This window comes from Ascaphus truei, chromosome 3, assembly GCF_040206685.1.
Source record: "Ascaphus truei isolate aAscTru1 chromosome 3, aAscTru1.hap1, whole genome shotgun sequence".
Classification (NCBI taxonomy): Eukaryota; Metazoa; Chordata; class Amphibia; order Anura; family Ascaphidae; genus Ascaphus; species Ascaphus truei.
Window position 1 is genome coordinate 73,563,315 of NC_134485.1, and position 250,000 is coordinate 73,813,314.

A 250,000-nucleotide genomic window follows, 5' to 3' on the forward strand; every position below is an offset into this window, starting at 1 on the left:
TAAGAGGGGAAGAGAGAGAGAGAGGGGGGGGGGGGTGTAAGAGGGGAAGTGAGATAGAGGTGGTGTGAGAGGGGGGGAGTGTAAGAGGGGGAGAGGGGGGAGTGTAAGAGGGGAAGAGAGAGAGGGGGGGTGTAAGAGGGGAAGAGAGAGGGGGGGGGAGTGTAAGAAGGGAAGAGAGAGAGAGGGGGGAGTGTGAGAGAGGGGGGAGTGTGAGAGAGGGGGGGAGTGTGAGAGGGGGGAGTGTAAGAGGGGGGGAGTGTGAGAGGGGGGGAGTGTGAGAGGGGGGAGTGTGAGAGGGGGGAGTGTAAGAGGGGGGGGAGAGTGTAAGAGGGGGAGAGGGGGGGAGTGTAAGAGGGGAAGAGAGAGAGGGGGGTGGAGTGTAAGAGGGAAGAGAGAGAGAGAGGGGGGGAGTGTAAGAGGGGAAGAGAGAGAGAGGGGGGGTGAGAGGGGGGGAGTGTAAGAGGGGGAGAGGGGGGAGTGTAAGAGGGGGAGAGAGAGAGAGGGGGAGTGTAAGAGGGGTAGAGAGAGACGGGGAGTGTAAGAGGGGAATAGAGATAGAGGGGGGATTGTAAGAGGGGAAGAGAGAGGGTGGAGTGTAAGAGGGGAAGAGAGAGAGAGGGGGGGGGAGTGTAAGAGGGGAAGAGAGAGAGAGGGGGGGTGAGATGGGGGGAGTGTAAGAGGGGGAGAGGGGGGGAGTGTAAGAGGGGGAGAGAGAGAGAGGGGGGAGTGTAAGAGGGGGAGAGATAGAGGGGGGATTGTAAGAGGGGAAGAGAGAGAGGGAGGGGAAGAGAAAGAGAGGGGGGAGTGTAAGAGGGGAAGAGAGAGAGAGAGGGGTGAGTGTAAGAGGGGAAGAGATATATAGAGAGAGAGAGAGACGGGGGGAGTGTAAGAGGGGAAGAGAGAGAGGTGGGGAGTGTAAGAGGGGAAGAGAGAGAGATAGGGGGGGAGTGTAAGAGGGGGAGAGAGAGGGGGGAGTGTAAGAGGGGGAGAGAGGGGGGAGAGAGAGAGGGGAAGAGAGAGAGAGGGGGGGGAGTGTAAGAGGGGAAGAGAGAGAGAGCGGGGGGAGTGTAAGAGGGGAAGAGAGAGAGAGAGGGGGGAGTGTAAGAGGGGAAGAGAGAGAGAGAAGGGGGTGAGTGTAAGAGGGGAAGAGAGAGAGAGGGGGGTCTGAGAGGGGGGAGTGTAAGAGGGGGGGAGTGTGACAGGGGGAAGTGTGAGAGGGGGGGAGTGTAAGAGGGGGGGAGTGTAAGAGGGGGGGAGTGTAAGAGGGGGGGTGTAAGAGGGGGGGGAGTGTAAGAGGGGGGGAGTGTAAGAGGGGGGGGAGTGTAAGAGGGGAAGAGAGAGAGAGAGGGGTGTGTGAGAGGGGGGGGAGTGTAAGAGGGGGGGGGAGTGTAAGAGAGGGGGGAGTGTAAGAGGGGGGGAGTGTAAGAGGGGGGGGAGTGTAAGAGGGGGGAGAGAGAGAGAGAGGGGGTGTGTGAGAGGGGGGAGTGTGAGAGAGGGGGGGAGTGTAAGAGGGGGGGGGGTGTAAGAGGGGGGGGAGTGTAAGAGGGGGGAGTGTAGAGGGGAAGAGAGAGAGAGAGGGGGGAGTGTAAGAGGGGAAGAGAGAGAGAGGGGGAGTGTAACCCCTCGGATATAGTACAGGCGCGCGCATGACGTCACCCATGCCTGTACTAGAAGCGCACCGTGACCTGCAGGATTGCGTGGCCGAGACGCCATGTGAGCGGTTCGTCCTCATTGGCTGAAACGCGAATGTGACCCGGGTGTCGCGCGGCAAAATAAAAAAATTGTCTCGCGAACTATCGGAAGTCCCATCGCTCTCGTACACACGCGCACTCTAAGGCCAAGTCCCATCGCTCTCGTACACACGCGCACTCTAAGGCCAAGTCCCATCGCTCTCGTACACACGCGCACTCTAAGGCCAAGTCCCATCGCTCTCGTACACACGCGCACTCTAAGGCCAAGTCCCATCGCTCTCGTACACATGCGCACACTAAGGCCATGCGCATTGCCTTCTGGCATTTTGTTTTCGTGCCATCGCTCTCACTATGGACGCGGGCTAAGAGGGGAAGAGACAGAAGTGAAAAGTGTAATGCCGAGGCCCCGCTGCACGCGCCCGCACGGCCGCCCTGCTTCTCGGCGGCGTGTGCAAGTCACTGCACCGCGATCTGCAGTCTGCAGTTGACTTTTTCTGGCGCGGGGGGGCGTGGCCAAAGCGGGTCGGGGGGGCACGGCCATTGAACCCGGGGAGGGGTGGAGGAGGTTAAGGGTGAAGATGGAGAGGTTGTGTGTCCGCAGGAGGGGGGGTTGTGGGTCCGGGAGGAGAGGGATAGATTGCACACACAGGCACACTTCCCTCCCGTAAGCCGCCTCCCTCCTGTAGCTCCCCTCCTTCCCTCCTCCCCTCCTCCCCTCCTCATTGGCTGACTCGTGCACCACGTGACGCGTCAGCGCTTCTGATCACCAGAAGCTTGCAGCACCGGCCGGCTGACGCGTCACAGCACGCAGTCAGCCACGTCGGAAGGAGCCAGCGGGGACCTCCAAACTGGAGGAAAGGGGCTGGTAGTCCGCGGCCGTGCGCGCCCACCGACCGCAGCGGGTCCTTAGCCTAAGAGGGGATGGGAGAGAGAGAGGAGATGTGCAAGAGGGGAAGAGAAGACAGGGGTGAGTGAGGACAATAGGGAGAGTGAAGACGAGTTAGGGGGGGTGAAGGCGGGGGAGGGAGAAGATGGGAGGGGGGGGGAGAGGGTTGGGGTTCCCCCGAATGTGACAATATAATTCCAGGGTTAAAAAAAAAAAAAAAAAACACACATTGAAAACAACTGGTGTAACAGCTTATAGCCTCATTTTGGTGTCCGAATCAGAGGAAAATAAAGTGACTTCACCAAAGTCAAGAAGGTACTGACATGGAGAATGGATCTTCGTTCTGCCACTGCGTAGGTTTGTCCTTAAACAACTTCTGTAAAATGTAATAGGTTGTATTAAATGTGCAGTGACGGACACCTATTTTTAATGAAATCTGACACCTTAATAACTGTTTAAGGATGCCAATTAAATTCTTTACACCTACACCTTTAACAGAGGGTACTCAGAGAATAGGGCATTGTTCCTTTGTATTACTCCACCAATAATGCAATCAGATGTGGAGCCCAACAAATAAAGACAAAAGGTGTAAAGTCAACTCAATGCGTTGTTTCCAAACCTTTCCACCACAACATTTCTAAAACTTGCCTGTGTTTTTGTCAAATTAATTTTTAATTAAAATGTGAAAAAAGCAATCAAGCACCAAGATGTAACGCTGTGAAAATCTTGCAGCCAGTAGCTCACATTTCATTTTTCAAGTAGAACCACACATTTAGTACAGTATACTGTATGTCCATAGATGACCTTTTTTTCCTGGCACTGGAATGACATTATTGAACCACACTGAACTTTGCTGAATCCGCCAGTAAATAACTTGGTGTTCTCATTTCACATATTAAAAAGTCCAGTTTTAACAGCACAAATGAAACTTTGTTGGAAACCTTATTCATGATATAATTGTTCTCATCGTTTATCCCCTTATTTGACTGAGTGGACTTGCTGTCCCATCTGGCAGTGAAAAGATTAAATTATCATTTGTATGTACAGCTCAACCCCCTTATAACGCTGTGCTTGGGATCCAAAGAACCACATCGCGTTATAAGACGATCACGTTAGAAATAATGTACAATTGTATGCATTGTACAATAAAGTATTTAAGATACCAACAATCGTGTTGTAAAGTATTCATAAATACGTAAAGTGGGAGCCACGCTTGCATCTCGTTATAAGCGGATTCGCGTTGTAACGGATCGCGATATAACGGGGTTGAGCTGTATTATTATTATTTTTCTGTCTATATAGAGCCCAACTCAACTGAGAAAACCCGGAAATAATAAGGAATTGAAGCTGCCAAATGTTCTGGTTTTCCGAGTATAGTCCGGTTTACAAAAGTCTGTCGACAAGCACACGTAGGGCAAGAATAACTTTAGATAATGTGATTTTGGGATATCATGAAAAGTCGCATTTTAAATAAAATGATCACCGCCTACATGTTTACACCAGCCTGTCCCAGTTGGGCCTTTCGGAAACGTAGCTGCCCTAATTATAATACAATACAGGTGCACTAAACATTTAAAAAAAATGGGAGAATGGAGAAATGGATCCCTGGCCTAAAAAGCGTACAATAAACATATTCAGACATATAGTAAAATAGAGGATTGGAGAGTAAAAGGAAACAACACAACTGCACAACACAAACAATGAATAAATATACTATCTGACCCAAGAGGTAAATTGTATATTCTCTGAAGCGGACAGTTTTTTAAACAAAATCATCACCATCGACTTCAATTGGTAATGGCTGTAAAATGTTGCGTCTGAGTCAGATGTAAGAAACGTGGAAATAAACGGTCTTAAATTTGATGTAAATCATTAGGCAGAGTAGATTATGCCAAGCTGGACATGGCAGAGCTGTCTGCAACTTAACTAAGAAAAGGACAGTGCCAGATGCAGCATTTGATACATGGCATTGTACTGCAGGAATCAGCTCCCTAACACCTCCTACAGTATAACTATCTCCAACGTGCAAGTTGATGCACACAAAATAGATGCAATATACCTCAATATATTGCCCATTATGGATTTATATTTAAAGCCCAATTTTTGCATTAAACGAGAATGTGCAAGCCACGGATACGTGGCTTCCAATGTGTACGACAACATGAAGTTACATTTGGCAAAAGGCCAATTATAGAACTGCAACCCGAAGAGAACTGAAACAACTGATATATCTTAAACAATAATACTATCAACGAAACCTTCATCAGAAAAAGACACCCTGTGTTAATTTGTTCAGTGTATCAGCTCAAAACCTCAATCCGGACAAGATGCCAGGTGTGTATTGGCCGAGAGTTAAGTATGTGTATGATAATAACAATACGCACATTATTAACATACTACGTTTCATTTCTCTTGGATAGGTTATAGAACATATCATAGAGTAAATAAAAATATAACTTGTTAGCATATTTGCATGTATCAGACCGGTTTGCAACCCTGTCTTTCCCCATTATTGATTAGCAAACAGTGCTTCCACTGCAGCCAGTGATTCTGGGTAATGACATGCAAATGAGCGCAGTGAGTCACTCTTTACTTCTTATCTATTTTAACATTGACCCCTATGAGCTTATGCCTGCCGTATTACACAGCTTTTCAGCACAGCCTGGGATAAAGAAGTGCAGAGCCAGTAACCCTACTCACAGACAGCTATTTCGACCTTGTGGGTCTCATCAGTGCGTGGTTGGTTGCTGGCTATGCAACGTAAAGATGGTACGTGGGTCTAACTAGACATTAAAAAATACAAATACTGGCAGTTTCACTCCAGTAAAAATAAATACATTTGTAATTGGCTTCATTAAACAAGTTATCATCTTTAGAGATAATAGTTTGCTTTATTAATGACAATGACCGTAATTTCTACAGAAGACTGTGTTAATTTCAGCTCCGGGGCCCTCCTGCTTCCAGAGATACTTACCTCCCTAGCGGTGCCTGTATCTCCGTGGGGATTTAAATCACCAGGTCACATGGGCCAACAGGAAGCCGCAAGGGATGACATCACAGCTTCCCATTGGCCCGCATGATGCAGGACACTAAAAGCCGTCATTTCATTAGGCACACAAGTTCCTTGCCTGCAGATACTGAAAGAAGGGGGTCCCCAGAGCTGAAATTAACACTGTTCAGCTACAGAGACCCCCTGCTTCAAACCTGTAATACATTGTTTTTTTTTAACAAAAAATAAATTGTGCAGTGCTACATGTTTTGCTGCTTTAAGATACCAATACCAGAAGTCTGGGAGCCCTGGCTGGCACAGACAGACATCCCGGGAATAGATATCACCACAATCCTGCAATAATAGGTGGTAAATGCGTTCTCCGGTAATGAAAGGGATCCATGACAACATAGCGACAGAGAATCCGGAGGAGGAGCGGGACCCAGGGTAGATTAGGACCCTAGTGTAGGAGGCAGCCAAAGAGGTAACAGCAGGTGAGCGTGGGCCAAGGTTCTCGGAGAAAGTGGTTACTCTAAAATACATGCACGGCGCCCGAACGGCTGAGGATAGGCGGAACACCCCTTCGAGCCCTCTAACCCCCCCCCTCCCTTCCCCCCCCCTCCCTTCTACATAGTCAGTGTGTCTTGTCCCCCGGTTCGTCTTGTAAGTCCAGTAAGTCAAGTTTTTGGTTCTTTATATAAAAAGAAAGTACTAAATGTGGTGTTGCCACTGTAGACAATGGATGGTGTTACCATGTCAGATGTATTTCACCCAATAAAATCAAAGTTATAAAAAAAAAAAGATACCAATACCAGATTTTCAAATGAGGCAGCAAATACAATACATGAGAGAACGCTGCAGCAACTCCACGGGCCATGGATCCGTTCTAAAGTATTCATTACATTCATTTAGAGGGAGCCCACTTTATTTATATATGTGTATAACTACAGGGGATATTCAAAGTAAAATACCTCATCAGAATGACTAAAGTAAAGGTAACTTTGACCTGCAGCGCAGTACAATGGGAGCGTGGAGACAGCAGCAAAGAAGAACATTGCCATATTCTGATACAGAAGGTAGAAAGAGACAGAAAAAGCCCCAATGTTACTTTCAATGACAAATTATTTAGTACATTAATATGTATTTTATCTATATTCTTTCTTCAGAAATGTGGGTCATTTAGTTCAATACTTTGGCTAAAATATTTTAAGCCCATTTCAGTAGGTCCTAGAATACCATTATCATACTGTCGCATGTATTTCTTCCACTGCATAGAGAGAAAAGAGGAAACAATTGCTGCAGCTCACAGCAGTGGTGTGTGACATACGTGCGGTGCCCAAAGGGTTAACATTTAAGAAACCACAGAGGTGCTACAGTATGTGCTAACTGCATTGCATACATAGCACATATAGCGCTTCTTAAACGTTAACGCTTTAGGCACTAAAGTTAGGTCTACCGTGACGTAGTTGAAGGCTTAAAATATTTTGGCCACGGTATTGAACTAAATGATCCACATTTATGAAGAAAGAATATAGATAAAATACATTTTAATGCACTAAATAATTTGTCATATTTAATGTTGAGATATGTATATCTCACACAATATGTTATAAACCACTTTTATTCTTTCAATCCTTCTATTTATATAGAATTATATTGGTAACTACCCAGGGACATGCCACACATTGCAATGCCTTGCAGGCTCACAGCTACATAGGAATTAAAGAGCCACACTTACCTGGTGGCACAGTATGGTTTGCTGAACCAGCCTGGCATAGCCATCCAATCTGACCCCAGAGTTGCTCCTGCTTCTCATCTTTAGCTCTGCCTCTGACACACCTGTCACCCACGTATCTGGAGGGTCAGCAGCTGAGGCTGAGCAGGACAGATCTCAGGCCTTTCCTGTTATCATTCAGGGGTCACTGGCAGTTGCCATCAGCTGATGTCCTTGGCTCAAAATAAACAGAGCTGTCAATAGGTCTGGATTAGCAGAAGTTCACTACTGTTCATTCAGCCCTGAAAAGCAAAGTAGTCAAGATTGTCATCAGCTGACAGTCTATCTTTACTAGCTTCACCTACAGTAGCATATGGTTTTTATTTTACAGATAAAGGTAAATGCAATTCCAAAACATATTTTTATTTAAATAAAAAAAGAAGTGTAAAAATAAATACATTATATTTATTGTGTGTACGTGAAATCTATTTCTTTTTACAGTGTTTTGTTTGATAGATTACAAGTGTTTTGTTAATGTTGCTCCATTTACATTTTTTATATATAGAACAGTTTCAAGTAGTGAATTTGTAAAAAATAAATACATTCTCAGAACGCCATCTTTATATATATACATACATACATGTACACACACACATTTTTTATATTCACAAACCATTGGGCAAATACCTTTATATTTCTAGAAGATTGCAGTGGGTAATATAGAATTGTTCCTATCTAACCCCACACTTAAGATGCTGCTATATTCCAACCCAGAGGTGGCTGCACACATAACCCCAATTAAGAAGCACTTATTGTTTCACGTGTGTGTATAACTATAACCTACTGTATTCATCCTTGAATATTCATTACTTAGATTGTAAGCTCTTCGGGGCTGTGACTCCTTTTCCTAATGTCTACTCTTATGTATGAAACACTTATTCCTTATATGTCTCCTATTACAATGTCACGTGTATGACTGCTAGTAAGCGCTATGTACATGGATGATGCTATACAAATAAAAATATAGATGCATTCATTATTTGTATTGTGTATAATTACACATATATATATATATATATATATATATATATATATATATATATATATATATATATATATATATATATCATAACTGTCTGTGACAGATGCATTGCTTACCTGAAACTCGGCCATTAATTAGCATGAACTATATCCTGATCCTGGATTATTGTTCGCTGCTGATATTGACATCCACAAGACACAGTTTTAATTCCAATCCTCACACACACAAAACCCCAACCAAATCCAGGGATCAAGGTGATTTAGTAGGTTTTCTGTAGCCAAATCGCATTGCTTAAGAAAAAGGTTATGTTATGCATCACCACGGAAATAATGAAGCCATAGGCGATCTTCGTTAATTGTTGGAGCAGGGCTCTTCCTTCTGCTGCACTAGCTATGGCCGCTGCAGATATGTGTTGGCTGAGAGCCAGAGACATTAGGATCAGCTCTCTGTGTGTGTGTGTGATCATTCATAATGCACACAGAGCGATCCCTCCAGGGAACACTAGAGGGCGCCGGGAGACATCCCCACCTGACAATGCAGCCTAGGTCCTGCAAGCTCAATAGAAAAGATAATGTTACAATGTATCAAAGGTGTTGCAAGCAATAGCCACATGTGAACCGTGCTGTGAGATACTATTGATTGGTAGTGGTCGTGTTAGTTTGTTTATGTAAGAGCTTCTGGGTGCATGCACACTTTGTGCTGTGTGTTAATAGTGTGGGCAGAGCATTTAGCATAGTGGAGGCAGACTATATTACCTGCTGGTTCTTAGCTGTCTCTGCCTTTCAGTGATACAGTAGTTATTTCGTTTTAATAGGGACAATCCAAGCCATTGTTTTTTTTTTTTACAGAGTACTGACGCGTGGGGTCTCTGGAGCTGAATCCCATTCATTTCAGCTCTGGGGACCCCCTGCTTTCAGTGATACTTTCCTCCCAAGGGGTTGCCGTATCTCCCTGCTTTTTAAAGCTCTCAGTCACTTGGGCCAATAGGAAGCTTCACCGGATGACGTTACAGCTTCCTATTGGTCCACAGGGTGTGGGAGCGTTGAAAAGCGGCTATTACGTCCCGCTAGCTGAGCACAGCGGCTACCGACACCTACTACGGAGGAAAGTTTCTCAGGAAGCAGGGGGTCCCCAGAGCTGAAATTAATGGGGTTCAGCTCAGGATACCCCTGCTTCAATACAATGTAAAAAAAAAGATCACAAAAATAATTGTCAGCTTGGATTGCCGCTTTAAAACGTACACAAAAGAGCATTGTTTCTAAAGACAAGCCATTGTACTATTACTTGAAGCTTCAGTCTCGCTTAAAGAGGCAATCCAAGTGGTTTTTTTCCCCTTAAATTTTTTAAAATACAGGATTGAAGCAGACGGTCTCTGGGGCTGAATCCCATTCATTTCAGTTTCGAGGACCCCCTGCTTACGGAGATACTCACCTCTATAGTGGGTGCAGGTAGCCACTCCAGGGTTCACTATGTGGCTGATTTTCAAAGCCCCCGGGCCTCTGCGGGCCGATAGGAAGCAGTGACATCACCCAGTGCTGATTCCTATTGGTCTATGTGACGATGAAGCTGAAAACTGCAGAGGTACCTGTACCCCCTTGGTAGGTATCCGAGGAAGCAGGGGGTCGCCAGAGATTAAATGAATGGGGTTCAGCCGGAGAGCCCTGATTCAAAACTGTATTAAGAAAAAAATAAGAAAAAAACCACACACAAAAAACGCCTGGATTACTCCTTCTAAAGTCTAACCTGGATCACAAAAACCACTTTTTGTAAATGAATGTAATTGGTTGCCGTTCATTTATGCAAGAAACATACTTTTTTCCCCCTGGAGATTAAGAAAACTTTCTTTTCACACTGAATGGATGGTCAATGTGAGGTATATGTGTTGTGAAAAAGTTATAATTAAATACATGTTGTAATAAATATTAATTTATTATTAATTTATCAAATGTTTTACCAGGAAGTAATACATTGAGAGTTACCTCTCTTTTTCAAGTATGTCCTGGGCACAGAGTTAAGATGACAAATAATACATGTGTGGCCAGGTTCCCCCTCTGGGCTCTCCATGTCCCCTTACCTCTGCGAGTGTTGCGGGGGTGCTTGGGCTCTGGCGGCAGGGTGCGCGCACCTCCGGTGAGTGTGGGAAGGAGGCAGTGCCGGTATGCAGGAGGTGACCGGGCCACCGGCGGCTCCCTTTGCAGGGCGTCGCCATCTTGAATGTGGCCGCGCATGCGCAGTGCAGTTCCAAGGTAGGCCCTGGGCCCCAATTAGCTTGTGGCTGCTATAGGGACAGGCCCCTTAGACAGGGACACTGCCCCACTTAGCATCATTAGTGTCAGGGACACAGCGGAATGCCGCACAGTAGTTGTGACCTGTGGTCTGTGACGGACCCCCACCGCAAGGCTAAAGACTCATCACGGTGGGACACTCCACCCGGATACCACCCCACGTGGAGGCGGACACCTTTGCTGACGGCAATGGTGTAGGACCGGACGGTTTCTTCTGTCGGTGATACCAGGTGCTGAAGCACCTGGCAGGTATTCACCATTTACAAGTGCACCAACTCTAACACTTCTTGTGGGCAGCGCTGTCACATACACATTGGGTGGGTTGGCTCCTGGGGACACCGGGTGGTTAGGTGCCCAGGGCACATCAGTACTTTGGGGCAAATCCCACCGGGATGTGGACACAGTGGTTGGGGGCAGTGTGGGGGCACGGCCCTGTGAGGCCTGAGTGGTTCTGTTATTATTATTCTTATGTGTTCAGTAAACTTGTTAAACCATACCAGTGTGTATTTCTTACATTGTGTCCTGTGACGGGGTTATCCCACACTGATAGGATCCCTCATGAGGGGAGGCACTGTCACCATACGATCCAGGTATGTATGTATGTCTTTATTTATATAGCAATTAATACAAGTAAACCGGCACCAAAAAATAAATAAAAAATAAAAAATCTGACCAAATATAGTCCAATTCAAAAGGTAGGGATGAGTTCCATGGAAGTGTCCTCAATGTAATCTCAGACAAACAAACATGTAAGACGACAACATAAAGGAGAAAAAAAGAGAGAAAAAAAGATCATAGTGCAACTAAATACAAACAACAAATCACTGATATAGTATGCAAAATAAGACAGCAATTTAATATAATGATTAAAATGTAAACATAAAAACAACAAACATATGCTTGTTGGGCAAGAACCACTAATATAGCGATGGCATCCAGTGGGGCTAAAATTGCAACCCTACTTACAGCAAAGTATGCCCCATGATGCCCCTGACGAAGTGACTGACGTCACGAAACGCGTAGGGTGGACTATTCCTTGGCAAGGACGATTTGGCTTCCTCTCCTGTGTACCTGTTTCCCTTTTCCCCCCGTGGCCCTGGCTGTCTGAGCGCTTTGCACTCGCGAGCTCCCCTCCCCTGTCCCGGCTCACAGCGGTGACGTCACTCACTATTGCGAGACCTCCGGTCCGCGTGACTGTCCCAGTGAGGCCTTGGCGGCATCGAGCTCTGGCTGTTCCCCATCTCAGAGCTGACGCGCGTGTAAGTGAGGCAGCTGGCGGCGTGGAGCCACAAGAGTGAAGCTTCCCGGTGGTGCAGGAGCCTCTGGACGGTGGAGTCTGAACATCTTCTACCCAGGCCTCGGAGGGTTAAGTGTTTTTACACTACAGGCATTTATATCTCAGCTTTGCTGTAAGTAGGGTTGCAATTTTAGCCCCACTGGATGCCATCGCTATATTAGTGGTTCTTGCCCAACAAGCATATGTTTGTTGTTTTTATGTTTACATTTGAATTATTCTGGAATTTAAAACCAGAGACATAACATAAAACACAGACAAAGCTCAGTGCACATCCAGAAAAACTTATATACGGTACAGTGCCTAAATATACATGTATAAATAACTAATAAATAAAATGGTCTTTTAGTTTAACATTTTGGCCAAATTGTTGTAAGCCCTTGAGCCAAACTTCACGGCAGACCACGTTTCAAGGGTCCCTACACTAATATAAATTCTTAATAACCTGTGCATTGCCAGGAAGAATGATTTATAATAAATCTGTCAATATAAGTTGCAAAAGTTCTAAGTCTGATTGAAGCTTTTATTAACCTGTACCTTACCAGGAAAAGCACTCTGTAATAGATTTGTCACAATCACACTGCATGCAGGCAAGTTCCCCTGATAGTTGGAGATGCCATGGAGTGAGCTTTTAACCATTTAAATGTGGGAGGGAGTGAGCTTCAATTGGATAGGAGGTTGCCACCCTCCAAAACAGCCAAGACTAGCTGCACAAGAATTATAAAACATACAGAACACCTACAAGCTCAAATTGAACCCCCAAAATACCCACAACATATATATAAGCATATAAGTTTCACAGAGGAGTGCTACTGAGCATGGCAATATGTATTTAAAACCAGAGACATAACATAAAACACAGACAAAGCTCAGTGCACATCCAGAAAAACTTATATACGGTACAGTGCCTAAATATACATGTATAAATAACTAATAAATAAAATGGTCTTTTAGTTTAACATTTTGGCCAAATTGTTGTAAGCCCTTGAGCCAAACTTCACGGCAGACCACGTTTCAAGGGTCCCTACACTAATATAGTGTATAGTGTAATATAGTGTCCCTACACTAATATACACTCCCTCCCACATTTAAATGGTTAAAAGCTCACTCCATGGCATCTCCAACTATCAGGGGAACTTACCTGCATGCAGTGTGATTGTGACAAATCTATTACAGAGTGCTTTTCCTGGTAATGTACAGGTTAATAAAAGCTTCAATCAGACTTAGAACTTTTGCAACATATATTGACAGATTTATTATAAATCATTCTTCCTGGCAATGCACAGGTTATTAAGAATTTATATTAGTGTAGGGACCCTTGAAACGTGGTCTGCCGTGAAGTTTGGCTCAAGGGCTTACAACAATTTGGCCAAAATGTTAAACTAAAAGACCATTTTATTTTTTATTAGTTATTTATACATGTATATTTAGGCACTGTACCGTATATAAGTTTTTCTGGATGTGCACTGAGCTTTGTCTGTGTTTTATGTTATGTCTCTGGTTTTAAATACATATTGCCATGCTCAGTAGCACTCCTCTGTGAAACTTATATGCTTATATATATGTTGTGGGTATTTTGGGGGTTCAATTTGAGCTTGTAGGTGTTCTGTATGTTTTATAATTCTTGTGCAGCTAGTCTTGGCTGTTTTGGAGGGTGGCAACCTCCTATCCAATTGAAGCTCACTCCCTCCCACATTTAAATGGTTAAAAGCTCACTCCATGGCATCTCCAACTATCAGGGGAACTTGCCTGCATGCAGTGTGATTGTGACAAATCTATTACAGAGTGCTTTTCCTGGTAATGTACAGGTTAATAAAAGCTTCAATCAGACTTAGAACTTTTGCAACTTATATTGACAGATTTATTATAAATCATTCTTCCTGGCAATGCACAGGTTATTAAGAATTTATATTAGTGTAGGGACCCTTGAAACGTGGTCTGCCGTGAAGTTTGGCTCAAGGGCTTACAACAATTTGGCCAAAATGTTAAACTAAAAGACCATTTTATTTATTAGTTATTTATACATGTATATTTAGGCACTGTACCGTATATAAGTTTTTCTGGATGTGCACTGAGCTTTGTCTGTGTTTTATGTTATGTCTCTGGTTTTAAATACATATTGCCATGCTCAGTAGCACTCCTCTGTGAAACTTATATGCTTATATATATGTTGTGGGTATTTTGGGGGTTCAATTTGAGCTTGTAGGTGTTCTGTATGAATTATTCTGGAAGCCAGAGGATCACGTGATTATGACTTAGCTCAGATAGTGCCAACTCGCCCTCTTTCCTAAGCACGACAAGATCTGTTTCTTTTCTTAGTTTTATTGAGGGAAAACAGGATAAGGTACAGTCTCTTGTGTAGAGGTGTAGGTGTCTCTGTGTGTGCTCAGTGATCAAGGGAGGTGAAAAGATTCTCCTTCAGCACCATTACAGGGGTTACAGAGAGGTACTCACGAATCCAGGGAAATGGTGGAAAGGAAGAAGCAGTGTATGTTGGGTGTAAGATAGTCTGGGGACAGACCATCTGTGGGCAGAACAGAGGGGGAGACAGCAGACTAACCCATTTGGGAGAAGGGCTGGGGCTGCCATGGCAACTCACAGGAGTGCCTGGGGAAGCTGCAACATGTAGCAAAATGTAGCTTCTTAAGGCAGCTAACTGCTGGGAAGGGGGAAATGGCTCTGTATTATCACACAAGCATTGGATTTGTATGTAGAACCAAACACATACAGCTGCCACTAAGCAGGCTGACAAGCGGGGCTGCAAGGACAAGGGGGGGGGTGAGACAGAAGTGCAGACAGGGGTATTCCTGTTCCATGACACTCCCCGTCTGGTATCTGTAGATACCACTATATGGTAGGCTATGTGGAACATATGTGCAATGCATACAACATAACAACATAATAATGCAAAGTCCATGTCCACATAACGAGGTGATACCGGCCGGCACCACTGGTGTTGAAATCCCTTGGCAAAGTCTTTTAGCAAAGGATGTTGGATGGATGAACCGCTCCAGGTTTGCTGGTTTCACCACAATGTTTTTCTGTGAAAGTCTCTGACACTGTTTCCTTTCAACTTTGTGAGAGAACAGTCCCTTTGACTCTGTAGCTTTCTCTACAGAGTGCATCACCTCGTGGATGTGCCAGTCATGGTAGTTTGTCATCCCATCACCTGGCGTTTGGCGGGAGGAGATGGCTTTAGGTTCCTTGCGGAAGCGGATTAATGTCCCTGGAAGACTGATCGTCAGGTCTGGTCCAGTGAGGAGGGCGTCGTTCAGGGAGACTCCCTGGAGTTGAGCGCTAGGGTTGAACACTACCCGGATTTGATCGGGTTCCTGAGGGTGGTAGGCCCCAGGTGATTGGAGGTACCGACATTCTCCACCTTTCTTCATTAGAAGTGCTGGCTTTGCATGGCCGGTAAGGAATATCTTTTGGGTGAAGGCCACAAAGTTGCTTTTGATCTCCGGCTCCCTTTGTGGGTTGTGGCGAAGCGAAGTGAACCTAGAGATGACAGGTCCTCTATTGTTCAGGAGGCATCTTTTTGGTGAACGGACTGGTAGCGGAGTCACCCAACTGCTTAGTCCGTCTTTAGAGAGCTCCTTGACTGTTAACTTCGGGAATCCTCTATCTTCCCTTGATGGTGTTTGCTTGTCATCGTTCCTTGTTGTCTGGAACGCTGTGCACCGTAGTTCATCTGTACATTTCTCTTGCACGAGAACATCTCCGCGTAGTTTGGTGAAACGCTTTTGTGTCTCTCTGTTGACTGCCATCGGGAGGTTATTGTCTCCCTGGACGTGACGAAGAACAGTCTCTTTTGCCCTAGTGAATCCCTTTATGAAATGTCTCTGTGGCTGTCTCTTTTTAGACGTGTGAGAGGGCAGTCCTTTTGACACTGTGGCTTCACCTGTGGAGCGCAATCTTTTGCGGCTACGCCAGCTGTGGCAGCCGGCTGCTTTGTCGCTTGACACTCTGTGGAGAGGGACACCTGTACGCCTTAGTCGTGCCATTGCTCGCGAGAGGACTGTTTGATTTTTTATTGCCATTTGGACGATCCCTTTGTCGGTCACCTTTGGGAGGTTACTTTCTTCCTTTGGTGGAATCGACTCCTCATCCTTAGCTGTCTGGACTGCTGAGCATCCTAAGCCATTGTCGCATCCCATCGACATGAGGATGTCTTTGTTGGTCTCAGGAATATGATCCTGTCTTTCCTCTTCACTTGGCCCTTCGGTCACTCGGAGATGGCCAAGACATGGTTCAGAGAGAGATGTGTATCCACATTCTGTCACCACCGTCCTGCGGGCATCAACGTAGTCTTGCCCGTGCTCTTTGTTGGTGCACGCGTTGCCCACTATCACCCATCCTAGGTCAAGTCTTTGGGCGTATGGTGCGTTGTGGGGTCCGTTATGCTGTTTACGGACTTTATGTACCCTCATGATGTCCCTACCGAGCAGCAGCAGGATCTTGGCGCCTTGTTCCACCGGCCGGATGTGGTTGGCTATTCCTTTGAGGTGGGGGTAATGGAGTGCCACGTCTGGTGTGGGTATCTCGTCCCTGTTTGTGGCCATGTGGTTGCACTCGATGAGTGTGGGAAGGGGCATGTTCACTTTGCCGTCTATTGAGCATATGGTGTAGCCATTCACTCTTCTCCCTGTGGTCTCCATTTGCCCTGCGCACGTTCTGAGAGTGTAAGGGGAAGCACCATCTTGTATGTTAAACATGTCGAAGAACTCTGACCAGTGATCGGTTGCTCTGGTCGTCGAGGATTGCGTACATCCGAATAGCCTTCTCAGGTTGTCCCTGGGGGTGCACCGCGACAAGGCATATTTTGGAGCAGGACATTTTGTCACCTTCTTTTCCGCATACCTCAGTGCGCTGAGATGTGACGGATGTTGACTCTTCTTCTTTCTCCCCGCCATGCTCCGCTACAGAGGATGGGTTCTTGAGTTGGTGGAGTGTCATCGCCTCTGGGTGTAACGCTGTCATGTGCTTGTCACTTTCGCACACTGTGCATTTGATCTCTTCCTTACAGTCCCTGGCTAGGTGAGTCATGGAACCGCAGCACTTGAAGCAAACTCCGAATTCTCCAAGTAGCCTCTTGCGTTCCTCTAGGGACTTCATCCTGAACCCAAAGCACTTGTTGAGTGGGTGTGGCTTCTTGTGTATGGGACATTCCCTGTTTGGGTCCCTTGGTTCCTTGTCTCCGGCGACCGACTGATCGGGAGTAGTTTGGGTCGTGGGGGGCACATCCGTCCTGCGGGCCGAGATGGGTGTTTGGGGGTTACCATATCTCGTCGCTGGTCTCTCATTCTTCAGGCTGCTTGCGCTGTGTGTGGTTTGCGCACCTAAGATGAAACTGGGATCGTTCCTTGTCCTTGCCGCTTCGCGGATGAAGCTCACGAAGAATGAGAATGGGGGGAAGGCGACTTGCTTCTCCCTTTTGTATTTGGAGCCTTGTGAGATCCATTTTTCTTGGAGGTTGTAGGGTAGCTTCTCCAGGATGGGTCTCACTCCACGAGCTGAGTCTAGGGCGTTGAGACCTATTAAGGAATGGTCTTTCCTCACGAACTCCATTTCTTGCAGCAGGTCCCCGAACTCTCGTAACTTTGAGTAGTCTTTAGTTGTGATCCTGGGGAAGCTATCGATTCTTTTGAAGAGTGAATCCTCGACTGCTTCGGGGCTGCCATAGGACTCTTCTAGCCTTTCCCACACTAGGTCAAGACCTACTGGGGGTTGGTGTGCGTTTGCCGCCCGAAGTCTCTGCGCTTGCTCCCTGGACACGTTCCCCAGGAACTTGACTAACAGGTTGAGCTCTTCCCTTGCTGAGAAGTCCAAGCTGTCGATTGCATCTTTGAACGTGAACTTCCACGTCCGGTAGTTCTCAGGGCGGTCGTCGAAGCTGATGAGTCCTGCGTGCACCAAGTCGCACCGGATCATGTACTTGGCTATGTCTGTCAGACCTGAGGCATCGGCGTGTTTGTCCCGTTCTGAGGTAGTTGCTGGGATGGTCTGTGCGGTCGCCTCTTCCTTGGCATGGACGCGTGATGGCTGCTAGCCAGCGTCCAATTCGGCCTTTTTACGCGCAGCGGCAGCGGCGGCATTTGCAGCGGCGGCGATAGCAGCGGCGGCGGCATTGGCAGCGGCGGCGCTGGCAGCGGCGGCGCTGGCAGCGGCGGCGGCATTGGCAGCGGCGGCTGTGGCAGCGGCGGCGGCATTGGCAGTGGCGGCGGTGGCAGCGGCGGCGGCATTGGCAGCATTCTGCTCCTCCTCTTCTATGCGCGCTCTTTCTGTCCTTACGGCTGCCTCTCTGCGACTATATTCAGCCCTGGCACGTGCGGCCTCTGCGGCGCCTCGCGCCTTGGTAGCGTTTGTGCTTGCGCTGGACGCGTTGGATTGTGCTGATCTTGCTGACCTGGATGAGTGTCTGGATGTGTTTGAGCGCTGCGATGCGGTCTCCAGGAGGAGCTCTTTTCTCTCGCTTTGGGCATCTGCGATGGCGGTCTGCACGACGCCATCGCGCTCCAGGTCAATCGCCTTTTGCAGATCGCGTTCCCGCGTGCTGTCTTCTGTGTTAGTTCTTGTCAGATAGGTGAAATATGCCTGTGACAGCGTTACGTAACGTCTATGGCTTGACTTAATCTGAGTGATAGCTTGCTTAATCTGGGTTTCTTGATCGCTAGCACTTATATCACGATCAGTGTCCTCCCAGGCCTTCTCTAATTTAGCGCGATGCGCTTCAACGTCATTTTCGTATTTTTCGCGGGCCTTTTGTGTCAGTGTGACTGTCCGTTTAGGCCTTGCGCCTGCCTGCGCCTGTTGCAGATGCGCAGCGGTCTCTGTGTCTGAGAGATCGCTTTCCTGCGTGATGTCTGGTGAGGCTCTGAGTTCTGCCATGCTGTAGGTGTGTGTAGGCCTGTTGCCAGTGCGTGTGGCGTGCGGTCTTTTACCTTGTCAGCGATGGGCGTCTGTCTCAGATGATGCCGAGCGGTGTCCTGCAGCGTGCAGCGTTGGGGTAGCTGTACTTACAGGTGTCCGTTGGCTCTGACCCGTGTCCTGGCGGGTGTCCGGTGGCGTGGCCCTTGCTGGCACTGGCCGTGGGAACGTGCGCAGGGGTAGGTCGGAAGGTGGCTCCTCACTGTGGGGCTGAGCAGCGGGTGGACTCAGACAGAGAAAAAGGCAGTTAGGTATTGTGAGAGAAGCACTGTTTGTTGCAAGGCTGCTGTGCAGTTTGAGCTACTGGTTGTCTGTGAAAGCTGCAGGCTGTGTGCAGTTGCAGAGGCTGCTCTGTATTTGCTGTGTAAGCTGCTTGCTTGTACTGTAGTAGAGGCTGCTCTGAATAGCTGTGTATGCTGCTTGCATGTACTGCTGTAGAGGCTGCTCTGTGTATCATGGAGTCTGGAGTAGCAGCTCCTGTAAGTGTCTGTAAGGCACACGATTAATCTTTTCACTATTCTGGAAGCCAGAGGATCACGTGGTTATGACTTAGCTCAGATAGTGCCAACTCGCCCTCTTTCCTAAGCATGACAAGATCTGTTTCTTTTCTTAGTTTTATTGAGGGAAAACAGGATAAGGTACAGTCTCTTGTGTAGAGGTGTAGGTGTCTCTGTGTGTGCTCAGTGATCAAGGGAGGTGAAAAGATTCTCCTTTAGCACCATTACAGGGGTTACAGAGAGGTACTCACGAATCCAGGGAAATGGTGGAAAGGAAGAAGCAGTGTATGCTGGGTGTAAGATAGTCTGGGGACAGACCATCTGTGGGCAGAACAGAGGGGGAGACAGCAGACTAACCCATTTGGGAGAAGGGCTGGGGCTGCCATGGCAACTCACAGGAGTGCCTGGGGAAGCTGCAACATGTAGCAAAATGTAGCATCTTAAGGCAGCTAACTGCTGGGAAGGGGGAAATGGCTCTGTATTATCACACAAGCATTGGATTTGCATGTAGAACCAAACACATACAGCTGCCACTAAGCAGGCTGACAAGCAGGGCTGCAAGGACAAGGGGGGGGGGGGGGGGGTGAGACAGAAGTGCAGACAGGGGTATTCCTGTTCCATGACATTAATCATTATATTAAATTGCTGTCTTATTTTGCATACTATATCAATGATTTGTTGTTTGTATTTAGTTGCACTATGATCTTTTTTTCTCTCTTTTTTTCTCCTTTATGTTGTCGTCTTACATGTTTGTTTGTCTGAGATTACATTGAGGACACTTCCATGGAACTCATCCCTACCTTTTGAATTGGACTATATTTGGTCAGATTTTTTATTTTTTATTTAATTTTGGAGCCGGTTTATTTGTATTAATTGTGTTATTTTGGTTTGTGTCACCTATTTTTCCAGGCAGCCTTCGCTTCTAGATTTTAGAGGTGTATTTATATGTATTAGTTGTTTAATTGACACTAATTTTTGTATTTTTTGCATTAGCGCTGTTCCCACTGCCCTTCCCCTTTATTTATTTATATAGCGCCATTAGTGTACATAGCGCTTCACATTTGTAATACATGTGACAATCATATAAATAACAAATAATACAAATAACAGGTCATGGGAATGAGTTCCTGCTCTGGGGAGCTTACAATCTAATTGGTGGGGAGAACGTACAGAGATAGTAGGAGGGCATTCAGGTAAGGGCATCTGCAGGGGGCCAAGCTTTATGTATCGTGTATAGTATTAGCCACAGTGTTACTCATATGCTTCTTTAAGCAAGTGTGTCTTAAGGTGGGTCTTAAAGGTGGATAGAGAGGGTGCTAGTCGAGTATTGAGGGGAAGGGCATTCCAGAGGTGCGGGGTAGAAAGTGAGAAAGGTTTAAGGTGGGAGAGGGCTTTAGAAACAAAGGGGGTTGAGAGAAGACAGCCTTGAGCAGAACGCAAGAGTCGGGATGGTGCATAGCGGGAAATTAGGGCTGAGATATAAGTAGGAGTGTAAAGCTTTAAAAATGAGGTGGAGAATTGAGTGCGAGATGCGGGATTTGATAGGAAGCCAGGAGAGTGATTTCAGCAGGGGAGACGCTGAGACAGATTTTGGAAAGAGTAGAGTGATTCTGGCAGCAGCGTTTAGGATAGATTGTAGGGGAGACAGGTGAGAGGCAGGAAGGCCGGACAGCCGGAGGTTACAGTAATCGAGGCGGGAGAGAATGAGGACGTGAGTCAGAGTTTTAGCAGTCGAGCAACAGAGGAAAGGGCGTATCTTTGTTATATTGCGGAGGAAAAAGCAACAGGTTTTAGATATGTTTTGAATGTGAGGGGCGAATGTGAGAGAGGAGTCAAGTGTGACCCCTAGGCAGCGTGCGTCGGCTACTGGGTGAATGCTGGTACTTCCAACACTAATGTGGAAGGAGGTAGTAGGGACTAATGTGGAAGGAGGTAGTAGGGCCAGGTTTGGGAGGAAGTATAAGGAGCTCTGTTTTTGCCATGTTAAGTTTCAGTCGGCGGATGGCCATCCAGGACGATATTCCAGAGAGACATTCAGAAACTTTGGTCTGTATAGTAGGTGTAAGGTCAGGGGTTGAAAGGTAAATTTGTGTGTCGTCAGCATAGAGGTGATATTTGAACCCAAAAGATGGGATTAGGTCACCTAGAGAGAGTGTGTAAAGAGAAAAGAGAAGGGGTCCCAGGACAGAACCCTGGGGTACCCACACAGAGAGATCGATAGAGGATGAGAAGGTGTTAGCAAAAGAGGCACTGAAAGTACGATGGGAGAGGTAAGAGGAGATCCAGGATAGAGCTGTGTTCCGAATACCAAGAGTATGGAGAATGTGAAGGAGAAGAGGGTGGTCCATGGTGCAGCAGAGAGGTCGAGTAATATGAGCAGAGTGTAATTACCTCTGTCTTTGACAGCATGGAGGTCATCAACTATTTTGGTGAGGGCTGTTTCAGTGGAGTGAGCAGTGCGGAAGCCAGATTGTAGAGGGTCTAAGAGAGAATAGGTGTTGAGAAAGTGTAGCAATCGAGAGAATACAAGACGTTCAAGGAGTTTGGAGGCAAAAGGCAGGAGGGAGACAGGTCGATAGTTAGAAGGACAGGTATGGTCAAGCTTGCTGTTTTTGAGTAATGGTATAACGGTTGCATGTTTGAAGGAGGATGGAAAGGTACCAGAGTTGAGGGAAGAGTTAAAAATTTGTGTGAGCGTAGGTATTATAGAAGGAGCAAGAGGTTTTAACAGATGGGAGGGAATGGGGTCAAGAGGGCAGGTGGTAGAGGGAGCAGAGGAGATCAGCAGTGACACATCCTCCTCCGAGACAGCGGAAAAAGAGTCAAGAAAGACAGGAGGAGAGTTAGGAAGCCATGTGGGATGGAAGGAGGCAACAGATGCTTTACCTGTGGCTCACAGGAGGCCTGAACCCCAGGCTCCCAGCAGCGGAGGTTCAGGCCTCCTGTGAGCCACAGGTAAAGCACCACACACACAGTAGCCGCCATATCTCCCATAGGGTGGGGGACAGTGAGCTACATTTGGAGGCGCTGCTGAGATCTCAGACCTGGGGTGCTCGAATCAGCAGATAAATTACCAAAACCAAACACGACCACCATGGTAGTACTCTCTCAGCAAGAGGTCCATGACTGAGCCTTAGAACACCACGTATCCCTGTGCCACGTTTTTGCCATGGGAGGAGTCCCCTCCAGTATGTCTATAGTTACCATTCTCACTCACGCGAGAAACTTTCCGGGTCTGGCCAATGCCATGATCCTGGATCGCAAATATGACCCCGCTGGTCGTTGGAGTGCAGTACTCCTGTCTACCGAACAAAAGATATGTATGGAAGATGCCCCTCAGGCCATAAAAAAGTCAGAGGCCCTGCCCACGGGATACCCCGTCATATACCCCAAGCTATCAGCTCCCGTGGCAGCGTCCACCCCGGGACTCTTCGCAGAGGTCCCCTAACCAGGTAAAGCTCCAACCCACTCCTACTGTACATCCCTGGGGAATGGAGAACACCAGCCCCAACCTGGAGCTCCCCTGGAAAGACCGACGTGACCCCGCCCAGGGTCACGTTCGCTACCAGTGCCACACGAGAGGCCCACAGCTGGGCCGGGACTCCACCACCGTCACCTACCCCTAGCCGGCAGGCAAGAAGTTCTATGCAGGCCCCTAGTCCAAGGCCTGAACATGATAGTCGCTTATCAAGTGGCGGTTCCGCTCTGGGAGTGACCCTAACCCTCTTCCACCAGGAAGGAACCACCAACCGGGGAAATAAAGGCCAGTATGATAAAAGGGTACAAGGCAAGAATTGGAAGTGCGCTACAGAGTTTTTACCATAATCTGAGTATACCTCGCAAGCATAAAAAAGCTAATCGCTGAAAGCCAGAACCTTATATAGTAGTAGAAAGCTAAAGGGGCTGCCTGTATATGGAGTGAAACCTGAAAAGGAAAATGGATCAGAGAAGAACCTGCATAGGAATCACTTATTGGCAATAGGTCATCTTGTGAAGTGCCCTGTGAGGGAAGAGACTCCAGGAGCAGATACCCAGAAGACTTGACCAGTTAAACTGAGGACAGGGTTCTGCCTGTATTCCCCTAAAACCATACATGAATGAAAGTGATGATTGGTCTGATGAGGATGAGGAACACAGAGGAGAAAGGATTTTAGGCCACCTGTCTGAGATTGTGGACTATGAAGAGAAGGATCCTCCACGAGAGGTTTCCCCAAAGTAACTAGTAGGGTCAAGAGACAGAGAGGTACCATCCCTGAGCTGGATCAAGAAGCAGAGGAATTCACCACTTTGAATTCCCTAGAGCAGGATGATGAACTTGAAGATGAGCTAAGTGTAGTCCGCTGTGAGCACCACCCTAGTGTAGGGCCAGCGGTTAGCTACCTATATCTGGTATGCCCCCTAAACAGCAGTGGGGTGTAACATTGGTGCTACAGGTGCACTCTCCATGCCCCAGTAAGGAAATCAGGTCACCATGAGACTGACTTTTGATACTCTTGGGGTGTCGACAGAAATCCCCATGGTTAGTGTAGCTAAATGGGTGATCCCCATGACACTAGATCTAGGTGAGCCTGGAAGGTGTGGGACAATGCAACGCACTAGTACTGCTGTATGTGAAAACTGTATGTGTATTGGTTACACTATGCCTATGATATTATGTACCTAGAGAGGAGGCATTTGTTAGTTTAGTGTGTTATGAAAATGATGTTCCTGACAAGATTGATGGAAACATGAACTTCTTAAGCAGGGGGAGGATGTAACCCTCTGTAAAATGTATGCAGCACACACTCACACTGCCCCCTGTTAGACTCCTCTCCAGTGTGCACCGAGTATGTGACTAATGACGGACATGGCAGCAGCCAATGGCAATGGATATTAGAGAGACTGGACTAAGGAGAGAACAGTCTTTAAAAAGCACATGATGGCAGAGCTGCCACATCTTGAGGTATCTCAGAACTGACTGGTGATGGGTAAGAGCCAGACAGCAATCAGTGCAGCTCATCTTCACCAGAGGAGCCCAGTGGTACATCCATCAGGACATCAGCAGTCAAAGGGGATTGTGACAGGGTAAATAAAAGCCACCAGCTGTATGCCTGGCAGACATATGTTTAGTCTGCAGTGCAGCAGTGACTAGGTTAACTTCAGCTGGGAACCTCTGGACAATTAGTTGGATCCCAGCTGCCTAATCAAGGTGTTTTAAAAACCCCAGGCTGTAGACACATGGTCTTGGTCCAAGGGGGGGGGAAGGGGGAAGGGAGCGGTACAATCAGGAACACACCGAAAATATAAAAAGATAAACAAAATAATGGTGCAGTAAATTCAAACAATGTGGGAAATAGTTGAATCTTGGCTCGGTTAGAATTTCTACTTACAACAAGTAGAATACATGTAAGCAGTGGTCTGACTCTGTCAGTATAGATAAGGTTAGATCTTCAGCAGAGAAGAAGATTCTGGATAGGAGGTAACTTCATACAGGGTTCATTGAAGCGATGTAAACTCAGATTCACGGAGAGTGTTGAGATCATATAGAAAGGAAACGAACCATAGTGTAGATCACAAAACACAATTTTATCCAATCAAGCAAGGTAAGAGATGTACTTACAATATGTACATAAAATATGTACACGTAACAGTATCGTGAGACAGTAAGAAGCTAGCTGGACTTTCTCCCTTGGCTCCCACCTCTCCGCCGATGGATGGCGTCTGAGTCACTTCCGATAAGTGGGTGATGACATCCGGTAGAGAGCGGGGAAGATGGATCTCAGCAGATCGACAGCAAATTCGGCAGGCACCTCACACGTCTTCACTCATGGAGCAACTGCAGCAGACTGACGACAAGGCTCAACGCGTTTCGCTGTTCATAGACAGCTTCCTCAGGAGCGAATAATGACCCTTATGGTTGTTAAGTATTATATACTATGGTTGATTGAAATCAATTAACAGACTGACCGTCTGTAACAAATAAAAAATTCCTTATAGTCAGTACAGAAGAATACGCAGGAACTGTACTGACGACAATGTTTTTAAGGAACAATGTAAAATTTTAGAGAACCGTTTATTCTACTTGTTGTAAGTAGGAATTCTAACCGAGCCAAGATTCAACTATTTCCCACATTGTTTGAATTTACTGCACCATTATTTTGTTTATCTTTTTATATTTTCGGTGTGTTCCTGATTGTACCGCTCCCTTCCCCCCCCTTGGACCAAGACTGTTTCTGTAAGGAATCCTTACAAATTCCTTGGAAGGTTGAGAAGTATATTTGGTTACACACCTTTTTCACTGTGTGTTAATTTTTGCACTATAATTATATTGAGGGTGGTATTAGCGCCGATACAAATCACTTGGGTTCACTTGTAGACACATGGTGCCTAGCTGTTCAGGAGAGAGGAGATTACTGATAGAAGGTCTGTCTATGGTATGCTGTCTGAAGGAGGGAAATCCCCTGAAACTCTGGAGAGAGAACAGATTGATACAAGGTCTGTTAGCAAAGTACATGGTTTATGAACTGTCTGTCTCCTGCATAGAAAAGAGTAGCTGCCTTATTTTTTACTTTGTCTGCTAAAGAGATACTGTTTTGTCTGCTGAAGAAAAAGACACTTTTCGTTTGTTTGCTGATGAAAAGCTATTTTTGTTTTGTGTGCTGTATAAATGAAGGCTAAATAAATAAGCCTAATCCAAAGAACCTGCGTGTGTAGTTGCATATACCCTGCAACATATGGTGTTAGAAGTCCTGGGATTTTCAAAAGGCTCCTGCAGTTAAAGGGCCACACACACACACACACACACAAGAATGGAAGAACTTTTGAAAGAGTTTCTGTGCGAGCAGACCAGACAGCAGGGACAGTTAATGCAGGAGCAGACCAAACAGCAGGGACTGTTAATGCAGGGTCAGGCCCGGCTGAAAGCAGAGAGAGATGAAAGACTACAAGCAGCACAGGATGAGCGGATTGCCAAGCTGCTGACCCAATTCCAAGGGTCTGCCAGTGCAGAACTTGCAAGCAGACCCCCGATACTCCTGAGGAAAATGGCTCCGAACGAGGATCCAGAGGCTTTTTTACTGACATTTGAAAGAGTCGCCGAAGATTAGGGCTGGGCTACAGATCGCTGGGCAACTGCTTTGGCCCCGCTCCTCATAGGAGAAGCCCAGGCCTCATATCAGGGCCTCCCTACAGATCAGGCAATGGACTACCAATAGGTGAAAGCCGCCATACTGGATCGCTTAGGTCTGACCCCAGAGACCTATCGGCAGCAGTTCCGGAACATGAAGTACACCGCTAAGATGAAACCCCGGGTCCTCGCTCAGCGATTATTGGACTTGTGTACACGCTGGATACAACCTGAAGAGTCCACTAAGGAGGCAATTTTGGAACAGGTGGTTTTGGAACAATTCCTACAAATAATACCCCTTTCCGCACGCTCGTGGGTAAAACGCCACGCGGCTGAAAACCTAGCTTTGGCGGTCCAACTCGTGGAGAACTTCCTTGGGGCTGAGGAACAGGCGAGTGTCCTGAACCCGACGGATCCGACTCCACTGGCACCGGCGGACACCCAAAGAGGGAGCTCGGATCAATGGGGAACCTATGGCCTGTCCAAGCGCAACCGCCAAGTCCAACGGAAGGAGCAGTCGTTCCAGCAATGGCGGAGTCAAAATGCTGGTCCCCCCCGAGACCCTCATCTCCTTCCTGATGTCGGCTCGTCGCAAAATGAGAGGAACTTCCGAGGGCGTCACCCACAGGACCCACCAGATGCCTGGTCTCCAGTATCCGGTCCAGCGGAGCGTTATCCACAGCCCCCTCCTGCGAGGGAACCCTCTCCATGTTCCGCCTGTGGAGAACAAGGCCACCAGTATGTGGACTGTCCACTGATGGATTGTTCATTCAGCAGGACCGTCGCCTCGGCCTTCACTGGAGAAAATTACAAGCCCTGGCTACTTCCAGCCCTGATTGGGGGGAAAACCATCCAGGCCTTAGTAGATTTGGGCTCTGGGAAAACTCTGGTCCTCCAGGAACTGTTACCGCCTAACGTGTGTTCTTTTGACTCCCCATGGAGTATAGAATGTATACACGGCGATGTAAAACGCTATCCGACGGACAAAGTCCGGCCACAGGTAAAAGGTCAGGAGGTTTACCTCGAAGTAGGAGTTGCTCCTTGGCTCCCTGCCCCCGTTGTGCTCGGCCGGGACTGGCCTTTCTTTTCGGACCTAATGGCTCCAGTCTCTCACGAGGAGCCTCATTCTATGGCTCAGGAGAACCCTGGCAAACTGTTCCCCTTCTCGGCAGACTTTTTTCCCAGTAGACACCGGGTTCAAAAGACTCGGAAGCAAAGACGCTCTGACAAACAGGACTGGTTGCAGAAATCTGGGTCTCAAGGTGACCATTCGAGTAGTCAGAGATCACAAGTAATGGCTGGCGATGGCCAGAAGGAGGGGGATATGGGCCCTGGAGATTTACCAGACCTGTACCTCCCTGACTTTCGCCAGAAGCAAAGGGAAGACCCAGTCCTTGCTAGACAGTATGACAAGGTGGTGAAAATTGATCAGCAGATTTTAAATGCATAAGGGGTGATAGTATTCCCCCATTTTGAGCTATCAAATGATATCCTGTATAGGGTGAATAGGCAGACACAAACAGGGGAGGTCACCAGACAGATATTGGTTCCCAAGGCGTTTGTTAAATCTGTGTTCAATCTAGCCCATACTGTCCCTTGGGGTGGTCACCTGGGCAGGGATAAAACATTGGACCGTATTTCATCCCGATTCTATTGGCCAGGGAGGCATAGTGATATTGCTAAGTTATGTGCGGCATGTCCGGAGTGCCAGCTAACTAGTCCAAAGGGACAAAAACCAGCCCCTTTGGTTCCTCTACCCTTGGTGTCAGTTCCCTTTGAGAGGATTGGGGTAGACTTGGTAGCACCTCTAGAACCTTCTGCGAAAGGACACAGGTTTATTCTTGTAATAGTTGATTATGCAACAAGATACCCTGAGGCGTTCCCCCTGAGAACAGCAACGGCGAAGCAAGTAGCCAACAATTTGTTGGAACTGTTCTCACGGGTTGGACTTCCCCAGCTTAAGTTGACAGACCAAGGTACAAATTTTATGGCTAAACTGATGCAGGATGTCTTAAAGTTACTAGAGGTCAAGTCTGTTCGGACATCGGTCTACCATCCACAGACTGACGGATTGGTGGAAAGATTTAACCGAACTCTAAAAGGGATGCTGAGGAAGTTTGTAGATTCAGTGAAGAGAGCCTGGGATGAACTTCTCCCTTTTCTGCTGTTTGCAGTGCGGGAAGTTCCCCAGGCCTCCATGGGATTCTCTCCATTTGAACTGTTCTATGGACACCAACCCCGGGGTATCCTAGACCTCCTAAAGGAATCCTGGGAGGAACAGCGGTCCCCTTCTAAGAATACCCTGCAATATGTACTAGACCTTAGGAAGCGCCTAGATGTGGTCGGCCATTTTGCCAGGGAGAATCTTAGATCAGCCCAGGACAGTCAGGAGAGACATTACAATCAGAATGCTCACATGAGAGTGTTTCACCCGGGAGACCAGGTGATGTTATTGTTACCCAGTTGCGAGAGTAAACTCCTGGCCAAATGGCAGGGCCCATTCGAAGTACTCTGCCGTACGGGTGATGTGGATTACGAGATCGCTCAACCAGGGTCCAGGAAGGGTAAACAAATTTACCATGTGAACTTGCTGAAACCCTGGAAGATGCAGCGGTCTCTATTCATCCACCCGGTGGAGGAGGAAACGGACTTGGGTCCTCAGCCTCCACGGGGGAACATCGTGAGTGACGATAAAATCCCAATGGGTAAACAGTTGTCCTCTGAACAAAAAGGGGACTTGTTAGCAATAATTACACAATTCCATGATGTTTTTTCTGATTTACCAGGGCAAACTGACTTAATTTCACATGCGATCGAGACAGCACCGGGGGTAAAAGTACGTTCCCGTCCTTATAGGTTGCCTGAAAGTCGTAGGGCACTGGTAGAGAAGGAGGTACAAGAAATGTTACACTTAGGAGTGATTGAGGAATCATGCAGTGAGTGGTGTAGTCTACTAGTTATGGTCCCTAAACCCGATGGGAAGGTAAGATTTTGTGTGGACCTCCGAAAGGTCAATGCGGTATCCAAGTTTGACGCATATCCGATGCCAAGGGTGGATGAATTAATTGACGCCCTTGGTAACGCGGAATATATATCCACGCTGGACTTGACTAAAGGATACTGGCAAATACCCTTAGAGGAAAAGTCCAAGTGCAAAACAGCCTTTGCCACTCCCATGGGTTTATACCAGTTTGTGACAATGCCATTTGGACTGCATGGAGCCCCAGCCACATTTCAGAGACTCATGGATAAGGTACTGAGGCCCAATAGGACTTATGCCGCAGCCTACCTAGATGACATTGTCATTTATAGTAAACACTGGTGGGCCCATCTAAATAGGCTGAAAGCGGTCCTCAAATATTTAAGAGAGGCAGGACTCACTGCCAACCCTAAGAAATGTGCCTTGGGTAAGGCGGAAACCAAATACTTAGGCTATGCAGTGGGAGGTGGAAAAGTAAGGCCACTAGCCGACAAGGTAGTTGCCCTGAAAGAAGTTCCGACCCCCCAAACAAAAACGCAGGTACGCTCTCTGCTGGGTTTAGCAGGGTACTACCGGCGGTTCATCCCCAACTATTCGGAAGTGGCAGCCCCTTTAACGGACCTCACAAAAAAGTGTGCCCCTACACAAGTGGTATGGTCAAGGGATTGTCAGAGAGCCTTGGAGGACATAAAAAGGTGTCTATCAGAGGGTCCCGTCCTTAGAAGCCCGGACTTCAACAGCCCTTTTGTAGTGCAAACAGATGCAACAGAGATAGGGCTAGGGGCAGTGTTGTCCCGACAGTTTGAGGGAGTTGAACACCCTATCCTTTTCCTGAGTAGGAAATTGTTCCCGAGTGAAAAAAACTTCTCAGTGATTGAGAAGTAGTGCCTCGCAGCTAAGAGGGCAATCGAGGCTTTGAGGCATTACCTGGCAGGAGTCCATTTTACTCTGGTGACGGACCATGCTCCACTGAAGTGGTTAAATAGTATGAAGGATTCCAATGCTAGATTAACTAGGTGGTATATGGCCCTCCAACCTTTCTCATTTGAGATTCAGCACAGGCCGGGAAAAGAGAACGCAAATGCTGACTTCTTTTCTAGAGAAGGGGTGGATGGTCGGGCTTCAGCCGTGCCTAGCCCCAGCCACACACTAACAGGGTAGGAATGTGCAGGGTAAATAAAAGCCACCAGCTATATGCCTGGCAGACAAATGTTTAGTCTCCAGTGCAGCAGTGACTAGGTTAACTTCAGCTGGGTACCTCAGGGCAATTAGTTGGATCCCAGCTGCCTAATCAAGGTGGGTTAAAAACCCTAGGCTGTAGACACATGGTGCCTAGCTGTTCAGGAGAGAGGAGATTACTGATAGAGGGTCTGTCTATGGTATGCTGTCTGCAGGAGGGAAATCCCCTGAAACTCTGGAGAGAGAACAGCTTGATACAAGGTCTGTTAGCAAAGTACATGGTTTATGAAATGTCAGTCTCCTGCATAGAAAAGAGTAGCTGCCTTATTTTTACTTTGTCTGCTAAAGAGATACTGTTTTGTCTGCTGAAGAAAAATACATTTTTCGTTTGTTTGCTGATGAAAAGCTGTTTTTGTTTTGTGTGCTGTATAAATTAAGGCTAAATAAATAAGCCTTATCCAAAGAACCTGCGTGTGTAGTTGCATATACCCTTCAACAGGGATCCTTAACGGAAGCCAAGTAAAGGATACCGAAGCATCTGAGAAATACATACATGCTACGTAAATACCCCAATTAAGAGCTCCAAAAGTGTGCCGGCACTTTCACACAGGCCCTTCCTTATACATAGGATCGGGTGGTATCAGAGAGACAGAGAGAGAGACATGGACACACAGACTTGTGCAGCATCTTGTGGGGATTGTTTATGTTCTTATGTATTGCATGTGCATTGAAAGATCCTACAGTTGAGAATCATATGGCTTACCTGGGTATATGAAGACAATTATCTTATAAATACCTTTGTGCTATAAACATTACTGTAGACTGCCTCCCTTTGTCTGACCTACGTCCATGTGTGGGGTAACATACAGTATCTATGAGAACTCAGGCCCCCATACAGTATCTATGAGAACTCAGGCCCCCACCTCTGCGTTAGGTGTTAGTCTGAGGTAAATTATAGGAGTTACATATATATCCCATTTTGTCCCAGCATATATGGTGAAGGATCCTTTTCAACGGTTTAAATGAATGAAGCTATCTGCGATTCAGGGCAATTAAAACTGGCACTCACAATTTTTCCTTCATAATGCTGAGGGAATTTTATTTCTGTTTTTTTGTTAGTTTTAATTGCACTCAATCACAGATAGGATAAATGTTTCATTCATTTAACTCTTTAGACACTTTCACATATATCACGATGTGAAATACGAAATATTATTTTTATTTATAAAATGTTTTACCAGGAAGTAATACATTGAGAGGTACCTCTCGTTTTCAAGTATGTCATGGGCACCGAGTTATGATGACGAATACATTGTTACAAATAAATAGTTACATTAAGTGCACAGGGTTATACATTATATACAAGGCATTGCATGCACAGTTAAAGATTAAATGTTATAGGTGTACTGCTGCGGCCGAGTTTATTCGAGCATTTGCCCGTTCTCGGCCGCAGCAGTAACCTGGCGCGTGCCGGAGTGTGCCGGGCGCGCGCCATAGCAGTGGAAGAGCGCCCTCCGTCCCGCGCTCTCCCTCCCGCTGCCGGGTCCGCCGGGTCCCCCGGAACCCCCTGCCGCCGTCCCCCACATCGCGGGACACCAGGGCTCCCTCGGGGAGCCCTGGACGCGCGTGCAGGGGGCGCAGGCACCCGATGACGCGTGACCGCGCATCGGTGATGCGCGGCACGCTGAGGGAGTGCGGCTAGCACGCCGGGGCATCCCCCGGCTTGCGGTGCTAGCCGTGCTGCAATAAAGTGTGTCGGTAGTGTATGTAACCGTTACAGACCAGATCCAAATGTGAGACAGCTTCAGTTTGGAAAGTACTTAGGCTGGTGGTGGCTGTGAGAGTCTCTGGTAGATTGTTCCAGTTTTGGGGTGCACGGTAAGAGAAGGAGGAGCGGCCGGATACTTTGTTGAGCTTTGGGACCATGAACAATCTTTTGGAGTCTGATCTCAGATGATAAGTGCTGCATGTGGAAGGGGTGAGGAGCTTGTTCAGATAGATGGGTAGCTTTCCCAGAAAGTATTTGAAGGCAAGACAGGAGAGATTAACTTTGCGCCTAGACTCAAGTGATGACCAATCTACTTATTTGAGCATTTCGCAGTGATGTGTGTTGTAGCTGCATCGGAGGACTGATTAGTGTTGGGTGCATACATATTAATTATAGTAATCATTTCCCCAAAAACATTTCCCTTAATCATTAAAAATCTACCCTCATCTTTTCTTTCTTTTTTAAACTGAATGGGATTTTTTTTAAAGCAAAATGGCTACACCTTTTCTTTTAGATGACGTAGATGAGAAATATTGAGTGGGGTGGGGGGTGGGGGGGGAAATCTTTTTTTTTTTTATGAGAGAGATTCTATACTTGTCTTTTTAGGCATGGGTCAGAGTTTGATGCATTTTCTCTTATTTTCTCTTTTGAGGATAGAGATAGCTGCTACTGGAGGTTTATGTAGCCATTTTTTATTATTGTTATTGGGTTTTGTTGTTAAGAATGTTTTTTTTGTGCGTGCTTCAATGTGAGAACTTTGTGAATTGTTACCGGTATAGACACCTTTTATTTTTTTCAGACTGCTTTAAAAATGTAAAACCCCCATGCATTTAGCCTATAATAGTAATAATCCCCTCAGAACCGTGCATTACTGGTCAATAATGACTTATGATTATTAGCCAGTAATGCCCTGTTCTGAAGGGATTATTACTTAATTAACTGGAGCTTTTTAATACATTCTTTCATATATTGTTAAACTAGAGTGAATAAAATAAATTATTAAAAATTATAAAGAAAAAAACAAAAACAGCTGAGGACGGTTTCAAACCATCGACCTCTATGTTATGGGCCAGGCATGCTTTACGCTGCGCCACTCTGCTTACAGCTGAACATTCCAGTCTGGAACCCATATTAATTAACATGTGGAGCAGTGCAGCTGACAGCCAATACACTTTTTTTTTTTTAACATATGCAATTATTTATATTGTTATCATTTGCCCTTTGGTGATTGTTAGTTTGTTTTCCCTTTTCATAGACTTTTACCTTTTTTTTTAACTTTCCTGTTTGTGATAGTTTGTTACCAATATTCCTAGCAGTTTGAATTGTAAACTGTAACAATAGATAATGTTACCTTAAAACAGGGGTGCGGAAACTTTTCTGTTCGCGCCCCCTGTCTGCTCTCCCAACTGCTCGTGTGCCCCCCCCCCTCCTTAACTGCTTTCTGTCTTTGGCTGCGTCATATGACATCGCGTTGCTATTTGACCCCTGGCGCCGCGTTGTCATGGCGACGCGTCGCCTGAGAGCAGGTAAGAGAAGTTACAGAGGCCTCCCACCACCCCGGCCATTTCATTTCAATAGGTGAAAAAAGGGTGTACAAAGTGCGCAACTAAAATTTATCTCAATAAACCCTTGAAAATAAACCAAGTGAAATAACGTGGTTTACAAAGATGAAGAATAATACGTGATCCTTCAAAACTTGGAAGGGAGCGTCTGCAGCTGTGGAAATGGGGGTGGCTCAAACACCCCCTGGAGCTAATACAGAAGAAAACACAAAAATTCCATGATGAAGAAACCTCTGTGTTTCGAAACGCGTTGGAATAACTACGATTTTAGTCTATGAGTGGACTAGTACATCCTGAAGTTCATCATTCAGCTGTAAGGAGATTGCGGTGCATGCTATACACCGTCGCCGGGAAGTGACGTCACGAGCTGTGAGACGGAGAGACGAGTGGCTGCAGACACACAGTATACCACTGCCTGTCAACACTCCCACAAACGGAACTCGTGTGAGCAGTAGATACTGCTCAAAGGCACCAAAGATATCCCCTAAGACCAGGAGGCACTTACCCGTGACGATTCCAGATGACATCTTGCTGGTGATACCTGGTTGGCCCTTGGGTAACATCCCTTGACTTGCTGTTTTAATTCATATTTGATGTACGCACAATACTTACCTGTTATACCTATTTGATTAATATCATTTTTAATGCACTGAGCGTTGTGCGCTGTGTTTTGTGTATTCTTCTGTATTATTTCATTTCAATGCCTTGGGGAATAGCAAGGGACCTCTGCAACTGCAGTGCCCTCTCCCCCCCCTACAAAATCTCGCCCCCCAGTTTGCGCACCCCTGCCTTAGAATACATTGTAGCTGCTGAATTACACGGACTGAAGGATTGATTGAAACTGAAAGGCAGCCATTTAGTGAACCCTGGGAAACAGGATTTTGCTGATTGATCATGGGAGAACAAATCGATTGGCAGCTTAGGTAATTCATTTTCAATAAAAAAAGTTTTTTTTTTCTTTTAAGATCCTTGGATTGCCTCATTAAATACAGTTTATAATTTTACTTACGTTTTTTTTCTTAGTATTGGTGTTTACAAAAAGTTATAATTTAACAAATTGTAATATATATCAATTCGACACGTTTAATTCACATTCAGTTATTTTCATCTACTGTATATCCAAAATAAAAAAATGAACCACTGCTGTTTCACAGCAACTAAAACATATACAAATTGGTTAAAACTTCACAACTGCCATAATTGTTAAAGTGCCGTTGTTATGATACACACACAGTATAAAGCAATGTCCGCACTACAAGTCGGTATGTTTAATGTTCAGGAAAAACATGGCTGTAGAATGACCCCTGTGATTTAAACTCCGTTTTGTATAAGAACCTCTATGTCTTGTTTATAATGTACTGTGTAACCCTTTTCACTCATTGTAACTATGTATTTGTAACCATGTATTTGTCATTATAACTCTGTGCCCAGAACATACTTGAAAACGAGAGGTAACTCTCAATGTATTACTTCCTGGTAAAACATTTTATACATAAATAAATAAATAAATAAGAGATGTGTGCAGAGATTTGCAAATGGAGACCGTTTAGGGTGAAATTTACATATGGCTTTATTGACAGGGAATAATCCAAAGATTGAAGCGGAGCACAGCTGCAAAGATGGGGCCAGCACCAATGAGAATGGTTAAAAAGTTATACTTTAATCAACATAGTCACGGGGAACAGAGATCCACACTCTTACGCGTTTCAGGCAAACGCCCTTTTGGAGGAACGCCAGGAAGAGCTAGTCAGACGGTGGTACGAAATACAAAAGGGACTAGTCACCCCCAGGGGATCCTCTATACTGTATGAGGTAATTGCCCCTGAATTGCCACTATCTTGGGTCCTGCAAGGCAAAGCAGGCAATAAGAAACTGATCAGAATAAGCAGGGCTGAGAGAGCAATAGTTGCGCGCTACAAGCAGTCACATGGATTTGAGATCCCCTATGTCCCAGAACCTCTGATGCAGGAAATAGAGGACAATAGAGACACTTGGTTAAGGGAGGCTGTGGAGGACTACATCAAGTCCAAGTCTAGTCATGTGGAGCATAGAACAGAGGCTAGGTTCTGTTATCTCATGAGAATATGGAGTGTTGGGCACAACATCAATATGCATAAGATGGAGTACAGGCCAGAGAACGGGCAGCCTCGATCATATAGCATATCAGTGCTTGATGCTAATGGGAGGGAGGTAAAGAAGTCTGACCCCAGACATTTTTTACTAAGGTTTAGATTCTCCTAGGGAGTAATCTATTCAGTGCAATTCTGGTTGCAATATTTATGTACAGTGTGGGAAGATGTATTCCTGTATTGATATTCTTGTTTTGTGTTTTGCCCTGTGTAATTTTGGGTTTACATACCTCTCTCATTCTGTGCAGTAATCCCTGCTAAGAGGGCAGGTTGCCAGAAGTCATCATGGAGGTTTGCCCTCAACCCCTGTGATGTGTAAGGTATAACAAAGGAAGTGACAGCATGCTTTGTGTCCACTGTTAGTGACACAGGAGTGGGCCTTCGGGAAACTATATATTATGCATCACTTCCTAAAGTTAGTAGTTCAAGAGTGTGTCAGATCAAATCCAGACAGTACAAGTGTCTGGTGCAAGAGCTGTGAGTCTGTGCAGCTCAAGTGTCAGAGTGACAAGCTGACCCCACACTGTGTCCAGGGCTCTGGCACAGCTGGTAGCCTCCCTTAGGGGAGAGGTGGCAGAAATATCCCTGGCTCCATTACAGAGTCAGGAGGGAACTTCCTTATGATATGCAGCTATATGATGTGCGGCTAAGTACCGGCCGCTATGATGGGCAGTCTGCCATGCAAGATGCAAATAAAGATGCCCTTGATTCAAAGACCCTTCTTGCCTGAGACTGGAGTTATTCAGGAAGAAGATGCACCCAGGAGTTCTCTTCCAGAAACTCCTCCCTCCTATCATGGGGATCTGGAAGGGATGGAGGCGCTGTACCAACTGTGAGTAGAATTCAGCACTACCTCATATGCCTGTCATGGTGAAATTCCCACTACCAACGAGCGGGAGACTCAGGAGTCCTGTGAGCCAGCAGGTGCACCCCACTACACTGAGATGTAACTGGGGGCAGATTCAGACCATAGGGGCCCATATGAGATTGGGTAGGGGTCGAACCGTTTCATGTATATTCAAGACCCTCTCCTCATGTCAGCACTGCGGTGTGCTGAGGAAAATCTCTCTCTTGTGTCTCACATGAGGCTTTTTTTTACAGAGCTCTCATTAGTCTAGGTGGAGACTGGCTAATAGAATGTCCACAATTAACCAGCTCAACGCTGGATTCAGAGCTCCGAGGCAGCTTTATCCAAACAGGGATAAGTCCCTGTTACATACAGTACCTCCCCTGTTTGTGGGATACTCGGGCTTGCCACGGCTAAAGTCCATCCTTCCTCTCTCACTCAAGATATCTCTGTGGCTCGAATGAGAGTAGATGGAGTATGAGAACCCTCAGTCCCACTGGGATTTGAGCCCTTTCTCCAGGTCAGTAATGTCTCCTCAAGAAGGTGCTTGAGCTCAGCACTCTTCAGTCACTCGAGGAGGACTTTTCCCAAGCACAGTCTTTGTTCGGACCACTTGGTCACGTGTTTTCCCCTGCATCGGGCCATCCTTTCTCTCCTGAGTTTAGGGTGACCACCTGCATCAGGTCCTGTAGCCATATTCACTAGTGGTTCAAGCTGGGCGGGGTTTTTATCGATACCGATTGACTCCCGTGGCATCTCCATTTGGTAGTTACCTCGTGTTGTACCTGTAGAGGTGTGAACACTGAAACAGCTCTGCCTCAATCTAGCCAAACAGCATACAGAAGAAAAAAGATTCCCTTTAGAATGCACTCAACGTGTCTTTGTTTAGTGAGTGAAGATTAAAATCCTTTTAATTGATGTATCAGACTGGTAAAGTAAAGTCTATGGCCAATCAGTGATCTATACACAAAAACCAACAAGGTGGTAACAGTTGTTGATCTTTTCCCTATTAAGTCCACTTGATGAAGTATTGTCATTGTATCCATATATCACGACTTCACTTATTTATTTAGTGAGTGAGAGTTTTTAAATCTACTAAAACCCCAGAACTATAAACTAAAGCTGGAGCACTAAAAACCTCCTATTAGTATTAAGGGTCAAAAGAGTAGCTGCAGCCCCTTAGACACTGGCTACTATACAAAAGTTGTCCTGAGGTGGTGCGTGGTGCGTGCTGACGTCACGGCGCTTAAAGTTCACAGCATGCAGTCTAAGGGCTGGGACCCGCTGCGCCCAGTGGTGCGGGCGGCCACACGAGAGTTCCCCACCAGCAGGGGAATCCTCCCGAGCCGGTCCCAGTCCCCCCTCACGGCACAGCTCACTACACGCTGTGACGCGTCAGCCGCTAGGGGATTCAAGAGAATTGTAATCCCTAGCGTCGACACGTCACGTGGTGTGGCTGTGAGCCAATGAGGAGGGGAGGCTTCAGGAGGAGGAGAGGCTTCGGGGAGCGGGGAGGAGTGTGGAGGGAAAGCAGCGTGAGTGCCTATCTGTGTTTGTGTATGTGTGTGCCTGAGTGCGTGAGTGCCTGCCTCTGTGTGTGTGTGTGTGTGTGTATGAGTGCCTGCCTCTGTGTGTGTGTGTGTGTGTGTGTGTGTATGAGTGCCTGCGTGTGTGTGTGTGTATGAGTGTCTGTGTGTGTGTGTGTGTTGCTTTTGATTACCTTCCATCAGCAGCTCCAGCCCGAGCCCGTGGAGGGAGGGGGGGGAGAGTAGCGGGTCCCTCCACTCAAGCCACGCCCCCCCTCCCACTCAAGCCTCCCACTCCCGCCCACCTCCCGCTCCCTACAGACCGCATATCGCGGTCTGTGTCTGTCAGCGCCCCGCCTGTCTGCAGTACGGGCGCGCTGACTGAGGGAGCGGGGCCCTAGCCTAAGGTTGCGCTTATAGTGCCTTGCAACGGCAACGTGACGTCGCACGAAAACAAATAAATTGACTCCGTCGCCAGCTCTTATACTAAACGCAACGGCGAAGGAGTGACAAAAAATTTGGTAGCCGGGTCTATTTAATTTTTTAGAGACAGTCGCCACATGTGACTGTCTCTAAACCAATCAGAGACCGCGGCCCGTCCCCCTTGGTGACGTCATTGGCGACAGTTGCGGAAAATACCATTACAATTACAACTTTCGCCAGCACTATAAGCGCGGCCTGAGAGAGGAGGTTTCATGAGCAGGCTGATACAAATCAACTAAGGCTATGCAACTTTGTTTCTAATCGCTAAGCAAACTTTAGCATAGCTATAAGAGGCTGTAACTTGATACGAACCTTGATCCCTGCCTCCAGGCTAAAAACACGCTTTGGTGTGCCGCAATCACTCTCTTGCGAGAGCTAAGAAATATTTGCTGATCAAGTTTAGTTTTGCTTAAACCTGAGAACACATTTAACCCTGTGCATTTCAGCTTCTGGGAATAAGGGGAGCATGTTTGTTAGTAATTGCACTGACAACTTTTGTGTAATAGCCATTATATAAGGGGCTGCAGCTACTTGTTCTGCATTTGTATATGACTATCACCGACGATTATTGTGACCTCGCTAATATACAAAGAACCACCAGTATACCGCGTCAACTCCACTCGCTTTTTAAGTCTCTTTTATAAGACTTATAGTACAAGCTATTAATTGTAAAAAACTGAGCGTCGTGACCGTGCATAAATTCTAATGAACTATGCATGCACACTGTTTTATGATACGAATTTAACTGTTACCCAGTCCACGCTTTTCACCCTTAAAACTAATAGGGGTTCTTTAGTGCTCCAGCTCTAATTTATAGTTCTGGGGTTTTAGTAGATTTAAAAACTCCCACTCATTAAATAAGTGAAGTTGTAAGATAAATAGATACAACGACAATACTTCATCAAGTGGACTTTATTGGGAAAATATCAAAAATACCATCCTGTTGCTTTTTGTGTATAGATCACTGATTGTGACAAGGTGATGGTGAAAAAACAGGCGCTAATAGAATACTAGTGCTCACTAATATTTAAGTGAAAAAATAATACACATTTAATGGTGTAAAAACTTAAAGTGACTAAAAATAGTGCAACCATAGACTGAAAAATGTATATATAATAAAGGTTGTAACCCCCTGCTCAAACCCTCTGGAAGGGACTGTCTTGACTGGTCCCAGATGATCGATACAAATTCTCACAACCCAGGGGGAGCATGTGGGAAGAAACAGAGAAAACACAAACTAAGTGCAGACAATAAAATACAATATTGAAGCGTGTATTCAGACTTGGCTCTTATGTGCAGCCTACTCACAAGATGTTAGTAGGGTAAAGGCAATAACAAGATGAGTGGAATCTAGGGAGTCCTCTGGACGCAGACAGGATGCAACTCAGGCTCAGAAGTCAGGTGCAAAGGTGCATGGAGAAATAAAGAGAAACCTCCATGGTGCAGGTCAATGGTACAAAAGATAACTTTATAGAGATGCTAAAAATGTGCACTTACAATTTAAAAATGTAAAATAAACATTTATCACTTAAAAGTGAATGAGGAGTGTTATGATGGTTGCCGCAGCTCACCGCACCGCTGACGCCTCGTGGTTCTTGTGTAGTAGGCTTTCTGTGGTCCCCTCTCCACCGCAATGTATGGGGATCACCTCCAGCACTCTCTCTGATGCGTTACGTCACTTCCGGTGTACACGATGACCTCCGTCGCGTCACTTCCTGTGCGGCTCGAGATTGACAGCTTGCAGCACCAATCCTCACACTTCCTGGGCGGGTCCACTCTACGTGTTTCGCCAATAGGATATGACTGATTGGCCATAGATATTACTTTACCAGTCTGATACATATTTTAAAACTATTATCAATTAAAAGGATTTGAATCTTCACTCACTAAACAAAGACACTTTGAGTGCATTCTAAAGGGAATCTTTTTTTCGTCTGTATGCTGTCTATTCCCACATCCCTATTGCACCGTGTCTACACGAATCTAAGCTGAAGCGAGAGTTCTATTCACCTCCCCCTGCCCCCCTTTGCTTATTTAATATAGCCAAAGACTGAATTTTTCTAGCAGCTATTTCCATTGTGAGGATTCTGGCTTTGGCCATGTGGCCACAGTAGCATGACTGTATTGGTATTGTGCTTCTCAGTCGTAATTCGGGTCTTCTTTCCTGAGTTGTGTGGAAAGCCGATCGTACTACAGAGATGGCATTTCGTGTGTGCTTATAGCAACGCACAGCTTGCCTGGCTCTGATGTAGGACCTATATCTGGATTGAATCACACCAGCAGCCTCCTACATCTCTCTTAGGTCTGGTTCAGGGTGGAAACAGGCACGCTGGCGCTCCGGCGCTGCGCCCTGCTCGGCCGTGCTTTTCCTGGCCGGCTAGGTGCGCACGGGTCTGGGGGCGTGGCCTCTAAATCACGGTGCTGGTTCCCCCTCATTGGGTGAACCGCTCACGTGCCGCACTTACAGTGGCAAATTTAAATTTGCTCGCTCGGCAAGCGGCTGAGCGCCGAGCAGGCGCGCCCGCCCGCTCACACTGGACATGTGCATTGTCGGAAAGTGTCTAGCGTGAGCGTGCGCGCCCGCTCAGCGCCACCCTGGATGAGCCCTTACATATCTTTCGTCATATTTAGTATGCGTCATTTGTTTTTGCTGTTTGTCATTATTATTAGTGATTATAATGCTGCTATCATACAAATATTATTCTAATCATGGCTTAGCAATAATTTTTGTATATGAATATGTTTATCATACCATTTGAGGGGGAGCATAGTTCACTGCTTTATTTTTTATTGTTGTACTTTTATAGTACTTTAAATGGTTATTAATGAGAGACAAAGGGTAGGATGTAGATTTCTTTATTCTGTATATCTCGTAACTCTGTTATGATATTTTATATCTATGTTCATGCAGTTTTCTATTCTAGAATGGCTTCTTTATTCAATTAGATACAGTGAGAGCATTATACATATACTTATTCTTTCAGTCTCAGCCACTTGGGTTATAGTGATGATAGATATAATAATATAAATGAAGAAAAATTATATGTTTTTTTAACTTTATTGTTATATGTTATTTAGTCCCTTTTTGATCCTATTGAGGTTGCTCTGTGTATATGTTAAATGGTCCATGTAATGATATAGTTATTCTGAAGGAGTGCTGTTTATGCCTCACCTGAATTGATTTAATCCAATTAGTTACCAAAGCTCCTACATAAGGATAATGAGGGAGTACAGCCTATAACTATTTGACAAAGTACCCAGCGTGGTACAAAACGCGTCAGAGTTGGTTTGGATCTATGTATGTTTTTTCCGATTTTTGATAAAATGCGTTTTTTCTAAGATTGCGTTCAGTGATTCACTCACAGGTTAGCAGTGCACAGCCCTCTCCCCTTGTTTACCTTTATGCTTTATCTCAGTTGGAGCATGCTCCTGGTACACCGGCGATTAGCTGTTGGCTTCTAACTATGAATATCCTCATTCTTAGACCTTTCACAGCCAGTGTGTGACATAAGGGTATTTGGGTGTTGCGTCTTCAGTGGATCAGCTCCTTTTGGGCGTCTCTCTTACCAGGGAGTGCTATGGTCTGGATGGTTTCCCCTTCCTGCCATATTCACCCCCTACCTTGTTTTATGGTCCACACGATCATTGCACTCAATTTTTTTTATTATATTTCAATCAGCTTGGCCGTATACCATTCTTAATGTAGCCTTTACAAACGTATACAGTGGCTTATCTTTTTTTGCCTGATCATTTCTAGAGCATCAGATATGGGGGTTATTCCCCATTTTGTATAAATTCCTTCATTTTTTTGTAGCATCTTTGCTGCAGACTCTTCCTAACTTTTGACTGGAGCAAAAATACACAACTTTCTTTGATGTTGCATTCTCCATATTGACTGGAGAAGGAAGGCTGCTTTATTATGTCGATTTAGCGGATTAAATTTCATTCCTCTGTAGGCAGCCTCTATGGTGAGCGCTGCAGAGCGTTTGCGCAGATACCTTTCTCTTTCCAACCTTGCTTGGACAAGAGCTTTGTAATATTTCTTAATTACTCACAAGTTTAGCTGTTGCTTCACTTTTTGGACCTGCTCATTCTCCCTCTCATATTCAGTCGCTTGGCCTCCGGCGATGTTCTGGTGATGCTCAGGGTTGCCTTATGCTCCTCATGCTGCTCTGCAAATACATACTTGGCTCTTAGATGTTCCTGCAGCACTTGTACTTCTTTAGCAGCCTGCATATTTTCTTCCTGCAGAGATCGATGCTTCTCTTTGGCATTCTGGAGGTGCTTACACAAACTTTGCAGTTTGCTCTGCAATTTGTGCTCTGCTTGTGTGCGTTGCTCCAATGCTTCTAAGTTTTCATCTCTTAGCCTTGTATTTTCTCTTTTTACAGTCTATAATATTCAGGGCCTCCTTGTAGTCCTCCTTCCATTTACGCACTTGTCTCCTGCCGTGAGACTTCTATCTCTAGGTTGAGGGTGTGAAGCGCCTTCTGAGAGACTAAGGGCTCGATGCAGTAAGCCCCGATAAAATATTTTCGCCAAGTGTTGCCGATAGGCCTTTTTTTGGCGATTTACCCTCGCAGTATTCAGTAAGGGCCGAATCCTTCCGATCCCTGCCGAAGCACTGCGAAAGCAAAGCTGCCGATGAGCCTGTGCCGATACAGCCTGGCTCCCGATAAGCCTTCCGATAAGCCTTTGGTGGCGATAGATGTTTGCAGCAGAGAGAGACAAGCCGCTCTCAGCGCAAACATCGGCAACAAATAAAGTATTTATAAACAACTTTTACTCCTAGTGTACATGTGCAGGGGGTCTCCGGAGCTGAACCGCATTGGTTTTAGGTCTGGGGACCCCCTGCTTCCCGAGATACAGACCCCTTTATGAGGTGCCGGTATCCCTCTGCATTTAAAGGTCCCGATCACGTGACCGCGGCATGTAAACAAAGCAGAGGGATACCGGCACCCCCTAAAGGGGCCTGTACCTCAGGGAGCAGGGGGTCCCCGGACCTAAAACCATAGCGGTTCAGCTCCCGAGACCCTCTGCACATCTACACTATGAATAAAACACACATATCAATAAAGACTCGTTCCTTACCTTTGCGGGTATCTGCTACGGTAATGAAGCAGCATGAATATTTATTTAATAATACTGTACAGTGAGCAGGGGGTCCCCCGAGCTGAACCGCATCACTTTGTGGACCAGGGACCCCCTGCTTCCCGAGTTACAGGCCCCGGTATGTGTGATCGGATGGGCAGTGTCGCCGCCATGTTTATAGCGTCCCATACGCTACGTGCCCGCAACAAACATGTCGTCCACACTGTAACCGATGCCCCAAACCGGGGCCTGTAACTTGGGAAGCAGGGGGTCTCTGAGCCACAAATAAATGCGGTTAAGCTCAGGGCCCCCTGCTCCCGCACAATATTATTAAAATACATTAATGCTGCTTCATTACCATAGCGGATAGCCGCTAAGGCAATGAAGGGGTTAACACATAATAGCATGTTTATTGGGGACAAATGCCCCCAATAAACATAGCAGCAATACACAATATACAATACAGTAATGGGCAACAGTACTATTATCCACAAATGGATAATAGTGCAGTTGTCCATTTAAAATACATACACACCAATAAAGACATTAAATACATATAGCACTCACCCATGTGCGGCTGCCATGATGAAGGCCATCCTCATCTTCATCCTGCCCATGCCCCATCCGCTTCTGCAAAACAGACACAATAATTAAAACATCCAATGTAATGTCCCCTAACCCCTTAATCACCATAGCGGTTATTAACCGCTACAGTCATTAAGGGGTTAACCCACCATCACCCAAATACCCTCCCCCACTAACCCCCCCAACCCTGAGGCCCAACCACCCTCACCCACTACCCACAGGGGAGTCCTACCAAATACCCTTGGGGCCAATACCCCCTCCCCCAGCACATACAGTACAATAATGAGCCAAATAAATATTATCCACATAGGGATAATACATTATTTGGCCATTATTAAACACATTCAATACCGTAATAAAGTAAAGAAAATTGTACTAACCTCATCAATAAAAAGGCTCCGTCGCCAGCATCATCCTTTGGGTCCGTTGCCAAAATAATAAATAGCCAATACATCTCAATTACATTAACATACCAATGAACCCCTTAATCACCTTATCGGTTACTAACCTCAAAGGTAATTAAGGGGTGTAGCCATCCTGCAATGGCAACACCACTTATGCATAACATCCTCAATGTATTAAAAAACAATTTCCTAACCAAATCTCATTTAATCATTCAATCTGAAGGCTCAAATGACACTTAAAACATTGCATTTACAGTGTATACATGTAGCATAACATGTAAACTACATGTACACGCTGCAAATCAATGTTAACAATACAATAATCCAACTCAAATAGCCTGACATCACAAGAAGTATATTATGTAAGCAAATAAAGTCACCATCAATGAATTAACACACAGGAATTACATCCCTAAACAATTAAAATACCATCCATACCAATTACACAATTAACTAAAGCTATCGTAACAGAGAACAACTTCAAAACATAGAAAAAAGGACACCAACAGTTACAATATACTAAAGCAAGCCTCTCCATAACCTACTGTACAGCATAGAAGCCCAAAACTTACATCTCTCTAATAATAAAATACATTTAACACACATCTATGCATAGCAGCATAGCCACAATGATTTACAATACAGAAAATCAAGCTTTAACAACACTATCATTTCTTACCCTGTATGTATATATCTCTCTATAGACATACATACATACATACAGTGGCAAGAAATGATATGCATTAAAAAAAATGAACACATGAAAAAGCAAAAAAAAACACAGTTACATTAAATACATTTCTTTATTTAACTTACCATTACTTGACCCACTCACCGACTCCCATTGATCACCTTACTCACGAACCAATCCACGAACAGGAACCCATAAAATAAAAAACCATAAAATAATAAACATTAAAATAATAAAACATGACAATCCAGGGGTCTTCTAGTTGTAATCCATCTTCATCTGTATTCTTCTACCTTCTTCTGGGGTCTTCTTGCCGTCCGGGGCCACGCCCTGGTCTTCTATCTTAAGTAGGAGGTCCTTCCTCCTCGGCGTCTGGCTTCAAAATGAGACAACATAGGCTTTTAAAGGCCTATGACATCACATTTTCATCATATGGTTCCCACGGCCCTGATTGGGCCGTGAAAACCATGTGTTTTGGCCGATGTAAAAAAAAATGATGACGTCACTTAAAGGCAATGACAGCACAGCCAATCAGAATGGCTTTGCTTCAATTGCCTTTAAGATGACGTCATGAAAAGAAACATGGCCGGACTCACATGGTACGGCAGCCAATCAGAGCGTGGGAAGTCTATCCCTACTCTGATTGGTTCAAGTACCATGTGACAGAGGCTTGGGGAAGAACGGATATGACGTCATTGAAAGCCTCTGTCACATGGTACTTGAACCAATCAGTGTAGGGATAGACTTCCCACGCTCTGATTGGCTGCTGTACCATGTGAGTCTGGCCATGTGTCTTTTCATGACGTCATCTTAAAAGCAATTGAAGCAAAGCCATTCTGATTGGCTGTGCTTTCATTGCCTTTAAGTGACGTCATCATTTTTTTTTACATCGGCCAAAACACATGGTTTTCACGGCCCAATCAGGGCCGTGGGAACCATATGATGAAAATGTGATGTCATAGGCCTTTAAAAGCCTATGTCGTCTCATTTTGAAGCCAGACGCCGAGGAGGAAGGACCTCCTACTGAAGATAGAAGACCAGGGCGTGGCACCGGACGGCAAGAAGACCCCGGAAGAAGGTAGAAGAATACAGATGAAGATGGATTACAACTAGAAGACCCCTGGATTGTCATGTTTTATTATTTTAATGTTTATTATTTTATGGTTTTTTATTTTATGGGTTCCTGTTCGTGGATTGGTTCGTGAGTAAGCTGATCAACGGGAGACGGTGAGTGGGTCAAGTAATGGTAAGTTAAATAAAGAAATGTATTTACACTGGCGACACACTTTATTCGAGCTCGGCTAGTCCCACGAATTCGGGTATACCCGGGTGTATTGAGGTTTGTGACTGTTTTCTGCCCGAGTGCATTGGGTTATTTTCAGGCAGGGATTGAAGCATTTTATTCCCGCTGGCTGCAATACTGCACAGTATATATATATATACTGCATTACAATTCATGAATTTATGCCATCTGGTAGACACGCGAAGCATTGCAGCCTATTAAATCCTAATCATTATCATTTAACAGATCAGCCGCCCGTCAGCCAGGCATGAACCCAGGCTGGGAAGGCAAATGCAACGGGGCTTGTCAGAGGTGAGGAGCGGCGCATTCCAGGTATCTGCCAGGTACATACTGGGTATTTGCTCGAATAAAGTGTGTCGGTGCAGTAATGTAACTGTTTTTTTTTTGCTTTTTCATGTGTTCATTTTTTTTAATGCATATCATTTCTTGCCACTGTATGTATGTATGTATGTCTAGAGAGATATATACATACAGAGTAAGAAATGATAGTGTTGTTAAAGCTTGATTTTCTGTATTGTAAATCATTGTGGCTATGCTGCTATGCATAGATGTGTGTTAAATGTATTTTATTATTAGAGAGATGTAAGTTTTGGGCTTCTATGCTGTACAGTAGGTTATGGAGAGGCTTGCTTTAGTATATTGTAATTGTTGGTGTCCTTTTTTCTATGTTTTGAAGTTGTTCTCTGTTACGATAGCTTTAGTTAATTGTGTAATTGGTATGGATGGTATTTTAATTGTTTAGGGATGTAATTCCTGTGTGTTAATTCATTGATGGTGACTTTATTTGCTTACATAATATACTTCTTGTGATGTCAGGCTATTTGAGTTGGATTATTGTATTGTTAACATTGATTTGCAGCGTGTACATGTAGTTTACATGTTATGCTACATGTATACACTGTAAATGCAATGTTTTAAGTGTCATTTGAGCCTTCAGATTGAATGATTAAATGAGATTTGGTTAGGAAATTGTTTTTTAATTCATTGAGGATGTTATGCATAAGTGGTGTTGCCATTGCAGGATGGCTTCACCCCTTAATTACCTTTGAGGTTAGTACCCGATAAGGTGATTAAGGGGTTCATTAGTATGTTAATGTAATTGAGATGTATTGGCTATTTATTATTTTGGCAATGGACCCCAAGGATGATGCTGGCGACGGAGCCTTCTTATTGATGAGGTTAGTACAATTTTCTTTACTTTATTACGGTATTGAATGTGTTTAATAATGGCCAAATAATGTATTATCCCTATGTGGATAATATTTATTTGGCTCATTATTGTACTGTATGTGCTGGGGAGGGGGTATTGGCCCCAAGGGTATTTGGTAGGACTCCCCTGTGGGTAGTGGGTGAGGGTGGTTGGGCCTCAGGGTTTGGGGAGGATAGTGGGGGAGGGTATGTGGGTGATGGTGGGTTAACCCCTTAATGACTGTAGCGGTTAATAACCGCTATGGTGATTAAGGGGTTAGGGGACATTACATTGGATGTTTTAATTATTGTGTCTGTTTTGCAGAAGCAGATGGGGCATGGGCAGGATGAAGATGAGGATGGCCTTCATTGTGGCAGCCGCACATGGGTGAGTGCTATATGTATTTAATGTCTTTATTGGTGTGTATGTATTTTAAATGGACAACTGCACTATTATCCATTTGTGGATAATAATCATTGTGCCCATTTCTATACTGTATGTTAGGGGGGTATAGGTGTTGTTGGGGTCATATATATATATATATATATATATATATATATATATATATATATATATATATTTATTTATTTAGTTAGTGTGGGGCTGGTTTGTGTATTTTTTATTATTGTGGGTAGTGGGGTGGGTGAAGGGGGTATTAGCCCCAACGGTGGTTGTTTAGGGCTTGCGGGTGGGTAGCGGGAGGCCTTAACCCCTTCATGACCGTAGCGGTATTAACGGCTACGGTCGTGAAGGGGTTAAGTGCCCCCGCAAGCCCCCCGCAAGTCCTAAACTCACACCCAGGGCCAAATACCCCCTTCACCCATCCCCGCTACCCACAATAAAGCTGGCACTGTGGGTTAACCCCTTCATTGCCTTAGCGGTTAGCCGCTAAGGTAATGAAGTGGCCTTTAAATGCCTTTTTCCTGCCTCGGATGCATGCCGGGGGGCTCCGGAGCGGGTATCAGCTCCGGAGACCCCTGGCATCAATCACAGGCAGGAAAAAGGGCTGATTTTTTCTAAGTGTTGCCCTGGCCGATGCTTCTCCTCCACCAAGTTGCCAACTTTAGTTGGCGGGCTGGATTCCCGATAAAATCTCCAATCTGGGGTGGCGATCAGCACCAAAGAACTGATCGGGGCTACCTGAATTCAGCCGGGTTAAAAAAGTGCCGATAAGTGGCTTATCGGAAGCCGGATGCCGATAAAAAAAATTTCGGAGGAAAAGTTGCCGATAATTCCCAGTTATCGGCGCTTACTGAATCTGGAAGGGAAAAAATGGCGAAAAACGCCTTATCGGGCCTTACTGCATGAGGCCCTAAGATCCATACTAAGACTGTAGACCGCTTTTTGAGAGATGTTCAGCTCCTCAGCGGGACTGTGAAGTTCCTTTTTTAGAGACTTCCAGTTCTGTGCGGCAACTGCTAATCTCTTGTTGCGAGGCATCCAGTTCTATGCGGAGAGTATGAACCTCATTCTGAGGTTCTGTGAACTTCTTGTTGAGAGACTGTAATCTCTTTCAGTGCCTCCTCATACTTCTTTTTCAGATCATTCGGTCTGATTTTCATCCATTACAGTGATATATGTTCGCTGTATCTAGATCCATCCTTACATCATCCAATTCGATCTTGGCCGCCACGTAAATTGCAAGCACAGTCTTCTGTAGCTCAGCATTATTTTCGCTTTCGAGTTTCAAATTTTCATGGAGCAGATGTGAGGAATCGGGGAGTGCGTCCCTTGCGGCGCGTTCCTTCCTCGCTTCCCTATAGTACTGCAGCGGCAGCTACCAAAGATTCGCCCCCCGCTGATGTGTGCATCACCGTTCCTGTTACAGAGCGTGTGCGCACCCGCTCCTTCTTTGCACAGTCACTGAGCATAGCTCCGCCCCCTCGGGACATGCTGCACCTCCGCTGTGCGCGGTGCACGCACATGGCGGCGCGCAACAAGCCCCAGCTACGTGTAAAGTTTTTCTATGAGCCTTTGTCTCCTACAGCCTATACTTGGCATCTGCGGAGGCCCCGCCTCCGCTCCCTCCCCTACTGGTTCCTGTCTCCTATATAAGACTGCCTCTTCCTGGCATACCTTGCTGAACATAGACTTTGTGTAGCCTTGTGTGTGCCTGTCTTGTCCAGCCCTGTCTTGCTTTGTTTTCTAAAGTTACCTCTCGTGTACCGACCTGGCTTTGCATTTGGATTCTCTCTGGCTCGTGACCCCTGGCTTATGGATTAATCTCTTGTGTACCGACCTGGCTTTGCATTTGGATTCTCTCTGGCTCTTTACCCCTGGCTTACAGATAACGACTATGTGTACCTCTCCTACCCTTGTAACCTTGCGAGTATTGGATTTACCCTTTTTCTTCATACCCAGACCCAGCAACGCTACAAACCACCTACTGGGCCCACCTTTGCTACTGTGGGTGTGTGGCATTGTCCTTCCCACCTCAGTGCCGGGGTCAGGTCCTGTCTGTGGGCTCGCACAAGCGTGACAGCAGATCACAGTTATGCCTGGCAGTTTGCCGTGCATCTTCAGGGCTGGTCAAGGGATCGTCACTTATTGGCTTTGGCTCCACTTCCCTGGTATGGTTGGTTGAGTGTTTCTCACTGTCAGTACTGGACAGACACTACTTTGGGGTACACGACTTCTGCCTTGGGCCCTTTGGATATTCTGTCATCCTCGGGATGAATTCTCCATTTGCTCTAGGCTGCAGGGCATCTCGGACCCCTAATTTCTCTGCGGGATCTGCGGATGTGTCTGTTCCTTCCACGGTACACTATTGTAGCTGTTTTCACTGTATTTGCTAGAACCCCAGTTGGTAGTCATACAGGGGTGCAGACTTTGCTTGCAAAGTTTCTAGCTCTCACAGGTGTCTCTGTAGACTTTTTTTTACTTTGGTAGGTTCTTAAACAATCAGCTGTGCTGTGCACACATTCTTTATTGGATGTGCATTTGCTAAGAAAAACTTCTGTACCTTCCTTGTGACCACAGGGCATTGCTTGCTGCTGAAGTTCCTTGGCTCGTTGAAAAAAAAATTCCTCTGGCTGCCCTTTTTCTGTGGCCACTTAGGCATCATCCTCATCATCAGAATAAAGCCTGAATGGACACGGCTCCATGTGTCTGGCCTCTTTCCACCAGGAACACATTTTCTTCCCCATTCTTGCAGAGTCTGTATTTGACTTCAGCTGGGCGGCCATTTTCAATTCCCAGGTTTTTTTGTTTTTTTCACACAAGTGGTGGGGTAGACTCTGGTAACAGCATCAGCACCTTGTTTGGGTCACCGTCTGTCGCAGTCTTCCCAGTCAAACTGTGGCATTGTGGCTTTCTTCAGTGCAGTGTAGTTTTCCTGCCTGGATGTGTAGCTCTTTAATTCTGGTCACTTCTGCACGTGATTCTTTGTTTTGTTGCTAGGGCTGTTGCAGGAACTGTATGCAGGCAAAAGCAAAAAAACATTCACAGGCAGTCGCTGGGCCCATTTGAACTTCATGGGACACCTTTCATCCACCTTATTCACCATATGTAAGAAAGGGCTGTGTAGACGGACGTTCACAGAGGTACACACTTGGAGTCGTTTATAATATGAAATTATAATTAGGCTTTATTGTGCCTTTTCCTTTCCATCAGGAAATTCATCCAAACACAGGGGGGGGGGAACAAAGCTTCTATTCACTTGGGAGTATTTCTAGTGAAACACTATGCAATAATTCATATCTCCCTTAGTCAAGCAGTTCTCGCAGCCTCAAAACATATAACATGAAATAAGCAGATATAAGCAGCCTCTTAAGAATAAAAGTCTTATCTGTTTCTTGGAGGGAAAATCTCACTTCCTGGTTCAGCTTCAGGTGCAGTAGTTTTCCCTGTGTCTTGAAATCAGGTCTGCTGTGCAGAGCTCAAGACTGGTCAGCTCCAAGGGTCAGCTCTCAGTCAGAGCTAAAGAGTCACTTCCTGTCTGAACAGACAGGTTTTTGTAAACAATCTAATCAGGCAGGTGGTGTTTAGTAACTAACTACCAGAGGTTAACCACCACACTGCTGGATCAAAGGCACATTACTGAACAGGGATAAGTCCCATGTTACAGGCTGTAAGAAATGTGGGCAGAGATATGCAAATGGAGACCATTTAGGTGAAATTAACATATGGCTTTATTGAGCCTGTCCCTTTAAACAGCACAGCAAACAACAACATACAAAAACAAGAAACTCATATCCCTTTGTAAGGGCTAACTTACTTCCCCCAGTCCCTCTCTTACAAGACTGAGAGGATAAGCCCCTTTCCAGCCTACCACCCCAAAGTCTCAGCGGTACCTTAAAGCTGTTGGTCCTTCAGGTCAGTTGTGACCTGATGTCTTGGTGTGTTTGAGGTTCCAACCTCTGGCAGGTTCCTGGGTCCTCTGCATCCAAGAAAAGAGGTCTGGTCCCTTTGTGTCTTGCTGTCAATACACAGTCCTCCTGTATATTCAAGACCCTCTCCTCATGTCAGCACTGCTGTGTGCTGAGGGAAATCACTCTCCTGTGTCTCACATGAGGCTTTATTACAGAGCTCTCATTAGTCCAGGTGGAGACTGGCTAATTGAGTGGCTGCCATTAACCAGCTCTATGCTGGATTCAGAGCTCTGAGGTAGCTTTATCCAAACAGGGATACGTCCCTGTTACAAGGACAAAGCTGCATATTGAATCATAGAGGATATCAAGTTGGCTAATGTGAGTTTGGGGTGCCAAGCCATATACTATGTCCCCATAGTCTATAATTGGCATTAGCATCTGCTGTTCTTTGTGCTTTCTGACCAGTAGACTTAGGGAGGATTTGTTCTTACAAAGTACACTTAGTTTGGCATAGGTTTTGGATGTCAGGGTATCAATGTGCTACCCAAATGTTAAATGGAAGTCAAACCACATGTCCATGTTATGCATTTAGTGAAGGTACGTGCTGAAATTGAGTTTAACTTGACGGGCTTAGCAGGCTTGAATAATTTTTTTATCAAAAGATGCAACAAAATTACTCAGTTATAAGACTTAGGATCAAGATGTAGGATTTCACCAATCAATTGCAAACAAATTTAGGAGTGCAGGGTTTTTGTATTTGTTTTCCATAAATATATGACCAATTACTTTTCCTAGATACCCCATTAAGGTATTAAAAGTTATAGTGCTACTGATGCATTCGGTTAATCCCTATTTATTTCGTACACACATGCTTAGTATTGCAACACTACTAAGAATACACATTTACAAGTGTATCTAAACTGAGATCAAAGGTCAGCTTCGGGCATACATGGAAGTGGAGTGAGGTGGGAATCCCAACCCAAAGAATGTAGAATCAGAATGTTATTTGTTATTGGTTTAACAGCTTGTTGTTAGAGTGTTCAGAAACCCTACCCATCCTGGAATCACTCCAATGTTCTATATTCGGACATCGGACTGATTTGGACTGGAATTGGCAGATGCCCTAAATCAAATTGCCAGGTTGCTTCAGGTCAGTTTTACCAAATATATATCTGTGATTACCTTAGGTGTATTAACTGAGGAGAAAAAGAACCCCAACTTAGTAGCACACTCTCACTACTGGAATGATAAGTGTATGATTTAAAATTATAATTTTAATGAGAACATACGATAAAATACAGAGTATTAAAATAAATGATTAAATAGCGCATTGGAAATCCAATGGGAGTGTAATAACTCCAGATAGTAGACAATGCTTGAAACAGTGTAATGATATTCAACACTGTGCCTTGGTGTAATCTGTATGAAGTCCACTACCAAGGAAACAAGAGGGAGGGGAAAGGATTTTAAAGGCCATGATTAAAATGCCAGCAGTTGACCTGAGAAGCTACTTGGTATACAGTGAATGACCAGAGTGCTAGTAATACACCGTGGGTTAAACTGTATCCACCGTGTATTGATAGTGACTTGTGTAATAACCACAAACACAATGTTGTCTAGATGAAACCAAAAGTAGCAAGTAAGTAGGCAAGAATCTAAGTAGCAGATAGTTGCCTACTTTGTAATTATTAGTAACCTACAGTAGTTGATGAATAGTGAGCGTAGAGTACCATAAAAACGTGTCAGCAGGGATCTCACTCTGAACTCAAAGCAAATCAGTTGCAGAATAGTGGAAGCATTGTTGAGGTTTCTATCAACAGGAGAAGGAGACCGCAACTTAATGGCACACTGTGTGTTAGACAGGTATAGAAGTGCTCCCTAGGTAGAGAACACAATGCCTAAATAGTATGCCATGACAATAATCATGGTATTGTGTAGGCACCTCAGAGGTTGCAAAATGTATAGCAACTCTCTGAACTAAACACCTAAAAAATTATCTATAAACTGAATCCCTAAATAACCCCAGGGTAGGGTTATTGTACTAAATCAGCAGTGTAACGAGTATTAAATGAAACTCAGCTACTGTCTGTATAAAGACCCTAGTGATTATGGTACAAGATAACAGTAGAAGTAGGTTAGTACGTTCCTCTATAACAGCTGTAATGGAAACAACTTTATCCCGTGGAAAGGTGCTCTGTCGGGTCTGCCGGAGCTTTCAACTTTGCCGGAGCAGGGCAACGCATATGCTCCCATGTGGAGTCTCAGTGCTGCGCTGTCAGAAGCAAGCCCTGCGCGTGCACATGATCATGTGTGCCGACGTGCGCATTTAGCTGAGGAACTAGTCTTCAAGGCCAGTAGGGGGGGTATCCCACAGCTCTATGGATGTTTAAATAGCCGAGCTGCTTGTTTATGTGACCTGCAATAATCCTATCAATGCCACACGCATGTGCAGTGAATACGAACATGCCAGGTGAGTGGAGCTGGTGTATGGTCCGTTGTACATGCTCAGTGAGACTGTAGATTGACAATAATGCATCTAAAAGTAGAGTCAAACCACCATAACAGTATTGAGAGGGGAGTTAATGATATTCTGTGCAGTACTAGTGGTTGATGACAGTGATAGGATACTATTTTAGGTGTAGTTGCTGTGATGCCAATGATGCAGTCTGTCATTGTTAGAAGTGGATTCCAGGTTAACCACTATTGAATATATTACTTCAATAAAGAAAATAAAGATATGTCATTGTCTATCATTATTGTCAGTCATTATTGTATGATCATTAATGCTAAGAAGCACTCCAAAAGTTATACCAGGTAGGTATTACAGAGGCCGTATGTCCGACAAAAAGTTAAGTGGCCAAGGAAATCTTGACAACTGTGAGTAGAGGATGGTGTTGAATAAAGGGGCTAAACACAAAGCCCTGATTGAGCCCTTTAGGTGACAATGATTGAAGCATATAAATCCAACGTGTTTCTTTCTGGAGTAAAATTGAATCCACATCACCACACATGGGACCGATTGAGAATTGATCAATGCCTATGAATTCAATGGTGTTTAGATCACCATTGTGACACAGGTTTATATGTCTCGCAATAGGGGTGTCCGCCTTGTTACGGATGGTACCTAAATGTTCGAGTACCCGTTGCTTGAATTGTCTCTTGGTTTTGCCAACATAGATTTCCCCACATGTGCAGACACCTTGATAGATCACCCCATAGGTTTGACAATTGATGAACTTTCTGATTTAGCAAGTACGTGACATATCCCAGTTGTGAAATACTTTTGTGGTCCTGATGTGCTGGCATGCTTTACACCGCTGGCAACTATAGGTGCCTATTGGTTTGGGTGGTAGCCTTGTTCTTACTGTTTTATCCGAGAAATGGCAATGGACAAGGATGTCCCTAATGTTACGCGCTCTTCTGCTAACCATAGAAGGATAGGTGTCAATAACATCCTTAATTTCTGCGTCCGATCTAAGAATTTGACAATATTTTTCAAGGATACCTCTTGTTAGGTGCCACTGTTTGTTGTTGGTGCCAATGAACCTAATTAATTTCTCATCTACATTGGGAGGTTTCTCAGTTAGGAGCTCACTGCGCGGTAGGTACGTTGCACTTTTGTACGCGTTTTTGAGTGTCTTCATACTGTATCCCCTTTCCTTAAAGCGCTTAGCTATGATGGATGTTTGAGCTTCAAATTCATCATTACTGCTACAATTCCGCCGAATCCTTAGGAATTGTCCCACCGGAATACCCTGAATTAGAGTATGAGGGTGGTGACAAGAAGCCTCCAGGGTTGTTGGTAGCAGTGGGCTTCCGAAAGACAGTTGTCTCAATAGGGTCCTCTGGGCCCCTTGTTATTATCAGGTCCAGGAAGCATATTTTGTTAATTGTGCTCCAATGTGAGGTGTAAATTCAGCTGGTTTCAGTTAAGGACACCAACAAATTCCCATAGGATGAGCACGTCATTGACAAAATGTACCCATGGGGTAATGTATGAGGTAAGGTATTCAAGTTCTTCTGTGAAAACAACCTTAGACTCCCACCAACCTAAGTATAGGTTGGCGTAAGAGGGTGCGCACTTAGTACCCATCGCCATGCCCTGTTTTTGATGGTATATTTTGTTCCTGAACAAGAAGTTTCATTAGAACGAACGTGAGCAGATCTAATACAAACTTATTATGAGTAGTATTCAGCTGTCCCCTAGTTTGGGAAAAAATGGCACACTGTCTCAAGGCCTTTCTGGTGATAAATACTAGTGTACAAGCCTTCTACATCCAGGCTCACTAGTATCGTATTACTACTGATGACTACCCCATCTAGTCTCTGTAGAACATATTTCGTGTCTCTAAGGTAAGAGGGTAATGATACCACGAATGGCCCGAGTACCTGATTTACATAACAACTAGCATTCTCAGTAAGATTGCCTACCCCTGGCACAATAGGACGACTTGGTGGTGGTGTTCCTTTTTTGGGAATCTCGGGTAAACTGTAGAATGTGGCAATCTTAAGGCATTTGACAAGAATGAATCCATGCTCTTTTTTAGAGATGACCATGTACACCAGACCTTTATTGAGAATGGCTATAAATTCAGAGGTGTATTTAATTGTAGGATCCCTATCCATGATCTCATAGTACGCTGTATCTGACAATAATCTCAAATTCTCAGTCTTGTAATCAGATGTACACAAGATCACCAGATTACCACCTTTGTCAGATGGCTTCACTACTATTTGTTTGTTGACTTCCAGCTCGTTAAGGGCTAATAGTTCTAGTGGGTAATCCAATATTCTCCTCTTGGGTAGTCTCTCGAGGTCCTTTGTGACCAATTCAACAAAAACATCTATGCTGGCAAAATTCTTGCTGTATGGCAAGAATTTTGATCTTGGCCGAAAGTTCATAAAGGGCCCTTCTCCTGGAATTCTGTCTGATTCTGCCAGTAGGTGTATAGGTGTTCCACAAAACTGGAGAAAAAAAATGGATCAGATTTATCAAAGTAAAAAATCTAAATGTCTTCCTATTTGTTTTTTTTTTACGTAGAAAAATCTAGTGCCCTTATTTTGTTAAATATTTCCTGTTTTCAGCGGGGAAATCTGTATGTATGAGTAGTAAACGCTAAGATAATGAAGGGGTTTACCTCTCCCGCAACCTTCCCATTAGGCCTAACCACCCACCCTGGGGCAACTACTTCACTTACTCCCTCTACCTCCAACAAATCAGGTAGTTTGGTTTAACCCCTTCATTACCTTAGCAGCTAATGAAGCTGCTTTTATTTTATTGACATAGTATTGAAGCAGGGGGTCTCCGGAGATGAACCCCATTAATTTAGCCCCGGGGCCAATCCTGTTCCCTTAGATACAAGCTATGATATGGAGTGCCGGTATCTCTATGTTTAATTCTCCCGTGTCACATGACCGGGACATTTAAACATGGTGGAGATACCAGCACCCAAACCGGGGCCTGTATCATGGGAATATGGGGTCCCCAGGGTTGAAATGAATGCGGTGCGAGCTCCGGAGATCCCCTGCTTCAATACTGTGTTATTAAAATAAAAGCCGCGTGATCGCCTGTACGAGGCACGCAGGTAGAATGACTGATTCTGTCTACTCTCACTGCGCATCTCTTCCAAACTGATGCAGTCCGGTAGGATTCACACAGGTTGAGTCCTATTCAGAAGCAGGGACCCCCGCTGTGTTAATCCTGATGGGCCAAGCACTGCGCCGCGAACGCTCCACTTTTTGTCAGCGTTTCCCCAGCACGTGTTGCAGCCGGTTAGAGATACAAGTGGCTGCATCTGTATCCCATATGCTGGGAATGTTTCAACTGTATTCAGTCTACTATTTCCTTATTTGTGAAGTGGGTAACATTTTAATCCAACTTCAATGTCTCATCTCAGGAGTTTTTTTTATGCCTACTTATAATGCATTATGGAGTATTAAGTCCTTTAGTTATGGCTCAAGACACTATATAAATGTTTTAGAGGTGCCCGAGTACTTTACTATATAAGCAGGCACCACAAGTAACACCCATTTTGTCTAAAAAACCTTGGAAACCTTGGACACTCCTCACCAAGTAAACAAATACAAAGCTGTTTGATTTAGTAACTGTACTGTACCAGGCTCACACAGGCCTGTAACACCTCCGAGAGTCCCGTGTCAAAAAAGAAGCACAAAGGAAAATAAAAGGAAAAAATGAGAAGTACAGTATATGCTACTTTTTATTCCTAATAGCCAACATATGGAAACTCATATCAGGAGAGTTTGGTTGAAAAACACGGGAGATCTCTCATCCATTGAGTTGATTGATTGTTTTCAGGGAGAAAGCAGAAAAGTAATATATCTTTCAGCAAATTATGAGGAAGGCTCCCTCACAAATATGGAGAATTAGCTGTTGCTGTTAGTAGGCCAATAATAGTTTAGAGCAGGGGTGCGTTGCAGAGGACCCGCGCTCTTCCCCAAGGCATTTAAATTAAATGTCGGGGGACTGCTCGAGGCCTTTGAAACTTTACTTACCGTAATTCAGTTGGCTTCAGCGACGCGCGGGGTCACGTGCCGTGACATCACATGACCCGCGGCGTCATTTGACACTTCAGACCCGGTAAGGGGGGTGCGAGCAGGGGGGAGAGCCGGCAGGGGGGGGGGGGGGCGCAAGGCACAAAGTTTGCACATCCCTGGTTTAGAGCAGTGTTTCCCAACTAGTTTAGAGGTGCTTCTTCACACATGGCAGGTGTTCAGAGTGTTTTAGGCAGACAAGATCCGCTCCAGTTCATACTCAGCAGGTTAATCAGCACATTTTGGAGATGTAGCAATTTTTAAAAACAAGGTGACTGTACCTAATTTGCATATAAATAGAATATTGGTTGGATGCTTCAAAAGTCAGTCTGGCTCAGTGCACTGATGAGTGATTTGAGAACCAGTAATAGTCTATTTCGTATTGTACTAAGGTAAAGATGCAATTACTCCAAATGGGTCATTCCTTTTGTATGGCTTGGTAACTTTGTTGATCTTTTATTTTCAACTTTTTTTCTTCTTCCCTTAATGAGATGTTGTACCTGTGATATGTAGGTGCAAGAGAAAGACTAGGGAGTGGCTAATTATCAACTGTATCTACCAGCTCATAGACCAGAGTATAAATAATAATGATAATAAATGGCAGGTGCACACGTGGGCTGGGGTACAAACAGGAACAAAAATAGACAATACTAAGTTACTCTTTGGAGAGAAATCCACTTTGTTGCACACCACCAAATGGGAAAATTAAATAACTTTATTTTCCCATTTGGTGGTGTGCAACAAAGGGGATTTCTCTCCAGAGATTACCTTAGTATTTTCTATTTTTGTTCCGGTTATGGGTGCTCATAAGATTTTCTAAGACAAGTCGTAAAGTTAAAAAGGGGGGAACAGGCTAAAAGAATACTAGCAGGATCACGTAACACATCTTATTAGTCCTTATTATTTCCACCCCTTTATCAGTTTGTAATGCAAACTGGTCAAAATCAAAGCAAAATACCTTAATATTATGACAGAGAAAGATACATTTTCTAATTTACTTTACTCTTGTAACATAATTGCCACCTAAAAGTAGGGAAGATAAGAATATGGCATTTCAAATGTGAACATTGTTAAACGTCATTCCAGATAAATTATGGGGCCATTAACAATGCAGCAAAAAGCTTATGACTTGCATGTTAATGCCACTTTTAAGAAATGTGTGCATGCGTACTGCATCTGTGCCAGTACTTGACTTGCATTTAGAAACGAATATTTAATTAATACGTGATGTAAATTGGAGGTAGGAGAAGAATAGATGTAGAATTATACACAAGCCACTTATTGGATGAGCGAACGAAGCAAAAACATCAACTAGACTTTGTGGCCACTTTGGGTCTTTGTTTTTTTGGTTCATGTTTTCTCTTTCCACAGGCAAAACGCATTGGCCGATTTGTATGAAACATTGAGGGTACCTTTCTGCCATCTTAACTTCGATCTGCCAGAAGTTTCAACCAAATCGATGCAGCCCCCATCTTTAAATACATTTTCCGTTTTTTTGAAGTGATCAAAAAATAATAATTAAAACATCGACCGGATTCGTCATACAAAACATTACATGTATTATTTTGCAACTTGTGCTACATTTCAGACAATTTGCTTGAACAGTTGAAGAAAAATTAAATATTTTAAATGAAAATAAATTGCTAACAACGGTAACAAACAACACTGTACAACAACAACAACAACCTGTAGATTTAGTTTGACAGCTAGGTGACCGTGATAGCTATTCACTGTTCAATAGGTTTTTGATTGATTTATGACGGTATCCACAATGTTAGTAGTATAACTGTTTATACATCATGGCGTTCTTGAGAATGAGTTTCAACTTTTGGACAGTTTGTTGTGAATGAGCTTATTATATGGAAGTGTTTTGCAGTTTGTGATATTATATATTAAACGCATTTCTTTTCATGTCACAATAATGCGAGAGTTGAAGTGGTATTCAGTTTTTACATTTTTGGTCGACTTCATGACTTCATCGTTGTGACAGACAATAGCAGGCCTTTCTGGACAACTTAGCTGCCAGTGCTTCGACTGCCAGTGGAAACTAGACGAATTTACAGTGTCGTATAATGCCACACAATGGTGTGAGTATTAAATTGGCCACACATTACCCTTTTTAACTGAAGATTGAGAATACTAGGACAATTTGATGACAAAATTCACAAATTATTTTTTTATTGCCCGTGTTATGAATCTTTGCGTGGTTTAATCACTCATCCAACAATGCGGTATGAAATATAGTATTTTCCTAGTATATTTCCTCATTAGAGGTTCATTCAGGTCAACAGAAGAAAGTACTGTGTACAAGGTATGTGTTTTAAAAATATAATTTATTAATCAGCAGTATTGTAAACAATATGCCCCTTCAAATGAGCAATCCGTGCTGCTCAACGTATTTATTTTATTTGGTTATATTACATTATTTAAATAGAGTGGTCTCCCGAGGCAGGACTGTAAGACTGATCTTACCATGAAGGAGCTGTAATTCAGGAGATCTTATACTCCAGAAATGGGCACAGAAGGGTGTACTTATCCTAGTCCACTTTCGCACATTTTGCAAGAAATGCTCCGGCGACCAAAAGATCCCCATTGGATACTTGGTTATAATGCTCTTATTTTAGGAAATAATCCATGATGGGGGCTGCAAAGCTTTAAAGCTACAGTCTGTGCTGCTAATAAATCTTAGCTGAACTGTGGGGTCCCACGGAGCCATAGCCCCAGGCAGAATATGTGCCCACCAGACACAAAACGATAACAGGGTCAGGGCTCTGCCCAATGGCCAATAGAAAAGTGGTGATATTGCGGCTTTCTATTGGTGATGTTTGCAGTCTGGTGGCTATATTTGTATTTTTTTGTAACAAAACTGGCACAAAAAAAAATATATATATATTTGGGGAACTAGGGAGTCCCGAACATCGGAGCAACTTGGATAAATCCCCAGTTCAGAAAGCAAGTACGAAGTCCATAAATATGACGCAAATGTAGCTTTCAATTAATAAAATACTGGAACTGACTCATAAAAGCAAGGGCATTGATTAGTATTTCATTTTTATAAGGCAGCAACCAATGTATGCAATGTCTTTTTTTTACAATATAATGCAGAGAATGAGGGAGGCGGCCATACAATTACTTAGACTTGCTCCTCCGGTTCAGTGAGACTTCTATGCCACACTATGTCTCTTTCTAGAAAGGGAAAGATTCGATGTTCTAAAAATTAATCTAGCTTTGTACATGCTGTGAAGGTCTAAATTTAAATGCTCAACATATAAAAATGGATTGCAGTTTAAAATGATTAATATATCTCTGAGGCCTATTTTTACAACGCAAAACATATTCAAATTTTAGATTTATATTAACATTATATAAATTATATATATATATGTATATAAAACAATACAGTGAAGATGATTATATCGGAAGTTGAACAAGATTATAATGCAACTAAAAATAACCAGGTTGGAAAAAAAAATGTCCCAACTTAATTGTCTGTTTTTTCATCCCAAAAATCCTTCCCATTTTAAACTTGGCTTGTTTTGCAGTTCATTAAAAGTCTATTGGAGGACATCTTTACCCCCTCGAATTTTAAGTCAACTTAAGCTGATCGTGATACTCCATGGCAGCTACGTTCAATGTTCTAATATATTAGGCGAGAGTCTGTTTCTACGCATTCTGTAAGCAGGTTTTTCTGTAGCTTCATAGTTCACACAGTGGATGCCCAGGATCGAATAGAAAAATTAAATTTGATCCATGAAATGAACACTGCCTCTGTTAGAAGTCCTTCTGAGAGAGGCCCGTTGGGATACATTGCCTGCATTACCATTCTTAACAGACATCTTTTCCCCTGAAATCTCCGACAGTGGAACCTCGCCATTCGGCAGCATGAAGGAAACCCCATTTCTTTCTTTGAAAGCGTTGCCTTGAAATAAAAAAATGGCAGTTGTAAAAGACTTAAATACTTAAGCTCACTCTACACAAACATAAATACATATATACACATAGATATGGGTTTTTAATATATATGCAGTTCAACCCCCGTTATAACGCAGTGCTCAGGCTCCACATAATGAGACCGCGTTATAACCTGGATTGCGTTATAACGTGATCGCGAAATGGCCGCCGCGCCATTTCTTACCCGGCATCTGCAGCTCTCTCCTGTCCTGCATCATCAGGCTGTGTCCACATGCGTGGCGCTTATGTACCTTTCGAGTGCAGAGGAGGGTCACATGACCCTTCTCTCACCAATGACAGCCCAACAGTGAATACATTTTATATAATACACATGCAGGAATCGAACCCATGACCCTTCATATGCTAGTAGCAATTCTCTAGCTGCTACACCACAAGATAATTACAAACAATTGTGATAGTGTGTGACAAACCCCATATCCGCATTAAGTCCCCTTGTTTTGGTGTCAAAGAGACAAGGGGACTTAATGCGGATATGGGGTTTCTCATACACTATCACAATTGTTTGCAAATATCCTGCCTGCCTCTCTGTCAATGTTCTTATCCACACCTTCCTCCCCCCCACAGCATCCCCTTCCCCCTCCATGCTTGTCCCATGTCTTCAAACACCACTTTCTCACCCTACCTTATCTACATCTCTGTTTTTTTTTTCTAAATGAGTACTTCAGGTCCTGAAAAAATGGTCGCGTGGTTCCAAATTACGCTATGTTGCCATGGCAACGGGACACCACAACATCACGATGTCACCTAGCATCCTGTCGCCATGACGGCCATTTTTTCTGGACCTGCAGGGGAAAAAGTACAATTTGCAGGGGAAGACGGAGATCGCCACACCACACCGCCAGAACCGACCGCAGGTAAGCACTCGATAGCGGCCAAAATGCACTCGCCCGTAGTGTGCGGGCGAGTGCATTTGTCGATCACTGTATATATAGATATAGACACCATAAAGAGTAATCAGTATTAGTCATGTAAGGTTGAACTATTAACCTATTTGCGACCCATCCAACAACCAAAATAAAACAAAATGGGGTACGTGTCGAGCACGCACGTTGTAAGTGAAACTTATTGGCATTTTGTCAATGGAATAGTATTTAGATTTTTATGATTTTGATTGAATTAAACTTTTGAGAGTTACAAAATGAAGTTTCACTTACATCGCGTGTGCTTGGCACATACTCCTTTTTTGTTTTGGATTGTGTTAATCCAGGTATCAAAAGAAGGCTTAAGCTTGTAGGAATTTCTGCCCAAAATAAATGCAGTTCTGTTGCTTTCTAGGGTGTATGATGTGTGTGGTGTTATATTATCTTATAAATGCATTTGCCTGAGCCACTTTACACAGATGTAGTCAACATAATTCTCCCCACTGGTGCCCTAGCACCATCCAATTCTCACACACAGCTGATTCAAAACAATGTCCACTTCTTCCGCTGGTACGTTATGTACATGTATGTTTGTATGTATATTTATACATATGTTGAAAAAGGTTAAACATGTCATCAATCCAGTTGACTCAACATATAGTCTCATAATATGAAAAACAGATTAACTGTTTAAGCAGGTAAGTAAACATACTGTACCATTTCCATTGGGATGCAGAGAATATTCATTCGCTACTAGCACTGTTGTAGAGTTGGAGTTGTTGCTAGATTGAATAGAATTGCTAGAACTGCTAGACACTCCTTGCTTTGCATTCTGCTTCTTCAGGCCTGTGGTGGCTGTTCTGCTCCAGTCTAAACACACAGGAAAAAGACAGTTACATTACATATGGTATAATTTTGCTTATTTTCATAGAATACTCCTTAAAGGTCTGTCTTACTTATCAATACAACTAGTTTTGCTTCCAATAAAGTGGAAGATGCCAGCACAAACACATTTTCTTGTACCGTTTACTACCTGTGGCTATTTCTGCACAAGGGCCCAGCATCGGCCGCAATCCAAATGAATCCATGTCGACTCTTCTCTGTCTTTGTCTTTGACTCCCTACTAAGACCACCCTCTGCTGCCTGTTCTTCTTCCTCCATCTCACCTTGGGACTTTGCTGACTATTTTAAGGAAAAGGTGGAATTCATACGTCAAGGCCATTCCCTCTATCTATAAGGGATCTGTCTGAACATCCAGGAAGTGACATCTGGTCCGAAGCTACCACGGCCATCCCGCTTCCTAGCAAATCCTGCCCTTACTCCCCTGATAGGAAATCAGCCTCTCTTTGGTTGTCATTGCCTGCAGCTGCCTCTGGCCTTTAAAAGGCAGACAATTACTACTAGTCTTGGATTGTGCAAAGTACTGGATACCTTGTTCTGTCTGAGCTCTCTGTTGCCTTTGATTTGCTTGCTGCCTGCCTCGACCTCGGAACCGGACATGACTACCCTTTGCCTGCTTCCTGCCTGAACCTCGGAACCGGACCAGACTACCCTTTGCCTGATGCCTGCCTCGACTTCGGAACCGGACCTGACAACCCTTTGCATTCTGCCTGCCTCGACCTCGGAAAGGACCTATCTACCCTTTGCCTGCAGCCTGACGACCTCGGAACCAGACCCAACTACCCTTGCATCCCAGGCCTCTGATCCCAGGCCAAGGTCGGTGTATTACTCCCTACCTCTGCCCTGCGGGTCCATATCCTTTTTGCAGTCAGCAACGTTACAGTATCCTCCTCCCATCTTACACCTCTTCCTAACTCTCCTCCTGCATTCCTTGACTCTTTATCTGCTGTCACAGAGGAGGATGTGTCGTTGCTGATCTTCTCCCTATACCACCTGTCCTCTTAACCCCATTCCCTCCCATCTTCTAAAACATCTTGCTTCTACTATAATCCCTATGCTCACACACATTTTTAACCTCCCTCTACTCTGGTACCTTTCACTCTTCCTTCAAACATACAACAGTCATACCATTACTCAAAAACAGCAAGCTTGACCCTACCTGTCTTTCTAACTATCGACCTATCTCCCTCCTGCCTTTTGCCTCTAAACTCCTTGAATGTCTTGTATTCTCTCGCATGCTCAATTTTCTCAACACCTATTCTCTCCTAGACCCTCTACAATCTGGCTTCCGCACTGCTCACTCCACTTAAACAGCCCTCACTAAAATAACTAATGACCTCCATGCTGCCAAAGACAGAGGTCATTACACTCTGCTTATATTACTCAACCTCTCTGCAGCATTTGATACTGTGGACCACCCTCTTCTCCTTCACATTTTCCATACTCTTTAATTCGTAACAAATCTCTATCCTGGATCTCCTCTTAACTCTCCCATCGTACTTTGTGTCTCTTTTGCTAACACCTCCTCGTCCTCTATCGATATCTCTGTGGGGGTACCCCAGGGTTCTGTCCTGGGAGCCCTTCTCTTTTCTCTTTACACACTCTCTCTAGGTGACCTAAGCACATCTCTTCGGTTCAAATATCACCTCTATGCTGATGACACACACATTTACTTTTCTACCCTTGACCTTACACCTGCTGTACAGACTAAAGTTTGTGAATGTCTCCAGCTATATCATATGGATGGCCCTCTGCCAACTTAAACTTAACATAGCAAAAACAGAGCTCCTCATACTTCCTCCCAAACCTTGCCCTACTACCTCCATCCACATTACTGTTGGAAGTACTAGCATTCACCCAGTAATCCAAGCACACTGCTTAGGACAACACTCAACTCCTCTCACATTCCCTTCTTACATTCAAAAGGTAGCAGAAAACTGTTGTTTTTTTCTCCGCAATATTACCAAGATACGACCTTTCATCTTTTGCGCGACTGAAAAACCTCTGACACAGACCCTCATTCTCTCCCATCTCGACTACTGTAACCTCCTGCTGTCTTGCCTTCCTGCCTCTCACCTGTCTCCCTTACAATCTATCCTAAATGCTGCTGTCAGAATCACTCTACTATTTTCGAAATCTGTCTCAGGGTCTCACCTGCTGAAATCCTTCCCCTGGCTTCCTATCAAATCCCATATCACACACTCACTTCTCCTCACTTTTAAAACTTTACACTCCTGGTCCTCCTTACATTTCAGCCATAATTTCTCGCAATACACCATCCCGACTCTTGCGTTTTGCTCAAGGATGTCTTCCCTGTACCCCTTTTGTATCTAAAGCCCTCTCCCGCTTTAAACCCTTCTCACTGACTGCCCCACACCTCTATAATGCCCTTCCCCTCAATATCCGACTAGCACCCTCTCTATCCACATTTAAGACCCACCTCAAAACACAACTGCTTAAGGAAGCATATGAGTAGCTCCATGGCTGATCATTAAAACCTCATACATAAACCTTGGCCCCTTGCAGACGCACTTACCAGAACGCCCTCCTACTGTCTCTGTACGTTCTTCCTAACAACTAATTAGATTGTAAGCTCTTCGGAGGAGGGACTCCTTTTCCTAAATGTTACTTTTATGTCTGAAGCACTTCTCCCATTTATGTGTTATTTATATTATTTGTTATTTATATGATTGTCACGTATATTACTGCTGTGAAGAGCTATGTACATTAATGGCGCTATATAAATAAAGACATACATACAACCAATACAGATGGAAGTCAATATTTTTGATTTTGTAAAACTGATTTTTGGATTTCTTCTAAGAACCTTCGATGTAACCTACTTACATAGTAGATAAGTTGAAAAAAGACATATGTCCATCGAGTTCAACCTATGCTAAATTTAGACGACAGATACTTATCCTATACATTTACAGTATTTTGTTCCAGAGGAAGGCAAACACAACACCCCAGTTAAACATTATCCAATGATGTCTCATAAGGGGAAAAATGTAATTCCTTCCTGTCAACCAATAATGGCAAATCAGATTTCTCCATGGATCAACATCCTTCCCATGTTTACTTATTTGGTATATCCCTGTATACATTTCATATCTAAAAAATGTCCAACCTTTTTTGAAGATATCTATTGTATCTGCCATCACAGTCTCCATGGGTAATGTATTGTATTGCACTGTATATCTTTATTTATATATAGCTCCATTAATGTACACAGTGCTTCACAGCAGTAATATATGTGACAATCCATATAAATAACATATAGTATAAATAACACATAAAGGGGAGAAGTGCTGCAGACATAAAAAGAATTCCACATTTTCACTGCCCTTACTGTAAAGAACCCTTTCCTTTGTTGCTGGTGAAATCTCCTTTCCCCCAACCTTAAGGCATGACCCTGTGTCGTTTGTACTGCCCCATGGGTGAATAGTTCTTTTGATAGCTCCTTTTATTGACCCTACGTTGACCAATGTTGTGTGTGATGTGACTAATTAGTAGCATTTCAAAATTCCAGTACCACACATCTGCCCATACGTACTGTAGGATAGAAGCTGTAAAAGTGTAATCCCTGGCAGTTACCCAGACCAAAAAAAAATTGTAAAGAGTTTAACAATGTAACTGGCTTCCTTAAACACATGTAACAAATCATAAAGCAAAGATTTGGCTACTTTTGTTTCTTAGAAAATTAAGCACTAATGTATTTTCTTTGGGTCATCTGAATGGGTAAATGTTTGTCAGTTTTGTATAGATGGCAGATTTTGGTTAAAAAAAAAAGGCAGCAATATCCAAATTTAGGCCCATATTGACTAAGCAGGGCTCTGCCATAACACACCTTCCGGCGATGGATGACACCTTCTAATCAATTCATGTGAATTATTGTATGACCGCTCAGAAAATATGACCCTTAATAATGTGTCTGCCATTATTACACTGTGCTCCTTGTAGTGACTACACCTTTAAATAACCCTTAATATATCTTGAGTTGTATTGATCATATTGGTGAAAAAATATTACCAGAATTTTCAGCCAATCTTAATTTTCCACAGCAGAGATACCGTCTCCACTGCTGGCGGACATTCTCTTTTGCTACACAATAGAAGATAAATATGAAGAAACCTGCAAAAAAAGAGAAAAGTTCATTGGCCACATACCAAAAACTGGGAGAGAGTTACGTGTAACACACAAAATGTACATTGCAAAACATTCCTGGCAAGTTATACATTTCCTTCTCACCACAGTACACAAAACCTTTAGAGAGCGTCAGTATTTCTGAGCAAAATAGCGTAATTTTCATCAATGCTATAATTTGTGCCGCGTGTGTGTCGGCTTGTGAATTGGGCAGGGTCTATAGAAGGAGTTCGGGACAAGTCATAGGACACACAGACAAATGTAAATGTATCACTTTTCCTCCATCAAAAATCTTCCACATTTAAAACAGCAGTCCAAGCTGATGTTTTTTTTGTAACTTTTTTTCCCCCTTTAATATGTTCATCAATACAATCCACACAATGATAATTAGCCAAGTTGCCGATCAATCCGTTCTCCTGTGATCAATCAGCGAAGATTCGTCTCGGGGGTTCACTAAATGGCTGTCAGTGCAGCAGAAGAGGACCAAAGATGAAAAGTTCTGTGGGGAAGATCATGTGACCAGGCAGTCGCTAGATACAACTGGTGCACTGCTATAGAGAGGGCAGGTCTCAAAAAGGGGTGTGCCAGAGCCTGTTTCAGAAGAGGATGGGGATGTGACTTTCTAAATGGTTGCTATAGAAACAAAAAATGCTTGCTACATTATAATACATAAAAAATGTCATTTAGAGCTGTTAAAAGAAAATGCTACAAGTATTTTCTCATAATACAGAACTGATGTATTAAAAAAAACACACATGTAGGATATTGCTTGGACTGCAGCTTCAAGACGGAATAACTTTCTGCCTTCCTACAAACTTCACCAGATGTAGGAAAATGTTTATTACATTTGATGCATCTGTGCTCCAAAAATAGTGCAATGCATCAAAATATACAATTTAATATTAAAAACAGTCAACATTTTATTTGGCTCTTTCTGGATTTTAAGCCAACACTGATACTGATAGGATTGTCAAGGGACAGAACGCAATGTTAACCACCATATATCTCACGTCAAATAAAATATACTTGGCTATTGCAATGACTTTAGGAACATCACTGAGGTGTAAATGGAAAATACACCAATTCCCAGATACCTTGCATCGGCACTTAGCGTATCCTAGCATCAACATCATATCAGTCACATGATCAGTATATTAGCATGATTATTATAGACATCTTAAAAAAATGTTTTGTGTCTGCATCAAACTATATTGTTTTAAATGATGCCTCTAGTTTTGCCATTAAAAGACCCGCTCTCTCCATCTGCGTACACACAATACATAAAAAAAAAAAAAAAAATCCAGCTTCACAGTGTATTGTTTATACTCTTTGAAAAAGTCCATAGCCTGGACGAAACATGTTAGAGTGGTTGCCTGATGTTTGCTGCTAGCGATCAATAAAGTTTTTTTAGACATCCATGCGTTGGCTGCTGAAGTTGCTGTGAACCACGGACCATCCTACCCCCTTCTTCCTATTGTTTATACAGTACTGTAGAGTGCATTCCTTGATTATAGAATACTTCTATTTGGTTACCAAACAACAATGATAAGCAGTGCTATCCCATAACAGTGAATGGACTCATATCGGCTTCTGACGTCCTGAGTTAACATGTGCAAACGTTTCGCACACATTGAATGTCACCCTTTTTGGATCGGCGAAAAAGTTTGGTTCGATTCAAAGGCTCGCCACAAGTAGGCTTAACTCCAAAGTCACTGGGCATTGCATGTTTGATTACTTTCAATTTCGAAATTCGATCAAATAAAAATAAAAACAATATTTTTCAAGAAGTGGCGACTTCGCCAATTTCAGAAATTGCAATTTAAACGAAATAGGGGATTTTGCACAATTTGGCCTGTTTCCCTAAATCATTTGGACAGTTCAGTTGAAACAACAGCAAAGCGAATCTTGGCAGGTCTTGTGAATCCCGGCAGGTATTACTCCTGAAATCTCTCTGTTGGCTTCCTATTAATCTTTACAGACTACAACATTTTCCACCTTTCCTTTAATGTTCCACACTCCTCTGCACCTCCATATATCTCAACCCTGATCCCTCGTTACACTCCTACTCGCCTCTTGCGCGTCACAAGGATGTCTTCTCTTTGCGCCCTTTACCTCTACAGCTCTTTCACATCTTAAACCTTTCCCCCTAATCTCTCCCTAGCTATGGCATGGTCTTCCATTTAATGTAGATTTTTGGATCTGGGCCTTCGAGTGTAAGCTCTTTGGCCAGGGGCTTCCTTTGCCTTATGTTATAATTTACTTTGCTCCTTTTACTCCCCTTGTTTGTACTGTATTTTCCCCATATTGTAATTTTGTAAAGTGCTGGGTTCATTGACGCTATATAATACATACATGGGTTGGATTGTGTTTTATGGAATAGCACTGCTTAGTAAATTAGGGCCCAAATATTTGTAAGACATTTCCCTTTTTCTTTCAAAACAAAAAAAGTGGAACTGAAAAGGGTGTAAATAAATATGTAGTTGCGGTCCCCCTTAGTACCATTACACTTTGACTGGTGCTCCTGAAACATTACACTAGACTAGTAGTGCACAAACCGGGGGGCGCAAGATTGTTCAGGGGAGGCACAGTGGTTGCAGAGGCCCCGCGCTCTTCCTCCAAGGCATTTAAATTAATGCCAGGGGATCGCGTGAGGCCTCTGCAACTTCACTTACATTCTCTTCGGCGACGCGTCGTCATGGCAATGCGGCGTTGCCACGGGGACATGTGACGTCACGTTGGCATGGCAACGTGACGTCATGTGACCCCGTGGCATCATTTGATGCCAGGAGCCGAAGAGACGGTAAGGGAGGGGGGGCGCAAGCAGGAAGGGAAGCATGAGGGGGGCGCGAGTAGAAAAGATTGCACACTGCTGGACTAGACCAAGGGTGAGCAAATGTTTTTGCCTGTGCCCCCCATCTGCTCTCCCCCTTACCTTTTCTCTGACATCACAGCGTCATGTGATGTCGTGTTGCCATGGCATGCCACGTCATGTGACCCCGCGGCATCATTTGACCCCGCTTTGCCAGAAGCCGCCGGAGACAAGGTAAGGGACTTATAGAGGCCTCGCGTGCTCCGCCGGCATTTAATTTAAATGTTGTGGGGAAGAGCGTGGAGCCTCTGCAAGCACCGCCCCCCCCCCCCCCGAAAATGTTGTGCCCCGCAGTTTGCGCACCCCTGCACAAGCCTGAACATTGCCGAGACATTCCTCTGTTAAATGTGTTTCACAATGTCCCATCGAGATCCAGATAACATAATACATAACAGAGGCTAACCTTGCAGTGTGTTGAAGATAGTGAAAAGGTATACAATTGCAATATTCCCTGGCCCCCATGTAAAGAAAGCCAATCCCCACGTAATGCCCAGCAGGAAGGTGATCCCAGCCACGCTCCGCATATCCTGGAAAGTGGTCTTCCTTTGGTGTCCAAGTTGTTTCTTTTTCTTGATTCGACACAGCTGGATTAGAACCACTACAAACATGCTGACGTTCATCAGAAATATTATGCAGTAATACCCAACCACTGTAATGTAAAATACAGGCTTCTCTTTAATCCAGCAGCTGTAGTAGGAAAAATAAGAGATTGTTATGTTTGTAAAGTTCAGTGTGCAATTGTATGAGTGGCTTCGTTTAAGCGTAATATACAAATAAACTATGCTGTTCCTTTTAGTAGTACATAAAGGAGTCACAATAAAGGGTGGTTTTCAACTTTTTTTGGGTTAGGGAACCCCAGAATTAAATTTTGAGATTCTGGGGAACCCCAATCTTTGCCTTGTCCCCCTTTCACACTCTCCCCAATACACTCCCTCTCCCCCTCTCTTACTCTCAGACACAGGCACTCTGACTCAGACAGTTGTCCTAGCTCTCCCCCCCTGGCGGCCGCGAAACCCATGAGGGGTGCTCGTGGGACCCCGGTTGAAAATCACTGCTGTTGTGTATAACAACTTCTATAACAATTGTTCCTAAGGCCGAGCTTATAGTGGAGGAGTTGCTGCGTGCGTGTCAAGCACACTTCAGTAATAGGCTATAGCAGTTAGCCAAGTGCCTGGCGCCTGTAGACGAAGAGGCGCATTGACGAGGCAGCGTTTTGAGGAGACAATAGATTTTGTCTTCTCAGACGGCTGCCGCGTGACGTCAGCTGGTTCAGCCAATGAGGGCGAATCAGCTTCGTGACGCATCCACCACGCCCCTGCCACTATGAGCAAGGAACGCTTCTGCTACAACCGCGCGGCAAGGTAAGAGCTCGCACTCTCGCAAGCACTATAATCTCAGCCTAAGGCTACGCTTATAGTGCCGACGTTGACGACATCGGGCTACGGTCGCTGGAAAAATCTAATTGATATGACTTACAGCGATCGCGACCAAGCTGTTGCTCTCTCGCGCCGCGCTTACTATAAGCGCACGCAGCGGCGGCAATGCATTTGTTTTGATGCTGCGTCGCTGTCGCGGGCACTATAATACTAAAATTCAACACCATAACAAATATCAGAGTATGGGCTGGAATGTGTCTTGTTCCAGCCCATGTACTGTATGTATGTATGTAGACCAGATTTCCAAAAGTAAAAACCGGAACAAACAATTATTACTAAAACAAATTACATCACTTAAAAATAAATATTATAATGGTATTTGTCTAATATAATCCTCATTTATGCTGCATTATTGATTTATTTCTCTCTCTCCCTCTACCCATCCCCCATCTCTTCTCCCTCTTTTCCCACCTTTCCCGTCTCCCTCTCCTCCCCCTCTTCTCCTCTCTAACTTCCCCCTCTCGCCCTTCTCTCTACCTCTTCTCTCCGTCCTTCTCCATTTCCCCTCCCTTCTCTCCTCTCCTCTGGCCCTATCTTCTCTCCCCATTCCTCCCTTCTTTTCTTCTTTCTACCTTCTCTTCTCCCAATCCCCTCTCTTAACTCCCCATCTCTATCCCCCTCATCTTTCTCCCCCTCTCCGTCCCTCACACAGACACACACAATTGGCCCCATACACACAAAACCCAGGACATTAGCAACATTGTTGGGACACCGGGACATCTAATCACCTTAGATGTATGCATGTATAAACTACACACTTTTACTAGAGGCAAATACTGTATGTGTAACGAGTAAACTACCATGATTAATGAAAACACAGAAATGTAAAAATCAGTGAACATTCTTGTGATGTCGTATGTATATGGTAATATAAAAATAAGGATGACATGTACCATTGGGGGAACAAATGAGGAAATTAAAAGGCATGTGATTTTCTAGAGAAAAACTAAATTGCTGAGTTAAGTTAACCAACAAAATAATAGTTTTGGGGGCAGGGACCGTCTTTGTATTGTCTCAGCTGGTCTTAACATATATGTAGTCTTCTGTTATACAATGTTATTGTCCTCCCTCCCACATTGTACTGTGCTGCAGCATATGTTGTCGCCATACAAATAAAAGCTAATAATGATAATAGACAATAACTATTTAGGACTAATATAACAATCCAGTGGGAAGTTGCTTTAGTGTTTATCATACAATAAATAATTCCACTGTTAGTCAGTGCCAGTGGTATAAAATATGGAGTCATATTTCTGCTAATAAAAAGACCCAGTTGTGGGCTTATATTGTAGCATCAGAAACAAAAAATATTATATTGTAGCACGACTGTGAAAATAATTACAAAGTTCCTGAAAGTGTTTTAAACCAGTTGTTAGAAAATTCAAAATGGTGATCGTTTTTATTAGTACCGCTTAAAAAAAAAAAAAAAAAACCCAAACAAAAGGGTTTACCAGTACTATATCTATGAAACAAGATTTTACAGAGAGTCACTACTTACAACTCATCCGTTGATCCGTCTTCATATTTAGATATTATAAGCCCATAAAAATCTCTGTTTATCGCCAACAAAATAGCCACTACTACGGCAGGTAAACCTGTAAAAAAAAAAATATCAAAGTAATCGCATTAAGGGGCAGAACCACTTAGGTCTCAAGATGTACAGGCAGTCCTCGTTTTACAACGCTTCGCTTTACAACGAATGGCTTATCCAACGCTATGCAATGCATTCCTATGTTCAATTTTACAACGCCAAAATGGCTTATCCAACGCTCTTACGATGCTTTGCAACGTTGTGTATGTGTGTATATATATACACATTCACATAAACAACGTCGTAAGAGCGTATATATATAATATTATACTATATAATATTATATTATACTATATAATATATTATTTATTATGTTATATTATATATATAATACAGTATATACACTATATAATGTATGTGTGTGCTGCATATCTTATTGCCTGCATAAAATATTTGGTGTATTTTAGTGTTAAAAATGCCTTCAGGAACGGAACCTTTTATTTAAACAGTGTTCCTATGGAAAAACGTGTTTCGCTTTACAACGTTTCGCTTTACAACGCCATTTTGAGTAACGCATTGTGTCGGATAACCGAGGACTGCCTGTACTTATCAAACAACTCAACAATGATTCCATAAAAGTTGTAGTCCCACCAAAGGCCAAAATTAACTGCTGTGACATGTATATATATACAGTATATCTAAAAATATAAAATATATAAAAATTTCAAAAGTCGGGACCCGGGACAAAGACGAAAAAACAGTACTGTCCTGGCTAAACTGGGACAGCTGATCACCCTATTTCACCCTCAGACGCACTATTAGAGAGGGTTGGGTGTCCTTACAATGCATCTGATCTCAGAGACGCTACTAGAGAGGGTTTGGGTTTCGTACAATGCATCTGATCTCAGATGCACTAAGAGAGAGGGATGAGGTTCCGCAGAATTTCACAATATAATTATAGGGTTCCTTAACCAAACAAAGGTTGAAAACCACTGGCCTATGGCCTACAAGGATTTTAAAACAACCCTGCCAGTAATACAGGCCATTACGTGAGGCCAGGTGAAATCCTCAATTTAAGAGTTTAATTAATTTAACCTGGAACTATTAATTAAGGAGTGGTTAAAGTACTGAAGTTGTAGATCCCAAATTAGCATACAGTGCCAGCTATGTATGAAATTGGGCAAGTCACTTTACCGTATCTTCTGTGCTCCTTTTAGTGCTATATAAAGTCACTCATGGCCATATTTACCATGCGGTGCTAAGGTATAAGGGCTGTGCTCTGCATTACGGCAAGCGATAAGGGGTAATTCTGTATAGTCTGAAGCAGTCATTCAAGCCAATTTTAGCCCACATTTACCATTTACTGCAGACAGTTTCCAGATGAAAATCCCCAATGAACGGCCGCTTCAGACAATATAAACTAAGGCCCTAGTGAGAATACCATAGATGTTATAAATACAGAAGAAGAAGAAAAAAACCAACATACCCCAACCAATAATGCAGAACTTCAAAATGTATTTCCGTACATAGGTATTGAAGACTTTAACGAGGGAGAGGTACATGTGGAAGGCTTCAAGGCCCATCCAAGTGAATGAAACCAAGAGAAAATAGTGGAGAAATACAGCAACGGAGATGCAAAGTCCTGGAATGTCATTGTATAGTGTAATCCATGGGTCAAGAAGGAATGTGAGGTTCAACAAAACCAAGGCCGCACAAAGTTGAATGAGGATTTTGGACGGGTAGTCCCTCCGGATTTTACTATGAGAAAACAAAAAAAAGTATGTAATTAACTGTTGGCACTGTCATTCATTTATAATCCCAATTCCTGATATATACTATAGCTCTTTATCAGAGTGGCTAGTTTAGGAGTAGTGGTACAGAGTAATAGGACGTGGAGTTACAGTAAAGATACTGCACTTATTATTACCGTGTTTCACTGTCATTGTTCTCCATATCGTGCATATTAATTGCAGCACAAAGTTTGTTCTAAACTCTCTCTGTCTAAACTGAAACACAGCGAGGACATTTGGAGACACGCTCCATAACTGTGCTCTAAAGAGGTTTCTCTCACAAGGGTTTTGTGAGCGTTTGGTGTATGTTCTGACAATAAAGAAAACTTTTTTTTTAATCTACTTTTGGATCCAGCCACCATCCTTTTTTCATTTCCAACACGCTGTGCACTGTTCACCATCCCTCCCTGGGAAACTACTAAACTGAAACATACATGTACTGTACAGATGAAGCAGACGTTATTGTTCCCTTTAACGCAATGCACAAAAAAAAAAAAAAAGTTCAATATTGCGTGAGTTACCATTTGTTTCAATGCAGCTGTATACATTTTGTGTCAAATATTGTGCCAGCATTGGCAATATGGGTCACGTTAACAAGAGCAATAACATCTGCTACATCTATATGTCAATGAATACAGGCCCCTGTTCTGCCAGATGCATCAAAAGGGCTTCCCGTGTGATTGTTCTGGATCAGCACTATCGTAGCTTGTAGAATAAGGGTCAAAAGCCCAGATTCACTAGTCTCTGTTAGCCTACTTAACGTAGCATTAAGTTTACACCCGTCAATCCTAATGCAGTATTCACTAAAACAAAGAACATGACATTAACCAGGATTTACTCATGTAGGAAGCATGGCGTTATTTGCATGGCCGAAATCATATGCAAATGATCTTGCTACTGGCTAAATGATATTCATCCCTTATTCACTAAGCTGCCTTAAATATAATGTCTGGAAATAGGTATGACTTTAACAACGTAGTACTTACTGTAGCGGTACAGATTCTGGCTTTTGCTCCTCTCCAGCAATAAGCCCTATTTCAGGGTCTGGATGGATGTAACACCAAGACTTAAGTAACGGTGCATTATTTGAAGTTAAGACATTATCCTCACATACAGTACTGTATACAGGTGTTGTTAGCTTGATTCTAATGAGCTCAATAATGTCCATTATTTTTGCATACACTATAATTACCTTTGTGAATAAGACTTCAATTTTGGTTTTAGGTAATGTCACGTTATTTGATCTAACATAACAAAGCTTACTGAAAGCCGAAGCGCGAAAGGAAGTCTTATTAGCCGCAAAGGGAACTCCAGTACGGTACAGTTTCATAATCACAGAATTGGGTTAATTAGTTAAACATACTCAAAGGCAATGTAGGTCACAAGAGTGACGGACAGAAATATTGCAGAAAGACCACAACCAATGTATGTGATAAACGTCAGAATAAGTTCTTGTTCTTGGGAAAGTCGGGGTCCAGACACTTGCTAAAATAAAATACAAAAGAAAGCAATCAAACAGGATTAAGTTATTCTGTTTACATATCTCATTTCTCAGCTACATCCAGTGTACATTATCAATACATGCTACTATTTTTAATATACAGTACTTTACCAATATTGTACCTATTAATAGCATATACATATTTACTTCTATTTATAAAAAGTAGACCAAACAAATGATACCTGAAAAGAACAACATCAAAAAGCACTGTATGTTTCTCTATTAAACTGCTTCTGTGAACCAAACCTATTCTATGCTGTATCTCTATGCATTGGAGCTATCGTTCTACTTTACAGTTTACACACTCTAATGTTACAATAACCATATATAAAAAAATAAAGAAAAAGCACTCGAGTGAATTTTGAAGTCAAAACTAAATTCTGACCAAGTATAATATATAATATTGATAACCATTGGTAAAGTTTGAGCGAAGTACAAGATGAACAATTTAGTTACCATCAATATTGCAAAGCCTGTGAGATGATTGCATTTACAGACGGTCTCATTTTCCGTTTCACTAGCTACAGTACAGCCGTCATACCCCCAGCCTCCATCTCCATCTGTTGTAGCAGGAAAGATTCAGTTAATGTATGGAAAGTACACCCCCTTCTCAAATAAAAACTTAGGCTGGAATTATAGTAAGCGCGTGCGCATGCGTCAATGACAAATACCTGTCTCCCAATGACAGTGTATCTAGTGCTGGCGCGCGCACGGCAGATAGCGTTGGCGCGGCAGCTTTGTGGAAAGACAAAGAAATTTGTCTTTCGAGCTGTGGCCGGGCCACGTGACATTGTGAGCCTATCACAGTGAGGCAGGAGAAAAAAAACTACCCGTGTGACGTGATGGCCACGCCTCCTAGTCGCATGAGTCATCGCTTTGCCTATAAACACAACACGCTTACGTGACGTGCACGCACAAAGTCATGAATGAGCGCAAACGCTTACTATAATTCCAGCCTAACCCCTAAACTTAAAGCTGCAGACAAGCAATATCCTCCTGTACATGTTTTTTTTTTAATAAATCAGTTCTGCATTATGAGAAAACACTTGTAGCATTTTTTTAAACAACTCTGAATTATATTTTTAATGTATTATAATGTAACAAGCATTTTTTTTCTATAGCAACCATTTACAAAGTCACATCCTCTTCCTCTTCTGAAACAGACTCAGGTACAACCCTTTTTGAGCTTTGCCCTCTCTTTATCAGTGCGTAAATTGTATCTAGTGACTGCCTGGTCATATGATCTTCCCCACAGAACTTTGTATCTTGGGTCATCTACTGCAGCACTGACAGCCATTTAGTGAACCCCCGAGCCGAATCTTCGCCGATCGATCACCAGAGAATGGATCAATCTGCAATTTAGCTAATTACTTACATAGTAGATGAGACTGAAAAAAGGCATGCGTCCATCAAGTTCAATCTACTGTATGCTAAATTTAGACGACATATACTTTATCCTATATTCGTACTTACATTATATTGATCCAGAGGAAGGCAAACAAAGACCCCAGTGACATATCATCCAATGATATCTCATAGGGAAAAATAAATTCCTTCCTGACTCCAAAAACCGGCAATCAGATTAATTCCTGGATCAACATCTTTCCCATATTTACTTATTTGGTATATCCCTGTATACCTTTCCTTTCGAAAAAGATGTCCAACCTTTCTTTGAACAAATCTATTGTATCTGCCATCACAGTCTCCATGGGTAATGATTTCCACATTTTAACTGTTCTTACTGTAAAGAACCTTTCCTTTGTTGCTGGTGAAATCACCTTTCCTCCAACCTTAAAGGATGACCCAGAGTCCTTTGTACTGTCCTTGGGATAAATAGTTCTTTTGAAAGCTCCTTGAACTGTCCCCAAATATATATATATATAGTTATCATATCCCCTTTTAGATGCCTCTTTTCTAATGTAAATAAATCTAATTTAGCTAGCCTCTCCTCATAAGTTAGATCGTGCATCCCCTTTATTAATTTGGTGGCTCTTCTCTGCACTTTCTCTAGTTCCATAATGTCTTTTCTAGGCAGTGGTGCCCAAAATTGTACTGCATATTCAAGGTGTGGTCTTACTAATGCTTTATAGAGGGGCATAATTATGTTTACTTCCCTTCCATCCTTTGCCCGTTTAATGCAAGATAAGATTTTGTTTGCCTTTGCAGCTACTTTGGGCACTATTGCTACAAGCCTGCTGTCTACAAGCACTCCTAAATTTGTCTACATCAAGGATTGCCCTAATTTATCCCCATTTAATTTGTAAGTCGCCTGTTTATTCTTGCTTCCCAAATGCATAACCTTACATTTATCTGTATTAAACCTCATCTGCCATTTACCTGCCCAAGTTTCCAGTCTATCTATGTCCTTCAGGTGCTCTGATTCTACTACCTTACACAATTTAGTATCATCAGCAAAGATGGAGACTTTGCTCTCGATGCCAACCTCAAGTCATTAATAAACAAGTTAAAAGGCAGGGGTCCCAGTACCGATCCCTGAGGTACTCCACTCACGACTTTAGCCCAACCTGAAAAAGTTCCATTTATGACAACCTTCTGTTGTCTATCCTTTAACCAGTTTTCAATCCAGGTGCATATATTTTTACTGAGTCCAATTTGCTTTATTTTGTACACCAACCTCTTGTGTGGAACCGTATCATAAGCCTTTGCAAATCTAAGTAAACCACATCAACTGCATTACCCTGGCATGATCTATCCTTCATAAATCCATTCTAACTATTACTAATAATTTTGTTTTCCATTAGGTATTACTGAATATTATCCTGTATTAAACCTTCAAGTAGCTTCCCCAATATTGAAGTCAGGCTTACAGGTCTGTAATTCCCTGGTTGTGAGCTAGTTCCCTTTTTAAATATAGGCACCACATCTGCTTTACGCCAATGTTGTGGTACTGAGCCTGTGGAAATGGAGTCCTTGAATATTAAATGTAATGGTTTGGCTATTACTGAACTTAACTCCTTGAGAACTCTTGGATGTGAGCCATCGGGGTCAGGTGCCTTATTTACTTAATTTTTTTCAAGCCACCTATGAACTTCTTCCTCAGTTAACCAATTGTTCATTAATATGGAGGTTGTAGCTTCCTCCTGCGGCACTACTATTGAAATTGATTCTTCCCTGGTAAACATAGCGGCAAAGAATTTGTTTAATACCTCTGCTTTTTCCTTATCTCCAATAATTTGCCTGCCCATCTCACACTGAAAGGGTCCTATATTTTCTTTTCTCATTTTTTTTGTTATTATGGTACTTGAAGAACTGTATTTTATCATTGTGTGGATTGTATTGATGCACATATTAAAGGAAAAAATTAATAAAATGTAAAAACAAACAAAACAAAAACAGAAAACAGCTGGACTGCTGCTTTAACAACAACAAAAAACTGTTTCAATTCCCTGTCAGGTTTCAGGAACATATCAGATGTAGGTTATATACTGTAGAATATCGGGGCTTAAAGGTGGGCAAAAGTGTCAAAGTTCGGTTTATTACTTTTTGCAGAGACCTTGCTCCCTTGCTTAAAGGATCTTACTCTTTTTTGCAATTAACTTGCATGTAACAACCAACTAGAATCTTCATTGCTCAACAATTAATTCCTTGCTCCTCCTGAACAGAAGAGGAAAACACTTAGCATGTGTTATAAGGCTCCAAAAATGTACCGCTTGCCACTTTTAAAAGCTGCTTCTGCAGAGCTGAGAGGAGACCATACTGTGTTTGTTACCTTGTCAATTTCTAAATGCCTGAAGTGAAATACTTACTGTTTTTTGTGAAGTCCCAGAACACGCACTGCACTGAAACTTTTGTCTGAAATACAAATGACGACATTCAAATGAAGAAATTCCTGGGATGATATATGCATACTATGGTGGTTATCAAGTTATCTGCACATTGGGGGTGATGACTGGTGAAATCTCATGGACTGCAAAGTACAACAAAATTGCTGTAACAATATACAGTAGCATCCGATCTATCAAAGATTAAAATCTCATTGCTTTCAGAGGAGTTTGTTTTTTGGTCATTTTAATGCCGTTTGTGTCTATTTGCCACATTTTTGCAGCAGGGACACACTGGGAAATCACGCCTGAAAAATATCACCATTAATGTATTGTAGCTCCATCCATCTCATGAGAAATGTGCTACAAAAACATGAATTAAAGTTCATGGTGATGGTATTTTTATTATTGTCTATAAATACAGGTATAGTATTATTTAATACTGCCTTTATGGCAGTACATCAAAATGTACTTTAATTCCTTTAAATCTGCAGTCACATACTACAGTAACTCCACATCTACATCAATCACCCAAGGCAGAAAAGGTGATATTAGGGATAATAAGCACTTTGCAAAACTAAGGTATAGTGATATTTGTACAAAAAAACCCTCAAAGAATAACATTGATTTCAATGTATTTTTTTGTTTGTCTTCATGCTGTTTTTTAATTCAGGGTTGGAGCTGGGAGGCCCAAATAGCTGTAACGCCCCTCCTAAAGGGTTACTAGCAGTGTTAGTGTAGGCTAGAGAGGGTTGGGGGTGTGGGGGAGAGAGAGGTGGGTAGGGTTGCCAGGTGTCTGGTGTTGAACCGGACTGTCATGTATTTGGACATTATGTCCAGTAAAAAAAATAGCATTATTACCGGACATGTATGTGTATACTGATATTACCTCTCTGGACTTAATGACCTGACCGGCTTGGGGAGCGTGGGCTTCTCTGAGCAGGGCTGTTTCAAGGAGGCTGGGCAGTTTCTTCTATCCTGATTGGCTGCATTACTCAGCAGCAGCCAATCAGAAGGTAGTGTCAGGAGCTTCAGGTTAGGGCCAAAGTGAAGGAAATAGCGTGAAACAGAGAGGTGTAAGTCTGAGAGAGTCTGGGTATTTGTTGTGTGTGTATTTTTTTGTGGTGGTGGTGGTTGTTCTGGGGTGGGGGGGAGAGAAAATGAAACAGATGGGGGGGGAGAAAAAAGAGGGATGGGTTGGGTTAGAGGATGAGAGGGATGGGGGGAGAGAATGAGAGGGATGGAAGAAGAGAATGAGAGGGATGGGGGAGAGGATGAGATGGAGGATGGAGAGATGAGATGAGGTGAGGAGGGTGAGGGGATGAGATAGGATGAGGGGGGGGGTGATAGAGGATGATGGGAGGAGGGGCGGGAAACAGAGGGTGCTGGGAAGAGGGGCGGGAGAGAGGGTGATGGGAGGGTGGGCGGTGAGAGTATGTTATTTTAGTGTTACCATACGTCCATCCTCCCAAAAGAGGACACCAAAAGCCGACCACGCATGTGCGAGCGATGAGCTCCGACCGCGCTCGCTCATGTGTGGTCTACTTTTGTTCGCATGTGCACAAGCAGCATTTGCCAACTATGCATGCTCGACCTCCGATCGCGCATCGCTTGAGCGCTGACCGCGCGTGCACATCACACGCGCATCCGCGGTCGATTTACGTTCACATGTGCAAGCAGCATTTGACGACCGTGCATGCGTTTGTGACCGGCGTTCATCACTTGACTTTCGTTGGCGTATGCGTGGTCGGCGTTCCCGGACCATTTTAGTTTTTTTTAAATTCCTCCCAGGTGGCGACCTTCAATCAAAAAGGCGGACACGTCCGTGAAAATACGGACACATGGTAACCCGTTATTTATAGTTCTGTTATTTATAAATGATTCGACCGTTACGTCATTTTGAAATTTCTCTCCAGTTATGCACCAATTGACATAATTTTATATTCTATTTCGTAAAAAAAATTCTCAGAAGGACGTTCCGTCCCCAGAATTTTTTTTACGAAATAGAATATGAAATGGTGCAAATTGATGCACACTTTGAGAGAAATGTTGAAAAAAAGAACGTAATGGTCAGATCATTTATAAATAACATACATCTCCACCAGCTTTTCGGGAGCGCGTTGTACCTTTCACCATTGTGTCCAGAATATTTGGAGAAGCCACCTGGCAACCCTAGAGGTGGGGGTGTGGGAGTGAGAGCTGGAAGCGTTGGAGAGAGGAAGAAAATGAGAGGGAGGGAGGGGAGTGATAGAGGTGTGAGAGATAGAGGAGGGGGGGTGTCTTGCAAGGCCACTGACACTAGATGGGGGGTAAGGGGGGGAAACTGTACTCCTGGGCCCTGGGAAAGTTGTAATTGTTTGGCAATAAAGAATTTGTGTCTTTTGCCTTTTCCAGGAGAGCTAACCAGTAAAGATTCTGAGGCTATGAGTTTCAGGGTGGATTTTTCGGTAAAAGTGTTGTCGGATTGTGTCTAGGTAGTCGGGGTCCAGAGTTGCTGGCCACCCCAAAAATGTATCCGGGAGTCGAGTCAGATTCCCGGGTACATGGAGACACAGACCTTCTGACAAAATCCTCCCTGGAAAGCAGTTACGCGGCTCACCACCAGGATGCCCTGCTTCAGCACAGACCAGAAAGGTAAAATGGGGCAAAGGGATACACGTGTCCCGGGTATAGTCAGGGGTCCCTAGTTTAGTGGGAGCCCCCCCAGTATATGTCCAGAACACCCGGACCCGGTATAGGGATTCGGAGTGTCTCCAACCATCCATAAAGGTTGCGAGAGTGAAATGATTTCTAAGTCCAGCTTCGGTACAATAGAAGCAACTCTGAAAATGAATCCAAGCATTCTTTGAAGCAACTTTTTAGTAAACTTCTTATAGGAATGTCTAGGAGGTCTGAAAATGAACGTGTGCGTCTTTTCAGTTGATCCTAGGGGACGAGGGACTTAGAAGAATTTTGTGAGATTTTTATTAACATGGTGTATAAAGGTATATATGTTTTATGCACTGTATATGAGCTTGGGAATTTCCAAGTCCCTGGTTCTGAGAGACCAGATGGCCACCAGGCTTGGTGCCACTGAGTCTGCTCAGGTCCCGGACTTTAAATTCTCAGAGATGTTAAGGTGTTAGGGCGGGCGGAGTACCGGAGTTACACTCAAGTACCCACGTCCTGACATGAATAAGGGCTATCCGGCGACCATTTGCCTGGCCCCAGACTCTGAGGAGCCTGGCCCAGCAGGGAGGGGGGTGGGGGGCTTCAATATACTAAGTGGCAGAGGTGCCAAGTTGGCCCATGCCCTTTGCAGAATTGAAATCCGTTCCCGCCCGGCTTCAGGGTACAGGCAAATCGCTGATAGGCTGGTAGAAATATTCCCACGCTCTGATTGGTTGAGCTATTCCGTAAATGGGACTGAAATCCTATAAGAAACCCAGCAGCCAATCAGGTCAAGAGATTCTAAGCGCCAAGACAGCGGCGGCAAATTCAAAATCACCAGAAGATGCTCTTGGAGAAATAGACGCGAGCCGGCTTCAAGAATTTTGAGCAGAAATATTTTGTAAGTTCTGACTTTTTGCGTCCGAGTTCTACAAATCGAACGTAGCGGTCGCAGCTGGGACTACATGCCGATTTGAGTTCCAGGAGGTTTGGGACTTACTCGCAGTCAAAACTATTTCAACGCTCCGGAGCTTATCCAGCGGTGGCGTGTGGAACTTCATGCCGATTTGAGTTCCAGGACAATCCGGGACAAGTCCCGGTCGACTGCAAACTTTGTTTTATGGACTATCTGAGTTAGGAAAGGTTAGTTTTTTAGCCCAGATCCCCCAGTAAGTGTGTTTTCTTCTGCATAATTGTAATCCATTGTGTGTATGTCTATTTCAAAGGAATAAATGACAATTTGTTTTACTTCTTGGCTTTGCTCAGTGATATGATCCCGGTATAAAGGTGTAAATGCCTGGTCTCCCGTGACATAGAATAAGTCCAGATTCTAAGTTTCCAGCAAGAAAGGGCTACTTCAGCTAAAGCTGCCTGGAATTTTCTATCCTGTTTTTACAACTGGTATCAGGGGAAAATCCTTATTCCCTGCACCTAGGAAAGTTAGCTTTGTACCCCTGTCCCAAGTAAGTGTGTTTTTTTGCCTGTATTTTGTGTATCATTGTGTGTATGCCTATTGTAAGGAAATAAAGAACAATTTATTTAATTATCTTGTTTTTCTCAATGTATGATCTGGATAAAAAGGTGTAAATGGTCTTGTCTCCCATGACAGCCCCCTCCCTACTGCTGGCTGTTCTCTCCCCTCTGGGGGAAGAGAGTTCTGAGTGAGTCCTGTTCTGCCTTACCCCTTAGGGGATGAGGTGTGACTGAGTACAGAGAGTAGCCAGGGCTCTGGCTGCTCTGCCTTTCCCCGCAGGAGAGAGGGAAGGATACCCCTGGGACAGAATGCCTTATGAGGAGAAGGACTATGTACTGTGTGCTGTGAGGATGTATCTGTGCTGTGAGACCCCGAATAAAAGACAAGATGCATTGTTGCTGGAACTCCAGACTGCTTCTTGCTAGAAGGAAAGTTCCTGTAGGGATGAATCTCTGCCCCTGGGAGAACCTAGCAGGATGGAGGCGTTGCACCAACCTGAGGAAAAGACCCCTGCACCCCAAGCTCCCTACTACGTCTGCGGAGACTCAGCCTCCTGGGAGCCTACAGATTAGCGTCTGTAACATACGAATCTCTCTTGGGGACGGGGTGTGGGGGGGTGAAACGGTATTACTGTACATAGGTACAACAGTGTAATTTTTCAGTTAGATAGAAAAACAAGGCTAAAAGTTTGCTTAGGGCGCCGAATACCCTTGCACCAGCCATATACAGTTTTTCAGCACAGCCTGGGTTAAAGAGTGACATGTAATGTATCAAACTCTGCATATCATTTCATAAATTTTATATCTCGTATTTATGTCAAACAATTCTACCAGGTCTGATTTTATGTAAAGTTTTCTTGCTAATAAATTGCATCATTACTTAATGTGTGTACTTCACAGACAAGGTACACTAAAGAATCCCTATTTGTGGCGCACTGCAGACCTATATACAGTAATAGTATAACAAGGTCAGATAGTGACTAAATAATGAACAGTTAAAATTAATTTTATTAATATCTTTATACTAGTGCTAAAAATAGATATAGATCCAGAGAAACAGGATCTATAGCTATATACTAATTGCGTCTGTGTCTAAATCCACATATAGTAAATGGTAAAAAACAAAGATCTTTACAGTGCGGTAGATGTGAGTTTAGATATCCCAAATAGGTGGAGAGTGTCACCTATTGTGGGTTCTATATCTTATGCCAAAGTGTATATACATAGCTTTAGGGAGTGTACCCTCTAGAGTGGAAACCACAGTGAAATTCAGACCCTAATAGGTCCAAGTGATCCTCATGAGGGATAGTGATATTAAATATCAGCGTCGTAGCGTGAATTAGAGTGACTACATGATGTGGATAATAGTGTGAAGCATAACTGCTACTGTTAATGGGCTCATGTATAGAGACAGGAGCCAGAAGTTGATACTTAGTGTGGATCGAGTGCTATGTGATTACTGCGCATGAGCATTGCATTCCGTGTGCAGTGTCTTGTATAGCCGTGTGTTTCTGTCCTAATACTGTTTGCAAAGGAGAAACAATCAGCTAGAGAAGTTCTTACTGGTAAGTATGAGTAAGGTAGGAGATAATGATTTTTATCTTCCTGATGTACATAGTTTATACATATACACTACTATACTGCTGCCTAATGACCTGCACTGTAATTCCTTGGTAATTGTGTGTTACGTCACATTTTAACTCCCAATAGACTTTTCGCAGGGGTATATAATGGGTTAATTGTGTAAGTGAAAACCGTTAACGTTTGGACCGGATCACTACTACCCATATCAGTATAGATTCATGTCACAGTTTTAAAGACACTGTAAGTGCATAATGTATTATGCTATATATCAGTATTATGAGTGGGACTGATCCATATTAGAGTGGCTATTAGTACTCGGACAGTGATACAGAGCTGCGCAGGTTCCACAGCACACAATATGACTCTGTCAGATATTGTTACGCTGTAAGTTGATACAGTAGATAGCCAGAATAGATATAGTGGCTAATAATACTCGGACAGTGACACTGCCCTGCGCAAATCCCGCAGCACACAAAATGGCTCTCTCTCATATTATAATGCTATAGGTTCACAAAGGAACAGAATAAATATCGTGGATATTGACACAGAAGTAACTGGAGAAAAGTTTTAACAGCCTTGTCGGCTAAAGACCCGACGTACGTTTCGTCGCGCTATGCGACTTCTTCCGGTCACTATCTGACCTTGTTATACTATTATATAGGTCTGCAGTGCGCCACAAGTAGGGATTCTTTAGTGTACATTGTCTGTGAAGTACACACATTTAGTAATCATTCTCTCCTCTCCCAGGCGGCACGCATATACCTCTTTTTGGAGGGTTCTGAGCAAGGTATCCATCCATTTCATAATAATTTGCGTCACAAGTAAGAAACCTACATTTGATGCAAATGCAAGAAGGAAATGGAGCAATGCACCAAACTTCGAGTGACACTTTCTTTATATTGACACATCACCCCCTTAGAATACTCAGAGCAAATGATAGAATATAGAGAACATCTTTTTGCATATCGGCACCTGTTTAGCCAATTATTTATTACATACAATTACAAGTCCTACATCAAATCTAGACAGAGCACATCTAAACCACACATATTTATAACCAAGTAATGCCAGTGAATTGCAGAATGGTCTTAGTCTGACTCATTTCAAAAACTGCAAGAAAAGACCTTACCGTGTTAGCTGGGGTGTATGTTCTTAGTGTCACAATAACATTCTCTTCTAAGTTTGTAATTGTGAAGTTCGAGACACTTGATGATATTACTTTGCTGGCCAAAGTTGTACTTGTGTTAAGTGAAGAGTCCTGGGAGAGAAAAAAAATAATATAAAAAAAAAAGAAAAAGTTGAATTGATCCCAAAAACAGAGATGCAATTTAAAATGATACATAGAGCATATTTTGCTCTGAGAATAAGTGCCTGAAATGTCTGGCCCGAAGGGCGAACCTCGAACACTGTGGGAATGTGCTAAAATAAGGATATAAAAAATAACCACAAACAAGATTACAGTTAAAGAACAAATATCAGATTTGTTTTGGAACCTAGAAAATGAAAGTAAATAAGGGGGAAAAATACCATAATTTGTAGAAATGCTCTTGCTAGCAGTGACAAAAACTATACAGGCATACCCCGGTTTAAGGACACTCACTTTAGGTACACTCGCGAGTAAGGACATATTTTCAATAGCCCCATACCCGTGTCTGTACGCTCTCTTCGCGGAGGTGTGCATGTCCATGACGTTCCTGTGTGAAGCGGGTGCGTTTTCAGGACATGGTAGATGCGCCGTCCGGGGGGGTGTCTAGGGGCATCTGTGACATCACTGAGCTTTTTCGCCCTCACTGGGCGAACCACTAACGTGACCTGCCCATCGCGCCAAAAAATCAGTTTCAACTGATTCCTCGTGCAACGTGAGCCCCCTCATGCTGTCACTCACACGGTCTATGGACGCGATTAATTAAGGCAATGTGATCGCGCGGTTCTTGGCAGCATGCACGAGCCCTAAGAAGCACATGATTAACATGCGTTGTCTGCCCCCCATGAACTGTTAAAAGAAAATGAGCCAAATATTTACTTTGAGAGTGCTTACATTTTCTTAAAGAACCAGACTTGTAGAATATTACCTTGAACAGGGAGGTCTTTTCAAAGAAGTTAAACTGTACTCTAGAGGCGAGCTGTTTATTATCAGGTGGCACGCCATTCAGTAAAGATGCAGGGAGAACTATTGAGCCATCACTCTTGAGAGGAGCTTGGGATCCTACAGAGACCTTAAAATAAAACATACATAATTTCATATGGAAACAGCAGTTGATCTATTATAATACAATACAGAGTTATAATACAAAGCATTTAGGGGGTCATTTGAATATTGTTACATTGCTATTCCCTTCAATTCAACCTATGTACCTATGATGCATGTATGAGGTGCATTATAAAGCACCTCTACAAAAATTCACAGCAGCCAGCTTTGACAAGACCAGCAAATCTTAATTAGAGTTTTCTACTTAGAAACTAAAGACAGAAATCAATCATGTGCACAACAGGGACTGAAATATTGAATGACTATATATATTTGATGTTACATATATATATTTTATATACAGGCATACCCCGCATTAACGTACGCAATGGGTCCGGAGCATGTATGTAAAGCGAAAATGTACTTAAAGTGAAGCACTACCTTTTTCCCACTTATCGATGCATGTTCTGTACTGCAATCATCATATACGGACATAACTGATGTAAATAACGCATTTGTAACAGGCTCTATAGTTTCCCCGCTTGCGCACAGCTTCGGTACAGGTAGGGAGCCGGTATTGCTGTTCAGGACGTGCTGACAGGCGCATGCGTGAGCTGCCATTTACATATGGGGCGCTATGTACTTACTCGCGAGTGTACTTAAAGTGAGTGTCCTTAAACCGGGGTATGCATATATATATATATATATATATATATATATATACATGTAGAGGTATCAGTACCGTGTTAGCCGAGCTTCAATAATCAAAAAATAAATAGATGATACCGTTCTGTGGCTAACGAAATGCTTTTATTTGTGCGAGCTTTCAAGATACACTGATCTCTTCTTCTGGCGATGTTACAATGAATGAAGCAAGGATTACTTAAAAACAGTGTCTCTTGGAATGTTATCTGTGCTGGTCCTTCCCCCGGTGGGGAAGGACCAGTACAGATAACATTCCAAGAAACACTGTTTTTAAGTAATCCTTGCTTCATTCATTGTAACATCGCCGGAAGAAGAGATCAGTGTATCTCGAAAGCTCGCACAAATAAAAGCATTTCGTTAGCCACAGAACGGTATCATCTATTTATTTTTTTATTATATATATATATATATATATATATATATATATATATATATATATAATGTTATATACTTATTTGTTTAGTGCACTTTATAAGTATACGTGGTTTTCCTGCAGGTTTTTTTGTCGTTTTTTTATGTGGATCTTTTGGGGGTTTGTCTCTGACCTTACATCCCTTAATTAATTTGGGCATTAGTTGCTTATTGAGTTATGGACTTTGATGTACAGTATTTCAGGGCAAGGTCTCTTATAATGTCAACATCCACTTGCCAAAAACAAATGCAAAATAAAGGCAAATACCGTAAAATACCTGCAAACCAGATGAAGTCTCAACATCAAAGGATGTTTTCTTGAAAAAGCTGGCGTTGACTTTACTCACTGCCAACGCCCAGTTATCAGAGGTCATATTTATTGATTCAGTTGGAAATGTCACTTTTAAGCCAAGGTTATCCACGATCATAATTAACCTATTTAATAAAAGAGAACAATTTAGACCAGATCGTAGCCCATATTTAATGAGCGGTGCCAACCCCAAAAACAACTACCAGCTCCGGAAGACTCTTTAGGGGACATAAAACCGGGATTGGTCAGCACAGGTGTTCTGGCACCAGAAGGTATCTTAAGGAATAGCACCGCTACAGTAGGTAAATATAGGGTCTTACAGTACATTCTTTGCTTCCATAAACCGAATTGCTATGTTGGGTGGTTATAAACAAATGAATAGAAATAGTTTGAATAAACACCTACCTTTTAGACACAGTGGGAGTTAAAAGTTCCACTGAAATATTTAAAAAGGTGCTCAAGACAGCAACCATTTTGTTTGCAATATTAGGCTGCATTGGTCCTGATAGTATTCCTTCAATCTCAAACAGTATGGTATCCACAATGGAGGCATTAAGGTTAGCCGAAGCCAAGGCTTTATTTAGCTCATCCAATTTATTTTCTGGAACAGAAATACGTAAACACAACATGTTCAAAACCCAAACTTAACCCTATGCCAGAAAAAAGGGCCCTGAAATGATGTTTCATTCAACAGTTGAAAGATGAGAGATATATTTTAAAGCTATAATGAATACAAAGTACATACAGGCATACCCCGAATTAACGTACGCAATGGGACCGGCGCATGTATGTAAAGTGAAAATGTACTTAAAGTGAAGCACTACCTTTTTCCCACTTATCGATGCCTGTACTGTACTGCAATCGTCATATACATGCATAACTGATGTAAATAACACATGTGTAACAGGCTCTATAATCTCCCCGCTTGCGCACAGATTCTGTACAGATAGGGAGCCGGTATTGCTGTTCAGGACGTGCTGACAGGCGCATGCGTGAGCTGCCATTTGCCTATTGGGCTATATGTCCTTACTCGTGAGTGTACTTAAAGTGAGTGTCCTTAAACCGGGGTATGCCTGTACTGTATTTTCATATGCAAAGTAAATCTTTGGTCAACATCCAACATTCCATGGAAAAAAGTTGCAAAATGGTAACGTTAACCCCCAAAAATCGCCATGCACTAAAAGTCAATGTGCAGGTCACATGACCCTTTATTGTATTGCCCTTTTTGGCAAAATTCTCATGAAAAGTGGTGAAATTGTGGTCAAAGATGGCAAAATTCTAGCAAAATTTTGCACAACATACATTTCTCCCATTTTTAATACATAAAACAAATACAGATAAAATACTCATGAGTATGTTTGCATGCCTGTCACAGGTAAAAAAAACAAACGCTTCCTTCACCCAACTGTCACATGTCGTACAGTGATTATGCTGCAGACAAGAATTCTGGGTAGTGACATGCAAATAATCATCAGGTGGGCATGTGACTTCTACCTTTCTATCTATTTTTTTTCTACGTGGACTCCCTAGTGCTTTCGCCTATTGCAATAAATAGCGTATACAGCTATATCTGGGTCTCGGAAGATGCAGAATTGGTGGGCCAATTCAAAGATAGATATTTTTTAGGGGCTTATACAACAAGCTCTGAGGCGCCTAATTGTATCGCGGTCAGCCAAAACCGCCCATTGACTTATATCTGGGTTTTTGATGGATCGCGGTGCCAACGGCCACTTCAGAGCTTACTGGATAAACCACATAAAGTCATCAATTTAGACTTCGTCTCTAATTTTGCATTTTGAAGCTGGCAGTAGTTGCAGCGTAGACACAATTAGGTTATTGTGAGTAAGTGATAAGTACCCTCCACTGTACAAAGCGTAACACAGATAAAGTAGGAAGACAAAGTGACTTGATGAAGACCAAAGTTGATGTTGGATCTCAATCTTGTCTACTACCTGAAAGAGGGTTTTAAAGTTGTGGTTCCCCCCGAATATTGTCTATTTTGAAAGTGAGCTCCTTGTAGTGCCCTTTCAAGCAGATTACCAACCTTATGTTAAGATTATTATTTTTTTCTAGCTGTTTTTTTATTTTTTATTTATTCCCATCTTCAGAGTCACTCCCTCCTGGCTTCACTGCTTCTTCGCTGGTGACAACGTCAATATTTAATACAGTGAAGCGGGGCTGAAACAGCCATACAGTATTAATTTAGATTTCGGACTCATATTTTAGGAATACAGTAAAAAAAAAAAATAATAATAATCAGCGAGCAGGGGGAAAAAAAAGAAATAAAAAAAGGTGAAAACAGACATTCTGATGTATAAAACATTATGGTGAAAATCTTTAAGAATTTTTTTTAAATAAACATGCAGGGGGAATTGCCCCTTTAAACAGAAGGTTACTGCTTTATATGCATTAATTATTAATTATTATTCACATTGCTATATGATTGATCATACTACATATTTTATATTTACCTGTCATGTCAAGTGATGATGAAGTTGAACTGATGTTTTGGTTACTGGTGGTAGACATAGTATCAGTAGAGCTGGTTTTGTTATCAGAGGTAGAACTAGACACATTAGTAGTGGTTCTAGCATCGCTATCGGTTTTACTTGTAGCTTTGGACGTAGTAGTAATCGTTGTACCAGCACCGTCACCATTACCAGCACCGCCACCATTACCAGCACCGCCACCAATACCGCCACCATTACCAGCACCACCACCATTACCAGCACCGCCACCATTACCAGCACCGCCACCATTACCAGCACCGCCACCATTACCAGCACCTCCACCATTACCAGCACCGCACTCCACTAATTTTTCAGTTGTATTGCTACAAGAAACAAAAACATTAAAATAGTTGACATTAATTTGTGTCCTGGGGTGTGCGGTAGGTTCATAGTCTCTTTATTCCAGAATTGTATAGGCTTGGTGAATGACACATTTTTGATACCATCATACTGTCTCCCCATGCAACCCAAGGTTGGCATCAATGATCATGTGTAAATGTGGCTCAAAGATAAACTTCTTAATGATACCATTTAGCATGAAGTAGTATCTCCGGGGTCAGTGGCCTAGAGTCACCAGACAGCAATATAGGCCTACCAAAATTCCGGTATTGTTGCCCACAATAGCAGTTAGTTTTAGCAGGCACATTATCAACCTGTTTCCGCTTAAAATTACACATATTTTGCCCCAGAGTTTCTCCACTTTTGCCTTGACACATATACACCATAGTTATAAAAACTGGAGGCAGAAAAAGGTGAGGATTTGCAAAAAAATTGAAGGTTCACTGCTTGCCACTTTGCTTCTATGACAACATTTTTCACCCATGCCTATTTGCTATTTAAACATTTTGAAAAAGTTATTCTTTAATAGTTTTACTAAAATTTACCAAGTCAAGTTGAATACGTATTTGATTCTTGGCAGACAATTTATTCCACCAGGACAGCAGCAGAATTCTGTAATGAAAAAGGTAGAATGCATTTGCCAATAGACCCACATCTAACCCATTCAAAGCAGCAATCCACAATCTTATTTTTTTGCTTCATTTAAACTGGTCTATCTTTGCCAGATAAGAAGCCCCCGTGCGGTTAATGGGGCTGGTGATATATATGATATGGTGTGGTGGGTGTGGAGGTTACAGTTTGCAAGGATTGTGCGTGTTTATAAAATGTCAACTGGTACCAGGTGTTTGGAGGTTAGTGGCCCCTCCTCCCTGGGTTTAAGCTCACCCCTCCCCACTTTTTAAGTAGCAGGTTTATTCATGCACCTGTGTAAGACAGGCCTATTGAGACAGTCTCCCACCATTACAGAGGCAAAGGAGAATTTGAACAGATAGTGTTAGGACCTGCAAAGGGGCCATGCCTTGGTGGGGCTGCAGGCTGATAACGCCTTATCCAAAGAGTTTAATTTAAATGACTCTTATTCATGAGAAGACAAACAGTTAAGTACAGTATTTAACTATATATTTTGTCATATTGGATGTATAGTAGCATTGGGAATTTTTGTCTTTTGTTGTAGATATTTTGCTGAAAGCTGGCAAAATAGCAAAACCTAAGACTCATTTTGTGACATTATTAGCCCTTTGAGGCTTGGCAAAAACTCGATTTTTAAATTTTTTTTATTTTGCGGCTGCATTTTGGATCGCTTCACACATCTCTACATATAAGCAACCATACATCATCGTCAATCTAAACCTACACTGAAGATTCACCCCTAAATATTCTACATTTACATCAGAATGCAAGCTTTTGGTAAACGCTGAGACACTTAACACCATCAAGAAGGAAAAATACAATTCTTTATTGACCTTTTAGCACATTCCTCCCTTTACTCAGACTATATTCAATTTAGATTTGTTTTTTTTCTTCTGTAAGGTATAGATAGACGTACGAAGATATGCATAAACTTTGTAAAATATGGGAGTTAACTGCACTTACCAACTTCTCGTATTTCTTGTGTGAATGTTACATTATGTTGACGTTTTAGATCTGCTATCATAGAACATATGTTTGTATTATTGTCTCCTTTTATCACAATGGTGCAGTTTAACATACTATGGAAGAGAAAACACAGAGAGAGTGAATCTTTAACGCAAATGAATTGTTGCTTTTGGTTATTGCATTTCTTATATCAGACATGAGGGATTAGTAATTATGGTGAGTATTCATTATAGTGACGATCGTAATACTATCAAGCCGAAACTCATCAGTGGGAGTTTCCTTGCGATTGTGCCTCGATAGGCACTATCTACCTTTAATGAATAACCCCATTAGTGTTTCCCCTCTAAAAAGGGCTTTTAGTCATACATCATATTTTTTCTCGTATGTGTGGATGTGTGAAATGTAGGAAACATGTTTATCTAGTCTTTTGTCTGTGTGTGTACATATCCATATATATCCATATCCATATATATCCATATAGCCTCAAGAACAACAACAGAGAACTTCAACTAGACCTAAAAACAATTTGCTTGAAATGCAAGGGGACGCTTTATCAAGACTGTAGATGAACGCTTAGAAAAAAAATGGTGGAATCGCTAACAAAAAACAAGGATAAGAAAATATCAGATGAGACAACGTATATACTGAGGAGACAACAAGAAATGAAGCAATCCCAAGACAGAATAATTAAACATGCAGAGCTGTGCAAGACGGTCTGCAAACGTATAACTGAAGATGTAAGAAAATGTAACTTTGATATGGTGAAGAATACGAAGCAGCGACTTATGGTTGGGAAGAAGCAAAATCATTGCACTAACTAAAGACGATGGATCAACGATAAAAGACTGTGCACTTAACATAGAGAGTTGAGGACTTCTCCCTGAAATTGTACAAGAACACAGATAACACAGGGCATGTTCCAGTATAGGAATAGCGAGAAGAAACCACCAATGATGTATCATGTGTCCTTCCAGAAGGAGTAGCAAAAGCAATACAATCAATGAAGAATGTGAAGGCTTTTGGGGAAGATGGAATTACAACTAAGATCTTGACTGCCGCTAAGAAGAAGAGGAACATTTCAGAACAATGAAGCAGTGCCATTGTTATCCTCATCCACAGGGCAGGAGACAAAGAAGACCTCAAGAACTATAGACCAATCAGTCCACTTCCAATCACTTACAAGATTTGTACGAATATACTCACTAGTCGGCTGCAACAAACCCTGGACTTTGCCCAGCCTAAAGAACAAGCAAGATGTTGCAGTGGATACAATACAATGGACCACATCCAAGTCATACAAGAAGTGATTTCCCGCAGTAATGAATACAATCTACCACTCAGCTTAGCATTCGTAGATTCCCAAAAAGTATTTGATTCTGTTTACATTTCAGTGGTTCTAAATGCATTAAGACGTCTAAGTGTTGAAGACGCCTACATTGATATAATAAAGGACCTTTATGAGAATGCCACATCAACCATTAGATTACATGAAGATATAGGCAAGATCAGAAAGGAAGTTGCGACAGGGGATACACCAAGTCACCATGCTTTTTACAGCAACACTTGAATAATTGATCAAGACATTAGATTGGGAGAAAAAAGGAATCAAAATCAATGGTGAATACTTTAACCACCTGCGATTCACAGATGGCAATGATATTTGTCCTACAAGTCTAGAAGACCTCCAGCAACAAATTGGACAAGTTGCCGAAGCAAGTACAGTAAGTAGGTCTCCATATGAATCTCAGCAAGACCAAAGTAATGTTCACCAAAATGTGTCAACTCTGCAAAGATCAAAATAAAGGGAATAGAACAAGTAGAAGTCTGACACTGTGCCTACCGTGGTCGGCAGGTAACCATGGATGGGAACGTTTTGAATGAAATCAAGAGGAGAATTAAGATGGGGTGGGGCGCATTTGGAAGAAACATGACAATCTTTTAAGGGAACCTTCCACTGTGTATGAAGGGGAATGTTTTCGACTTGTGTATTCTACTTGTGCTTATGTATGCCTGTGAAAACTTGGATTGTTAATGCAAAGGTAATTAAGAAGCTTCACACAACTCAACTTTTTCCAAAGGGCATTTTCAAACTCCAAGTATAGGCATAATTTTTGCTTCATATCCATCTCTGTTTCACATTTGCTTTGGATCAAGAGATGCGCCGAGTTGTCCCAGTTTACTTTGCAAATGTTTGGGCAAATTCATTTATAACAGTGTATGGTGGCAAACTGGTAGTGTGTTTATACAAATGGTTTAAAAGAAAATCGAAAAGATTTGCTTTGCAAACGTCCATCACATTTTCAAATGTATAATGTTGCAAAAGTTGACAAATGTCACAAAAAGTTGCTGCTAAAAGCCAGTAAAGTTCCTGAAATTGTAGAAGGAATGTTTTTTTACCTAATGCACTCTTTGTATTTTCTTTCTCTCTATCTTCATCTATGTTAAGAAAAAGCTGTTGGAGGAGGAAAGAAGACCTACCGTACCATGCTTATTTCAATGCTACTGCAACATAATGTGTTGTGCGAGTACATTTTACACCACTGATCTTTGTGTTGAGTGTTTACAAGTAGCTTCAAGGCCTAAAACGGACGTTTCCCTGGATTCCTGATAAATTACCCTTTTCCCAGGTGACTATGAAAAAAAAATCGCCAGTTCAGTGGTAACAGAATTTTAATAATATCCATATATAAATGGATACATTTAAAGCCATTTCCTCCCCCAAAAATAATAATCGTAATCACCATAATTATAAACAAAACCGTATACGCCCTAATAATATAATCCTATAACATACAATATTCTGGTTTTATTTCATTTTTTGCATATACATTTTTAAACTTTGAAAATAATTTCATATTTTCACTCAAAGAATGGTCAAGTAAAATAAGGGATCTGTTTATATAACAAACCTACCTGTCTTCTGCACTGCAATTCGAACTCGATGCCTGAAACAATAGAAATACAGGAAAATATTACAGCATAAACTTTTCATTTAGTTATAATGAATTGTATCTGAATTATTCACAAACGCACACAAACAATTACCTTTGATGAAGATATGTTTGCACATGTACTGTTAGTTTCCAATAAGCTGTAAAACATATACCCACATACATTAATGCAAGGAAAAGCTTTAAAACGGTAACATTGCTGTATAGGTCATAGCGGCTGATTATATATATTCATTGACTTGGATAGGCATTTGTTGGTGTAAATCGGCCACTTCAGGACTATATACTGTATAGAATCAGCCTTATAGTCATAATCAGCCGAACAGGGTGGGAGTTGTATCGAGCAGAGTTCTTTTAGTGGGGGCAGCAAGACTAAATTATGCACAGTCAATCCTTCGGAGAGAATCCCACTGCAAACTTGTTTCCTTTACCCCAATAGGTTACCCAGCCATAGTACACACTATATATTTGCTATGAAATTGTTGACATAAAGGCCAGGATACACTATGCTCTGATAATGGGTAATGGAACTCAGTCCTATTTTAAATGCCATTGACTTGAATGGCACGTAAAGAGGTAATCCAAGCACTGCAGGGGTTTTTTTTAAACATAGGATTGAAGCTGGGGGACTCTGGAGCTGAACCCCATTAAGTTCAGCTCCGGGAACCCCCTGCTTCCCGAGATGCAGACCTCCGTAAGGGGTGCTGGCCGCCGCTCCGCTAGGCCACCTGTGGTTCACATAATAACAGCGTTCACAGTGCCTGCTCCCTGCCGGCATCTCTTGCGGGTATCTACTGGCCCGCATGACTGGGAGCTTTAAACAGCACCGAGACACCGATCAGGGGGTTCAATTAATGGGGTTTAGCTCCGGTACCCTCTGCTTTAATCCAATGTTTTTTTTTATTTTTAAAAGAAGCGATTGGATGGATTGCTCCTTTAAAGAATGAGCCAATACTGATACTTGCATTGGAGTATTGAAAAGTTTCCCCTAAGTGTATTATTTCTTTGAGAGCTCTGTCTGACAAAAGTGCACATAGGCGCGCACGAGTTTCAATGTAGATACGTACGTACATATTTATGGTGAATAAAATATAATTTCTTGCAATCTAATTACTCTGAAATCGAGCAAAAATGTAAAAACTTACTGTAACCGCAAATGTACTTACTTTGAGTCTCCTTCCGCTGTTATATTTTTAAATATATCACAATTCTGTAAAACAAACAAGTTTATGTCTACTTTCATGGGAATGGGGTGTGATGCAAGCACAGGCAAGAATGCAAGAACGGGGGAGACGGGATAATATAATAGAGGTTTTCGAATACATCAAAGCTTTAAATCATCGATCGCGGCTAATCCAGCCCTCAAGACCCCCTTCCCCCCCCCCCCCCCCCAAAAGATCAGGTTTTCAGGATATCCCAGATTCAGCACAAGTGGCTCAGTCTTCGACAGCCACTGATTGAGCCATCTGTGCTGAAGCAGGGATATCCTTAAAACTGGAGTTGTTGTGTGGTCTTGAGGACTGGAGTTGAGGGTCCCTGCCCTAAATGATCCTTATTTGATGTCAGTTTCTATGCAATTATGTATATAAGTATTGTAGGTGCAGTTCTACTTAGGATCAGCATAAACTAAGGGCAGTGACAGGTTTATTTAGTATTTCAAATAATGTTTGAAAGTGCTAAAAACGTAATATCAGTGTGTGTGTGTGTGTGTGTGTGTGTGTGTGTGTGTGTGTGTGTGTGTGTGTGTGTGTGTGTGTGTGTATATGAAAAGCATGAACCCTTTCACTGCCGAGGTAGTTGCCACTTGTATGTCAAATGGAGTTTGTATTTTTATATTTTGCAATAAAACATGAATTTATTGATTGGTGATTTTTTTTAATTTTTTTTAAAGTATATCTTGGAAAAAATCTGCCCGTTCAGTTGGCGTTGGCTCCATGGGAATTATAGATCATGTAGTCACTGCATTCTAGTCGAACTTGTATGGGAGACATATGGCTGAGGTGAGCTGCAGAATAAATAGTTTGATTTTGATGCACCACTATGTTATTATAAAACCAAATTGATAAAACAATGAGTTAATAAGTTATGTTTTCTAATAATAGCCGGTGAAACCATGGTATGGATTACTTTAAACTATGGTACAAAAAATGGCATACCAGATTTTTCCTAGTATGATATCTAGTAGCAATTTGTTAAGATATATTAATTCATTACAAATTGTGCATTGTTTCTGTGTGTGGACAGGGTGTACATTTTGACAGTGCAGTTTTAGTGTCACGAACACAGGGGAACATTTAAATGAAATGAGACACTGCCAATGTAAGTCAAGAGAAAACACAGATTTGTGGGGAAACTTTTTTGGGGCTTAAAGGCATTGTGACACTACAGATCCAACTAACACGTACACACCAATGTACAGTAAACGTCCAGCTAGAAACTCTACTTTCAACACTCTACTATATGGACACTATAAAGTACTGTACACTTTATTCCCACAATATGGGAGTATGTTTGATTGTTAAAAAACAGTTCTTAATTAATCAAAGCACTTGCTTCTTTGTAGGAATGCTATTGTGCCAGTTGTACTGCACTTCCCACCTTCCAAACACAACAATTTAACACGGTGAACTTTTTTGTGTGTGTTAGGTAAATATAACACACGTGATACACAAAACCCCAAAATGAAGAGGGGTGTACCACACTTGTAGTTTTGGTATAGTCAATGGTACTACATAGTTTTGCTAATCATAAAGAGTGATAGCAATTTAGCTACAATCAACACTGGGTACATAATACATAATGATCATCCCAGATCCTTACAATGTTCTTCCATGGTAGTGCCAGGGAGAAAGAGGATGTTCCATGATCACCCCCTTGTGGCCAGTACTGATAATGATGTGTGTGTTTGCACTGTAAATACTGTACGTACTCTGCATGTGTATATGCACTGTACTGTATGTGATTTATATGTCTGTGAGTGGATTTATCGGCTTTGCATCTCAACCCAGGCTATGTTTAAAAGCTGTGTTTAAAGTAGCATGCATTGGCTTAAGAGTTTAACCATGTAATGTGGTCTTGAGACAAAAGGTACCATTAGAGAGGGTTTGGATTCCTTACAATGCATCTGATCTCACACGCGCTATTAGAGAGGGTTGGGGTTCCTTACACTGCATCTGATATCAGACGTGCTATTAGAGAGGGTTGGGGTTCCTTACAATGCATCTGATCTCAGACACACTATTAGAGGGGGTTGGGGTTCCTTACAATGCATCTGATCTCACACGCTATTAAAGAGGGTTGGGAGTCGTTACAATACATTTGATCTCAGATGCACTATTAGAAAGGGTTGTGGTTCCTTATGTAGCAGGGTCTCTTTCCCCAGATCCCCGTTTCCCTCGCTGCAGCAGGGGGATGTGCTGGGTTGGGGGTTGTCAAAATTTCATAATATAATTATAGGTTTCCATAACGTTAAAAAAAAAAAAAGGTTAAAAAAAAACACTGCTCTAGTCTAAACCCTGCTCTGTGTGTGTCACCCTCATAGTCCCTGGAGCTAAGGAGTGGGCTTAATAAAGGAGGACAGAACTTAGACCAGCAGGTACTCTTGAGCCACAATTAAGCTGAAGATCAGCTTGGCACAGAACTCCTTCCCGTGGGGCCTAGGATAGAGCAGTTACAAACTATATAGTTTTTCAGCAGAGGGTCACGTCTCTCCCCCAATTAATTCCAGTGTCACCTGAGGGCCTCCCCACCCCCTCCTGCAGAAATAAAAGACAAAGAAGGGGGGAGAGGGGGCTCTCGCAACAATTTTTGTTTTTATTTTATATATTCTTTTTTCAATTGTTATAATTTTTTGTTTTCATTTTATTTACTCCTGGGGGTGGAACAAATGCAACGGGTGGGAATATATAATCAGTGTCCCACTAGCTGCAGCAGGGCAGAATCCTGTTGACATTTTTCAATGTACTAAGGGCCATTCGGGTGCCAACCTTTAGAGCCGAGGTGGGCAACCCTGTTGCCAATCGCCACAAGTGGCGAATTGGTCCTGAAATTGTGGCGAATTTGAGTTTTTTTAGCTCCCACACTAAAATAAACTTTTTCCTGACGGCGTGTGCTAGTTTCCGCTTTCTTAATGAGTCATTGATGCAGCACAGACATCCAATACTCCCCTCTGCCTTCAGTTGGAGTCTAGACCCGACCTTGAACTGCTATTTTTTAAGGGAGCTAATATTTGTAGTGACGCAAGTAAACGAAAAGCATGGCGGGGAGAATGTCACTCCTCATTCGCCACATCTGTGGCTACATTGAAAAATAGGTTGCCCACCTCTGCTTTAGAATACTGAAGGATATTCTAAGGGCAGTGTTGGGTTTAAAGCAGCAATCCTAGTTGAATCCAGCAATCCAAGCAGACCGTGTGTGTGTGTATGTATGTGTGCATATATATATATATATATATATATCAATCAGAAAATAGCCGTGTTAGTCCAGTGCAGAATAAATGGGTTCTTCAGTATTAGGTGATAACTTTTTTATTTATTTGTGTGTGTGTGTGTATATATATATATATATATATATATATATATATATATATATATATATATATATATATATATATATATATATATATATATATATATATATATATATATATTTCCAATAAAGAATATCACTTGTGAACACATTCACATGTCTTAGAGAGGTCTGCAACCCTGCCTTTCAACCAACCTCACACTGATGAGACCTAAAAGCTCGAAACAGCAGTCTGTGAGTGGTTTGACTGGCTTTGCATCTAATCCCATGCAGTATATACTTCCAGAAATGATTTATTTTGTAAAGGTCTGTCAGCAAATGCAATCTATTTGAACATACAGTATCACTGCCATTAGTTCTTTGGCTCTATGTGGCACTCGCATTGGTACTGTATATGCATTAAAGGTCAACGCTAAGTGTGTAGCCAGGTGTTTTTAAAGTATTGTAACCTGAAGGTGACAGTGGGTGTCACTGCTCTTATCTCTCTCTTATCATTCTCCTCTGTCCAAGCTGGTACTCAAACGCTAAACAAAACAATCGCCCTCATTCAGAGCACCACAGCAAACAAGGAAACATTTTCAGTCTTTTAAAAATGATTCTATAATACATAAACAAGGTATCAAAGAAAATACCTAGAGAATGATGCCTCAAAGTATCCCGACTGCAAAACCAAATCCAAACTGAAGCAAGCTGAATGCGGTAGAAGAAAACAGAAGCTATGGGATTTTTTGGTTGCGATAAATACGGTGCAATGTGTTTTCTCCAGTCCTGCCCTGATTTTCCACATAGGAGACTTTGATATACTATATATCACCGGTGGGGATTATGGATCAAGGTAAAAGTGGGGTAAAATAACTGCGCCATATGTGCAGTATCAAAGAAAACAATAGAACCATTTTCTTTAATATATATGATGTCGAGTTTTTGCACAAGAATTGCTCCACATTTGCCATGATACAAAGAGCTGCATGGATTTTTGTCCGCCTGCCACGCTTTTTACTCTGGCCCTCGGTGGAACTGCACCTTTATCATACCCACTGTGGAACGGGTAAAACTGCGGTAAGTAAACATACTTTTTTTCTTTAATGAATCTCGTGCTATTTATGTCCAGTTTTGCTACAATTTTGCAGCCAAATAGCTTTAATAAATATCCTATATTGAGGACTATAGTGCATATGTACTGTATAAATGCAAAAGTTGTGCAATTCTGGGGAAAAAAACATTGCACCAAATGTATCAAAGTAAAATATCCCATTGAGATTAATAGGACTTTTTTATTTGATACGTCTTGTGTTGTTTTTCTGCCCCGGAATTGCACCTCTTTTGCCTTGATCGTGGCCCCCATAACATCCCATTTGAAATCAATAAGAATTATTTGTCTTTGCTATATCTAGTACGATTACTTATGCACCAGAATTCTACCACTTTTGCCTTGTCACTTAGGGGGTTATTTACTAAAGTATCCCAGCAGAAAAACTGGGGCAAAGTCTGTACAAATAATTGCACCAAATTTCTCAAAGGAAAAAATCCTATTGTACTTAAGGTTGCCAGGTAAATTCTCCAAAAATATTGGTTACAATGGTGAAAGGTATGACATGCCACACACACACACACACACACACACACACACACACACACACACACACACACACACACACACACACACACACACACACACACACACACACACCTCCTCCCTCTGCGATCCATGCTGTTTCCTCCTCTCCTTGGCCCCACCCTCCCATTACCTAGCAGCAGCCAATCAGGAAGGAGGACGTTGCCCAGCCCCCAGCAACAGCCCTGCTCTCTCCATCCTCGGGGAAATCCCACGGCCCCCCCAACCGGTCAGCTCACTATGTCCAGATAGGTAATAACAGACACATACTGTACATGTCCAGTATTACTGGACAGAGTGTCCAAATACAGGACAGTTTGGTTCAACACTGGACACCTAGCAACCCTAATTGTTTTCCATTAGGCTTCCTTTTCTTTGGTGAATATAGCTCTGTTTTTTGTACTAGTTTTGCTCTGCGTGTGCAGCTGGGAAACGTTAGCAAATAGACCCAATGGCCCCCAAAGTTCCCGATCTGCAAAACCAGGTTAAAAGTGAGCACACAAACTGCATCAGATGTACCAAAGAAATGACCCCAAAGGGAAAGAATACAAAGAATTGTTTTTGCTTTGGTGAGTGTGTTTTGCTCTTTTTTTTTACCGCCAGGAGATTTTACCAAATAAACCCCCAAATTTTAGGGCAAACCAAATGGCACCAGATATGCCAAAGAAAAAATCCTATTGATTTAAATGGGGGATATTTCTGTGATACATATGGGACAGATTTGTTGCCACGTACAGTAAGTGCACCCCTTTTGTCTTGATACATACAGTATGCCCCATTATTGGTTAAAATAGCAATCCTTGGAGTCCTGGACAGGCATCATTACTGCAATTGTATTTATTATACATGTTATATAACTTCATGTACTGTGTATATATAAAGAATTCTAATACATTGATCCTATGGTTAAGAACAAGTGTGACAAAATAGGAAGACTTACGGTATCGTTCACTTGTGCAGTGACCACGTAGACAGCTAAAACAGAAAATAGAAGAACTTGTCAGACACTTTCATAACATTAAAGCATATAATGCACTGAAATGTACTGTATGGGTGGTAATGTCCTCAAATGAATGGGAGTTAAGACGTGCTACATCTTAGCACCTTTTAGTGAATATGGGCCATTGCTTGATATTGAACACATTGTGGTTGCTCATGAGGGCTAAACTTGTGTAGGCCTGTCATACACCCTCCGTTCTTTAATATGTTACTAACATGAGGCTGTTTTAACTTTTTGACTCTTCAGAACATGTACAGTACAGTATGTGACTATTTTCTATCTCCACATATTCTGTGTTACATACATAGGCTAATAATGACATTTGTATTTGTAAGTTATTTAGTATATATATTCAGCATTTTTATTTAACCCCTCTGTGCCCACAGTGGCCTGAAAAGAAATAAGCTGCAGTCAATGTCCGAGAGTCATCAAAGCACGATCCGTCCGAATGGTAGATAACACCAATGTGAGGATTCGCTCTGCAGCCAAGATGGCCAACGGACCAGGATGCTCTCGCCCCAACTAAGATGGCCACTAAACCAGGAAGTCAGCCTCTCTCTGACTGATTGTCAGCACCTGCTTCAGGGATTTAAATAGCAGCCAGTTACTCTCAGCCAGTGCACGCGCAAAGTATTATTATACTGGTTGTGATGCCTTGTCCTGTGTTTTCCCGTCCTTGCTATTGATCTTGTTGTGACCACTGAATTGTGATTTTACTATCCCTGCCTTGAACTGTGCCTGCCTCGACCCGACCATTCTTGCCTGCCTCTACCCCAGAACCGACCCGACCATTCTTGCCTGCCGCCTGCCTCGACCATGGAACCGGACCCGACTATTCTTGTCTGCTGCCTGTCTCTACCCCAGAACCGGACCCGACCATTCTTGCCTGCCTCTTCCCCAGAACCGACCCGACCATTCTTGCCTGCCACCTGCCTCGACCATGGACCCGGACCCGACTATTCTTGCCTGCCGCCTACCTCAACCTGGAACTTGACTTCACTACTGTACATTTCTAGGCCTCAGATCCCAGGCCAAGGTTGGTGTACCACTCTACCTCTTCCCTACAGGTTTGAATCATAACTTGTAGACAGCAATGTTACAGCCGATACGGGCGCTATAGCCTGGATGGTGCTTTGATCGCTCCCGGGACAATTTTACAAACAATTATGAAGATTGTAGTTGAAAGTGCAGTAAAAACAGGCAAAGAGAATATCTAATGAGAAAAAGGGGAGATGACAAGAAATTAAGTCATCCCAAGGCGCAAGTACAGTATAACAGTTGAATATGCGTATATTTATACATATATTTAAATATTTAATTAATTCGACCTGTATTGTAACTCTACCAGTCTGCTTTACAGTACTTATAAGAAGTTAATGGTGAAAACCTTAATAACCAAAAGTGTGTTGTTTGTCATAGTGTGTACAGTATGTGTGTATGTGGGTTACTAAGTATATTTGTTTGTGCGATGTGGTGTATAATTACATAGGTAGAAAAGGTAGGGATGGTGTGTAATATTATACATTGATTTTATGATTACATAATGGGGACCTCTGTCGCAAGATGGTGTCAACCATTACTATGCAGTATACGATACTGCTGTTTCATCGATGAGGACCATAGTGTCCTCTTTTTAGAGGATAGAGATAAGGTAAACCTTATAGATTGGTACGATCGTGCTTTGATGAATAACCCAAAATGAGTGATCAACGTTTCATCTGAGCAGTAAATAGCCCATTTTTTTTTCTTTACCCTAAATTGTTTAAAAAAGATTAAAAAATATATACTCACAATTTTCAGGTTGTCCAAGGTTGAATGAACAATTTAAACTTCCTGCAAAAGGTTTTTAATGATTAAAACAGTTCAATTAACTTATTTGTAATGTTCTACTGTAAATTATTTTATTTGTGGCTGGATGTTTAAGGCGTAATGTGGGAAAATATTGCAAACCAAAAATGAAAATACCGGTAAATCTGAGATTCTAATACCGGTGCTCTCTAACTTGATGAGGGGAGGCCCGCTGCAATCCAAGTCACATAAGGCTGAACTTATAGCCCTCGCCGTAGCTATTGCGATTCCTGCACTCTGGTGCAGGAGACTAAGGGAGGGTGACAAGGGGGCGTGGTGGAGGCGTGGCCGTGAGCGGTTCACTCTCATTGGCTGAACCGCTCACGTGACGGATAGATATGTTTTACTTCAATTATCTATAAATAGATGTAAACGAAGGGAAACAACCTAAGTTCATAAGTAAAGAAGAGGAAAGTGATGCTGGTTATTCCTATGGTCCACCCAGAATTATCATATAGCAAGGAATTCAATGTACAAAGAAAGGAAAACCAAAGGCAGGCCCTCAAATGCAGTAACCAAGATGTACTCTGTTACTAACTGCTTTAACTAACGTAAGTGAAAAGGGGAACAAACCTCCATAAATGCTGTCCCCGTTACCTAATGCTTTCTACTATTCCAGTAGAATATTTTTTGTAATCAAGACTATTACGCTATTAAAATTAAATTGATAAACTTTGTATGTTAGCTGACTGTCATAAGGTGTCTAAGACAACATTTCAATCTAGCAGTATTATTTAGATTAGTATTTTAGATACCACATAAATAGTTACGCAGGACTTTACATTTTATTAATCAGGAAATCAGGATGGTGGCAGTCTTTAACCGACGCCAGTAAAAAAAAAAAAATCATACATCAACAAAAACAGAAAACTACTGGATGATTTCACAATGAAGCATGTAGCTTGAATGGAAAAGTAGATGTCATTTTTTGATTGGTTTCCAAAGGTTGCAAAAATTTAATTCTTTGTAACGTTGGTCAAGTCTATTTTAAAACAGCAGTACAAGGAAAAGTAAATCAAAGTGCCACCCTTGCCAAACCATAGAGTTTAGGTCTGTATAAGTTGGATGTGGAACTAAACCTATTCAGTAATAATGACTATGTAAAAACGTGTTTTTTGTTTGTTTATAATTCTCCTGTCCTAGTCCATTTTCTCGCTGCTTCATATAGATCAATGGTTTCAGCCTTTTTTTTACATTGTGCACACCGTTATATAATATTTATTCCGGAAACCCTACTTAATAAATTATATTGACTACTCATCAGGCTTTTTCTACCAAAACTGCTTGTCCGATCCCAGGCTTAATAAGGCCCCAAGTTGCACCTCAGTGTGTGCAGACAGCATGGGTGGTATAGCGGTCTCACAATGCCTTGCCACTGTGGGTGCAAAGCATTGTGGGGAGCAACTTTGGAAGCTCCAGCTGTAATTGACAACTTTACCACCAAGGGCAGTTTAGGGTGTTACTAAGTGCGCACTCCACCACATGAGCTTATGAACCTACTATACTGCCTAGAATACTGCATATATATATATATATATATATATATATATATATATGCAAATATAGCTGTATGCTCATCTGCATGTCTTAGGCAGGTCTGCAACCCCGCCTTTCCCCATTATCACCCAGCATACAGCACTTCCACTGCAGCAAGGGATTCTGGGAAATGACATGCAAACGAGCACACAGTGTCACTTTTTGCCTCAATAACCATTTTTAACATGGTTCCCTATAGGCTTAAGCTTGCTGCATGGTCACAGCTTCGAGCACAGCCAGACCCATCAAGGTCGAAACAGCTGTCTGTGGGTGGTTTTCTGGGTATGCACCTTAACCCTGGCTGTGCTCGAAGCTGTGACCATGCAGCAAGCTTAAGCCTATAGGGAGCCATGTTAAAAATGGTTATTGAGGCAAAAAGTGACACTGTGTGCTCGTTTGCATGTCATTTCCCAGAATCCCTTGCTGCAGTGGAAGTGCTGTATGCTGGGTGATAATGGGGAAAGGCGGGGTTGCAGACCTGCCTAAGACATGCAGATGAGCATACAGCTATATTTGCATATTTGCTTTCCTGTGGAGGGTTTTTGTCACTTTTTTTACTCACCATAACTTAACTCAGTATTATGATTTGGCCTATCCCATAAGCCTCTCTTGCATTCCCAGTAAAATCAACCCCACACTGATGAGACCCATCAAGGTCGAAACAGCTGTCTGTGGGTGGTTTTCTGGGTATGCACCTTAACCCTGGCTGTGCTCGAAGCTGTGACCATGCAGCAAGCTTAAGCCTATAGGGAGCCATGTTAAAAATGGTTATTGAGGCAAAAAGTGACACTGTGTGCTCGTTTGCATGTCATTTCCCAGAATCCCTTGCTGCAGTGGAAGTGCTGTATGCTGGGTGATAATGGGGAAAGGCGGGGTTGCAGACCTGCCTAAGACATGCAGATGAGCATACAGCTATATTTGCATATTTGCTTTCCTGTGGAGGGTTTTTGTCACTTTTTTTACTCACCATAACTTAACTCAGTATATATATATATATATATATATATATATATATATATTACAACAAGACAAACTGCCTACAACAGACTAAGCAAATAATGAGTACTTAAATTAGTAATATAATAACCACTAACGGTGCTAGGGACTAGAAGTAAGGGACTCCCCTGCGGATGGACCCCTCAATTGGAAGATCTTTACCCTTTGGACATTTTACTATCACAGTGTGGCATGGATGGTCTCATGGACTATGGTAACTGATGTGAACTGTGAACCATTGTTGATCCCATACTAACAGTCTCTTTTTGGTACTGTGCCTGATTTGCCTTGATTATACCAACTGCATTTACGGTGTATGTATATAACATATGAATTTGACATCAGCATGTATTGTATTAGGCAATTTGGTGCATGTGTTATCTATGCTTGCTGTGTGGTTTTATATTTACTAGGGGTGAGGCCGGACTTGTAGGTTCAAGGGGTTATTGTTAACCCCTTGTTCTACATATATTTTGTGCTGATAGGCTTTCTTCCCCTGCCTTGGGTATTAGGGGTCCATCAGTATCTTCATAGGGAATTTCCCCTGTCTGATACATATTCTATCACAGGAGGATATCAGGGTTTGTTTTAATATTTTTTGTATTTTATGTTTGATTATTTGTGCCGTTTAATAAATCATATTTTTCGTTGATATTTGTTCTGAGTATACTTGAGTGCTGAGTTGGGATGCTCTTCGTTTTCTTTTCGTTGTTATATATAGTTGTCAAACCCCTTGGAGACACCTCACAAACTGCCTGTTCGGAATCAATGCTATGTATAATAGAGGAATTATCAGTATATACTGTACTGAACTGTACCAGCAGCTGCACAGTAAGTTATCAACCTCATTGTCCTGTTTGCACAGGTTATACATACTGCAGCAGGTATATATAACTAATTAAATAATTAAAATTAAATAAATGAAAATAACAGCAATAACATATGAAAACATGAAAACTTTACCTGAAGTGATGTAGGGTATTATAGTTAAAGATGTATCTGTAATTCAGAAATAATAAAAGCCTCTATTACTACATCGAAAAGACTATGTCCATAATACATTCATCTGCCATCATCTTCCCACTGACTCAGATGAACAAGAAAGCATTCCAAACCACCGAGGTGTTTGTAGTGTTATAGAAGGTGTCTTGTCACCTCTTGAATGACCCTTGTGATATCCAGCAAATGCCATTGCACTTCTGATTATTTTCGAGTGGAGATACAGTATCAATCTCTCTCCCATTCCATTCATGTCACCTGGGTCATATTTAATCAGACAAGTATAAGTATTTTTAAAACATTTGTGGGAGACAGGGACTCTATTGTCAATTTTCTTTGTGCCAATGTAATAACGAGGTAAACAGATATATGCACACACCCTCCCGGTGAAATAACAAGAAGCTTCTTATGTGCTAGAGAATATTTTAGACGCTTTCATTTAAATGGAACTGAACTCTTCTCCAGCACTGGGAAGTAGCTTCACATCATATTAAAAAGGGAGCCAAGTCTAAACTTAACTTCAAGCTAGAGTGTATCCCAACATTGTAAGGTATCCCAAGTGTAATTGGATCTTAAACCTGGCTGTCTTATATCAGAGACAGTATCCTTACCACTTGTATACCATCAGAAAGGTTTGGGAGTGGCCAAGAAATGGTCACAGAAAAGAAACCCACTAATTTGCACTCAGCCTATAATAAAGCAAACAGTTGTGAGGGAACTAATTAGTCCCAGCATACACTTGATGCAGCGACCAGGGGGGATAAAACCCCAAAAAACAATAACATTTTATTAAATACTTATAACTCTTCTAAGTGCCAAAAATATTAAAATCATATAAAACCACTGAAGTATGCCTTATTTGCGGACCATTCATATAATATGTACATGTAGGTATCCTTATTCCACTGGACGCATAGTGAGGTGCAATAGTACCTTACAGTTTGTGATGGTAGGGTGTCACTAATATCAAATTATTTCTAGACACCTACAAGTATGTATAAAGTACGTCTATGCGTATTCACAGAACATTTGAGCAAGAACAATCAATCACAGAGCGTTTGTTGGTAACAACTCAGGGTATATTGTAGTCAGATTATCTGTAATATATATACACATGAATACTCCCAGTGAGTGATTTGGAGTATAAACACCAGAAAGTCTTGTATGCATACATATAAGCAGTGACTTTCTCAAAATAGCGCTTGCCACAATGTATCAGTAAAGTACAAGTCACACAGTACTGTGTTTCAATGCTGTGACCAGTAGTAATAAAACTGACACAAATGTAACTGTCACACACTATGTATATGTTTATGTGTGAAGTTACTGAGCTCATGTATAGCAGGCGATTCCTCATGCCATGCAAGGGGTTAATACCCCTATTGAACGCAAAACACTATTAGATAATACCAGCTCTGTAATTGAGGTAGCTATACACTGATGTAGCTACGCAGTGAAAACCCTTTAGGTACAGGAGTTCATACAACCATTTATCCGGTGTCTGCTTAGTATCTTGCCCGGCATACTACTCCAGAAGGCTGACGTCATCAGTCAGTGCGTCCCCAACAACCCGACGATCGTTTCACGCCGCCAACCGGCGATTCTTCAAGGGGTTTGGGAGTGCAGCAGTAATAACTTTTAGTGGTTAATTAAATAGGGGCCCGAGTCTAAGCTTCATTTCAAGCTAAAGTGCATCCCAACATTTTCCAGGATAAACTATTCAAATATTAAAACTATTTGTATGCATGAGATTTAGAACAAACATTAACGTTTCTTTTTCTAAACATGCACTGTCATTAGATCAGTGTGATGCTACATGGGACTAAACCTTTAAAATATATAATCAACAGAAACATTATATAGCTTTCTGCAGGACCAATATACTGTACAGTAGGGCCCGCTTCTCGGACGTTTCGCTTCTCGGCGATCCTCCAATACGGCGGTACAGAGAAGGGGGGCCGCCATGACCGCGCATGCCAGAAGGGGGTGGCCGAGTTCGCACAGAAGGGGGAGCGGCTGAGTTCACGCATGCGCAGAAGGGGGAGTGGCCGAGTCTGCGCATGCGCAAAAGGGGTAGGAGAAACAGAAAATCGCCGGTGGACGTAGCAAATGCTATGTTCCGCTTTTCTGTGATTTTCGGTTTCCGGCGGTGGCCTGGAACGGAACTCGCTGTATGAGCTGGGCCCTACTGTATACATAATATTAATGCAATGTACATACTTGTGGCAGTCATTGTTGATGTTTGGTTAGGAGTTGAAGTGGTGTTTCGACTATTCCCTGTTGATGTATAGGATGTATAGGAAACTGATAGAAGAAACACAGACTTAGGGTTATGCTCATTTTTACATATAGTTAGAAATTAGACAACATATACTGTCTGGATGCCCATAAAGAGCAAGTAGTTCAATGTTGGTAAAATAACGCGCGTTTACATTTGGCCAATGTGCAGTGTATTGGAAAACACGCCTCTGAGACATGAAAATCCCTGTTACTAGCACTGGTACTTTGACGAACGGACGTGATTTTTAAATTTCATTAGCTTTGACACACCTAATTTTTTTTTTTCAATCAAATTGATAATGTTTGAATCAGTCCATATTGTATATCAGTCTTCATAGCTAAACAACATTGTATGAACATTGTATGTCCCAACTTACCATCTGGAGTAGTAATATGAATGATGGTGCTGCTGTTGGTGTCTACAAAAAAAACATGTTATTAGGTAAATATACATGTATGTTATAGCTGTAATATTAATGAGTTGTAATATTGAGTTATTCAAATGAATAACAGTATATTTTATTGTTAAGAAATGGGTTGTGCATTTAAAATCAAGTAAAAAAAACACTTACATGTTCTATTTGGTGTGTTTGAAGAAAGTGAAGAAAAGGCTAAAAAAATATATAAGTTGAGCATTAATAAAACAATTTGTTTTAATACAAATGAATACAAATACAGGCATACCCCGCATTAACGTACGCAATGGGACCGGAGCATGTACTGTATGTAAAGCAAAAATGTACTGAAAGTGAAGCACTACCTTTTTTCCACTTATCGATGCATGTACTGTACTGCAATCATCATATACGTGCATAACTAATGTAAATAACGCATGTGTAACAGGCTCTATAGTCTCCCCGCTTGCGCACAGCTTCGGTACAGGTAGGGAGCCGGTATTGCTTTTCAGGACGTGCTGACAGGCACATGCGTTAGCTGGCGTTTGCCTATTGGGCGATATGTCCTTACTCGCGAGTGTACTTAAAGTGAGTGTCCTTAAAGCGGGGTATGCTTGTAATGTTGTCTGTGGGACGCCTACCAACTAACTGAGAAGTTAAAAGAAAAGGGACAATCCCTCCTAGGCAGCGGCAGATTTGAAGATCTGACGCCCCTATGTACTTCCGAATCGCAGTATCAAATGACGCTGCGGACGTCACCAACATTAGGTAATTGGGCGTCGCAACCATGACACAATGTCCGCGGTTCATTTGACACTGCAATTCGAAGGAGAAGGAGTGAGGCAGCAAGGAGGCGGGCGCCACAAGTGCCTTCCCATTAGGCCCGAGAGCTCGGCATCTGTTTATGGAGGCGGCTAATTCACACGGATGGTAGTGCTAGGGTAACCCCCAAAATAGAGGGCCGTTCCCCAGTTGGATTTTGTAGGTTACTTTAGTAAACCATTATTGCTAATTACAAGTGGAATGAGGAGTGTCCCCCTTCCCATTTTACTAAGCATGCTATGTGCTGAATAAGTGGGTTACTCCATGGTTACCTTTTGTGATGATCGGATGTTTGGATTTATGCGTTAAACCAAAGGCTCCCCCCCCCCACAAATCCCCATTGGTGCAGAAGCTACATGAACTAATATGCACTTGGGACAAAAAAACCAACCCAATGTATGTGTTACTAGCATGCCACAAAATTCATACAAATCTATAATATAGAAAAAAGATGGCGGCACACAAGTAGTTTTCAAAAATGCTATGGTTTACCACATAGGAGTAGACAGAATTAAGGTAACTTTTCAGGAACACAGCCTGTTTTTCAGACCACCCGTTGTCTGAGGAAGGGGCTGTGTGCCCAAAACGTTACCTTAGTTCTGCCTACTACTATGCTGTAAACCATAGCATTTTTGTATAACTGCTTGTGTACCTCCATCTTTTTTCTATATTATGCTACTATAGGCCTCTATTTGGAACATAGGGGCATTGATGGGTTAGCTTGCAGCAAGGTTTTCTTTCCTTGTATTCATATTGGCATTGGGAGTGCCTCTCTATACCTTTGTATTACTTACACACACCAATGCTTGAACAGGTTATTGCAAACATCTTAAAATTCCCTTTTCATTGCCTAACTACCAGCAGAGAGGCCAATTCCTCCAAATTCTTTAATTAGGGGCTTAGATGTGACCGAATTTTTCAGAGATTATGCTGCATGTTGCAATGACCAGGGATGAGCTGTATGTCATAGAAAATGTAAATGGCATATGTAGCCATTTTTACAGGTCCGGAAAATATTCTATCAAAAAGTCAATTTGCAGATCAAATAAAAGGACCGAGTGCTTTAGGTGCCTAAATGTTGTATTTATCAACCAACATAAAATGTGTTCACGGTAAAATTCCTTACTTCCATTGAGTGGCGTCAGAAAGCTGTGAACACGATCTCACCCACGAATAAACAAAAGCGCCACGACATTTGTCTGAACATTAGTGGGACCACTGGCGTCCAGTGAACGGCTCAAGAATTAAAGGTGGAATTTTTAAGATACATATATATATGTATGATACAATATATATATTTATTTTTTAACATAAAGCATAATGTAATTTTGTTTATCAGAATCAATGCTTATTTTTTGATTAGCAAACGTATAAAATTATTGGCAACAGGGTAACAACAAGATGGCCACAGACAACTTCACCAAAGGCCAGTCTCCCTTACTAAAATATACATTTTAAAAAAAAATAGTTAATATACTGTATGATAATGTAACTAAACAAGGTGATTTACCTTCCGTGTACGCAGAAATATTTCTGGTGACACTGTTAGAATCTGGAAAAAAAAGTTTAGATTTTAGAGCATTTCAAAAAAAGTCATAGAAATATTTTTTTCACAAATCCAATTTACAAACATATCATTTGCACATGAACATAATAAACGTGATACATTATTGAACTATGCATATTTTTTTCTCTTTTGGCAGATAAAGCGTGATTTATATTCAACAGCCATGTAAAAGTGCAGTATGAGCACCTTGTCCGCACATCATCCGCTGCCTCACCGTGCACCTCATCTAAGGCCTCGCCAGGCATCTTGCTGCATGCACCGGCGCGGAACTGCACGCACCTCATCTGCGGCCTCGCTGCAGGCACCGGCGCGGAACTGCACGCACCTCATCTGCGGCCTCGCTGCATGCACCGGCGCGGAACTGCACGCACCTCATCTGCGGCCTCGCTGCAGGCACCGTCGCAGAACTGCACGCACCTCATCTGCGGCCTCGCTGCACGCACCGGCGCGGAACTGCACGCACCTCATCTGCGGCCTCGCTGCACGCACCGGCGCGGAACTGCACGCACCTCATCTGCGGCCTCGCTGCACGCACCGGCGCGGAACTGCACGCACTTCATCTGCGTCCTCGCTGCACGCACCGGCGCAGAACTGCACGCACCTCATCTGCAGCCTCGCTGCACACACCGGCGCGGAACTGCACGCACCTCATCTGCGGCCTCGCTGCACGCACCGGCGCGGAACGGCACGCACCTCATCTGCGGCCTCGCTGCACGCACCGGCGCGGAACTGCACGCACCTCATCTGCGGTCAGACGGAATTTTTGTTTGGGTTGTTGCAGTTCAGTGTATGTCCGGCAGGTGGCGCACTGAACATCTATGCCTATGATACTCTGAAAGCTACAGTTTCTAAAGCAAGTGTCTAAAGATAAGGTACAATGTACAGTCTGTCTAATGACCTTGTACATCTCTACTGCTGCAGTTTCACACTTTATTAAAAACCCCTATGTTTTAACATAATCTGTCTCATAACTTTTGTACTGTGCATGGCATGGGACAGGGCGCTTACTCCATGCCACACAAGACTGGCGTGCAGTTATGCCTATATGATATATTGTGCCATGCTTCCTCAATGCCAACTCCTTCAAATAACAAGCAATTATCCGAAACACACCCACCTTCTTTTCCCCCTGTACCTTATGTTTCCACGTACCCTTCCTTATAGATTGTGAGCTCTTTGGGGCAGGGCCCTCCTTACGTACTCTATTTTATTGTTTTCCTCCTCCAACCCTGTTGTAATGCACTACGGAATATGTTAGCACATTATAAATAAATAATAATATTAGACATGTGCAAAGCAGGCGGAATCAATACTTTTGCCCTTTATTCTACAATACAAGTACCGTATTAGCCCGAATACAGTGCAAGTTTTTTTGCCGAAAATTGTCCTGCCAAAACCTGCACTCACACTATATTCGCGGTCTAGCATTTAACATGGGGAAAAAAATCCTAGATGGCCGCCGGACGCACACAGAGCAGAACCGGGCACTGACCGGAGGAGGAGAGTCCAGCAGGGAATCGCCTGACTGGAATCCAGTCATAGCGCTGTGGGAGGCTGACAGCCTGTGGAGCTGCAGGGGAGGGTCCACAGGTTAGGAGAGACGGCCATTTAGTCCTGGCGCGTTGCCATGGGGACGCGTCCTGAGCAGGCTGAATTTCGGTAAATAGAGGTTGTAGAGGCCTCGCGCAGTCCCCCGGCATTTAATTTAAATGCCTTGGGGAAGAGCATAGGACCTCTGCAACTGCCTGCACTCCCACCCCTCCCCCCCCCAAAAAAAAATCTCACTCCCCTTTGCGCACCCCTGACCTACACCACTATAGAAACATTGGGACATTTTGGGGTGGCCTCTCTTCTGTTAGCTTGGGGAAGAGGTGTTACATAGGTTTTCTTTCTTAGTAGAGAAAACATAACCTAAGGTAGCCTCAATAGACTAAACATATCAGCTCTGTTTAGTGCATGCGTTCCCCATTATCCAATGAATTTCCCGGCAAATAAAAAAGGTAACTTAATATGTATGTAGGTATATATCTTTATTTGAATAGTACCATCCATGTACATAGCGCTTTACAGCAGTAATACAGTAGCCTTCAGAGACATAATAGGATAATATAGCAATGGGATTCTTTATCGTATTTGAAGGGTAAGAGGGCAGTCATGACATTAAATATAAGAGACATAACTACTATTTAGCTAATTTAGCTACTTTAGATATTGATACGTGCTCCAAATTACAGTTGCTGTAATTACTAGTAGAGTTCCTATCAGTGAGTATATGCTACAGATCAGGGGTGGAAACACCTTCGGAACCAGGCAGAATTTTCAGGACCCAGCGTTTTGCTGAGCAGCAGGGGGTGGAGGCTGTGGCCGAGTGTGTGTATTTTACATAGACAGACACTCACACACACAAAGGCACGCACACACACAGGCACATACTCCTGGCACACTGTCAGAAGTCAGAATAGAGAGCAGAGGAGGGCAGTCCTAGAGTGCTTCGCTCCCTCTACTCGCTCCTACCTGTTCGCAGATCTACAACCCCTTCCCCCCGCATGGCAGGCTAAGCAGTGCAGGGCTGATAGACCTACGCAGTCTAGCGCGGTCTCGCTGGCATAGCAGGATAGGTTTTCCTGTTGCCAGTCCTGGCTATTACTGAAAGGTCAGTCAGCACTGCGCCACAACAGAGGTGCCATGATTACATTTCTATGTTGAAAAAGAGACTACAGAGTCTCCTCCAGAGCTCAAACCACTAATACCAAACCTATACACATATGGTAATCAATAAACCTTCAATGATGAAATGAATGTCCAATTAGTCACAGTAATGTGGACCTGCCAAATGATAATTCAATATATCTTGATGGTGATCACATATAACACTGTGTCCCTAAATCACAAGTGAACGGCAGCAAAGTATAATACTCCCATTTCTAGCTGCCTGGGCATGCAGGATTTTTCTATCCCGGCTATAAACTAAGCTATTATACTCAACATCATTATATATATTACATCATGTTCATTTTTGGGGGTGCAAGACCCAAAATGTATAATGGGCTTTAAAACAGACGTTCCACCTACTCATTCCTTGTCAGATGTGAGTTAGAAGGCAGCACAATACAAGGTCAATTGGTTATTCCATTTCCAACTACTATTCAGACAATTGTAGACAGCATTGGTGCAGCGTGACCTGCTAAGCCCCATTTTTTTAGGCACACTATATCGAGAACCCTTCAAGTAAAGAGGTCAGATTGATATGGCTACATAATCACATATTTTTGGGAAGCCATTGTTCATTTTCCAAAACATTGCTTTATAACTTCGCTCTGATTACTGGAATTTGGGAATAATGCTCCAGTTAGAAGTTAGCCTCAAGTGTAAATACTGTAGTACATATTTCTTCATTCTGTAAAATGTATGCTGTCTGTAGACAGACTTCTGGAGCAGCCATTGAAAAGCTAATTGACGTCTTAAATAATAAAACAAATATTATGTTGTCTGAGTGGAGAATAAAGTTGAATGCTTTAACTCTATGTTGCTAAGCAGACACTGAATAAAGTTTATATACATCTTAGTACGGTTCGTGCATGAATCAGACAAAATGCTATTTTGTTGTTTGATAGCATAGGACGCTATCTATAAACTGTGTTACAGGACGAACATGCAGAACATACAGTACAACACATATAATTTATTGCAGATTTAATCTTCATAGACAGAGTGCAACAAACACAAAAAGAAACATGTTAAAATACAGAATGGTTTGTTAATGGCCACTCGATGTACTGTATTAACCCTCTGAAGCACAACTAAGGCAAAACAAATGAGCTTCCTTATTGTGGGATTTAAACTGAAATAATATTCCTATGGAAGGTAAAGGAGAAATATTCTTTATGATAAGTACTGGGAAATTGAATAGAATATATAATAGAACTAGACCATAATTCACAAGGACATTTCAGCAGTCGTTTCTTTGCAACTTGCACACACATGGGAAAGAGAATTGAGAATGACGTAGCGAAAACCCGAAATGTGACATTCTTTCCTCTCCTTTTATAATAGGCCTAAGAAATACATTTTAGCGGAATCCTTCAGTACAGAACTATATGCAGTGGGGTTAATATGTAATTTCTTCTGGCTCCATAAAAATAAGTCGGCTGTTTATTGAACCTTCAAGAATTTTGAAGGAGAGGCCCGCCCAATTTGACCTGAAAACATGTGTACAATAGTGAAATAAAAGCAATGAAAACATCAAGTTCCCAGAAGTTTAAAAAAAAGTTTATTCTTGAGAGACTACCACACCTTAGGCCTCAATGACCTTCGGTGTCAAGAAACTATGTTATGTTAGCTTATGCACTGGAAGAGGAAACCTCTTAAATTATTTGAAATACACTGTAGAAAAGAAGTGCACTAATAGCACAGGACCGTTTATGCTGACCGTCTGGGTAGAAAATGATACATTGAATATACAGATGCAGCAGAAGTTATTACCCCTATTAACACACAAAATAACATGATATTTAACATTAGTGCTAAATGGGTATCATTGGCGCTAAACACATGGAAATGAAAATAAATAAATAAATTAAATATACAACCAGTTGTGATGAAGAGCAGATCTCAGCCGGCATATATCAAACATGAAAAAAGAAAAAGAAATACATAGTGTAATACTGTAAAGACTTAACCAAACAAATAGACAAACAAACAAACAAACAAACAATTGCAATGTTGCTGAACCACACACTAGACTAAAAGAGATGCATTTAATATTATAAAAAACATACAGTACAATTAAGCACAAATAAACAAATGAAGGTCCCAATCGATATCAGCCGAATTGCCCGCTTACCGAAGCCAAGAGAAATGACCGCAGTGGATATATCAGAGAGTATCCCCTCTCACATTGGCTGGCACAGCTCCTGGATGAATTGCAGGTAGGCGCCGCGTGTAGATGTCAGTGATGGCAACCGCGTTCTTCCACGCTGTGGCAGGGGCTGGAAATCACTGTTTGTTGGTGAAACAGTGCGGGCATGCGCAGAGGCGCCCGACACAGTGTAGCTGGTGCCTCCAAATCCCCTGCTCCTCGCGGTCGCGTATGCTCCAAAGGCGGCAAATTCAAAAGATGCTTTGTATCTCAAAGCCACACGGCAGGGCTGGCAGTGGGTATCGGCAGCTGATGGCAACGTAGGGGTAACGGGGACCACCCAACGCGTTTCGGAAGCTGCTGCCTCCTTCCTCAGGGGTAAATTGAATAAAGAAGTCCCTGTGTGTCCGTTTATTTATAGGAGACATTTAAAGGTGCATATACCATATTAGAGTCCCGGTCATGCGCAGTGGTTCAAATTCAACACTGCCTCATGTATCAGCAACATCACATGAAATACATAAAAACAATACATAAAGAGACATAAAAAGACAATCAATTAATCAAATATATACTGGTGAGATACATAAATGCATATAGATATATGATCCAAGATAATCCAAATGTTTCAAACCATCATTGTAGATATTAACATTAAAGGCTTGAAGATTTAAAGATAGACAGCATGCAATGTATGATTTTAAATGAACATCAACATTAACTCAGATGCTGGTCAGTGATAAATGAAAGTGTTATAAGCAATATGTGTTTGAAAATGCATTGTCAGGGTGATATATTAATATTTTAATATTGCCAATATACAAGAACTACATATTTGTGATTTGTCTAATGTAGTACTAAATAAAAGCATAAAAAAAAAAAAAAAAAAAAAATGTGAAAGAAATATTAACAAAAATATTATCAAAAATATCAACAAAAAAGTTTTATTTATATTTTATTTATATTTTTATTTGATATCTTGACCTATGAACCTGTTTGTGTCAAGAACAATAAGTGTTAGTCATAAGTGATTGGTGAATACATGAAGTGACTATTTATGTGTAGTGAATATTTATTTTGACTATATAAAATAAAATGTAAATTAGTGCAATTGTGACTATATAATGTTAAATGAGTATGATGATGTCTATTTATCTAACAAAAAATCCTAAGATAATAAATCCTAAGATAATATTCACTAAAGCTCGGAATATTGGCCAAAAATTAGCTCCTAGTTGTCCTTTAACACGACAAAAGATTCGTACTAACAAAACAATAAATGGGTATTTTCCTTGTATTTCCTGTACAGCCTGCAAATTCAGCACTAGAAATGTTACGTTTAAATCTACAATCACAACAAAAATATACAATATAAAACAGTTAATTAATTGTAACAGTACAAATGTGATCTATCTCCTTGAGTGTCCTTGCGGTCTGCAGTATGTGGGTATGACATCCAGGCCCATCAAACGCCGCTTTTATGAACACATTTACAATATCAAAAAAGGTCTAATTACTCACAGCGTTTCGAATCATTTTCTCCAGGTGCACGGAAGAAGCCCCGTAGGTTTGAAATGTACGGCCATAGAAGCTGTCACACCAAATTGGCGGGGAGGAAATATCACAATGCAATTAGGGAGACGTGAATCCTTTTGGATTTACGAACTCTGCACTTTGGCTCCACAAGGCCTCAATGTTGATTTTGACCTAAAACCTTTTTTGTTAGATAAATAGACATCATCATACTCATTTAACATTATATAGTCACAATTGCACTAATTTATGTATCTCACCAGTATATATTTGATTAATTGATTGTCTTTTTATGTCTCTTTATGTATTGTTTTTATGTATTTCATGTGATGTTGCTGATACATGAGGCAGTGTTGAATTTGAACCACTGCGCATGACCGGGACTCTAATATGGTATATGCACCTTTAAATGTCTCCTATAAATAAACGGACACACAGGGACTTCTTTATTCAATTTACCCCTGAGGAAGGAGGCAGCAGCTTCCGAAACGCGTTGGGTGGTCCCCGTTACCCCTACGTTGCCATCAGCTGCCGATACCCACTGCCAGCCCTGCCGTGTGGCTTTGAGATACAAAGCATCTTTTGAATTTGCCGCCTTTGGAGCATACGCGACCGCGAGGAGCAGGGGATTTGGAGGCACCAGCTACACTGTGTCGGGCGCCTCTGCGCATGCCCGCACTGTTTCACCAACAAACAGTGATTTCCAGCCCCTGCCACAGCGTGGAAGAACGCGGTTGCCATCACTGACATCTACACGCGGCGCCTACCTGCAATTCATCCAGGAGCTGTGCCAGCCAATGTGAGAGGGGATACTCTCTGATATATCCACTGCGGTCATTTCTCTTGGCTTCGGTAAGCGGGCAATTCGGCTGATATCGATTGGGACCTTCATTTGTTTATTTGTGCTTAATTGTACTGTATGTTTTTTATAATATTAAATGCATCTCTTTTAGTCTAGTGTGTGGTTCAGCAACATTGCAATTGTTTGTTTGTTTGTTTGTCTATTTGTTTGGTTAAGTCTTTACAGTATTACACTATGTATTTCTTTTTCTTTTTTCATGTTTGATATATGCCGGCTGAGATCTTCTCTTCATCACAACTGGTTGTATATTTAATTTATTTATTTATTTTCATTTCCATGTGTTTAGCGCCAATGATACCCATTTAGCACTATTACTATTGTCTGACCAGGGGTCAGAGGTGTATCTAGGCTGCTACACTTTTTATACTCATTTTGAGAGCATATGCTTTGACCAATATTATTGTTAGCGCTACCTATTGTTTTTATTATGATATTTAACATGTATTATCTCCTTAATAGAGACGGGCACATTTTTTTCCTTAGAATTACTGGAATCACGGAAAAGCCAAGTGGCGGTTACAAATCTGATTTTTAGCAATCCGAACAAAGCAGGGAAGGGGACGATCTCCAGTTGCATATATATCCCCTCTAACCTCCTCCATATAAATGTAGCCAGGTCCCCCAGGCTGACCCTCACCTCCGTTGTGGTGAGAGTCAGGGAAGGTTGCAGGGAGCACTCCCGGTGCACCGGAGGTTCCGCGGTGGCCCGAGCGTCCAGGGCGCCGCCATTTCTGTATTTGCACATGCGCAGCAAGTGGTTGCGGTAGCGCGCGAAGGACGGACCAACCAGAGGAGGTTTAGAGAAGCGAACTACAAGTCCCATGAGCCTCAGCCGGACCAGGTGACGCCCGGGAGCCAATAGGGCGGAGAGACTGAGCAGGGAGAGGTTAGGAGGTTGCGCAGGGGAGCATGCTTGCCAGAGAAGACCGGAAAGGGGAAGAGGTAGGAGCTCAGTGTGTAGAGAGGCAAGTAGCCTCTACACTAGGCCCGAATACCCCCAGGCCCAGATAGGCCCTGAGTCCCAGTCAAGTATAGTTAATACAGGGACAGGCCCTAGAATAGGAACCTGTCACGTTAGTGTGTGGAGCTAGGGACACAGAGACTGTCACAGCTTCATCCCAGAGGTCTGGGATCAGACCTCTCCAGGAGTATCATCAGCCGCCGGGTGGGATCGCCCCGAAGGACATCACAGACAGCCCCACGTCGTCGGATCCTTTGTGAAGACTGTTTGCGGGCCCGAGCTCTGCAGGTAACATCCATTAAAGTGCACCAACTATAACATTGTTCATATTAGTGGCTGCGCAGTCACACATATACACTCACTTTGGGGTTTATGGTGTGGGGTGTTGGGCACGGTGTGGGAACACGGTGAAGGGTCGCGTCCTATGAGACGCGTTAGTTATTGTGTCTCATTGAAGAGTAACACTGATAGGTATGATACATGCATGGTTATGGTTACCGCTAGTAAAGCTACTGTTTCTTTTATATGCTGTGTGAGTAGTATTGTATTATTGTCCTGCAAGGAACAACTCCCGCTCTGCTGGGAGCCATCGCAGGTGGAGGCGCTGCATCTGGTAAGAGATAATCCCTACATATACATTGCCCCAGGCTCTCCGTGGCAGAGGCTTAGGCCCTGCGAGCCAACAGGTTGTACAGCATTGGTAGTTATACTGTATTCAGAAGGAAACAGGGCTACATAAAGGATGGAGAGATGCTTGTGCTGATAAACAAGGCACACCTGAGGCACTCTAGGAGATATTTAAATATACTTTGCATATCCATTAACATGAGTCACATCCCACACTTAAAGGCTATCCATAAGATCTGTATAGAATTAACAAGCCCACGGCACCTAGTGACTGGAATGCTGTACTGGTGTCAGACCCAACAGGATTAGAACCCACAACCTCTGCTACTTTGGGCATCAGCTAATAGCAGTGTGGGATGTGACTCATAAATATAAAGTAAATATACTTTGCATAGCCATTAGCATATCATTAGCAATCTCTCAGGTGTGCTCCTTTTTCAGCCCAGGCATCTCTCCCTAACTTATTTGGAGGGAGGTTTGAGGGGATATATATACACATCACCATCCACCACTCACTTTTAGGTATGCGGATTAAATTTGAGTTCAGATTATTAAAAATCTGTTCTGCGGAGATGCTAAAATCCAGGATCGGTAGGATGGATTTTAAGTGATAGAAAAAAAAAATCTGAGTGGATGAATTTAATGGTGGATTCGGATATATCCACTCGGATTTTTTAGTACCCAATCTGCAGATGGATTTTGCTGTGGCGATAGGATTTGTTTACAAATTTAGGAAAATCTGGGAAGAATTTTCTTCCCAGTGCGCCTATCTCTACTCCTGACCACTATTTTCAATACAGTAGCACTACCGTAACGGGCTCAATTACGTCTGCTACACGTGTATGTGATAAACGTTAGACACTGATGCCAAGTACAGCACATTACCCATATCCTTCGGAGAATAACCACTCAATTCATGACTTTTAGTGCAAGCGTACACTCCTATAAAGGCAAGTATGTGTAATAAACAGAGGAGAAATAGTAAGATTAGATTAGTAATATAAATTTGTTACCGATTGGAGGCTCCGAGACATTTTTCTTTTTTTCGAGTCTACTGGCTTCACCATCCACACGATTGTTCAGTGCTGTTTCACAGGTGAATAAGAAAAGAAAAATAATAAATGTTTGCCTTCTGATTTTAGTTGCTTACGTGTTCATCTCTTGCTTGTTTAAAGCTGAAGACCAAGCAATATCCTACAGTAGCGACATCTTTTATTGCACTAAATGCCGGCGGCATGCCGGGATCTACCCCGGCTGCCGCCAGTAAAAAACGCGCGCCGCCGCGTTTCCCCCACGCACCCCCCCTCCACTTCGCGCGCAATTTACCCCCCCTTCCCGACCCCGAACCCGGCTTCTGCTCTGCCCCTCTGCTTCCCCGCACCCCCGCTTACCTTAATTTGATCTCCAGGGGTGTCGGGGAAGCCTGGGGAAGCCGGGGAAGCCGGGGGCGCATGTGACTGTGACGTCACAGTGCGCCGCCACGCGCCGCGGCTCTCCGCTTCCCAGACGCATGCAGCCGGCGGCTTTTACTCGAATAAAAGCTGCCGCTGCTGTACGTGTTTTTTTTTTTTTTTAATAAATCAGTTCTGTACTATGAGAAAATACTTGTAGCATTTAAAAGAAACAACAACAACTCTGAATGACATTTTAATGTATTATAATGTAACAAGCATTTTTTGTTTCTATAGCAACCACTTGCAAAATCACATCGCCTTCCTCTACTGAAACAGGCTCTGGCACACCCCTTTTTGAGCCCTACCCTCTCTCTAGCAGTGCACATTGTATCTAGCGACTGCCTGGTCACATGATCTTCCCCATAGAACTTTGCATCTTTGGTTCTCTTCTGCTGCACTGCACTGCCATTTAGTGAACCGAATCTTCGCCGATCGATCAGCAACTTAGCTAATTACTTATCATTGTGTGGATTGTATTGATACACATATTAAAGGGGGGGAAAAAATGTTTTTAAAAAAAACCAACAGCTTGGACTGCTGCTTTAAAGCACGAATTCCAGAATGACGTATGTAAATATTTGTAAATCCTATCAACTCAAACAGTGCCGCTACCTCCTTATCTTCTAGTTTCCCACAAGGAAAGTTAGTAGGGGAATATTATATACCTCATCAAAGGGGCATTTCTCCTATTGAGTGAGTCACTCGGAAAGACATGGCTGGGTGCCATTTTTATTTCCTGTTACACTGGCAATTCCGTGTTAGTTTGCCTTCAAACCAGGGGGTTCCCAGTTATAATAAAGCAGTGTTTTTTGATTTTTTTTTAGGCGTATACCCATTTCACAAAAATAGATCTACAAAAACAAAAATCCACTGGACAGTGGAATGTCTTTTAAGCTTTTCCTCTTTTAGAAATAAAGGAGCCATGAACACGGTCCTTTAAAACAGGAGAGGGCAACTCCAGTCCTCAAGTGCCACCAACAGGTCAGGTTTTCAGGATATCCCAGCTTCGGCACAGGTGGCTCAATCAGTCCCTGCTTCGGCTCAGGTGGCTCAATCAGTGGCTCAGTCAAAGAATGAGCCACCTGTGCTGAAGCAGGGATATCCTAAAAAGCTGACCTGTTGGTGGATCTTGAGGACTGGCGTTGCCCATCCCTGCCTTAAAATGCTACTCCGTACTTAATAGGTTATGATCACTGTATGCTATTCATTAGGAAGGTTTCGCTTGAGCAGATCCCCTTCCTGTAAAAAGCTCCCTTTCAAAGATGAAGAAGCTGTGGTATAAGGAAATGCTTTAAATAAAATGATCTACGTGTTTAAAGATTTCGTTGTGGGAGGAGGGAGTCACAAAAATACTACTGCTGCCGGTAAACTCTTCCCTCCATCTCACTAAACGCATCCAAATATGCAAATAGCCAACTCTGCAGATGCCCCTGCTGGTCAATTATTTGACTGATACGGCAGCTGGGAAATTACTAGTGGTTAGTGGAAGTGATTAGTCAATAGGAATTAGTGAATCTTTTTTTTAGATCTATTTAAAGGTGCAGTCGCTGTATGACGCTTACATTGTTTTATTCCCCAAATCTTTTTCTTTGTGAATTGGTATAGGGGATTGCACCATTAATCCAGTTGCTTGCACCCGTGTCAATAAAAGTGTTAAGCAGTGCAGCTGGAAAAGTTCCTTTTTAGTGTAGAGTCCTGAATAACTAATGTACCCGTTGTTAAACTTTACCATCAAACTAAACTGATTTGGTATCCTTTACATGTTGTATTCTATTAAAAGCTAAAATAAACAGAACCTATAAACCAGGTAAAGATTTCCCTAACCGGATATCTCCATAAGACGGCATTGTAAAAAAAAAGAAAATCCCTTCCCACTCAATACAGTAGTTGTCAGGAATGTAGGGTTTCAGCTGAAAAATTGACCTATAATTGGATATGTAATGTAAAACATCTTCATTCTGCCCACATTCCATTACAGAACACAGAGTACAGACGAGACCACGACTATTCTAAAGCTTGCCTTAAACTAGCCCGCTTACATTCTGGGTATGTGCTGGGTGTAACCTGGCTAGTTTAAGGCAAGTTTAAGGCATTTCTGCATTGACTAATGACCCATAGGATTAAAACAGCAGGGGTCCCTGGCAGTCCCATTCAGTTTGAATGGGACTGCCAGGGACCCCCGCTGTTAATCTGATGGGCCATTAATCAATGCAGAAATGCTGGGTCTAGTTTAAGGCAAGTTTAAGGCATGTATCCAGCATGTACCTGGGTCTTTTTGGCGATTGCCACGGGTTTGTGTTAGAATAACCGTGGGCACTACAGTAGCAAGTCAGTGGGGTTTATTTACAGACGTCTTCCGGCTGCAAAACAGACAAAAACTAGTGCAAAAACCGGCATCGTATTTAAGAAAATAAATCCCATTAAAGCAATTGTAATGTTTTCCTTTGCTAAATGAGGTACAATCCTCTGCGCTGACATTACCCGAGTTTTATTGCGAAAAGACTGTAGCAAATACCCCCCCAAATATTTTTCTGTGAAACAAACAAAGCGACATTTTTGGAACATTAGAATATTGACACTGATGTCATGTAATGTCTTAAACGACATCTTCCAGTTTTAGGTGGTTTTGCACACTAATTGGATGTGTTATATGGTTTAACTTGTTGGGTGTGAGGGACGAGTTAGTATTGAAGGAACAATGGTCTCCTTGATTTACATTTATTTTTAACATCATTAATAACTTATGAAGCTGGCATCAAATATTCCATGAAAGTTTCTTAAGTTATACATTTCTTACATCTGACGCAGGTGCTCAAAGACAGAACGATACTCACTCCCTTTATGCTGCAAAAAAATTCAGTTTGCCTCAATTAATTAATTAATTAAAGTACAGTATATCTTTTTTCATTCCTCTTCTTTCTTCCCCAACCCATATTCACAGCCATTACCCCCCCAAAAAAGCATAATTTTGGTACCTAATGATGTCTTTAAATATCAGTAGAATATATATCTGTGTAACATGTAAATAATGAATGTGTGATTATGTGGACAATGACATTGAAATAAAAATGTACAAACCCCCCCAAAAAAAATTCAGTTTGACAAACACGGCAATATTTTCTAAGCGGTGCTATGCGGTAAGACACTTTCCGGTGCTAGAAGATGCCTTACTTGAATGGGAGCAATGGTTATAGAAGCTATACTTTATGTACACAAATATGCAGTGGATTTGAAAATAAGTATTCCACGAGGGCCTCAATAAGAACTGAATCAAAGCTTAATATTACCCTTTATTTTTACCCCGCCCCCTTTTTTTTTTTACTGGATGGGAACCCTTGGGGGGTCTTTTGGAGCAGAGGGGTGCTATTTTCAGCTCTACAGACCCGCTTTCTCAGATACTTGCTGGTTTTGAAGAAAGATTTATTTATTTATTTTTTAATCGTTTAAATTGAGAATTTAAAGTCTGGAACGTGTTATACATTTCAATTTTACATGGCGAAGCATGCTTATTAACAACACATTATTATATTTCTGTAATTTCACACTTTGTAAGTCTCCTAATTTTTTTGTAAAACAAACTTATTGTATAGTATATTGTCAACCAAACTTAAATACTCTGCTCCTGTTAAGTCACCCAAATTTGCACAACACCTGCTCTCCTAACTCAGTCCTCATGTGCTATGGTGGCAGCAGTTTTGTTTCCCCCGGGGGGGGGGGGGGGATTTAAAACTTATAACTTCAGCTGCAAATATCTCGGGTTTGTAGGGGGGGGGGGGGGTGTCTCTAGAGCTGAACATACTACGATTCAGCTGCAGAGCACCCTATACTGTTTACTATAATGTACCGCTCTAAAACACGCACACATGATGATATATATCTTCAACCCTTGTAGATCCACTGCTGGATGCAGGCCTCCCCAATGATTTTCCACGTACTGCGGTTGCAAGCCTCTCTTCTCCACGTTGCTCCAACAATTTTTCTGATTTCATCCTTCCATCTTACTTTTGGCATCATCTTGGTCTTTTAGTCTTTTGGAATCCAGTCGAGTATAATGGTAATTTCTTCGTGCCATGTGTCCAGCCCACTGCCATTTTAATTTCTTTGCCCTTGTGATGATGTCAGAGACTTTTGCTTGTTTTCGAACCCCTCTTTTCTTTTTCCGGTCTCTTCAGGTAAGAGCCAGCATACTTCCTGCCTCTCCCCTATTTCCCCTACAATATGTCCTAAACACTGATGGTTCAATCACTTCACTCTCTCCTAAATTTGTCTCAGCAACTCTGCTGCTGAAATCCCTCTCCTTGCTTCCTATTAAATCTGGCATTACTTACAGAATTATCCTCCTCACTTTTATGGCTGTACACTCTTCTGTCCCTCCTTACAATTCAGCCCTAATTACTCGCTATACACCTGCTCGACTCTTGTGTTCTGCTCAAGGATGTCTTCTGTCTACCCCTTTTGTATCTAAAGCCCCCTCCCACCTACAACCTCTCCCTCATTGCCACACACCTCCGGAATGTCCTTCCCCTCAATATCCTACTGGCACTCTCTCTCTCTCTCTCTCTCTCTCTCTCTCCACCTTCAGAACCTTTCTTAAAACACACCTCTTTAATGAAGCATATGGGTAGCTTCGCTGGCTGATACTATACAGCGGCGGTGACATCAGGCTACGGTCGCTGGAAAAATCAAATTGAGATGACTTCTAGCGATCGCGACCAAGCCGTCGCTCCGTCGCGTCGCGCTTACTATAAGCGCACGCGACAGCGGCAGTGCGTTTGTTTTGACGCGATGGCGCTGTCGTCGACACTATAAGTGCAGCCTTACGAAGACGACCAGGAGTGAACTGAATGTGTTAACAGACTACTGTATACAGTATATTGATTGCAATGCCAGTCTTACCTGTATTTCGAGATGGAGCCACAGTGGTTTTGATGGATTCATTTTTTGCTATGGAAAATAATGAGAAAATAGTTAGTCATATGCCACATTATATCCTTCATTAATTTTGTAAGCAGTGCACACTGAAACAATTTTCAAAACACAAAGGGGCAACACCAGCTTTCTTACCATCCAACATTGTTTCCAGAATAAAATAAAAACGGCATAACATACTTTTATGTTCGTACTTGCTTGTTCATAAAGATTTAGTCTAGTCATGCACATGAATCTGTATTCATTTACATCATTCATTTACATCGCAGGTGTTGTTTCAAGGCATTTGTGGAGTAAAAATGACGTATAGCATTATTTGAATCTTACTGTATCTGGAATGTAGGTTTTCAGTTGAAAAGTTGACCTATGATTACATATATATGCTTGTAACAGGGTATGTCTCTTTCTACCTGTCTTTCCCCCTGTTATGTAAGTCCCTGCTAGCTGCAGCCAGTAATAGGTTAATTCTGTGGGCTAGTGACCCTCATTGTCCTGATGGACAGGAGTGTGGTGGTGACTCATGGCCTGTGTAAGTCTATCTGGTATAGTTATAGACCATGAGCCTGCCCATTCTGCTTCCTGATGAGAAGCTGAGCCACAACTAGAGTAGTCCTGCTCTGGAGGAGGAAGAGAGAGCAGTAGAGCTGTGAGTCTCTCCCATAGCAGGATGAGCGTGCTCACCCCCAGCCCTGTGGCTGGGGGAACATCTGATTCAATCCACAGATGCCCTGTAAGACCTGGCCATCACCATCCAGAGGCCTGGGATCTCTGAGACTCTGCATCACTGTGAGGAAATCTGCAGTGAGTGCATGCCATACAATAAAGACCCTTGTTCATTATGCTCCTGTCTAAGTATCAGTCCTTGGGCAGGAGGGAGACCTGTGCAATAGTGGGGGCTTATCTCTGGACACCCTGTAGCCCACTACGGCTGGAGGCGCTAACACCATGAGAAGAACAACAGAAAGAACCCAAGCCTGTCCTGATTTCCATACCACCACAGATCAACTCAGCTCTCCTGACCCTAACAGGTATCCGCACCACACACAGGTAGAAGAAGTTGTGCATCTCCCACTGGGGGTGAGGAGGAGGGTAACAGTGCTACATACTGTATGCAAAACATCTTCATTCTGTCCACATTCCATTACTGAACAGAAAGTAGCAAATCAGTGGGGTTTATTTACTGGCGTCTTCCGGCTGCAAAACTGGGACAAAACATGTCACTAAGGGGAAGATGTAATCATCCAAGGTCACAAGTACTGGGTCTAAAAACTGGTTCTCCCACCTAAAATACCATGTAGTCACCCACTCTCCTGATGTCACTACTGGATTGTAATAAGGTGGCTGCAGTAGGGCATTTAATTTATATATGTGCATACGCTTGGTGAAAGCAGATTTAACTAAATGTTAACTTGTACTTACTATAGTGATAGTCACTATGAAAATTCCCCTTTAAAAAGGCTAATATACAAATCATAATTGGTTAAGAAAGTATCAAAAGAGGCAAAGAGGTTAGATTATTCAGGTGAATGTTTTCACCTCAGCATGTTGGAAACTGAACCTAGTACTGTACATTAGTGGTGCTCAACTCCTGTCTTCAAGACACCCCCACAGGTCTGGTTTTAAGGATATCTCAGCTTCAACACAGGTGTATCGATCAGTGGCTCTGTCAAAGACTGAACCACTGATTGAGCCACCTGTGTTAACGCTGGGATATCCTTTAAACCTGACCTGTCAGAGGATCATGAGGACAGGAGTTGAGTACCCCTGCTGTACATCACTGCTTTTTTGTTTCCAGAAAGATATTAAATCCATTTTACAACTACTGCCAACTTGCTAAAATGTAGGGGGTGATGTATCCAGTCGAATTTGGAATTTGGAGAAAAATTGATGCATGTAGCGTCATTTTCCTCTTGCATCCAAGTTTTGTGCCGTTCATCACCCTACGAGTTGGAGAATGTTCATAGAGGAGTTAGGGAGGAGCAACATGACACAGATTATAAAATGTATCAAACGCTGCATCATACTTTTTAGATTGTACTTGTGTCAAAGAATCCACCTGGTCTGAGGTGGCGTAAACTTTTTTTGGGCTAAAAATCTGATTCCTAAGTAGGAAACACTTTCAACAAACTTCTATTCACACTTTCTTTACGTTGATACCTTCTCCCCTTCAATTGCTTATTGAAGCAATGTCTAGGTTCTTGACTGATACTGTACATCTGGTTCAATATATCTTTTGCACCAGTTTTGCCCTGGTTTTGTAGCTAGGAGACTTTAATAAATGACCTCCTGGCAGCTATGGGATGACACATACAAGCAAAGCCCGCAGCATTAGGTGGAAGGTTCGAAATCAAACATTTGCCACATGACATTAGGAATAGTACGAGCTGAGCCTCCCGCTTGCAGTGACTGACTCCTCAGTACTGCTGTGTTCCTTGTACGATTATTGTTGACTGCTGCCTCCTGCTCACAATGGTCCTCGGCCATGCCCTCTAACACTGCATCGTTCACGTGTCACATACGGGCACGGCACCGTGCTCCTGACTCACCATCAAATCATCACCAAGCGTCGTCTTTGTGAGTATTACATCCCATCAACGGACAATCACCCAAACCTGACCCCCTTGCCCTAGTATATTATATTTGAAAAAGAGACCCCCCCCCCCATGTGCTGTTCTTAATAGAAGCTCTAGCATTTTATGCAATACCCAAAAAGGTTTGTAGGAGAGATGTATGAAAGCGAGCTTTATTTTCTTCTTAAGAACAATCATACATGTTGAATTAAAAATATATTTTTTGAAGGACATGGCAGCAGTTTTCTTTAAAACCCCATTACAGTAGTTGTAAAATTACAAACATATACTGTATCTCTGCAGTGCAGAAACATAAGTGCCCCTCTATAGAGCTTAAACATATTTATTTTAAGGTGACGTCACCATATGTTCTTCAAGGTAGAATCCTAAAGAATGACAATTTGATCCCAAACAACCTGGATGGCTTGAAATGTTACATGACATATGAAGGTCCGTAACAAAAAATGTTTTGAAAGAAAATTCAGATGTTTAAAAAAATCACATTGAAGAAATTAATATTTTGGTTAAAATATACTTTACTCAAGCAGTGGGTTATAAATAAATTTTGCAAACACATGGGACCGGCAAAATGTATTCACAACCCACTAAACTTAACATCAAAGATAATTGGCTGCAAAGCTTTTTCAGCCTGAGCAAAGAGAATCCTGGAAAATGACAAGTAAAATCAGCGTTCATAGGTTTCTGCATTTTCCAAGTGAGTCATAAACTTCTTTGAAAATCACAAGTTTCCATTGCTCAAGTTCCTTCTGATGTTGCTTGTCTGGTGCAGCCTCTCCTGTCTCATTGAACCGTCTTTGCAGTCTGCACTAAACTGCACAATACAGAATTATCTTACACAGTTATAGAGCAGCCCAAAAAGGATGCAGGCTAGACCAAAATTACAAGGGGGAGTAAACCAATATTTGTCAATTTTGGGCCCTTTTTCTGTGAGGAAATTAGAACTTATTATTAATATTATGTTATATTTATATATTGCCAAGTCTGTACACCAGGCATTAAAGCATAAAGACAATTTAAAGCAGAGGGATTACCATGCCAGCTATAGTATAATGTAGGTGCAGGAAATCTCTTTCTGACAGTAGTCAGAGTAAGTAGTAGCATTGTGCTAGAATGAAAGAGGGCATAATGCTGGTACACGTACAGTCTAATACAGGACAAAAATGAGCCAATGGCAAAAATGTTTATTGGGTGAAATCTTGGAAATTAATTCCTTTAAACTAATTTTTAAAGGTTACAGTATATTGAACAAAAAACAAACAAAGATGCCTAAAGCTACTTCCTATGTGACAAAAAAACCACAGTGCAATGCCTATATATTCTCTTGAAAAAGGGTCATTTAGTTTAACCCTTTGGCCAAAGTGTCTTAAGCCTGCTGCCACTTCAAGGCATGACCATTAGCAGGCCCAAACCTCATTGGGAGACAGAGATCCAAAAGGAACTGCGCCTCCAGCATGCACCTAAACAGGTGAAAACATGCCGGGTTCACGGAGCAGTAACCGGAAGGCCGACTCTATGTCTGCCTTCGACATCAATGCCCCTGGCCCGCCTCCCTTAAAAGCTGTCTGGCCCTGTCAAACGACACATATTGAAAACTACACAGTTTATCAATCCCGTCATTCCCTTCATGGTAAGAAAGGTGATGGATTAGACAAAAGGAACCTGGATCCTTGTTAGGAACCACCTTGAGCAGTGACACCCTCAACCCGGGCAACAGAGGATGATTAAGTGGACCCGCCATCCTACCTGCCCTCACGTCCTTCTCCTATTTTACCCTTGCGGCCTCTCAAATGCATCTCCACTGATTTCAGGTTCCTCCTACACAATGGGACCTCAACCTCCTTAAATTGGATCCAGAAACCACTTTCGAAGCCCCCTCTCAGCATTTCCACTGCTGCCTTATTGGGGTAGCGGTTAAGCCACGGTGCCATCTGATGACATTCGCTGGAGTCCTCACCCTATGCCCCAGCCTCTCTGCCTGCTCCCTTCCTAAATCCACCCTTTTAAAAGCATTTCGATGCTCGGTGGCTACCCCTACAGACATTGCATTCCAACCTAGAGCGACATACCCCACCCAACTTACAGTGCCCCTCATTGTATTGCCAAGATATACCCTTCCTAGCCCGGCCATGTACTGTGAACTGCCGGCCTCTGCCTAAAAGGGGCAGGATTCTGTGGCATCATACACGACATCCACAGGTCAACTGTATATTCTTCACATCCACCGCAAATGCTTACGGACCACCATCTTTTGCTTATAATCTCTCCCTAATGGATTTCACATACTGAAATAGTGCTGAACAATGCTCGGGCTTCTTTTCCCCACTTATACTAGCGAGTGTCACAAAGGCCTGTAATTAATTCCCCAAAGATTTGGGAGCCTTCCTATCTGACTTTGCCAGCTCTTTATAGCCCAACAACGTAAGCAAATCCAAATTATCCTCCTTCCATATACATTTCTTAAAAACCTCAGACAAATGCAGGCCCAGCAGGCTAGCCTAACATAAGTAAGTATCCCTAAAACTAGCATCCTCTACTCCTTCCTCATCTTCTTTCTTCTCCCCTCCCATGACTCATGGTGCTTTCAGAGGCCCCTTCACCCCCTATAACAGTCTCCCATTCCCCCTGACGTGCTAGCCACTGACCCCGCGCCTGCTTTCACATTGCTGCTCCCTACCCCAATTGCAAGCGGGGTCACCTAATCCCGGGAAATGCCCCTGACACTTGATATTGCGAAGGAGCAAGCTCCTCAAGCCGTACGCAGACACCCATGCCCTAGACTCATCCTGTCTGGCCAGACCCACCTTGCGGTTCCTCACCCCACAGACCCCACTGTATGACACTGTTAATTTTGTTATGTAATTGTCAAATCAAAATGAGGTTGCATCTCAGATCTGGTTAAAAATTCCCTTGTTGAACATGTTTAAGTTCTAGAAATCATGTCTTGTTTGCATCATTCAAAACACAAACCATTACGGCAGATTTAAAAGGAAATATTGTACCAATCACTTTAATATTATATTACATAACGCTATATACAGTATACATAACGCTATATGCAGTATACATACCATGATATGAGAAACTTGGAGCCCTCCCCAGTTCACAGGTATCACCTCAAGAATAAAAGGCAATGCTGAGAGTCATAGCAACATTACTGTTATTCATTGATTGGCCAGCATGACACTGCCAGCAGCCATTTTTGTTTTATCGGATGTGCCAGAGAAACTGGAGGATTAGATTAAACTAGGAGCTTTCCAGAAGTAAGAATAGAATAGTTCTACTTTAAGGGAATCTCCAGTGGAAAAAAGTGTTGCCTTTATTAACTCCTGAAGCCTCTCAGTATCTATTTTGGCTGCCTATATAACCTGTATTCCTAAAAGTGTTACTGCTGTAGTGGACGGAATTTTTGTTAAAGCTATGGCTTTACCCCTTCACTATGGTAAAGGCCAGCAATGCAGGGCTTTCCCATTTGTTCCTCGTCTCTCCATCCCCCCTCCCCCCCCCCCCCCCACGACGACGGGCTTAAAAAAAAAATTGTAATTCACAACATTTCTGCAAGAAGTAAATATTAAGGGTGCGGCATCTCAGAAAAGAAAATATCAGCCATTACCAATTTTTATTTAACCCACAGGAGCGTGAAAATGCTTGGTCCAAAAAAAAAGGAATTGAAAGCAGTAATCCTTTTAAAAACGGCAGTTCTTTTTGTTTACATATTTGTGACCAGGGGGTCCAGCACTGAACAGTCTTACATTCATGAGATAATTAGCGGTAACGTTGCCAGTGTCCCTTCTGTAATATCGATCCCGCCATCACTAACCAATAAGAAGTCACAACTGATGATATTGCAGCTTCCTATTGGCGTTCAGGACCAAGAAGACGTGAAGGGTAATATGTTTACCAAGAACAAACCAACTAATTATCTTGGAAACTGAGGAGTTCCCATACCTGAAAATAGCACAGCTTAGCTGACCCCTGGTTTCAAATCTGGAATTAAAAAATAAGTCCCATAGGCAGCTTTAAGGCTAGCAGCTAATTTAAAGTATGTGCATTGGGTGTATACTGTAAATGAAGATACAAAAAAAACCAAATTAAATAAAAAAATTATAGACCGTTTTAGTGCTGGTTGTTCACTGGTATTTCTTATGTGTTTGTACTTGATTTACACACACATGTTCAGAATCAAACGGGTAATCTTTGCAGCTCCAGCTGGAACATTTCAATTGAATAGTTTAAGTAAAAACTTTGCTTACTATTACCCGCAATTATGAACTTTTCTGGAAGTGATTTACATGCTGGAGTTGCATACGGATCCCTCTGCCAAGTGTCCATCATTGTTTTAGCGTCTCTAGCCCAGGACATTACTTTGGGCACCAAGAAGAAGTGAAATAGGGAGCTTCATAATAAATACTCAATGGTGAATCACATTTGTCTTCTAAATTAAACCTGCCCTTCGTTTCATACTTTCTTGGCGCCCAGCTTGGGTTTCAATTTCAAAGCTATGAGCAGAGTTGTACTAAGTTGATGAAACTATTACATCATGTGAGGAAACGTCCAAGAATGTCTGCAGTCTAATGTGCAATGACTGTCTGGTTGGCCCAGGTCAGGAATGGTCACCCTGCCCCAAGTGTTTTGGGAGGTATCTATGAAACTGTGGATATTTGTGGCTTGCTGGGGTGCAAGAATATCCTCTAGACTCAACATGAGCTAGGATCAATATTTAGACACAAAATTAAATCAATGCTCTTAGCCGAGTGATCACGGTTGCGGCGTCACTGATGAAGGAATAGAAGAGGAGGAGTCCTTCTATTCCTCAGCTGAACAGATCGTGGTCAGCTTCCCCTAGAAATGAGCAAATAGTATACTACAGTAGGCAGCTACTACATCATGGGGGTACAGAGTGCAGTTTGCCTCAAGAAAACTGCAGCTGAAATGCAGCCTGACCAGGTGACCAGATCGCAGCTTCCACATGGCTGACTAATTGCACATAAGGATTAACACAGTGGGGGTCCCTGCTTCCGAGTGGGAGTCCCATTCAGAAGCAGGGACCCCCACTGTGTTAATCCTGATCGGAAATTCCCCCCTGGCTGCAGTTCACCTGCAGCAAGTGCAGGGCAGGGCGCAGATGAATCTGGCTGCATCTGTACTGTATGTCATGGGCCAAACAAGGGCTTATTTGCCTTTTGATACACAGCGCCCATAATGTCTCTCCACACAGTTATTTAGTTCAATTAAGAACTTTATTCTTGCATGTTTTTCATTCTGGTAAAATGTTAATGCCGATCTCCATCCGTTTATTCCCTCGTACCCATAATCTAAAGCAGACGTGTTCATGATGAGAATAGAAGATAGAAATAAAGCATTGCAACTGTACTTTGTTCCTTCACTGCTTTGTCCTCTTTTACTTACATTATAAGATCTTTCAGCACCATAAAGTTAAAATTGGCAATCTAATTTGGAAAACCTGAGGAACACCTAATCAATACCTATCAAGCACACAAAACACATGTTAACATATTACTGCATAATATTAATAATAATATAAGGATATTAGGATGCAGCCATTTACACATAGCTGGCATGCAATAGGAGCCTTATTCTTCTTGGAACATATCAATGTCCTTCCAATGTCCCACTTCATCTAGGCAAATGACACATATTTTTATGCATGTCAGATATGTTATGCTGAAGCAAATGATTCAGTAAATACAAAGCCCTCCATTGACTCTCCTAGGAAATGCAGGAATATATTTGCCAATGCTGTGCAATGTTGAACATATTAAACGTGTTAAATTATCATGATCTTCCCTCCCGCTGAATTGCCGTTTATACTGTATGTATCCCCATTTAAAGAGCAGTAGAAACAATAATTTGCTCTAAGAGCATAGGAAAGGCGTTGTACATAGTCAGGGTTGCTCTTTTTAACACTCACTGGATTGTGCTCCAGTGCAATGGGATGGTATTTCTTTATAATCCAGAAGTTAAACATTCAGACATCTAAGATTCATTGGCAAAGACACATCGAGTTGACCAAAAATGTACTAATTTTTAGAGATAACATCTCCAGTTTTCCTTACCCCTGCTTGATGTATCTGGGCCATTGAGTCTGTTATTTATTTTTACTTTTAATCTCTTTATTTGTATTTTCACATAAATATCCATTTTAACAGATACTTTGTCACCGATATAGTTAGCTCTTAACACAGATTATAATAAATTTGCTAGCTCCAAATGCACAAATATCATCAGAGGGATACATTTTAATAACAAGAAACAGAAAACAGAAAATAAGGGACACATAAACATATAAACCCGGGGGGGGGGGGATGTGGGGGGCAGGGGTAAGAGGATAGGGGCAGGTGATGTCACCACATGTTATAAACATTTAATCTTCAATACAACATATCAATATAGTTATGCATCTTATTTTTGCTCTTAACACTCCTAACATTTAATTTGGGAAAGAGACCCAAAAATCTACCACACCTCTCCGCTCTTACATATATATAGCCCTGTTATAGACAGGGATCCCAGACTCTACGGAATTTAATTATGGAATCCTCTAGATAGCTCGTTAAATTCTCCATCATCATAACATTGGATATTTGTTCCTTAGCTTTTCTGTATGAGGGCGGATTAGTCTGCACCAGCACCTGGCAACTAGACATCTGACTGCAATAAGAATATGTCCTATTAATTTTGAGTCCATTTCGTTTACACCATCAAATGGTTTGCTTAATAGTAAAAACCATGGGCCTCTTGGTATGGGGTCCATTATTTATAGCATTGAATGTGCCCAAAGATTTGAATTGTCTCAACTTTTTGAAGTTCTGCTGATCCAGATCATTAAAATCGAAATTTTTAGGTCAGTGCTGCTATACTAACATAAGGCAAACCTGTTGCACAGAGCAGGGACAATCTGTACTATAAATTGAAGAGGACAGTGTATCTAAACAATCAATTATTATTCCATTATCTTTGCACATCTGCAATATACGGGGCAATATTACTAAGTGGTGCTATTCCATAAGATGATGGGAAAAGAAAACAAAGCACTACCTTGCTGATGCACGGTGAATAAAAGGTTAACTCAAGTGCGTGCCCATAAAAAATGATTTATAATAATAAATCATTTTTTATGGGCACGCACTTGAGTTAACCTTTTATTCACCGTGCATCAGCAAGGCAGTGCTTTGTTTTCTATTCCCATCATCTGTAAACTGTTGAAAACGGAGGCACACGGATATCCTGAAGGACTGATATTGAATTATAACCCACCAAAACGTGAGTTACTATACTCTAGTTTACTTATTGTTTGCATATCCACTCCGATGCTATTGTGACTGGACACCAGGGGTGTGGATTCTCACCGCAGTGCAAGTGGAATCCTGGCCAGCTATTCTGAAACACTGTGGAGTTTTATATATGCTATCTCAGTGATAAGGTGGGGTATATCATCTTGTTTAGAGAGGATATCACAGCTATGCATTAATGTTATAAATGCTTAAAGACTGCGCATTGATTTGTCTGGAGTTTGGAGCATCACACAGCTATCTGTAATGTGCTATTCCATAAGACCTATTTCAATGCCGGAAGACACTTTAGCACCTACTCTCATTTCTACCTTTTAAAAGCATTTTGACCACTGCTCACAGTGGACCATTCTATTGGCACAGGTATTAAAGCAGCAAGCTTGACAATAAACATCATTTTAAAAATAGTTTATGGCAGGCACAGCTTATAGGGGTCCATAAAACAAAAGGTGACACGGAATGCTCATTTGCATGTCATTTCCCAGGATTCCTGGCTGCAGTGAAAGCACTGTATGCTAAGAAATAATGGTGAAAAGCAGCGTTGCAGACTTTTCTGAGACATGTGAATGTGCTCGCAAGTGATATATTTATTTACTTTACACTGTACGGTGGAGGGTTTTTGTCACTTTATACCCACTATAACTTATATGTGTCGTTAAAAATAGTAGGTAACATGAATGAATCAGTGTAGAGTATGCCAGTGAAATTTTTCATTACGTCAATGAGTTAAGTGGTCTAAGAGTTTTATGTGCTGAACTGGGGTTTTCCTGGTAAGAAGACTGGTATGCCCATACAGTACTCTGGCGGTAGCATGCTCTGCAGGTTTAGGGAAATGGGAACAGAGATTGCTACTGTAATTTGGCAAGAAAATTCACAATATTATCTTTGTCTGTACATTATAGCACTGGCCAGTACAGCGCACGTGGACATGTAACTGACTACTAAATGCATCAGAAAACTAAATGTCTGGCTTTGTTTCCAGTTTATTTAATTTATAAGGAGCTTTAGTTTTCTTTCGCTCAGTCCGGTGGCTGGCAACACATCTGCCCGGCTCTGACGTCATACAACTTAGGTGGCTGGAATTTTCAGAGCTCTGGAAATTTAGTTGAAACAGACAAACTACTCTTTTTCTCTGCAGTATAAACGGAGTATAAACCACTGGCTTTACATAAGTCTACCTACAGTAACTGTAAATATGATTATGTATTATTATTATTTTTTAATCTCTAGAGTCCTGCAAGTCTGTTAATCTTTCTCTTCAACATGTCAGAGAGACTTATTCAGCAAGTGTTGGTTTTAATTAGACATGTGGGAGAGGGAAAACAGCAATGTGGTCTGTTGAATTAACACCAACGTGCACATTTCATAAGCCTATCTATGCACATTTCATAAGCCTATCTAGGGTGCTATCCCAGCAGCAATGCATGGCCATGGAACATGCATTAGATCAGAAAACTAAAACAATCTTAATTTAAATGGTTCACACATTTTAAGCTATGCCCACTGAACTTGAATGGAACATTAAGCCCTGTGTTTGCCATATAAATTGTGATAGTGATGTTTTTTTGTCAGTCACCAGCTATCACTTAACAAGGACCATGTTACAAATTGCAACACAGACACCTCTTGGAAGCTGTAAATCCACAAGTGTTGCTAAAACATCTAAAAACCTCCAGAGCAATTCTCCTATAGATAGCTACATTATTATCCAGCCTGCCACTAACAACAACCATGCTAACAGGAAGATATTCAGACTACCCTCACATCATAAATGTAGGTCCTGCTTACATAAAGGGCAATGACCAAGACACTAAGCCCAAACTCACATAAACACAGGAATACTGTACGTAATAGAATATCCCTACAACCCAAAGTATATTATACACAAAAGCATAGGCTGCATTATAAACGTAACAGAAAGGGACAAACACCTACAGTTTTAACAATGAATATATAATGAAATATAAATAGAAACAGAAGTATGACTCACACATAGATAATAACTGTAAGAATACACAGATTTCAGTGACTGAATAATAAAGATTAACTACTCTATTAAGATATATTATATACTTGTCACAGCCACAGTACTAAAGATGAGGGTCTTTCCTTGTTTTACGTTAGTTTTAGCGTAGTATGCTTCCTGTGTGGTGGTTATGGGCAGCGTAGGGTTATACAAGTGGTGCTAGACTAAGCACAGTAGGACAGAGTACATTTACCAGTTATTATGGTTACTAAAAAAGGCCAACATGAGACGAAGCATACTCCCACCTCCGAAAAAGTCCTGTTTGGATAAAACGCGTGAGGTGATTCTGACGTCACACATTGTGACTATGCAAGCGCGACCAATTCAAAGTCTGCAGCAGAGATGGGCGACTCTTAAAGCTCGCTGAGACCAAGGTCGAGCTTATAGTGCCGGCGACGTCGCCCGAAAACAAATGCATTGTCGCCGCTGCTTGCGCTTATAGTAAGCGCGACAAAGCAACGTGGCGACGTGATTTTTTGAAGCCGGGAATATTTGATTTTTCAGGGGCTGTCGCCTCATGCGACAGCCCCTGAACCAATCAATGGCCTGGTCGCCCGCGATGCCGCCGCAAAGCGAAAAACAACTTTTGCTAGCGGCGACGGTGACGTTACGCGTCACCGTCGCGGGCACTATATGTGCGGCCTAAGGCTAAACTCATACACTCCACTTGTATGCGAGAGTGCGAGCTCTTACCTTGCTGCACGGTTGGAGCAGAAGCGATCCCTGCTCATTGTGTTGGCGTTGATGCAGGGCCATGGCAGGTCCATTGCAGGGCCGTGGCAGGGTTGTGGCAGACGTGTCACGATGCTGGTTCGTCCTCATTGGCTGAACCAGCTCCCGTGATGCTGACATCACATGTCAATGCGTGAAAAGACAATCCGGACGAGAATGCACCTGATACTATTATAGCAATATTGTGGCCATGCTCACCCCTTGGATGTCCGAATTTACTAACCATGGTAGCCAAACTTTTTGGAATTTAGTGCCAAAGCGTTAATAATTTTTTTAAATTAGTGAATAGATTCCCTAAGTATTAAATAGAAAACTAAATAAATATATTCAACGTATTTGTGATAAGGAGCAAACATGTTTCTGTAATAGCAACATTAATCATGAAAGTTGGTTATGTAGCTGACTGATGCAGAAGATTCATGTTTTAACAGTTTGGCACATACACATGTTAAAATCCACATTCAGGAGCTTTTATCAAAGGATGATTTCCACAATGTTTTCTCCTCAGAGCTAATTATCCCATGTTGGCTTACTTATTTTCTCAGGTGTCTGCTAATCCACTTTAAGTTGTGCCAGTGAAGACCTGTGTATAATCAATAATTTAAACAATATTTGGCAAGGAATCACCCTGTTGACTGATTTAGCCCAGTAGTCAAAGTAGCTTAAATGAGTGGTACGGTGTTTGACATTAAAAAAAAAAAATTATATTGTAGAAAAACTATTTTAACTTTACTTTAACATGATTTATATACAATTGCATGCTTAGAAAACAGAAAAGGAAAGAACCTTGTCAAAATAAATCAATTTGTCTTTAAAACAACAGTCCTCACTTTTCTGGTGGAAGGGTTCCCTAGAGCTAATCCATAGTCCCCCAACCTCCGGCAACCACCTGAGATGTTTGTCATTTTTTTTAAATGTCAGCATGAGTCATATGAAGATGACAATATGGCTGACGTTGCAGCTTTCTATTGGCTGGCAGTGCAACACTGACCTCTGTATCCAATTTATATGTATCTCATAAACCGAGAGGTCCCTAGTGGTTGGGGGCACTGTGAGTCGTCTCAGAGAGACCCTCAGATAGTGTAAATAAAAGAAAAACACAAAAACAAAATAAGCAGCACGAACTGCCACTTTAAATCGAAAGTTGATCTACAGTATAAGCTTGTCAGTAAAAAGTGGTGGAGGTTCTAAATTTAAGAAATAGCAATACGCCACACCCTCTAAGTCTATCACATTTTGACAACTGATTTTATGAGGTTTGGCAATATCTGTGCCGGATTTTCAGAGTATGGTCCGGACTTTTGCTCTTGCAAGTGACCGTCGGTGTCTTCCCCTCACCTTCCAGGATTTTGGGGATGTTTTCAACGAGAAGCAAGCCGAAGTGTTACCATTGCATTAGGCATTCGACTGTCCAATTGACTTGCTCCCAGGAGCCATCCCACCTCGTGGGCACGCGTACCCCCTTTTTGAGCCAGAGACGAAGGCAATGCAGAAGAACATAGAAGAGAATTTGAAACATGGATTCATCCGCAAGTCTACATCTCTTGCGGGAGCTGGATTTTTCTTCGTGGGGAAAAAAGGATGGGTCTCTGAATCCCTGTATAGATTACCGGGGGTTGAACAAACTTACAGTCAAAAATCGTTTTCCTATCCATCTGATTCCAGAACTATTCGATCGACTCCGTGGGGCCTCTATTTTCACTAAGTTGGATCTTTGTGGGGCTTACAATTTGGGCCGAATTAAGGAGGGTGTCGAATGGAAGACAGCGTTCAATACCCGAGATGGGCATTATGAATACTAAGTGATGCCATTCGGTTTGTGCAACGCTCCAGCTGTGTTCCAAAGCTTCATAAATGAGGTATTCCGAGATCTCCTCAATTTGTGGTCATATATCTCAACGATATCCTGATTTTTTCTTCATCACGGTCCGTATACTGGGTCCAAGTCAGGCAGATGCTTCAGAGGTTACGGGAACATGCTCTCTACGCCAAGCTGGAGAAATGCCAATTTGAACAACCTAAGATCTTTCCTCAGATACGTCTTACCCATATCAGGGTTTTGAGATTTACATAGCCAAGGTCTCAGCTGTTTTGGACTGGCCCGTACTGGAGGGTCTCAAACCCACTTAGTGCTTTCTCGGGTTCGCCAACTACTTCAGAATGTTCATTAAAATTTCTCCAAGGTGGTGGGTCCCATTACGGATCTTATGAAACAGGTGGCGAATCCCAAGAAGTGGACACCTGAGGCAGTCCAGGCCTTTGAGAAACTGAAGTCTGCTTTCTCGTTCGCCTCGGTCCTGGTCCATCCTGACCCCTCTAAGCCTTACATAGTTGAAGTGGACTCATCCGATGTGGCGGCTGGGGCCATCCTATCCCAATGGCAGGAGATTCAAGGGAGACTACACCCCTGCTCCTCCTTTTCTACGAAATGTTCTTCCGCCGAGAGAAATTACGATGTTGGGAACCGGGAATTACTTGCCATAAAATTAGCTCTTCGAGAGTGGCAAAATTTTCTGGAAGGTACCACGCAACCAATCACTATATTAATGGATCACAAGAATTTTAAATACATTTGGGGTGCCAAGAGACTCGATCAGGTGAGGCGGGCTCTCTTTTTTCCATGCTTAAATTTCATTATATCCTTTCGACCAGGCTCCAAAAATGTCAAAGCGGATGCACTGTCTCGACAATTCTCTTCGGAAGACCCCGACTATAGGGACCATGGGACCATCATTCCGGCAGTTTCATCCTCTCTATTACAATGGATTTCGCAAGCAGAGGCGGAGGATCCTAGACCTACGTCCGCACATAAATCCAAGTTAATTGTGCCTCCCCAGTTTCATAGTGAGGTGTTGCAGTGGGGTCACCAATTCAAGATGGCTGGTCATCCGGGAGTTAGGAAGACCTCGGATTTCATAGAACGCCTCTTCTGGTGGCCATATATGCGCAAGGACGTTAAAGACTTTGTAACCGCTTGTGCTGCCTGCGCTCAAACAAAGGTACCACGGAGTCTGCCTTGTGGGTTGTTTCATCCTCTGCCGGTTCCTACTAGAGCATGGACCCACCTGTCTATGGACTTTATCATAGAGTTACCACCATCTAATGGTACGATGACCATTCTAGTAGTGTTCAATCGCTTCACAAGACAGGCCCATTTTGTACCACTCAGTAAGGTGCCTACGAACATTCTGAAATTTTCACCAAGGAGATATTTTGCCTCCATGGTATTTCGACTGAGATTCTCTGACCGTGGCTCCCAGTTTATTGCCAGATTTTGGAGAGCATTCTTCAAATCAATCGGGATCTCACTCCACTTCTCGTCATACCACCCTCAGTCCAATAACCTCACAAAGAGGACTAATCAATCCTTGGAGCAATTTCTACGTTGCTTCATCTCTGAAAGTTAGGATAACTGGGTGGATCTTCTTCCTTGGGCAGAATTTGCACGTAACTCATTGAAACATGACACTATGCAAGAGTCCCCGTTATTCGGTGCCTATGGGTACCATTCTTCTGCCCTCCCATTGTCTGACTCCCGTTCTGGAGTTCCTGCAGCGGATGACAAGGTCCAGGAGCTACAGTCTCTGTGGAAGAGGATTCATGACAACCTAACTAAAGCCTGCCTTCAGCAGAAGGATCATGCGGATAAGCATCGGCGGCCAGCAAAAAATCTGTGCCGGGTTTTCAGAGTCCGGTCTGGGATTTTGCTCTTGCTCGCCCTCTGTGGCAGAACAGTCCATTTTTGCTCCTGGCAACTTCCTTTAAAAGGACAGCAATGTAAGCAGGAATTTGCCGAGCAAAGTTCCAGTTCATGCAACGCGCTTATACCTATTGTCTTTCCCCTTACCAGACCCGGCTCACATACCTCGAGAATCCTTGTCTTCAGCCTGCCTCGACCTTTACACCCACACCGACTACGCAACTCTGCTGCCAGCCCTGACCTTCAGTTTATGACTCACTACTCTATCAGAACTCTGTCCCTCGGCTCTTTCACCTTCCTAACTCAGCCCTGTGGGTCGCTTCCTGCTTCAGACGAACATTGTTACATTTAGCCCATTATGTGTTCTGAAAACACAGTCCAGGTGGTCTATTTGAAGTTCACTAACAATGAATATTGTTTTAGTTCTAATCTAATACTTATAAACCAGCAGTCCCCCCCACCCTCCCCCAAATCCTATCCAGCCTATTATTTTCCAAAAATGAAAGAAAGAAATAAGCATCAAATACAAAGGTACGTTTCCCTGGACCTCAGAGCTGAAAATAGAGCAGTTCACTTATAGAAGACCCCTGGTCTGATTCAGACAATAATAATAATAATAATAATAATAAATAAAAATCAACAAGGGAGATTTGCTTCTTTAATATGTAGTTCCCATTTTTTGCCATATGGGATTATTAGGAAGAAGATTCACAGATAAGTTTTATCAGCAGTTGAGTTTAAAACCAGATATACTGTACTATACACATAGCAAAGCTGCACTTCAACGAAACATTATGCTTTATTTTAACAAAAAAGCAGAGAAAAACAGAACACAGCCAAGATTCACAAAAAAAAAAAAAATTACAGGATCTTGGTCAACTCTAGATTAGTTGCACAGCTCACAAAATAGCAGACAAACGCACCTTGATACTTTGATAAAGTGCGTCCTGCACAAAACGCGTTGGTGCGTTTGTCTGCCTTTTTGTGAGCTGTACAACTAATTAAATAAATCTAGAATTGCCCAGGATCCTGACATTTTCTGTGAATCATGGCTGTGCTCGTTTTTTCTCGGTTTTTCTCTGCTTTTCTGGATTTCGCACTACAATGGGCTGCACGCCCTGGATATGCTGGATGGTCCTGTGTGAGCTGACAGGTAATGGGCATGTTCCCTTTATATTTCCTGGCTCTGCATTTGTATATCTTGCCTTACTGAGAGTCTGATTAGGTGCCACATACTGTGGGAGGTATATATATACCACTAAGCATCTTCACTATCTCAGTGGCACTTTTATTATGGACTGTAATATTGAGGACATTACCGTTACATGTTTACCTGAATCTCAAAGACTTATGTAAAGACACTATTTTGTGATAGAGTTCACATGTGATTTTGAGCACTCCACAACACATCATTTATTTTAACAAAACCTGAGTTACAAAAGTATAAATAAATACAAGATTGCCGATACCTTGGAACTATTGGGCCAGCATCAAAATAATGCATGGATAAAGTGCTGAGGAGATATTACTTTCTTTACTATCTGAATAAAGAGGTTGTAAAGGTGATAATTTACATAAGAACACACAAACTTCAGACAATATAATACTTAATGCTCAGCATTCTGTTGCTATGATCAGCACTGTAAACATCTAGAGAAAGTACAGAGCAATGGGGCAAAAATCATGTCAACTAATCACTGCTTCTAGAAATAGGGGGCATATGTAGTCAGCATTTTCTACCTCTATCTAACATGCAATAATGGTCATCGCCACAAAGTCTCATCAGCAAAATAGCTATGGATAATTGTCATAAGTTGGATAACATTCAATTGGATAACATTCAGCCAGTCACCTGCAAAGGATCCAACTTGTTGTAAAATCAGAAATAGTTGCAAATTACAAATTAAAAAAAAAAAGTAACAACTGAAACAGTCATAAAAAAAAAAATGGTTATTAAGTGTTCAGTCTCCAGCTCTGCGTTTCTTCTTGTTTCCTGCCTGTGCTGTTGCTAGGCAACCGGTTGCCTTAGCAACCACTCTTTTCCCCACACCTGGGGTTTTGGCTCCTTCCTTTCTCCCCGTCACATGGTGCGGTCCTGGCCTGTTTACCTCAGGGGCTGCCTACAGTTCGTTCTTTTCAGAGTTTGCTGCCTTCTGCCTTGCTTTTCCCCACTGTTTCCTGTGATAGTATTGTTTCTTACCAATTCCTTATTTTTATGCATCCCCAAACGTTTTCCCTTCATTTCTGTTTATAGTCCCACAATAAAACATCAGCAATTAAAAAAAAAAGACATCCATTTTATATGAAAGCAGGAATGGAGCTATCTTATATCACCTACTTAATGAGAACCAATACCGGAGAAAACCTTCAAGAATGAGACCTACAAAAAGCAATTGATCTGGTATGCGATGGCCACATGCAGAGCGCACTCACGGAAGCTGAAAGTCAGGGAAAGGACCTCTTGCTGGAGATTATCACAGTGCATCTAGACAATGTCCTCAAACACAGTGTGATCTAACATATCTAGCAAAAGCGCAGGTGCTACCAGGGCGCAAACTAACGCAGTGGCCGCACGTGCACGGGCTGCCTACAGTCGAAAAGAATTAGCCATGAAATTGGAGAGAGCTCGTATCGAAGAGGAGCTACACCATTGCTGCTGCAGCCACCGCTGCCGCTTCTGCATGTAGGAATGCTGATTTGAAAGCGAACTTACTGCTGCGGCCAAGTTTATTCGAGCATTTGCCCGTTCTTGGCCGCAGCAGTAGCCTGGCGCGCGCCCGAGAGTGACGGGCGCTCGCAGAAGCAGCGGAAGAGCGCCCTCCGATCGGGGCGCTCTCCCTACCGCTGCCGGGTCCGCCGGGTCCCCCGGAACCCCCTGCCGCTGTCCCGCGATCGCGGGACACCAGGGCTCCCTCGGGGAGCCCCTGGACGCGCGTGCAGGGGGCGCACGCTCCCGAAGACGCGTGACCGCGCGTCTATGACGCGCGGCACGCCGAGGGGCGGCCACTAGCAAGCCGGGAAATCTCCCGGCTTGCGGTACCGGCCACACTTTAATAAAGTGTGTCGGTAGTGTAGGCCGTGCTTATAGTAGCGGCTATGGCGAAGTGCTTGCGACCGCTGACGTCACATGTCGCCTTAGCTATAGCAACAGTTGCATTTGGTGCAGGAGACCTTGGGCGGGTGACAGAGGGTGACATGATATCACCTGAGTGGTTCTCAATTATTGGCTGAACCGCTTCACGTGACGCTGGCGACCCGCGGCGGCCGCACACCAACACAAAATCCACTGATTTTAGCGATTTTCGTCTCCATGTCGCTGCACAGTGCCATCGCTGTCGCGCCCACTATGGGCACCCGTAACAGACTTCATGCCTTTGTTTTTGTGCTGCGCGCCATCACTGTAGCCACTACTATAATCGCGGCCTTAGAGGCCTTATGTGAAGAAAAGGAAGCAGCCGTCACTGATGCCCATGCTGAGATCTTTGAAGCTGCTGCAAGACAAGACGGCGGGGAATACTGGTGCAGTCAATTAGCCAAAGAATATCCAGCCTAGCTTAGCAGAGACTATGTAATAAGTCATGCCAGTATGAACGCCAGTTCACCATCTCTATCCGATGGGGAGGTTATTACAGATGCCGAAGCTATGGAGACTCCACATGAAGTAGATGCTGTTCCTCTAAAAGCATACGCTACCTGGGTTGGCTACAGCTACCACAGTGATGAACACGCTTGCATGCATAAGGATGCACTACACCAGGTTCGCAATCCAGTTACGCTCACACAGAGAATTACACGCAGTCACATCACGTCCAACGCATGATAGAGACGACGGACGCATACCCTGCACACACACACCAAAGGCATCCAATCAACTCCACTCTACCTAACGGTTCAATGCTGTCAATCCAGATAGTAAACAGAGCAACATTCCCAACTACAACAGCCCACATCTTCCTCAATGCTCATAGACTGAAGCATAAGGCCTAACAGACATAGACAAGTGCTTAATCTTGTCAACACAGGACTCACTGAGTTTGATGACCATCCTGAGAATTAAAGAGCATGGAGGTCTATGTTTAGGAATGTAATCAGAAGCCTGGATATCACCGCAAGTAGAGACTTTATCTGCTAGACACATGGTTGGGAAAAGAGTCTTCAGATTATGTGAGGAGACTCAGATCAGTACATGTCAACAGCCCTCAAGAAGGTCTTAACTCAGTATGGCAAAGACTAGAGAAGTACTATGGCAGCCCTAAGGCAACTGAAGAAGCACTCAAGAGGTTTGAAAACTTTCTGAAAATCTCAGGCAAAGACAAGCTACAGTTGTCAAAGCTTCGAGATCTGCTACTGGAACTAGAACCTGCAAATGGTGATCCATTTCTGCCAGGTTTAGACTTTCTAGGTACCGCTCGTGGAGTAAGACCCATCCTTGACAAATTGCCACATAAGACAGATGGATCTCACAAAGCTCACAATACAAAAAGTAGAAGCAAGTAGATATAACAAATATAGAATAAAGATACCACTCCCTACACTTAAGAGTGTAAATCAGACAGCAGAAAATAGATGCGAAATTCCAACACCAGATGTGGCACATCATCACCCCCACCTCATGGGAATAGCTGATAATATCCCGTTGTTAGAACAAGATGGCCAGATCTAACTACTGCTTGGTAGGGACATCTTATGGGTACACAGACCAGACAACGTTGATGCCCTAAAAACAAACATATTGGAGAATGGACGCGCATCTCTCTTCAAATTATGTCCTAACCACTTCCATGTGCAAGAAAGCTTGGCAACAAAAAGAAACAAAATCATATCACTGAAACATACTGTACATTGATATCTTTACATTAGAGAAGTGTGGCGATGGCCTAGGATGTACAGTGTTCCAAACGACAAAAGATGATGATAAACCAGATCCATCAATGGAAGACAAAGATTTCCAGAAGATGATGGATAAAGACGAATCAAACAGCTGAGTGGCTTCGCTTCCATTTTGTCCACCCACAACACATCTCCTGAACAACAGAGAACAGGCCCTCTCTAGACTTGCTTCGCTATGTCACAACTTGGAAAAGAAGCCGGAGACAAAGCATCACTTTGTGGCCTTGATGAAGAAGATATTTGACAGTGGTCATGTAGAACCCGCTTCCCCACTGAGGGAAGGTGAAAAATGTTGGTACCATCCATTCTTTGGCATATACCAACCCAAGAAACCTGGTCCAATTCGGGTAGTATTTCTTTCAAGTTCTCAATTTCAGGGAGTCTCCTTAAACAATGTTCTCCATACTGGACTAAACGTACTGAATAGTCTTCTAGGGTGTTAATACGATTTGGAAGGAGCCTATTGCCATAACAGCTGACATTCAACAGATGTTTCACTATTTCCTCATTCAAGATTAAAACTTAGAAACTACCTAATGTTCCTGTGGTACCTTAACAACAACGTTGATGACCAAATCATAGAGCACAGGATGAAAGTGCATGTCTTCGCTAATAGTCCATCACCTGCAGTGGCCACCTATGGACTCGGTAGGACAGCCCAAGAAGGGCAAAAAGAATATGGTGCAGACGCCAAGAAGTTTGTCGAAAGACATTTGGATGTAGACGATGTACTCAAATCAGTCCCTATAGTAGGGGAAACTATCGACTTACACAAAAGAACATAATGAAAGGTCACCCTAAGTCTCTACAAAATAGCGCCATAGTGATGAAGGCATTTGATTTGCATGATCAAGCTAATGATCTGAAAGATTTAGATCTTGGGGTTGATACACCCATAAGGCAGCGGAGTCCAGAATTGAGATGGGATCTTAAAGTCACCACATTCACGTTACAAGTATCCATTGAAGAAAAGCCATACACCTGACGTGGAGTCCTGTCTATGGTCAACAGTCTCTACAACCCTCACGGATTTGTAGCCCTTGTCACCATACAAGGGAAGTCTCTCTCTAGAGAGCTGTCTGTGGAAACACAGGACTGGGATACTCCATTACCTGCAGAAAAGAAACGAGAGTGGAAAGTGTGGAAGGATTCCTTGAAGACCCTTGGGCAATTGCAGATCCCACGCTCCTATTCACCCATATCCCTCACCACTGCGCGAAACAAAGAAATGTGCATTTTCTCAGATGCTTCTACGAAAACCATAGCAGCAGTGGCTTACTTAAAGGTCACAGATGCAAGTGGAGAATAGCATATTAGATTCATCTTTGGCAAAAATAAGTTGGCACCAGAACCTGACCACACTATACCAAGGCTCGAGCTGTGTGGAGCAGTGTTGTCAGTAGAGTTGGCAGAGCTCATAGTAAATGAAATGCCCAGTAAACCAGATATCATCAAGTTTTATACAGATAGCAAAGTAGTGCTAGTCTACATAAGCAATCAAGCAAGAGGATTCTATATATACAGTATGTTAGCAACAGAGTGAAATGAATCAGACTCCATGATCCTGAAGGCCAGTTCAACTTAACTCTTCCATGAAGTTTGACATAGTTTATGACTGAAGTTTTAGCAACTATCAAGACCATCCCTAGTACGGATGGAAAGGTCCGTAAAGTTGAAGTAAAGACTTCTAAACATGGGTCTGCAAAAACCTTTATCAGACCCATTACAGCGACCATTCTTCTAATATCTCACCTGGACTCTAGAAAATTAGAACATTTGACCCACTTTCTTCTCTCGTTCCTGAAGAAGCATTAAGGAGCCCCAATCCATCATTGACTGGTGCACCTGACTTTGCACCCGTTCCATCAAAAGAACTTTGGAGACCTAGTGGTTCCATTCGGTACCATGGATTTAATATGGACTATGGCCTTACAGCTAATGTTTTGCTGTACATTTTATAATATGATCCAAATATGTTTTTTATAGTGGTATCTATTGATACCAGTGTCATGTCTCCAGATCTGCATTTCTTCTTGTTCCTGCCTGTGCTGTTGCTACTGTAGGTGATCTGTTGCCTCAGCAACCACTCTTCCCCACCCCTGGGGTTTTGGTTCTTTCCTTCTCTCTGTCACATGGTGCAGTCTTGGCCTGTTTCCCTCAGGGGCTGCCTGCAGTTAGTTCATCTCTGTGTTTGCTGCCTTCTGCCTTGTTTCTCCCCACTGCTCCCTGTGATAGTAGTTTCTTACATATTCCTTATTTGTATTCATCCCTAAACATTTTCCCTTCATTTCTGTTTATGTTCACACAATGAAACATCAGCAATTCAAAGAAGACATCCATTTTATATGAAAGAAGGAATTGAGTTGTCTGCCTGTCTCAGCTTATTAAGCCACAGTAAGCCTGGGATAGAACAAATAGGACTTACCACAATGCAAAGATGTATCGTGCTCTACTACTGATGGACTGTAGATCCAGTTGGCCATATCCCACTTTATAACATTCCCATCTGTACACGTTGAGATAAATTCACAATTGGCTGTCCCCCACATCCTAAACATGTACAGCTCTCCAACCAATCCCACAGCTTCAGAGGCGTTCTTTCCTGGCAATTGTGAGCAGCCAAGAGACAGTTTGCCACCTCCAATGAAACTGGTGATGTTTTCCAGTCTGTGTATTTTCTTCAACATCCCATTAAGATAAAATTCCATTGATTCATTTTTTTTGTCCCATTTGATGCATGTCTCGTACCACGTATGCAGGTTGAGAGTCTCCGGTACACTTATCTGGGTGCCAAAGATCCATATTCTCAAACTGCTACTATCGCCCAACAGACCAATTTCATACCCGTTGACTGGAGACACTTCAGACGAGGGCAGCTTGTAAGTAAATACAGTCCATGGACTTGAGGATGCCAGTTTAATGTAGGCACACACGGTGAACTCTTCTAGATCAGGGACGGATGTATTGAGTATCATGTTTTCCTGGCATGGCGTCTTAAAAACAGCTTTGTACTCTTCGAAAAACACAGTCTGAGCTAAAAAACACAAAGCAAGAATAATTGTAAAGTGGAACAAAGGCCCATGTAAGGAAATAAATGCACAAACTTCCATCAGTCTATATCATCTAATAGGTCAGTCGAAATAGTCTCATGCAGCTGTTGGGACATTTCCAGTCAAAAATCCCCAATGAAATTCAATGGGAATTTTCGTCCAAAAACTACTCTAACTAATCAGACTATATAAAAGAAGGCAACAAAAGACAGGGGTGCCCAATGCTACATCCAATTGACAAAATGTATATGGTAATAAGTATAAAGTTTAAATACTTCAATAATAATGATATTTACTTGGTTATTTAGTTAAACCCCTTGGCCAAAGCATCATAAGCCTGCATACCACGTCAAGGTATAACCAAAATTAATGCAGGTCCTACACTACACTGTGAACCCTTCCCTTTACCTCTGTATGGGGGGAAGCAACCACAATAGATCCTGTTCTTTGCAGCAAAGTGAAAAGACCTCCCAAGTTAAAAAGGTGAGGAGCAGTGAGCTCTGGGGGGAGGTGCCACCTACCTTCATTACAACTGTTACCAGTCAGAAATGGATTAACACACATTCCCAGCTAGCTCAAACTCCTCAAACTGTGGGAGTTTGAGCTAGCTGGGAACGTGTGTGTTATATAAAGAAGGCCCTAAAACAATCAACAAGTAGAGTTGCAGACTCTTATCTGATTGCTATTTGTTCCAAATAGCAATAAGGACAAATAAAAACAAATACAAATAAATATATCCGTTGGGTTTTCTTGTGTGGGATAAGATATGCAATTACCAACACATAATCAAATATAACGTTACCCAGTATCATGTCTCAGTGCAGAATGCTCATTTGTGGAGGAGAAGCGATTCTAAGACCGGGTTTAAGGACCTTTGCTTTAATTAATTAAAAATGATACTTGACCAATGCCAATTCTCATATAAATTGTAAGATTTGTAATTTTGTTTAGTAAATGTTAGCTATTCAGCAGGATAGCTCTACTCTCTACAAATGTGCATGCAGGTGTTTTTAAATACTACCGTAGGTAGCTATATTTCATACAAAACTACAGGGAAATTAACAACTTAATAAGATAATTGGACTGTGCATTACCTTGATAATTGCTTAGTATGCTAAAAAAAAAAAAAGTTATGGTTTTACAGTATCTTGCAGTGCCACAAAATACAGGCGTAGCAAGCAGTGTGGGGGGAGGGGCAGGGGGGGGAAAGAAAATCGTATTTATTTAATCCACAACCTCCATATTCTGAGCAGATATGGAAAGGTTTCAGACATTGCAGTTTAGATGGGATCTACTGTACCAAGATCTGATCATTTTTAAAAATAAACGCGGAACAATTTTTAAATAGACAGGAATTTAACCATAAATCTGAAATTATAAATAACATTATAGAATATGAATATAGAGAAGCTAGCCATTTTTTTTGCAGCTAGACAGAATAACCTACAGGGGAGTCAGGGACCTACAGTACAACACAATGTCTAAGAGGATTATCATTAAACTGTGACCCCATCGATAAATTCTTTGAGCAATGTTTTCTCAAATGTTTTTGCTGTTTATGTATTTCTCCCCAAATACAGTTTCTGATTTTTAGTTATTTTGAAGGTTTTTTTTGTTTAGTATGTTTATTTATATACTTTACTTGTTCTTTTCATTTAAAACTTAATAAAATAGTATCACTGAAAAATAAATTAATTCTAAGTGGAAAAGTAATAGTACCTGTTATTCTTATGACTAAATGATGGCACTAACATGAGAACTGCAGGAATGACGCATGGAGGCAATTATGGAGCAAAACTGAAGCAAATAGCATCATTGTCTTCTGTCCATGTATCAATCAAACAAATTTGCCAATTCTGAGTTGGCATGAACCTTCTTGGCAAACAATCTGCATCAAATACAAGTAACTGTTATATTTAATAGATTTGTTTGTGGGTTGTGATATCTTTTAATAGACTGGTATAATAATTCTTTATAGACAAAATCATAGGGGGGAGAGAGAGAGGGAGAGAGAAAGAAGGAGAGAATGAGAGAGGATGAGAGAGAATGAGAATATACAGCTCTGGAGGAGTCTGATCCCAAACTAGGTGTTTGAAGTACTTTTAATTATATTTCTTTTGTGGCAGGTTACAAAAGCCGACCCTGGACACATTCCTCTTCTGCCCCGTGTTGCTATTTAGAGTGCTGTAACCACAACTGTACACACCTCTGCACTTACAAATTACGTTCATGTTAGCAAACAAGTGACCAAAGGGTGCATACTAGCAGACGGCATATCCCTTAAAAACGAAGTTTTGTCTGCGTACTTAAATTGAGTCATGCTTTCTAATTATATGTCCTGGTTCGTGAAACACTCTAAATGATCACTAGTTTCTAGGTGAAATATTTTGTGACTGCATACAAAAAGGCAGGTACTTTCTTATTTACATTGCAGTATGAATAGTTCTCTGTTCTGTTTGGCAAAAGGTTAATTGAGAGACTGGCCAGATTTCAAGAAGTTATTGATTAAGTATGGCACCACACCTAAAAATGTCTAAACTCACCTTTAAGGTGCAGTAGTAAGGACATACTTGGATAGGGTGTATACAGTACTGCACTTCTTTAACCGAGGCTCTGCTGAAAAGGTGTGTAATACGGAAGGCAGCTTATAGGGGTCCATGTTATAATGGATAAGAAGTAAAGAGTGACTCACTGTGAGTGCTCATTTACATGTCATTACCCAGAATCCCTAGCTGCAGTGGAAGCACTGTATGCTAAGTGATAAAAGGGAAAGACAGGGTTGCAGACCTGTCTGAGACATGCAGATGTACCCACAAGTGATCATTTTGTTTTACTGTACAGGATAACTGAAAGTTAATGCTTAAAAGGCAGTTTGTTTCGCGCTTTTCAATCTAAGCAGTCGGCAAACTGTAACCAAAACATATTTTCTTTTATAATGTGTACGTAAGGCTGTGTAGAATAATTCTCCATGCATAAGTACATCCCCCTGCATCAGTTTTGCCCAATGTTGCTCTGTGTGCATCAGTTTAATTTTTGGTACGTTTCAGGAGAAGAAGTTACCCATGTAGATATTGTAATGGGGTGTATCAAATGCTGCATATTTGGTTACTGGAACATCAGTGTTATGTTCTCAGTTATACTGCAACACTTCATTAGTTTCTTCCAAGCACACTTTATAGATACATTTGCTTTTTTTTATAAGCAAATAGTTGGTGGTACCCGAGGCGGCTCCCCCAGCGACGTCGCGGCGTCATGTGACGGCGCGTTGTCATGGCAATGCGGCGCCGTGTGATTTTGTGGCCTCACGTTGTCATGGCAACGCGTCGCTAAGTGATGCTTCTTTGTCACGGTGACGCGTCTTAAGAAGGAGAAGATGCCGGAAATGAAGATCAGCAAAAGAAGGTAAGAGACACCCAGAAAACATGGTGGCGGTACGCCGTACGCCAGCATTGTCGCAAAAAAAGTCCCGCAGGCAAGTATGAGACAAACTTATTTATTGAACATAACAGTATTTATAGGTTTGCCTCAGGAGCGGCATAGAGCTGTGTCTAACTGCAACAGCAGCAGGCCATAACTCTTCCTTCCAAGATGGCTGCCATGTCACATCTTGCCGACCTCAGTCCTTTCTCTTAATGGTAGAGTACTTGGCTGTACTGTGTAAGGCTAGACATTACAATGAGGTCTAAGGTGGAGTTAAATCTGTGTCATACATAGGAAACTCTTACATTTATAGTATACAAAGGTTTTTGAAAGCCTATGAAAGGAGTTATGGAGGAATTACATCATGCACAAATAATAATAGGATACATGAAATTCTGCATCAGTGTCACCATATTATCACCTTTCACTGCCATCCACAAATTCTAGCAGGTGTAAGTGATAAACTTTCCCATTGAACAATGTCAAATGTAGTACATTATTCATTGCATTTACAGCAATTAATTATATAATATATCATTATAATATATAATAGTGCATCATTTTTCCATTGCACTTTGTTTTCTTTCATACACAGAGGGACTTAACAAGGAGCTGGACACTATTATTCTGACCAGGTTAGTCTTCTTCAGAGATGGTGATATTAACACTAAGCTATTTTCTTTCCTAGCATAGCTGGCACAAGAATATTAAAAAGGTTTAAACACTGTTGACCAGATAGCAATAATTGGCAAAGAGACTAACCAAATGATACTGACCATGTAATGTTCAGAACATTGTATATACTGTATTGTATTGTACTTGCTTCTGCATTTTCTAAAGTGCTTGGGTAACACAATGGTTACTTAGTATGCTTGGCAATGAAAGCCAGATTAGTTTTCCTTTAGAATCAGTTTCTATGAAGAAGGTCAATTTACAGATGTAGCAAGACTTTCTGTCCTTACTTTCTAGCTACTTCTGCTATTTAAAAGAGGAAAGAAGACATTCATATTTCTTACCTATTTGCGGCATGGTCATAATATACAGGAATAAGCATACAAGCTGCACAGTCTTTAATTTCTTAGGACGTTTATCTTTGCCATTCCCGACGTGGTGCAGAGCACAGAGCAGCATCCTGGAAAATATAAAGAATTTTTTGCCAATTAATTTTTCAATTGTGCTAAAATGAATCAAACTTAAAGCAACTGCGTTCTCCTGCTCCCATGAAGAAGAGACCTGTTCTGTACACACTATTATATCTGTGAGGATCTCTCTTGTACTATTACAGGGGTGCTCAACTCCAATCCTCCAGCCCCCTCCCCTCCAAATGGTCAGGTTTTCAGGATATTCCAGCACAGGTGGCTCAATCAGAGGCTCAGTTGAAGACTTGTGCTGAAGCAGGAAGTGATTGAGCCACCTGTGCTGAAGCTGGGATATCCTGAAAACCTGACTTGTTGGAGGGGCTTGAGTTGAGAACCCCTGCTTTATTGAAAGCTATCACAACATACAACAGAGCTCCTCTTTTCTGTGACTAATGAGGACACTAGAATTTGACACTAAAAATATCTTTATGAAAGTCGTCTAGTTTAAAAGAAAAATGTATATTATATTCAAGATATCCATCAATTGCTGCTTGTCTTTTCCCCGACCCTCTACGGTATATCAGTATAATAATAACAGCTTATGCAATGTACAGGCATACCCCGGTTTAAGGACACTCACTTTAAGTACACTCGCGAGTAAGGACATATCGCCCAATAGGCAAACGGCAGCTCGCGCATGCGCCTGTCAGCACGTCCTGCACAGCAATACCGGCTCCCTACCTGTACCGAAGCTGTGCGCAAGCGGGGATACTATAAATGCGTTATTTACATCAGTTAGGCCTACTGCTGTGGCCGAGTTTATTCGAGCATATGCCCGTTCTTGGCCGCAGCAGTTACCTGGCGCGCGCCGGAGGGTGCTGGGCGCGCGCCGAAGCAGCGGAGGAGAGGCCCGCCGATCGCGGCTTCCCCCTCTCCTCTCCGGGTCCGCCGGGTCCCCCGGAACTCCCTGCCGCCGTCCCCCACATCGCGGGACACCAGGGCTCCCTCGGGGAGCCCTGGACGCGCGTGCAGGGGGCGCAGGCACCCGATGACGCGTGACCGCGCATCGGAGACGCGCGGCACGCCGAGGGGCTGCCACTTGCAAGCCGGGAAATCTCCCGGCTTGCGGAACTGGCCACACTTCAATAAAGTGTGTCGCCAGTGTATATATGACGATTGCCGTACAGTACATGTATCGATAAGTGGGGAAAAGGTAGTGCTTCACTTTAAGTACATTTTCACTTTACATACATGCTCCGGTCCCAATGCGTACGTTAATGCGGGGTATGCCTGTATACGTTATTGAGGCCTTTAAGTTACGCGGAAACCTGTCAATTAACCAGGCAAACATAGTAGAAGAAAATTACATTGATTTAAAACACTATTGGAAAGTACCAATTGTTCCGCTCTGCTTGAGAACTTTCATCCGGGTTAACCGCTTCCCTGCCAGAGGTTAACATTGGGTAAAACAGTTACATAAGAAGTGGTAGGCTATTATATTACAGATGTAGCGTCTTTTATGTTCAGCTGCCGCGCTAAGGTCCGGCACAAACATTTTGTGGTCCGCGGCTTCGTTGCGCCGAGCCACACGGACCTCATCTGCGGTCAGACGGAATTATTATTTGTGTTGTTGCAGTTCAGTCCACGGCCGGCAGGTGGCGCACTGAATATCTTTGCCTGTAATACTCTGAATGTTCAGTAATGACTTTGCAGGTGTTTGAGCACAAGATAACATGTACACGTCTCTTTGTTTAATGACCGTGTACAGTTTCACACTTCATTAAAAACCACCATGCATTAACCTAATCTGTCTCATAAATGTTTATACTGTACATGGTATGGGACAGGGCGCTTACTCCATCCAACGCAGGATTATGTAACCTCTGAGCATGTAAGAGAGACAGCAAGAAGATGATGTTGGGTGTCGATTGAAGAAGCTTGTATTATTTAAAAAAATTCATATTGTGGTCATTGTTTATTTCTTGTTTTCATTCTTGTTTTGCAGGTTTGGCCGGCTGATGACAACACCTTGTTCGTGCAGCAAACACATCCACCGATTCTGTGAGGTAATGTACTGTACTGTAATCCATGCATTGACAGTGTTTTCTTCTCTAAATAACATTCCCGCAATTATTTAACTTTGAACATGTCCGGTAATTTTATGCAATGAATGTATTTATTTTTCTCAAAGCTCATACTTTTGACATGCACATGCGTTTCTACCTGGTTCCATATAGACTCCCATGCGCAGAAATTCAATGACGCATTCGCGTTTCAACCAGGTTCCATAAAAACACACTACACAATGTAAATCATGCATCTATTTGTTCTCGATTAATAATATGTAACATTCTCATTTTACAGGTGAAAGGGAACATTTGGAAGCAGATTGAAGAAAATGGTATTATTGTATTTTCACAAAGTCTTTGTGCATTATCTCTAAACTGTCATTTACTGTAATCTAATAAAACAAATAATTTAAAAATACTTTGTAGTTATCTGAAGTTTTATGGGGATTAAGTGGTGGGTTACAATTAAATATATGAAACATCATATCATACAAAATTAACGGGAATAAGGGATGAGTTAAATTGCATTTACAGTAGGGCCCCGCTCCTACGGCGGGTTCCAGTCCAGGTTGCCGCCGGAAACCGAAAATCGGCAAAAAGCGGAACATAGTATTTGCTATGTCCACCTGCGATTTTCTGTGTCTCCTACCCCTTCTGCGCATGTGCAGACTCCGCCGTCCCCCTTCTAAGCATGTGCAGACTCGGCCGTCCCCCATCTGCGCTTGCGCGGACATTGCGGCCCCCTTCTTGGTACTGCCGTATTGGCGGATCGCCGAGAAGCGAAACGCCGAGAGACGGGGCCCTACTGTAGATTTGAAGACACACTAGCGCCATCTATAATTTCTGCTGAGTATTGTAACCAACGCTACAACTTAATTTTCACCACCAAGACGCACTCGCAAGTCAGCTGCGAGCATCCAATAAAACATTGGGAGATCAGAAGCAATCCGCAAGTTCCTGGCGAAAGTAAATGACGCTATATGTGTACTTAACATAAAGTGTATTGCTTAACATGCAGTAGGATCTGTTCTAGAATGCTGCTTCATGCTGAAATATGTTGATCCACAATATCAATTTGATGGTGCCGATTTAGCGCTGGTATTAGTCTTTGTCTAGGGTAACCTAATTTTCCCCAGGAAAATTGACAGCCGCTCGTGCGCATGCCGAAAGGCTAAGCCGACCGTACCATATATGTGTTTTTCATTATCATTTTATTTGACAGTTTTGCTTCACATTACATTTGTTCTTAACATTTTTTTCATTTTGTTTTCCTTGTATATATATGTGACATTATTGTGGTTTTAATTTATTCTTTGTTATACACAGGCTTCCTTATGTGGTATAATTTGACTCAGTCTCTTGCTCCCAGTTAATTTTGTTGATTAATAGCTGCTGGGCTTCATTGTATTCTGCCCAATGGGGATGAGCCACTACCTACTTAGGTTGTCTGTGTGTTGAGAGTTTTTCACTCTTTGATAAAGTCCCATGTCGGGATGAAACGCGTCAGAGTTTCTCTCTCTGTGATGTGCAGCACTTTGTTCCAATAAAGCTGATTTTATTTTAAGTTTGGCAGAGTCCCATCTTGCAGTGACCGTCTATCACCTTATTTCTACTTTCATCTATACTGGCTGGAGCACGCATGTTTCTTACGGCAACTACCAGGGAGATTTATTCCCCTCCCAGCGCAAGTGCTGGCGCCGCCCCTTGGAACGTGTGGACGCGCCGGCGCGCTCGGCTTGCTGGGGCATATCCGGACCAACAGCTCTTCATTTCTTACCAGAGACGGCACCTTCTGAATGTTCCTGAGCTTGGACCGGCTGACGGGCAGCGAAGACACCGGGTTGGATAAGGGCAGCAGGTTGTGGGCTTTATTGAGTTCATGGGTGAGGTGTCTGCAGATGCTTCACCTTCCGTCTCAATCCATTATCCTGTGTACTAGCCCCCCACTCAGGGTTTAGTCTATACACGCTACCCTCCTTCATGACTTTTATTTTTTCATACTTGCAGTAAGATTCATATCATTGTTGTCTACATATGGATCAGAGGCTTTAGCAAAATAGCTATACATGTGATTTGTGAGCATCGGACATACAGGGTTTACTCCCCTTTCTTCTACATTCTAGCACTGGTATTAGTCTTTGTCTAGGGTAACCTAATTTTCCCCGGGAAAATTGACAGCCGCTCGTGCGCATGCGCGAAAGGCTAAGCCGACCGCGCATGCGCGAAAGGCGAGACCATCACGCATGTGCACGAGCAGATGGAAACTTGCCGGCCGTGCATGTGTGATTGGGGCTTGCCAGCCACGCATGTGCAACCGGCACCTGCCAGCCACTCATGCGCATGCACGATCGGCACTTGCTAGATGCTCATGCACTTGCGCGGTGGGCACTTGCCAGCCACTCGTGTGCATGCACGTTCAGTGGTTGATGACCACACATGCGCAAGAGCATGAGCATCTGGCAAGTGCCGATCGTGCATGCGCATGAGTGGCTGGCAAGTACCGGTTGCACATGCGTGGCAAGTGGCACAAAAAAAAAATACCTTTTTTTTTAAAGTCAGGTCCTGGAACAAAGGCCGAACAACCGGGACTGTCCCGGCTAAACCAAGATGTCTGGTCACCCTACCTTTGTCATAACAGAGCAAAGTTTCCAGGTACATACTGAGCAGTGTGCTCGTAGCTATGGGCAGGATGTGAACCATTGCCCTGTGGCAGAGTTCCATAGATTGCAACTACAGTCATTTGAATTTTAAAAAAAGATTAGCAATTCCAGTCTGTGAAAAAAAATTGGCATTTTGTTAAGACATGAACAATTAATGTGCTGAGAGTCAATAGGATGAAATGTGGAAGCTCATACCAAGGAGCTCTGGGGGAAAAAAATAGGAAGATTTCTTAATCTTTTATTGACTTACATTAGGTCAAGGCAAAAAAGAATGAAATGCTATGTTTACAAAGTGGTCAGTCAGCCTATTTGGTTGGGAGCATCATTGATCTTCATCAGACTTGCTACATATTCATAAATAACCCAAAATGTGTATTGCTTTCATGGAAGAATCATGCAATTGTTCCTGAAATATAAAATGCTGCAATGTTAAGCAACACTGAATACGATATATCTAGAAGCCATTCAAAGCTTTTTAAATATAAAGGACAGGGGACAGGAAGGGTAATTGGAGTCTCCAAAATGACAACTACTGACTCTCCATTACTCACGTCTAATGAACCCTAATCATTAGTAAAACAGTAGATAATCACTACTGCAAGGAAGACGTCTACGTAAAACTGGTGATTCTGCCGAATGCCCTGCAAAATCACCTAAATATGTTTAGCCTTGTGCTTTTTTAAATGGCAGACTAAGGTCCAGTTGTACAGTAGACCTAAGGTACACATTGCATGGAACCCAATGAAGGCTATGGGAGTATCTTCCATCTCAGCTTGAGTGCTTGAACTCAATAGAATGATATTTCACCGTGCCCCCTTGATATGTTCACTGAATGCCATACTATTTTTGCTTGAATCTAAAGCTCATTTCTTATAGACGCAGCTGTGACCAGAATAGAAGAGGAGGATTTCACCTATAATTATTGACATGGGCGTTTTAGTTTGGACCATGTGATTGCACAATAGGGATCACATTATCCTCAAATTGCAATATCTGTGGCTATCTGTTGTCGCAGGCATTCCACCATCAATAAAACGGATAGTAGACTTCTCTATAAAATGATTGATTAGCCATGATGTACGAGTTGCCGCATTGTCCTTTTGAATGATGGCTGCAACAGATGGAGGCTCTAGATTAAGTTCACAGTCCTATTTTTGAGTGCCCAATTTATACTCTGTCCCCCACACGTATACATGCAGCTGCATTGGCCATATCCAAAGTTCTCTTGAGCTGGAAAGCTTGGACACAAATTATATGCAATGGTAATGTCACTGGCACACTTGCCAAAGAGATTTAATCAGTGATGAGACACAAGTGCCTAAAATCTGAACGTTACATCTATCATTTCTTCAGCAACATGGTTAACACACAGACTTGAGTAAAAAAAAAAAAAAAAAAACCTATAAACTTATGTAGCTCTGGCTCAGATATTCCAAAAATGACTTGGAAATAGTCTTGTACAAGGAAGTAGATCGTTTATTACAATTGGCCCATGTAACACGGAACACATTTCTGAATGAGTCCCAGACACTGAATGTAGAAAACGTTTCAGAAATTGCTATGCGAGAGGCCTGCAATGGGCCAACATTTTGCATTTCACATTCAGAAACGGAAAAATAAAGTAAAACTGAAATACCTGGAAATTAAACTGGTTGCAGGAATGAAACAGTTCTCAGATTGTTTTCCAAGATCCCAGTAAAATATAATAATGCAGAGTATCTGTCATTGCACACAATGGGGGTTATTCATTAAACTGTGCTAGGGCTCTGATATGCACTATTACAGTTTAATGAATGACCCCCAAATGAGCCTGTGTTTCAATGGAGGGGTTTATGCTTTATTGTCAAAATAACTATTCTTTTACCATACAGTGGCAGCATTATGGGGAAAACACTTGATATTTCCAAACATTTTAGTTCCATAATTAACATTATGTTTTTAGTTTTTTAAATTAATTTATATTTTTTATTTATTAGTCTCAACAATTGACAATTAATGTAAACCTGTAAGTAAATTTGGTGACTTACCCCATATGGGATGAAGGTCTTCCTGATCTTCAGGACTGTAGCCCCCTGGAAAAAAATCCAAATAGGACCAGACAGCCAGCCATAAAAAAAAGTCATAACAAATTATCCAAGGCCCGGTGGCCTGAAAAACAAAAAATGTAGTACCATAAAACTTAATCCAAGGCCCGATGGTCTAAAAAACCCATGAAAAAAACCTTAACAAATAATGCAAGGCCAAATGGCTTCTTGCAATCAAGGGCCGTCCATGTCCTATGACGTGGGATTCTAACTTGACCCTAAGCCCTTGACTCTCTGTTGAAGAGTCTGTGAGTATTTATTTTCTTCTTTTCTTCTTCAAAGAGGTCTTCTTTCTTCTTCACCGCTGGATGTGACCCCGTTGACTTCCTTTGATTGGCAAAATCTGTGGTGCCATCTTAAAGGGAGAAAATCACACAGTACATAAAGCAATCTGATTGGTTGTTGTACCATGTGGCCCAATGACACATCTTCTGCGACGGCCAAGGCGTGGGCCCTCGCAAAAGACTGGAAGTCATAAACGGGGCCATATCCGGTGGTGAAGAATACAGAAGAAAAAAAAAGACCAGAAATAATCGCAGATTAAGAGTTTTCAATCAACAGAGTATCCAGGGCCTTGAATAAAGTTGAGGATCCCATGTTGTAAGTCACGGATGGCCTAGGATTACAAATAGGCCATTGGGGCTTGAATTATTTGTAATGTTTTTGTTTAGGCCATCGGTCCTTGGGTTCATTGTTATGGCTTTCGAATTTTTTTATTTTTTTTGGCCATCGTGCCTTGGATTTATTTATATATATATATATATATATATATATATATTTTTTTTTTAGACCATTAGGTCTTGGATAATTTGTTATGCCCTTGTTTATTCTTTGCCATTGGGCACTTTTGAGATTGTTTTCCAGTTGGCTATAGCGCTGAAGGCCAGGAGAACTGTCATCCCGGATGGGGTGAGTAACCATATATACTTAGATGTTTAGATTTATTACAAATGTGGCTACTGTATGTAGGTTCCCATTGAGAGGGCCCTAGGTTGCCACACTGACAATCGCTTTATGTTTTAATTAATATTTAACATTTGTATTATTAATTGTAATGTGTATTTTTTTTCTTGTTAATGAATGGAAGATGATTGTGTTTTAAGGGGTCAAAAGCACTATTACCACATTTGGCTAATAGGGCATTACTCAAGAGTTGTGGTAGGTTTGTTGGGGGGTGGCAAGGAGGGTTGGGGGTAATTGCCCCACGGACAGTGGTTATGCCATCCCGGCGAGGATGGGATGTTAGGGGTTAACCCCTTTCATGCAAGGTGTTGTTTGCATGGGAATGCTTTTCTAGCCCCATAGGTAGCCAAATGTGGTTGGTAGTGTATTTTACGTTTAATACTATACCCTTTATTGCACGGCTACCGTTTTCAAGGATTTTATCCTTTTTTTAGGATTTTTGGGCCACAATACAGATTACAGGTTATTTTTTGGATTTCAAGATGTTTGCAGGCCTGGAAGAGTAGACGAGTGTGAAGAAACATCCTCCTCTTCCTTTCTACCGCGCGTCTTAAAGGTGAAGAACTACAGGATGTTTGAGGGAACGGCGGGCGCTGTGAAGGCAGCGTGCCTGTCACTCACCACTGGTTCTTTCATTCTTGCTGCCACAATGCTTTGTGCTTAAAGGAGGCTTAAAGGAGGCAGCCTGTGTCTGTCTCTTTTAAGTACAATATAGAGAAGGTTCCCCAATCCCTCCTATATAGGACCAGAAACAAACAATGGCCATGCGCCAACTAATAAAGGCTCTTCCTGGAAAGATATGTAGAATTTTGGGCGTTAGGCATGTATTTAGTAATTTTTTTGGCTGCTCCTGACATTTTTATGGTAAAAAATGCGTTATTTTTAACAGTACAATGCTGATGACTTGCACCATAAAAATAAAGCATTTTTGGGGGCAAAAAAGACATTTATTTATTTTAGGTACTGTATCAGTGTTTGATGACTCCAGGCCAATGAGCTACAGCTGACTATTTCCTAGATTATACAACCAAGACTTTGCTTGAGACCCGAAACCTTACTAAAAACAATTAAACAAATAGAGAGAGACAGAGAGACACTGGTCAGGTTATTTGAAGCCAAGGCAAATAACCCGACATGCTATGCTAATGAGTTCGACGACGACCATTGATTTAGTATATAGTTAGCTTAGTGGATACGCATTAAACTCAGGGAAAATAACATCTGTTGCGTATTGCTTAACCTGGCGTTATTTGCCCTGATTAAACGGAGCTTAGTGCATCCAGCCCTTAATGAGAGAACACACGTGAAGCCCTAATTTGCAAGCAAGACACAGACCAGTGTCTTATACAAGATGGAAGCTGCAGGAAGCTCCAACGGCTGTAAATTGCATTGACTTAGAGATGTGTAAACCTTTTACCCCTCCACAGTCAAAATTTGCCCACGCTTTTGATTCACAGAAAATTGAACTTTTTAAAAGTTTGCAAGCAGTTCACCGAGGAGAAATCTCCACAGCCTGAAATCTGGGTTTTAAGAGAGAGAAAGCAAGAGAGACCTATTTAGTAGAGTACCCATTGACTTATATACTTTCAATATATGTCTCTCCTCTCTCTCAAAACATTCTCCGATGAAATTCGGTCAAAAATGTTGAATTTAGCTTTCTCAATTTTGCCCTAACTTTCGGGGGGGGGGGGGGGGGCAAAAATGCTGCCGCACTTTTTCGATTTTGCAAGCGAAACATAGCTGAAGCCAATTTTTTTTTTTACAGAGGATTGAAGTAGGGGGTCACCAGAGATAAACCCTGTTAATTTCAGCTCCGGGGACACCCTGCTTAAAGAGATACTTTCCTGTGTAGTAGGTGCCAGTATTCCTCTGATTGGTAAAGCTCCTACGTCATATGGGCAATAGGAAACCGCACTGGATGATGTCACGGCTTCCTACTGGCCAGCAGGGCGGGGAAGCTTTGAAATGACGTGATCCCTGCTAGCCGAGCGGCAACCAGGCACCTATCACGGAGGGAAGGTATCTCTGGAATGAGGGGTTCCTCGGAGCTGAAATGAACAGGGTTCAGCTCCAGAGATCCCCTGCTTCAATCCTCAACAACAACAAAAAACACTGGCTTGGATTGCTGCTTTAATGCCTGTGCTTGTAGGCCCCCTAGCAGCAAAAGAGTTAAAGATGAGTTAACGAGTCAATGTCAAAATCAACGTTTCCAACTAAATCCCACACTTTTCCTCAGCAACCCACTCTAATAATCTTAAAATATTTTGTGTGCGTCAAAGTTTGATTTGGTGTTTTTTTTTTATCATTCTTTTTCTGCAAAGCTGGGACAAAACCGGCACACAAATACTGCTTTACATTTATCGAGAGAAAATACATTGGTTCAAATTAGATTTTTTTTTCTGTGAGAAATCATCTACTACGCAACAATTTTTCAGTTTTGCAGCAATAATATCCTAATACATAACGCCCCTAACAAAAGCTGTATATAGTGTTTCTCATATGACATTTATGAATGTGCCTGGTCTTCTGGACCTAAAACTTGCATAGCTAAGAAATATATGATATTAAACATCTTAAATAATTGGTTAGACATGGCAGAGAATATACATCATTCTCCATCAATAAAATGGTAGAAATGTTACAGAACTGAGTGGTTTCACTTTATTGCAAATCCATATGTTTTCTGTTTTCTAGGTGGGACAGTAGGAGATATATATAGATATGAACAAAAAATAAACAAAAGTGCAAGCTCCATAGCATGTAACTGAGTAAAAAATAAGGTACATTTATTTAAAAAATCAGCAACCCATAAGAATGTGCACTTACAGGATTTCAAACAGAACCATTCGTGGGAGAGAAATCTCTATTGAGGTCATCTGCGGTGGTAGGGTGAGTCCCAGGTTCACCATGAATTGGCAGCAAGATATAAAGGCATCCAATGCCTGCACATCCTTTGCTCCCTCATACAATGATTGCTAACACTTGAAATTACCGCCAGCCGGAGTGCAGGGAAGCCAGGGACTCCAAATACACCAACACAAACGCGATGACGTCACAGCTCTACGCGTTTCGTCACACTGCGGCAACTTCGTCAGGATGTCTATATATATGTAGCCCATGTTCCCCCCCCCCCCCCCGCCCCACGGTCGCAGATTGGACCTCTAGGGTGTAGTGAGGGCTGGATACATGTACTATGGTGGTGCGTAACTGCTTGGAACAGGAGGGCCTCAGTCCCCCGCGGTGGTGTGGGGGATAACAGGGCCAGGCTTCTGGGGTATATGCCTCCATCTTCTTTAGCAACGGTGCAGCGCCTCCATCTTCTGACGAGACCTATAGGGATAGGTTAAGATCCTCCCAGAAGAAGCCCTGGTCCCAGGGCGAGTGATCTTAAACTAACACACATTCTCTGATAAAATAGCAGCACTCAATTAGCAATATATCGCATATAGTTACTCTAGTTAGAATAGCAACACCCTGTATGTTGCAACTTATACCGCAGAGCCTCTGAGACCGCAAGAGGGGGAAGTTAATCTTCTGACTGCAGAATCCATGCAGTAATTCATCAGAATTTCCTCTATTCCCCACTCCACCGCTCCCATATGGGGATTTTTAAACAACATTTTAAAACCTATTTTTTACTATTGAATGTGATTATTAGATGTATTAAAGAATTTTTTGTTTTTTCGTCGATTCCACACCCTGACAGGGAACAATGCGCAGCCTTTGGTTATTAGGAGCTATGTATTACAATATAGGGTAAGAGTGCAAACTAATAGGGTGCTTTTCTCAATTCTTTTTGAGTTCTCTTGGTTATATATATCATACCCTTTATGCACCTCCCTCATTACCTAAAGGACCGCAATATATGTATAGGTGAGCAGTTCAATTTCTCTTACTTGATTAAGTCTAATTGGTAGGTAGGGAGAACGTACAGAGACAGTAGGAGGGAGTTCTGGTAAGTGCGTCTGCAGGGGGCCAAGCTTTATGTATCATGTGTTTAGAATATCCACAGTGCTATTCATATGCTTCTTTAAGCAAGTGTGTCTTAAGGTGGGTCTTAAAGGTGGATAGAGAGGGTGCTAGTCGGGTACTGAAGGGAAGGGTATTCCAGAGGTGTGGGGCAGTCAGTGAAAAAGGTTTAAGGCGGGAGAGGGATTTAGATACAAAGGGGGTAGAAAGAAGACATCCTTGAGCAGAACGCAAGAGTCGGGATGGTGCATAGCGAGAAATTAGGGTTGAGATGTAAGGAGGGGTAGAAGAGTTAAAGCTTTAAAAGTGAGGAGAAGAATGGAGTGTGAGATGCGGGATTTGATCGGAAGCCAGGAGAGGGATTTCATGAGGGGAGATGCTGAGACAGATCTAGGAAAGAGTAGAGTGATTCTGGCAGCAGCATTTAGGATACATTGTAGGGGGAAGGTCGGACAGCAGGAGGTTACAGTAATCAAAACGGGAGAGAATGAGGGCCTGAGTCAGAGTTTTAGCAATCGAGCAACAGAGGAAAGGGCGTATCTTTGTTATATTGCGGAGGAAAAAGCGACAAGTTTTAGAAATGTTTTGAATGTGAGGGGCGAATGTGAGAGAGGAGTCGAGTGTGACCAATAGGAAGCGTGCTTGGGGTACTGGGTGAATGATCGTAGTTCCAACAGTAATGTGGAAGGAGGTAGTAGGGCCAGGTTTGGGAGGAAGTATGAGGATCTCTGTTTTAGCCATGTTGAGTTTAAGGCGGTGGAGGGCCATCCAGGATGATATAGCAGAGACATTCAGAAACTTTGGTTTGTACAGCAGGTGTAAGGTCGGGTGTTGAAAAGTATATTTGTGTGTCGTCAGCATAGAGGTGATATTTAAACCCAAAAGATGTTATTAGGTCACCTAGAGAGAGTGTGTACAGAGAAAAGAGAAGAGGTCCCAGGACAGAGCCCTGGGGTACCCCCACAGAGAGATCAATAGAGGAGGAGGAGGTGTTAGCAGAAGAGACACTGAAAGTACGATGGGAGAGGTAAGAGGAGATCCAGGATAGAGCTTTGTTCCGAATACCAAGAGTATGGAGAATATGAAGGAGAAGAGGGTGGTCCACGGTGTCAAATGCTGCAGAGAGGTCGAGTAATATGAGCAGAGTGTAATGACCTCTGTTTTTGGCAGCATGGAGGTCATTAGTTATTTTAGTGAGGGCTGTTTAAGTGGAGTGAGCAGTGCGGAAGCCAGATTGTAGAGGGTCTCGGAGAAAATAGGTGTTGAGAAAATGGAGCAAGCGAGAGAATACAAGACGTTCAAGGAGTTTAGAGGTAAAAGGCAGGAGGGAGATAGGTCGATAGTTAGAAAAACAGGTAGGGTCAAGGTATTCAGACCTATCAAACCTGGCTGATTTTGAGGGAGTCTCACTGACTTTCTAGAATTAGTGGTCTTATAGATTTCAAATAGAGTCTCATAGAACCCAAAAAATCTGTACTTGTCGATTAAGATGCAAACCCCCTAACTCTCACTGATTTCAATCCTCAGAGGTTGACATCTCTGTTTAGTAATAGGGCTAAATCGTAGGTCCCTCCCACAATCACTTTTAAATCTGTCCTGCCCTTTCCCCTTGCCCATGTGGCCATCAGTAAACTTGATCCCCCCCCACCCTCCATATTATTTAAATCCCTTAAATAAAGTAAATAACAACCACAGTTAGTGATAAGAACTATATAAACGGTGTTTGATGAGTGGTCCTGGGCAAGCCACTTTATTTAGATATTTTTACATATATTACGGCACTGCACAGCAACATTTTACAGCGCTGCATTAAAAAAAATGGCCTACATGGATTTACTGGAAAATAACTAGGTGCAAATCAACTGGAGCTAAGAAAAATGAACACATAAACCAAAGAAAATCCTTACTGCTAAACATATTATGTAATTAAGTGACTTCTTTTTACTTTCTCATTTGTACAGTATTTACAGTTGCGCATGTAGGGTTACTGTACTATGGTGCTGTAATACTTTATCTAAGGGCGTACTGTGAGATCACATGGGGACTTAGGGAAATAAATTGCTTGTAAGATGTGCCATATCACTTTTATATGACATCTGGAAGGTGTTTAATGGAACAGCACTGCTTTGTAAACGTGGTCCATGTTCTTCTAAAATAAATCAAAATGAGGGTTGTAGTGGCCCTATAGGTCCTGGAGACTTGTAGATTCCCTATTGACTGTGATACCTTTTAACCCAGGGGGGCCATCCTGTGGCAGAAGCGGAATTAGTCCGACATCTGGACAGGCCCAACTCGCGGTGCGGGCAAGTGCATGAGCCGGCGTGAGAAGAGGCTGATCCCTGGAGGATCCTGTGCCACTGCACCATGGCGGTAAAACTGGGAGGGAGGGGGGAGTGCAGGTGCAACTGGGAGTGAGGGAGGGGAGGTAAAACTGAGTGAGGGGGTGAAGGGAGGTAAAACTGTGAGCGAGGAGAGGTAAAATTGAGTGGGGGGGAGGTAAAACTGGGAGTGAGGGAGGTAAAATTGTGAGAGGGTGAGACTGGAGGTAAAACTAAGTTAGGGGGAGGTAAAACTGTAAGCGAGGAGGAGAGGGTAGATAAAATTGAGTGAGGAGGGGAGATAAAACTGAGACAGGGGGAAGGAGAGGCAAAACTGTGGCAAAGGGGGGGGAGGTAAAACTTAGTGGGGGAGGAATTGTGAGTGAGATGAGGAGAATAGTGAAGGGGAATTAAGAAAGGGGGGTTTGTGAGTGAGATAAGGGGAGATTGGGAGAGAGAAATACATTGGGGAGAGTGAGAGGGGAAGTGTAGAGGAATACATGGGGAGGGTGAGATGAGGAGAGAGGGTGAGAGAGAAGGGGGAGAGAAATACATGGGGCAAGAGTGAGAGAGAAGTAAACTGGGTGAGAGCAAAGAGTTGAGAAAAAGAGAGGAGTGGGGGTTTCAGAGAAGGGGTTGACAGGGCCATTGAAACGAGGGGGGGCAGGTCGAAACTCTAGTCTTGGACCTAGGGAAAGCTGTTGGCGGCCGCCGACCACACCACACAAACTGCCCTCATCTCAACAGCTGCACTTCTACTGCCCCCCTATGGCAGCGAGGGGAGGACAGTGGCCCCACAGATTTTTTTAAATTCTTTTTTGGCCCTCCTGAGAAAACGATTAGCCACCCCTGTTCCAACCTTTAGAGTGCCGGGGGTCTGTCAGCAGCACAGTGCAACTGGACCTCCAGCACTTCTGCATCATGTGATCACTCCTGCAGCTATTACAAGACAGGCCTGGTACCGGGAGCGCCATTACGTTTTGATTGGGCTTGCCTCCACATCGGATTGGTCAGCCTGATCTGTCCCTAGAAAATGGGCAAGTGCATATAATGGGCATGATACGTCATTAAGGCCCCTTGCATGCCTGAACCCATGCCATACCAGGTACCTCATAAGGACAATCTAAAAGTTAATGACGTACAGTACATCTGAGCAGACTGGTAAGGTATTGAAAGCTCATATACACATACAGTACATATTTGAAGAACTCAGGTTTGAATACCAACCATCACACAGAGTTACTTCCCTCCCCATGATACAGGATGACTTACAAATAGAGAGATGGGAGGAGATTGTTCTAGAATCAGGTTCCTGGGGAGTAACAATTGGAGAGAGCATCCCTGTAAGTTATGTAAATGTAGCCAGGTCCCCCGGATTCACCCTATCTCCGTTGCAATGGGAGAACAAGGGAAGGTTGCCTAGTGTGCAGGGAGCGCTCCGGTGTACCAGAGGCTCCGCGGTGGCCCGAGTGTTCAAAACGTCGCCATTTTGGTATTCACGCTGCGCCGTGAGTCCCTTAGGCCAGGGGGGCGCAAACTTTTTTCCCTGCGCCCCCCTGACGGCTGTCCCCTCGCTCCCGCGCCCCCCCCAACCCCAACTTACCCGCGCTCCGGCGTAATGACGTCACGTTGCCATAGCAACGTGACGTCACATGACCTCGCAGCGTCATTTTGACGCCGCGTTGCCATGGCGCCGCAGGGAGGAAGCCGCCGGAGCCACGGTAAGTTAGGTTTACAGAGGCCCTGCAGCTCCCCCGGCACTTAATTTAAGTGCCTTCGGGAAGCGCGCGGGGCCTCTGTAAACCCCGCGCCCCCCGTCGGCAGTGTCGCGCCCCCCCTGTGGGTCGCGCCCCACAGTTTGCGCACCGCTGCCTTAGGCGACGGCAACAGAAGGAAAGGTCTCGCATGCGCAGCAAGTGGTGGCAGTAAGCACGCGAAGCACGGAACCAACCAACGGAGGTTTAGAGCAGGGAACTACGAGTCCCATGAGCCTTAGCCAGACCAGGTGACGCCAGGGAGCCAATAGGGTGACAGGATCTTGGCAGGAAGATATAGGAGGTTGCGCAGGGGAGCACGTTAAGCAGAGAAGACCGGGAAGGGGAAGAGGTAGGAGCTCTGCGTGTAGAGAGGCAAGTAGCCTCTACACTAGGCCCGAATACCCCCAGGCCCAGATACACCCCGAGTCCCAGTCAGTTAGAGTTAATACAGGGAGAGGCCCTAGAATAGGAACCTGTCACATTAGTGAGAGAAGTGTCAAGACCTAGAGACTGTCGCGTCACCAACCCAGACGTTTGGGACCAGACCTCTTCAAGCACCTCATCAGTGGGATCTCCTCGGAAGGTACCAGAGGCAGATCCGCGTTGTCAGATCCTTTGCGAAGTCTGTTTGCAGGCCCGAGTGCTGCAGGTAACATCCATTAAGTGCACCAACTATAATATCATTCATATAAGTGGCTGCGCAGTCACACACACACATTCACTTACTTTGGGGATTTGTGGTGTGGGGTATTGGACACGGTGTGGGAACACGGTGAAGGGTCACGTCCTGTGAGACGCATTAGTTATTGTGTCTCCTTGAAGAGTAACATTGAGTGGAATGACATGCATGGTTGTGATTACCGCAGTAAAGCTACTGTTTCTTTTATATGTTGTGTGAGCTTGGAGCCGTCACAGGTGGAGGCGCTGGACTTGGTAAGAGGTTATCCATATCTATATATATACATATTGCCCCAGGGTCTTGGTGGCAGAGGCTCAGGCCCTGCGAGCCAACAGGTTAGACAGCATTGGTAGTAACTGTGTCAGAACGAAACAGGGCTACATAAATATGTTTAAGTGTATAGTTATGTCCTGTTACATTTATTATTTTCAGTTAGGGAAAATGCACTTTACAGATAGAGCCCATCATAATTAACCGAGATTGTCCTTTGACCAGAAGAGAAGCAGGCAAGAGCTCAGCAGGGAGTTCTCAGAATAGGAACTCTGAAGCATAATTGGATCTGGCCCACCGGAAGGTCCCTAGTACAATCCCTATCCAATAGGTATATATGTATGGATGTAGTAGACTGTGCACAGTGACAGGATACTGATCCCTGAAGATATAGTGTACTCCCACGACAGATCCCCAGGATCTCCCTATCTGTTAGGTACAGGCATACCCCGGTTTAAGGACACTCACTTTAAGTACACTCGCGAGTAAGGACATATCGCTCAATAGGCAAACAGCAGCTCGCGCATGCGCCTGTCAGCACGTCCTGAGCAGCAATACCGGCTCCCTACCTGTACCGAAGCTGTGCGCAAACGGGGAGACTATAGAGCCTGTTAGAAATGCGTTATTTACATCAGTTATGCCCGTATATGATGATTGCAGTACAGTACATGCATTGATAAGTGGAAAAAAGGCAGTGCTTCACTTTAAGTACATTTTCGCTTTACATACATGCTCCGGTCCCATTGCGTACGTTAATGTGGGGTATGCCTGTATAGGAGAAGAATGATAAACAAAATATATCGTGCGCAACTAATAAACCTCTAATATTATCAGTGATACAATGTGTATTAACATATACCCTTCTAATTTTTACTCAACTGGTAAAACCACAAAAAAACCACAGTGAGAAAAAATAAAATATATATATATTTTTTTTTACATAACCGTGTAATGTGATGTAGAAAGCGTCTGCTGCTATTAAACAGGGGGTGGCTCGGCACCCCCCAAACACTAAAGATAGTGATAGCCAAGGGAAACATACTCCTGACTCCTGTATGAGCGGCCGCCGAGTGGTAACTTGTGTGTTTAACACACTCAATGTTTATGTCCTAATACCTTGATGTACGCAGAATATTTATCCCCTATTTTAATATACACTTGTTACTTTCATACTTCACTATTTGCGTTGTGCGCTGTTTTTTTGTCTCCATAGGAGAAGAATGCTGTCCAAAGTAAAGTTATTCTGATCCCCAAGAATAGTGTGTGTGTCCCAACCAGGGTCCAGCAGCTACATGGGCATTGAGGAAGCTATTAGAAAAGTACCAATCTAACATTACTAAATGACTCAAGTACAAGTACCTCCCAGCGTATGAGTGGGAGATGGAGATGGGAGAGTGGGAGTACCAAGGAGATGAATCCTAAAGAAGCCTAAGTACCTCCCTAGTTAATCACCAGTTAATATCTACTGTATATAAAGTCCTCCCTTGTATCTGGAGCATTATCAACGGATGTGAATAAAACTCTTCGTTTGTACTATAAAAGTTCCTGGCGCCATTAATTTTAACATCTGCATATCTACATTCGGTCTGCACGAATTCAGCACCCTGAACAGGTACAGAATGAGACACTGAGCACAGCAATGTAAATAGTCTCATGAAAACTCCTTAAGAGGCGGGCAAGAAAAGTTACATTATCATGTCAGTATAATAAAAAAAGCAAACCAGCCTGCAAAGTAACTCCACACCACTATTATAACCTATATTCATGTTTCTAAGAACTTACCGTAGCAGAGAAATATACAGTATATATATATATATATATATATATAAACACTACCTACAGTGGCGAGAAAAGGTTTGTGAACCCCAATGATAATTACAGAAATGACATCGTTTTTCGATGATTGCCTTCTTGAATCAAAACCTGTATTTTCTTAAATATTCAATAGGGTTTATATTAACCAACTCCATGTCTTTTGAAACAAAAAGATGTATGAATTAGACAAACAATCAATAATTAAGAGAGAAGGAGTGGCTCAGTGAGTACAGCCACTGACTTAAAAACGATGACACCGAGTTTGAATCAGGGTGTCAGCTCCTTGTGACCGTGAGCAAGTCACTTTATCTCCCCATGCCTCAGGCATCAAAATCATAGATTGTGTAAGTACTAACTAATGTACAGCGCCCAGGATAAAGACGCTATATAAATGTTGTTATACATTAATCAAGAGTAGGGGTATGTGCAAAAGTAAGTGAACCCCTTGTTTTATCAGCTAAATTAAAGGTGCCAATTAGAATCAGGTGTTAAAATAATTAAGTAGATCTTCAGGTGTGAGTTTGGGAGGCCACACCCTATATAAAGATCAGAAATATTGTGAGTTTCATCTTCACCATACAGGTGTGTGGAAACACGTTATGCCATGATCAAAAGAAATCTCTTGAGGACCTCACAAAAGCAGTTATTGATGCTCATCAGTCTAGAGAGAGTTACAAAACCATTTCATAAGATTTGGGGATCCACCAATCCACTGTCAGACAAATATAGAATGTTCAAGACCACAGTCGCTCTACCCAGGAGCAGTCGTCTCCAAGATGAAACCGGCAAATAATCCAGGAAGTCACAAAGAACCCCAGAGTAACATCCAAGGATCTGCAGGCCACTCTCACCTTGGCTAATGTGAGTGTTCATGACTCAAGTATCAGAAAAAGACAGAACAAGAATGGTGTTCATCGAAGGATAGCCAGGAAGACACCACTGCTCTCTAAAAAGGACATTGTTGCCCATCTAAAGTTCACCAAAGAGCACATAGATGATCTAGGAGACTTCTGGAACAATTTTCTCTGGACAGACGAGTCGAAGGTAGAACATTTCAGCCTCAATGAGAAACATTATTTTTTGAGAAAACCAAAACTGAGTTCAAACAGAAAAACCTCATCCCAAACGTTAAGCATGGTGGTGGGAGTGTGATGGCCTGGAGCTGCTTTGGGGCTTCGTCAGGACCTGGACAGCTTGCCCTCATTAACACAACCATGAATTCTGCATTATGTTAGAAGTTTCTAGAGGAGAATGTAAGGCCACCCATCCGTGAACAGAAGCTGAAGCGAAAGTGGGTCATTCAGCAAGACAATGATCCTAAACATACAAGCAGATCTACAAAAGAATGGCTGCAGAAGAATTAATTTCGCGTTTTAGAATGGCCTAGTCAGAGGACCTAAACCCCATTGAAATGTTGTGGCAGGACGTGAAGTGAGATGTCCATGGAGGAATGGGCTAAAATTCCTCAAAACCGATTGGGAGACTGACCAGCAGTTACAGGAAACGCTTAGTTGAAGTCATTGCTGCTCAAGGGGTGTCACCAGGTACTGAATCTAAAGGTTCACATACTTTTTCACACATGGATATTGAATCGTGCATCATTTGTGGATAAATAAAATGTTGAAAAAGTATCATGTTTTTGTGTCATTTGTTTGATCAGGTTATCTCTATCTATTATTAGGACTTAGGCCGTGCTTCTAGTGCCGGTGATGCGACGTCGTCCGAAAAAAAAGCATTGCCGTCGCGTGCACTTATAGTGCACGCGACGGCGTCAAAAGCGCCGTCGCGAAAACTGGTAGCCGGCAAAATTTGATTTTTCGAGGGCTGTCGCGTCACGTGACAGCCCTTGAACCAATCAAATTGCCGGAATTACGCGACGCCGCCCGATGAAATATAACTTTCGCCGGTGGCGACGGCGATGGGTGACATCACCCGTTGCGTCGCCGTCGCCATCGACGGCACTATAGGCACGGCCTTAGATTAAGATCTAATGACATTTTAGATTTGAATTGTGTGAAAATTCTAAGGGGTTCACAAACTTTTCCTCGCCACTCTATCTTGTGCATTTTAAACGTTTCAAATCAGACCCCACCTAACTGCATTTTTTCTGCAAATAGTACTGGCTACAGGTACAGATACATTTTGTCTCTGACCTGAAGACAGTACAATCTAAGTTTTGGTGTGAGACAGAAGGAGGTACAGTGACTTGACTTTGGTCACAAACACAGCTGACCCTAGCTACAAAGAAGGTGATCTTACCAATAATCTTCTTTTTCAGTATCTTGTGATTGCAAGCATAGGAGTATAGGTTTGAATGGGCCAATACAATCCCAATGAACGCTGGAACCTGTCACCCCATTGTCATTACCAGCATAGTATTAAATCATGATCAGAACGACAGATTTCAGTATCTAGTGCACAGATCCTTTTAAATGCAGACACAGAACAGCATGGAAGAAGGATTACATTCTTGTAATGTATACTGTATAACAGTACTAACACCGCTGGTTATTTTGTACATTATTTCTTCTATGGGAATGTGTCTTTCTTTGCTTTCAAAAGTAGTTTGAATTACTTGATGGTCAGCTGAGAAGTAATAAGACTATGCTATGTTCTTTCCTAAGAAAATATAGTTTTTTTTTTCTAGGTATTATATCACAAACCTCAACTTCCACTTCCTTTTCATTTCATAGAAAATGTTATTTTTAGAAAAAAGGATCTTGCCCATTACACACTTATTGCACCCACGTCATTTAAAAATTTAAAAATGTGGTTTAGAGTATTTGGCCACATTGTTTAGCTGTCTAAATAGCAAGTGTCACCCGTGTAGAAACACAAACTTTATAAAAGATTAATATTGTTTACATACATTTTTTTAATATGATTAATAAAATGCTAGGGGACCATGCATTGCCATTCTTTTTTTAATGTTAGGGAGACTTATAATTTTACTTGTTTTTGTAATGAATGACAAACTTTAATGGTGTTGAATGTAGCAAGGCTGCACCCAATAAAACTTTTAACAGCAATATGATTGATAGGTTTAATAAGTTAACCTTGAGGGGCTTATTCTATTTCAGCTAAAGTAGCCAATCGGGACATTTTTTGGACAAAATTCCCAATTTACTTCAATGGAGAATTTCGGCCAAAATTGGACCGATTGGCCACCGGCTGATATAGAATAAGCCCCTTCGAACGGCACCTGACCTCGGGTACTTCACTCCCGGAGCGATCACATGACTTGACTGGCACATGGATGTCGGGAACAGAAGTGAAGAGGGAACCACTTCAGCTGCAAATCAGGTTGGCCGTCCTGTCAGAGCAGTCAGCTCAACTCCTCCCCCCCTTAGAAAATGAACAAGTGCATATGACGTGCCAGTTACATCATGAGGAATAAGGGCATTGTAAAGATTAATACTACTGTATGTGATTGATACTTAAAAAAAATCAAAGATATCTGAATTAAAAAAAAAAAAAAAAAAAGTTTTAAAGAAGCAAGCCATGCAATATCCTACATGTGTTTAAAAAAAAAATCTTTTCTGTAGTGTTGGATACTTACTACATTTCTTTTTCTTTAATTCAACTCAATGTAATTTTTTTATGCATTTTAATATGCTGAGCATCCTTTGATTTATATAGCAGGCTTTAGCCTACCTCCCCAGCAGTGCAAGCTCTTTGTAACACTTTCCTTGTTTGTGATACTTTGTTGTCAATATTCCCAGCAGTTTGAGCTGCAAACTGAAACAATAGATAATGTTACCTTAGTAATATAAGGAAAAATTGTAGCTGCTGAGTTGCACTGCAGCCATTTAGTGAACACGGGAGAACGGATCGATCGGCAACTTAATTAGTTTTTAATAAAGGTAACCAAAGGCTTCATATATTAAAACAAAACAATTTTTTTTTTTTTAATGTACCACTTGAACTGCCTCTTTAATGGCAATATTTTGAAACATTTCCAACCTGAAGATTACAGCTGTTTTATTGTCCTTATTTCATCCTCTTGCTTATTCTGCCCTCTCACTTTTTTGATAAATTATTTGCTTTGTGTATAAATCTGGTAACCTAATTATTTGGGTGAGGCAAACTAAATTCCCTATTCAGTGTTACCTTTGCAAAATAAACAATGGAATATTTATAGACCTTTAAAATGTATCTTAAAAATTTGAACTGGGTGCGATGAGGCACACTTGGGAAGTATGGCTGAAAGCCAAAACTAAATTCCAACCTTCCTCCACCAGTTACTCCAATTTTCAACAACCCCAAATTCCCCCCAGGATGCCAAACTAAACAATTTGACCGATTTAAATCAAAGGGGATCAGAGCGGCCGCGGACCTGTTGAGTGATGGAAGGTTCCTGAGCTTTCAAGATCTACGCAATAAATTTGAAGCCCCAGATCTACAGTAGATGTATTAAAATTTCTCCAAATTCGGCACTTTTTACAAAAAATTTCCCCAACGTTGAAATTAAGAAGGCCTCAAATCATAGATGAAGGAACCCCGGCAGCCGAGATGAGGGTGGTCACGCCCCCACCCCACCCCCGTCCCTTCTCCTCTTTCTCTTTTCTCACTCTTCTTCCTTTCTTCCTTTCCTCCTGACCTCGGGACCATGACGTGGCCCCAGGGTCAAACCCCCAGGGGTCATCCCCCGACCCTCCCACTATTTAACCCAGAAAAATTGTTATTGTATTAGGCTATATTGGGAATACAGTGTACTTAACTATGCCTAATAAAAACCTTTGGGGAAAAAAATGTATCTTAAAATACTTGTTTAATTTGTTAATCACATACATTTAACCTTTTAACACTTCACTATCATGAATTTATGGGAATTTGCTCTTAATTGCTTTATTTACAGCATCCCCACACTGAAAGAGTTAATGTACATCCACAATTACATTGTTGTCCTAATAAATTCAGTATAGCACCTTATTATGTCAGAGATCATTTTCAGGGCCCTGAAAATGAAGTGTTACAATATATACAGTATTTTGTAAATTCCCATTTGTACATACACATTTTTACGTGCATGTTTATATAGGAATGAATAAAACAGATTTTTTTTGAAAGCCCAATAAAATAGTTTTACAAAATATATATTTTTTTACTGAGTTGTAATAGAAAGTAATTTTTTTAATCATTTCAAGATAGAATAGTACCAGTTTTATGATATGGTACAGGCTCATGGGTCTAATTCTTCATGCGTACAACTGGCTTTTTAAATTCCAATGAATCAATATACTTTAAAATAGAAAAAAAAGGCAATATTTAGCAAGTGGTGCTAAGTAATAAGATACCTTACAGTGCAATAAGAAACCATATGGCCAATTTTGAATGCTTAGTAAAATGTTTGGCAAACATGTTCCTATATGTTCAACAGAAAGGGACGATTGTAATTAAATGCTTGTGGAAGGAATTTGCCTGTAGAAGGGAAGACATGTCCTGCTTAAAGAGGGCAATCCTTTCTAGAACCAAAATGAACTAACTCAAGTGACATGTTTAAGGGGTCTCATCGGAGTAATTGCTAACTTTTTTTTACCCAAATCTGACACATACCGTAAGTATTTTTTAATTTATTTGTTAAAGTTGGACTTGATTCCTCAGACTACTCTATTTTGTCTGATGTCACTGTGTGTTCAGGAAGCGCTTGTACAGCCAGCCAGAGTCCCTCCCCACCAATGGTGACCATATTTGTCCCGGCAAAAACCGGGACAAATGTCACGCATGCGCAGTCTTCGCTTGCCGACTGCGCATGCACGTACAGTGGGTGCCGACTGCGCATACGCGTACAGTGAGCGCCGACTGTGCCTGCACAAAGAGTTCTTGCCAACTGCGCATGCGTGATCAGCACTTGCCAGCTGCTCGTGTGCAGCCGGCAAGAGGCGATCACGCATGCGCAGTCGGCAAGTGCCGGTCGCACGAGCACCCAGAAAGCACACTTCACGCATAGCTTGCACTCGCCAGGGGGGATACAAAACCAGGACAGCACACAAAAAATCGGGACAGAGCCCTAAAAACCAGGACATCTGGTCACCCGATCCCTACCTCCCTTTAACTTCATTAATTTGCTGATAAGGACAGGGTGGAGATAAGGGTAAAAAACCCACTAGATTAACAAACACTTCTACATTCAGAGGCCCCTAAGAAATTAAACTGGTAGACTATGTGGGATTACACATTTAACAAACAATGACATCACAAAAATTAAAGGAGTTACAGATGTAGCAGCTATTACTGCAGCCGCTGGCGCGTTGCAGCGGGACCCACGCCATTTAAAAGCATTAGATACACACACAAGTGCACCAGGTAGTGCACCAGGTAGTGCGCACAAGCAGGTGTAATAACATCTGCTACATCCGTAGCGGACATAAGAGGCCTCTCAGGTTTCAGGTTGCCATGGAGACAATCTGATCCAGTTTAACATTGAAACATGTACATACAATTTTCTGAATTCCTTTAAAAAAAAAAAAAAAAAAGAAGACTTCAGTAACCGTGATCCAAACTATGAAATGTAGCATCACCATTGCTTGTCTTTAGTACGAAGAAGGTTTGCACATTTAAAGTGCCGCCAATCTGCGGACTGTTTCCATGTCTGAAATGTTGATCTTGTTTTGAACCAGCCCACGCGTCGCTCTAATACATGGTAATGGTTCAGGTGAGTCACAACCAGTGGTTAATGCATTAGGGCTTGAATTGTAGAGGACAACAATCTTTTCTGTGCCAGAATCGCAGCGACATGGAAATTCTGGCTCCATGGCTCTGTCATTGTTATTGTAGCAATATTGCACAAAGCAAGATTCAGGAGCAGTCACGGTTGCAATTAGCCCTACATATGTAATATAATGTTCAGGGAATGTCTTTACGGGCCCAGTATGGCGGGTCTTACAAGGTTTTATGCACAACATACATTCATTGTTAATGAACCAAAAATGTTAAAGAACCTTTAGACCACTGGAAGTTTGACGTCACTCCGTACATTTGTTCAACCCCAAAGTTCCAGTAGCTTCTCTTAGGGACGGATTCAATATAATGCTAAACATCTTCAAACATCAAAAGAAAATCCATCATTTAGACTTTGCTGGTTATAACTATGGTTAGAAACTAGTAGGACGTGGTAACTGTGGTTAGAAAGTAGTAGGCTGAACAACATTTCAGATGTGATGATCTGCAGATCTTATTATTCTCTATTTAATTAGAAGAAGGTGCTGTGGGCGATTTGATGTATATCTGGAAATTCGCCATCATTGTAAAAATTTGCCATGTTCATTTGGAAAGAAGTAAAAATTGTACCATTGTACAGCGCTGCGGAATATGTTGGCACTTTACAAATTAACAATAATAATAACAATAACTATCCTTTTCAAAAACACACAATGTTGATTTAAAAAATAAGCAGTATCAAGGGGTAGTCATATACTACATTTGTAGATGATGGATAATAAAAATAAATATCTAGACATGCTGGACAAGTCTCCCTATTCATATTTTCAAATGTTACTATGTTTTTCCAGGTCCTGATACTTTTTGAAAAACGGGCATGAAAGTTGCTGCACACAAGATTTCAGATTCACAAAAGCCCTTTATTCAACTGTGACCAATGGATCTTATGAAAGGTAGTACATTTTGTAAACAATCTAGTCTTCTCCAGGATCAATATGGCTACTAGAAACAGCACAGCGATAAATGCTTTACAATTCTCAACAAGTAAAACCATTTATAAGTATATAAAGAATACTGCTAACGTTCTATTTGCACTTCCACAGAGGAGAATAACTATCAGGTTTAGGACACAGTGCCTCAAGTTCTACGGTGACCGGACGTCATCTGACCCCTGAAAGTCATTTGACACGGATGCCAGGTAGGAGAGGGGGTGCGAGACCAGGGACGCCAGACAGGGGGGCGCAGCATCAAAAGTTTGCACTCCCCTAAATGAGGATCTTCACTTTCATTCATTGTTGTAAATTTTGAATAGTTATTGGCAAGTACGATTATATATATATATATGTACTGTATAGAATATACACTAAATACCGGCACTGACAAAGGTTGTGAAAAATCATAAAAAAGAGTTTATTTAATCCACAGAGCACCAAGTATCTCGATGTTTCGGTCCCCAGGGGTACCTTCTTCAGGGGTCCCCCTAGGGACACGGTGCTCTATGGATTAAATAAACCCTTTTTATGATTTTTCAAAACCTTTGTCAGTGCCGGTATTTAGTGTACAGTATATTCTATACACTTACACCCCTCTATACAACACTCACTTTACCTGGCATGGCTACTGGCCCTCATGGGCTTTTTTTTGGGAGAGTGTGGCCATTTTCGAAACGTGTGTGCGTATGTATGTATATAAAACCTTTAGTTGATTGCACTCAAAAATTAGATATGGTAACAAGGACATTTAAAAAATGTCTCTTTTTATTTTTTGCAGAACACACAACATTTGGGGGGCGCATCCCCTGTGTGAGGTGCAGTGATGGTCCTTGTGACCATATCTAATTTGAGTGCCATCAACTAAATGATTTTTCTTATCTAAATTGGGATGTGAACTGCACTGCATGCTCAAGCAAGACATTATATATATACAGTATATATATATATATACAGTATATATATATATATATACACACACACACACACACACACACACACTATATAAAAACAGGGCAGGCACTCCAAAATACAAAGGTGAAATTTATTCCTCAACATATTGCCTCCCAACGGAGCCTTTATCAAGAGCACTGGTGCTCTATCCTGTGCTCTTCATAAAGGCTCTGTTGGGAGCCGAAAGGTTGAAGGATAAATGTCACCTTTGAATTTTGGCGTGCCTGTCCTGTTTTTCTATATTAGATGTGCTGCATTACTGACACTTTGACAGCCTACACCCCACCTAACTACCACCTTTAACTGTACATAGGAGTGCCTTGTCCCTGGACTGCTATAGCTATACATATGAGAATTAGTTTAGCTTATCTTTATGCAATCTTTATCTCATGTTTATGACTTCATCACAGTTGGTTTTATAAAAACATCCCAATGCCATAATGTATTGCCCCTGGAAATAGCTGGATGCTACTCTATACCCGGTGAAAAGCGAATTGGACTGTTTGCTTCACCATGAGGAAGAATCCTTAATGGCGTTAGTTCTTGCTAGCGCACTTAAGTGCTTTATCTATCCCCCATAAGCATTCATCATTATGAAGAAACTTTTTGCATGGATGCGGTCTGTAACAGGAGCTTCAATAACAACATCACTCAGGAGGATGTGCACGTGGAGGAGCTGTGGGAAGCCACAGTACAGTTTCTCTAATAGCCCTATTAGAAGTTGAATGTTTCCCTACTTTGGATGGACTTCGTGATGATACTAGTATTTATAAAAAAGTGATCTGAATGTATCTGCACTTTATTCCATCTGCAAGCAAATAACTATATTGCTTTACCACTGCTGCTTTGGTAGCTTGACAGCCAGTGCAACGACTGGGAGAACACAATAGGCATAAGCTATGGACTTTGATAATGCTACATCCTGCTGTTTATATCAATACTAAAGCTGGTACATTATGAACTCTACTAATCAAAGGCTTAACGGGTATAGATTATTCATGTAATTCAACTCTGTAAAGATGCAACCAATACTGTACTTATCTACAGAATTGGACAATACCAAGACTTCTACTCTTATTGCATGAGGATATATTAACCAGCCAGAGTGCAGAATAAATGAGTTCTTCAGTATTAGGTGATACCTATCCTAACCTTTGTACAGTATATCAGTATTGCTTGACCTGAGGAAGGAAGGAAAACTCTCGAAAGCTTGTCCTATGACATAAATTGTTAGTCCAAATAAAAAAAGGTATCACCTAATACTGAAGAACACACACACACACACACACACACACACACACACACACACACACACACACACACACACACACACACACACACACACACACACACACACACACACACACACACACACACTTTAGCATAACTGACTTCTCAATTTGGTATTTAGAGTTTCTATTTATTATTTAGATGTGTGCTATTAACAATGTTTTAATAAACCTATTTTATTTAAACTTTTATATAGCAATTGCCTCCCCTTTTTTTTTATCTTATTCAGTGCAGCTCTTTATAATACTGGGTGGCGAGGGGGAGGGTGGGGCGCAGAGGCGTCAGGGCCGATTTTTGTTTTCTCACCTCACTATATTCAACTGGGTTCTAGATAAATATGTTTGTAGTTCATAACACCTAGACCACATATATAATAATACAAAAATATACAGGTATCTTCAGTTTCTTGGTTCAGTTTGAAAATAATTCAAAAGGACAGGCTGGCCCCTTTGTTATGTAGAGTTTGCTTAACATTCAGAATCTCTTTATAAGAATATTTGGAATTCGGACTCCCAAAGAATTTGCTCCCGGGGAGTGTTGTGTAAACCTGCTGATCCCTGATATTCCTTCCTATTTTAATAAACTCATTTCATGGGTCTGCATCCCACTTCTTGATTGCAAGCAGATGGTTTACCCTACTAAAATATGTCAAGTTTATTCTAGAATTTGAAACATTATAACAATAGGAAAGCTTGCTTGCCTATTGCATTCTCTCAAAAGCAATTGAATGGGTTTTGCCAGCTGGAATGGTGGGATATTAAACCCTTTGAATGTCACTACAGGGGTCTCATGGCTACGTCGTGTGTTTTCCCGCTCATTTTCTAGGAGGTCTCTCGTTCTGCACTCCTGCGGTGCCCTGAACGCAATGTAGCAGCCCAGGGAATGGAAGAGAACTCGCAAAGGAGTAGTCAAGTGATCGCAATGCACCGAGGGTGAGGAGGGGGGTGGGGGGGATCTCTGGCACTCTGCTAATGTGGCCACTTCAGCACTCGAAGGGTTAAAAGGTACATGTTTATTTTTGCATTTTTAAAACATTTCTTCTTCCCTGACACTGATTTTTTTTTTTTCAATTCAGTATTTTAGTCCTAGTGGAAAATAAATAAATATTTCAGTATTAGAAACATAGTGAGTATGGTGAGAATTCCAACTTTAAATTCCAAAAAGGGCTATCTGTCGCCCATATAAATATCTGGAGCCTGCTGCCCAAACTGGATGAACTAAGAGCATGGTGCCTCATGCATAAACCCAAAGCCATCGTTCTTACAGAAACATGGCTAACCCCTAAAACCCCCGATGCAAATATCGCCATTCAGGGATACTCCATTTCTAGGAAAGATAGGTCAAAGAGAGGGGGAGGGGTGTTATTTTATATTGCAGACACATTACAGTTTACACTGTTAAATTTCCCCCCAAGCCCACCCTCTTTTTAAAGTCTAGTTGGCAAAATCTGCCTCCCCTTTTCTAAGCCCATCTTGCTTGCTGGCATCTACCGCCCCCCTAAAGCCCCTCTACAATCCCTGACTGATATCACCCAGTTTCTTGGCTCCATTTCCTCTCTGAATGAGAAGAGTGCGCTGCTAGTTCTTGGGGATTTCAACTTCAATTGGCCTGACCCTAAAAACCACAAAATCCAGATACAACTCAAGTCGCTTAACCTATCGCAACTCATTTCCCAACCCACACGGACAAACCTGAAATCGCACAACCATTCCTTGCTAGACTGGATTCTCTCCTCAAACCCCAGCAGAATCCAATCCTCTGGCATCCTTCCTGATATTTTCAGTGACCATGCAATAGTGTACTGTGTAAGGAAAATTAAACCACCCCATTCAAGCCCTAAAGTTCTCCTCACTAGAACATTTAGAAACTTTAACCCACAACAGTTTCTAGATGACCTTACCAACTGCCCATGGCACAGAATCGATTTAATTCCCGACCCTGATTCTGCGCTCGACTATTTCCAATCCGAGTTCTTAAAACTCTGCGATACCCATGCTCCACTACGCAAAATAAAGGTACGGGGGGCCCACCTTCCATGGGTTACACCTGACCTTATAGCACTCTACCAGTTCAGGGATACCTTGTGGAAAAGCTACAAACTAACTGGCACTACCAAGGATCTCAATCACTACAGATGCATGCGGAACATGTGCACAAGGCAAACAAGGCACGCAAAAGCACAATATTACTCTGACAATCTCCACCAGAATACATCAAACCCAGCTAACTTCTAGAAGGTTATCAACAATATATTCCAGCCTTCTAACCATCAACAACCAAGTAATATCACTAAGGGGGATATTACTCTGACAAACCCCACTGACATTGCAAATGCATTCAAATGATTACTTTGTGGGGGGTGTCACTAACTTATTAGCGAAACGCAGCCCAAACTACAAACCTGAATCTCATCCTGGGAGTACCCACATAGCCCCACACCCTCCCAACACTGCCGACAATTTTCAATTTGGCCCAGTATCCGAAGAGGAGATTACACAAGCGCTCCTCAAATTAAAACTAAGCAGCCAATGTGGACCTGACTTACTACAATCTAGGTTCCTACGACTTGGTGCCCCAGCCATTGCCAATCCAATTGCTTCCATAGTCAACTCTATCCTGTCTGCAGGCCATATCCCTAAGACATGGAAAACTGCCAGAGTTGTCCCAATCTTCAAAAGTGGGGACAAAAACACTGTCTCAAACTACAGGCCAATCTCCCTTCTCCCAATTCTATCCAAAGTCATGGAAAAATGTGTCCACTCCCAATTAAGCGATTACTATACCAAGACAAATATCCCTAGCCAATTCCAATCTGGCTTTCGCCCCAAACACTCCACCGTAACTACCCTGCTAAAAGTTTCAAATGAAATCCAGTGTGGAATGGAACGGGGACAACTCACTGGTGCAGTATTCCTAGATTTTGCAAAGGCTTTTGATACTGTTGATCATGCTATCCTGCTTAACAAACTCCAGAGCTCTGGAATAGGGAAGCATGCTTTAAACTGGTTTCAGTCCTACCTATCAGGTAGATCCCAACATGTGTCCATCTCAGGCTCTAACTCCAACCCCCTGGATATCACCTGTGGTGTCCCGCAAGGCTCTGTTCTGGGGCCCCTACTCTTCTCAGTGTTCATCAATGATCTTCCCACAGCTTGTAAGGAAGCCTCAATACACATGTATGCAGATGACACAATCCTATATGCACACAGCCATAGCCTCTCTGACCTTCAACACATACTTCAGTCTGACTTTTTGAGACTCGAAAACTGGATTTTCCAAAACAAACTATTTTTAAACACTGACACGACTGTAACAATGGTATTTGGGACCAAGACTACATTTTTAAAGCTTCCAGCAAATGAGCTCCAGATTAGAACCAACACTAACACCACCCTAACCCCTGTCACTAGTTTTAAATACCTGGGCATATGGTTTGACTTCCACTAAACATTCGGGATGCACATCGATACCCTGACAAACAAGACCTATGCCAAACTAGGGGTACTTTACAGGAACAAATCCTCCCTAAGTCTCCTGGTCAGAAAGCATATCGCACAGCAGATGCTAATGCCAATTATTGACTATGGAGACATAGTATATGGCTCGGCACCCCAAACCCACCTTAGCAAACTTGACACCCTCTACAATTCAATATGCCGTTTTGTTCTCCAATGCAACTATAACACACATCACTGCGAAATGCTCAAAAAACTAGATTAGTCATCACGTGAGTCTAGGCGCAAAGTTCACCTTTCCTGTCTTGCCTTCAAATTCTTTATGGGCAAGCTACCCACCTATCTGAACAAGCTCCTCACCCCTACCACATGCTGCACTTATCATCTGAGATCAGACTCCAAAAGACTGTTCATGGTCCCAAGGCTCAACAAAGTATCCGGCCGTTCCTCCTTCTCTTACCGTGCACCCAAAAAGTGGAACAACCTACCGGAGACTCTCACAGCCACCACCAGTTTAAGTTCTTTCAAATCTAAGGCTGTCTCACATTTTAATCTGTTCTGTAACTGTTACATACGCCCATAATATATATTTTCTTTAACTGTGCATGCAATGTCTTGTATATAATGTATACCCTGTTCATTTATGTAACTGTATTTGTAACCATGTATTATTTGTCTTAACTCTATGCCCAGGACATACTTGAAAACGAGAAGTAACTCTCAATGAATTACTTCCTGGTAAAACATTTTATAAATAAAATAAATAAATGAAATAAAATTATAAATAAATAATAGAATTTGTTGGCAGATGAGAACCGGTTGGCCTGCCTTGTCTGCCCCTTTTGCCATCTGCTGTAAATCCTTACACTATATTTGATCCTTGGTTTTCTGTCGTATTTAGGGCAGCATTATGTATACCCCAATCATGTTTGAATTCCCTTACTGTATTAGACTCTACCACATCTGTTGGGAGGCTGCTCCGTGCATCTACCACTCTTTCAGTGAATAAGTACTTCCTCATGTTTCCCTTTAGCCTGCCACCCTCCAGCTTCAGAGAATGACCTCTTGTACTAGCACTCTTCTCTCTCTGGCATATGCTTCCCTCCTGTACTTTGTTGAATTAGACAATACCTTTTTTTTTTTAGACTAACAATTGTTAACACCTAACACCTAGTACTCCTTTATTTTCCATTATCACAAATGGACTAACACAGTTATTTCTATTTTATCCCTAAAAAGGGACCCTCAAACTTAAAATAATATGGTTGCTAAGCCCCTCTCACTTAGTGACATAAAGAAAACACCATATCAAAAAGATTAGGACATTTTATTTTCTGATAAGACTATTTGTTTCCTGCATGGAAAACAGTTCAGTGCTGCTATGTGGAGTGGAGAAAGGAACAATCAGCAGCGGGAGTTGCCATGGGACCACTCAACTGCTGGCAGTATCTCTTGAAATAAAAAAAAGAAGTACAGTAAAATAACAAATAGCTGGGTAAACAAATAAAGCTAAGGCTGGTAATCTATGTAAAGGACCTCACATGGAGCCCATTGTAAAATAAGTGACATTAGGGGGAACTGTACATTTTAGGGTTTTGTACTGCCACTTTGATTACAGGTCTTATTTGAACCTCTAACTCTTCTACTCCCTTCATATTGTTTTTATCATGAATGGTTTTGAACATACCCACTCCAGGAAACAGATAACTGGCTTATTGTAGGAAGACATTATGGTGCATAATGATAAGACCTTGCACATTAAACCTAAGGGCATCGATATCTACCTTATACCCTGTCTACCGAAGAAATCATTAACACATGCTGTGCCCTTCATCTCTCAAACCTAATTATAGCTCTCGTCAGCTCACAAGAACTTGGCAAACCTCTGTGTATCAGACACTAAACATTAGATTGCAAGCTCTAGAGACAGATGCAGTACACCTGTATATATTTTATATAGAGAAATGCTTTCACTAGCGGCGCTATATACACATACATTGCTATTAACAGAAATAGCTCGTAATGTTTGCACTATAAACCCCCTCTCCCCCCCAAAAAAATATAAAAAATTCTGCCCAGGACAAAAACATGGTTGATCAATAATATAGTAACATTATATTCAGGCATATACATTTTTACCACTTAAAAGAATAATAACAGTAACATCCAGTACACAGATCAAGTGTCACCACACTCAGCCCAACAGGAAAAACAAAAACCTATGCTATTTAACCAATGGCTTTAAACATGATTTAATAACTGTGGAAAATACCAGAACCCCCTTTTCAAAGCAGCAGTTTGATTCACATACTGTATATAACATTGTAAATAATTAATGTTTCTGGTTTAAGGTAAGACGTGATTGCTAATATATATCAATGGGCAAAACTACATACAGTATTTATATAGAAAGTAAAAGCCTTGCTAATAATACAGCAAATGTGATGAACTGAAACTATTTTTTTTATTAAACTTCAAAATCCAAAACCACATCTGTAATTACAATTATTATACAATTTGTTGATTTTCAGGCACATACATTCTGAGAAGATGATTTTAAATAATGTTTCATGATGAAAACAACAAAATTATGTAGCTTAGAAATGGACTAATATGTATTTTATGTCAAGTATTGCCAAAAATAAGACTTGTGCCCAGTTACTCTCCACCTGCAGTTCCAAAAAAAATACTTGAAAAATCTTTGGCAATGATCATGTGTGTGATGTGTTAAAGTTTCCCCAATACTTTTCCTGCACACAATTCCATAACAAACATGAAATGTATTAAACATTAAAGCAAGTTAGTAATCTCAACTATACATTATGGTAATAAGATGGACAATCAGTCTTGGTTAAGTCTTATCAGCTGGCACCACTGCCAAGAATGGACTAACCTGTGAATGAGCAGGTACATTTCCCACGTTGCTGCAGGTCAGACCATTCTCTTGCTTCTCTATTCAGTGTATGTACCTGTCTTGGTTTGTGTAAAGGTTTGTGTTCAATCGGTGAATATGTCACTATTAAAAAGTGTAAATCTGTAACTATTTAGCGAGTCTGACTTTCTAAAAGAGTTTCACTGTTTGTTGAAGCTCTAAATAAGCTTGTGAGTGTATGGATATCAGGGTGTCTGTCTCTATATGTGTGACATTATATGTATGCAGCTCTAGAAGACAGGATTATGTGTTTTTCTGTGTAATTGTGAGATTGCAGGCTAGATATGTGTGATCTTAGGTCCCTGTCGTTGTTCTGAGTGTCTAGATGTGTAAAAACAGTTTCGCTATGAATGTCCAGCTGTGTGTAACTTTGAGAGTTGAGATCCTTCCTTTGTGACGTGTGTGAGTGGCAGGTGTAGCTGTGTGATGTTAGATCTCTGCGATCTCCTGTATTGGTGAGTGTTCAGATTGCGTGCCTGTGCAGGAGTTCTCATCAGGCAGCTTCCAGCAGCTGGAGGAACAGGGAGAGGAGGGGCAGGCAGGGTGGTGGCTGCCACTAGAGAAGTTCTCCAACAAGCATGAGCTGACACAACTCTGCTAATGCTGTAGAGGGCAGCTCTGTCCTCTCTACAGTCACCTGTCGAAGGAGCAAGGACTGAAGCAAAATTACATTTTAATGCAGCAATTCTAACTTCCAGGGGCCCCCCTTTTAATAAGCAAGTATTACTTGAAGGCAGTCACTCATGGAAAAACGCAGTGCCTCTCAATTGAAGAGTATATCTCAATATATAATTTCTAGGAGGGACAGCAGCACTTAAATGCATCACATTTGGAGTCTTTTGATCTGTACAGTTATGTATTAAATTCGTACACAGTTTACTGCGAAATTATAGGCTTTTAGTTGGCAATAATATAATCCATATCCAGAGATAAAACCGTTTCCACAGGTACACAATCACTGATTGGAAAGAAAGCTGTGCTGAGTGTGTGATGATCACTGCATATCTTTTTTCCAGTTAAACAAACCTTTGGCACACAATACTTTCTTCATAGGTAACTGGATACTGCTGCTTGTTTTGATCCACCCTCAGTCATTGGAGGCACCTACAAGAATTGAAAGGTCTTTCAGACACGTTAAAAATGCAATCCCTCATGTGACCGGCCAAAAAAAAACCAAGCTTTTGTCAAGAATGATGTAATCTAACTAGCTTTCCTAAATCTAACTCTGCTAAAAGCAACATTTCATTTGCTTTCTTTGGAAATTAATTACAATTTGCATTTCTTCTTTGACAAAAATCTTTTTGTTCAGAAGCCAATCAAGTGTTGATTTACCCCTACTACACTTTATCTTGAAGAGAAGGGGTCTTTGCCTGTGCAAACTTTGCTCTACAGGTACAGTATGTAACATCAGACAGAAGGGAGTAGCCAGAGGAAATCAAACCCCTCCCAAATTGTAGCTCACCAAGATTACAAACTAACATAATTTTTTTTTAAAAATACTTATAGTTGTCAATAACCCAGATTTAACATTTAACATGGCACTGACTGGCACTGAGAGTTTGGAGCAGGTTGAGCCTGGTTCAATTCCCGGTGTCGGCTCCTTGTGACCTTGGGCAAGTCACTTTATCTCCCTGTGCCTCAGGCACCAAAAACATAGATTGTAAGCTCCACGGGGCAGGGACCTGTGCCTGCAAAATGTCTCTGTAAAGCGCTACGTAAAACTAGCAGTGCTATACAAGAACATGCTATTATTATTATTTAACCCCTTCAAGAAGTCACTGCATTGGTCCTAGGCGAGATTGTCCTGGCAAGATTGACATTATAATTCCTTCTCACCTTCCTCATTTGTGCAATGCCAAATGTAGCAGAATGGCAAAAATAGGACTGTATACCATAGAGATAAACAAAATACGTATCATGGATTCAGCCATGTAAATATTCATTGTAACCAACAGAAAACCTCTATTACGTATTTATTTCTTGACGTTTTAATGTACAAGGCAATAATAACTTGTTAGAGTTGCACTGTTATTATTTAGTTTTAACGTTTTCATTTTCTGTGTTTGGTGAAAGACCTCAAAGAATTGATCTGCATTTTATTATGTGAAAAAGTATAGGTGGTTATATTCAACTTAGTTCTGAATATACAGTATGTGATCTTAGGTTGAGTTCATCACTTGTAACTTCCCACGGACCTTGAATGCAGGGTTGGGTATATAGAACAATGCAATGCACACATGACATAATAATGATTATACATAAATGGGGCACTGGCTGTAAGGGGAGACCTTAAAAATACTCTCAGCTAGCTGAGGAACATATCATTTGTATGACTCAGTGCAAAGAATTGTTCTTTTCCGCAAAGGCATACATGACACATCACAGAGATAAGGTGATACATATGTGGAAAAAATATTTAAATTTCATCTACAGTTACATTGTCTCACATAAATCTGGCTACATTTGGGCTTTGCTGAAGATGTATTAAAAGAAAAAATACTTAGTCATTGAAAACTCGGTCCAAATCACAGCCACGCTGGAATTACTACTGCATGCTTGCTGCAGTATAAGTCCCAAGTAGCAGTAAAATTACTATTTTCTCTGGGGAAAATGGCAATATAAATGATGAGCAAATATCTTTGCTTTAATAAAAAGGTGACATTAACACAAAATATGATTTGGGGGGAAAAGAACCCAGTGGAAATGACCTTGAGAGAACCTTTGAAAGAATGGTGGTTTTCCTGCATTGAAGCACAATAGCATTACATAATGGTATTTCTGCCATTGGTTACTGATTTTGGTACTTTCACAATGCAACTCTGAGTTAGTATCTCCAAGAGTAACCCACCGTAGTACTTGAAGAGAAGACAATCACTTAGATTGACTTCACATTCACTTGCATGAGCGAATGAGCCGTAGGAGTCATCGATGTTTTTAAACTTTGTTGCCCGATTCAGAGAATATTTTCCACTGAACTATTTGCCTTTAGCCCCCCTTTTCATTTAATTGTAATCAAATTAAACTTCTGTAGAAGTGCCCTGTTTTTATAGAAATAATATCAGGAATCTATTATTGGGTTACATCTTAGTCATGATCATTGCAACGTTGCAATTTCTGTTTGACAGCAAAAAAGAACGTGGATTACACGTTAAATAATACGGCCCATATTTACTAAGCTATGCTATTACATAAGGCACATTCTGTTGATGCAAGACACATTGTAGCCCATTTAAATGTATATGCAGTAAGGTTTCTTCCTGCACAAGAAGGTGTTTATGGAATAGCAATTATAGCACTGCTTATTAAATATGGCCCAATACGTGTACTTTTTTTCTATTTTAAAATATTCCTCACAAATTGATCCGGTTTTCCTGGCATGGTCACATTTGTCCTGGGTCCATTTTCTTAATGATGTTAGTTATATTTTAAAGATAAAATTCCTCTATAGCAAGGATTTCTATAAACAACGTGTGAGTGCACATTTTTTCTCTATGACCACAATTATGGGGCATGCCTTTCAACCTATTTTGAAATTTGTGAACAAAAATAAGTAAGTATTTCAATAGTAGGTAAAATCTTCTTTTTTTTTGGACTAACACAATATACAGTATTACTAAAACAAGCTCCTGAGAGCGGGTTTCTCTTTCACATGAGATAGATAAAAGCACATCTTTTAAAAAACATGCTCAGAGAAACAATGAAAAATGCCATATTTATTTATTTATAAAATGTGTTACCAGGAAGTAGAGTAATACATTGAGAGTTACCTCTCGTTTTAAAGTATATAGTAGGTGCTCAAAAGTACTCTAAAGGGGCCCTATCCAAAAGACAAATGCATACTGTATAATCAAGGTTAAGCAGAATAATAAAATACCCAACACAATAAGGATTGGAAAAAACCCAGATATCTACAGTATATGTGTACAGAATATACACCGTGGTCAGAAAAAGGGACCTATTTTATTTTTTATCATACTGTATCTTGTACAAAAATAACTTAATGTTCATGAAAATGTGAGCAACTATAGGTCTGTCACAGTAGATTACTACATTTTAAGAATTATTTGATAATCTAATAACTATTCTTTGGAATTGGTGATGGCGTGATGACCTCATCAAGTGTACGGTTACAAAATAGTGTTGAGCGAAGAGGAGAAGCGTGTTATAAAGTGCTTGAGACAGAACAAGAATTGTGAACCAAAACGCTCACATAAAATGGGACCTGATAAAGGATGCTCGCTGGATGACAGGAGACCAGGTCTTTTAACACCTTAATACCGGGATCATATCAATGAGCATAACCAAGGAGTAAAACAAATTGCATTTATTCCTTAGAAACAGACATAAAGTACGCACAATGAATTACAATATGCGGAAGAAAACACACTTACTGGGGGTCTGGGCTACAAAACGAATCTTTCCTAGTCGAAATAGCTCAGAAAACAAAGTCTTTACAAGTCCTTTCAATGATCGGGATGTACCCCCAAAAGTCCTGGAACTCAATTTGGCATGCAGTTCCTGACTCCACCGCTCTTCCCACTCTGGAGGTGCTGAAATCCCTTGACCGGGTGCGAGTACCAAACGTCCCGGTACTCTTTTCGGCATGTAGTTCCAGAACTTGGACCCTGAAAAGTGGGACAGAAAATGTCTTGCCTTGAAATTTCTGAAGCCGGCTCTCTCAGAGCATCTTTTGGTCAGTTCAAATCTGCCGCTGCTGTCTTGGCGCTTAGAATCTGACAACATGATTAGCTGCTAGGTTTAGGGTTATAGGATTTTCAGTCCCCTTCACAAAACGCTATAGCCAATCAGCATGTAGGAATATTTCTACCAGCCTATCACAGATTTGCCGGTACTCTGAAGCCAGGCGGGCACTGATTTCAATACTGCTGAGGGACATGCGTCAACCTGGCACCTCTGCACTTAGCATATTGAACCCCCAGTTATGCCAGGCTCCTCAGAGTCTGGGCTGGACAAATGATTGCCGGATAACCCTTATTCATGTCAGGACGTGGGTACTTGAGTGTAACTCCGGTACTCCGCCTGCCCTAACCCCTTGGCATCTCTGAGACTTCCAAGTCCGGGACCCAAGCAGACACAGTGGGACCAAGCCTGGTGGCCATCTGGTCTCTCGGAACCAAGGACTTGGAAATTCCCAAGCCCATATACAGGGCATAAACATATACACGTTATACACCATGTTAATAAAAATCTTACACTACTACTGAAAAGATGTGCAGGTTAATTTTAAGAGCTCCTAGACCTTCCTACAAGAAGTTCAACAAAAAGTTGCTTTAAATAATGCTTAGGTTCATTTTCAGGGTTGCTTCAATTGTACCGAAGCTGGACTTAGAAATGATTTTACTCCTGCTACCTTATACATGGTTGGAGAGACCCTGAACCCCTATAGCGGGTCCAGGGGTTTGGGGCACATACCGTGGGGGACCCCCCTAAACCAGGTACCCATGACTATGCCCGGGATACACAAATCCCTATGCCCCTTTTTACCTTTCTGGTCTGTGCTAAAGCAGGGACTCCTGGCGGTGAGCTGCAAGAACATTTTCAGGGTAGGATTTTGACCAGATCATTGTGCTTCAAGGTATCCGAGAATCTGACCTGATTCCCGGCTACCTTTTTGGGGTATCCAGTAAGTCTGGAACCCCGCTACATAGCCACAATCTGAAAAGACTTTCTCCGCAAAACCCACCCTGAAACTCCTAGCCTAGCAATCTCTGCTTGCTGACACTCCTGGAAAGGCAAAAACACAAAAATTCTTTATTGTCGCATATTTTCATACAATGCATAGCAGTACATGCACAACAGCCAGGTCCAAGAGCTTACACTCTAGGACCCCAAAGCGTGACTCAGGGGCAACCAAGTGGGCTTGACCTTTATTAGTGAGCCTGGTTACCCCCTCACTGTCACAATGACTGAAAAAACGAAATTATCGTTTAGGAATGGGAGCAGCTAGATTAGCTCGTTATCGGTTATGCAATCAGACAGTGACGTTCTCGTCTTCCGGAGCACGTTTCACCAGAAGGACAGTTTGAACCCACACACTGCACCATACTTTGAACTCAAAATGTTTGGTAATCTTAGTGTTTCAGATTAGATTCTAACAGTTTAACACATTTACGAGCTTTAGTTCAAAAGGAAAAACTCTTATTTGTCATTAAATTAATATGAACCTACAGCAGTGTACCTGGTACTTATTGACATAATACAGTGACATCAATTTAGTTAACATCAGTTGATTGTCTACATTGTGCTTGTTATATAGTGTTCATCTATAGAACAGACCTACAATTGCGCAAATTTGCATGGGGATTGAGCGAGAAATATATATATATATGCAGTGTTCGACAAACCTATACATTTGCTCGCCCCGGGCGAGTGGATTTAACCCCCGGGCGAGTAAATATTGGCCCAAGCAGCACACGTTTGGTACTAGGTGGCGAGTAGATTTTTTTGTGTGGCGAGTAGATTTTTTGGCGATTTGTCAACCACTGTATATATATATATATATTTATAAACGGAAATAGCCGTGTTAGTCCAGTTGCAGAATAAATGAGTACTTCAGTATTAGGTGATACCTTTTTTATTTGGACTAACAATTTATGTCATAGGACAAGCTTTCAAAAGTTCTCCTCTCTTCCTCATGTCGGCAATACTGATTAACAAAGGAATCTATGGCTAAAACAAGCAGATCAAAAAAAAACAGAGCTGTAGATAAGATAGGGTGAAAAAGTGGTGTTTGAAGACATGGGAGGGTAATAAAACGGTGACAAGGAACAGCATGGAGGGAGAAGGGTATGTTGTAGGGGGAGGGGGGGAAGGTGTGGATAAGAAGATTGTCAGAAAGGCAGGCAGAATAATTACAGAAAATTATGATAGTGTGTGAGAAACCCCATATCCGCATTAAGTCCCCTTGTTTTGGTGTCAAAAAGTCTTATCATTTTGAGTTCAGATGTTTTCCGTTCTTGGGTGCGTTTTAAACATTCCATTGAGGATTTTGATTTTTTTTTAATCGTGTATGGAATGATCTGATTGGGAGAAATGATGTCCCACAGGTGAGCAGTATCTTCCTTCTTCGTGGTGTTGTATAGAGTGTCTGTGCATATTCATTCGGCCTGGAAGCTTTTGGCTGGTTTCGCCAATGTAGCAACCTTGGTCACATTTGTTACATTGAATCATATATTCAACATTCCTGGATGTGCGGCAGTATGATCCTTTAACATTGAGTGTGCCATGGTTGTGACTGGCTGTGGGATCTTGGCATATATGTTTGCAGAGTTTGCAACGTGTGTTGTTGCATGGTTTTGTGCCATTATCAGTGTATTTAAGTTTGTTATGAAGTTTTCAGTTGACTACTTTCTGTTTGAGGTTTGGTGGTTGCCGGAACGCAAGAATGGGAGGTTTTGGAAAGATTTCTTTTAATGTCACATCCTCTGCCAGCATGGGTTGCAGATCTTTGATTATTTTTCATATTCCCTCTAGGGTAGGGTTGTATGTGACAACTAGTGGTATGCGGATGGTAAGTTCTTTGTGTCTGTATTGTAGCAGGTGTTCTCGTGGGGCTTTTAGTGCAGATGTAATAGTTCTGGCAATAGTCTTTGGCTTGTATCCCTTCTGTCTGAATGATTCGGTCTGTGTTGTGAGATGTCTGTTTCTGTCTTCAGTGTCAGAGCATATGCGGTGATATTTTATAGCCTGGCTGTGTATGATACCTTGTTTTGTATGAGTGGGATGGAAGCTGAAGTTGTGGAGGTAACTGCATCTGTCTGTTGGTTTCTTTTATACAGATGTGTGTAGTTTGCCATTTGTCAGTGTTCCTGTTGTATCTAGAAAGTTTACTAGGTTTGCCGAATAATCCATTTTGGGTTTAATTGATGGATGGAAGGAGTTCATGGACTCTTGGAATTGTTTTAGGTTTCCTTCACCCTATGTCCATATTATAAACAGGCCATCAATTTATCTGTAATATTTGTCGGGTTATTGGGGGCATGTAGTTAGAAATCTTTGTTCAAGATTTGCCATGAAAAGATTGGCATATTGTGGTGCCATCTTGGTACCCATTACAGTTCCCATTAGTTGTAAGTACATTTCCTTGCTGAAGAAGTTGTGTGTGCTATAGGACAAGAAAACGGACAATAAATATAATCCAGAAAAATCCTGTGTTAAGGTAGGCAGTGTGAATTCACATGAAATAGGAAGAATTAGTATAGGGTATAGTGACAATTCCCTATGATAGGTGGTAATGGAGGAAACTTATTAATACTGCAATTCAATACATTGATCAGCTGGAGAAGTGCACTTCTTCTAGTGTTGCTGACTTGCCCTTGGGCTATATATAGTCAGGTCCTGGTTAAGGAGCAAAAATTGTTATGTGGTGATAACACTTAGTTAGACTTGCTCTATAATTGGGCGGTATATAGAGAGGCAGTATTATTATTGAAACATCAGAGCCACCTAGACACAAGGTAGGTTAGTAAAGACCTCTTCTCCTCCCTGTCGTTGGTGTTCTAAAAATTGACTAAGAACATTTTGGCTGACACTGAGAAAAACAGGTGATTGCTATAGTAAGACTGCTTGAAGAAAAATCTATAAAGATAGTATTTGGATGTATTGAATTGAGAATCATTTAACACCCAAGCAAAGAACAACCAGGCTAAGGATTCTCCACTCTATTACTTAATTCTATATGCCTGAATGATGCAACTGACTGAAATGATGCTATAAAAGATGTTTTCTATTGTCTCTGAATAAATTGAGAAAAGAACTGGACCGTGGACTATTTGATATACACTGTATATTGAAACGTGGGACATTTATTTGCACCCATGTAATGAGCAAATGTTCAGTCTATGGGGCGTAAAGCTCCCAAGCTAGTGACCTACTGTATGTAAAATGTAAGAATCCTGATTAATCTATTATTATGATTTAATCACATTCCCAACCAACCTTGTAATAGAAAGTATCCAATGTAATACAACCAATGTAATGCTAATTGTGCCAATACGCCCCTGGTTCCACTGGGTGTTTGTAGCTTTGAGCATGTGCTGTGTAAACTCTGCAATTCACTTTTTCTTGACTAACTACAGTAGGTACAACTACAAAACATTACAATAAGTAATTCAGTAAGGCAACCCTACATCTTTCACTGATTCTATTGTAACTTGGCTATTCTCAGTTGGTACAAATTGGATAGAGATTAGTATACAGTTTCTGACATAATGGGCCATATATCATCATCATCCATCATCCATCATCCACCATCCACCATCCACCATCATCACCATCATCACCATCATCACCATCATCACGATCATTTATTTTTAAAGTAAATACAGGCCTCCACTTAAGGGGCGGTGTGACAGAGGGAAGTCAACTCCTATCAGTTACGCCTGGGAGACATATGTCTGAGTGCTTCATCCAGCACTCATAAGGGTTAACTCAGGTGGAAGTTAGGTAGTCAGGAAGTAAGCTGACACCTGAGAGCCAGCAAGGTAGATAAGGATCTTGTTACCAGCAGTAGCTGGCTCTCTCTCAGACCAGAGCACACGGATAGATGTGCTGCTAGCCAGACGGATACAGCACACTACTTACTGCAACCAAAGTAAGAATTGTTCCTTTGTTTTTCTGACTGCTTAAAAGACACTTACGGTTTGGTTATGGTTTAGCCAGCCAGCCTGCTAGATAGGCCTGCTGTGTTAGTTAGTTTCTCCCATTGTGGAGCAGGATTTGCTTTGTTTAAAGGGACAGTGTACCCGCATGTTATGTTGCTGTGGAGAAATAAAGCCACTGAACGTTTTCATTTACCCTGAAACTACACGTGTGGACTGTTCCCTGACCTCGGCTGCAGGCCGTCCTGCCACAGGTGGTGTCAGAAGTGGGATGTTGGACGGGCCCTGTATCTGAAGGGCCACACACCCACACAAGAGTGAAAAAAAAAATGGAGAAATTTTTTTCTCAGTTTCTTGAGCAACAGCTCCAGCTAGCAGAGAAACAAGCTGAACAACAGGCCCAGCAAGCTGAGCGACAGGCCCAGCAAGATGAGCAACAGGCCCGGCGGGAGGAAAAGCTACTCCAACTGCTAGTCAAAGGCCCAGCCCCAGACCAGCAATTCCAAATAACCCACCGGTGATGCTGCCTAAAATGACGCCAACCGAAGACCCAGAGGCATTCCTTCTCACTTTTGAAAGGGTAGCCACGGCCAATGGCTGGACAGTTGATCGCTGGGTAACGACTCTGGCTCCACTCCTCATTGGGGAAGCTCAGGCAGCCTACCAGGCTCTTCCAGCAGATGAGGCCATGGACTATCAGCAACTAAAGGCTGCTATTCTGGATCACCTAGGCCTCACTCCAGAGACCTACCGACAGCGGTTCCGGACAGTCAAATACACAAACAGAGACAGACCCCGGGTCGTAGCCCACCGCTTAGTAGACTTATATACCAGGTGGATACAACCGAAAAACATACCAAGGCAGAGATCCTTGAACAGTTTGTGCTCGAGCAGTTCATACAGATACTGCCCCCCTCCTCCCGCTCCTGGGTAAAAAGACACGCTGCATTTTTCCTGGATTCAGCGGTCTGCTTGGTGGACAACTTCCTGGGCGACAACACCCAACAGGATAGCTGGGAACGGCCGGTGCAAACACCAGTTGCTTCCGGTGATGCTAGAGGCAGGAGAGCAGACAATCGAGGGGTCTACAACCCGCCAGCTCGGGAGATCCAGTCAACCCGATCGGAAGACCCTTTCCCATCTCGGAGGGTTCCTGGTACAAACTCCCGCAGAGACGCCCGTCCCGGGTCCGAGGCCACTGGATCACTCAAGGGAGGCCGCCACCCACAGTATTCCCCGAGAACCTGGAATCCTGTCACCCACCCGGTGGAGAGGATAACCACACCAACCAGAAGGGAGGATCCCATCCAACAACGGAGAGGTCCAAACACCGAGCCCCGTCGAGAGCTTCCGCTGACGACCGAGGTTGCGGATTCAGGAGATGATGAGATGGACTGTTCATATGGCAGAACCACTGCCACAGCTTGTCTCCGAGGGGACCACAATCCGTGGTTAGTCCCAGCATCTCTGGAGGGGACAAAAGTAAACGCCATGCTGGACTCGGGCTCTGGAAAAACCCTGATCCTAGAGGGCCTAATTCCAAGCAATAGACTATCTTATGACTCGCCTTGGAATATCGAGTGTATCCATGGGGATACAAAGAGATACCCGACGGCGAACGTTCTACTGCGTATCCAGGATCAAGAGGCTAGCCTACTAGTGGGAGTTGCTCCCTGGCTACCTGCTCCTGTTCTACTTGGCCGAGACTGGCCCTACCTCGAAACATTGTTGGCTCTTCCTCCTACGGAGCCTACTTCTCTGGTACCGGAGAAGCCCGGAGACTTGTTCCCTTTTTCCCCAGAGATTTTCCCCCGTAAACACCATGTCCCAAAGACACGTAAACAGAGACGTGCGGAAAAAGAGGACTGGTTAAGAAAGGCTGGGACTCTTGGTAACATTAGTCAGCCCAAAGGACTGCAGGTCATGGCCGGGGTTGACCAGGGTGTGGAACAGATACGGGAATGTTGCCAGACCTGGATCTTCCTGACTTCCGTCAGAGGCAGAGGGAGGACCCAGCTCTGGCCAGATAATATGAAAAGGTGGTACAGGTCAACAACAAGATAATGGATGAACAAGGTGTAAAAGTGTTTCCACATTTTGAACTGTTGAATGACATCCTATATCGTGTGAATAAGGTTACACAAACAGGGGAGGTCATTCGACAGATGCTAGTCCCTAAAGGGTTAATTAAAACAGTGTTCACCCTAGCCCATACTCTCCCATGGGGTGGTCATTTGGGCAGAGATAAAACCACGGACCGCATCTCGTCCCGGTTTTACTGGCCAGGCATATATGGTGACATCATGAAACTATGTGAGACATGTCCTGAATGCCAGTTAACTAGCAAAAAAGGACAGAAGCCGGCTCCCTTGGTTCCTCTGCCCTTGGTAGCCGTCCCATTCGAGAGAATTGGGGTAGATCTGGTCGGACCTTTAGAACCCTCCGCGAAGGGACATAAATTTATACTCGTTGTTGTAGATTATGCCACCAGGTATCCTGAGGCCTTCCCTCTGAGATCAGCCACTGCTAAACAGGTTGCTCACAGGCTGTTGGAACTGTTTTCTAGGGTAGGACTTCCCCAAGTAATGTTAACTGACCAGGGAACAAATTTCATGGCAAAGTTAATGCAGGATGTCCTGAAGTTATTGGAGGTAAAATCCGTCCGGACCTCGGTCTACCATCCTCAGACTGATGGATTGGTAGAGAGGTTTAACCGTATTTTAAAAACCATGCTTAGGAAGTTTGTGGACACTGAAAAGCGAGCTTGGGATGAACTTCTCCCTTTCCTGTTGTTTGCGGTACGAGAAGTTCCCCAATCATCCACAGGCTTCTCGCCGTTTGAGCTCCTATATGGACGCCAACCGCGGGGTATTCTCGACCTACTGAAGGAATCCTGGGAGGAGGAGCCCTCCCCCTCCAAGAATACCCTTCAGTATGTCATAGACCTTAGAAACCGCCTAGACATGATAGGTCGGTTTGCTAAGGAAAACCTCAAATCTGCCCAAGAACGTCAAGAGAGGCAGTACAACCAAAATGCTCACTTGAGGGTCTTCCAACCTGGGGACCAAGTGATGCTACTATTACCGACATCAGAGAGTAAACTCCTTGCGAAGTGGCAGGGTCCTTTCCAAGTTCTCCGCCGCACCGGGGAGGTGAACTATGAGATCTCTCAACCAGGGTCCAGGAAGGGTAAACAAATCTACCACGTGAACCTCCTGAAACCCTGGAAACAATGAGATCGCTGTTCAATCACCCTCGGGAAGGAGAGACGGATTTGGGTCCACAGCTTCCAAAGGGTAGTACGTACAATGACCATCAGGTTCCCATGGGAGGGCAGTTAACAACGGAACAAAGGTCAGACCTACTAGATGTATGTGACCAGTTCCCAGATGTTTTTTCCGAGCTGCCAGGGCAGACTGATTTAGTGTCCCATAGGATTGAGAAGAACCTGGCGTAAAAGTATGGTCCCGTCCCTATAGATTGCCAGAGGGCCGAAAAGACCTGGTAGAGAGGGAGATAATAGACATGTTAGAATTGGGCGTGATCGAGGAGTCCCACAGCGAATGGTGTAGCCCTATCGTGTTGGTCCCTAAACCAGATGGGAAGGTGAGGTTTTGCGTCGATCTGCGAAAGGTAAATGCTGTATCCAGATTTGATGCATACCCCATGCCTAGGGTGGATGAATTGCTTGACTCGCTTGGTAAAGCAGAGTATATCTCCACCCTAGATCTCACGAAAGGATATTGGCAGATACCTCTAGCGGAAGAATCCAAATGCAAAACTGCCTTCGCCACCCCTCTCGGTTTATACCAATTCGTCACTATGCCATTTGGGTTACATGGGGCTCCAGCCACATTCCAAAGGTTAATGGACAAGGTACTACGACCCCATAGGGCATATGCCGCGGCCTACTTGGATGACATTGTCATCTACTGTATAGCAGACACTGGCAGTCGCATATAAAAAGGTTAAGGGCATTCCTAACGTCCTTAAGAGAAGCAGGGCTCACTGCAAATCCAAAAAAATGTGCCCTGGGTAAATCCACTACAAAGTACTTGGGCTATGCCGTTGGGGGAGGGATAGTAAGGCCACTAGCTAGCAAGGTGGCCGCCATAAAGGAAGTCCCCACCCCACAGACAAAGACACAGGTCCGCGCCCTTTTGGGGTTAGCAGGGTATTACAGGCAGTTTATCCCCAATTTTTCAGAAATTTCTGCACCCCTAACAGATCTGACAAAAAAGAGTGCCCCGACCCAAGTTAAATGGTCTTGGGAGTGCCAAGACGCCTTTGACATGCTTAAAAAGTGCCTGTCAGAGGGCCCCGCTCTTCAGAGCCCAGATTTTAAGGAGCCCTTCATCATCCAGACGGATGCCTCAGAGGTAGGACTGGGAGCAGTGCTGTCCCAGCAATTTGATGGTGTTGAACACCCCATACTGTTCATCAGCCGGAAGCTGTTCCCAAGGGAAGTGAGATATTCCGTCATTGAGAAGTAGTGCCTCGCTATAAAATGGGCAATTGAGGCCTTGAGACATTATGTCGCCGGAGCACACTTCACCCTGGTCACTGACCATGCGCCCTTGAAGTGGTTAAACACCATGAAGGATGAAAACTCAAGGTTGACCAGGTGGTATATGGCCCTCCAACCCTTCTCTTTTGATATTCAGCATAGACCTGTAAAGGAACATGGAAATGCTGATTTTTTTGTCAAGAGAAGGCGTGGAGGGTCGGGCTTCAGCCGTGTGGGACACTAGCCACACACAAACAGGGGAGGTATGTGACAGAGTGAAGTCAACTCCTATCAGTTACGCCTGGGAGACATATGTCTGAGTGCTTCATCCAGCACTCATAAGGGTTAACTCAGGTGGAAGTTAGGTAGTCAGGAAGTAAGCTGACACCTGAGAGCCAGCAAGGTAGATAAGGATCTTGTTACCAGCAGTAGCTGGCTCTCTCTCAGACCAGAGCACACGGATAGATGTGCTGCTAGCCAGACGGATACAGCACACTACTTACTGCAACCAAAGTAAGAATTGTTCCTTTGTTTTTCTGACTGCTTAAAAGACACTTACGGTTTGGTTATGGTTTAGCCAGCCAGCCTGCTAGATAGGCCTGCTGTGTTAGTCAGTTTCTCCCATTGTGGAGCAGGATTTGCTTTGTTTAAAGGGACAGTGTACCCGCATGTTATGTTGCTGTGGAGAAATAAAGCCACTGAACGTTTTCATTTACCCTGAAACTACACATGTGGACTGTTCCCTGACCTCGGCTACAGGCCATCCTGCCACAGGGGGGCATCAAAATACAGTACTTTACAGTCAGTTTGAGAACAACTACAATTAAATACAGTTCTTTTGTTACACATGAGATAGACAGGAAAGCCAGAATTATAATAATACATGGTTGCATTAAATGAACAAAGGTTATACATTCAGATTACAGACATTTCACTGATAGTTAGAGATATCATTATAGGCATGTTATATTGACAGACAGGATTAAAATTGTGTTAAAAGTGGTAGGATGGGCCTGCAATGTGTTGTTAGAAGAGTCCGTGCCTCAAGGAGCTTATAATCTATAAGGCAGGGTAGGCTGAACCAGTGATGAGAGGGCTGGTGAGTTTCAGAATGCAATGGAGGAGCTGTAACATTACCAGACATCAGCAAACGGCGACGCCCTTCGACTGCCGTCAAAGGCTCACACCTTTGGGGCGACTCAGATTCTTTGGTACAATAAATCAGCAGCATAGCACCGCACTGGACGTCATGGTAGACATGTAGGGCGGAGGGACTGATGATCTCCATGTGACCTTTTAAGGGGCTCTTGTCCTCATTAACCCCTTCCACACTGGCTTAGTGGACAGGAGCAGTGAAGGCATATTGAGGAGTTTCTCTAAGGGAGACACCTGTGGGGCAACTCTGGTGTTATGTCCCAAAGATTCCTTAGTAGAATTAAAAGCACCATAGCACAGTACTGGACCTCACGGCAGACAAGCAGGGGGGAGGGACTGATATTTACAAGGAAGTACTACTCCTTAAGACACTTTCAATGTTGGAAGACACCTTATGGCCCATTAAAGTGACCGAGCCTTAGGCCTGGGACATAGTAATTGGAAGCTCGCTGAGCCGCGCTCCTGCTCTGCCTCGCCTGCTGAAAATTGTTTTTTTTTCTGTCCTTGCAGGCGAGGCAGTGAGCGTGCTCTGGGGGCGGGGCGGAGGCGGAGCGGAGGCGTGTCAGGAGGCGGAGCGGGAGGCGGGGCTAGTCCCCTGCTCCCATTGGATGGGAGCATTCACGTGACCGCTCCTCCGCTTCCCCGAGCGGCAAATTTCAAACTTCCCTGTCTGTTCCAAGTTTCTCTGCCTCCGCACGCATCAGCGCGCATGCGGAGGGGGAAACGATAGCCGCGCTGATGACAGATGCAAGGGCTTTGTGCATCTGCTCAGCGCAGCTCAGCCCGCCTCAGCGAGCTTAAACTTACTATGTCCCAGGCCTTAGAGTAGGGGAGCGCAAACTTTTACTGCTGTGCCCCCCTGTCTGGCCTGCTCCGGAGCTCATGCGCCCCCCCATCCTGCCTTGCAGCTGCGTCAAATGACGCTCCGGGGTCATGTGACATCATGTCACATGACCCTGCGGCATCATTTGATGGCGCGTTACCATGGAGACGTGTCACAGCGTCTGAATCCCGGTAAGTTTTATTGTTGCAGAGGCCTCACAGGATCACCCGGCATTTAATTTAAATGCCTTGAGGAAGAGCGTGGGACCTCTGTAACCGCCCACGCCCCCAACCCCCCAGAAAAATCTCCTGCCCCCCCCCCCTGGGGGTGCGCCTCCTAGTTTGCGCACCCCTGCCTTAGAGGGTCATATTTTCTAAGCAGTGTTATTCCATGACGTCAAAATTGTGTATCTGTGCTCAAATACTTTCAGGAAAATATCTTATTGAAAGATATATATTGAAGAAATCTTATCACTTTAATAGAGGCCTCCATTTAGAGCGGGTGATATATAGAGTAATATTGAGAAAAGGTCTTACAAGCTTCTTCATAAACAGCCAATTGTTTGTTCTGTTTAGGAGAAGATGTGCATATTATATAGAAATCTGCACTCCTAAGTCCTCATTGGAAATACCCATAGAGATATATATCTTCAGTAAGAGACCAATTATGTGGATAAGAGAATAAATTCAAACTCACGTTTGATCTTATTTACCCCTCATGGATTCTCTGCCTCAGAGTGATAAGCCATAGATAATGAACGTCCAGATTCAGCATACAAGGTAGAACCAGCGCACAGCCATGGGGGGGTCACAGAAATGTTGAATATAAAAACTCTATTCTTCAGAAATCAATAAAAAAAGAGACACCAAAGGCACTCCTAAGCATTTTTCACCGATGGTGCTTTATCAAGCACCATTGAGTGCGAAACGCATAGGAATGCCATTGGTGTCTCCTTTTTTTTTTTATTAATGTCTGAAGAATAAATAGAGTTTTTTTTTATATTCAACCTTTTTGTTACCCTGAATACCATGGCTATGTTCTGCTTCTACCTTGTATGCTGTATCTGGTTATTCCATATGACACCTTCTGTGCCAGAAAACACCACCCAGTCCATTCTCTTCAATGAGCCATAATAGAAAGGGTCTTATACAGTAGCATTGCTGAGTAACTATAAGCTTATGTGTGCACATATACTGTATGTGTATTTTTTTTACGCTGTTATGCTTACTTTGAGCATAAAGAACGAACATCTTCACATGATCTTCCAGGTTAACATAGGGTACACCCTTTGTCTGACTGTACACACAAAGCCTCTGGTAAAACTTGTTTAACTGCTCTTCTATTCTATTCTGAAATAAATAACTTAATTCCTCTATAACTACTGAAGTGGTAAATTTCCTTTGGTCAACGGAGATCAAAAAGTATTGGACTTGGAATTGAATGTTGGACAGTGTAAAAATGTTAGTTGGTAAATAAGAAATAGGAGGCTCTGTTTCATCATGTATTATTACACCACGTTTTTTGTATTTTTTTTGTAATATAAGTGAATTTACTCTAAAGTGGACAGTCACACCTAGCAGACAAAAACATTTAATAATTCCCTTAAAAGATATAATCATCATTAAAGCACAAATATCAACCACCTTTGTTCTTTAAACTTGTTTGGCTAATGATAGCAGGATGATTACTGTACATGTTCAGAAAGTAAAGGAAATAGCTTGAGGGCTGCCAGTTTGCGTGTTCAAAAAGTAGTTTCTACAAACAGTGTTATTGTGACAAAGATTAGATAAAGATCATACAAACCCTCAAACCGATATGGTTACCAGGGAAACATTAACATTTAACCCAAAAGAAATATTTCTGCAATTATTTCATTTTGATCCTATTACAAAGTGAAGGTGGCAGATGATAGGCTTAGGTTCCACATGTTGTACCCTTTGTAAACACTTCATATTTAGTTATATGCGTCTACTTTTATGTGTATGCCCATTTAATATTGCTCGCCAGATGGAACAGCTGAAACAAAACCAGGATTAAAGGCAAATCGGAAAGCAACAAGGATTTTTATGGACTGTGTAATCCATAAAGCAGATGTGCTTACTCCCTTATTTATCCTTTTTGTTATATGATTCTCGTAACCCAGGCGCATCTTTCAAGTTTTAAGACTTTCTAAACCATCTCAATTGCTTTTTCACACGCTTGGAACTTGGATACCAACAACCTTCCATCTATTATTAAAGTGCCAATGTATCATAGCAGGGGGTTCCATTTGAGCAGGGACTTGTTTTCTGGATTCAGTCAACTGTGTGTCTTATTAACACGGCTTCTGGAAATTGCGAGGAAGGGATCAAATTCCAATTGCGAATGAATGAAAACCAGTGCAGAGTGATAAAGCCATCCACGTGGTTTTAGAAAATGAAGATTATTTTTGATATTTGCCACTATAAATGACTAATCTTCTTATAATGTGTGTGCATATTTTCCATGACTGTCTGCAAACTTTGGAGCTGAATAATATTAGGGAGCTCATATTGAAGGCAAATGTAGGCTGCATATGAGTCGCACAGTGGAAAGATATATGGAGTAAAGTGTCTGGTATGACCAGGGCTGAGATATCTATGTGGATATTATGAACAGCTACTGTATTGTCTTATTAGGACTCAATTTTGCAATACCTTTGCTGCCATGTTATGTTTTCATGCAGAAATATCAGTCACTAGAAAAAAACACATGTACATCCTATACTAAAAAGTAGACAATATTAGTGTACATGTCACTAAGAAAGATGTACGTACCATATATTAATAAAAAAATAATGCATACTCACAATGGAAAGAACATAAGTATTTGCATTGCACACAAAAAGTTACTTATACAGTATGTTTTTTTTACAATAAGATGAATGTGGGAATCTGTTAGTCCAACTTAAACACTATCAACTACCTTGTAAAAATCACTGGTACTTTCCGATTTAGAAAAAAACGTGCTCAACATATATTTTATGCGGGCCTGATGGTTATCGTTTATTTATTTTTAATTGAAGAATTGTTTTACAACTCAGTTTGGATCCTTACACATTTAGTGGTAATAAATTGGATTGCATTCCTCCCAATCACCCATTTTGCTGACAACAGCTGAGTAAATATTAACACGTACTGTAGATCAGTAAAGGATTGCAATTCAACAGCAGCTTCAAAAAATGTCGGTAGGGGTAATACTCCCCTGAAGTGCTATGGACCCTTGGAACACATTGCACTCCAAACTCCCCCACTTCCCAAGGTACTTACAGGTAAAGTTACTGGTTTCTAATCTCCCTTCACGGGAAAAGATCCATGTAAATCCTACTGGTAATGCCAGTAACTTCACCTTAACTTCAGGGTATCTCAGGAACTGTGGGGTCCTTGGTGCTGAAAATAACGAGGTTCATCTCCAGGGAGTCCCTGGTTTCAATTGTGTTAAAACATACAGTATATATACATTTTTAGCTGGATTTTTGCTTTGAAGACACCATTTTGTTTTTAAAGTCCGTTGTTATCATATTGCCTGTCATTTCCAGCTTGTTCATTTGTTTTACCTCTATCCTGCTATGATGTAACCTCAAAAATCAGCCATTTCCAAATGCCCATTCATTCCGCTCACTTCTCTTTTTTTCTTTATTTTGTAACTATATTTGGTTTAGTTCTGTTTATAGTAACAAAGAAAGGATGGTGGGAAATATCTAGTTGTGGAAGTGCCGGTAACACAAAGAGAGATGCAGTACTGTCCTTCTCCCTTTTAGCACACTTCCCGTTCCCCACTGATCAACGGCGCTGAATGAACCCATTACTTAAGCTACACAGCCCATTTCCCTAGCATGTTGTGGCTCCCTTTATAATTTTGGTGCCTGGAATAAATGAGGATAGATGCCTATATTTAATAAGCAGTGTTAAAGAGGCAATCCAAGCAGACAATTTGTTTAGCAGTTATTGTTTTAACATAGGATGGAAGCAGGGGTCTCCGACGATGAACCCCATTAATTTTAGCTCTGGGGATCGCCTGTCTCTGGAGTTACTTACCTTCGTACGAGGTGCCTGTAGCGGCTCCAGCTTGGCTAGCTGTGGTTCTTATAATGGGCGCTTTTCGAAGCTCCAGTGCCATGTGGGCCAATAAGATACTGTGATGTCATCAGCTTCAACGTCTTATTAGCATACGTGATACGGAGCCTTGAACTTGCAAGACATACTGGCACCCCCTTTGGACGAAGTATCTCTAGAAGCACGGTGGCCCTGGGAGCTGAAATGAATGGGGTTCCGCTCCGGAGACCCCCTGCTTCAATCCTTTTCTAAAAGCAAAACAATTGCCTGCCTGGAATGCTCCTTTATGTCCCATTTATACTGTATGTCTCCGCGCTCCTTATATGGTCCATAGTGACTTGACACAATGAGTTAGTAATGAATCTCAAGTCAACTCTTTCTCCACACTTTACAAACTATCTTGAACCCACTGTATAATGTGATTCCTAAACCCATCAATAGCATATAAAATGTTCCCCTGTCTCTACTGTTCAATTGGCAATAACTGAAATGAGTACAGTATGAACCAGCCAATGTTCCACCACAAATTATCCTGCAATTTAATCTAATATAAACCCAATTATATCAGAATGATTGTGGCAACATGATTCCACTGTGAAACTGAAAGGAATTTATGTTTGTGCTTATTTAATTAGGTCATATAATAACTATAATAATATCTTCATGGTGTGCAGTTCCGAGCTATGTGTACTTGAGTAGCTGGAACAGGAGGTCTTTTGAATAACCAGATCATTCTCATCATAGTGTAACAACCTCACAAGTGCTAATATTGTGCTATCTCTTTCAGTAACTATAAAGTATCTATTATAGGTAATATAGTACCTGCAGCCTATCTGTATTTGTGGTTGAAAATCAAGGCAAAAACAGATCAGGTTGGCACAAGGGGGAAAATCCTTCCTCCACAATTCAGTAGGGGTTATTCATTAAACTGGCATGGGGCTAATTAGGGCACTATTGCATGGACTGGCATTTGGAAAGAATCCTATCACAATGTTGTCCATCCAAGATCATGATCTTAATACTTTATACAGTAAAAGGATATCAAAATAACTTTGGACAATCATTTGAAGGAAGCAATAAAGTGGGGGAGGAAGCACACAGGAGCCTTTTCTGATCCCCCACCCCCCATTTGAACTTCATGAGCCTGATGAAGCCGATGAATCGGCGAAACGCGTAGCTCCTTCCTTGTTTGTTTCTGACCCACGGGGGCTTCCGTAGTCAGTGTGAGCAGCCGCAGTTGCAGTCGCACGTAGTGCTTCCATCCTCCTGCTTTCCGGACGCGGAGACAGAGTTATCTGCGACAGGACGCCTCACCTTGCCACGGCAGTTAACCTGGGACTTGTTCGATGTGAGTGATTTGTGAGTTGTTACTACACTCCAATAAATGTTTTGATCTGTATGCTGATACAATTGCCTCACTTACCTTATACCGCTACACTGGGGAGGAACCGGGCCTTTTTACGGGCACAACAGAGGGAACTCTCTGCCAAAACCTTGCTTGTGAGCAGACACCTGATTCCTGTCCTGTTGATCGGTGTGGACGGGTGTGAAACCCCACAGATACCAATTGAAGTATCTGTACTTACACTTGGCCGTGTAAGTATTATAGACACCAATTATAATATATAATTCCTTATCCCCCCCCCCCCTCTCCCTCAAAAGGCCCTGCCTTCTTTTGGGCTTTCATTTACGATCAGATTTTTGGATACTTGGATTGTGTTAACCCCTTGCTCCCCATGTCTTCCGTTTCTCATCATATACTAAGGGTCTTGGATGGTCCCTCCTTGGGGTTGAAGCAGAAGGGACTCCTATGTCATCTTTCATTGCATAGAGAGACCTTATTTGTTGGTAACAATATTTATTTTATTTCAATTCCTATTTTTGATTTAGGGCTTAAGGTAAGCGCCTGGTTTTCTGTTCTAAATCATTTGATCTGTTCCCATTTACCAGGTAAATGTACTGTTCTTCAAAAAGTATTTTGATTGTGAAAGTTTTATTTTATAAAACCATTTGAAAACCAAACAAATAGGTGTTACAGGACAGATTCAAGTATCGTACATATCCAGAACGTGTATCAGCAAAATACGATAAGTGTGTACAAAACATTGAGAGAAACACCGTTTGGAAGATAGAAAGAGGGTCAAAAGAAATAACATAGCACAAAACAACAAGAAGAGTTCAAGCGCGAAACCACTTGTAAAATAGTGACTACTACAGGTGATATTTAATATATTTAATTAGTGCACAAGTGGGGGAAAAAAATGAAGTAATACAAATTTGCATCCTTGGAAGTAGCGCAGCGCTGTGTGCGTCATCAGTATCCGGAAGTGACGTGAGACTAACCCGGAGGAGAGAGTACCAGCGTCAGCTGCAGGATACTGGCGTTGCGCTTTTGAACTGCGTGGTCTACATCAACGGTGTGCAAACTGGGGGGCTCGACCTCCAGGAAGGGCGCGAGACTGCCTGCGGGGGGGGAGGGGAGCGCGGTTTACAGAGGCCCCGCGTGCTTCCCGAAGGCACTTAAATTAAGTGCCGGGGGAGCTGCAGGGCCTCTGTAAACCTTTACTTACCGTGGCTTCACATGCGTCGCAAGGCAACGCGTCGTAAAATGACGCAGCGAGGTCATGTGACGTCACGTTGCTAAGGCAATGTGACATCATGACGCCGGTGATGGGAGGGGCGCGGGGGTGAGGTGACCGCTGGCGGTGGGTGGCAGGGAAAAAAACCCCCTGGTCTATATGGTTATTTTCTACCTACGCCTGTGAGTTGAATACTTTTTTAAGCCTATTCTTTGTTATAAAGCATCTTTTGCATGTCTCTATTTTTATGTATTTGGGAGCTTTTTCTGTATCCCTGGTGACTTACAGTATTGAAGAAATTCAGTCTGCCCAAGGAAGTTGTTAACACACACCAAACGCCTAAATATTTCTCTCAAAACGCGAGTGAGATAATCCACACTTACTCTCAACCAGCTGAACCCTATTTAAACATTGTTGCCCTATATTCTGTTGTTTTTGTGGAACAGGTGTCCCCCACCCTAAAGGAATCAGCGGCTACTACAGTACTGGTGCTACCTGAAGACCTGAGCCACTGCTCATAGAGAGCCTGGGGTGACACTGCCTTCTATATATCTCTATATTATTATTATTATTATTATATGGTTCAGCGCCTCCACCTACAGTATAAGGATCCTGGGGTAATAGGATTGACTGCTCATAGAACTCGCATACCTAAGGTATACTCAAATAACACACTCACAAACAGTAAAATATAACTCCTTTACAGTAATACCACAGAAAGCATAATATGACACAATACAAACAATGTACAGTATTATAATAGAAATAACAATGGTCCAGGGGTAGCTAGCCCCGAATAGTACCAAGGTTGCTCGGGCACGTGTAACCCAGTGTCCTGCGGGCAATCCCTCCCAATATGTGTTATGGTAGCGCTACCCTCCAACTTGCATTGGTGCACTTTACCGTCCTGGCTTAAGGTCCCGCCAGGCCACACAACTCTTTAGGAGCAAGTGCCGCAACCGTGTCCCACGTTGCGGGGTCTCCAACACAAACCCCTCACACCTTAGGGTCCCGGATAATGTCTGTCATGCAGGCCGCAGTGGAAAGCCTCCCTCTGCGCTCCGATCTGCTCAGATGTTTCTGCTCCGCTCTCTCTCTGACAGTAGCTCCCTATCTTAAGGGCAGCCTTACAGACTTATCTTCGGTGAGGGGGGTCTATTTGGGGCTTAGGGGTAGGTTTGGGCCTAGTCCGGGAGCTTGGCAGGCTCTCCGGACACTTCCTCCCTCTTCCCTTGCTCCGGATCAACTCCCTATTCTCAACTGTCAACTCTCAACTGTTAGCTCTCAACGGAACGCTGAGGAGAACCTCTACAAAATGGCCACTCCCACAAAATGGCCACACCCACGCCATACACATCTCCAATACCTAACATGTGGCGCCAACCGCAAGACGAGCGCTGCACCTTCCCGATCCTCCCTCTGCTGTGTGTTACTATGGGCGCACTCCTGATTGGCTGTAACGGCTCATGTGATAGGATTTCCGCCGCAGGGCTTCTGGGAATTGTAGTCCCGCTATTTTACATAGCCAGGACGTCTCCTATGTAGGTAAGAGGGGGGACCATAGGGGGCCTCCGCTACATATGTATTTCACATATTCCCTGGGATACTTAGCCCTCTGGATCCCCTTCTTACAAAACAATAATATAAGATAAACTGAAAAAAACCTTATCATGTTCCAGAGGGATCAGACTTCAACACGACCAGTGAAGGACTGTGGTCCGATGTTCCTTGTTAATCACTGAATTTACTCTATTTTGTGGAAATCTATTATGGGGAACTGTAAGAGACGTGCAGAGGTGCAATCAGGGAGACATATTTAGGGAAAATAAACCATGGCTTTTATTCAGCCCGTAGCTTTAAGCAATACAGTTTAAAGAAGCACACAAATACACACCCTATCCCCTTGCAAGGGCTAACTCACTTTCCCAGTCCCTATCTGCAGGCCTGAGAGGATAGGCCTCATACCAACCTAGACCACAATGTCCAAAGAGGTACCTGTAAGCAGGGTGCTCTTTCTGTTAGTCTCTGTGTTGTGTCCATTGGGGGCCACCCTCTGGCGGGTTCCAGGGTCCGCTGAACTCTTGATGTAGAGGTCTGACTACAGGGTGTTTTGCCGGCAGCACAGTCCTTCTGTGCTCGACAACAATTTCTGAGTCTCTTCTAGCAACACAGTTGTCTCTGTGCTCAAGAGATCTCCTGCAGTTCAAGCAGGAGGCTTTTCTACCTGTTTGATGAGCCAGTCGGTTAATTGTCTCTAGCTGCAATTAACCAGCTCCCTGCTGGATTCCTCAGACCAATAATGTTGCTTAACAAATAATGTTTAATGTTTAACAAATAATGTTGTTTAACAGACCAGGCTGTTAATTTGGTCTCAAAAGATGAGAAAAAAAAAACATATGTCCATCTGTAGGTGACAGTATGTATTTGAAATACTATACGTTATCCACATCACTAGAAGCAAACATTGTAAGTCCATTAACGAGAGTCCTATAACTATCAAGCAAACAAAACTATAATCAGGTACTCAATGAATTCTCTGCAACAGTGAATGGGAAATTGGTAATGGTGAAACCGTTTTTTTTTCACTCTTCTGTATATGCTGTGTTCCAGTGTGGCACACACAAAGGGTTGCCTCACTCCTGCAGAAGCAGCAGAACCAGAGGGCCTATTGAGAAGTCAGACTATGATGATGTGTTCTGCAACCCTTTTCAAAGTTATTGCAATAATTAATTCATGTGCTCTATTGTTCTTTGCATGAACTGCAAATTATGAGAATGTGCCTTCAGGGAGAACCTTAAAATCCTTATTTTAAAAAAAATAGCAACATTACATTTGTACTGTACAAGGTCTTATAATGCATTTTATTTTAGAAAGATCCAGCTGCATTTTGGCAAGCTGCCTCCATCTTAGTACAATTCCCCAGAAATATCCCTTTAAATGTAATACCGTTATAACTTATGTCCGTTCATGATGCTTACATTTTTCAGTTCTAGGAGATTTGAAAGAAGTAAGAACACAGTAAACAAATCCTTTAATGAGTAGTGTGTAACAGCTGGTGTTATGTACATCATCACAAAAATACTAATACAACACCACAGGATGTATATTATGAGAGGTTGTCTTAGCCAATGTTGAAGAGAGTCAGTTTTGAGTTATGTTCCCAGTTATGTTCCCACTTATTGTCACTTGGTACTACCACATAAGTGTCCATTCACCCTTACTTCAGATGGAAACCTACTGCACTATTGGGAATTAAACTAGTCAGATAACCTGTTTTTACATTTAGCTCATTGTAAAGTGTCTATTGAGTAATCTACTGAACAGTATAACAGCACAATCAAGTTGTGTGTGTGTGTGTGTGATATATATATATATTTATATATGTATATATATATATACGTGTAGAGGTATCAGTACCGTGTTAGCCGAGCTTCAATAATCAAAAAATAAATAGATGATACCGTTCTGTGGCTAACGAAATGCTTTTATTTGTGCGAGCTTTCGAGATACACTGATCTCTTCTTCCGGCGATGTTACAATGAATGAAGCAAGGATTACTTAAAAACAGTGTCTCTTGGAATGTTATCTGTGCTGGTCCTTCCCCCGTTGTGGATGTGTTTTATGGCTAGAGGTGTCAAAGGGTTACTGAAAGCAAGTGAAGAAAGAGTGTGTATGTGTATCAGTGTGAATAAGAATGAATGGAGAGCCCACAGTATAAACAGTGCTCTACACAAGGTGTGTGTGGAGTGAGAGGGGATATAAATGGTGTGGGTGGGTGTGGAAATGTGAGAGTTTGTAGCACAACTAAAAGTGTGTGTGGATACTATGTGGTCCCTATTGGTGTATAGGGATGGAAAAATAAGGAGTATTAGTATGTGTGAGAGACACACAGCTTGCAGGACACACAGGATATACTTGCACATGTACTCCAAAACAAACCTTACGCGTTTCGTCCTTTGATCTGAGGATCTCTTGTGTGTAAGAATAAATGTTGCAATGGGGTGCTCCTACACTAAATCTGTTCATGGTGCTGGACAGTATGTACAATATAAATATGTACAGTACAGGTATTCTTCCAATGCAAAAAAAAGTTTTATTAAACTTTCAGAAAGATTCCATTGGGAAGAAAAATAGTGGTTAAAGAAAAACTTTTTTTTGCATTGCAGGAGTGCTTATACTTATTTATTTATTTTGTGTGTGTGTGTACAGTATATAGATATATAGACAGATATATATATTTATATATTGGTAGATATATACAGCTCAACCCTTTTATAACGTGATGCGTTACAAAGCGAATCCGCTTATAACGCGATTTAAGTGTGGTTCCCAATATTCATATTTATGAATACTTTACAACACAATTATTGGCATCTTAAATACTTTATTGTACAATGCATACAATTGTACATTATTTCTAATGCAATCCGCTTATTACACGATGCTATTCTTTCGTTGAGCTGTAGAATATATATATATATATATATATATATATATATATATATATATATATATATATATATATATATATATATATATATATATATATATATATATATATATATATATATATATATATACAGTGTTCGACAATCCTATACATTTACTCGCCCGGGGCGGGTGGATTTAACCCCCAGGCGAGTAACTATTGGCCCAAGCAGCACACGTGTTTTGTTTTTTAAATTTTCCCTGCTCGCGCTGAAATTTCCCTGCTCGCGCTGGCTGAAAAAAAAAAAAACCTCCCCCTACCTGACAGATGATTGGCGCGCGCTCCCAGGCTTTGTGGGCGCGCGGCCAGGCTCTATATGAGCCAGCCCCCAACGAGCGGCCATTTTTTTCCCATGGAGGATGGAGGACACAGTAAGTATTATCTGTGCCTTCCTCCACCTCCCTCCCCTCCCCGGTGCTCCTGCTGCCCGCAGTTATGGTGATGGGAGCGGGGGATGCCCCCTCATGTCCCCGTTCCCCCCCCCCCGCTTCCCCCCCGGTCCCGTGTCAGAGAGCGCGGCGGGTGATGGGAGCGGGGGATGCCCCCTCATGTCCCCGCTTCCCCCCCCCCCGCTTCCCCCCGGTCCCGCGTCAGAGAGCGCGCCGGGTGATGGGAGCGGGGGATGCCCCCTCATGTCCCCGCTTCCCCCCCCCGCTTCCCCCCGATCCCGCGTCAGAGAGCGCGTCGGGTGATGGGAGCGGGGGGTGCCCCCTCATGTCCCCGCTTCCCCCCCCGCTTCCCCCCGGTCCCGCGTCAGAGAGCGCGTCGGGTGATGGGAGCGGGGGATGCCCCCTCATGTCCCCGCTTCCCCCCCCCGCTTCCCCCCGGTCCCGCGTCAGAGAGCGCGTCGGGTGATGGGAGCAGGGGATGCCCCCTCATGTCCCCGCTTCCCCCGGTCCCGCGTCAGAGAGCGCGCCGGGTGATGGGAGCGGGGGATGCCCCCTCATCCCCCCGGTTCCGCGTCAGAGAGCGCGCCGGGTGATGGGAGCGGGGGAAGCCCCCTCATGTGGGAGCGGAGCAGGAGATGGGCGGGGGAGCGTGGTGGTGCTGGTCATGGCCTGTGTGTGTGTATATAGGTGTGTATATATGTGTGTGTGTGTGTGTGTGTGTGTGTGTGTGTGTGTGTGTGTGTGTGTGTGTGTGTGTGTGTGTGGGAGTGTGTGTATGTATGTGGGAGTGTGTGTATGTATGTGGGAGTGTGTATGTATGTGGGAGTGTGTGTATGTATGTGGGAGTGTGTATTTATGTGGGAGTGTGTGTATGTATGTGGGAGTGTGTGTATGTATGTATGTGTGTGTGTGTGTGTGTGTGTATGTATATATATAGGAGAATGTGTATGTGTGTATGGGAGTATGTGTGACACCAGAGGTACCTCCCCCCCCCCAATCTGTCAGTCACCCCTGCCCCGGTCAGTCAGTCACCCCTGCCCCGGTCAGTCAGTCACCCCTGCCCCGGTCAGTCAGTCACCCCTGCCCCGGTCAGTCACCCCTGCCCCCCTCTCTCTGGTCTCCCCCCATCTCCCCTCTCTCTGGTCTCCCCCCGTCTCCCCTCTCTCTGGTCTCCCCCGTCTCCCCTCTCTCTGGTCTCCCCCTCTCTGGTCTCCCCTCTCTCTGGTCTCCCCTCTCTCTGGTCTCCCCCGTCTCCCCTCTCTCTGGTCTCCCCCCTCTCTCTGGTCTCCCCCCTCTCTCTGGTCTCCCCCCTCTCTCTGGTCTCCCCCGTCTCCCCTCTCTCTGGTCTCCCCCGTCTCCCCTCTCTCCCCTCTCTCTGGTCTCCCCCGTCTCCCCTCTCTCTGGTCTCCCCCGTCTCCCCTCTCTCTGGTCTCCCCTCTCTCTGGTCTCCCCCCCTCTCTGGTCTCCCCCCTCTCTGGTCTCCCCCCTCTCTGGTCTCCCCTCTCTCTGGTCTCCCCCGTCTCCCCTCTCTCTGGTCTCTTTCTCTCCCCTCTCTTTCTCTCCCCCCTCTGTCTCCTTCTCTCTCCTTTCTCTTTTTCTCTCTCCTTTCTCTTTTTCTCTCTCCCTCTCTCTTTTTCTCTCTCCCTCCTCTGTCTCTTTTTCTCTCTCCCTCCTCTGTCTCTTTTTCTCTCTCCCTCCTCTGTCTCTTTTTCTCTCTACCTCCTCTGTCTCTTTTTCTCTCTCCCTCCTCTGTCTCCTTTTCTCTCTCCCTCCTCTGTCTCTTTTTCTCTCTCCCTCCTCTGTCTCTTTTTCTCTCTCCCTCCTCTGTCTCTTTTTCTCTCTCCCTCCTCTGTCTCTTTTTCTCTCTCCCTCCTCTGTCTCTTTTTCTCTCTCCCTCCTCTGTCTCTTTTTCTCTCTCCCTCCTCTGTCTCTTTTTCTCTCTCCCTCCTCTGTCTCTTTTTTCTCTCCCTCCTCTGTCTCTTTTTTCTCTTTCTCTCTCTCCTCTCTCTTTCTCTCTCTTCCTCTCTCTCCCTCTCTCTTCCTCTCTCTCCCTCTCTGTCCCTCTCTTCCTCTCTCTCCCTCTCTTCCTCTGTCTCCCTCTCTTCCTCTCTCTCCCTCTCTCTCCCTCTCTCTCCCTCTCTTCCTATCTCTCTCCCTCTCTCCCTCTCTCCCCCTCTCTTCCTCCCTCTCTCTTCCTCTCTCTCCCTCTCTCTCCCTCTCTCTTCCTCTCTCTCTTCCCGCCTCTCTCTCTCTCTCTCTCTCTCTCTCTCTCTCTCTCTCTCTCTCTCTCTCTCTCTCCTCTCTCTCTCTCTCTCTCTTTCTCTCTTTCTCTCTTTCTCTCTCTCCCTCTCTCTCTCTCTTCCTCTCTCTCTTCCTCTCTCTCTTCCTCTCTCTCTTCCTCTCTCTCTTCCTCTCTCTCTTCCTCTCTCTCTTCCTCTCTCTCTTCCTCTCTCTCCCCCTCTCTGTATCTGGATATCTTATTTACCCTATATATCTTAACTGTCCTATACTACACCAAAATAACCTATACTGCTTTCTTCCAGATCTGACTCAAGCTTCACACGGGAGACATCGGAACCCCCCCTAACCCAGGAGACAGGTAGGGAACACATTCCCTCCAATGTATAACATTGCGGGAATGAGGTACCTGGACATTGAGGGACTGCGGATCAGGTAAGATCCCAGGTGGGATTGCTGCTTTAGATATTGTGAAGCGGGGACGTCCAGACACTGGTTAAGGGGTTCAGGAAACTAGTCATCCACACCTGGCTTTTATTTCTAGATCGACACTTACACACACACACACACACACACAACTAAATACATTTGTCAAAAACGAATTTTGTTCTGACTAGGAATTTATTAAATGTATTTTAATTTTAATTATATATTTTATTTTAAAGCGGGGTTGGGGGCGGGACTAGGGGCTGGGTTGGGGGCGGGACTAGGGGCGGGGTTGGGGGCGGGACTAGGTGGCGAGTAGATTTTTTGGTTGGGCGAGTAGATTTTTGGGTGATTTGTCGAACACTGTATATATATATATAGAGAGAGAGAGAGAGAGAGAGAGAGAGAGAGAGAGAGAGAGAGAGAGAGAGAGAGAATAAATAAAGCAAATGCTCCAATATGCAGATAAATAATATACTTCTAGAGTTAATATAAAACAATGGTGTGTACACTCAAAAAAAAATATTATAAAAATAGATGGTGGAAAGTTGTTACACTCAAGTTCGCTGTAGAGTGTGAGAGGATGGTGGGGAGTAATGGAGTTCGGATCCTCCTATAACCACTTCAGAATGTATATATATATATATACATACCAGTATATATATTATGCGCTACAGAGTACACTCAATAGTTAAAGGAATACAGTGAGTATATGTGGTCATGCCCAGTGTAAATAGCCGGTTGTTATAAGTTACATATAATGTCCCTTATTGTATGAGTCATCATAAACATACAATTGCTTTTACAGTATTGCCCTCACAGCATACACCAATCTTGCAAATACTTTAGAATTAAAGTGATCTTAATTAGTGTGATAGTGCTGTATCTAGCTATCAGTAATGGCTGTGAAGAAATGTTGCTAGCTCAAAAGAGGATGTGGTAGGAGACAAAGCAGCTTTCAACAGAAATGAATTCTCAAAGGAAACTAAATACAATGACAAAAAAGAAGTGCATGCTCAGTTTTGCAGTTAAATTATATAATTATAAGGGTGAATACTTTATAAAACAGTGGTGTATACACTAAAAAACAATTTATTCTAAAAAAAAGATAATAGGTGGAAAGTTCTTACACTCAAAGTCGCTGTAGAGCGTGATCGGATGGTAAGGAGTAATGGAGTTCAGATCCTCTTATAACCACTCCAGTGTGTTCAAAATACCACCAGAATGACAGATGCAAATAAGCATAGCTGGGGCATTTTGGAGATCCTGTGTTAAAAAAACATCTACCTCAAAACCCAAAGTTGTCTTTCATAAGGCTAAAAGCATGAAAAATTGGGTGGCACCTAATTGACTTCCACCGTTAAATTCTATGAAAGACACATACAATTTGTTGCTTAAAATAGCATGCAGCAAAGGAAATATCACTTGTGAGCACATTCACCTGTCTTAAACAGGTCTGCAACCCTGCCTTTTACCATTGTCTTCTAGCATACAGAACTTCCAGTGCAGCAAGGGATTCAGAGGAATAACATGCAAATGAGCACACAATGTGTCACCTTTCGCTTCAAATCATTTTTGACATGGACCCCTAGAAGCTTAGGTCTGCTGCATTACACAACCTTTCAGTACCGCCTGGGCTAAAGTGCATAGCCAGTAAACCTAAAATAGGTCATTCTAAATGTGGAGCCTCGGGTCACGGTTCCAAGGTCAGGACAGGAGAGAGGCAAACAAAGTCCAAGTACAGGCAGAAGTTCAGCAAAAGTAAAGCGTATCAAGATATCATACGGGGTCCAGGAGCACAAGGGATAAGATACCTTGCTCTGGCACTCGCTTAATGGAAATGGCTTCCTTATAAAGACCAAGTACAGGTGCAGCTGCTTACAACCTCCATCCAGGTTGAGGATGGAACAAAGTCACTTTGGCTATCTTGGGTGAGGGCAAAATAACCTCAGATGTTGGCAATTTTGGTGGAGGCAAGCAGTTCAGGGAAGTGTTGGTGCCGAAGCGGAACGGCTGCGATGGCGGACCCTTACAGTTGGGGCAGGAATAGTGAAGCGAGAGGAAGTGTTGTATTTTAACTGTTTTGTCTTTAGTTTCTAGGAGTAAGCAGATCTGAATCTCGGAGGAACTGCCTAGTTGTCTCGGCCGCTCACCGAGCACAAGAGCGACTAAACGGCTGTTGGCTTGGATTTCACCCGAACATAGCCTGCATAACAGGGATAGGCAGGAAAGATTTGTGCTGAATTCAGGTGTTTGAACTGTTGAGGCAACCGGGGTTATGTTGCCAGTCAGATACAAAGAACAAGGGAATGAACCCAGAAACTGATGCTGCCAAAGTCAAGCATATGAAGGGGTTAATGGGAGTGTTCCAAAATCCACTAAACCGAAATTGACCCCTCACCATTGAAATAAATTATAAAGTCATATAATGATAATATAACTCACCCGTGGCGGGGGGCCCGTTTTGCAGGGTGAGGCCGGGTGCAGGAAATGAAGTGTCCAGAAACACCGCACTCCTGTACCCCTTGTGCCGTTAGCTGCTGTCCTTACCCAGCCCGGTGTCTGTGGTATCCTTCGGAGTGTTGCTGTAAGCGGTTGACTTTGTATCCTGCTGGACAGGGACGAAACGCGTCAGAGTTTGTCTTCTGCGATGTACAGCATGTTCTAATAAAGCTGATTTTATCTTCATCACTCTTTGGCTGGACTCCAAGTGCTGTGACCGCCTCAACCCTACTTTATATATGTTGCCAGTCAGATGTGTTTATAATACATGCTGGTAGCAATGACCTTGGTTTTAAGCGCTCAGTTGCGTTAGTTCGGGAAATAAAAAGGGACATGGCAAACATTTTGGTAGCATTTCCCAAGGTTTATTTAATTTGGTTGAAAATTATACCGCAGTTGGTTTGGCGTGGAGCCAGGGATCCCGGGGCAATTGAAAAGTGCCGGATTAACAAGGCCATGGCTAAATTTGCCAAGGGTTTGCGAGGTTTGTCAGTGTAATAATTCCAGTTCAGTTACATTATTATATTGTAATTAGGTTTGAATCCGGTGTGTAAAAAGAAGATGCCACAGAAATTATATTATTCTAATTTGCAACGATCCTTAATACAGACTTGCATACTGGAATTATTCTAATAGTAAATTAATCTTCTCTGTAGATTCAGTTATATTAGGATGGGTTAAAAGTTATAATGGGATTGCAGCTCTGTTGGGTTATCTGAGCAAGGAGGGCCCTGCGGGTGACATTTGAGATATAATCGACAGACAGTTGCTATTGATAACTGATGATACGCTGAGGTAATAATTTCAAACAAATTTAAGGTTATTTTACTTGTATGGTGGGCAGTTCCTTATCGGTTATGACATCAGTTTTAAGTTAAAGAGGAGGTCAAATATAGATGCTATATTTGGTCATAGAATTAGTAGTAGGAAAACTGACTAGGTAATTTTGTCTGGATAAATACCGGCAGTGTTTTGCTAGTTGGGAGAGAAGGATTACATCAGGAGAGAGGAGGAGCCAGGTTTAACATCATGATACCAAGATCAGACAAAAGGTTAACACCAGGAAAAGAATAATTATGCAACCATCTTTGAATATATTATCTTATTTGATGTCACCGCCATTTTTGTACTATTTTTGTATGTGAGTATTTATCTTTCAGAGTAAACGTTTCTTTTTATGTGCTAAAACCGGAATGTTGAGTTCGGTTCTGCTGATGTCATCTATAGAAAATACAAAGGACATTTTACAGTCGGTATGGCATTCAGAGTAACAGGAAGCCATACCAAGATTGTTTTGGAAGTACGGCGCACATCTGACAGATATCGGGAACAATATATTTTACATGGATCTGCAGGAGGAAGTACAGAAGGCTGTCCCCATGGTGGTGCCCAGGACAATTTAGGGGTAAATGTCCTTGGGTGTAGCAGCTGGTTGACCTGCCAGGCTTGGAAAGCCCAAGAGGTATATGGATACGGGGTTAACGGTGCCCTCATTGAGGCTGGTGGAATAATTCTGCTACACTTTATGTGGGTAGCAGCAGGAGTCACAAGCCATCGCTATGCCATCGGGCTCTGAACTACAGTCGGGCTGCGTGGCAGGTGGTGGAAGAGTTGGTAAAATCTCAGGTTAAAAAATAAAACTGTGGCCTTGTTCTTCCACACATAGAGTGTCTGTTGTTATTTGGGGGGTAGGGGTATAGTGGGCTCTTAGCACGCCAAGAGCGAATGAAAGAACTAAGAAATCTGTCTAATACATTTTAAGGTGGCTTCTTTAGAAAAAGTGTTAGATACGGGCACAAAGGGTCAGGGATAACGGGAGCGGTGTCATTTCTCATTTGTTCAGCTTCATTTAATAAATCCAGATTTTATTGTAGTTGGCTTTTCTGTGCACTTTAAATCTAATTTGGGGCCATTAGCAGAGAACTGTGGAAAATGTAATTTTACTTACATCAGAATTTTAGTATCTGTGACTAGTGTGTATTCTGTGTCTATTTAGTATCTGTGCCCACTTCATATTGCAAATAAATATTTTTTACTACCAAGCTAGTTTTTCTCAGAACATTGCACGTGATACATGCAATAACCTAAATAACATTAAAACATTTTAGAAGTACTGCAGGATACAAGTGAGATGAAATGGAAGGATTTAATAAAATATAACAAACGACATGACATTAATTATACAGTGAACGTATTTACTAAGCAGTAAGGCATCTTAAAGTGAGTTCTGGTCCATTTATTTTGTGATCATGAACACAAAAAATAGCAAATTCTTTGGAAAATAGTCTTTTTACATTAAGAGCCATATTTACTCCTATTGAAGGTATTACATTTAAAATAACATTTCTTTGAGTGCTTTTACCTAACTGGAAGGGTTATGGTGCATGTTAAAGCAAGGAATCGATGGGTTCTCATTGACCCTCCAAATATGTGGAAGTTGGGGGCTGTGGATAACAGATGGTTATGGGTGTAAATAACAGGGTATGGTATCTGTGGTGGCGACAGTTTTTTTTTTTTTTAGTCTGAATGTTTCTCCCGACTTTAATACACTGGCTGGGTGATACAACAGAATAGCTTCCAACAATTTCTGAAAATAACTAATCTATTTACCAATCCAAAAATCTACTCGCCACTTAATGGAAGTTGTCATATATAACCCATAGTTTGAATCTTTGGGTCCAAATCTGAGGCAGAAATTAACCAAATTCCTTTCTGCCTCTTATTCTGTTTTGGGTTACTTCCTCACCCTGTTACTTTGAGTTCGCTCAGTGGTGGTGAAGGAGAGGGGGGAGGAAGGGCCCCAGACAAGAATCCCCCATGGGTTTCTCCCCCTGAAACCTTACCACCTCCTCCTCTGCAGTTGTTGGGTCCTCCGCAGGGGGTAAGGGACTGATGGCAGATCAGGGGCGGCTCTGATTGGCAGTTAACCCTTGCAGACCCCACAGCTGTACCTGAGGTGGTAACAAAATTCCCCCAATGCCACCTACTTCCCCCATGTCACCCACTTCCTCCCGTGGCACCCACTCACTCCCATGTCACTCACTCGACATGTCACTCTTGCTCATCCCTATGTCACTCACTCTCTCGCCCCATGTCACCCAATATTTCTCTCCCATGTCACCAACTCTGTCCCCATATCACTCATTGTCTAGCATATTATAGGCAAAAAGAAGTTCCAGGTAGCAGTCATTCAATTTGAAAATGTTATCAAAAATACTCGTAGACATTAAAAATATACATACATCTAAAGTCAATTGAGATCTGGTGTGGACAGAGATGGTACATATAACGGTGTATAGTTCATAGTCACAGACTTCACAATCAATACGTATAGGTTCTCCTTGATAAAGTGCCTTGCGGCACGAAACGCTTAGGAGGGTTGTACTCTCTACCGTTTTTTAATGCAGCTTGAATAAATCAAATCTTTTATTGCCACACGACCTGTTTCTTGCCACTGTGCACCTCACACAAAAACATTTCGACTTCACAATCAAATACATGTCACAGGAGTCTAACCTAATGCATCTCCAGTTAGTAAATCTATGTACTGATGTATCGCCTGGTGAAATATAGGGAATTAACTACTTAGAAATGTAGTATAACCCCAAATCCTAGTGATTCCACAGACTAGGGGTATCATACATGTCATACAGTTCATTCAAACTAAAGCCCATATATCTGGGATACTGCTTTGCAGTGAGTCTACAGTATATGATAATTCTCAAACTCACTGAAGAGACATATATCTTACAATACACTGTTATCACGAGGAATTCTAGCAATCATAAAATTATATACAGTATATGCATTAACCATTAACTGCATGTGTGGGAGCTACTGTACATTAGCTGGGGAGAAAGTATATATCTAGTTTTCTTGATGGTAAAACAACCAGTATTAACTTAATTAGGTAACTAGAGTTATCATATATCTGATACAGGCAGGTGAAACATTGGCAGAAGAATATCACTAATATTATTTAGAGACAGACAGCCTGGAAATTATTTGAGTACTATCATAATTCAAAGCAGTACTAATAGCTGTTATGTACTGCAGTGTATGTCCACTGCTTCACCACTATAGAAGTATCTCGTAGCTGTACAGATAAAGTGTGAAAGAGACCCTCTGCTGATGTCAGGTCTCCTATCTGTGTATATAGTGACAATCAAGAATCACCTACCACTCAAGAATCACCTGCCAGTCTTTCACCTAATAGTCAATAATCAACTACAAGAACGTCAGTTATTAAAAATCTGTTTTGGGTTATTTCTCCCTGACTTAGGTTGCGCTTATAGTGCCGGCTACGGATGACGTCACCCGTCTCCATTGCGAAAGTTGTAATTTGAGTTTAGGAGACGTCTGTGCTACAAGGGTGTGACGTCAAGCAAGGGGGAAGGCAGAGGGACGGATACAAGAGCACGTGGGAAGGCTAAAACGGAGAGGATTTGTAATTTCTGTTTGTATGCTGAATTTACTTTACTTTTACTTGAAATTACGGGAGAATGTACTATTTTAAAGTTGTTAATATAGTGTGTTTCACTTGACAGACACACAATCACATACAGGACCGGCAACAGAAATAATGGGGTCCAGGACAAATGAAAAGAGCAGGGCCCACCCTCCACCCCCCCCCGAACCCGTAGTGCACCTACCACGAAAAAATATGTTTTAGTGCGCAACTTTTACTTAACTGTTTTCTTCTTATTGTAATACAGAAAAAACATTACAATGCAATCTGTTTATTTTTATATTTTAAACAAAAGACAGGTGACTGCCTGCCTGGGCGGGTGACTGCCTGCCTGGGCGGGTGACTGACTGGGTGGGTGGGTGACTGAGTGACTGGGTGGGTGGGTGAGTGACTGGTCGGGTGGGTGACTGAGTGAATGGGTGGGTGACTAAGTTACTTTGACTGGGTGGGTAGGTGAGTGACTGGGTGGGCGGGTGACTGAGTGACTGGGCGGGTGATTGACTGAGTGACTGAGTTGCACTGACGTCTCTGATTCATCATTTCTCTTCTTTCTCTGGTTCTCTAGCCCCAGCTGACCCAATTTCTGCGATTTTTTTCTTCTTCCCCCAAATCCCCCCATATCAAGTCTGTTGTGTGGATCTTGGCAAATCTCTCTGCCCTAAAACAAAGTCAGAACTTCAACGCTGTGCATGGCCCAAGTCAGACCTCTGCGAACATGGACTATCGCTAAGTTCAGTCTCTGAGAGATCCTTACTACTAGAAGAAGGTAGCTTGAGGTGTTTTCTTCTTATCAAAGATTCCTACATATACTGTACCTCCCAGTCCTGTAGCACTTTTCTTGTTTACAGGCAATTACTATTTCACAATATTTTTTCCAGATTTTTATGTGCATCATTCTGAAGGTCTTCTATTGGGTGCAATTTTCACAAGTGATTAATCCTTTCTTGCTCCCCTCAATTTCTACTTTTAATTGGGACAATTGAGCCTTTTCATGTCCAATAAGAATAGAGATTAATTGAAATGAACAATTTGAGAGAATTGATTCCCATTATTGTACGGTACAGACCTAAATGCTCCAAAAATCTTGAAATATACTCATTTTAAAGGCTTGAACTATATCTAAAAGTACAATGCAATAAGCTTGTGGCCCTTCTACCCCTAAATGTTTTCTGATCAGGTCCCTATGGAGAATTACTTGAAGAGCCCTGCATACATTGATAAACTGTTAACACGCAGTCAATGATGCATTAACTTCCGTTCAAGGGAATACAATGTGATGGGTTGTTAACGCTGTGTTAACACAATATTGAACACAAAATAGTCTTGTTGCTATGAATGTATACAGATCTGAACAAAATAAAGAAAACAATTTAACTGAGAGCAGTTAAGTGGTTATATGGTGAGAATAACATACACAACTGATTTTAAATATTTAAGAGTCAATGCATTTAAACATAGCCTGTGATCATTTCTGAACATCAATTACATGCTACTTAAAGGTAGTGCTTCAATCAATATAACATTCAATACCCTGGCATTATGTAATTAAACATACACGTTTATCCTGAAATAGTTTCCCACAGATATAGCCTCTTTAAATAAAGAGCCTGAAACAAGACCTGGTACCGTATGAGCAGAAAGCTGTAATTATCCCTTATATTTGTGAGGGAGCCTTCAGAAAATATTCCAGCCACATGCAATTGCATAGCTGTAGTTTTGACTGCGTATCTTTGTGAGTGACTTGTGCTAAATTGCTCTCTAGGTTTTACCAGTCATGCTTAATCTAACCAGGTAAAAACTCTTGAGATCCAATAGATTTTTGTAATATCAACATAATTAAGGCTGTATATCTGTAGTATGACTGATTATTTCATCTCCCAAATCTCAATTTGAAAAGCTGGTTAGAAGAGAATTTCAATAGTAGTTTAAAATCAGTACAAACTACTGTATATAGATTTCCTACAGCATATACAGTAGAGGCAACTCTTATTCGAACAAAAACCAGTGGCAATTCCCCAAAAAACCCAGGAAACACCCAGGTACATTCTGAATACATGCCTTAAACTTTCCTTAAACTAGCCCCAGCATTTCTGCATTGATTAATGGCCTATCAGATTAACAGCGGGGGTCCCTGGCAGTCCCATTCAAACTGAATTGGAATGCCAGGGATCCCTGCTGTGTTAATCCTATGGGTCGTTAGTCAATGCAGAAATGCCTTAAACGTGCCTCAAACTAGCCCAGAACATACCCAGCACATACCCAGCACATACCCAGAATGTAACCCGGCTAGTTTACGGCAAATGTTAGAATAAACGTTGCCTCTACTGTACAAGTATGGGTGTGACTATATGGGCAATGTAGCTCTTATAACAAAGGTTACCCTATCCATTACCCTATCGTCTGGATGAATATACAGGGTTATTACACAGCCATTACCCTATCGTCTGGATGAATATACAGGGTTGCCTTATATGTAATCCTGTTGTGGCTCACCTGAATATGTATGTGTCTTTTCTGTGAAATTTATGTGTGCTTGAGTATACAGTAACTGTGTGTTTCTTTGTTCCCTGGGCGTGCTTAGCTGTTAATACACTTACCCAACCTACACGCCCAGAGATCAGGGAGTGGGATCAGTGGGAGTGGGAGCTGATTCCATGAGGGGGTTAAGGACAAAGCTGAGTGGGTATGGACCGGCCTCCTATATGGGAGATGTTGGTCCAATAAGTGGAGCCATTGTCTGCCTCAGACAGAGAGGCGCCTATCCCATCAAGAGATAGCAGGTGAGCATTGAGAACATGGGTAGGTACTGTAGATACTGTTCTCATTGGCTGATTTGTAATGCCCGCCCTCCTTTCCTTAGCCTCCCCATCACACCCCCAGCCCGGATTGGCCAACACAGGCGAGCCCTTGCACTGTGATTGGCCCAACACACAGCAGCTGCGCTGTGATTGGTCCCTGCCCCATTCTCCATGATTTCCTATGGAGACGGGGGAAACTAGAAAAGGAGCAGCCAATCTGAGCTCTACAGACCTTGCGGGAGCTAGCGTGGAGATTGACTAAGCGGTGGACTTTGAGGTTGTGCCAGAGACACCAGAATCAAATGCTGCCTGCTATTCCGAGCAGAAGATTTAAACTTGGCTGCCTGCATTTTGCATCCAGCGCTGCCTGGAGTTCCCGATCCCCCACAGGTGTGGGAGCTGCGCCGGGTAAGCTATTTTGGTGGCGCCGGGGACCTAGGACTGTCAGGATTCCCCCGGTATTCCCTCTATGGAGTGAGTTTAGCTCTGTCAGGATATTATGTTGTGTCTTCTGGCTCCGGCCGGAATAAATATACTTTTATTTTATCTTTGTCTCGTCTGGTGTTCGATCGCGTGAAAGAGTTCTGGTCTCCCATGACAATAGACATAAACAAAAATAAAACCAAGTGCTCTGGTTAAAGCACCATATAAAAAAGGTTATTTGTAAAGAGGGTAATTCAATAAACTACAAAAGTGCTGATCGGAAACTCTCATTATAGTCAATGGGAGTTGACATGAAGTAGCAGCCCAATTTGCACTATTGCAGATTAATGAATAACCCCATAAGGAGGGTCTGTTGTTGAAGGTGAGATGGACTCTTGCTTGAATGTGCATTAAGAATAGGTGTCCACTATTGAGCTTTATTAAGATAGTCAGAAAGCCTAGATAAATGTGTTTTAGAGGAATCACTACACATTACTTGAAATGCAAATGCACTATTTTTTAACAAGTTTGCCTGTGTGTGCTAACTTGTTTTTTATGGGGTAGGTGTAGGCAGGATTTAACAGATTCACAAATGTAAAAATGCATCTTAATCCATAACTTTGCCCCCCTTTTTTTAAGCTTCAAACATCTTCTCAAAGTTTGACTTGGCTTACACTCCTCTCACTAATCTTGACATTTTGTTTTCAACCACATTCCCTGGTGTGTACACTAGTGTTTTTTGTATTATAAACAAAAAGGGGTCGCCTAGCATCTGGAGATACCCAGATTGTAGCCCACAGGGTCACTGCTTTTCTTGTACTTCCAGCGGTGTATGTGTGTGTGTTTCTGTCTAGGCTCTCAATCAGCCCTGATGAAGGTCCCTTCGCTTCGAGCAGGTGTGAGCAAGCCTTTTTGTTTACGCTCTACTACCAGCTCCCCCCTCCCCCCGCTCACCCCCCCTTATCTTTTCTCTGGCATTGGCGGCGTCATTTGACATCATGGCATCATGTGACGTTGCGTTGTGGCCATTTAACCCAACGGCGTCATTTGACTCCATGTTGTCATGGCAACGTGTCGCCTGAAACCACGGAAGAGCAGGTAAGAAGCATACAGAGGCCTCGCGGGCTCCCCCGGCATTTTATTTAAATGTTGTGGGGAAAAGTGCAGGGCCTCTGTAAGCACCACTCCCATCCCCCTCCCCCCGAAAGTGTCAGGCCCCCCCCAGTTTGCGCACCCCTAGCTTATAGAACTGCAACGTTGGTATGTTTCAATACACATATTGTGCTCCTTTTGTGTGTATTTGTTTTTCCATTCTATCGGTTTGGATGATGTATGACTCTTATAGATATGTATAAAAATGTACAGTATTTCAGCAATGGCAAAACCAATCTGCACCAAATTTGCTACACACATGCACATTAATTATTTCTACCAGCATACCATATTTTGTTCAAATTGGTTGTGTTTCAGAAATGCAAATGTATAAAAATAGTTTCATAAGCAAAATTCTTCCTATATCAGTACATCTGCAAAATGGATTTCCACCACATTTTTATCAAATTTGACATGAGGGTAAGAGTCCATTTGTGTAGTAAACTTGGTATAGATTTGTTAAGCCAATGCTGACGTACAAGTGCTACCATGTCAAATTAAGTATGCAATACTTATTATTGGGCTTGTGTATTGTAAACTGCATTTTATTCTATCACTTGTATTTAAGCTACAGTATGTATTTACCAACATGCACCATATTTGACGATGTACACTATCAGCCCGCCAACATTTATGCGAATTGGTTGACTTGGTACAAGAATACAAGTATGTGAAAATGGCTTCATAAGCAATATTCTTCCAAATTCTACTACTTGCACTGGTGAAAGGGATGTGCGCCTAGTTTTGTATATGGATGAGTGTAACAAATTTGGTGCATGTTAGCACAGCCATTACTGAAATACATGTGCATCAAATTAAGTAGTTGAAAACACATGTACTGTGTTTTAATGTAATATATCCTCGTTGTTGAGGTAAAACTCATTAAGTGTATTTTTGCAAAAACTCACTAAATGCCCTTCCTGACGTGGAATTTCTTGATATTTCTATTGGAAAACTCATCAAGTGGCTATTTAGTCATACTGTAGTTCAGAGTTACCAAAACATAAAACTCACTAAGTATGATTTTGAAGTAATGTCAAAAAGAACATTTATTCGCCTTTTAGTACTAAAGAATGGAGTTAATGTCTTTTGCCTCTACAACGATATATATACTGTATACTTGTATTTTTTTTAGTGTATGTGTTATTGAATGAGCATATTTAAGTTTTGTGTGTGTTTCTTCTATTGTACATTTTGATTGTTCGCAGAGCATTTTGCCTTGCCTGAGATACTGTATCAGACCAAAACATCCAGGTAATATGCTCCATAATATCAGAGAATATGGTAGTGGGATACATATTTCTGATAGTTAAGAGGTCTGAACTAAATCTATCTCTTCTTGGTAGCCTAGGTAATTACTAGCTCCCAATGGGATTATTAAGTAATCTGGTGGTTGAGTTTTTGTTCTCTCATTTAGTAACGGCAATAGATCCTCCAATTTCATACTTCTCCTTCCCATCCAGATGTCTTTGGATCCTGGAATGCTACAATTAGATAAATATCTTTCTTTTCTCTTCAGCCTGTTCTGAAGCCCCAAAAATCTCAGATGGAGTCTCCTGCAATCAAGACATATGTGTTTGCTTCCATCTGTAACTGTCAATCATACAGTCCCCTAAGACTTCAATATTGTACTTTTTACAATGTTCTGTTGCTAATTAAGTTGCATTTTTACAAACTCAGAACACAAAGTTTGTATTTTTTTGAAGTGATGATGCTGAGGATATATTGCAATGGAAAATGCCAAGACGTGTTTTACCTTTATGACTACTACCGTTTGTCATGGGAGACCAGAATTTATCCCAGGGATCAAGGCACCAGATAGGACAAAACAGTTCACTAAAGAATTTTTATTCCAGCCGGAAGCAGCAAACACAACACAAAAAAACACACCAGAGCTATTCTCACAAAGAACGGGCATATGGGGGAATCCTTGCTGCCTATGTGCTTAGAGCCACATCAAAGGCTTAGCCAGAGCTTGCTGCCACTCCGAGGGGGTAGGGCCCATCCAGACCTCTATGGTACAATTCGCGGCAGAGCACTTTCAAAGAAGGCCCAGTTGAAAACTTCTGCTCTCCACTTCTCTGGCACAGCTACAGTCCCCTAGCATAAAGCACTTTTGAATTTCCCGCTTGCAAGGCTCTCAGCCTCATTTTTGGGTGTTTCCGGCAAAGCTTCAGAGAACACCATTTAGATCATCTACATGTCAGGATATGAATGAACTATGGAGCACTGATCGAGTTCCCTTTTTCTAGCTTCCCAGCTGCCATAAGAAAGCATCGTAGGGAGGTGGGCGACCAATCACAGTGCAAATGCTGCTCATGGACCAATCAGAAGTTAAGGACTCGGCTGCATTGGCCAATCAGGGTTGGGGGTGGCCTTATAGAGTTAAAGGACTTGTGGAGGTAAATACAAACTGGCCAATAAGAGCAGAGCCTACCAGAGGGACATGGCAATGCCTTCCCCCGGTCAACAGGATATCTTCCATTGGGCAGGCACCACCCTGACTGTTGAGGCAGCTATTTCCTCAGCTTTTCGGGCTGATGGGCTCCCCCGGCTCGATCTCTGCCACGAGACACTCTTCTTTGTCCTCTGCCCCTCTCCTCCCCTTCCAGACCCAGCAGCAGCCATTTTCTCTGGACATGTGGGTAACACAGTGGGTTTCTCAACCCTGCATGTCCCATGACTTTGGCTCTACTTTATTGTTGCACAAAACACATTTTTATATTTCCAATACATTTTTACATACAGGAATAAAGAGTACATTTTTACATAGGATGCAAGGGGCTACCGGGCATGTAATAACCAAATAGCTCAGGGGTCTGGTGGCCAGATAAGCTCCAGGAAAGGGCAGCAAGGGCCAGGGACTGGGCTTAACCTTTATTTTACTGGGCCCCTTTCCGTCTCACTGTTACTAAGGGGTTAATAAATAAAGCCTTGCACTATCATTTAAGGCTGGTATATATTGCCATTCCATGCTTCCCTGGAATCCTTGATAGAAAAGGTAGAAGCTTTTTCACATTATGTAGGTCTACAAAATTGTATAACAGGCTACAACAAATCCTCATTTAGCTGAACCTGAAACTGAATACAATTTATATTATGTTTATTCTACAAATGATGATGAGAAGAAAAATGCAGCACTCTCACGGTCTTCATGCAAAGGATAATTTAATCACAGATCGTCGTTTCAGTTCTGATATCTGGACCTTTCGCAAGTTGAGAAAGGTCCACATTAGAAGACCGAAATGTTGATCTGTGATTAAATTATCCTTTGTATGAAGACAGTGAGAGTGCTCCATTTTTCTTCTCCTCAGCATACCACCACGAACCCAGGTCCTGCGAGCACCCATGACAGTATACACATAGAAAGAACAGAACCCTATAAAGTGCACTCAAAGAAAACCTTTTAACTATGAACTAGAAAATAATAAAATGCTATTCAATACCAAAACTAATCATAAAAACATATTAAAACTGAACCCGAACTCTGTGTTATTACTGATGCAAGAGGAGCTTGGGTCACTGTATGTTATTAAATGGTAAGTAGAGCTATCAAGTCTATAGTAGAGTTTACATCTATACGTGTATTGTGCACAGCGTCATGAATCACTTTATTAAATAGGAATTTTGAGATTATTTAATGTCTTGACATTACCATTTGTTTTTAGGCACCCCAAATGAGACCTTGGCAATGTGATAGTTAAAGTCTTCAGTGACAACGAGTGTGATATAAGAACCATGGATCACAGGAGAGTATGCCCACCCCCAAAGAAGCTCTGGTGTGGAGTGCAACGATCACTGTGGTTCAGTCATCAGCATGACTCTGTTGCAGGGGCAGCTATACATGGGGAGTTTGACGCCAGGCGCTCCCTGGTCTGTCTGCAAATATATTAATATTCCGCAATGCTGTGGAGTGATTTGACATTAATCTTAGATCGGAGATAAACCTGATATATTTGATACAGAATGGTTTTGAGTCACCATTTTAACTTTATTAGCGTTTGCAAATAAAACATTTCATTCTTTAAAAATACTTTCTGGTGTGTTCATGTTTTTACTCTTTACATTTAAATTAAATACACTTACCGTAGTAATGTACATAAAGTACTAATGTCATTTAAATATATATGCATATCTAATTTAAATATATAAATCTTGAAAATAAAAGTTATACTTATCCCGGCCAGGATGAAGGCCATCCTCCCCAGGACAACTACTTGTCCTCTGTCCTCTCTACCACCATTATTAGATATACTGTACAAATTCACGTAACACGTTGTTAAGGGCGGACAGCTGTTATCCCAGAACCATCCTGAAGGGTATTCCCAAAGGACAGTTTCTAAGACTTAAGAGTAATTGTTCTCGTGAAGTGGATTTTGACACACAGTCGAGAGAGATGTTTGAGAGATTCGGAGCCAGGGGTTAAAGTGGAAGAACAGAATGAAACCCTAGAAGAAGTTAAAACTATTGATAGGGAATCCACACTAATCAGGAATAAATCTATTAAAAGCAAAAGAAAAAACACAAAATTTAGGGATGGGGAAACCCCCAATATTCATTACTCAATTTAGTGCGCAAGCACAACAAATTAAAACAATTGTTAAGAAACCCTAGAGAGTTCTTCAATTAGATCCAGCCATCAAAAGATAGGTTGATGATGGACCTAAATTTATTTTCAGAAAGGCCAGGACCATAGCGAACTCTGTGTCATCTAGCCTATTTTTGTCTGAGAATATCCCAATTATGAACAAACCAAAAGGTTCGTTTAAATGTCAAAAATGCATTACAGCTCAACCCCGTTATAACGCGATTCGTTACAACATGAATCCGCTTATAACGCGATGCAAGCGTGGCTCCCAATTTTCATATTTATGAATACTTACCAATAATCGTATTGTAATCTTAAATACTTTATTGTATAATGCATACAATTGTACATTATTTCTAACGCGATCCGCTTATAGCGCGATGTGATTCTTTGGACCCCAAGCATTGTTTCAGCCGCTTCCATGTGGGAACACCGATGAACCCATCATGCTGTACTATTTCGTACAGACAACAAGCAAGTCCTGACATCTTCAACAAAGCAAAGAATTCATTGTCCATCATCCAGTCGATCCTTCTCTGTAATGCATTCTCCTTCGATGCATACCAATTTATCTAGAATGGCCTGCTCCTAACAGACAAGCTTACTCCATTGCCGGGAGAAAATGTACAACTTCTTATCTTTCGTCCATCCAGTTCCCCATCCATTTTCCACAGTAATTTTGGCTTTTTCCACATTGGCCTATTGCTTCTCATCAATAAGATTGTCACCCAGAACAATTAAGCTTTTCCTCTCTGGTTTTCAACAGCACGTTGCTATCGCACCCAGACAGATCTTCCATCTTGGTGAACCCCTAAATAAAGTTTCTACTAAAAGGATTAAATTTGCTCTGCCCAGCCTGAATCATCACCTTCCAATCAAAGGTTCATTGTTTTGTCAACTCCTCTACCTCCTGACTACTCGCCCTTTTGGTCTGCAATCAATCTAGTAATTTCTGCTGCAGCCCACTGACCGTCGTATGGTTTTCTGTGACCTGGAGTTTAATGTCAAAATCAGCTATTCATCTCGCCAAATCCAATCTCGTTAACACCTTCGACTACTACTACCACATCTCTGCCATCTGTCTATCAAAAGGGGTTGTGATCCCCTACCACCAAATGTATGACCCATGGTGCCTGGTCACTCCCCAAAGTAGCGCTGCCTCCTCAGCCTTTAGAAATGAAGTGCTGCGTCACATCATTAAAAAATTGGCCAGATGGAGGTTCTCCTGCTAAAAAAGCTACATCCCTGATCTTATAACAGAAATCTGTTCTGTATTTTCCCCTTTAAACTCTTAGCCCAGAGGGAAAGCTAATCTCATAGCCATGGATCCCCAGAGGTTTCGCCCATGGGATTTTTGTCTCACTTGAGTGACAAAGGATCGACTATCCACAAATCTAGAGATTTTAACCCTCCGTTTTTGGTAATCAATGCAGGCCTAAGTCCGCAAATGCCCCAGGCCAAAGTCTATTCCCATACACTGAATCTCTCCAATACTTTAAATTGCAGAGATCTCCCAATCAAACCAATTTATACAAGCAGCTCTATTCCTCCACCTCTAGTAGGCCACACACACAAATGTATTTCAATTAAAGTACATTTTTATTTATACTTTTTTTTTCATTTTTAGTAACAACGATTATATTTTATATATTATATATATACATCTATACTCACACATTTATCACAATACATGGGGTAAAATATATACTGTATGCTGCAATTTATGTATCATCTTCAGCCCTTGTTAATTTACAGTACTGCTGGATGAAGGCCTCTACAATGATCTTCCAGACACAGCAGTTGCAAGCCTTTTTTCTCCATGTTGCTCCAACAAATAACCTAATAATATTTCCTACCATCTTACTTTTGGTCATCGTTTTGTGTGTAAATTCTTTGGAAACCGGTTGAGTACCATCTTTGTCTAATGATGGTTATTTCTTCTTGTGATAATATCCGCTAACTACCATTTTACATTTCTTCATCCTTGTGATGATGTCACCGACTTCTGTTTGCTTCTGAAACCCATGTATTATTTTTCCTGTCTTTTCGGGTAATACCCAGCACACATCTCTTTATACATCTTTGTACTGTCTGAAGCTTCTGAACTATCTTTGCGTTCAGGGTCCAGGGTTGCGTTTCCCACGTCAGCAAAGGCCAGATATACTGGTTGCACACTCTCCCTTTAAAGGGTGCAGTTGAAGTTCTCTTTAAGTTTGTATTGTTCCTTCCAAATGAACTTCGTACCATCTTCATTACGGCCTTCACAAAGGTGTTTCTGGTTGCCCTTTTCATGATGTGTGATGTACATTGTTAACGCACTGGAGGGGTTAAATGTAAATTCCTTTGTTACTTGTTCTAGTAATTGCTTGCAATAAACACTTTTTCCAATCTGTAGTACCCTTTATCATGCTAATTAAATCATCTCTGCTCCCTTTTTAGGAGCTGCTTTTATACGCTAGCCTTTAACTATAATGACCTACAATAAAAGTCATTGTGCAATTGATAAGGAAAGATTAATGTTGATTTCCTGTTCCATTCTTTGCTTTTGAAAAATGTCTGAAAACATAAAAAGCTGGATAACGTGCATTACAAAAGCCATTCTTTGTAAGGCAACTGGGAAAGCCTGATAAAGCCTAATATGCCAGAGCAGAGAAATACTGTATACTATCTGCTCTTTGGTCAATAGCTACAGCAGTACAACATAAGGGCTGTGCTGGCACCTTAAAATCAATAGTTCCTTTTAATATTTAATGTCCTCGTACCATTAAGCAGTTCTTGTGTTCTTTTTTTAATGCACACCAAGGCTTTTTGGCCACGACCTTGATGTCATTTTTGCATATGTTTTTAGGAACCTATAATGTTTCTTTAGAATTCGCAATTAGAATTAGAAAGCTCTCGAGGCTCGGGTTGTATTTCAGAGCTATTTCTGGTTAAAAGGTTAATTTCATTGTTCATCAAAAAAACCTGCGGCTCCCACAAAACATAAATTATATTCTTCAACAATTTTCTGCTCTGGTTCTGTCAAAGGTAGGTAACATGATACTTTAAGCAGTCATTTACGTAATATTATCCTCATGGTAGTGAAAACGCAAGACCTTTTGTTCTTAAATGTACAGTACCGTACTAAAGGCATTATGGTAGTGGAGGGGTTGACATTTTGTTGCACATACATATACAATCAGTATCAAAGACTTCAACCTCGCAGGAGTGAGACAAGGGAGGGGAGGTCCAGACTGGGGAGCAATGGTCCTGCGTAGAGCATGTACAGTACACATTGACCGTATGTCAACAATATCCCATTTAATCTTTTCAAGCTTGTCTCCCAGTTCTTGCAGTACTGTTACAATGGAGATAATCTGGTAGTTGTACGTAGCCAGGTTGAAGTTTAAATGACAGCTTTTATTTAACCTCCAGTGATTTTTAGCACTCTCTGCCATCGTGCCTTCTTACTGATTGCCATAAAGCTCAGGGACAATTTCACCTGTGGAGAATGAGGACAATTGCTTTTCTGTGTCATCCATATTTTGGGGTCAAGGCCTTACTTGCCATACAAGCCTCTTTTGCATGTTGGCAAGAACATTTCCCACTCTAGCTTGGTATATTCAAGCTTTCATAGTATGGTTGAACATACCAGCACAATGAATTATTATTATGGTTTATTTGTGAAGCACCAACATATTCCGCAGCATGGTACAATGGGGCACAGAGTTATGTGTATTACAAAAACATAGTTACAGTTACATCGAGGTGAGGACAAACATGGACAAACAAATACAAAGTGGTAATGAGGACCCTACTCATGAGAGCTTATAATCTAGATACCAGTTCATGATCAGAGTCTGAATACCATCATACAGAGTGGCAGCAAGGCTGGAGACTCAGGCACCGCTGAAAAAGCCCATCTGAAGGCTGACACAGTAGCTGGATGCGAATTTCTCCATTGAAGGACCAGAGTATGAAGTACTGTAGGAAGAACAGAGAGTAGGTCAGAAACATAAGGCTTTTGTCTGTTATTGTATTATTCTGATCAACATGCAGAATTTCATGAGACTGCTCTATCATAGGTTGAATCTGGTCCAAGGACAGCATGTATAGTAACTGAGGGGCCCTATGAAAGATCCAGATACAATTCTCTTGACAAGGTCTAATCCAGTTGCACATAGCCTCTTATCTGTGACAGTTGAGGTGACAAAATAATGATCTACCTTTGGATTGGCTGACAATAAAGGGCCAGTATTTTGGGCAGATGAGTGTCAAGATGCATCAAAACAGATTTAGTGAATCCATGAGCAGAAAACTTGTCCTAGACATAGGAGCCTTAGGATCAGTAATGGGTACATCAGAAACTGCTGAGAAATCAGCGAGCAGTAAATCTGTCTTTAAAGCAAGAGCCTTTGAGTTAGGAAGGATTATATCAAGAGCTGCAGGAAAGTCAGTGAGAGGGAAATTTGCCTTTGAAGAGTATGCCTTAGAGTCCGCGAGGGTACCTCAAATGCTGCAGAAGAATACATGATACATAAACTTGTTTTTGGAGTTTGAGTCCCAGTATAATCCAGGGTTAAACAAAGGACTGTAGGGAAATCAGTGAGAGTAACACTTAAACGTTGGAGTCTGAAAATCAGCAGTGGTTTTTTTAAGCTGATATCACGGTAGCGACTGGAGCTGGACTAACTACAGGTATAGGCGCTCTCAGTAACCAGGGCACCAACATCATCCGCAAGGCTTCCACTGCATCTGCCAGTTCATCAAAAAACTTTTGAAAATCCATTTTCCTTCAGAAGCAAAATATAGGATGTTGGAAACGATGAGAACACGGAGGATGGCAGGACGCAGGAAGGAATTACCAGAGGAAATGGACAAGGCAGAGCAGAGCCACAGAAAAACCAAGGTCAAACACAGTTTATCAGGCAGGGTATGTGAAGGATTAAAGCAAGGCAAGGTCTAGTTCAGTTCAGAGGTCATACACAATCGAGAAAAAAGGTACTTGAGGCAAAGTCCAGTATAGGTCCAACGTCATACACAATTGAACAGCAAGGTACTTGAAGGTAAGGCAAAGGCAAGTCCAGAGGTAGTCGGAGGTCAAAACAAAAGGGGAAACAGGCAGAGTACTTTGCTTGAATAGGCAAGAGAAGTAGACGTGAACTGGTTCAGGAACTAGTTGCAACCCAAGGAGCATATGACCCTTAAATAAGGCTTGTCCAGGAAGTGGGAGGGTCCTGCGTGGCAATGTCTCTGGGAGTTGTAGTTCTTTTGGGATTTAAGGCAACAAGACTTCTCAGCGCAAGGGACTCTCCGTAGGTTCATGTAAAAAAGGAATACATATACATAGTGCAGACGTGCTAAACACCAAAACTCTAAGAGGAAAGGCAACTATCAAATGCCCACGCACGTGGTGGTAGACATGAGAAGGCATGAACAGATATAATCTGATCAGGAACTGGTTGTAGTAGGTGATTACAACTGGATCTCCTCAGAATTATAGAGAAAAAAACAGAAAAAGAACAGATCAATTTAATAAAGGCACACAATAGAGCAATGAGCTCCAACAACTCACATGCTCCAACGAATTAAAAGGCAATTTTTTTCTGGACAGGCCCGTGACATGTGATTCTTCTTCCTAGTAAGGGGTATAGCCTAGCCTTCCGGCAGCTATTTCTTTTCTCTGGGCCTTTCCTCTGTCAGTCCTGTTAGTGCAGGCAGTGGAAAGGTTAATTCCTTCCTTATACCTGTATGTGTATTACAGCCTTGAACATTGTATCAGTATTCAAGGGTGGGCCTAGCAACTTCTGAGGATGTCAATCTAAGGGTTAGATATTGGTTGGAACGCCCCCTGGTGTGTGTGGGCCAATCTGTATCCAGCTCTGGCTTGCTATGAGTCAGAGTTAGATACACTCCCCAAAGATGACAAAAGTATGGCATCCTTCCAAATTAGTTCTGTCTGTTCTGAACAGTTGAAGAGCTCCCAAGCATGAAGTAATGAGGAGAAGAAAAGGGATACTCTCCCTCCCACCCATGAGGGGATGGGAAGGGAGAGAATTAGGCCTGTGTCAGGGCTCTGACAGGATGGCAGAGAATCATGAGAGGGGAATATGCAGTTAAGAAGAAGCTTGTGTGATATGCTGTGTATCTGCCTGCAATAAAGCCACCCAGAAAAGACATGCTGTGTGTTCCTGTTGTCTCTGAGAATGAAGGAATGTCAGTAGGGGTCCATCCCCTGAATATCTACAGGGGACCCTTGCTGGCTGGAGGTGTTGCACCAAGTGAGATCAAGGTATCTGTCCCTCCTGTCCTGGTTCTCTCCACACCACCGCGGAGCACTCAGCCCTCCTGTTGCCTACAGGTACGCAGCACAACACCCTAAGTAGCAGAAAAGAGTATACCCCCCAATCTCACTTAGGGGGATATGGTAAAATGGCTACAGGGGAGCGCTGGTAGTTCACGTGGTGCAATATGTGGAAAAATCAAATAACAAAATATGGTGTAGTCAATAGATAATGGACCCTATCTAATATAAGCAATAGGTCTCCCTCACAAGTGGAAAGGAAATAGAAGCATATCAGAGATTCTTCTCTCTCTTATAAGAGCTCGTTAAGCTGTCCACGTGTGGATCTCTGAATTCGACTGGATAAGCCTTAATAAGCCCTTGATGAACCCTGGATGCGCCTTGTATACGCCCTCTGCAGTCAATATTCTCAAATGTATGATGGCCTGAGGAATAAAAGAAAGCCCACAATAGTGTAATACTGCTAATATGTATATTATATTGTATGAATATAAGAATAATCGCACTCATATTTGCTTAAAAATAACATTCATGGGAGAGAATAACATGAGGAGATATCACCAGCCACTCGGTTCACGTGCTTCCACGTCCGCATACGTCACTTCCGGTGATGTCTTGCTTAAGGGCGGAAGCGCTTCTACGATCTCTCCAGCTGCGCCTGCTTGCCAGCACTCAATGCTGCTGATGTGATCTCCACTGTCTCCCAGGAGCTGTCAATCGATACTACGCGTTTCGCTGTAGCTTCTTCAGGAATCGTATACAGTATGCGTTTCAACAAGGTTCCAACCGCATGAGCTGAAAAAATATTTATATTCTAAAGAAGACGCAACGTTCTACTGTATTTTTGTAATACTGTACTTCTTTTCCCTTTAGTATCCTGTATACAGTACAGTATGTGTCCTCATATTTTTTATGTGTATGGCTAAGGAGCCTCAGACTACTGTATACAGTATGAACTCGTAACTTTAATCTCTGCTTCAAATATAAATCTTCAAATTACAACTACTGTACACACACACAGACTTGCAGAAATGTACGGCTGTACTGTGTAGGTTGAATTGCTATTAGACTTTTAAGACAACAGCTCGCGATCGCCCACTTGAGTTTCTAGACGCTATTGCAGACAACGCTAAAATGCAATTTTCAGCGTCCGATAAATGGATTCTGCACCCGATAGAAAACCAATAGAAATGTCCCCGAGTCAATTGCTATACGGTTGGAAAACATACTGCGTCATGACCCGGTATTCAGAGCGGTACGGCGTGCGAGGCTTTAGAATAAAGGATATATCAGAATATATATATATCAGTTTTGTTCTAGATTTTGTATATAGTATATATATACCGTATCAATCAAGTAAATCTATTATAAAAGAAAAATTGAAACTCAGGCCTTCTAAGTATATTAAAAGGCCCCATCATCAAATGGCCATCAATAAAGAATAAATTATGAAATGTATTGATAATAGTTTTGCACTAATAAAAATCAAAATCTAGAACAAAACTGATATAACAAATAATATGCATAACTAGGTGGGATACGGAGCTGGGGGGAGGGTGCCCCGCATCACCGGAGAGTTCCCTGTTCATACCGGGCTCACTCTAGAGTAGCGTGTGCTTCCTCTACCTCCCCCCTAGTTTATCACACTCTCCATATTATACATCTGTGATCAACTGCCCCATATCCCACACATACTTGGCTGTACAGGATCATTATTTTTTATGGACTGCCTACTCATTAAGGTTCCACATTTGTCTTTTTCTGGACTTTATTCGTTTATATGTTTGCATCAATGGGTGGCAGCCGCCTAGCTGTCCCGTCTTCCTGACGGATGTTTGGTTCTTACTATGCTGGGGAATGTCTAACTTATCTATTCGGGGTTTCCCGGGATCCCTGAGTCCTTGCCTGCTTCTCTCTGTTACTGTCGCTATGTGGTCGTGGATCCGTTTGGTTTCCGGAGAGCGCATTTCTGACTATCATTGCAAGATTGTGGCACTATCAACACCGGGATGTCTGTCTGGGCCAACCAGGGCGACCAAACTTTTAGAAACTTTGAGCCGGTGTCGTTAACTAGACTTGTCAACTGTTCCATCCGGCAGACGAACCAAATTCTATTCCTGATTTGGGCATAATTGGTATATCTGGTTGCTTCCACAATGCTGCGATCTCGCATCTGGTGGCGGTCGCCAAGTGTGTGATCAATTTATGTGTTGCGTTCGAGAACCCCCGAGTCTGCCTGCTCAATAAGAACAGCCATGGATCCAGGGGGACCTCCACGCCTAACAGTCTTTGCAGCCAATCTCTAATCTCCGCCCAAATCGGAGCCACCTTCGTGCAAGACCACAGCATGTGGTGCAGGTCCGCTCTTTCACCGCACCGCTTAGGGCAGAGCGGTGAATAGCCTTTGACAAATTTTGATAGTTTAGTCGGGGTGTAGTACCAATGCATCAGGACTTTGTATGCATTCTCCTTTAACGTGGTGCA

The 250,000-nt window shown here is 42.5% G+C and overlaps 2 protein-coding genes and 2 long non-coding RNA genes across 10 annotated transcripts in view; 2 read left to right on the plus strand and 2 right to left on the minus strand.

Annotated features, from left to right (window-relative positions):
• The window catches only part of PHKA2 (phosphorylase kinase regulatory subunit alpha 2), a 119,081-nt gene extending 110,332 nt beyond the window's left edge, over positions 1 to 8,749 (minus strand). For all 4 annotated transcript variants that reach the window (XM_075594291.1, XM_075594293.1, XM_075594292.1 and 1 more), the window contains exons 1-2: positions 8,439 to 8,749; positions 7,305 to 7,582 (exon numbers count right to left, since the gene is read on the minus strand). In XM_075594291.1, the coding sequence (XP_075450406.1) occupies positions 7,305 to 7,382 (78 nt within the window). In that variant the 5' untranslated portion in view covers positions 7,383 to 7,582; positions 8,439 to 8,749. The remainder of the gene's footprint in view (positions 1 to 7,304; positions 7,583 to 8,438) is intronic.
• A 52,596-nt stretch (positions 8,750 to 61,345) lies between these two features.
• On the minus strand, positions 61,346 to 195,540 carry ADGRG2 (adhesion G protein-coupled receptor G2). 4 transcript variants are annotated; one of them, XM_075594294.1, is made up of 31 exons: positions 194,965 to 195,540; positions 160,077 to 160,192; positions 155,016 to 155,624; positions 131,309 to 131,356; positions 125,972 to 126,043; positions 116,061 to 116,102; positions 113,906 to 113,944; positions 113,711 to 113,752; positions 113,274 to 113,357; positions 111,018 to 111,053; positions 107,466 to 107,507; positions 105,615 to 105,649; positions 99,699 to 99,742; positions 98,627 to 98,672; positions 98,495 to 98,526; positions 95,579 to 95,694; positions 94,531 to 94,597; positions 93,608 to 93,969; positions 91,542 to 91,737; positions 91,105 to 91,261; positions 89,595 to 89,738; positions 88,652 to 88,780; positions 81,802 to 81,847; positions 78,491 to 78,594; positions 77,897 to 78,018; positions 76,230 to 76,501; positions 74,711 to 74,807; positions 72,180 to 72,463; positions 68,794 to 68,895; positions 64,579 to 64,731; positions 61,346 to 62,948 (listed from the first exon to the last, which is right to left on the minus strand). In XM_075594294.1, exons 1-31 carry the CDS (start codon positions 194,982 to 194,984, stop codon positions 62,767 to 62,769), a joined length of 3,840 nt encoding a protein of 1,279 aa, XP_075450409.1. In that variant the 5' UTR covers positions 194,985 to 195,540; the 3' UTR covers positions 61,346 to 62,766. The 4 variants fall into 4 exon arrangements, with proteins under 4 accessions (XP_075450409.1, XP_075450410.1, XP_075450411.1 ...); XM_075594295.1 differs by lacking the exon at positions 125,972 to 126,043; XM_075594296.1 differs by lacking the exon at positions 155,016 to 155,624 and having other exon boundaries at positions 194,965 to 195,538.
• Positions 158,847 to 162,522, plus strand: LOC142491558 (uncharacterized). Its single transcript, XR_012800425.1, has 4 exons — positions 158,847 to 159,042; positions 159,656 to 159,695; positions 162,145 to 162,205; positions 162,504 to 162,522. It is a non-coding gene; the product is annotated as an uncharacterized LOC142491558 (long non-coding RNA).
• A 23,548-nt stretch (positions 195,541 to 219,088) lies between the features above and the next one.
• LOC142490929 (uncharacterized) lies at positions 219,089 to 240,586 on the plus strand. Its single transcript, XR_012800154.1, has 4 exons — positions 219,089 to 219,305; positions 232,087 to 232,264; positions 232,838 to 233,038; positions 240,314 to 240,586. It is a non-coding gene; the product is annotated as an uncharacterized LOC142490929 (long non-coding RNA).
• Positions 240,587 to 250,000: the final 9,414 nt, after the last annotated feature.

What these genes read in the sequence shown, in the direction of transcription:
- ADGRG2 (XM_075594294.1), bottom strand. Translation starts at nt 194,984, where the DNA reads ATGTACCTGCTCATTCACAG. An exon ending in TGTCTCGGAGCCTCCAATCG is followed by an intron (nt 116,103 to 125,971) that starts GTAACAAATTTA and finishes TTTTTTTTCCAG; the next exon opens with ATTCTAACAGTGTCACCAGA. An exon ending in TCTGCATCCCAATGGAAATG is followed by an intron (nt 62,949 to 64,578) that starts GTACAGTATGTT and finishes TTTTATTTCAAG; the next exon opens with GCAACGCTTTCAAAGAAAGA.